Source organism: Manis javanica, chromosome 9 (genome assembly GCF_040802235.1).
Source record: "Manis javanica isolate MJ-LG chromosome 9, MJ_LKY, whole genome shotgun sequence".
Lineage (NCBI taxonomy): Eukaryota > Metazoa > Chordata > Mammalia > Pholidota > Manidae > Manis > Manis javanica.
In genome coordinates, this window is record NC_133164.1 from 34,850,478 (window position 1) to 35,138,835 (window position 288,358).

Sequence of the window (288,358 nt, forward strand, 5' to 3'; positions counted from 1 at the left end):
GGATACCTATCAGGACTCGGACCCTGGCAGGTTGTGTGCAGACGCTCCATGGAGTCCCCTGGAGAAAGCTGGTGGGTTTTGTGAAGATGCTTTTCATGATAAGGACAGAATGGAATTCATGGTGCACTGAGGCTCAGGGCAGAAGCTGTTCTGCCCACCAAGAAGTACCTGGAAACCGTGGTAACACTGTGGAATAAATGACTCAAACGGATGACACCGGCAAGCCACCTGCAGGGGAAGCCAGTCCTCCCAGCCTACAAAGCCTGAGATTGGCAGCGGTGGCCACACACCTGATGCTATCCCCTCAGATCACTCTGGGCCTTCTTGAAAAGGGATTGGGGGGGGCCATCCTCCTACACTTCCCAAGGCCGCTGATGAGAAACCTACCCACAGGGCATCACAGAAGGATGGAGAACAACCTGGGAAGAAAATGATGGATGACGGGAAAGGAAACACTGCTTTTCCAGGCGGAGCAGAAGTCCTTGCCCAGGACACGGCAAGATGCAGGCAGAAGCTGAGGGAAAAGGAGGAGGGGAAGGAAGGACTGTTGAGGTTGAACACACATGTGGAGCAGGCCCTGAAAGAGGGAGTCAGCCGACTACTGTCAGTCACTGAGACCCTGCTCCAGGCCGTCTGTGCACTTGCGTCCCTGAGACATCGCCTGAATGGCGTGAGCCTGAAAGTCAAGCAGAAGCGGGAAGCAGGAAACTGCCAACACCCTGTCCCCGGGTCAGAAGTGGCACCGAAGGCTGACATGCACGATGCTGACTCCCCTGTGTCCCCTCAAAGTCCTGAGAGAGCCAGATCATTGAGGGAACAAAAGCAAGTGAATGAAGAGCTGAGAAAACAAACAGCCGCCCTCCAGGCAGAGGAATTATCTCTGAGGTATGGAATCCTACATCTGGAAAGTCAACTACTTCAGCTGAAGCTCCGGAATCTGCTTGAACTACATCAAGAATGTACCATGCAACTTGAGAGCCAAATCGCTCAGGAGGAAAAGAGGTGTGCAGAAATTGAGAAGAAACTGATTAAGTGAAGAAACCCCTGAATCCTCAGCTCCCCCCCAGGAAGGAAGAAGGTGTCACCGTGTGGGCCCAGGGGGCAGCAGGGGTGACCTGCAGGTGTGACTCAGCTCACGGCAGCCGGGTCCTGACCACCCACAGCCATGGCACAGCTCTGCAGGTGTTTCTGTCTTTAAGCTAATTTTGATTTCTCTCTTTTAGGTTTAGCTACTGTTATTTAACTGATAAGACACCGAGTGTCTTTATCCAAGTAAGCATAGCATTATAATCTTAAGAGTATTTTTCAAATGAAGTTTCATTTAATCAAAAAAAAATCCTTCTGATTAATGTGATCTAACCTTAAACAGGAACAGCACAGGAGATTTAAATAAGAATAAAGAAAGGAAAAATCTGAATCAGAACAGTTATCACTATGGAGAATATTAAGAATGAAGTAATGTAGTTAAGATTGAAGTAATGTAACCTCAAAATTATTTTACAATTAAGAAAATGGTCAAAGATGGAAAAATACGCAAAGTAAAAAAAAAACTAGGAAACAAAAAAAGACCTAGAAGTAAAATAAATACAAAGCAGAAAAGTAATCAGCAAGTAAATGCACATAAAAAGCTAAACAAAGAAATTCACTGTCGTCAGTCACACCACAGTAGCTGAAGTTACTGGTAATACAGATCACTTTAAAAACTGTTTATAAAGAAAAAAAGTTGCTTAAGACCATTTCAGTTTAACTTTTATTTTTCTTGTTGCCTGTCCTTCTGCTGACTCTGATGTCCTTGGGTCTCAGTCTCCCACTGAAGTGGTTCATCAATGGCGTGAAATTTTTCCTGACAGCTCATTCCTGAGAGGAATTCTGGCACCAGCTGTTGCAACAATACTTTTTCACTTTGCTAAAATTGCACTTGGCAAGTTTATAGACTATATAACAGATTACATTAGAGACTCAATTCTCGAAATGTCTACTCACTTCAGGACACAAGTATTTTAAAGTCACTGTCTTACCCATGTATATAAGAAATGTGTAAACTGTTTGATTCATAGTAATGCAGATTTGTTCCCAGAGTATTTTACAGTTTATCTACTCTTTTTAGCCTCCTCCAGTCTCAGCTTGTTTTCTGAGTACCCTTCCCTGGTTTATCAGCATCATTCATTACTGCTTTTAGCCTCTTTCCTTCTTTGAAAAGAAATCCAAATCTGGCTGCAAAAAATCTAGGTTGAAATCCCATTCCGCCACTTGTGCAATCTTGGGAAATAACTTAAACTGTCTAAGGTCCTGTCACCTGGTTTGTAATATGGCAACATCTCTCTCTCACCTGCCTACTTACAGACTTGTAGTAAGGATCACACAAGTATGTGAGAAATGTCAAAGTTTATTTTAAGTGTAAAGCCTGAATCAAGTGTGAATATATAGTATTGTTTCATTGCTATAATAACATCTCATTTGGTTAACATAATTAAACTGTTCCTTAACAGAATAAACTTGCATTAACATACACATTTGAAAAATGTTTGGAGGTAAAACTGTGTTTTTATTTGGTCATCAGAATTTTGGGCAAGTGTATCAATTAGCTGTTGCTACTTTTAATTTATTCTAATTTTTGGCAGGTATAGCAATTAGCTGTTGCTATATAACCCCCTAACCATCCCCCGCCCCCCCCACACACAAATTCCCAATGACATACTGAGACAGGGACCATGGGTGTAGTCAGAGTAGGGTGAGGGCCTCTGGAAAAGACCTCTACCAAAACTCCATATTAAACAATTAAACAAAGACAGAGTCACATTAATTCCCTAAAGTAAAATATCAAACTAGGAATATAAGCATTCTTCAGTGAAGATTAATTAAAACTAAAAAGTCAGGAATAACCTGGCCTGGAATGTTTGAACATCCCCCAGATAAAAAAATACCTCAGCACAACCCATGTCTTGTTTGTGTCAATTAAATGAGACCATTGTAAAATTTACTTTAGCCCGCTAAAAAGCCCAGTTGATCTTTAACTTTACCCAGATGCTGTTTTTCCTCCTCCAGCCCTAATCAAGTCAATAACTTGATGGCTCACCTTGAAAGCAAAAACAAGCAGCCTTAACTGATATACTCCCAAACCAAGGAACTACTACTCTGAGAAAGGATCAAAGCCGTAAATTCCTTATGTTAACTCTGCAAAATAGTCTGGAACACTGAGAAACTTAGTGTCTCTTCAAAGATAAACATTTAGAGACCATCTGGTGGATCTGCATCCCTAGCTCTTTGTCTCTCAACCGCCTATAAAACCCCTAGACACTGCACCACCACAGGCTCTCTTGTCCCCTCCTGGCTCACACCAGGAGCTCTGTCTGTCCTCTCAGTGTATCTCTCAATAAAATCTCCCTGGCTCTCCTACCTTGACGGTTTGCTAAATTCATTCTTCGACTCTGCCAACAAGAACCCTGGCATCAATACTACAGGCAAACATTTATTTAGCTTACATGTCTGAGGGGTTAACGGTGGCTTGGCCGTTCTTGGCTGGGCTCAGCTGAGATCTTTGTCTGCTGTGCTCCGTGCTCTGTATGCCTCTTCCTCTGTTCCTGAGACCAGCATGCTAGTCCAAGCACATACTTTTCAAGGTAATGACAGAGGCACTAGAGACGAAGCAGAAACACAGACTCATGAAGGCCCAGACTTGGATCTGCCACACTATTATTCCTGTCCTTTTTTATCAACCAAAACAAGTTACATCGCTGAACTCAGTGTCAAGGAGTGGGGAAATATACAGTTCATCCTCATCATTTATGGTAGTTATGGTTTGTAACACTGCCATGAACACTGAGTTAATAAATACTGAACCACTGCTCCCAGGGGACATACAGGTTAAGTTCTTGCAAGTTTCTGGTCACGTTTTTACCGACAGATCAATACATAACCTTGTTGTATGTGTGTTTCTGTTTGAAAACACCTCACTTAATATACATTGTTGGTTCATTAACATTGAATTCACTGCCAACAATACGATAATCTGCACCTGAAGGAACCTATCTAAGATGTATTTTCTCTGTAACACACATCACAGCTTTTTGGTCTTGAGAACTGCTGGTCAGCACATCAGCACTGTGCTTCGGGCCATAGATACAATGAAAGCACCAATAAAAATGCAAAAACTGTGGCACTAAACAAACTACAGAAAGGAAACTTGTGTCCAGCATGAAACCCGAAACACAGAAGAAGAGTATTTATTGCCTGTTTTGTCTCATCTTGGAACTGTTTTTTGCCACTCCATGCATGTCTGCAAATGACTGTAACAGGAATATGAATATTGATTTGGGGGTTTCAAATAAATGTTAGCAAGTAGGTAAATCTAAAACACAGAATCCATGAATAATGAGGATCGACACTCCTTTGCCTCTGAGTGGAAAGAACTGCAATGTTAAATGGCGAAGGATATGGATAAAGCAAGAGTTAAAATATTGGGGCCAATAATACAGAATCTTAGGCCCCATCTCAGACCTATTAAACTGAAATCTGCATTTAAGAGTCCCCAGGTATTTGTATGCACATTCCAGTTTGATAAGTTCTGCCCTTGATAACATAGTAGGTACATCCATGTCACAGGGTAAAAGTTAAACCCTACAAACATTAGAGACCTACTACATTAATAAAGCTTTTATGGACCCAAAGATCTGATTGTACTGGGACACTTTGTTGAGGTGAAGGTTAAGTTACCTTGCGATTCCTGTTCACAGGGAAGAGGCAGGGCACTTGGAGGGCCCCGTTAGCTTTTGTAGGCAACATATGCCACATTTGGGAGTAAGGTTACAACACATGTACTGGGTGACATGGATGGCTGACAGTTTGAGTGGGTCGCCGAGCAAGAGAGCACTCTACAGTAAGTCCATGCTGGCATTCGAGCTGCCGTGCCGTTTGGTCCTGTGTCTTGGCAGACCCAAGTAAGGCAGGGTGGACAAGGATGATGTGTGGATGAAGCCCAGATATCTTGACCAGCTTGTCCCTGCTTCTCTCTAGCATCGCCTCTAACCACTGCCTTTCAATCTTGCAGTCTCTGCAGCCACACTGCACAATTTCCCTTCTTCAGAGCACCCTCTCTGCCTGGCTGACGTCTACCATCTTCTCAGGGTTCACTCCAGCTGTCCACCTTCTCCAGGAAGCCTTCTGCACACTCCCTTCCCCCTTTGGCTGCACTTCTCTGTAGTTCCACCACACCTCATGCTACCATCGTCACATACCTTATCTCACTTAATTGTGATTCTTCCTTCTTTTGTCCGCTGCTTCTACTGTATAACGAGCTCGCTTTGTGTATACAACACTTAGTGCAGTATCTGATTCGTAATAGGTACTTGACATGCTTTGCCAAATGGAACTAAGATACATAGATACGCTCTTCCACTCCCACCCCACACGCTGTGCAATAGCAGACAAGGCCGACATACCACTTCTGTGCCTTACAGGGAAGTTCCTGGGGCACCACTCACAGGCGTCCTCCAGCCAGTCCGCTGCTGAATGAGGGCAGCGACCCGACCTCCCTCTCAGCATAGGAGTCAGCGGCGCGCCCCCTAGCGCCTCCGGCGGACGCTGCAGGCACTGCAGGGCGCCGGCGAGCGTGCAGTCCCAGACCCGCGCGTGGCGCAGGCGTGACACAAGCGCTCGGCTCGGGGAGGAAGAGCCCAAGCGTGAGGGGCGCGGGCTGTGGATTCAGATTCTTTGTCCTTTGGGAGTTTCCCTATTCCTTTCCTTAACGACTGTATCTTACATGAAGACCTGACGTGCTGCTCTGCAGGGAGCGAGAAGGGGGCTGGAGCGCCGTCAGGCTCCTCCTCGTCCCTCAGCTCCCCCCCCCGGCAGCCGGCGGGTTAGACGGTCCCGGGTCGGGCCCGCTGGAGCGGCGGCGGCGGCGGCGGTCAGAGCCGGAGCGGGGCCGGAGCCGCGGCCATGGAGGGCCCGCGCTGGCTGCCGCTGGAGGCCAACCCCGAGGTGAGCGCGCCGCGGACCTCGGCCTGGGGCCGCGCGGGGCGGAGGGAAGCGGGCCGGCCCGGGGCGGTCTGTCTCTAAACCGTGTTCTGTGTTCGCTTGCAGGTCACCAACCAGGTGAGTGTGGTGTCGGCCGCTCGGGACCCCGGACCCCCGCCCGCCTCCGTCTGTGCGCTCCCCGGGGGTCGGGGGTTCGTTCCCTGAGGGCCCCCCTTGCTGTGTTTCTGGGGGCGGGCCGCTCTGGCGTCCGCGTCCCTCCTACCTGGCTCCTGCCCCCGGCTGCCTCGGCCCCTCCTCGGGTCCCAGTCCCCCGTGATGACGTTTCCGGAGGGTTTCGGGGTCCGAGATTTGAGGGACGTTTGCCCTGTGCTCCTATTCCTCTTCCCTCTAAATGCTGGTAGTGCGGATTCCACGGCTTCCCCACCCCGTACCTCCTGGGTGACTAATTTGCCTCCATCACCTGCCTCCCAGCCTTGTGAACTCGCCCACCCAGTCCCTGTAATTTTATCCACCGCCTGCGCTGTGAAATCACCTTCCAATCATCCTCTCTTGCCCCATGAAGGCACCTCTCTTCCCCGCCACGCCCCTTTCTCTTCTAGTCTCTTAAAACTGGAATTTAGTTGGTTTTATGCCCCAGAAAACTCAGTATAATCGTTCCCACGCCATTCTTTGCCACCTACAACCATTAACGTCCGTCTGGGTATCGGAGTCGAAAGTTTGGGGAACATGTCCCAGCCACTCTGATTAAAAGAACAAGTGCTGCCAGGTACAAACATTTGATTTGCTCAGGTGTGTTTTTCTTGTCCTGTTTTCATTCTAAACAGCTTGTTTACTTTTTACTCCCTTTTTTGTTCATCATATGACATACTATCCCCCAACACTCAAATAATCTTTTTTCCTGTCATCAAGGAATAACAATTCGTCAGTTATTTAACTCCGTTTTCTGTTTTCAAAGCCTGTAAAAAATTCCTCATATATAGAAGTAGATAGAAATATTTTAATGTTGGCAGCAAATCCTTCATCTTCTTATTCAGTTTATTATATGCTTTTAAAATGACTATTATTCTCCCAGCTCTTGTCTGTTTAGTAATCTGGAAATATACAAAGTTCAAAATCTAGCATATATCTTAATGTTATTCTTCACGTGGTGCTTCTAATCTATATTGATTTCCTTTTGTTTTCCCGCCTTTCAAATTTGCTGTTCATTTTTTCCCTAAAACATTTGACCCCTATGCAAAAGACAGAAAAATCTTCAGTTTGAAGAAGTCAGTATTTGCAACTTCTGGTTTAGTGTCATAGGAAAGACATATTTCTCTCACACTTAATGTGAAACTATTTTTACACCTTTTGAAAAATCAGTTTACCATAATCTGAGCTCAGTTCTTGTCCATTGATCTGTGTGTTTGTTATTTTACCCTACTGTTTTGATTACTGTAGTTTTTTTTTTTTGGTATCATTAATCTACAATCACATGAGGAACATTATGTTTACTAGGCTCTTCCCTTCACCAAGTCCCCCCACAAACCCCATTACAGTCACTGTCCATCAGTGTAGTAAGATACTGTAGAATCACTACTTGTATTCTCTGTGTTGCAGAGCCCTCCCTGTGCCTCCCCGCCGTATTAGTAACGTCCCCTTTCTTTTTCTCCCCACTTATCCCTCCCATCCCGCCCATCCTCCCCTTTGGTAGCTGTTAGTCCATTCTTGGGTTCTATGATTCTGCTGCTGTTTTGTTCCTTCAGTTTTTTATTTGTTCTTATACTCCACATATGAGTGAAATCATTTGATACTTGTCTTTCTCTGCCTGGCTTATTTCACTGAGCATAATACCCTCTAGCTCCATCCTTGTTGTTGCAAATGATAGGATTTCTTTTCTTCTTATCACTGAATAATATTCCATTGTGTATATGTACCACATCTTCTTTATCCATACATCTACTGATAGACACTTAGGTTGCTTCCATTTCTTGGCTATTGTAAATAGTGCAGCGATAAACATAGGGGTGCATCTGTCTTTCTCAAACTGGGCTGCTGTATTCTTAGGGTAAATTCCTAGAAGTGGAATTCCTGCATAAAATGGTATTTCTATTTTGAGCTTTTTGATGAACCTCCATATTGCTTTCCACAATGGTTGAACTAATTTACTTTCCTACCAGCAGTGTAGTATGGTTCCCCTTTCTCCACAACCTCGCCAACATTTGTTGTTGTTTGTTTTTTGGATTGTGGTGATCCTCACTGGTGTGAGGTGGTATCTCATTGTGGTTCTAATTTGCATTTATCTGATGACTAGCGATGTGGAGCATCTTTTCATGTGTCCAAACAGTTCTTTGGAGACCTGTTCAACTCCTCTGTCCATTTTTTAATTGGATTATTTGCTTTTTGTTTGTTGAGGTGTGTGAGTTCTTTATATATTTTGGATGTCAACCCTTTATTGGATCTGTCATTTATGAATATATTCTCCCATACTGTAGTATGCCTTTTTGTTCTATTGATGGTGTCCTTTGCTGTACAGAAACTTTTCAGCTTGATATAGTCCCACTTGTTCATTTTTGCTTTTGTTTCCCTTGCCCAGGGAGATGTGTTCATTGAGAAATCACTCACGTTTATGTCCAAGAGATTTTTGCATATGTTTTTTTCTAAGAATTTTATGGTTTCATGACTTATATTCAGGTCTTTGATCCATTTTGAATTTACTTTTGTGTATGGGGTTAGACACTGATTCAGGTTCATTCTCTTACATGTATCTGTCCAGTTTTGCTAACACCAACTGTTGAAGAGGCTGTCACTTCCCCATTGTATGTCCATGGCTCCTTTATCGAATATTAATTGACCATATATGTTTGGGTTAATGTCTGGAGAATCTATTCTGTTCCACTGGTCTGTGGCTCTGTTCTTGTGCCAGTACCAAATTGTCTTGATTATTGTGACTTTGTAGTAGAACTTGAAGTTGGGGAGCAAGATCCCCCCCACTTTATTCTTCCTTCTCATATTTGCTTTGGCTGTTCAGCATCTTAGGTGGTTCCATATGAATTTTTGAATTACGTGTTCCAGTTCGTTGAAGAATGCTTTTGGTAATTTGATAAGGATTGCATTGAATCTGTAGATTGCTTTGTGCAGGATGGCCATTTTGACATTAATTCTTCCTAGCCAAGAGCATGGGATGAGTTTTCATTTGTTAGTGTCCTCTTTAATTTCTCTTAAGAGTATCTTGTAGTTTTCAGGGTATGGGTCTTTCACTTCCTTAGTTAGGTTTATTCCTAGGTATTTTATTCTTTTTGATGCAATTGTGAATAGAATTGTTTTCCTGGTTTCTCTTTCTATTAGTTCATTGTTAGTGTATAGCAAAGCCACACATTTCTGTGTATCAATTTTGTATTCTGCAACTTTGCTGAATTCCAATAACAGTTCTAGTAGTTTTGGAGAGGGGAAGGGTCTTTAGGGTTGTTTTATGTACAATATCATGTCATCTGTAAACAGGGACAGTTTGACTTCTTCTTTAACAATCTGGATTTCTTGTGTTTCTTTGTTTTGTCTGATTGCCATAGCTAGGACCTCCAGTACTATGTTGAATAAAAGTGGGGAGAGTGGGCATCCCCGTTTTGTTCCCCATCTTAGAGGAAATGCTTTCAGCTTCTCACTGTTCAGTATGATGTTGGCTGTGGGTTTATCATATATGGCCTTTATTATGTTGAGGTACTTGCCCTCTATGCCCATTTTGTTGAGAGCTTTTATCATAAATGGATGTTGAATTTTGTCGAACGCTTTTTCCTCATCTATGGAGATGATCATGTGGTTTTTGTCCTTTGTGTTGATGTGGTGGTTGATGTTGATGAATTTTCAAATGTTGTACCATCCTTGCATCCCTGGGATGAATCCCACTCGGTCATGGTGTATGATCCTCTTGATGTATTTTTGAATTTGGTTTGCTAATATTTTGTTGAGTATTTTTGAATCTATGTTCATCAGGGATATTGGTCTGTAATTTTCTTTTTTGGTGGGGTCTTTGCCTGGTTTTGGTATTAGAGTGATGCCGGCTTCATAGAATGAGATTGGAAGTATCCCTCCTCTTCTTTTTTTGGAAAACTTTAAGGAGAATCGTTATTATGTCTTCTCTGTATATCTGGTAAAATTCAATGGTGAATCCATCTGGCCGAGGGGTTTTTTTCTTGGGTGGTTTTTTTGATTACTGATTCAATTTCTTTGTTGGTAATTGGTCTGTTTAGATTTTCTGTTTCTTCCTTGGTCAGTCTTAGAAGGTTCTATTTTTCTAGGAAGTTGTCCATTTCTTCTAGGTTTTCCAGTTTGTTAGCATATATATTTTCATAGTATTCTCTAATAATTTTTTGTATTTCTTTGGGGTCCATAGTGATTTTTCCTTTCTCATTTCTGATTCTGTTGATGTGTGTAGATACTCTTTTTCTCTTAATAAGTCTGGCTAGTGGCTTATCTATTTTGCTTATTTTCTCAAAGAACCAGCTCTTGGTTTCATTGATTTTTTTCTATTGTTTTATTCTCCTCAATTTTATTTATTTCTTCTCTGATCTTTGTTATGTCCCTCCTTCTGCTGACTTTGGGCCTCATTTGTTCTTCTTTATCCATTCTTGATAATTGTGACTTTGGACTATTCATTTGGGATTGTTCTTACTTCTTTAAATAGGCCTGAATTGCTGTATGCTTTCCTCTTAGAACTGCGTTTGCTGTGTCCCACAGAAGTTGGGGTTTTGTACTGTTGTTGTCATTTGTCTCCATATATTGCTTGATCTCTATTTTAATTTGGTATTGATTCTTTGATTATTTAGGAGCATGTTGTTAAGCCTACATGTGTTTGTGAGCCTTTTTGTTTTCTTTGTATAACTTATTTCTAGTTTTATGCCTTTGTGTTCTGAGAAGTTGGTTGGCAGGATTTAAATCTTTTTGAATTTACTGAGGCTCTTTTTGTGGCCTAGTGTGTGGTCTATTCTGGAAAATGTTCCATATGCACTTGAGAAGAATGTGTATCCTGTTGCTTTTGGGTGTAGAGTTCTGTAGATGTCTGTTAGGTCCATCTGTTCTAGTGTTTTGTTCAGTGCCTCTGTGTCCTTACTTATTTTCTGTCTGGTGGATCTGTCCTTTGGAGTGAGTGGTGTGTTGAATTCTCCTACAACAAATGCATTGCATTCTATTTCTTCCTTTAATTCTGTTAGTATTTGTTTCACATATGTTGGTGCTCCTGTATTGAGTGCATATATATATATTTATAATAGTTATATCCTCTTGTTGGACAGACCCCTTATCATTGTGTGATGTCCTTCTTTATCTTTTGTTACTTTCTTTATTTTGAAGTCTATTTTGTCTGATACAAGTACTGCAACACCTGCTTTTTTCTCCGTATTGTTTGCATGAAATATCTTTTTCTGTCTCTTGACTTTTAATCTGTGTATGTCTTTGGTTTTGAGGTGAGTCTCTTGTAAGCAGCATATAGACGGGTCTTGCTTTTTATCCATTCTGTTACTCTGTGTCTTTTGATTGGTGTGTTCAGTCCATTTAAATTTAGGGTGATAATTGAAAGATATGTACTTACTGACATTGCAGGCTTTAGATTTGTGGTTCCCAAAGGTTCAAGGGCAGCTTCTTTACTATCTAACTTTCTATCTTAACTGGCTTATTAAGCTGTAATAAACACAGTCTGATGATACTTTATTTCTCTCTCTTCTTATTCCTCCCCCTCAGTTCTTTATATGTTAGGTGTTTTATTCTGTACTCTTTTGCATTTCCTTTGCTTTTGTAGGTAGTTGATTTTGTTTTTTGAGTTTAGTTAGTATTTAGTTGGTCTGATTTCTTTGCTGTGATTTTATTTTCTTTATTGACATCTATTTAGCCTTAGGAGTACTTCCATCTAGAGCAGACCCTTTAAAATATCCTACAGAGGTGGTTTATGGGAGGCAAATTCCCTCAACTTTTGCTTGTCTGGGAATTGTATAATCCCTCATTCATATTTAAATGATAATTGTGCTGGATACAGTATTCTTGGTTCAAGACTTTTGTTTCATTGCATTAAATATATCATGCCATTCTCTTCTGGCCTGTACAGTTTCTGTTGAGAAGTCTGATGATAGCCTGATGGGTTTTCCTTTGTAGGTGACATTTTTTCTCTCTCTGGCTGCTTTTAATACTCTGTCTTTGACCTTCATCTTTGCCTTTTTAATTATTATATGTCTTGGTGTTGTCTTCCTTGTGTTCCTTGTGTTGGGCGTTCTGTGGGCTTCTGTGGTCTGAGAGACTATTTCCTTCCCCAGTTTGGGGGAAGTTTTTCAGCAATTATTTTTCAAAAACACTTTCTATCCCTTTTTCTCCCTCTTCTTCTTCTTCTGGTACCCCTATAATGAGAATATTCTTCTGTTTTGATTTGTCACACACTTCTCTTAATATTCTTTCATTCCTGGAGATTCTTTTATCTCTCTCTGCCTTAGCTTCTTTGTGTTCCTGTTCTCTGATTTCTATTCCATTAACAACCTCTTGCACCTCATCCAGTCAGCTCTTAAGTCCTTCCAGAGATTGTTTTATTTCTGTATTCTCCCTCACAACTTTATCCTTTAGCTCTTGCATATTTCTCTTCAGGTCCATCAGCATGGTTATGACCTTTATTTTAAATTCTTTTTCAAGAAGATTGGTTAAATATATCTCCCCAGGCCCTCTCTCTGGGGTTGTCTGGGTAATTCTGAATTGGACCAAATTCTTCTGCCTTTTCATGGCAATAGAGGTAGTTGTAGGCAGGTAGCGCATATGTCAGCTGAAAGAGCAATGTCCTTTCCTGCTTTCTGGTCGCCTTGCCCTTCTCCGCTGCCTGTGTCGGTTACCCGCACCCCTGGTGCTGCCTCCGGATTAATCCCCTAAGCTGCCGGGTGTGGGGTTACCATCAGGGTAGCCCAGAACTCTCCGGGGAGTGGCAGGCATGCTGGGTGTGCTCTCCTACAAGAACGGCGCCCTTTCATGCCCCACCTGGCATCCTCTACCTGCGCCAAACAACTGCACGTCAGCGGCCCTTTCCAGGTGCTCCGCCACTGCACATGCATGCACGACTACTCTCCAGGTGCTGCGCCACTTCGGGCATGTGCGCGACTGCTCCCAGGCTGCTCGGCTGCTGTGGCAGGACCACACCATTGGGGGAATGACTGGCAGCCTGTTTATTTCTGTGAGGGGCTTCAGGGCTATGTAGCCTCCCAGGGGGCTGGGATGCCTGATGTTCCCCTTGATTCCCAGCAGCTGGGCTGGGTTTGCTGGGATGCTTCCGTCCAGCTGTGAAGCCCCTGTCCCTTTAAGATTTTCAAAAAGCACTTGCTTTTCTTTTGTCTCAGGGGAGCGGCTGGGGGACCCACTCGCAGATTTTACTTTTCCATTTCTCTAATATCCAGCACACCATGCAATGCGTATCTGCACTCCCAGTGCAGATTACTACAGCTGGGTACTTAGCAGTCCTGCACTTGCACTCCCTCCCCTTTCTGACTCCTTTCTTCCCTCTGAGCAGTTGGGGTCGGGGGAGCACTCGGGTCCCACTAGCCTGCAGCTTGTATCTTACCTCTTCATGAGATGCTGAGTTCTCACAGATGTAGATGTAGCCTGGCTGTTGTACTGTATCCTCTGTTCTCTCTTTTAGGAATAGTTGTATTTGTTGCATTTTCAAAAGTATATATTATATGGTTTTGGGAGGAGATTTCTGCTCTCCTACTCATGCCGCCATCTTGGATCCTCCCCACCAAGGCACTTTTTTATTTTTAAATTTCAGATATTGTTAGACCAGTATATACTGTAATGTGTTCTTGATGTAAGGTGTAGTGATGCATTTTTTAGAATGTTTTTTTTGTTTGTTTCCTCTGCTCCTTTTTTTCTTTCATCTAAAACTTATTTTGTGATGGTGTACTTTTTAAAATCTCAACACATTTATTAAAAATTTATTGTGAAATTGACATCATTCTCATTTTTTAATTTTTCTCTCAGCAGTAGATGAGAGTCTTACATTTTATTTTTCTATGAAATCTTAAAGAGTTTAAAACACCAATTTTTTGTTATGGTTGTTTTTCCAGATATGAGAGTCAGTGAAATCGATTAGGTTTTGTTGTGTAGTAGAGGTCAGGAAACCAGCAGTTTACTTCTTATATCAAGCATTTTCTGGTGTTCCCCCAAGTCGCTTGGACTTTTTTGCCTTTGTATACTCTTTACTCATTGATATAATTAGTGATATCTAACTATCTGTCTGTCTGTCTGTCTATCTATCTATCTATCTATCTATCTATCTTTATGTAAGTAAGTGTGCTTGAAATGAATTTTACATGTCAACCAACCCAACCATATGTGTTTGGTGAAGTCCTGGCTTATTATCTTCAATCCCAAATTAATGAATTTTGATAAAAGGAGTTTTGCTTAATATATATTGCATTTTAAACGTCTGTAAATTGATATAAATAAATTATCTCATCCCACCCTATTTGTGGAAAACCTGCTTTTCTTCATTCTTATAGAATATCAATATTTGTACCTTTCATTCCCTTTTATGTATCAGATACACAGTACATACATTTTGATTATTTCCCTGTTAAAAGTATACTGTTTTGTTTTTCCCACCTTTTCCCAGTTTCTCAAACAATTAGGTTTACATCCTAACTGGCATTTTGTTGATGTATATGGAATGGATCCTGAATTGGCTTGGTACCAAGACCTATGTGTGCAGTATTACTTCTCTTCCCTATAACAGAAAAGGTTTTATAGGGAAGAGAATAATACATTGATTATCTTTAAGAAGACATAAAGTTTCTTCTGGTAAATGCCAAGTTCTCTTTTGATGTTGAATTAAAAATATGCTCTTCTTTAAGAACAAATGACTCCCTTTTTGCATAAAATGAGGAAATCTAGGCAGTGGACACATCTTTAAAATCTAGTTTTATTAAAGAGGTGATACTTAGATTTTGCTTTATAGATTATCAATAAAGCCCTGAGTTAGTCTTTTAAACTTGGGTAGTTTTCTTCTTTTATAAGACACGTTTAGTTTGCCTTAACTGTGTGTCAGTGTAACATTTAATCATGTTTTGATGCATATATGTTAGAGATGTTAAATACTACAATAATAATAAATCTTAGAAATGTATGAATAGACAATATCTGTTCAAATTTCAATATATAAAATATGTAATTTTTTTAATATATATGTAAAAAGAAATAATTGCCTGTTTTAAGGAGGTAGGTATAATTAATGCCATAGTTTACATTATTTTCAGAGTAAACGATTTGGGTGGGAATCACTAAGCTTAACTATAGTTTAATTGGCAGATTTAAGATGTGTTGGAGATTATAGTTGTTCTTAGTTCTCTGTATTTAAATTCAAATCTCTGTATAATAGGCCTTTCTTCTAGAATGATGTCATATAGATATATGTATTATGGAGCCAAAACTTTTAAATTCATTTTAAAACAGCTTTTGAGTCTATATCCTGATTTTTATTTTTAAACTTAGAAAAGCAGGATGAGATCAGTAGTTATAAAAAATGAAGTCAATGGGAAGATGTGAGAGAAACGAGGTGTTGCTGAGTTGGCATTTACATGCTCAGGCCATCTTATCTTTCAGGACTAACTGGAGTCAGGTCTCATAGAGATTAAGAATTAAACTTTGCTCACTCTGGAAATTCCTGGATAATTTTCTTAATGCCATAACTAACCTCAGATTGAGAGAGTATAAAAAATATTGAAATATCTCTTTTTTCTACTTAAGTATTCTACAGAACAAATAATGTAATATAGAAGTTTATAGAGTTATAAATGTTTTAGTGATTGTCCAGTGTTAGACTAAATTATCTCCTTCATTTAGTTATTAAAACAAGGCAATAGATATCTATCCCTGGACTCCAATTATAAGAAGTAGTAAAAAATAAATGTTTTTAAATCAGCTCCTTAAAGGTCAGGCTTTCTTAGTTGCTTTAGTACAAATGTGAGTTTATAGTCCAAATTGGAAATTTCCTAAAACATTGATTTTTATGACCTATTTTTTTTTTTTTGTAAGAGTAAGTTGGATTTTATCTCCTTCATTTAGTGGGTCATCAGTATTAAACAAAAATAAAGCATGTTATCCTTATCAATAGGGTTTATTCATTTAGTGGATCATAAGTACTGGAAAGCTTATTGCGCCTATTGCTAGAAAGCACACAAGTCAGTATTTATATAAGTAAGTATTTATACTTACATACAGAGAGAATATAGTGGCATCTGCCATTTTTTGATGTCCCAATTTTAGGCCATAAATGACATTGAAGTCCCTCAAAAGATATCTAGGATGTTTTCAGATATACAAAGTGTTTCAGTCTTGTAAATTCTAATTTAGAAACTGATCATGTAGTTTCCGAGGGACTTAAGCATACTAAAGCAAAAGAATTCTCATAGATACTTCATTACCCTTTACATAAAGTCAGGTATGGTGTTCTAAAGGTGTCCTTTATAGTAGCACTTGCCAGCTAATGAATCATAGGTGAAGCCACTGTAAATATACTTCTCTCTGGTATTTTTGTTGCCTCTAGAACCTGTGTTTTCACTTTGGGGTGCTATAATTACTTTCCCATTTTTCCTATACTTAGTGTGCATCATTTTAGGATTTTTTTCTAAACATTGAATCTTGAGAAGTTACCAAATCTCACTGCTTTGTCAGCAAGGAACACTCATACTAAACAACAACAAGCTTAAGTGTAGGACTGCATGAACATTTCAGCATGAGATGTTACTATACTGAACCTCTCACAGTTCTTACCAGTTGAACTTAAATGAACGAATTAATGGTTCAGAATCTATTCTGAAAATGTTACTTCAAAATTTTATTTAGAAGCACATTCATAAAATTATTTTTTGAGTCACAGATGCATTTGTTGCTTGAAGCAATTTTTTAATTATGGGTTTACTGCAGACATCATTTGTTTCTTTACTTTCAGGGGTTAGCAAACTTTTTTCTGTAGAGGGCTAGATAGCAAATATTTTCAACTTTGTAGGGCTAAATGTTACCACTGTTCAATTTGCCCTCTAGTGTGAAAACAGCCATAGACGATACAAAAATTAAACTTTACTTACAAAAGCAGGCAGTAGACTGGACTTGGCCTGCAGACTGTAGGTTGCTAATTCCCTACTCAACTGGAATCTGAAAAGAAAACCTTTCTATTCTCCCCTTCCTTCTTCTTCTCATTCATTTTTTAAGCCTCTTTTTAAAAACTAGTTAAGTGAGGCACAGAGATGTTAAGTAGCTTGCCAAAGTTACACAGCTAATAAGGTGGAGCCAGGATGTGGGCTCAGGCAGGTGAACGTAGAGCCCATGCTTTTGACATTCATCATACTGCTTTTAGGACCAGTTGTTACAGATATTGGTAAATGTTTGTTAGGAATATTATATGCTTATGAACACAATGTGAATTTTGTTAATATAGTGGGATTTATCAATATAGAAATGTAAAAGGTAGAAAGTAAAAATCCTCCAGTAATCTCTTGTCCCAGAGATAACTTCTGTTAAGTTTTTGAATGATATACAAAAGGCCTTTGGTACTTCAGACTTCTCATTGCATATATAAAGTAAATATTTTTAAAAAATAAGTGAGAATCATATTCATATATACTGACCTATAACTACTCTATAATCATGGATACATTTCTAAGTCAGAATATGTTCTTTCTAAAATGCTGTATAGTATTCCATTAATATATGTCATAACATGTTAATCAACCAAATCCTCATTGATGAGTTTTAGAAATTTTCCAGTTTTATGTTTCAGTCCTTTTTAAGGTATTATTTTCATATGTAGGCTGTTCACTTTTTTTTTTAATAGTATGAAGTATTCGGTACAGAAGAGGAGGAAAAAATAAAATCTAAGGGACAAGATGTTACATCATCAGTATATTTCATGAAGTAAAATAAACAGTCAGCGATGCCTGTGGAACAATTGGGCTGATCCATGCTATTGCCAACAATAAAGACAAGATGCACTTTGGTAAGTCAGTTTTCATTCCTGCTATTCTCCGTTCCCCCCTTAAGTTATAAGTTAACTTACTGAGCAGTAGGTGGTGCTCTAGTTCTTTCTTTCAAAGTGTTAAAGAAAGCATTTTCCTTCTTTCTTTTATAATGGGAATGTGTGTAGTGTTAGAAAAAATAATAACCCTTCTTATTCTTTTATATTGTTGATAAACAGAGGTTTAACAAACAAGGAAATAACTTAAGTCCTGTCATTTATCCCAATATTTTCAAATTTCTAACTTACCAATGAAAGGGTTTTACCTGAAAAATAGTTAGCATACTTTTAATGTTTCGTAGATATCAAGCCTTTGCAATTTTATTTTCTTCAATATTCTTAGAATCTGGATCAACGTTGAAAAAATTCCTGGAGGAGTCTGTATCAATGAGCCCTGAAGAACGAGCCAGATATCTGGAAAATTATGACGTCGGTACCTTCTTTCTGTTTTGATCTCGTGTGGGCAAAGTTTTGTGGGATTGTAGATTCTGTTTGGAGGTCTGTCTTGAAACTGTAGTTCTGAGCAATTATGGATTTTTTTTGTATCCATTAAAAAAGGTCCTTGGTACCTCTCAGGTACTTTTTATCTGAAATATCCATAAATGTTGATAAATTGCTATTTCCTTTTTACATCCAGAGCTGAATTAGGGGAAAAAAAGCAGTTTGATTTACAAATTTATAAAATATCTTATGATTGACTATTCCTTACCATTCCCTCCTTATAATAAATATATACCTGGCAATACTCTGTGTGTCTTTCACTGGGAATTTGGAACAAGACTGAAGACCAATGCAAATGACAAAGGTTCAAAGGTAGATTTTAGACCATACTCTAGCTATTTTACCAATGTAATAATATTTTGCATGTGAAGACACAGTCCACATAATCTAGTTTTAAATTATTATACCATTTCATAGAATTGTTTTAGAGTGCTTTCTAAACTTTATTATTTTTGAAATCTATTTTCCTTTTAAAGACTTTTTACCTTTTAATAACATTTTAAGTAGATTATAAATTCTTTGAAATTAGAAGCAGTATAGTGTACATATTATTTTGTTAGAACAATGCTTTATGCAGAGTTCATGCCCAATAAATTCATTAATTTGATTATATTGCTTTAGCATTCTAACATACATTGATTATCTTATATTGTTTTTTCTTTAAAAAACCTATAGATCTAATTAAACATCTTTGTTTTATATAAAAATAAAATAAAAAGCATAAAGTCACCACCAGTAATCCCACCAATGATAGCCACCATTAATATTTTTTATAGGGAATATATGTACATAATTTTTTAAAACAAAAATTTGATCATACTGTAATACTGTTTTATAACTTGCTTTTTTCACTTACCACAAATGTATTACATACCCAGTAAATATATATTTGACATCATCATTTAATGGTTGCATAGCTTTCCATTGTATGGTATTTTATTTAACTAATAAATTGTCAGAAATTTAATGTTTTCCTCTTTTTAGCTATTTCAAAAAATTCTATAAGTTGTACCACTGTAGCTAAATCTTTGCAAATATCCTTAGTTATCTATAATTATGTACAGTTCTGTGTAATATATAAACTCCTGGAAGTGTTTGCATGTTTTTAAGGCTTTTTATTTGTTGCCAAATTTCCATTCATAAATGTTGTACCTGTAATTTACTACTTTGCCCATTTTCTTCATCTTTGCTAGTAGAGTATTATAAGAGCATTTTTTTTTTAAGTTCAGGAAACTAAAAAATCTAGCTTGTGATAAATCATGCTTTTTGCTCTACATTTCTAAACTGCTGACTGAAGCTGCATGATTAAGCATAAATACAACCAGAGCGGCAGAGGAGCATGTAACCTAGAGAAACAGATGACAAATTTCTTCAGTCTCAATCTGTGAGATGCTTACTTTATTCTGGTCTCAGTTAAATAAAGTGTTAAATGTTCATCGTAATAATTAAATAAGCTAAATGACACCCACTTACACCTGGAGATTACAAAAAAATCACATATTCAGTTTTCTATCATCAGAGATTTGTGGTTCAGAAAGTGCATCAATTCACTTGGTTACTCAAATTATTCTTAAATATTTAGAATTAAAGTGTTCCTAAACTTCCTCCAATTTGTTGTTTCTTAACAAAGCTTTAGATGTTAAATTTAGCATTATTATTTTCAGTTAAAAACTTGGATATAGTCAGTTTTTTTCTATTAACACCTTGTATTCTTGTTACAGGCTATTCGAGTTACTCATGAGACCATTGTCCATGAAGGTCAGACTGAGAGGTATTTCACATTTTTTAAAACTATTCTTGCCATGTTTAAATTTAACCCCAGTGTTATTGTATGATATGCAGTTTTAGAAAATTACTTGGATTTTTTTTTTCCATTGAAGGGATATGCTTATGTAAAAGTAGTCATACTTCAGCAGAAGAACATGTTTTGACAAACTGTTAACATGCACTTTGATATTGGCCAGCTCAGTTTGTCAGATTGCTTACAGGCTGTGTGCTGTTTGCTCTGGCTAACGGGCGATCTGTGTTTTCCCTGTTAGAATCCTTTGACTTGTAAGTATTTTGAGAAAAAATCGATAGCCATTAGGATTTTCAAGAGTCTTTATCATCCCCAACTTCTAACAAGAAGCTATATCATTCCCTTTGCTCAATAAATTCTGCTCTGGGGCCATGTGTTGATCATCACCCTCTTGACTTGGTTAGCTAGTTCTTCAGCAAGGTCACCTCTCCTCTCACTTCTTTTTTCATTCACTTGGTTTCCCTCATTCCCTTCTTGCATTTCTTCTTTGCCTTCCCACCAAACCTTACTCTTCTACTCTTGAGGGAAGTTTGTCAGAAAGTGTTTCAGGCAAATGAATAATCAAAGTTATTTGGTGTGTTTATAGCATATTTAAGTGTTAACATCAGAGTTCTACAGATTTTCTTCTTTCTTATCCCATGTGTGACTTGAAACCATTCATTGTCATATATGAAGGTGATATTGCCCTTTATGCTTTAATACTTAGAAAAAACCTGACTTAGAAATATTGATCTTAAGTGTTCCCACTATCTTCAAAAATTTTTTAAAGAAATAAAAATTTAATTATATGACACAACCGCAATTTTTCATAAATTGAACTGGAAAACTGAATGTATCTAATAAACCATGTAGGAATTTAAACATTAATTCTCCCTATATACACCTTCTTGATTGCTCTCAGGTTCTGTCAGAGGTGTAGACTTGCTTTTTTTTTTTACTAAGTTTATACACACAAGTGACATATCTACATGAGTTTAGCATCAGATTGGAAATTAATGAAATGCTCTGTTTTTTATATTATTTTATGTGATCCCAAACATGTACTTAATCTTCACTATGCTTTGTTTGATAATTGTAAATTATAGAGTATTAAAAGTAGCAATGATGGTGATCAGTAAGATTATTGTAAAATATGAAAACAATTATTTGAAATAAATCAACTAAATAATATATGTTTACTTAAAAAATTCTTTTGCATAACATCTCTTGCCTCCTTTTCTTAATTATTATGGCTTTAATACCTATTTTTAGATGATGTTTACATCTTTTTTTCCAGACCTGAACTCCATTTTTTTCCCATCTTAGATGCCTGTTAGACATCACCTAAATGTCCATCATAGTTTAGAATGCAGTTGTCCTTGTTTGAGCTTATTATCTTGTAACTTAATCTTTTTTTCCCTTTATTTTTTCTGTCTCTATAATAGTTATACCATACATTTTCCCCACTAATCTAAATTTGTTTTACTTCTTCCTAGAAGAACAGCTTCTTATGTAGATTCTCAGTCTTTAATATTGATCCTAATACTCATTCATTTGTACACAGTGCTGCTGGATTAGCTTTCCTCAAATGTAACCTGAATCAATTGGGTGCTCAAATTTCTCTGGGGTTACTTTGTGTTACTTGGTGATTCTCAAGGTGAGGTGGAGGAGGAATTCAGGATTTTCTGGATGGCTTTTCCAAATAACACCCCCACAGAATTAATCACTTTTGCTCTCTTACAGTTGAGAATCACTGTTAGAGTGAACCATATATTTTATGTGTCTTATAGCCCTGAAGTATACTGGGGTAAGGAAAAAAAAATATTTGAGAGCCACTTCCCAAGCATATGCAGTGACGTTCAGCCCCTTTAGCCTAGCTGTCTTCTAGGTTTTCCTAACCCTTGTCTCTCTAACTTTTCAACAGTGTTTTCTCTTTAAACATTTCTCCCTAGCCATCCCTCACTTTATTGTTGCTGTGCTTTAACTCTTGCAGTTCCCCCTTTCTAAATATATTCCTTTTTTAAATCTCTGCTTTTCTGATTTCTCCTGTCCTTCAAGATTTGGCTTAAATGCCACTTTCTGCTTGAAGCAGTCCATCCCTGCTATGGATTCTTTTATGTGATTCCTACTATTTGCATTTAGGCTATTTATTTCATTTATTTAAGATATATATGTATTTTCACATTTAACACCTCTGAAATTAATATGAATTTTCAGTTGATGTCATAATCTGCTTGGTGGATTCCCTTCTTAGTGGTACATAAAATGATACATCTTATAACCAGTGGTACCTCAGATTTGATGACATGTGGTGTCATATCTCCCTTATTGTGGCTCTTAAACCTAGGATGGCATCTGATTCATTTGGGCATGCTCAAAAATATCCAACACCACTCCTTGTACATAGGCAAAACGTGTATTTATTAATTCACTGGAATCAGTTCAGAACTATTCTTAGTAGTATAAGAACTACTAAAAAAAAAAAATGCAGTCTTGGTTTTCTCTAGTGCCCTGAGCAAACAGAACATGCCTATTAGCCATTGTTTCTCAATAGGGAATCTTAACATTTTAACAAGGGCATTTAACATACTAATATTTTGGAAAAAGTTCAGTTCTTTCTTGTGTGGGGCTGGTTTGTGCAGTCCAGGGTGGAATATAGTTTTATTATATTCTAGTCAGTATTTTAGTGACTCGCAGTAACTGAGAGAACAAACCACCCTGCCATACAGTTCCAAATGCAGTATCAACCAGTTTAATACTGGTTCACCAAGGGGCTGTTTTTGTGATCATCTCATTTCAGGTTCATCTACCATCTATGAGCTTACGAGTCTTTGACATATTATTATCTCCATTGTTCTTTGTGTTCTAGTACACTGGTTATCGTCAGCTCCTGCAAAACACTTAGGTCTTTCCAATTTGTGTGTTTGATTGGGCTGCTATGGCTCCAGGCGGTAAGTATTTTCCTGGCCCAGGGTGAATAAACTGGTGTGACTGAAATCAGTCAAGGGAAAAGCTAGATTGGGAGAAACTCTTTTATTGCTTACAAGAGGCCTGGCTCCACTCACCCCCTTTAGCTCCACCCTCACTCCCCTGTCTCTCCCCTGTCCTGTTGTGCACTTGTCTCTCTACCTGCCCCTTCTGGGAGAAACTCCACAGGCTCCCTGGAGACTGACAGGCGCCAGACCAATTACAGTACAGAGAGGAGGAGAGAACAGCCTCTCTCCGCCCCTTGTTTCAGAGGCTGTGGGAAGAAACACCTATTGATATGTAAATGGACTAAGGCCAGGTGAGACCTTATGGAAATACTGCAGTTTTACCCCACAGCTGCCATAGCAAAATACCAGAGACTGGGTGACTTAAACAACCAAAATTTGTTTTCTCACGGTTCTGGGGGCTCGAAGTCAGTATCATGGTGCCAACAGGTTGGTTTTGGTGAGCAGTCTCTTTCTGGCTTGTAGACAGGTGCCTTCTCATTGTGTTCTCACGTGGCTTTTCCTCTTTGTGCATGTGGAGAGCTAGATGGCTGGTGTTTCTTCCTCTTCTAATAAAGATACCAGTCCTATCTGATTAGGGTCCTACATTTGTGACCTTGTTTAACCTCAGTTACTTCCATAAATGTCCTGTCTCCAACTATAGTCACATTGAGGGTTAGGGCTTCAACATAAGAATTTAGGGGGATGGGAGATGCAGTTCAGTCCCTGATACCATCTTTGTGCTTTCTAGATATACCTCTTCTCTTTGTATAGTTGACACCTTCTCATCCTTTAGTTTTCATCTTAAAAGTCATTTTTTAGAGAGGCTTTCTTTGATCACTGTTAAGTATCACCACCTGTATAAATTATCTGTCACAAAAACTTGTTTATTTTCTTCCTGGCACTTTTTAATCTATAGTAAGTTGGGTATTTTTTTTTTTTTTTGGTTTGTATATTCCACTGATTGGACTGTAAATCCCATGAGTCCATGAGTGCATGGGCCTTTTTGTCATATTCACATTGAATCCCTGGGACAGTGCTTGGCATCTGTCTTACGGGGTTGCTGTGAACATTAATGAGCTAATCATGTAAAATGCTTAGAATAGTACCTGGTGTGCAATGGACCTTAAATATGGTAATTTCATTTTAGTAGTCATTCAGAAAATGAATATGAATGGCAGAGGATGAGGCTGAAGTGATAGGGTGAAGCTATATCAAGGAGAGGGCTTGGATTTTGTAGGCAATGGGGAACCACCAAAGGTGGTATGTTTAGTTTTAAGCATATTGAGCTTAAGGTGAGTTTATGGATCATCTGTAGAAGCTGGGTATGGAGTCTATAAAGTTTCAGGGAGATATCTGGAGTCTTTTGTATTTGGGTAGTAACCTTGAGAATTTTACAGAATAAGAATAGTGGTGGACCACTATATATATATCTGGAAAGCACAAAGATGGTACCAGGGACTGAACTGGGACATGTAAGTGTAAAAGGTAAAGTAAGTGAAGTCAGTAGTAACAGTGTATTAGCAATGGCAGTCATTACTGACATTGGTTCTCTCTGTTAGAACACGGTCATTTGAATAGGACTAGCAGAAGCTTCAGTAGATGCAGAAATTTGTAGACTAAATGAGAAACCAATAAGTTGAGCCACCAACACAGAGTAGTCTTTTCAGAAGACTGGCCATTGTATGCTACTATAGAGCAAGTCTCTTTACTTGTATGTTTTTCCCCATCCCACCACGATTGTTAAGTAGACTTTGGCTAATACGGAAATATGAACACTAGCCCTACCTTACTTATGTTTCATTAACCTGCACTGAAAGTTACTGCTTTCATTTTTCACTTGAGATTAGGAAAAAAAAAAGAGCAATTACATGTTTTTAAAATGATGAACAAGTATCAGTGATACAATAATGGAAGCAATCTTCAAGTCAAATTTGAAAGGAGGGGAAAAAATGTCCAAAAGGGTATTTTATTTGCCTTCAGACTCTACACTTATTTTATTGATGCTTATCTAAAAACCACTTTTTAAAGTTTATAATTTGTCTATTATTAATCTAGGAGCTAGACCAGATATGAGTAGAGTTCTCCTAATTAATTTTGTTTACTTAACTTTGTACAAAAGGGATTAATTTATTATAGTGTTCAGAATTCTCCATGTAAATTTATAGTATTATTGAAGAATAACTGAAACTGGTACTATTCTATTTATATTTTTAAGTAAACATGCCAGTATGTAAAATGTAACAAAAAAACACTTTTAAATTTTCATATATTTACTTAGAGTATATTTTTAGTTCACATTTTAAACAGTTGTAATCAAATACTGTTGTGGGTTTCTTCTCTTAATATTTTATCATGAGCATTTTCTTGTTTCATCAAAATCTCTTCATAAATAATTCTTCATGGCTATATGCTATTAGATGAATGAACCATAATCTACTTTCCAGTTTCCTTAACCTTTAATGTTTAGATTGTTTTCAGTTTTTCAAGTTAAAACTAACTTCATTGAATATTTTTTTTTATCCAAGTATTCATGCTCTGTTCATTCTTTAAAAAGTTTCTCATAGTAGAATTGCTGAGTCAAAGGGATGAACATTTTTAAGTTTCTTGTTATATAACAAAATTGTCTTTCATTTGATCAAGTAACCTGTTTGAGCACTACGGTACCAAACACTATGCTAGGTGCTGCATATACTAAATGAGTATAGACACAGTTTGTCTCTTCAAGGATCTCTTACTTCAGTGGAGATAGCCTCAGAAATAGCCCTTGCCAGTATTGAATTCTGTTTTTAAATTTTGGTGTTTGATAGAGGGAAATATGTTTGATCACTAATGACCAATCAAAGATCTTTAGTAAAAGTTTACTACATGAATTTAAATCGTGAAATTAAATTGTAATTAATTTACAATGAAATATGTAATCTATTTTGATTAGTCTTGTCCTATAGGAGAAGAATTATTTGAATATTAGGGAGCAATGGGTACATTTTGATTTCAAATGTATACTCATATATATGTATGCATGATGGAAGGTAAATTGGTTATGTGTATATCTAGTTGGCTTTTTTTGCCCAACTAATGCAGACTGTCCTTGGGGAAAAATAGTGTCATGTTTCATTTTCATTAGCCATATAAATATAGTTTGCATGGCTTCATTTTACTCTGGACTATAGTTTTTAGTTATTTTGATTATGTTGGAATTATGAGTTAAGATCACATATTTCCTTTTTAGGGATTTATTTTCTTATTTCCTTGACTTTGAAAGAGACTGAACCTATTAGGAAGAAACTTAGGTCTTATAGAATGTACAACTTAAATTCCTAACCTGGAAGAATCGGCCACAGTAAAAGGAACTCTGGTGCAAAGTATTATACATTTTAAGCTGCATAGTCCAGTTTTGTCAAGAATTCTGAAATTGTAACTTCCTTCTGATCTTTTTATTTTCATTTATTTTCTGTATCTCATCTTTATTCTATTACAAAAAGACTTGTGGTAGATCTTTATTGGGCAACTTCAGTTTTTTTCATTCTTAAAATTGAAAAATGTTCTGTAACTTCTTTCCTAGCTCCTTATACTTTGCCTGTCTCTCTTCTTTTTTTATTGTCGTCATTCCTTCTCCAAATAGAGGCATGTTTAAAAAGCATGTGTTGAATGGGAGAACTAAGTTTGAAGGAGTATTAATTAGTATTTGTCAGAGTGGAAAAATATTATTGAAATCATTCTTATGTCCCTTAGTTTTTAAGCACTGCACTGACACCATGCCACCAAGCATGTAATCTGTTCTTCTTTATCTAATATCACTAAAAAATAAATCTAGTACAAATAGATTAAATTTGTTATTTGCATTTTCCCCCCTTGCTTAGGTTAACAAGTGTTTTATCCTAAAGTGGATCAAAATATGCTTATTTTTCTTTTCTTTATCATCTTTCTTCTTCTTTTTTATTTTTATTTTTATTTTTTGGTCAATCTATGTTTTTGGACATGGAGATATTAAACTATTACTTATTTTAGAGGAAAGTTCTTAGACTAAATTTACCAGTTTAATCCTCCAGATCTGACTAGATGCAACTCTTCTATCTAAAAATGTCTGCGATAAAAATAGAGTTGAGGTTGTGTTTGGGGATGGTGAGGTCTTTCTTTATTTTGTTTTAAACCACAACTTTCCAAAACAGAGGATAATGCTAGGATTTAAGATTTTTTCATGTGTCATAAATGAGAATAAATATAACATGTGGAGATACATGTCATGATATTAACAGAAATGTCTGACATGGAGAATTGTAAATTGAAGTGAGAAACACAATTGTTAAATCAGTAGGGTGAAAAAAACTCAGGAATATCTTGAAATCTATGGACATCTTGATTTATTAGGTGAGCAAAATGAAGAAATCTGCCATTATCCAGATTTTCCATGAAATATATAGTAGTATTTTGTGTGTGTTGATATCTAGCCCATGTTTCACTTTGGCTTCTTTGCCAGCTGAACATGGATATTCTGTAGGAAACTTTGCATCTTTTGCAAGAGTATAATTTTACTTTCCTTTTTTAAATTTGGACCTTTAATTTAGTGCAATTGAATGTATTGGACTTAAATTTATTTGAAAATCTACAGAAATACTTTTAAAATTAACTTACTGATTTTGATTTTAAGCTTTAAAAATTTTAAATATGTGTACATTCTCATGCATGTGCTCACACATGTTCTCATGCACGTGAGCACACACATATATAATTTTACTTTTCATGGTATTTGGCAGCCCTAGAGAAGTTCCTAATTCTTTTCCTTTCAATGCACCACTTTTTAGAGTCAGTGACATTTCTTAAGTCTGAAAGGACATACGCATTCAGGAACTGTTAAATTATAATCTTCATGAACAAGTGCATATTTTATCAGCCTGATTTGGCTTACGTCAGTAAGAGGAATCATGATTTCTAATGATCTGCTAATGAGGAGGTAGAATTCTTTTAAAAGGTTGAATTTCGTTCTTTTCAATATTTTATTCTCATTTCTACCATGAAGGGAAGAAGTTATTGTGAAGAAAGTACACGTTATTCTCTAGTAAATATTGTAGGCATTCAAGCCAAAAGATCCTCACCATGAAATGACTGGAGTTTCTGGACACTGGGCATCATTTTTGGGTGCTACAGTGCCAATCAAGGAAATCTTGGCTACTATTAAGTGTCATTTATGTCGTGTCAGTTACATCACCTGTTTTTGATGTGGAAAAATATCAGGTATTTAAAAAACATCTCTGGTTTTATATGAGAACTAGGAACATTTTTTAAAGAAGTTACATACCATAATTTTACCATATTTACTTAGCCATTTTGTAATGTCAAATTTTTAAATAAAAATTCACATTTACATTTCTGTGGTCTCTGATTTTCTGCAATTCTGATTCTTTTTAAGACTAGAAAACAATTGGCAGCACTTTATGTCACCTACAGTGATGTCATATAGTGCTGACACTAATAATAAAATGAATGCTGTATACAGTTTTAGTATGTATTTAAGAAAAAACATGTAATTTAAAGAGTAAGGTTATATTGATACTCTTCTATTTTTAAATGAATATGTATTTAGTCCTTGCTTCCATCTAAATTACTAAAATTAATAGCAAACACTGATTTTTGTTATAAACAAAATAATCTGGATGATGTTTTTCCTAGGAATTGATAAATACTAGTAGATACTATACAGTCAAACGTAAAATATCTTAAATGGTTTTAAGATCACTGCTGAATAATCACATTAGGTCAATTTGCTATGCCAAGGAATTAGCATTTGCAAAATTTTAATTCCTGTAATCCAATCCAAGATAAAAATGTTATGTTATTCAGCATATGTCCACTGCTAGGATATTAAAAAAGAAAGTATTTTTATAAATTTTTTAAATGCAAACTTTGGTCACATATTTAAATACTCATATATCCCATATTTTAGCTATTTATGTTTATAAATGTATAGTTTAAGGTATAACCTTGAAAATTGAATATAGAATAACATGATAAGCCAAAACCACTCCTGAATAAGATTTGTGGATTTCTCATACCAGATTTCTTAGCAGGTGTCTTCATTATTTCTGTTTAAAAAGGTTAAAAACATTATTTTTCTCAAACATTTATAACTCTCTCTTTTACTTAAAAATAGTAAAATTATAATAGCATGGAATGAGAATTAATATAAAATTAAGATCCAAGTGAAAATTTTCAACTTCTTTTTAACTTGATAAGAGTGACATATCTATTCAGCCATCTTCCTCTCTAATTGAGTTAAGAAAGTATTTTATATGTCTATGCACCAGCTTCTTTATTTCTTTATGCTAATAATTTTTCCTTCTTTTTTGCTGCTGCTATCATGGTAGCTAAAGATTCAGAAGAGTTCCAAAAGACAAATAACTCTGGGCATTCTGTATTGGAATGTTGTAATTCTTGAGGGTTAAGGGCAAACTAGGAAGGAATGAAATCTCTGTTGTCCTGATATATTGAATAAATTAAATTGATCGTTTAATCCTTTCCTTCAAAATAACTACAGGTACAGTTGGCTTCATGAGTGAATTTTTCCAAATATTTAAGAAATACTATTAATATTTCCATGAATTATTTCAGACAGAAGAAAAGAAATTGAACAATTTGTTGTTTGAGATCACATTATTTTGCTTAAAAGCTTCACAAGGGCATTACTACAAGAAAGGAAAACTATAGCCAAAAGTATCTCATAAACACAGATGCAAAAATCCTAAACAAAAACCAGCACACTAAGTCTAGAGATACATAAAGTCTATATCATCACCAACCTATGATTAATTCATGAATGTAAGACTGAGCTAACACTGGGAAATCAATTATTGTAAATTCATTACATTAACAGAACAAAGGAGAAAACTTTCATCTCATGCCAAGATGAGAAAAGTAATTTCAATAGATTCAGAAAAAGCATTTGATAAAACAAAAGTCAACACATTTTCATGTTTAAAAATCAAAGCCAAACCAATAATACCACCACCACAAATATCCTCTTAGCTCATTAGGAGGAGAAAAGAATGCCTTTAAATCAATTATGAGTTTTAAAAACAAAACAAAACAAAACCTTAGAAGCATACCACGTGATAAAACACTAATGGATTACAAGTATATAAGGATGCCCTTTGTCATCACTTTCATTCTTCATTGTCCTGGAGTTCCTTGATGTTGTTAGATAAGAAATAGAGTATGTAAGATAGGAAAAAAAATAAGGCTCTCAGTATTTGCAAATTATATTGCAAACATTTATAATAAAATGTTTAACTCTTAAAATAGTTAAAATATTTAAATGTGATTCATCAAGTTTATTGGATGTAAGGTCAATCTGAAAATCAGCTTTATTTGCACATATCTAATAATTAACAATTGAAAAATTAGTTTTATAATTATATATATATATATATACATTAGCAGGAAAAACAGAAATAAATTTATGCAAGATCTCTATATATAAAAATATAAAACTTATTGAGATAAATTATAGATATATACATAACAGGAAAAGTATTCCATTTTTAGATTCAATACTTGAAAGATGTTAAATTGCCTGCAATTGCTTTATATGTTTAATGGATTTTTTGGAAAAATAATCCTAGCAGTTTGTGTAGGTGTGTGTGTGAGAAGTAGACTCTAGTATTTCTACTGAAATGCAAAGAGCCAGGAAATGCCATGACAATCTTGAAAATATGATCAGCTTTTAAACAGCTACAGTACATCAAACTGTACAGTGTTAATTCAAGAATAGATAAGTAAACCCGTGGATCAGGGTAGGAAGCTTAGAAACAGACCCACATATTCACGGATACTTGCTCCATTGAACAAAGCTGATTAATCTCACAAACAGTAATGTCAAGCGAAATAAACAATACATATCATATGATTCCAATTAAACAAAGTTCCAAATCATGTAATAATATATGGTATTACAAGTCTCTAAGTACAGTTTGCTTCTGGGATGTAGGGGTACGCTGATAATGGGATGCTGGTAGTGTTTGATTTTTAGCTCTAATTGGAGATACCATGAGTTTGTTCATTTTTTGATAATTCATAGAGCAGCCCACATGATTTGTACACTTTTCTACAGAGTATGACTTAGTAAAATAAAAATATTAATGGAAAATGGCAACAGGAGAAAGTGTTCATGTGTAAATTGATATTCCTTTGTGTTTATCTTTATTGAAGTTTATAACTTAATACCAGTGTTATCTTGGGCAAGTTACTAACTTTTTCTCTTTGTATTTCATCAACCATATAATGAGAAATATCTGATCATTTTCTTAGATAAAATGAATTAAAATACATTTGTAAAGACTTAGAAGTTTTCCTGGCCCGTAATAAGTGTTAGTCACCACCATTATCATTATCATCATCATTTTTTAGTTTTTTTTTTAAGAATTTGCTTATAGTGAAAATAATTATCTAGGGTATCATTACACCTGTGTCAAATGTCACTGGCATTGTTGCTCCAGTACTATACTTCACAAAATTTTCTGTATTTCAAAATTTCATAAATTCCCAGTCAAATTAATGTTTCCATTCTTGGCAAATACATTATTTCAGATTTCTTCAGATAAAACAAAAGTTTCAAGGAGATCTTGCATTGGTATGATTTAAGCAAATTGAAGAAAGAGAGGCAAAGAAAGTGGCTCCTTGGCTGTTTATTAGTTAGTAATATTAGAAGATGCGAATTAAATTGAAGGACAACATGTCATGTTTAATAGCAACATCAGTTTAGAAAGTTACCAAATTTTCTAAACTTTTTCTAAATATTTATCAATTAAAGGTGAATTATTAGTTTTGTTAGGCAGAAAGACAGATAGCAGGATGAAAAGACGGTTGGACCCACCAAAAACTCAGGGAGTTAATCATATAAAGTCAGAGAGCCACTGATAACTTAGAAGACTCATTAAATAAAGCCACAGGGACCAAGAGTGACCTGAAGGGCACAGACACTCCCCAGATAAGAAACTGCACTCCCCAGATGACAAAAATTCCCCAGATAAAAATGTCAGAATACGGGCCCATGTCTTCAGTCCTCCAATCAGATCAAGCTCCCAAAGCCAAAGAATGTCAATCAAGGACTTCTCTGCCCTGCCGAAAACCCCATAAAAGAAGCCTCACGGTAAGCAGCCTGCCTTTGTCTACCTTGACTCTGGCCAGCGATTCCTTTGGAATGTAATCATGTGTAACTCAGGGGGGAAAATGTGTTCCCAGCTCGGGGCACATAAGCCATAAACCACTGAAATATAAATCAGTCAAGGGAAAACTAGATGGGGAGAAGGACTTTCATTGCTTCCAAGAATCCTGGCTCTGTCTACTCCCGCTTGCCTGTTTCTCCAGTTGCTACTCTCATTTCCCCCATTTCTCTTCTGTGTTTGTCTGGGAGACCAAAACCTCTCCCATCATGGCTCGTGCTTGCCTCCCTCCCCACCCCTTGTAAGCACCTATTGATATGGAGATGGTTAAGGCCAGCAGGAGATTCTGGAAATACTGCCATTTTACCCATACAAGGAAACCTGCCTCTGTCTCCCTTGACTCTGTCCTGCTTCTCCCTTGGAGTGTATTCAAATAAAATGTTCATTCTGCTTTGCCACTATGTCTCTGTCTCTCAATTCTTTGTTGCAGTGGAGATGAGAACTGAGAATGAACTCAGCCCATAACAGTTTCAGACTTACAATTTATTTTAACTTGTTGATTAGTACCATGTTCTAAATAGTAGGGTAAGCATGTTCATATAATTACAGATTGTCAGGTAGAGCACAACGCAGTAGAAATTTGAAATGGTATCCTTAGGAAGCTTCCCATTGCTGTTCAGGAATCATCCAGCATCATTTTATACAGATTTATTTTCTGAGCTTTTTCACTTGAAGTGTTAGCACATAGTGATTGCATAAAATTATTTTATGAATGTATAAAAAATGTGCTGTTTATAAAATTAGAATTCTAGAATTAAAATGCCTTAACATTCAAACTAGTGCACTTTGGACCTGACTCTGTCACTTTCCAGTTTTATGACCTTAAAAAATCCTCTCAGTGAGTTTTCTCTGCTCTGAAAGTCAGCCTAAATGACTCTTAGCTAAGTAAACTCAGGCCATATGAAGATGAACAGCCTCAGGAATGTTTAGGACCACAAGTCTAGAGACACTTAGACAGGGAAGAGTGCAGTCTTAAAATCTTAAGTTGTTCTTAAATCTTAAATGTTATCTAATACAAGTTATTTGAGCTCCCAAGATAGGGAAACTGCACAAGGAAAACAAAGGAAAAGCAATAATCAAGCATGATAAACCTGGTATTACTGACATTTTGAGGAATCATTCCCAGTTAGCATTTTTTAAATTCTTTTTTTCTTATTTTATTTTTTATTCTGGTATCATTAATATACAATCACATGAGCAACATTGTGGTTACTAGATTCCCCCCATTGCCAAGTCCCCACCACATACCCTATTACAGTCACTGTCCATAAGCATAGTAACATACTATAGAGACACTATTTGTCTTCTCTGTGCTATACTGTCTTCCCCGTGCCCCTCCTAAACTATGTGTGCTAATCATAATGCCCCTTATTCCCCTTCTTCCTCCCTTCCGAACCACCCTTCCCAGTCCCTTTCCCTTTGGCAACTGTTAGTCCATTCTTGGGTTCTGTGAGTCTGCTGCTGTTTTGTTCCTTCAGTTTTTGCTTTGTTCTTATGCTCCACATATGAGTGAAATCATTTGGTACTTGTCTTTCTCTGCCTGGCTTATTTCACTGAGCATAATACCCTCCAGCTCTATCCATATTGTTGCAAATGGTAGGATTTGTTTTCTTCTTATAGCTGAATAATATTCCATTGTGTATATGAACCACATCTTCTTTATCTGTTCATCTACTGATGGACACTTAGGTTGCCTCCATATCTTGGCTATTGTAAATACTGCTGCAATAAACATAGGGGTGCATATGTCTTTTTGAAACTGGGCTCCTCCATTCTTAGGGTAAATTCCTAGAAGTGGAATGCCTGGGTCAAATGGTATTTCTATTTTTAGTTTTTTGAGGAACCTCCATACTGCTTTCCACAATGGTTGAACTATTTTACATTCCCACAAACAATACAGGAAGGTTCCTCTTTCTCCACATCCTTGCCAGCGTTTGTTGTTCCTAGTCTTTTCTATGTTGGCCATCCTAACTGGTGTGAGGTGATATCTCATTGTGGTTTTAATTTGCATTTCCCTTACAATTAGCAACATGGAGCATCTTTTCAATTGCCTGTTGGCCATCTGAATTTCTTCTTCGGAGAAGTATCTGTTCAGATACTCCACCCATTTTTTAATGGGGTTATTTGCTTTTTGGGTGTTGAGGCTTGTGAGTTCTGTATATTTTGGATGTTAACCCCTTGTGGGATATGTCATTCACAAATATATTCTCCCATACTGTAGGATGCCTTTTCTGCTGATGGTGTCTTTTGCTGTACAGAAGCTTTTAAGCATGATGTAGTCCTATTTGTTCATTTTTTATTTTGTTTCCCTTGCCTGAGGAGATGTGTTCAGGAAAAAGTTGCTCATGTTTATGTTTAAAAGATTTTTGCCTATGTTGTCTTCTACGAGTTTTATGCTTTCATGACTTACATTCAGGTCTTTGAACCATTTTGAGTTTACTTTTGTGTATGGGGTTAGACAATAATCTAGTTTCATTCTCTTGCATGTACCTATCCACTTTGCCAGCACCAGTTGATTGAGAGGCTGTCATTTCCTCATTGTATGTCCATAGCTCCTTTATCATATATTAATTGACCATATATGCTTGCTTTTATATCTGGGCTCTCTAGTCTGTTCCATTGGTCTATGGGTATGTAAATCTTCCAGTACCAAATTGTCTTGATCACTGTGGCTTTGTAGTAGAGCTTGAAGTCAGGGAGCGTAATACCCCCTGCTTTATTCTTCCTTCTCAGGATTGCTTTGGCTATTAGGAGTCTTTTATGGTTCCATATGAATTTTAGAACTATTTGCTCTAGTTCACTGAAGAATGCTGTTGGTATTTTGATAAGGATTGCATTGAATCTGTAGATTGCTTTGGGCAGGATGGCCATTTTGACAGTATTAATTCTTCCTATCCATGAGCATGAGATATTTTTCATTTATTGGTACTGTCTTTAATTTCTCTCATAGGCTCTTATAGTTTTCAGAGTGTAGGTTTTTCATTGCCTTGATTAGGTTTATTCCTAGATTTTATTCTTTTTGATGCAGTTGTGAATGGGATTGTTTTCCTCATTTTTCTTTCGATTAGTTCATCATTAATATACAAGAATGTAACAGATTTCTGTGCATTAATTTTGTATCCTGCAACTTTGCTGAATTCAGATACTAGATCTGGTAGTCTTGGAGTGGATTCTGTAGAGTTTGTTATATACAATATCATGTCATTTGCAAACAGGGAGAGTTTAACTTCTTCCTTGCTAATCTGTATGCTTTTTATTTCATTGTGTTGTCTAATTGACGTGGCTAGGACTTCCAGAAATATGTTGAATAACAGTGGAAAGAGTGGACATCCCTGTCTTGTTCCCAATCTTAAAGGAAAGGCTTTCAGCTTCTCTCTGTTAAGTATAATGTTGGCTGTGGGTTTGTCATATATGGCCTTTATTATGTTGAGGTACTTGCCCTCTCTACCCGTTTTGTTGAGAGTTTTTATCGTGAATGGATGTTGAATTTTGTCTAATGCTTTTTCAGCATCCATGGAGGATGATCATGTGGTTTTTGTACTTCTTTTTGTTGATGTGGTGGATGATATTGTTGGATTTTCAAATGTTATACCATCCTTGCAACCCTGAAATAAATCCTACTTGATAATGATGGATGATCTTTTTGATGTATTTTTGAATTTGGTTTGCTAATATTTTGTTGAATATTTTTGCATCTATGTTCATCAGGGATATTGGTCTGTAATTTTCTTTTTAGGTGAGGTCTTTGCCTGGTTTTGGTATTAGAGCGACGCTGGACATGTAGAATGAGTTTGGGAGTTTTCCCTTCTCTTTTACTTTTTGGAAACCTTAAGTAGCATGGGTATTAGTTCTTCACTAAATGTTTGACAAAGTTCAGCAGTGATACCATCTGGTCCAGTGGTTTGGTTCTTAGGTAGTTTTTTGCTTACCAATTCAACATCCTTGCTGATAATTGGTCTATTTAGATTTTCTGTTTCTTCCTGGATCAGCCTTGGAAGGTTGTATTTTTCTAGAAAGTTGTCCATTTCTTCTAGGTTATCCAGTTTATTAACATATAATTTTTCATAGTATTCTCTCATAATTCTTTGTATTTCTGTAGTGATTTTTCCTTTCTCAATTCTAATTCTATTTATTTGTGTAGACTGTCTTTTTTTCTTGGTAAGTCTGGCTATGGGTTTATCTATTTTGTTTATTTTCTCGAAGAACCAGCTGCTCCTTTCATTGATTCTTTCTATTGTTTTATTCTTCTCGATTTTATTTATTTATGCTCTAATCTTTATTATGTCCCTCCTTCTACTGATTTTGGGCCTCATTTGTTCCTCCTTTTCTAGTTTCGTTAATTGTGAGTTTACACTGTTCATTTGGGATTGTTCTTTCCTGATGTATTGCAATATATTTCCCTCTTAGCATGGCCTTTGCTGTGTCCCACAGATTTTTTGGTGTTGAATCATTGTTGTCATTTGTCTCCATATATTGCTTGATCTCTGTTTTTATTTGGTCATTGACCCATTGATTATTTAGAACCATGTTATTAAGCCTCCATCTGTTTGTGGGCTTATTTGTTTTTTTTTGTATAATTTATTTCTAGTTTCATACCTTTGTAATCTGAGAAGCTGGGTTGGTACAATTTCTGATTTTTTTCAATTTACTGAGGCTCCTTTTGTGGCCGAGTATATGATCTGTTCTTGAAAATGTTACATGTGCACTTGAGAAGAATGTGTATCCTGTTGCTTCTGGATGAAGTGTTCTGTAGATGTCCATTGGGTCTGCCATACATTGTTTATGCCTCTGTCTCTTTACTGATTTTCTGTTTGGTTGATCTGTCCTTTCAAGTGAGTGGTGTGTTGAAGTCTCCTAAAATGAATGCATTGCATTCTGTTTCCACCTTAATTCTGTTATTATTTGTATCACATGTGTAGGTGATCCTGTTTTGGGTGCATACATATTTATAACAGTTATATCCTCTTGTTGGACTGACCTCTTTATCTTCATGTCTCTTGTTACTTTCTTTGCTTTGAAGTCTATTTTGTCTGTTACAGGTACTGCAATTCCTGCTTTTTTCTCCCTATTAGTTGCATGAAATATCTTTTTCATCCCTTTGCTATCAGTCTGTGTATGTCTTTGGGTTTGAAGTGAGTCTTTTGTAGGCAGCATATAGATGGGGCTTGTTTTTTTACCCATTCAGTGACTATGTCTTTTGATTGGTGCATTCAAACCATTTACATTTAGGGTGAATATTGATAAGTATGTACTTATTGCTATTATAGGCTTTAGATTCATGGTTACCAAAGGTTCAAGGAAAATTCCCTTACTATCTAATAGTCCAATTTAACTCACTTATTATGTTATTACAAGCACAATCTAAAGATTCTTTTTTTCCCCTTTTTTCTTCCACCTCCATTCTTTATGAATTAGGTATCATATTCTGTACTCTTTGTCAATCCCTTGATTGACTTTGGGGGTAGTTGTTTGATTTTGCATATGCTTAGTAATTAATTGTTCTACTTTGCTGTGGTTATATTTCCCCTAGTGACATCTGTTTAGTCTTAGGAATACGTGCATCTACAGCAGGCCCTCCAGAATGCACTATAGAGGTGTTTTGTGGGTGGTAAATTTCTTAGCTTTTGCATATCTGAAAATTGTTTAATCCCTCTTTCATATTTAAATCATAACATTGCCAAGTAGAGTATTCTTGGTTCAAGGCCCTTTTGTTTATTGTATTAAATATATCATGCCACTCCCTTATTTTGAAAAGTCTGATGATAACCTGATGGGTTATCCTTTGTATGCAATCTTTTTTCTCTCTCTAGCTGCTTTTAAAAATCTGTCCTTATCCTTGATCTTTGCCATTTTAATTATTATATGTCTTGGTGTTATCTTCCTTTGGTCCCTTTTGTTAGGAAATCTATGGGGAAGTTTTCAGCAATTACATCCTCAATGACACTTTCTATCCCTTTTTGTCTCTCTTCTTCTTATGATACCCCTATAATGCAAATTTTGTTCCATTTGGATTGGTCACACAGTTCTCTTGATATTCTTTCATTCTTAGAGATCTTTTTTCTCTCTGTGCCTCAGCTTCTTTGTATTCCCCTTCTCTAATTTCTATTCCATTTACCATCTCTTCTACTGCATCTAATCTGCTTTTAAATTCCCCCATTGTCTGTTTAATTACAGATATGTGATTTTTTAATGATTGAATCTCTGTCCTCAATTCATCCCAGAGTTCTTGAATATTTTTCTGTACCTTCATGAGCATGTTTATGATTTTTATTTTGAAGTCTCTTTCAGGAAGATTGCTGAGTTCAGTTTCTTTTGGCCCTTTTTCTAAGGTTTGTGAGATTTTGGTCTGAACCAGGTTCCTATGACATTTCATATTTCTATGTGGCACCCTCTAGTGCCCAGAAGCTCTCATCTCTCAAGCTGCTCAGCCCCTGGAGTGATGTGAGGCTTTGCAGGGAAGTGACACAGGTGCCTGTGGAGAGGAAAGAGCTGTTTCCTGCTTCCTGGCTGCTGTGCCTGTCTCCACTCTCAGAACCAGTGGGCCGAGTACACAGGTGTAAGCCTCTGTTCTTTGTATCTGTAACTGCCATAGTCGGGGCCTCTCTCTGGCTGGCCTGACACCAGGACAGGGACTGCCAGTTTGTGAGGTTGTGCCAATAGGCCAGGAGGAAGGTGCAGCAGACCTCATTTCACTTTGGGGGGCCTCAGAGCTGAGTAGCCCGCCATGGGTATGGAGCGTCTGAAGCTCCTCAAAGTTCCCAACCTGCTGGGCATAGCATACCCAGACAACCTTGTCCACCTATCACTTCTCTCAAGCAACAAGCTCCATGCAAACCCTGCCCCTCCAGCAGCCCTCTCGCTGCTAGGAAGCCTCTCAGGCCACCCACCTTTACTTTGTCCCAGAGTGGCCAGATGTGGATCCCTGTCCTCCACAAATGTCTGTAATCTCAGTTTCTCCAAGTATTACTCCTGTCTTATCTTTCCAACCCCACTAATCTCCAGAGCACCATGCATGTAGGTTCGTGCGCCCATAGCATATCTCCAGGGCTGGTGTTCAGCAGTCCCAGGCTTCCAACCTCTCCCTGCTCTGCTTCTCCTCCTCCATTTGGTGAGCTGGGGTTGGGGAAGGGCTTGCATCCCACTGGATCAAGGCTTTGATATGTTACCCTGTTTCATGGTCTGCTCTATTCTCCAGGTTTATGCAGTCTGGTGCAGTGTTCTTTCCTATTGCTCTTTTAGGATTAGTTGTATTAACTATATTTTCTTAATATATGTGGTTTTGGGAGGAGTTCTCTGTCTCACCTCTCATGCCACCATCTTGAAACTCCCAGTTGGTATTTTAATCATCTGAATTGTGTCCCCTCCAGATTCTTATGCTGAAGTCCTACTTCCAGTACTTCAGAATGTGAATATATTTGGAGATAAGGTCTCCAAAGTGATAATTAAGTTAAAATTTGGTCATTGGGTGGGTCCTAATCCAATGTGATTTTTGTCCTTATTAGAAAAGGAAATTTTGATACAGACAGGCACCGATGGAAGACCATGTGAAGACAAATGCCAAAAACCACCATCTCCAAGCCTCAGAAGAAACGAACCCTGCTAACACCGTAATCTCAAATTTCTAGCCTCCAGAACTGTGAGAAAATGTATTTCTATTGTTTATGCTCATCAGCCAGTGATACTTTGTTATGACAGCTCTATCAAACTAATGAAAGCATCATTCTTCTCTGCTTAAATTCTGAAAAACTTGACCTGTGATTTTTAGATCCACAGTCAGAAATCAACCATTGACAGCCACCTTCTATTTTTGACTTACCCTTTGAGTCTCTGGCTTCTGATATCCAGTTCTGTATTATTCTGTTTGGACCCTAGATAGGGATTCCAGGGTTTACACTGCCTTGTGAATGGGTATTTTTCAATAATGCATCACATGGCTGTTTCTTCTGTTACTATTATGGACCCATTGATGCATAAGAAATCTGCCTCCTAGAGACGTTTTTTTTCTTATATGAAGTTAACCAATTCAGAATCAACTTTAGTTCCTGTGGTTCTTTAACTAGTAGACTCATGGTATACCCTATTTGTGGTTCCTTCTTGACTGAGAATATAAAAAAAAATTGGGGGCTGCTAATCTAACTACTCATACAGGCTTGACATTAATAATTTAAAGCTAGAACCTCCTTTGTGCTGTGAAGTACACGCAAAATTCAGCTGCCATATGATAGGAACAAATATACTGTAAATCAGTTTCTAAAAGAACTTTAAAGATATAAGGTGCTCTCGTACCATGGGTACATGTTGAAACCACAATGCTGTTCATATTAAACCTTAATAAGATTGTATGTCAATAATACTCTAATGAAAAAAGATATAAAGTGCTCTTTTGCCTAAAACTGAATGTACTTCATGTATGCCTGCCTAGGAAACACAGAACTTGTGAACTAAGCAGTGAAAATATGCATGCTGAAGCCACCTGTTCCAACTAAAGGTACAGTTGTTACCTTGCCTCAAGATCCCAAGTAAACTAGCCTTTGCAGAAGATAGCCATGAGGTCTCCATGTCATACGTGCTAAATCCCCAGCAGCAAGCCTTTACTTTCGAGACCTCAGTCATGGGGTTTGGCTGGTGCTTAAGCCGCATGAGGGAGTCTGTTCTGAATAGTACTTCTGTACCCCAAGTGGTTTCTTGTGAGCTTTGTTTGAGGTCCAAGCGACTTTTCCAAGCCTACAGATGTCCAGCACTTACTCTATAGCCTAGGCATCTTTCCTTAAGGTGATACCTTTTTTCAAGTTACTGCAGTCAGCACAGAACTGGTTTGAGCATCTTGCACAGGACTCAGAAATAAGAAGTCAAATGCTCAATTGTAAAAATATCACCTGGATAAACACAACCATCTTCCAGGTTTAAAATACTTTGCCCACACACTAAAATACAATGTCCACTGCCATACCTTCTGTTTCCACAGGGAGCCTTAATTGCATCCTTAGTTTTTTGTTTGTTTTACGTTTTAGAATATCCAAAGAGTGTATCAATGTTTAAGGTCTCGAAAATTTACTGCACAAAACTGCAAATATCCCAGGGAGGGACAAGACCTTGTAAAACATACATTTTTCAGGAAATCAATTAATAATAGGTACTTTCTGTGGGTAAGAAGAGTGGGGATTATCTTTTTAAATTTGAGTTAATCAATTTACCTATCCAAAGCAGAATGAATAAAGAGGTGTGGAGAGGTCAGAAAATACACTGATTGAAAACATTGTAATGGGTTTGGCAAAGAAATGCCTAGCTCCGCCTCCCAAGAAGTAACAAGTGAATAGAGACCTATCACTGAGGAGAACTATTGATGGAAGGACATGCAGAAACAGATATGTCAGTCTCCAGTTCTGCAAAAGTAGGGGATTAAGAATAAGTAATGCAACCCAGAGAAGCTTAAGGCAATAGCCAGAGAATCAAGAAACTTGGAAATAAGATTTAGAGTTGCCAGACCAGACAACAACCTTTTGTTCTATCTGTTTGAAAAGGTCAACATGGACTTTGATTGTGGAGATCAGTTAGGTTGTGTTCCAATTTAAATATCACTTTCAACCCTAAAATTCCATTATTGCCTTAAAAAAATGATATTCAAAACCAGCAACAACCAAAAACAGCTGCTTAATTTTAACTTATATTCAAAAAATATTTATTAAAGTTATGAAAACAAAATAGAATCACCACAATGGTTTGTTTAAGTGACTACCTAATTACCTTATAGAAAATTACCTTTTTTTCCTTAAAACAGCATGAGGCTGCCAAATCTACTCCTTAATCTCAAATTGTATTGAGGGGCCTCATGCTATTTGGCTTCTGGGATCCATTGCCCTTGTCTGCATCTGCTTTCATCCTCCTTAAACTCCTCTCAAAAGGAGCACGGAAAATCTACAATTCATGTCAGGGCACCCAGCCAGATTAGAAGCTGCCAAATATCAACATCAGGTTTTGTGAGAAAAATTAAGTTACTTAAGCCTTCTCTCTAGCACAGCAATGATGTTGGATGAAAGGTTATGCAGTTTGAATCTCTATTTACACCCTGCTAGGAAAAGATAATTTAGAAGGGAAAATGTGAAGTTATGATGTGATTTGGACATTTTACGGTAACCTAACCTTTTCAACTGCTATTCTTATTGTGTCTGGTTATCATGTTAGTGATTTTTTTTTTTTACTGTTTTTCTGCAGTTGTCACGCTGCAACACAGAGAGTAAAGTGTGAATAACCTCACATATTACATTTTAAAAGGGTTTTGTGGTTCTTTGCACATCTTCAATAATTCATTGTCCTGTGCAGAGAAAGTGTTGATAGGCATGTGTTTTCATTCTGTTAATTTTTTTCCTAGTAAGTGCTTTTAGATTTATTAATGAATAGTAAATTTAAAATTTGAGAATGAAAGCAGTCAGAAACCTTAAGGGATATACATTGAATGGGGCATTTGATTAATATTTTCAATATTAGTTTTGCTCATCAGTAAATGGTAATAAAGATAGTATATCCTCATAAATTTACTTTGAGATTTAAACAAATTAATATATGTAAAATTTTAAGAAGATACAGTCAGTGATAAACTAAATTAGTTACAATTATTATATTAATACATACTTAGAATTCCAAGTAAAAATTATACAATGTTAATAACAACAGAAATACTTTAAATGTTTTAGTATTCTGTGGCTTGAAAACCCATTTTCACATATATCAAATCATATGACCTTTATGGCATCTTCATAAAGATAATAAAAAAATGAAGATTCTAAATTTAAATTATGCATTCATCTATAAAATTTAAGAACAAAATATTTTTATTGCTTTCTCAAAGTCACTTGTTTATTATGAGAAGACAGAACTCCAGGATTTGGGCTACAAATTTCACTGCTCTTTGCTATGAACTCTTGCAGATCAAATGGACACCACAGTCAGAATTCTTCAGGGCACTTTTTTTTTCACACTATGCTGAGTGGAGCATGATATTTTTCTGCTTAACTAGTAGGTATAATTAGCTGATAGCTCTGTAAGTCAGGGGAAAGGAAATCTTGGGGCAAAATACCCCTAAAAACCAAAAGCAGTCAAAGGGAGAAATAAAGTTTAAAACCTGTTTATTGCTCACAAACTGCAGTCCCAGGCCCTCTTTCTTCTCTGCTCAAGCAGTAACCACAACACCAGCCCTCCCCCTCACCTCTCAGATACAGATAAGCCCTCTATTGCCCAGGTAATTACCCACTGATAGGGAGATGAACTTCTCCTCCCCTGAGGAAAGATGCAAATGCACTAAAGCCATACTTCTCTCCACCTCTCAATGCCTGTTGATATGCAGATGTACCAAAGCCAGGTGAGATTCTGGAAATGTTTCAATTTTACCCACAATCCACCCCTCCAGAAATCTCGCCTTACAATTTACTCAATCCCCCTCTTCTGACCAATTTAGTAACATGCAATAGCAACAGCAAGAAAATCTTGATAATCCTCAAGCCAGAGGATTCAGCCTATGCAGATTAAGTAAATGTACTTTAAAGCACAATCTCATACTAAGCACACAATACGTTTCCATACTTGTTTACTAATTCCTAACAATCATGCTAGACTGCACACAAAACTTTTACCAAATGTTAGTCAAAGTCAAGCCTCTCTTTAAACATTATTTTCTTGACAACAGCAACACAATCATAATTCTCAAGCCAGAGGATTCAGCTAGGTTCAAAGTCCCATGCAGATTAAGTCCAAAGCTCGTCCATTCCAGCCATCACATGGCAGCTGCAGCCAGAGGGCACATCCAGGATACAAGGACTGTAGAAGCAAATAACCATGATTGTCAGGGACCAATTTGCTGTTATTACAGGAATACACAGAAGGTCAGCTTCTAGGCCTTTACCCCAAGATGCCAGAAGAGCCAGCCATCGCCGATCCTTGTCTTGAAATGTCCAGGGCCATGTCCATTTTACTCCTAATTGCTGCACCCATCCTTGCAACACATGTCCAATAAAGTGGGTACTGAAGGGTCCCCACCAGTAAGATGGCAAACTTCCGGCTTCTCTTCGGGGTCCTCAGTTCCCGCCGGCGCCACCTGAAGCCCAATCACCTCTCACCCCCCTCCCAATCCCAGCACCTAGCCAACAGCCACCAGCCCCGTAGAAGTGACACCTCAATCAATCATGCCCCCTCCTATATAACCCAGCACCTTTCCCTAATAAAGCGGAACTCTCCGGTGAATTGCTGCTATGTGTCGCTCCTTTCCTTTCATTGGTGCCGAAACCCGGGAGACGGGACAACCCAATTGGGCCCCGTCTTCCCCCGACACCAGCAGCAGCTTGCCCTCGTCCTCTTTTTCCGGCGCTGGCTCATCACACTCACCACTCCTCTCTGGCCTTTAGGTAAGTTTTCCCCCCGGAGTGGGTCGCTCTTCCCTGAGCTATCGCAGTGCCATTGACCGTGATCGTCCAGCAAGGCCCTGACGCTCGGGGATGAGGAGGGAATTCTCCCCGCCTCAGGCTTTCACGGCTGCGGTGGACCCTCAGGGCCCTCCCCAAACAGCCATGAATCCCCGCCTCAAGCCTTTACGGGTGCGGCGGACGCTCAGGCCCCTCCTCCGACAGTCATAAATCCCCGCCTCAGGCCTTCACGGCTGCGGCCGACTCTCAGGCACCCCCCTCCAACAGCCATAAACAAGGTGACTCCTTTGTGGATGAGAACGCTCCCTTTCCCCCCCTCCTCCTCCTGCTCCGTCCGCCGAAAACGCCTAGCGCTAGGTACCTCGTGACTCCGGCACTCTGCCTTCTTAGGGAAGTCTGGGTGACGACCCACACTTCCCAAGAAATTCCGACTCGTATACGAGTTTCCGCAGACCACCAAGGATCATCGGGGATGCCCTTTGTCTCCTTGTGGTCTGCTTCCAGTCCGAGGATCTCCGTTCGTCTTCCCCTGTTTGTCTCCTTCTCTGTCCTTTAGCCATGGGAGCCTCCTCATCCCTCCCTGAAAGTTCACCTCTTGAATGCCTGCTTAAGCATCTGGCTACCCTCTCCCTGATGCCTGATATAAAACCAAAACTTCTCCGTAAATATTGCTCCCAAGATTGGCCGACATACCCCCTAGACAATAAAAACCAATGGCCTGCAGGGGGAACTCTTGATCCTAACATCACTCGCGATCTTTTTAACTACTGCCAGCGCCTGAAAAAATGGAAGGAGATTCCCTATATGGAAGCTTTCCGCCTCCTCCTCTCCCCGCCCCCTCCCAAGTTCTCCTAGCCTGCAAGCCGCCGCCCCCGCAGAAGCCTCCTGTTCACTCCCTTCCCCTTCTTCTCCTACAACAGCCCTTCTCCCTTCCTCCCCAACCATCTCCTCCCCCATCTCACCTCCTCCACCTTCATTCCCTGCACATTAAGCCTGAGCCTTTCAGCCCCCCTTTAACTAGGTCCCGGGGGCCTCCTCCGTCTTTGCCCTCATCACCTGTTTCTCCCCTGTTAGGGACTGCCTTTGTCTTCTCACATGTTTGCAGGGAGAATGGGAAAGCACCTTCCCCCATGTCTGAACACAGCATGGTAAAGCACAAGCTAGAGAACAACCGGTGCAGTCCTTAGAAGTTATCTGTCCACAAAAACATATCTTGCCAAGACTCCTCACTCTGAAAATAGGGAGACCTTGAAGATGTGTAGAAACACCGCCCCTGCTTCTAAATATGCCCTTCCCCCACTTGCAGATGTGGCAGGAATGGAGAACAAAGAACATTCTGTTTACATATTCCATAAGTAATTAACTAGAGCCCTGCTGCAGCTCAGTTAGTAGAGCATGGGACTCTTAATTCAGAGTCATGAGTTCAAGCCCAACTAGAGCGGCAGAAGTAAGCAGCTGGGCTGCTAGCTGGCGACATGTGAGTCCGATTCTATCTTTCTTTATTTTCTTTGCCCCCCTTCTGCACTTCAGGACCTGCTCGACTAGGCACGGCTAGACCGCGTCACACCCCCACAGACTGAGCCAGAACCCTTCAGTCCCCCTCAGACTCAGTCCCAAGAGCCTCCCAAAATTATCGCCCCCCTCCGGGAGGTAGCAGGATCCGAAGGCAGCGTGCGCGTTCACATCCCTTTCTCCTTAAGAGATTTAGCCCAACTAGAGAAACGCCTAAGTTCCTTTTCCACTGATCCCATGACATACATCAGGGAGTTTCAATAGACCCTCCAGTATTACAGCCTCACACATCATGACATTTTCATGCTCCTGGCCAATACTCTCCTCCCTGAAGAGCGTAGACGAGTTTAGGACTTCACCCAAATGCAGGCTACTGAAACCCACAGGACTGACCCCACTTATCCCCCTGGCCCCACTGCTGTCCCCGAACAAGACCCACACTGAAATTATAACACCGCCATGAGTCTCCGCTCTTGAGATATTTTTGCCTCCTGCTTAATAGCAGGTCTGAAAAAGGGCAGCTTGTAAAGTAGTCAATTTTCAAAAGCTCCAAGACATAATTCAAAAGAGAGATGAAATCCCCTCCGAGTTCTTAGACAGACTCACTCAAGCCCTATTACAGTATACCAGCCTGGACCCAGAAACACCTGAAGGAAGACATGTCCTTATGACATATTTCCTAGCTCAAGGCTACCCCGACATTAAAGCTAAACTCAAAAAGTTAGAACAGGGCCCCGCTACCCCACAGACTGAGATCCTAACAGTGGCCTTTAAAGTCTTCCATAAGCGGGAGGAGGAGAAAGAATGCCGTAAACAAAAGGCTGATGAGGCCAATTTCCAGATGTTGGCCCAGCTGATAAAACCACAACCTGGGCGCCCCTCTACAAACAAGCCCCCCCAAGAGCTTGTTTCAGTGCAGAAAAGAGGGACATTGGTCAAGGGCATGCCCCTCCCCCAGATCTCCTACCACCCCATGCCCAAGATGCCACAAAAAGGGCCACTGGGGGTCTGATTGCCCAACCACCCGAAGGGGAGGCTGGATGAACAACCCCCAACCTAAGCCCGCCGTAGTGGGGCTGGGAGAAGAAGATTGATGGGGCCCGGGGGCTTCTCGCCCGACCATTTCCATCACCAAACAGGAGCCCAGGGTTACTCTAACAGTAGATGGTCACCCCATCTCCTTCCTCCTAGATACAGGAGCCACCTTCTCAGTCTTGTGAGAATACCGGGGCCCTACCACGCCAGCCATTACTCCTATAGTCAGAGTAGGAGGTAAACAGATTTTCCCATTAAACCCCCCACCCACCCTTTTATGCACAATCCAAGACAATCCCATACCTTTCTCCCACTCCTTCCTGGTTATGCCCCAGTGTCCCATCCCTTTACTAGGACGAGACATCCTTTCCCTCCACGTTTCCATAACTATATCCACTCCCACAGCCCCCAGTACTCCCTTTCTGATGGCCCTCATAGCCGACGACCCCCCTCTACCCAATGAAAGCTCCAGTTCTGCCCTCATACACCCTGTAAATCCCAAAGTTTGGGACATTACAAGCCCCTCCGTGGCCCTATGTCTCCCTGCCTCTATCAAATTATGTGACCCCTCTCAGTATATCTGTCAGGCCCAATACCCCCTAACCACTTCAGCCCTCATAGGCCTCCAACCCATCATTCAAGCAGACCCACTCACTCCCCATTTAATACCCCCATATTAGCTGTTAAAAAAACCAACGGATCTTTCCGCCTTGTCCAAGACCTTCGCCTCATCAACATAGCCATTGTCCCTATCCATCCCTTAGTTCCAAATCCATACAGCCTCAGCATCCCACTTCTCAGTCCTAGATCTCAAAGACCCATTTTTCTATCCCTCTAGACCCCTGCTCCCAAGATTTTTTCATCTTCACCTGGACGGACCCATACACAAGACATTCTAAACAACTCACTTGGTCAGTTTTGCCACAAAGCTTCCGAGATAGTCCCCATGTTTTTAGACAGGTCCTAGCTCAGGACCTCAAACAGTTTCATCATGATCACTCCAAGTACACCTTATAATACATAGACAATCTTCTACTCTGCAGTCTCTCGTGGGAACAGTCTCAACTTGACACTGCCTCCCTACTTAACCTTCTAGCTTCCAGAAGTTACCGAGTATCCCCCGTCAAAGCTCAAATCTCTTCCCCTCCTATCACTTACCTCAGATTCCTTCTATCTCAACAAAGAAAGTCCATTACCTTAGACAGAAAATGGCTCCTCTCTGACCTGCCCATTCCCAAAACCAAGACAAAAATCCTTTCCTTTCTAGGCCCTTTCTAAGCCTAGCTAGATATTTTAGAACATAGATCCCTAACTTCTCCCTGCACCCTGTTGGCAAGACCCCTATACAACCTCAGCAAGAGCCCCCCTAAAAAACCATTATCCTCCTCACCCCGACACTCCTTCATTAAGCTCCGTCAAGCCCTTGTGGAAGCCCCAGCTCTCCATCTTCCTGATTTGTCAAACCCCTTCTCATTATACATTCATGAGAGGTCCAGTCAAGCTCTAAGAGTCCTAGGCCAATATTATGGCCCATCTTTTGCCCCCCAGTAGCTTATCTCTCCAAGCAATTAGACCCCACAGTTCGGGGATGAGCCCCCTGCCTACGAGCATTAGCCGCTAGACAGCTCTTGCAGGAAGAAGCTCATAAACTGACATTCAGGGCGCCCCTTACCATTCTGTCCCCACATCACCTAAAAGATCTCTTAACCTACAAAAGTTTACAGACTCTCCCTCCCTCCAGACTCCTGACCTTACTGTCCTCTTTCCTCCAAAATCCCGTTCACCCCCTTTGCCATCCATACCCGAATCATGACTTTTTCCTCCTTTACTGCGCTCTCGCCTTTTTTTCCTCATTCCTATTGTCTTCCCCACCACCCCAGCCTCCTTTGTATGGCGATTCAAAGTCAGAGAGACTTACACACAGCATCAAACAAAAGTTACTGCCCTCATTGCCACACCAGACTGCCCTCTGAAAAGCTGCTCTGAGCCTTTATACCTCCACTTTCCTCCCTCCACCGAAGTGTTCACTAGCAGCTACCCTTATTCTCCCTACCTCTGCTTCCTCTATGACCAAAAACAAGCCTATTGCAGGTGATGGCCAGATACCTACGGGAGATGTCCCTACTAGTCTTGCACCATTCACTACATAGGTAACTTCCAGTACCCACAGTATTACTCCTCCAACCGTTTCATGAAATATCCCAACAGCTCATTCTCCTTATCAATCCCAGATCCCTGGGACTCTCGATGGGCTGCCAGAGTCACAGCCTCAGTTTACTATGGGGAGTCCTCGACCCCCCACAGTACCCTTCATATCTCTCGAAAGTATGTTCCCTCTCATTCCCAGATCTCTCAAGTTGCATCAGATAGCAGACATTCCGAAAAAGTCATTATCCAAACTCTTGATAGCGCCTCTTCATCTTCTTATCCCCACCCCTCTTCCCATTTCTCCTACTCTTCATTACAGCTCATTCAGGACACCACCATCTTTCTCAACCACACCCTTAACACAGCCAATTGTTTCTTGTGCGCATCACTACAGCGCCCACTGCTGGCCGCCGTGCCCCTTAATATTTCCAACTACTCCTTCCATGCAGAAAGACAACCCCTCTGCCCCCTGGCAGACATACCCCTATGGGAACCAGAATACGCAGATAATCTCACCATCCACCACTGTGTAGGCCCAACTCCACCCCCCTCCAGTGCACTTCACTGCCTCTCTATCTACACCCCTACGTCCGGCTCTAAGACTTTTACGCAACCGGGGCACTTCTTTTAGTGTAATAGCAGTCTTTTCAACTCACTGCCTCTCAACTCCAATACACCCTGCATTCTCGTCACCCTAATCCCACAGTTAACACTTTACAGCATGGCAGAATTTCTTGAGCTCCAACCTCCCTTGCCCTCGCGCACAAAAAGAGCTGCTTTCCTTCCCATCATGGTCAGTAGCTCTTTGATCACCTCAGCCATTGGGGCAGGGTTTTCGGGAGAAGCCTTGGGTCACTCTCTATAGGCAGTTAGAGATCTCAACGCCAAACTTGAGAGAGCCCTGACATCCACTGCCGATTCTCTAGCCTCTCTCCAAAGACAGGTCACTTCGCTAGCTAAAGTCACCCTTCAAAACCGGCGGGCCCTAGATCTGCTTACAGCCGAGAAGGGCGGCACCTGCGTCTTCCTCTGGGAAGAGTGCTGCTATTACATCAACGAATCTGGCATTGTAGAAACTGACATTACCAAACTCACCGACCTTGCCTCCAGTCTCCACTCTGCTTCCAATTCCAACCCATTCTCGTCAATACAACAAACCCCCTCCTCACCTGGCTCTGGCCCATTGCAGGCCCCATAATAATCATTCTTCTCACCTGTCTCTTCTTACCCTGTATAATAAAGTTCATCAAATCCCAAGTCGGAAAAATCTCTAATCAAGCTTTCAACCAGCTTTTACTCAGAACTACCAGCTTCTGGCCACAGAAGATCCCTCACCCTCACGTGACCTCCTCACCACATGCTGAGATGGACCCCTCTCTCCACTGGAAACTGTTCCTGGAAACAATAGCCGCAGACGCCTGGCTCCTGACACCCATATCCTCTTGGCCAACCTATGGTTACAGGGAACCTTCACTGATTTCCAAACCTGAAGAAGTCCACATCTACTCGTCCTTACTGCAGGGAGTCCTATCAACCCTTTCCTCCCAATCCTCAAGCCCTCACTCCCTTCTCCGCCCCTGTTCAGCAGGAAGCAGCCAGAGAGAAAGCAACGTCCACAAACCCATAGAGGAGAAAGGGGGGAATGAAGGGTCCCCACCAGTAAGATGGCAAACTTCCGGCTTCTCTTTGGGGTCCTCAGTTCCCGCCGGCGCCACCTGAAGCCCAATCACCTCTCACCCCACTCCCAATCCCAGCACCTAGCCAACAGCCACCAGCCCCGTAGAAGTGACACCTCAATCAATCATGCCCCCTCCTATATAACCCAGCACCTTTCCCTAATAAAGCGGAACTCTCCGGTGAATTGCTGCTATGTGTCGCTCCTTTCCTTTCAGGTACCTCTATTGCTCTCAGTAACCAGCGACCAACCATAGGCTGCAGAGAGACACTCTAGGCCTCTCTTGGTGGTTTTTTGATCTGCACAATGTGCAGGGCACTCCTTCCAGGCTCTGCTGACTTCTTCAAAGGTGAAAAACAAGACGCACCGATGGGCCCACATTGTCTTTTGAGGTGTCTGTGCCATGCCACTCCATGGCCTTTGGGTCCAATCTTGCACCCACCCCGTGATGGGATAGGAGGTTATTACCTTGGTCGGAGCTGCTCCAGCAATGGGCTCTATAGCCAGCAAGGCATGGTACACAGCAGCCAGTTGCTTCAAGGTGACCTGGAGCTCTGCTCCTTTCCATGGTTGTGGCCAGGCTCTGGCCGGCAGCAAGAGCAGCAGCAGTGGCAGAAGCAATAGCCTTAGGTTCGGGCCACAGGCCAGGGTCGGCATGGCCAGCAGCAGTGGTGGCACCTCCACAACCACACGAGTGTAGACACATGTCCCTTAGTGCGAGCGCCACTTCTCCCCATCATTTCTTGGGGCGGCCCTCCCAAAGGTTGCACCCATTATGACAGGTTTTGGGTTCATTGGAACCCTGCCAACGTTCGCCAATTGTAAGTCTGGGGAAAGGAAATCCTGGGGCAAAAACCCCTAAAAACCAAAAGCAATCAAAGGGAGAAATAAAGTTTAAAACCCATATATTGCTCACAAACTGCAGTCCCAGGCCCTCTTTCTTCTCTGCTCCTGCAGCAACCACAACACCGGCCCTCCCCCTCACCTCTCAGGTACAGATAAGCCCCCTGTCACCCAGGTAATTACCCATTCATATGGAGATGAACTTCTCTCCACCCCTGAGGAAAGATGCAAATGCACTAAAGCTGTACTTCTCTCCATGTCTGAATGCCTGTTGATATGCAGATGTACCAAAGCCAGGTGAGATATTCTGGAAATGTTTCAGTTTTACCCACAGCTCCAAAAATACTTATCACTGTGTATTTGAGTATACACATGGTTTTTATAAGATATCCCAGAAAAGAGGACTGATACAAAGTTTGAGATAGAATAAAATCAGAGGATAGATAGACAGACAAGCTGTAAACCAAGTGGCTTAGTCAGTGAATAAAAGAAAGGAAGGGGATAAAAGGCTTTATTTTATCTATGAGTGGAAGCAACAGATTTTTGTCAGAGGCAATGGAACTGATTTGGTAGCTATCATTCAGGATTTCCCTTAGGTCGTTAACCCTGTGTGTATGTGAATGTGTGTGTTTTCCTTATTTCCTTATATACACTGACAAACACAGTATTCTTGCCTCATTTATTTACTTTTTAAAAACGTTTTCTGAATTTGGGGGGATACATCATTATGGAAAACTTTCATCATTTGTTTAACTTTCTCTAGAAATAAGTGATCTGAGATCCTAAAGTATTGCTAGCAAGTCAAATTGTCAATATTAATATGTCTCATCATTTTACAAGCCACAGCCCACGGAGTCTATGTCCCCAAAAGATTTAGAAGATCTGAGACTATAGAATGGGTCCCTTAGTGTCTCAGAAGAAAGAGACATAGAGGATTATGAGATAAAATATTGCAAACGTTTCTCTGTATGCTTTCTAAATCATTTATAAATTCAAAGATGAAAGAGGCAAAAGGACAGGTTCATTATGCTGTCTTGTTTTGATCCCATGTCTCCACTAATATTTCATAATGGGCAACTGCACCAATTGGTTCAGCATTGTGCTTTTGAAGAATCAAGTTTCTTATTTACATTTCAATGAACTGTATAAAGCAAGATGCATGAAATGATTGTTATTCTAAAGCAATTGGGTAGGGCAATTTAAATAATAAAAGAAATTAATTATGTAAATGTCCGGCTATTCTCACCATTCAGCCTCCATGAGCTTCAGCAGAGAATAGGAAAAGTTGTGCATCTTTTCCTTTTTCAATACCTATGAGAGTGGTATTCACTAGAGCTCAATGGCTCAGTGAAACATACATTGCTAAAAATAAATATGCTAGAATATATATTGTTTAGAAAAGATTACATGAATCTAACATTTATAAAAACAGCATAGATGTTAAGGGTTGAGCAATGGAGGTATAATTTTAACAATAAAAGAACAGTTTATAAAGGTAATAAGAAGGTACCTTTTTATAGCATCTACCATAGCTGAAAAGGAATTTAGGGATAATTGAATCCAACATCTTCACCTCAGACAGAGATGCTGCTGTGGAGAAGAGGCTAAGCTTCATGCCTAATGCCGTATAACTGGTTAGATGCAGCTCTTTTCCAGATCCAAGGCATTCGTCATGGAGACCAGGTCACTTTACTGTATGTCACGGTGAGACAGGGACCATGAGTGTAGTCAGAGTAGGGGGAGGGCCTCCGGAAAAAGCAAGGCATGATAATTACAGTCAGAGCAGTGTAACAACATGCAAGGAAACTGTTAGGCTGGAGAAAGGAAAAACAAGGACATGCAAACAGAACAGAGAGATGCCATAGGGGGAGAACAGACCAGACCCCAAAGTCTGTGCCATATATGGAAAGGGGTAACAGCTCTCCCTGAATTAGATCCTGATGTGCCAACTAAGACCCAGATGTCAGCCTCCTCCCTCTTGGAAGGAAAAAAGTTTCTAGTTGACTATTATGTCACCTTTAGCCAATCATACCTCTCAACACCCCTTAGGATAGCTTGCCCACTCCTCCCCCTCCTAATCCCTTATAAGCGCCCACCTCCCTAACCAGGTGTGACTTCTCCAGCTTGTAGTACCCAGGCCCCAAGAACATCACCCAGGGGTATTTAAATAAATTACCTGGCCCTTTGTTGCCTCTCTTTGCCTGCTTATTCTGGCTAGAATTTACCTTACAGAAACCCCCTACAAGAACTCCATGTTAAACATTAAGCTCTAGAGTCATTCTTCAGTGAGATCAGTTGATATTCCCCAAATAAAGGAAAATATCTCAGCATAGCCCTTGTTTTTATTAGGCTAATCATTTATAATCACATGTAAGATTCACTTTAGCATGCTAAAAGGGACTTAATGTCTCATCAAGGACAAACATTCTAAGACTACTTTCAACAAGTCCACACCGCTAAGCCCTGTATCACATTCTCCAAAATCCTCAACTGCCTATAAATTCCCTAGACAATGTACTGCCCTGAGCTCTCTTGTCCCCTCCTGGCATGAGCTAGGAGCTCTGCCTTCTCACTTTATCTTTAAATAAAAGCCTCTCTCTGGCTCTCCTACCTTGATTGTTTGCTAAGTTCATTTTTGACTCCACAAATAAGAAACCTGGCATCAATAGCTGAACTTATTTGAATGATAAAATTGTTTTATTTATTTTTAAATAGTGAAAATTCTGCTAATAGTTTTTATTTTGTGATTTAGAGAGACATTTTTCTGATTCCTAGTTTTTACATGCACCTGAAAAAAAAAATCCTTCTGTGATTTGCTTAGGCAGTCCATGAATCCATTGGTTTATGTGTTTCACAGGCCCCTGGGTCACAAAATACTTGCCTGTGTTTGTAAGATGCCTGTAAAAATCCTTAGAAATGGCTTACACATTCTTGTATTTCTGAGGAAAGTAGAGAGGAACCAGAGGTAGTAATTTTGAACAACGTGTACTTGAGAATGACAGCTACAGGAGCACAGGAAAAAGGGGAATGGAGGCAGTTTTTTTTTCTTCTATGACATGAGAAAACCTATTTTTTCAGGAAATCAAATTCACTTAAATATATACTGAACTTATAAAAAATGCTAGGATATTAAGTGAGTCAGATGTGGTCTCTGCTTTTAAGTTACAAACAATTAATTGAAGGTTTCAGGAAAAACATGAAGCATAATGTTAACAATGAGCACTCTGAGAAAGCACTTAGAAAGTACATGGCACATAATTAGTGCTAAGCAGATTTTCTCAGACACTAAATTGGAATGAGACAAACTATTAATGCATGTAGAGTAACACAATGAAAGGGGCATTTATAGTAGGACTTTAATAAATAGGTAGGATTTTAACTAATATAACTTGATAGAATGAACAAATGAAGGAAGCAGTGTGTGGAAAATTAAGAAGGCAGAAAAAATAGGCACTCTGGTAAGCAAGATTAAATATAATTTTGAAAAGAACTGTTCATTTACATTGATCATATACAGTCATGTAAAGAATGTAGGTATGTCATCTCTTACCTGAAGTGAATAATAAATTGACCCATATTCTTAGTCTGTTTTTATTTACTCTGTAAAATTGCTTTCAATTTCACAATTGTGCTTTTTTTGGTAATGTAGACCTAAGTACATAATGATAGTCTTTTATACATAGTAGTTTTTGCTCTCCTTTCTCATATTTCTTGTTTTTATCATTAGTATGTTAACAGCATTTGCACTGTTTATATCTTTAGAGACTAAGCATGACCTGTAAATTTCCACACTTGCCTTGTAACAGCCTACCGAATGGTAGTAGACTTTTATACTCAAAAAAAAAAAGGAATCAACTTTTTCTTACTGAAGGACAGATCACCTTAAGTGGAACAATAGTTATGAAAAATTGAAAAAAGCAAAAGTAAAAGCCCCAACCTAACAGCACATGTTGCTGTTTCTGAAAAATACTGCTGTGTATGTTATGTATATACATACATATATATATATATATGTGTGTGTGTGTGTGTGTGTGTGTACATATAAAATACAGCCCATTTATGAATAAGTGTGTATATTAATCAACAACATATAATTTTATTTACAAAATTGTCAATAATCCCTCTTGGTGCAATTTAAATTGTGGGCAACTGTATAATTATTACTGTTGTTTAAACAATGTCTTGAATTCAAAAGTTATCTTCTCATTTGTACATGAAATCATTCAGAGACTTTTTATTCTTTAATTAAATTGATTGTAATATTTTATAGTGAATATATTGTTTTCTTGAGTAGACTCAAGAGACTTCTTGACATTGAAATGTCTCTTTAATGAAAAAATTTCCACAGACCCTACTTGATAAGGGCATAGGTATAGAAATGGATTGATATCAATTGATATATATATATATACAATATGTAATGGCATTCATATTATAAGAAGCCCCAAAAGGGAGCCTATATATATATATATATATATATATATATATATATATATATATATATATATGTGGGGGGTGGGGGGTAAATTTGCAATATTTCCAGAATCTCTCGCCTGGCCTCAGTACATATCCGTATCAGTAGGTGTTTCAAGAGGTGGAGAGAAGTAGTCTATGTCCATGTGAATAGGTGATTACAAGAGAGGGTGGGGAGCGAGTGTGCACCTGGACCAGAGAGGTTTGGTGGGGTCTTTTTGCAGTCAGGTAGTGAGAGACACGTGCAAGGAGGAGTCAACAACTCTTGTAGGCAATAAATGGGTTTCTCCCACTTTATTTATCCCTTTTACTGATTTTCAATTTCAAAGGTTTCTTTGTACCAGGTTGGGAACATATTTCCACCCCACCTCCCCAGGAGTTACATTTGCCGATAGTTGGGAGGACATCTGAACCCTAAATCTGTCTTAATGGGCACTATGCTTGGGTGGGGTGCCCCTAGAGATGGTGGGGAGATACCCAAAATCCCCCTATGGATGGTGACAAGGCCTCAGTGGTTGCTGCGGTGGGAGGTGAAAACTCACACTTCCTTCTGGCAACAGTGGGTGGTGCAGCTTCACCTGGGAATCCCCTATCAGTGGGACTTCCACTGGGGAGCCCCTAGTGGGGAATTGGTCTAGGGTAAAGCACCTTCTAGAGGGGTGGGCCATTCTCCAGAACAAAGGAAGGGTGGAGACACCAGAGGCTGTGGAATTAGCCCTTCATGAGATAGAAGACTGCTTAGAAGCCCTGAGTGGCCATGTGGTGACCAGGATTGTGAGATGTTTGTTTTTCAAGGTATTGGAAAGAATCATTAAGGAGAGAAACACACTTTCACATAGCTTGGAGGACATGGGCAATGACATATGGAATTCCCTTAAGAGAGACAGTTATTGAGAAATCAGGTCGCACTCCTGAAAGATATGCTAGCAACGAAGGGGCAAGAGTTGTGGCAAGACCTATGGGCCTCTGGTCCAACTAAGACAGTTACCGTATATCATGTGACTAGCCATTTGCATTTTGAATTCCCAGGGAATGATGAAGCAGATACATTGGCCCAAGTGCGTTGTCTAGAAGGAAAGCCTGCCTCTGGTGTAGCCCAATGGTTGCATGTAGGACAAAAGACAATGTGAACTGTAGCCCATCAATGGGGCTTGCCATTGATCTTGGAAGAAGTCAGCAGAGCCCAGAGGGAGTGCCTTGTGTGCTCTAAGAGGGACTTACACCTAGTCCTGCAATAACATGAGACAATAGTAAAGGGGCCGATACCCCTTGTCAGGTGGCAGATAAGACTGCCTTGGGCCTCTGCCCTTATCAAAAGGACAATGGTATGCCATGACTTGTGTGGACATGGCTACTGGACTATTGGTTGCTTTTCCTGCACATCATGCAGATCAGAAAATGACCAAAAGTGTCCTAGAGTTCCTCTTTGCAACCTGTGGCTGGCCACAGGTGATTGAGACCAATAAATGCACCCACTTTACTGGACATGCATTACCAGAATGGGTGCAGCAATTAGGAATAAAGTGGAAGTTTCATGTACTCTAAAACCCTACCAGGGCAGGCATGACAGAGATGTACAGTGGTTTGTTGAAATCTGGCCTGAAGTTGGACACCAATAGTCTATGGGGCTGGTCAGTTCACTTGTGGACATTGTTATGGCATTTGTCTTATAATTAGCCCCAAAAGGGAGCCTTGAGCCCTGTGGACATGCTAACTCACATTGCTTCCTCTCCTATACAACTGTATGTACAAGCCAAAGAGGAGTTATTGAAGGTAGGATATGGCCAGCAGAGCAACATCGTGCTGCCAGTCCCAGCTGCATTAAATCCTGGAGACCCTGTTGAGTGGGCATATCCCTGGACATCTCAACATATGGACCAGTGATGGCTGTCTTTTCTGGCACCTTGGGGAAAAGGCCTGGAAGCTGGCCTTCTGTGTGTTCTGGAGTAGGATTCACTCCAGTAGGATTTATATGGGATTCACATATAAATCAAGTATAAAGTCAAATGAATAATCATATCTGACTTGATTGTTTATAGTTCATGATGCGTGATCAAAACCCGAACAGTTTCTGTGATATGACTGCCCTTGCATTGTTCACCATGTAAGAACTTGTTCACCATGTAAGAACTTGTTCATTATGCTTCAGAAGATTGGAGACTGTTGAGAGTTAGTCTTGGGGTTGATTAATGATTGTGTATTGAGTCTCCTATACAGAATTTTATTGTTGTTAACCACCATTTGATCAATAAATATGAGAGGTGCCCTCTCAGCACCAGTCTTGTGCTGTTAAGCCTTGAGTCCCCTGGCTGGTCCTTTCAGATCTTCGATATCTCATCATGTCTCTTCCCTTATCTACAGGTCAGAGGCAAGGAAAGACTGACACTGAAGTAACAGCTGAGTGGCCCCCAAAGATCATAGTAGTGTACCCAAAATGTCTGGGAGATAAGAGACATACTAAGAAGTTTTGTTTTATCTTTATGGCCAATGCATGTACCTCCCATAGCCCTATATATTGACCCATCTGTAACTTCCACAGGGAGACAGGTAAAGGTCTGGTATACTAGACCAGGATGAGATCCCATTCCTGCCACTATCCTTTCACAGGATTACTCTCCTGTATGCATCCTACCTGATGGATGTGACTTGCCTATGCTGGTATCATTGAAACATGCATCTTATTGCCCTTAAGCTTATTTTCTTGTATAGTCCCTGTGGTCTGGACCCATCCCCTGGCTGCAGCTACTGCATGATGAGTGCACTAAGCTCCCTACTAGTTCAACTACCTGGCCTCTTGTCGAATGGGCAAGAGGACTTAATCTTAATCTTAATCTATGGACTTAATCTGCATAGGACTTTGAACCTAGCTGGATCCTCCAGTTTAAGGATTATTATGATTTTATTGCTGCTGTTGTATATTATTAGTCTGGTTACACATCTCCAGTTTTCTCACACAGGAGACATTGAGGAAGATAGGGAGTAAGTAGATTGTGAGGCAAGATTTCTGGAAGGGTGGGCCATGGATAAAATTGCATTATTTCCAGAATCTCTTGCCTCATCTTAAGTGCAACTCCATATCAATAGGTGTTTCCAAGGGATTGAGAGAAGTAGTCCATCCTCAAGTCCCTAGGTGATAATTAGGGAGGGTGGGGAGTGAGCACTCACCTGGACAGGAGAGGTTTTGTGGGGTCTTTTTGTAGCCAGGTTATGAGTGACACAGGTGAGCATGAGTACGCAACTGTTTGTAAGCAATAAATGGGTTTCTCCCACTTTATTTCTCCCTTTTACTGATTTCATCTTCAAAGGTTTATTTGCCATGGGCTGGGAACATATTTCTCCCCCTGTAGTTACAATATATAAAGTTCATATATATATAAAAATGTACCATATATAGGCTTACCTGTATGTATAATATATATTGAAGAAGGTCCATGTTGTGATGTATAAGGTGTCTAAAGGACAGTGGGATCATTAGGGTGGGAGTCAGGAGCTCTGCTTGGGCATGGGTCAGTTAAGCCTTATGGAAAAGGTGATGTTTTAAGTGAGTATGGAAAAATAATGGAACTAGATACTAAGAAGGTTAGCAGAGTTATAAGTATGTTCTTGTTGACAGCATGAGTGAATTTTCATATATTTAAAGAATCTCCATGCATGGCTCTTGTATCAAGAACATGTGTGAAATAAGGGGAAAGTAAAGTCTTAAAGGGAAAAGCAATCAAATCATGTGTAATTGAAATATTCAGAGATTTTTTTAATGGCAAATCATAAATGTTTCAACTTAGACAAATGCCAGCTTTTTAATTTAGGTAGCATTGCAGTAGCCAATGTTTTTGAAGACCTACTATACTGCAGTATTTGGAGATAAATCTAAAAGAGCCTTTGCACTTATGGAATTTAAAGCCTAATGGAAAATACATATATTAAATGAGCAATTAAAATAAATTTTGATCAGAGAAATTATTGGAAAATTACAAATTTTGATGAAAAATCAAAGCCATGAATTTTCTAAATGTTGTGTTTGAGGAGTTTATGGACCATTTAGAAGCAAATGTTTTTAGTCTTTTTGCTCTACTGAGCTAACTTTGAATTAAAAAGTGGGCTCTAGAGATAAAGGTATGTCTAAATTAGTATACGGATGAACTGGAATGAATAAGATAGTCCAGGGAAAGTTCAGACCATCGTGTAAGAAAAATCTGTTGCAAAATAACATATCAAGGGCAAATGCAGAAAGGTCATTCTCTTAAGAGGGACTGAAAAGCAAGGCCAGAGAAACAGGAGGAAAACTACAGAAGAAAGCAGAGAGGTTTAAGAAAAAGTTACAGTCATGTTAAGTGAGAAACTGATTTTTTTTTGGTGCTTTTGTTTGTATAATTTTAATGGAATGGGATTGAAAATAATTATATTTGTTGTAAAGTAAATGATAGTTAAAAAATTGAAGCAAGAATTGTGTACAATTATTTTGGAAAGCTTAGCATTGGAGGGAGAAAGTAACTGGAGTGTGATATTGAATGAAGGAATTTTTTTTCTAAGTTACAAATGCTTAAGAATGTTAATGGAATAATCCAGTTGGGAGAAGGGAGAACCTCTAATTTGTGTGTTCATGTGTGCAATTATATACAAATATGTAGAAAAATTGCAAGTGACTAGTTTCATTATTTAAATATCTGTCTTGAGCAACTATGAGATGTCTATTTTCTGGAACCTGATTTTCCTAAGTGCCTTTAGTCCTGCTAGTTGGATGTTTAAATATAGTTGTGACTTCTGTCAGTTTTCTTCATCCTTGAATTTGGCCATTGCAAGGATGAGCAAGGCAACCTGCAACCTCAGTGAGGTAAAAGTGGGTAAAATAAGTGCCCTCTCTCTTAACCAAAGGAATCAAATTATCTGTGTTTTCTCTCATGTGAACACAAAACAAAGTACAAGGAATTATATAGGAAGGTAGAACAATATGTCTTATCTCTCAGTGAATCTCCAGGGATCTTTGAGCATGGCATGCATTTCTTGGGACACAGAGCAACCAACAGAAGGCTTAGCACAAACCAGGACCCCCAAAAGCCTTTCATTACTCTTTGAAATTTATTCAGCAAATAAGAATAGCTTTGGACTTTGCTTTCACCAAGAACATCTGAGAGCTACAAGAAACAGCTTTTGTGAGCTGAGTACCAGGAGGTGCTACCCCGAGGGGAATCCAAGATTAGTAATTCTGGGTGCAGCCACCATCAGAGTCGTGAATAAGAACCATAGCGGGGGAAAGAACTGCCCATGACTGGCTCTCCCTAGGATCCTAAACTTCATCACTTGAATAAGGAGATGTTATTGTTGAAAAATCTGTCAATAAGGAAGGTATTCTCCTGAAAGAGAGACCCACATTGTTTTATTTTAATTCCTATGGGACTCAAGTTCTTTCTTAGTCTTTTTATCATTACTATTATTATCTTGCTTTATTCCACTCATAGGTAATAAAAAACTATTCAGAGAAAAATGAACAACTCTTTTCCTTAAGAAACTTGATGTTTTCGAGTTTTAAATACTCTGTTAAAACAAGTGAGACTTTGAGGATTCGTTCTTGATGAACTGTATTGTCCCAGAAAACAAGGTTTTATTAACTGAGATACATTGAGAGATAGGAACAATTTCATGTTTTCATGCTTGATCTGTGGTCAATTTACAAATATCAGATTATTTTGGTTCAGATATATTTTAAAATTTACATTGAAAATAAGTCATTTTTAAGCATTAAAATCTTTTCTAGGGGAGACTTCTACTTTGGTTATAAAGGAATAACTTGTACCTGACTAATCTTCCCATTAAGAACAACTGTAGACAGAGAATATATTCATAAATGACATATCCAATAAGGGGTTAATATCCAAAATATATAAGGAACTCACACACCTGAACACCCAAAAAGCAAATAACCCAATTAAAAAATGGGCTGAGGATCTGAACACTTCTCCAAAGAAGAAATTCAGATGGCCAACAGGCACATGAAAAGATGCTCCATATCACTAATCATCAGGGAAATGCAAATTAAAACCACAATGAGATATCACCTCACACCAGTTAGGAAGGCCAACATAGAAAAGACTAAAACAAAAATGCTCGTGAGAATGCGGAGAAAGGGGAAGCCTCGTACACTGTTGGTAGGAATGTAAACTAATTCAACCATTGTGGAAAACAATTGGAGGTTCCTCAAAAACTAAAAATAGAAATACCATTTGACCCAGGAATTCCACTCCTAGGAATTTACCCAAAGAAAACAAGATCCCTAATTCAAAAAAAATATATGCACCCCTATGTTTATCTCAACACTATTTACAATAGCCAAGAAATGGAGGCAACTAAGTATCCATTAGTAGATGAATGAATAAAGAAAATGTGGTACATATACACAATGGAATATTATTCAGCCATAAGAAGAAAACAAATCCTACCATTTGCAACAACATGGATGGAGCTAGAGGGTATTATGCTCAGTGAAATAAGCCAGGCAGAGAAAGACAAATACCAAATGATTTCACTCATTTGTGAAGTATAACAACAAAGCAAAACTGAAGAAACAAAACAACAGCAGACTCAACAGACTCCAGGAAGGGACTAGAGGTTACCAAAGGGAAGGGGGTGGGGAGGGTGGGTGGGGAGGTAGGGAGAAGGGTATTAACGGGCATTGATTAGCACATATAATGTAGGGGGGGGTCATGGGGAAGGCAGTATAGCACAGAGAAGAAAAGTAGTGACTCTATAGCATTTTACTATGCTGATAGACAGTGACTACAATGGGGTGTAGCAGGGGTGGACTTGATAATATGGGTGAATTTAAAAACCACAGTATTGCTCATGTGAAACTTTTGCAAGATTGTATATCAATAGTACCTTAATTTTAAAAAATAAAAACAATTGTAGAAATTATATAAAATTAATTTTTTAAAAAAGTTGTCTGAAAAACATCGTAGAACAAGCAAAATAGCTGTGATTAAACAAACCTGTAGTTGTATTTCCCCATTTTGAGAATGGGAATAATAGTTTAATGATGGTGATGATCACTGGCTTCTGTATAACGCTTACTGTGTGTCAGGTGTTGGAAGAAGTGCACTGCTTACTTTTGTTCACTGTTCACTGTTTGTTCACTGTTAATATCATCTCTATCTCACAAATGGGAAAACACCTAGTAGGTGCCAGAATCTGGATTTGAATATAATTTTCTCCAGTATTTAGTGTTTAAGCAGTTTACCATGTAGTGTATCTGCAAATCTAGAAATACAGTAGGTCAGCTAGATATCTAGTGAAGTGTCTGGGTTACAGAAGATGCTCCATATCCACAAAAAGCCTGTTCCATGTTATGTAACCAGCTCCTGCTCTTCCCTCTGCTCAGCCCTTGGCTAGTAATGCTCTTTACCCATTGGTTTTTAAGATTTGTTTTCTCATTTCATGTAAGTTTCTATGTAAATACCACCTCCTCAAAGAGCTCTTTCAAAATTTCAGGAACTAAATAACATTGTTATTATTTCCACCTCCTTACCTTGTTTTCTTTGCCTAAGTGACATCATCCATTACTTAATTTTATTATTATATGAAACTATACAAATAAACATCAAGTGTATGATGTGTCTCTCTCAAACCTGTAAGCTTTATGGAGTAGAACTGTTTTTTTCAATGATATATGCCCAGAACTCAGCATTTCTTGATTTATAGAGCATATTCAAAATATTTGTTCATTTTTAAAAATATACTGCCTACTATCAAAGATCCAAAAATAGCAATATTAAAACCACCAGATCAATAAAATAGCTCAGTAAGAGTTTATTATGTATATAAGAACAGTTTACAAAGTGGGAGCTTTCAAATTTAAAACTGGTCTGAAACTCAGGGGCATTACATTACAGGATGGCTTGTAAAGCTAAAATGAGGACATTGTTTAACCTTTACAGTGACTGGTTATTACAGTGGGGGTTTCCAAATGGCAGGACTGGTTACAAGTGATTATTTTATACCATTTGTAGGAAGATGACTGAAGTTTATTTTATGATTATCAGAGGTATTTCGAGAAATAAGCCAAGTTAAATTTCACTTATGTTCATGAAATAAATTGGATTTATTGTTACTTCTGTGGCTTAAATGGTTTTGTCTGCTCAGAGAATTTTCAAGTCCAGTCTCCAATTTGTGTTTAACACTATTTTTATTACTTAAGTTATTGTAAGTTGAATTAACAACTGGTATAAAGCATAGAATAAAGTAATGGAAATGATGTACATTTAATGAGTTTGTTAGTCAAGGTTCTCCAGAGGACAGGACCAAAACTACGTATGTACATCCACATATATGCATATATATGTATATGTATGTGTGTGTGTGTGTATGTATATATATGTTATATAATAGGAGTTTGCGTGTGTAACTATGGAGGCGAAGAGGTCCTACCATCTTCTTTCTGTAAGCTGGAGAACCAGGAAAGCTGGTGTGTAATTCAGTCTGAATTCAAACACCCAAGAACCAGAGAGAAGATGTTTGCAAGCAGGAGAATATGCACATCCCAGATCAGAGAGAGCAAATCCTCCCTTCCTGTGCCTTTTTGTTCTATGCAGGTTCTCCGTGAATGGATAGCCCACTCGTTCAGGTGGGTGATGCCCACCAGTATTAGTGAGAGTGATCTTCTTTACTCAGTGTACTGATTCAAATGCTAATCTCTTCTGATTCCACCCTCACAGACACACTCAGAAGTAATGCTTTACCAGATCTGGGCATCCAGTAATGCAGTCAGGTTGACTCATGAAATTAGCCATCAGAAATGATAATACCATAAAGTATAAAAATATCATAATTTCCAAAAATGAGTAGAGAAACAAATAGGTTTCTAAATTGTTAAAATGATGTCAATCCTTTAGAGTTATGTGTTATTTTATTGTTTATTTGTTGTAATAGAATAATTTGAATAGAATTATGTAATAATAGAACATTTGGGAATAGAATAATTAAATGATTATCACTTTGTTTGTCATCATATCATTTGACTATTGAAAATACTCCTAATTTATAAATGAGGAAACTAGTGTTTTAAGTAACTAAATTATTATGCATGCTTTAAAGGATTTAAACAAAATTAAATCTTTACCCATGTTATAAGCCTGAAAATTTATTTTATTTTGAAAAGTACTATTGAAAATAGTACCATCATTTAAAAAAATAACACATCTAAATACTTTATGACTGAAGTACACATTAATCCTATTTATATATTTGTTTTAGTTTTCTGCCTATTGTGTATTATTCTATTAGATACTCAAGACATACTGTATCAATATAACATTTTCTCTCTCCTATGATTACAAAATATACTTTGTTTGTAAAGGGAACAGAAAACTGGGATCAAATCACAAAGGCATTTTACCTGTCACAGACTAGGAGCATACCACCGAGAGCAAAACTGATGGTTCTGTGCATCTGTGCATTGAACATTTCATGGCTCAAAGCCACTAGACTCTTTTCTGCATGACCAACTGACTAATTGCTGTACTTGGCCTTTTCTATTCTCTTCAATTAATGCAATGCACAATTGCACATAGCAACAGAGTCACCCATACAGAACAAAATCTGGGCCAGAATTAGTCTCTAAATCCCAGAAGCACCTGTTACAAATATAAAGTGTCCAGATGGTCCAGTCTTTGTGGGGAAGTGTCAAGCATTGACTTATCTGTCTTTCTTACTTTTGGTTTAAGGTCAAAAACATGATCTGTTGGAAGCAGGGAGCCAAATAAAAATGAGAAAAAATACCTAGCATTGGTGTAGAAACTTCTCAATTTGTTTATCTAAATCTTTATTGCCCAATGGAGCTCATTGTTATCATTTTCTAAGCATGCAAATGGGATTAGTCCATGATTACATGGCAGACTTCAGTATAATTAGATAGATTTATTTAAACACAGCTGTAAATCCTAAAAAAAAAGAAATATTTGATGATTGTGAATTCAGCAGTTTGTATATTCAAACTTGAGTCTTTAATCAACTTCATTGTTCTGATTTTGTTTGGGATCCCAGAAAAATGCAAAATATTACCTTAGCTTAGTTCAGCTTTTTGTTGCTTTCATTTATTTCAAACATACGGGAGAAAAAAAAGACGTTACATATGACATGCTTGAAGAGAACATAGTATTTGTGTTCTTCCTTCCTTCCTTTTCTCTCTCATTGACATAAAATATTTAAATTGTGCTTTTGTCACATGCATATTCCTTAGCAATAACTATTAAAACTTTAGTGAACTGTCTAGCTAGTTTGTATTACAAAAGAAGTCAATGGGATATATAAAAACTTTGTTCCTTCCCATTCTCAAATTCTACATGGTTTACCACAAGCTTCTTTTGGAATTAATATTTTATGCAATTTATCTGCAAGTATGGAAAAAGCTTTTTCTGAAAATAATCACTTGTCCATTTGTTAAAAACTGAATAATTCTCAGATATTGCAACCAACAAGAAGTGATGTTTGTTTTCCTGCTCATGCCAAAGCTCTAAGGAATTTTGCTACCAAAATTATCACATTGGCTCCCTCTCATTCCAGACTTGGAATGGACATGGTGCATACAGTACATTCTACAACTTCTATTCCAGGTCACAGTTACCAACTGACATCAATTTACTTCTTTTCCCCTTTGATTTTTTTTCTTAAAAATAGATACATTTTAAAGGCAGTAAAGTCTAGATCTTTTTTTTTTACTTTCCAAGATTAAGTAATGATGTTAGTTGTCACATAATAGTCACATTTCAGACTGATGAACTTTATTACATTTGGAAATGTTACTTATTCTGCTGATGTCTCTTCTAATTTTAAACATTTGAATTAGAATATCCATGGATACTGGATTGTTTAGATTAATAGATTTTCCACCTCATAAAACCATCATGTAAGAGCACAGATGATTAAAAAATATTTTAAACATGTGAAATGTATACATATGTGTACATATCCATATATATATTTTTATAGGAAAAGAGTAATTGTTCTGAGACCTTAATATTCTTGAAGGTAAATTTATGTGACATTCCAGTTCCTACTAATATTTATTTAGCCATAATCCCTTGTACAGGAATTGATTATTGGGTAAGCAATATACTTAAATATTAATGTTTTTAAGTTACTTTCATAGTGAACCTATATCTAAATATTATTGCAAATATTTTAGAGCTTCTATATTTAAATGTCAGATTAAAATTTCTACTCAGCTAAAATCAGAAGCATATTTTTATCATATTCTGAAGGATAATTTGTTAATACTAGTTATTTAGGAGCTATGTGTACCCACTAACCTCAGTCTAAAATAGCAGAAATAGAATTATTCTTTTAGGCATAGTGCTTGGTACTTGTCGTAAATGAAAATGGAAAAATACAAATCTGGCTTCACAAACTAATTACCTCCCAAAGAGAAAGGGAAGCAGCCAACAACCACTTCCAGCAATGGCAGGCAATGTGTTTTATCTCCAAAATTCTACTGGAAATAACCATAAAAGGTATACAAAATATATTAAAGTATATTTGAAGAAATCAAGGAGGTGTAATTTGGGAAGAATTGTAGATCAAAATTTGCAAAAAGAGGAGGGCTACATAGAGTGAGACATTTAAGACATGTCTTAATGTCTATTTGTAAAAGCATGACTGAAAAGCTGATCATAACTTTAAATTCTTTTGGCTTGGTGACAAAGATGTACTGTAAACTTGAATGTACCAATCATCATAGGGACCAATGATGAATTCTGACGTATCTCAAGCCTTCAATGGATTAAAGTGATCTGGTATTGTTGAGATAAAGAAGACACAAAAGATTTAAGGATTTAATATTATTAAAATGTCCATCATACCCAAACTAACTAAAGACTCAATACAATACGTACCAAAATTCCAATGGCATTATTTGAAGAAAAAAATCCATCTTAAAATTCAGATGGAATTTCAGAGGACCTGAATAGCCAGAATGATCTTGAGAAAGAAAAACATAGTTAAGGTCTTCTGTATTTCTAAACATAATACAAAGCTACAGTAATTAAAACAATATGGTTCCTTGCATAAGGACAGACATACTGGTCAATGGAGCAGGGCAAGCAATCCAGAAATAAACTCTCATATATGGCCAAATTAGCTTCAAAAAATGTCAAAACTGTACAATGGGAAAAGTCTCTTCAACTAATAGGAGAACTGGATATTCACATGAAAAAAATTAAGTTGGATCCTTACACCATATGCAAAAATTAACCAAAAGAGAATAAAGACCTAAACATATCGCTTGAATCTATAAAACTTCTGGATGTGAACGCAGGGGGAAAGCTTCATGACATTGGATTTGGTATGCTTTCTCAGGACATCAAAAGCACAGGGAACAAAAACAGAAATAGGCAAGTGGGACCACATCAAACTCAAAAACTGCACAGCAAAGAGACAATTGATGAAATGAAGAGCCACATATGGAATAGGAGAAAATATTTGCAAACCATGTATTTGATAAGGGATTAATATCCAGAATAAATAAAGAACTTCTACAATTTAACAACAGCAACAAATCAAATTAAAAAGTGGTAGAATTTGAATAGACATTTCTCCCAAGAAGAGATCCAAATGGCCAATAAACATGTGAAAAGATGTTCAATATCATTAATCATCATGGAAATATAAGACAAAACCATGATAGGATAGCATTTCACACCTGTTAGGATGGCCTTACTGAAAAGAAAAGAAATAATAAGAAAAGAAAAAATGTTGGTGAGGATATAGAAAAATTAAAACTCTATGGACAGTTAGTAGAAATGTAAAATAGTGCATCTACTATGGAAAACAGTACGAAGGGTTCTCAAATAATTAAAGATAGTACTACTATATGATCCAGCAATCCCACTTCTGGGTATATATTCAAAAGTATTGAAAACAGGGTCTTAAAGAGTTGTTGGCACACCCACATTCATTGAACCATTATTCGCAGTAGCCAAGATGTTGAAGCAAACTAAATATTCATCAACAAATGAATAAAGAAAATGTGGTATATACATACAATGGAACATTATTAAGCCTTAAAGAAGTAGGAATCCCATCATATGCTACAACATGGATGAACCTTGAGGATACTATGCTAAGTGAAGTAAGTCTGTCATTAAATGACAAAAACTTCATTAATCCAATTATATGAAATATCTAAATCTCTTAAAAACAGAAAGTGGAATGGTAGTTGACAGGACCCAGGAGAGGGGGAAAAGGAGATTTTTGTTCAATGTATTGTTCATTTTTGTAAGACAAAAAACTTCTACTAGAGATCTGTTGCACAATAATATGAATATATTACTAGAACTGTATATTTAAAAATAGTTAATGCTATGTGTTTTTAACCATAATATGAAAGAAAATAAACAATGTTGGTGATTATTCTATGAAGGAAATTTTATACTTTCTTTACCCTCTTCACCTGACACAGTAAATTTATAGATATTCATTACCACTTATGATTATATGAGGTTGAATTATTTAAAGTCACATCAGCTTAAGATCATGAAAGTATTGCACTTGAAGGCATACTGTTAACAATGAACATACCTGGGGGATAAATTTCACTTTTGTCACTAGAACTATGGCCTTAGATGTCATTAAGCTCAATTCCTTATCTTTTTAAGCCTCAACATCCCAGAACAGTACATGGACTGAAGGACATAATATTAATACAATTTTTGGTTCCATGCCTGGTATCTAAGAAGCCTTCATAAAAGCTAGATTTCATTTTGTCTGTTGTTATTCTCCTCACTGACTAGATGACATGTAAGGAAAAAAGACTAGATTCAAATACTTTAATTGTTTTAAGTAAAATTATTCTTACACAAAATTCTGATCTAACAATGCTATATTTAATAGGGAATTTGTTCTTGATAAAAGAAAAAATATACTTTTTTGAATACATTTGATAGGGCAATGCAAAATGAAATTAAGGAAAAAATTTAGACTTTCCCTTCACAAACATCATACCATTCTTTCATAATTTAAATAAAATAAATCATGGCACTTCAGACCTCATCACAGGCATTTCCCAGAGTGTGTTACAATCCTGTAAGATATTTTAGTGAAGAAAAGTATGATGGCTAAATAAGTGGGCAATACTATATATTATATCAACACAGATTTACAGTGTATGCAAAGTGCTAAGAAGTCCTACTTTACAGAAATAGTTTGGTCACTGAAACACTCCTTTCTCAAACACACACTTTGAAATGAGTTTCTGTAAAACACATTTGGAACATGTTTCAGTAAAAAAGTAAAAAGGAAACAAAAAAGTAAAAAGTAAAAAAAAGTAAAGAAGTAAGCAGCTTAGCTAAATGTTAAAAATATTTAAATAAGTTGAATTTTAAAGAATGAAGTACAAGAAAAACAGTTAAAACAAAAAAAATGAATTGAAAAAAAATGACCCAAATGCCTAAGCTAATATGACATAAACAAATTAATTTAAAATGCTAAAAATTTTAAAAGAAACTCTTAGTGGATTATACACAATTCAAAATAGAAGTACACTAATTCAAAGTAGAAGTACATACACATTTCAAGGCTTAGATTCTTTATTGACTACAAATACTTAGTTTTTTTCTTCTTAGAAACTCTTTAAAGAAAAAAATTTTAAAAACCTGAGTAAGATGATACGGGTTTCTGAAAATCAAGAGGTTTAAAAAATGGTAGAACAATATAAAACCAAATACCCAGGTTCTAGTTGCTGCTTATTCCCTCTCTTCACCCAAAGTCATTCAGGCATTGCCTTGTGAATATATTTATTGCACATGCTTTAAGAGTGTTTACTTAATGTAAACATGAATATTCTTGATGCCTATATATTTGGAATAAAGATGGTCTTTTAGTTCTCTAAATTATGTCTGAAAATTATCAAATTCATCAATTCCTGCATGGCACGAGACCAAAGCGATGGATGATGTGTGGAGGGGTCAGTCCATCACTTGGCTATTTTTATTTGCATGAATCTGTTTGTTATTCAGGTACTCTTAGAGTTCCAAACTCGTTTGTGTGCTCTTCAATGAAAAGGACCTATCACAGGCATCTTTATTTTAGGAATTCCACAGAGTATATTATAACTAGTGCCTATTTAAATAAATATTAAATTAATAATGAATTCTGAAAAAGCCCTCTTGGCATCAATAAAATAGTCACAGCCAAAACTAAAAAGCCAGATGTCTGGGAAGAATAGTGAGAAAAAGAAAATGATTGTGAATACATCGTTTAAACTGCTATGGTGTAGAGTTAAAGAAAGGCTCATAGATAGTGTTTGGATAACTTTTTAAATGTCATGTTTCTGATACCCATTTTCCACAATACATTTACTATGCACTTTCTTAGTAGCCCCTTCCCCATAATATTAGACAAGTGCATATTAACCACCACTCTGGTTTGCCATTCTGGCTGATTGAACTTGCAGTGTAACTTTCAGATAGAGAATTTGGGGCAGAATAACATATACTCTGCTGGTATTAAAAGCACTGAAAGTTAGGAATCTCTAACAGCTTCATAAGGCATTGGCAGAAAACAAAGTCATTTTAATATTTATGTAATCTTAATGAAAATTTTGTAACGTACTAAGGAAGGAATATCTAGAATACTTAATGTCATTAAATATTATGACCATAGCTAAAACATAATAGAAAATCATTCTTTTGTTTATATGTATTAATATTACGTATTTGCTGCAGTTACCAATTTGTATTATTAGAAAAGGGTAAGGACACTTTCTACTTAACTATTCATTTCAGTAAATTCAGAAAAGATATAGTAAAACTTTTTGATAATGAATATCTGATCTACATGTATTGTGCTGAATAATAGCAGAACATATGTAATATTTTCAAGCATGATTTGCACATAAAATTGGCAACAATAACTTGATATAGTAAGAGTGCCCTTTTGTTTTTCCCAAAAATGGCACTCAATCCTAAGCCTCGCAGATGTGATTTTTTTTCTTGTTTTATTTATGCTGTTGAATTTTATGTTCTTTTCAGTATGTATAGTCAGATAATTATAATGACATATGCTATTTCAGACTAGTGTGAAACTGGTTGTGTGGCTGAATGTCAGTGCTCTTAGAACAGGTGGCTTCTTTGGCTAGGAGCAGGAATATCAATTATGATTATAGATTTTGTGCAAAGAAGATCAAGTCTCTGCAGTATATGATGGTAAATGCTAATGGCTAGTAAGTTTTATGTTTGTAAAAATGCTCAAATTGGTTTCTGTTTTATTATCGTGCATTGCAGTTAAAATCATCACATTAAAGGAAGAATTGGTTTAGTTTCAATTTTAAGGAAACTGTAAAATCATTTATACAGTGATATATATGCCCAGTCCATTCAAAGCATCTATCTGTTTTCAGCACTATACTGTTTTTCTTTTAGTACAAATGAATTTATTAATCAGGAGGCAAAATGCCCCAAAGGATCCTGAACTTACACTATTTCAGCTATACAATTCTAATATACCTATTGAAACTCCTGTGGTTAACATGTTACCAACTCAACGTATGTGAAGTATTAATTTAATAGTAATAGCTTTTATAATCACTATATATTTCAAACTATTACTAAACTGTTAGCATTGTTATCTGCCAAAATAGCACATATTCATTGTAGAAAATTTAGAATACTACAGACCAACAACAAAAAAAGGAAAATCATCCTTCCACAGAGATAATTTTTTGGGGGTACAGCATGGTTTTTAAAATAATTCACACATATAAATTATCTTACTTCATGGAACTAATACTATGTGGAGGAGATAGCTAAAAAAGAAATAAAAAATAATGACTTTTAAGGAAATAATGCACGGAAAAATAAAGTGATAAGTTAGAATGGAGAGGAACCCTGCATTTTAATTTGATGATTAAGGAAGGCTTTTCTATAAAAGTGATGTTCAAGCTTATGAATGCATGATGAAGAATGAGAGCCAAACAAATAGAAAGCAGAAAGGAAGAACATTACAGGTCGCAAGTGTCCTGCTACGTGAAAGATCCTCACATATTCGAGAAAGTGAATCTCAACGTCAGTGCTGTGGAGCATAGTTAGCACGCCAGAGGGAAGGTAGGAGAAGTCGGAGGGAGAACTGCTGCATCGCCCTGTAGGATGCGGTGAAGTTAGGATTTTGTTCTAAGCAAAACAGAACACCGGTAAAGGACTGTGAGGAGAATACTGATAGGCTCCTAAAGTCAACCTTAAGTTGGCTATGGCTGGGGCTAGAGTAGAAATGGATCTGATTCATTTATGAAGAACTGATGTGGTAATATATTGGAAGTTGCTTAATGTGAGAAGGGAGGATAATGTCTCTTCTAAACTCATTGTGTGAGCACAGGTTGGAGGTTAATCCTCTTAGAGAGATGGGAAAAACTAGAGTTTGGAAAGGGGCAGATTTTGTGGGAAACAAAGATGAAGCCTCATTTTAATTATATCAAATATTAAAAATCTGTGAGATATCCAAATGCAGGTGTTAGGTGGTGAGTTCTATATATATATGTCAGTAGGAGAGGTATGACCTGAAGATATAAATTTGCAAATCACAGCACACAGTATTCAGATAAAGTGGAACTGAGAGCTGACCCAGGAAGTGTTGAGAAGAAAAATGACTTAATATGATAACATAAGGAAATCCAATATTTAGAATGACAGTGATTTCCTAGGCAGCAGTGCTGATAATAACCAGCCTTCTGGTTACAATGTTGGGAAGAAAACTGTACAGTAAGTCAAAATTGGTTTAAAAATATTTTGTTTAATTTTTGTTTTTGAAAATATTTGAAGTAAGTCTATAGGAAGGCTGAAGCAATTCACTCATAATAATTCACATATTTAGTCTCACTTCTGTGACTGTATATCATTTACCTCAGATTTTTCTTTATCTGTATTTTAGCATATTTTTCAAGCACTTTTCAGAAATATAGGATTATTTAAAACCATTCTGATTTTGTCTGAGTCCAAGTGCATTTTCTAATAGCTCATATCTTTTAACCATTTTCCTAATGTAAACACAGCTTTCAGCCTTGGTTAGGGAATATATAAATATATTTGTATGACATTTAAACCTGGAATACTGACATCTGTATGTTCTGCCTGGTCTTCCATGTAAGAAGGGTTAAAGGTGCTAATATTTATGAGTAAGTTAACAATATATAACAGAGACTCACACTGTCTATCTCTATGGTCCACTGTACTTGTGGGTAACTCACAAGGCATATTTCTACTGGGAATGTGACTGTAACTGAGGCCTTCAGAAAGACTTTGAATGAAGCATTCAGGAGTACAATATACAGGAAAAAAACAACTATGATGATTTATTGGATCAGTTTTTCAAAGTGTCTCTTTCCATTTTGGATGCTGATTTGGAGGTGAGTGAAAGACATTTGTGTGTAGAGTAGATAAACATGAATATAGAATAAAAGCAGAAACCTTAAAAAGTAGGTAGAGAAGAGTGTTTTTAAAATTGGTTAAACTGAACATATCTCCCTGGGAAAGGGAAACAAAAGCGAAAATGAACAAGTGGGACTATATCAAGCTGAAAAGCTTCTGTACAGCAAAGAACACCATCAGTAGAACAAAAAGGCATCCTACAGTATGGGAGAATATATTCATAAATGAGAGATCCAATAAAAGGTTGACATCCAAAATATATAAAGAGCTCACACACTTCAACAAACAAAAAGCAAACAATCCAATTAAAAAATGGGCAGAGGAGCTGAAAATACAGTTTTCCAAAGAAGATACTCAGATGGCCAATAGACACATAAAAAGATGCTCCACATGGCTAGTCATCAGAGAAATGCAAATTAAAACCACAGTGAGATATCACCTCACACCAGTAAGGATCACCTCCATCCAAAAGACAAACAACAAATGTTGGCGGGGTTGTGGAGAAAGGGGAACCATCCTACACTGCTGGTGGGAATGTAAATTAGTTCAATCATTGTGGAAAGCAATATGGAGGTTCCTCAAAAAGCTCAAAATAGAAATACCATTTGACTCAGGAATTCCACCTCTAAGAATTTACCCTAAGAATGCAGCTGCCCAGTTTGAAAAAGACAGTTGCACCCCTATGTTTATCGCAGCACTATTTACAGTAGCAAAGAAATGGAAGCAACCTAAGTGTCCATCAGTAGATGAATGGATAAAGAAGAAGTGGTACATATACACAATGGAATATTATTCAGCCATAAGAAGAAAACAAATCCTACCATTTGCAGCAGCATGGATGGAGCTGGAGGGTATTATGCTCAGTGAAGTGAGTCAGGCGGAGAAAGACAAATATCAAATGATTTCACTCATCTGTGGAGTATAAGAACAAAGAAAAAAGTGAAGGAACAAAACAGCAGCAGAATCAGAACCCAAGAATGGACTAACAGTTACCAAAGGGAAAGGGACTAGGGAGGATGGGTGGGAAGGGAGGGATAAGGGGGGACAAAAAAAAGGGGGCATTACGATTAGCATGTATAATGTGGGGGGGCACAGGGAGGGATGTGCAACACAGAGAAGACAAGTAGTGACTCTGCAGCATCTTAGTATGCTGATGGACAGTGACTATAATGGGGTTTGTGGGGGGGGACTTGGTGAAGGGGGGAGTCTAGTAAACATGATGTTCCTCATGTAATTGTAGATTAATGATACCAAAAAAAATTGGTTAAACTGCTAGTAGACATCAGAATCCTATGTTAAAATGAGAGAGAAGGCTCACAGTTCCTTCCATGATAATTTAAGTGATTGTATAAAACAGGATTTTATGCAAATCTGGTTTCATAGGCAGTGTTTACTGTTTGCTATTATTAGTTTCTGTTAATCAAGTATTTTCTTATACTTTCTTGTTTAAAGTGCATGCAAATATGGAACCACAAACTGCTTAATATAATTGGGGTGACATTATAATCTGTTGTCAGAATTGGAATACTTTGGGAAACAAAATTGGTCACTGTTAATAAATATGTGAAGGCAACTGGCATAAATTGAAATCATCCTGGGTAAACAAGGACATATAATCATTTTAATTGTACAAGGATTTCCCAGGTGTTTTTAGTTGAGATAAGGCTTTTTAGATATTCCTCAGCACAATAATCTGAATCTTCCTTGAAATTCTATGTGTGTTCAAAGAGATTTTGTTTTGTGAAAATAGGAAAGATTTGGTTTGAAACCTGATCAAGAAATCTTTCTGCAAATTAAGAAATGCTAATCAATAGCTTCCTGAAATAACTGTACTATAAATTATTTGTAGTTGGGCACTTTTCTCTGAATGCATAATTATACAGTTTTGTCAACTATCAAATTGTAAACTGCCATAATGAATTTAATTCTTATAAAATAATAAATCCATATGATAACCATATATCTATTCTCTATTTTTTAATTAAACTGCTGGATTCCATATCAGAGATATTTTTAACTTAAACCAAAGCCATGTTTTTTTAACCTGAAAACAGCACAGGGAGGTTCTGGAAGTAAATTAAAAATAGAATTGGCTATTAATATCTGCACATTTTTTTTTGACCCCAGTTAGTTTGTTATCAGTCTTTGTCATGTTAAAGATCATTCTCTAAGCCATTCCAGTTTGGAGGGGATGTCAGGGCACAAGGTGATTTTAAGTCTATGTTTTTATAGCTCAGCTACAGAGCCTATTTGTTTAAATGTAGTTTTGATCCAAATCACTTGTTTGCACCATAAAGGGACAATGTGATTCCTGAGGTGTTTTAAGAACTGCCATTTTTCCTCTGACCCATGTGGCTGAGAATTCTCCCACTCTGTAGTGCTTCCTGTATTTTCATTCAAACCTTATTCCCTAAGGTCATTGATAGAGACCTCTCTATCACCAGCAATGCTGTGTGCTGGGCATTGATATTTCACCTATAAAATGGACATTTACCTCTTCATCAGCCACCACAACCATTTTCCACAAAGGGTAGTCATCTTTTTTCAACTTATTTGTCAAAGCAAAAATTGTACTGGACTATCTTAAACAAGCAAGGAAAGACTTTATTCAGTGTTATTCCAATAGAGAATCAGGACTCAATCTGAACTCAATTATGTTGAAACAAAGGGTGTGAGAATTATTAATTGCTGGACTGAGCTAATAGAAAAAACGGAGGAATGTTAGTGGGAAGGTTGTTCAGTGAGATGCGTTGAGCATATTGAGTTATCCTTGAGTTTGCAATTGTTTGCGGTGATGAAGCCATCTGTTTGCTAATTAGCGCATGTTAATGTCAGGCTCCTGGCCCCGCACAGAGGTTGGGAGATAGGAGTGCAATCCGTTTTGATTTCAAAGAAGATGAGATTTCAAAGAGTTGGTTCCCAGATCCTTGAGAATATTTCTGGATTGAAAAACTGGCAAGAGGACTTTAAAAGGATTTCAGATTATAACATTAGAGGCTTAGGATATTGAAAAACTACATGTTACTCTTAGTTCCTTCAGAAAGTATGAAATGGTCAGTAAATATGAAAGTGCTATTTTTAGCACTATAAAAGATATGTTTAAAGAACAATAGCTACAAAAGATCTTTTTCTAATTTATTATGAGGATAAGATCAAATCAGATGTATCCAATGTAACAGCCAAGGCAGAGGTCCTTCCCAACAGAGTTTGCCATATTGGAGTTACAAACAAGAAGGTAGGCAATTACAATATATTGTCCTGAACCTTACCATGTGGGAGGCAAAGTGCTATACTACCAAATATACTTATGGACAGAATTAACATAGAAATAACAGGTAAGACTAAAAGATATATAAAACTCCTAGGCATTACAGCAGAGGGAATTTCATGTGCAAAAATTATAGGACAGTGAAGAATTAGGACATTCTCAAAATTGATTTGGTACTTTATGTTGAAATACTTTAAGCAGACAAGTGACCTTACTAGGTTTGCATTAATAAAAGTTAACTTTCTTTTAGCTTGGTGGGTTCTTTGGAAATAACCAAAATAGGAGCAAAAAAATTCAGATAAGAAGCTGTGTAATTAAGGGAAGATTCAGTCAGTTGTCCATTCATTCTTTTCCAAAGTATTTTTCAAAAGTCTGCTATGTGAATTAGTCTGAACTGAAGTGGATATAAAGCGAATTAAATAATTTAATAGTAATTTCAGAATTAGGAATGATTAGATTTAGAGATTGTATTTATATCTTTTAAATTTTGTTTATGTATAAGTATGCCAATAATGTTGGAAAATCATAAAGATGGATAATGAACAACTATCTTTTTTTTTCCTTCAAAATGGCAACACTGAAGAAGTCCTCTCTTTAGGGCTACTCAGCATTGTGTGGGAAGGAGAACTCATATCTGAAATTTAAACAGTGACACCAGAAAATCACGTTTCCTAGCTCCTGTTTAATAAAGCATTGGTGATTCAGTATTAAAGCCTAATCAGTCAAAGGCCACCAACACAAACCTGTAGTCCCACAAAATTAGATTTATTGACTTGCAACAAACGAAGATAATTCAGAGGACTGAGGAATGCACTCAGAAAATGACAAGAAGGTAGCTGCTTTTACAAGGTCCAGATTCTTGAAGGATTCTGCAGAGGCCCTCAGAGAAGCAGGGATATTATATATGGAAGGATTGGGACTGACCTCAGGGTTTAGTGGTTTAGCAATTAGTTGTCCCCAGGAATGGGTGGGAATAGAAAAGTAGATATGGGCATTATTGTAAAGAAAGCAGTAATCAATCAAACAGGTATCATTATGGCAGTTTACAGCTGTTTCATGACCCTAGGAGAAAAGCAGTGCTTTCTGCTCATTTTGCAATTGTTTCGACTTGTCTACATGTCTATTGCTATCCTGCTTAATGGCAGGGATACTTGGCTTCTTTTTTTTTCTTTCTTATTTAGGAAACAGATTCATATAGAAGGAGGAGCTCTGTGGAAAATCCATCCTTGTGTAAGGCTAGAACAGCAGTGACAGCAACATATGTGTAAGAGCAGGGGGTTGGTGGGGGCATCATCTGTATAGTCCTTGCCAGCACTCCTAGGAGCAGTGCACAGAATGCCATGATTTCAGCTATGAGAGCTGCTTCAGCTTACCCCAGACTGGTCTCTGCCTGCACCTAATATGAATGTTTGTCCACAATTCTGTGAACTTCCTAGTGGCCTATGGATTTTCTGTTACTTACAATACAATGTTGTTGCTCTTGCTTTACTAGCACATTTAATGAAATTGGAATGATACAGTGCTTTCCACCAAGACAAAAACAAAAGGGCTGGAGTCCTGTTTGTTTAAGAATACAAAATTAATTAAGAATTTTAAATATTATAAAAATTTATGACAATTGGAAGGCATTTCTAGGGCCCCTTTCAGGGGCCTTAACTAGTACCCTTAGACAAGTGCAGAGGCCTAAATCTCAAGCTTTATTTACCAACTTCAAAGTAAATCCAAGCTGAGTAATTTGGAAGTCAACCTGGAGATTTAGACAATACATTTTATGCTTGCTTGTCTGTTGAATGAATTTTCAGAATTTACGTTTGCCCTGCACTCTTTCAACTTTATTAATATCTTCAATTCCTGAGATGTTCTGTGGTTAGATGTCATCTAGACCACTGCTGGGTTTCTTTGGAATAACTGTCTCATTAGGTGAGGGTAGGAATTTATTAAATACCTCCCCTTGTAAGTATTTAAAAATACATTTGTTATAAAACCAATGATAGAATAATTAAAATAAATGAGTATGAATATAGTGAAAAATAGTGAAGAAACTCTTAAAGAATAATAGAGCAACAGGATCATCTTACCAATCACAAGTCAAACTTTCTTTGTAAATATATTTGTCTTTATTTTACATAAGACATAATATCTGTTTTAATTGTACAATCTTTGACTATAATTGCTTGATAGATTGATGATAGCTTTTAAATAGTTTCAGTTACTCTATTTAATGAGAATATTATAACCAATTGGTAATAGCTATCAAAATGCAAAAAGTAATTAAAAGAAACTCATATTTACCAGATTACCTTAATTTCAGTTTCCACTAGTGAAATTAATGTTGAAGGCAGTGAACTACTTTTAATGCAACATGAAAAAATTTACAAACCTAATATATTATCAAGTGTAATAATATTAAAAATTTATTTGCCATGGTTAAAATAGTATTAATGAGGTTCCAAGGTTAAGCAAACTGTAATTTTTTTTCATACACAAATTTAAATAATGTTTAAGCCATCGGGTCGCAGGTTGGGGTTTAGTTTAATAATCATAATAAAATATTTCCACATTGCTTAAACTGAGCTACAGACTAAGCAGAGACAAGGAAATAGCACACTTTTATCATTACCTCCTGCTCTGTTATCCTTCAGTTCCCACTTCTCTCCGGTTGTCTCTGCTTTCTGCTACTGTATTCACCAAGTCTTTATCACAGGATGACTCTCCTACTTGGTTTACTATTTATATAATCATGGCTTTGAGGCATCTCATTTTAATAAGCAGAGTAATTCTAAGGTTATATCTCTTAGCTCTCCTTTTGCAATACTTGAATAACCAATTTTCTTGTGTACATTTTTGGCCCTTTGTTCTGTCCAGGGTCCACAGATGAATGCTATTGTTAATCAGTCATGTATAATGCCTATGTTTTGTTTTTTTTCCTCAGAACTAAAGGGCTTACTTACAGTTTGCTACTTACACAGACACAGAGAAATAAAATACATGAAAAGTTAATATACAAATAAATATGTAATAGAAGAGCTAGAGTGCTTGTGAATATCCAGGAGACTGAATATCCATAGTTCATGGGCAGGCATATAATTGCCAGAAAAGTTATGTGATTATTCATTTTATGTGTTTTTTTATGGAAATGAAAAATGGACAAGCAAGTAGACCTTACATTTCCACTTTCAAACATCATAATGTTAAAAAAAATTAAAAAGCAAAAGACCTAAACTTCATTTTTCTCAGCTCAGTGAAAATGCAATTTTTTCCATGTAGTTAATTAAATGTTTCAAATCATGTACAATATAGATGCTGTAAGTTAAATCAAGATACATTATTAAATCCAATATGTTAGATTCAGATGTTTTAAAAGTAAAAGAAAGATGCATTAACTACTTTTAAAAAGAATTTTTAGAAAATGTAAATATTTTACTTATAACTGTGCATCACTTTCAGCTTAACAATCCAGGTAAAGAGCAATGCATGGGGATACATTTCAGAGACTTCCATTATAAACATATTTTAATTGTATCCGATAATATTTTATCATTTTTAAATAACTAAACATGGTTTAATCTGCTTTACAAACAAATTTTCTATCTGTAATATTTATACTTTTATGAAGATACCTGTTTATAATTTTATGACTTTAAGGAACATTAAATGACTATTTGCCCAACCACTACATTGTGTTTTAATAGTAATAATTATAATAGTAATACTAATAAAAAATGACTGTGGCCCAGACTCTGCTTGCATATCTGAATTGGGACAGCCTCATTACCTGGAAGAAGAAAGTGACTCACTGGAAAGATTCCATCCATTTTTGGGGAATACAGACTGTTAGAAAACTATATTTGATATGAAGCTTTAAAAAGTTTTTTTTTCGTATGATCCATTCATTAGAGATAATTTCTGTAATCTTTTCTACTTGATGATTGATCTTGAAACATTCAAAAACATGTAAATTTTCCCTTTGTAAGATAAAGTGTCCCTTGTATCTTTAAGAATTCCTCACACCTGCCAAGTCTTTTAATACCCTCATTGTTCTTCCCTGAATAGGATTTATTCTGATTTATTCTTTTAAGATAAGTAATTAGGACTAAAAGCAATGCCATGTTATAAACAAATATCCTCTGCTTTAGTACAATGGAGAAAATGTTTGATTAAATAAAGAAAGCAAAATATTGCTTTTCTTATTATCTTGGCAATCAGGCCATGGTCAAAACAAGATGTTAATAAAAAGAAAACAATTCGGGTTGGCTAATGATTTTGATATAATTTGAAATATATACTGTTTAGTTATTAATTCAACATTTCCTCATATGAAGGCTGTTATGTTTTACATGTGAGAGGATGGAAAGACAAAGACATCTGGAGGTGCTGCTCTGCTTCTCCAAAGTTGTCACTAACAATTTATTCATTGCTGCTGGTAATGTAAAATGATACAATCAATGTCAAAGATAAAATGCGTGGAACAAGAGGAAGAAAAAAGATGGCAGCATAAGAAGTGAGGCAGAAATCTCCCCAAAACCACATTTAATACAAAAATGCAGCAAATACAACTAATCCTAAAAAAGTGACCAGAAGTAAGATTTTGCCATCCAGCATACATCTGGGAAGAGAACATCTCATGGAAAAGGGTAAAGTAACAAAACTGTGATGCAGTGGGACCCGAGCACTCCCCCCACCACAGCTCCAGGCGGGAGGAAGAGGAACAGAGTGGGGAGGGAGTAGAAGCCCAGGACTGCTAAATACACAGCCCTGAAGATCTAATCTGGGAACAAAATCCCACATTGCATGGTGCTCTGCATATTAGAGGGATTGAGAAGCAAAGTCAAGAGACCAAGATCCCAGCCTTTTGTGGAGAATAGGTCCCCGCAACCAGCTGCTCTGGGACAAAAGAAAGGACGGAACTTTGAAAGACTTCCCAGCAATGAGAGGGCTGCTAAAGGGGCAAGGATTACACAGTGTTTGCTGCTCAGAAGGAACAGGTGGACAAAATCATCCCAGTGCTTCAGCCCAGCAAGTTGGGAACTTTCAGGAGCTTCAAGTGCTCCATCCCCCTGACTGCCAATGCAGCCCCAAGGTCCTCCATCATGATAAGAAAACTGCCATTACTCCAGGCCAGCTGGAGGTCAGCCCTGCCTACAGCAACTATAGCAGCTTAACTCAGAGGCTGATCCTTGCATGCGGCAAACTAGCCCTGACAGTGGAAGCAGGCACAACAGCCGAGAAGCAGGAAAGAGGGGCCCAGTGAAACTGAAATCAGTAAACTTCCTGAAAAATAATTCAAAATAAAAGTCATAAGCATGCTACAGAGCTACAGAAAATATTCAAGATCTAAGGAACAAATTCAAGAGAGAGATAGGCACTTTAAAAAATGCAGTAGCTGAAGTGAAACATACAATGGAGTGATTAAAAAGTGGATTAGATATAGTAGAGGGGGCAGTAAATGGAATAGAAATTAGAGAATGGGAATACAAAGAAGCTGAGGCACAGAGAGAAAAAAGGATTTCTAGGAATGAAAAGATATTGAGAACTGTGTGACCAATCCAAATGGAACAATATTCACATTATAGAGGTACTAGAAGACGAAGAGAGAGAAAAAGGGATAGAAAGTGTCTTTGAAGAAATAATTGCTGAAAACATCTCTAATCTGGGGAAAGAAATAGTCTGTCAGGCAATGGAAGTGTACAGATCTCCCAACACAAGGGACCCAAAGAAGACAACATCAAGACATATTATAATTAAAATGGCAAAGATCAAGGACAAGGACAGAGTATTAAAAGCAGCCAGAGAAAGAAAGAAGATCACCTACAAAGAAAAACCTATCAGGATATCATCAGACTTCTCAGCAGAAACCTTACAGGCCAGAAAGGAGTGGCATGATATATTCAATAAAATGAAACAGAAGATCCTTGAACCAAGAATCCTCTACCCAACAAGATTATCATTTAAATTTGAAGGAAGGATTAAACAATTTCTTGATAAGTGAAAGTTGAGTGAATTTACCTCCCACAAACCATCTCTACAGTTTATTTTAATTAATTAATTAATATATTTTACAGTGTATTTTAAAGGAACTTCTCTAGATGGAAGTGCTCTTAAGCCTAAATAGTTGTCACCAGAGAAAATAAAACCACAGTGAAGGAAGTAGACCAATTAATTACTGATCAAATGCAAAATTAAGTCAGCTGCCCACAAAGTCATTCAACATATACCCAAGGTACAGAATATTATACCTAATATATAAAGAGTGGAGGAGAAATAAAAAGGGAGAAAAAAATCTTCAAATTTTGTTTATAATAGTGTAATAAACTAGTTAAGTTAGTGTGTTAGACAGTAAAGAAGCTGCCATTGAAACTTTGGGAACCACACATCCAAAGCCTGCAATAGCAGTAACTACATATATATTGATAATCACCCTAAAAGTAAATGGACTAAATGCACTACTCAAAAGACATAGAGTTACAGAATGGATAAAAAAGAAAGAGCCATCTATCTGGGGCCTCCAAGAGACTCACTTCAAAAGACATATACAGGCTAAAAGTGAAGGAATGGAGAAAGATATTTCATGCAAACAATAGGGAGAAAAAAGGAGGAGTTGCAATACTTGTATCAGATAAAAAAGACTTCAAAACAAAGAAAGTAACAAGAGACAAAGAAGGATATTATATAATTATAAAAGGGTCAGTCCAAGAAGAAGATATAACCATTATAAATATATATGCACCAACATAGGAACACCCAAATATGTGCAATAAATACTAACAGAAATAAAGAAGGAAATAGAATGCAATCCATTCATTTTAGGAGACTTCAACACACCACTCACTCCAAAGGACAGATCAATCAGACAGAAAATAAGTAAGGACACAGAGGCACTTAACAGCACATTTAGAATAGATGGACCTAACAGATAGCTACAGAACACTCCACCCAAAAGCAACAGGACCCACAGTCTTCTCAAGTGCACATGGAACATTTTCCAGAATAGATCACATGCTAGGCCACAAAAAGAGTCTCAGTAAAGTGAAAAAGGTTGAAATTGTACCAACGAGCTTCTCAGATCATGAAGGCATGAAATGAGAAATAATGGCCAAATTAAAACAGAGATCAAGCAATGCATGGAGACAAATAAAAATAATAGCTCAACACCCCAACTTCTGTGGGATGCAACAAGGGCAGTTTAAGAAGAAAGTACTATCAAATCAGGCCTGTTTAAAGAAGGAAGAACAATCCCAAATTAATAGTCTAAATTCTCAATTAATGAAACTGGAAAAAGAAAAACAGATGAGGCCCAAAGTCAGCAGGAGGAACATAATAAAAATCAGAGAATAAATAAATGAAATTGAGAATAAAACAATAGAAAGAATTAATGAAACCAAGAACTGATTTCTTTGAGAAATAAAATAAATAAATAAACCTCTAGCCAGACTTATCAAGAAAAAAGAGAGTGTACACATAAAGTGAATAAGAAATGAGATAGGAAAAATTACTAGGGACACTACAAAAATACAAAAAATTATTAGCACTATGAAAAATTATGTTAACAAACTGGATAACCTAGAAGAAATGGACAACTTTCTAGAAAATTACAACCTTTGAAGACTGGCCCAGGAAGAAACAGAAAATCTGAACAGACCAGTTACCAGCAATGAAGTTGAATTGGTCATCAAAAAACTGTGCAAGAACAAAACTCCTATACCAGACAGCTTCACTGCTGAATTTTATCAGACATTTAGAGAAGACCTAATACCCATCCTCCTTAAAGTTTTCCAAAAAGTAGAAGAGGAGGGAGTACTTCCAAACTCATTCAATGAGGCCAGCAACACTAATAAAAAGCCAGGCAAAGAAACCAAAGAAAAAAGAAAATTACAGACCAACATCCCTGATGAGCATAGATACAAAAATACTCAAAAAATATTAATAGAATTCAAAAATGCATCAAAAAGATCATATATAATGATTATGTGGAATATATTCCAGGGATGCAAGGATGGTACAATATTTGAAAATCCATCAACATCACCCACTACATCAATAAAAAGGACAAAAATCACATGATCATATCCGTAGATACTGAAAAAGCATTTGACAAAATTCAACATCCATTCATGATAAAAACTCTCAACAAAATGGGTATAGAGGGAAAGTACCCCAACATACTAAAGGCCACATATGACAAACCCACAGCCAATATCACACTTAACAGCGAAGAGCTGAAAGCTTTTCCTTTATGATCGGAAACAAGACAAGGTTGCACACTCTCCCCACTTTTATTCAACATAGTTCTGGAGGTCCTAGCCATGGCAATCAGACAACACAAAGAAATAAAAGACTTGGCAAGGAAGAAGTCAAACTGTCCCTGTTTGCAGATGATGTGATATCATACATAAAAAACCCTAAAGGATCCATTCCAGAACTACTAGATCTGATATCTGCATTCAGCAAAGTTGTGGGATACAAAATTAATAGACAGAGATCGGTTGCATTCCTATACACTAATGATAAACTAGCAGAAAGAGAAATCAGGAAAACAACTCCATTCACAATTTAATCAAAAAGAATAAAATACCTAGGAATAAATCTAACCAAGGAAGTGAAAGACCTTTCCCCTGAAAACTACAAGATGCCCTTGAGAGAAATTAAAGAAAACACTAATAAATGGAAATACATACCATGGTTTTGGGTAGGAAGACTTAATATTGTCAAAGTGGCCATCCTGCCTAAAGCAATGTATGAATTGAATGCAATCCCCATCAAAATACCAAGAGCATTCTTAAACAAACTAGAAAAAATAGTTCTAAAATTCATATCAAACCACAAAAGACCCCAAATAGCCAAAACGATCAGAAAGAAAAAATAAAGCAGGGGGGGATTACACTTCCCAACTTCAAGCCCTACTACAAAGCCACAGTAATCAAAACAATTTGGTACTGGCACAAGAACAGAGCCATAGATCAATGGAATAGAATAGATATAAACCCACATGTATATGGCCAATTAATATATGATAAAGGAGCCATGGACATACAATGGGGAAATGACAGCCTCTTTGACAACTGTTGTTAGCAAAACTGAACAGCTCCATGTAAGAGAATGAAACTGGATTACTGTCTAACTCCATGTACAAATGTAAACTCAAAATGGATCAAAGACCTGAATGTAAGTCATGAAACCATAAAAGTCTTAGAAGAAAACATAGACAGAACTCTTTTGTACATAAACATGAGCAACTTTTTCATGAATGTATCTCCTCAGGCAAGGGAAAGAAAAGCAAAAATGAACGAGTGGGACTACATCAAACTAAAAAGCATCTGTACAGCAAAGGACACTATCAGTGGAACAAGAAGGCATCCTACAGTATGGGAGAATATATTCATAAATGACATGTCCCATAAGAGGTTAACATCCAAGGTATATAAAGGAATCACATGCCTCAACACCCAGAAAGCAAATAACCTGATAAAAAATGAGCAGAGGATCTGATCAGACACCTCCAAAGAAGAAATTCAGATGGCTAACAGGCACATGAAAAGATGTTCCACATTGCTAATCATCAGAGAAATGCAAATTAAAACCACAATGAGGTATCACCTCACACCAGTTAGGATGGCCAACATCCAAACCACAAGCAACAACGAATGCTGGTGAGGATGCGGAGAAAAGGGAATTCTCCTACACTGTTGGTAGGAATGTAATTTAGCTCAACCATTGTGGAAAGCAATATAGCTGTTCCTCAAAAAACTAAAAATATAAATACCATTTGACCTGGGATTTCCACTCCTAGGAATTTATGCTAAGAAAACAGGGTCACAGATTTAAAAAGACATATGCACTCCTATGTTTATCGCAGCACTATTTACAATAGCCAAGATATGGAAGCAACCAACTTTCCATCAGTAGATGGATGTATAAATAAAATGTGGTATATATACACAATGGAATATTATTCAGCCATAAGAAGAAAATAAATCTTACCATATGCAACAACATGGATGAAGCTAGAGGGTATTATGCTCAGTGAAATAAGTCAGGTGGAGAAAGACAAGTACCAAATGATTTCACTCATCTGTGGAGCATCATAACAAAGCAAAAACTGAAGGAACAGAACAACAGCAGACTCACAGGAGTCAAAAATGGACAAACAGTTATCAAAGGTAAAGGGGTTGAGGAGGGCGGGTAGGATGGGAAGGATATGGGGATTAAGGGGTATTATGTTTTGCACACATAATATGGGGGGGCACAGGGAAGGTAGTATAGCACAGAGACAAGTAATGACTCTAACTATAAACTTTGGGTTATAATGATGTGTTAATATAAGGTCATCAATCAACAAATGTACCACTCTGGTTAGGGAATGTATATAATGGGAGGGCTGTTCATGTGAGAATATATGAGAAATTTCTGTATTTCCGCTCAGTTTTTCTGTAAACCTAAAACTGTTCTAAAAAATAAATTCTGTGTAAAAAGTTTATACTTCAATATTTGAGAAATTCTATGGAGAACATCTCAGAACATTCAGCATTGGCTTGCTTTTACTCAAGTGTTTTTTTAAAAGTATGTATTTCCCAGTGTTTCAACATGTCAACTGAAATCAACATGACTGCTATATTTAGAAAGATGGAGTTTCTTCAAAGTCTTATGGAGGACCATGGCCCAAGAGCAGCCTGTCGCTGTGCTCCGATATGTTGTTCTAAAGCCCCTTCATTTGGAGATGTCTTAAGTACTTTTTTTTACAGCAGAGGTTACATACAGGAAAAAGGGCTGCATTTTACAAATATACCAAGTGGTGTGGCAAGGATACATCTAGTTATGTCCTAGAGGATTACTGTCTACACATTTGATGCTATCTGTGTGTGAGAGGAGGCAAGTATCAGTGGTTTTAAATAGTGTGAAACATTTTCCTAAAGAATTCTCACCAGGACTTGAGAGCCATCCAGTTTATCTTTTCTGGGTATTCCAAGTCATTCCTTCTCTTCCAGTCATAGGTGGGGGCTGGTGATAGTCTTGAGAAATGGGCAAGCAATGCTACAGGGCATCTTTACAACACAATATAGATTGTCTGGGCTGACTTGAGACCCGTACAGCTGACATAGCTCTCCTTGCTTGTGGGACTACAGTGTAGAACTTCACTTTATTTCCACAGACAGAATACATATGCAAAAGAAGTTTATTCACATTAGACCCCTCAACTAGTTATTTTTATGGAGGCAAATTTATTTTTTAAAAACTTTTAATAACTTCCTAGTTATATTATCACTTGTGCTCAACAGAGGGGGAAATGGTAGTTATTCCCTTCAACCCTTTTCCTTAACAAGGAGTTATGTGGTTTACTTATCCTTCAGGATAACTGCAGGCACAGTCAGTCAGGATTTTGGTCTCTTCTTCTTCAAATCAGCTTGTTCCTAACAGCCAGTAGAATTGCTGCTTATGATTTACAAGTTGATTTAAACACCTTCTATTTGATTCTGAAGGTTTCATGTCGATGATGTGGAATGAGAATGGTTTTATTAGAACAACTTAAGAGTGAATTAAATATTACATTTGAATAGTCCAAAATGTCTGAAGAGCTATCTAATCTTCACTGTATTGAACACAATAATGATTGAATGACTTGTCAATCTATTCTACATGTTATAATGAATGGGAAAATCTTTCAATTTTATTTGCTTTATCACAGGATTCTCTTTATGTATGTTAATATTCTGATTCACATGTTAATATTTGCCTTCCTAATTGCTTCACAATAAAATATTTCCAATAAAACTGATAGAGTCATTAACACTCTACTTGTAGCAATAACTGACATGCAATAATATGATTATAAACATAAAGAAAATTTAGTAAAAATGTAATTAGCAGTTATAAGTGGATATATGTATTAGTTCAGTCATGCAAACCTATGACTTGATTATATTTGAGGGAAGTACATGGAAGAATTTAATCCCTATAAACAGTTGCCTCAAAGAGATTAACTATCTACCATTTTTGAACTGGAATAAAAAACTTGTCTGTCCTATATTGGTAGCATATCTAGGTTATGAAAAAATGAATCTGGAGAAATGTTTCTATTACCTTAACATTTTGCACTGTTTATATCTTAAATGAATTTAGCTATTGGATTTACCCTAAATGATAGTCTAGGAATTTTTAAATTAATTTTCCAATGCTTTAAGTTTCAGTTTGATATCATCAATGATAAATATTTACTGTATCAGTTCCTGAAGCTTCTATCCTGTCAAAAATAATATTGCATTATCTTCTGACTCTTGTGAGCTTGCAGTTTATAACCTGTAGTTTATCTGACCTCATATGTAGGTATGCTACCTATAGAGGAGTGAAGAATATGTACATATTTCATTGTCACATAAGGGAATCATTATCTTTCCTTCTCTAATATTCCCTAAGTATTTTATATATTTCTTTTGTCTTAATGCCTCTATAAGTTCAAAAGGTATATCTGATAATCAAACTATCTTTGTTAGAGATAGAAAAAATATAAAAGGATTGTCCTTTTATGGAAAAAAGTGCCTTCACATAAAGCACTTGAATATTACATTTAATAGGCTGGAAATGTAAAAAGTATATATATATATATATATGTTAATATTTAATATAAGGAGAATGTACATTATGAAAGAAAGAACAATAGAGCTAGATGTGCCCTCCATCAAAATCTCTGCTGTTCCACCACACATCTCTCTTAAGACTCAGTGGTCATCACTGTTGAAATTACAGTGTTTATCATGGATACTGTTATCACATTGCAGACATCTGAACTTTAGCTGTTCAAAACTTAAATTCCTTTTGATCAAGAATTAATGCCAAGTGCCATCTTTATGATATTATGTCAAGCAACCCAACTTTCTTCCATGTTCTAGACTCTGTCTGCCTCTCTGACCAAAATCTAACTGCAGGCTTTTAGTTAGTATTTCTTGATGGGTTGATTTGCTTAGCAGCTTAATAGTAAAAACAGTGTTCTTCATCATACTTTGCCATTCACTGTTTCAGGGCAAATAGTAAAATGAATACATAAACATCTCATGTGTGTGTGCACACACATATCTGTTTGCAGATAGCTATAAATCCATTTCATGTTTTACATTAAATATATGTAAGTATATTTACATAAAGATGTATGTGTGTGTTCAGAATTTTTATATATAGATGTCATCTTTTATTGTAGAAATACACAAGAAGAAAGGAAAAAATACATAGAGTTCAAAATTTATCTGTATGAGTTTGGATTATTGACAAAGGGACACTAATGTTATATTGTTTAAAAATGAGAAAAAGAGCAATGACTAAGATGTTTAGGAAAAAATGATACTCATTGAAATAATATTTTAGGGAGAAATGCCTTTGTGGTTTTATTTTTATTAAAGCCTAGAATTTTTCCCATAAATGCCATGTAGTTCTCAAAAGCTGTCTTCTCATCTTCTTAATATAAGATATAAAGGAATTATTATGATATTGCTTTTATTCAAAGAAAAAAATGCTTTTCCTCAGATTGAACAAATCTGCGCCTTCTAAATGAGTTCTAATGTAAGCATATCTTTATAAAACACATTTGAAATGGATTCAAAGGTAGAAAGTAGGGTTGCATTAAAACTTACCAGTTCCTCCTCATGCTAAGAAACAAGCAGTATTTCTTAGTCATTAAGAATTCGTGACTAGACTGCTCTGTTCAAGTAAGGATTCCACACTGAAATTCTACTTCCAGTTTGTCCAAATGTGGTTGACTTCTTTTGCTGGCCCTGTGGTGTTTTTCCAGCCCTGCCATCTGTGCTGGGATTATTTACATTAAATTAGAACACTTAGGTTTATTCCCTGCTTGTAAACTGGCTCAAACTTCATTTGGTATGTTGTCACCACCAGGAGGTTTCTACTGAGATTTGTTTCTCTAATCTCACTTGTAAAAATGTTAGCTGTGTGCTTTCCTCTATCACTGGGACTTTTTTTCCCTTTTCATGTCCCTTCAGCTGTTCTTATAATTTGAGTGTTTCATATTTGTGTTTTTTTTTTTCCCAAAATGCCCCTGTGCTGTACATATTTTCTACCAATACTAAAAACACCGTTGTGGTTACAGTTGTTTCTGTAAAACAACTTCTATCATTACATTTCTACTTACACAAGTAAAAATTACAGGCTTTTTAAAATAGGAGACTTATCCCCACACACTTTTAACTTTGAAAACAAAATTTTATAAAGCTTTTATATCTACTTAATTCACAAAAAATTAAAATACAGGAAAAGAAACAGGAATCTAGTACAATAGGAAAACTGATAGCAGCAAGAAAATAAACTTACAAATAGTGATATAAATGGGTGGTATTCTGTAGAATAGTTCCAGATCATATCAAAATGTGGTTTCTTGGTACTGGAAAAAATAGCCATGTGCTACTCAGAAGGTCCAGAGGACACCATTATATTAGTACAAAATAGTTCATGTTTTTGATAATTAAATTAAACTGTCATAATTTTTAAGGCTTTCCATTCAATCTTTGAGAATGCAGAGAAGGATAAAATATATCAGACTGAGTTAAAATTCTATTAAATATATAATATTCAGTGAGGTTTATCTTTGACTTTGAAGAAAATCACTTGATCAAAACAGACATTCTCTAAGGAATACAAGTTGTTTACTAGATATAGTTTGCACAATATTATCATTAACTTGTTTATATTCCCTATTTTTCTCCAGTCATTTCTCTAAATACTATTTTCCATTCTTCAAAACCATGGTTATATTTTATTTATCTCCACATTTTCTAAGGAGAGTTTCATGCATAAATACATTTCATATAAACAAAAAAGAGGTTGGTTTATAATTGTGACAGTAGTTGAAAAGAGAGAGAATTGTGTTGCCAGGCAGCTGTGTCTGGGGAGGTCTCTCCCTGCACACCAGGTAAAATCTCAACCCGGATGGAGGAGGGTTCTTGACTCTGAACGAGAAAGAATTCTTGAGCAGGTTGGACGAGTATAGGTAAGGAAGGAATTCTTTAGAGCAAGAATAAAAATGAATGGCACCAGCCTTGCAGGTGGCTGAGAACAAGAAAGTGCAGAGGGAAAGAAAGCAAGCTCACTAAACATTATCTTGGTATAGGGCAGATGCCCTTGCCACATCTTAAAGCCAGGGTCACTTGGAGTCCTGTGTCTGCTTGGATCTGCACTGCGTGGGGTCTAGCCCCCACCACCCTGGGATTTAGAGAGCCAGGGAGCATGCGCTGGAGTGAGATTATGTTCTGAGAACTTCCCAAGGAAAGGAGGTTTTCAGGCGGGCTCCTGCAGCTGCAGTGCCTTCTGGGTCTCCCAGGAGATGGGAACTTACAGGCCCAAATCTGAGCTCTCAGCAGCCCCTCCCTACTATTCAGGAGTAAAGCACAGACTATGTGAAGACTTAGAAATTGAGTGAAATAGCAGAGAAACAAAGACTCTCACCACTGGAAAAGCACAGAGAGACATAACTCAATTAAGTTGAGCAGTGAGAAAGCTTAATTTAAAGTTACGCACTTAAAGAGAGAACAAGTGCAAGTGTCCTCAGAGAGGAGGCACACTGAAAGGCTGAGATTTCTGTCTTTTAAGCATTTTTCAAAGGGCCAGGGGGTATAAACTGGTAAAGTCTCAAAATGCTCATCTCCATGAGAGACATTGGGTCTCTTCCATTATTAGTTCTCCAGGTAATTCTGAAAAATTGACTTAACACAAGAAATTGGTCAGTTCTTCTCCAGGATAGCAGCTTCCCTCTGGGAACATATCAATCAAGACCCCCCACCCTGCCCCCAAAGTGGGCTGAGTTACTGTCTGTTTGCTAAAGAATATGTTAGGAATCTTACTTCCTAACTTTCTGGTTTTTAAAAATGGAATCTTAGCTTTAAGATGGGATCCTTCCTCATCTTACTGTACTGTTTGTATCTCAGCATTTTTCATCATAGGCAGGAAAAGTTAACTATGATGCTTCATGTAGGTCCCTGCCTCATCTCATTTGGAAGTGGAAAAGATCATTAAAAAACTTTCTTTTTACAGTTATTATCTTGAAAGGATTCAAAACCAAGGAAATAAATGTGAAAAATAGTTTGCATAGTCATTCATTTGTGATTTAAATAGTGTAATTATGGGGTTATCTGGTTATCTTGTATTAATATTTTTGTTTGTAGTGATCCATTTTTTCTTCTCTATCCAAAAAAAGTATATGACTTATTTTAGTGAGTTTCTATGCTACATACATCACTTCATATAAAACTCAAATCAATATTTATTTATCAAGCACGTACACTACACCAGAAACTGTTAATATTGTGTATTTATATTAACACTGTGGAGAATCAGTCATTGAAAATTGAAAATACTCAGTCTTCTTTCTGATTTTAACATTCATTATATCTCCAGCATCTATTTTGTTAGAGTATATGCTTAAACTCTGCAGACCAAATGAAAAATTAGAGTAAGGAAAACATGACCAGAAAAACATAGTCTCTAGGAAATTATTTCACATAAATGATATTTACTGAAAATTTTTCCCACTTAGGAAAAAAAAGTCTCTATTTTGAAGCTTGTATTTTTAGAACATTGAGAATACAAACAATTCTTTCATAGAGCAGGATAGAGTTTATTCCAACTCACTTTGACATCTTAAAACTTTTATCTGTCTATCGATAGCTCTATTTCAATATTGATTTATTCCAGTAATATCTAACTGCTGAGAACAAAAGCACCACTTCTTGTATTGCTCATCTAGGGAAAGTTTGCCACAAATAAAAACGGACAACCAAAAGTGAGAAGGGGAATGAAAACATTTTTCTGCTGCACATTTTTGAGGAATTGCTGATTTTTATTTTATCAAATGCACATGGTACATGATAGGCTTAGTTTTTTATTTTCTATCAGAAAATAGGCAATTTGGAGGGATGGAAATTTACTTACTAATAGTATGAAACTCCTTTGTCTTCTTGGCTTCTAAATATAGGTGTACTTTTCTTTAGTCAAATATTTTGCATTGAATTCTTTCTATATGTCAGCCATTAGTTAGCCATTAGAAAACAATGGCCAACAAAAGAGATATGGTCAACAAATAGCATTTCTAATCAAGAGAATTCCCATTGAAATATTTTAATATTCATATGTGCTTTAGCTTATGTTATGAAAGTGTAGAATAGGGACTTAGTAAATGAAAATAAACTTATGAGTGTAATATTTCATTCAAGTTCATAAAACAACTAGCAGGACACTTTGTTAATACCTTGAGTTTGGATATTATTAATTAAAACAAATAATTAACTTGTTTTAGTATTCCAAATAAACTGTAAATGAATGTTAATTCCTCTTTTCTACTGCCTTTGAGATATGTACTGAAGGCCATTAGGACTGTTTATCTGCCCTTCTAAATGAATGCCCTAATGTATCAAGGCAGTAGCCAATTATGATAGTGGTTTGGTCACTGAAGTGTCTTGGAAGTAGTCTGTCAGCAACTAAGCTTTTATTTACAACAAAATCTGCCAGGAAAAATGACCTTGCTGCATATTTATAATTTTCAAAGGAAATTTCAGAGAACTACTTTCATTTTTATCCTAAGAAATCAGACTAGCCAAATAAAATGAATGAAGTCTTGACTGAATGATTTTGGCAGAGAATAAATCAAAGTGTAGAAGTTGCTGTTAAGTGATTTCTAGCTGCTAAAATACCTCTAAGGTTTTATACAAGAAGGGCAAGCTGCTATTCATTCATCCTGCAGTACAACAAGCTATTAAATGTGCACATGCCTCTAGGTTTTGGTAGAAACAAAATCAATGAAGCAGTGAAATGATTAGACTCCCCTTGTTTGCAGGGGTCTTCTGACATACTGATATGTATATAGACATATTTTGAATACAGATATGTAATACATATATATGTGTATAATTAAAAGATTTGGTAAATTTTGCACTAAATGCAACAGTAAACACAGATGGTAGTACGCCTAATTGAGTTCTGCAAAATACTTAAAACAAAATATCTTTTGATTAAAATCCTTGCTTTTCCAATTTCCTAAGATTTTGAGATAAGAGGGAAATAGAACAGCAGCAAACACCATCAAAAACTGGAAGGAGTAACTCAAAATCCTAAACATTTTCTGGGACTACATTTTTTTTCTTCTTTAAAATGAAATCGTCCAATTTTAGTATAGTCAGATTGTTCTTGAAAGGGAAGAAAGTATGCAAACTCCACAGTCCAAGCAGGTTTATTGCTAAACCTCAGAGGGACCTCTCTGTTTTGGCAAAAAGAACAAAGGACAAGGGGTCTCTAACAGGCCTAGAGGCGTTTTATGGCCAGGGTTTTTGGTGGGTTCTTTGAGGGGAAGGGGTCAGGGGAAAGGTGGGCTTGTGCCTTGCTGACGTATCCTCTGGAGAATGCTTGTAGCCTAAGTAAAATGACACCTAGGTCTCTCTGAGATGGTGGGTGGGCTTATTCAAAAGGAAGTATTCAGGTCCGGATTCTATCATTCCTGGCTCCAAAAGGGTATAGAAGATAGGTTGCTGTTCTTTTCTTGGCTACTTCCTGCTGAGAGGGGGCAATGAAGGGGATTTTCTGATATTTTGAAGTGGAAAAGTCATTTGGAGGTGTTCTTGAGTAGTTGCCTGGGAGATGGCTGTCATTCGATCCTGTAAAAATTTTTGGAATAGTTAATTAAGCGGGGGAGGAAAAGAAGGAGGAGGGTGACAAAGGCAAATGGGGCCAAGAGAGGTAGAAGGTAACCGAGGGTTATAGAAACTGAGAGTGTGTGACTTGGACTTGTGCGGAGGAGAGAAGGGTTAGAGCCCAGTGGCTGAGAAGGTCACAGAAGTTATGTGAGTTGTGTACTTAGAGGGGCTGATGGAGGGCAATGTTTGGGCTCCGGGGATAAGGAGTGCAGCTGATGCTAGGACTTGTAAGCAGAGAGGCCAGCCTTTATCACAAGGTTGAATTGTTTGGACAGATAGGCAGCAGGCTGGGGGAAGTCCCCAGCTGATTGTGCAAGAAGACCTAATGCTTGTCCCTTTTTGCTAGTTAAGAAAAGAAAGGTTTGTTAGGGTTAGGTAGAGTCAAAGCTGGTGCCTTGAGACGTGCTTGCTTAAGGGCCTACATAGGAACAGCAATTAAGTCTGGCTTGGCACCCTTTTTTGAGGATCCCCATGGGAGGCTTTGTAAAGGGGTTTTGCAATGAGTGAGAAATTTTGAATTCAGAGTCTAAAATAGCTAAGAAGGCTTAGAAAGGAAAGAAAATCTTGCTTTGTGGTGAGGAAAGGGAGATTATTAATAGCTGTTTTCAGAAGGTGGGTATGCAGTGAATGGTAGGGGTGAGGTCAAGACCAAGGTAAGCACCCTTTTGCTGTACCAGTTGAGCTTTGTGTTCTGAGACACAGTATCCCTTTTTCCCCATGAATCTAAGAAGGGAAATAGTGTGGGTTATAGAGTGATTTTTTGAGGGGCTGCAAATCAAGAGGTTGTCGATATATGGAGCAGGCAGCTAGGGGTGAGGTTGAGAGACTGGAAGTCCTTTTGTAGTGCTTGGCCCAAGAAGTGGGGGCATATCAGTTGAGATTGCCTGCCCTGCCTTAAGATGGGCTGTTGGGCTATTGTCTGACTACCGGTAAGTATGTTAGGGATCTTATTTCTCAACTCTTTGCTTTTTAAATGGAATCTAAGCCTTAAGGTGGAGTATCTCCTGTTCTTACTATACTGTTTACATATCAACATTTTTCATCATAGGCAAGAAAAGTTAATTGTGATGCTTTTCCCATGTCCCTGCCCCACCTCATTCACCCCTCAAGGAATGTGGACCCTTGAAATCTTTCAAGGAAAAGTGGGTGTCGGTCACTCTTCTGTAACTGCTTCCTGCTGAGAAGGGGCGTTGTCCCTGCCTGTGGGGCCAGCAGTTCCTTGCTGTCAGGGAGAGGAGGGGTCATGGAGCCATAGTAGCAGAGGCAGACATGGGCAAGGGCACATAAAAGGAGGATGCAGCTAAGCTGCAGGGCTGCTGACATGCATCTTCATCAGCATTAGGGTGGATTGAAATCCTCATCTAAGCAACATCTGGAGTTGTATTTTTTTGTTCTGGAGGAAACAAACTTGACAAGGAGATTAAGAATGAATGGTTGAATATGAGGACTAGAAATAGTAAAACTCTAATTGAAATGATGGGAGAAAACTGAAATATCTGGAGAGTCATAGCCAGATATTTTGAGGAAACTAGAATCCAGGATCTAATCTATTTTGCAGTGAAAAGTATTAGAATATAATAGTGATAAGGCTGCACTATTGAAACACAACTCTTCTCTCTCTAAAATTACCCTAGTTTTTATTAAAATAATTTTAGCTTTGAAACAGTTGGCCTGATTATTTACATAAGTGCAGCAAGAACAGCCACTGATTGCACAGGGTCTTTTAAATGTGCTTTGCTGAAACTTTTTATAAAGAATTTCAGATTGATCTTTATAAAGGTCAGAAAGCCAAGCTAGACTTGCCATCAGGTTTTGCCTGCAGTACTTATAGATTTGGGTAAATTCCCCTCTCTCAATGTCCCCCAAATATTTTGAGGTTCCTTCCCCTGCCAGGAAGTGACCTTTCTTACTCACCTGGTAAAGCTGCTGTGAACCCTGTACGCAAGACACCAGGCCAGTTCTTCCAAGGGGCTTTGTTGACTCCATAAAGTCAATCTTAGTTCCTTAAAGCTTTCTGTTCATATCTGAATCTATGCATGTGTCTCAAATATGGTAATACTTGACTATACCAAGTCTCAAAGACTTGGTAATATTACAAGTGTTTTTAATCGGTCCTGTCACAAGGAGATCAGATTCCCATTAGACTTATGCAAATAAAAATGTTGCCATAAAATATGAAAATAGTCACTGAGAGTTTTTTAATTCTGGAGGGATCAGGTAGAGAAAGAAAGATAAATGTTTCAATTCTGCTTTAAAGGTGTAAATTACTAAACTCTTGTAAACCAGCTCAAGAGAAAATGGTTGAAACAGACACTTTTTCTGTTTAAGAGATTAGTGACATTTGCATAAAAATTAAAATCATCTTTCTCAGTTTACTGAATTTTATGTAACTAATTTTTACTCTGCTTGAATCTAGTTCTTTACTAGTTCAGTAATAAAACTATTAATGATAAAAGACTTAGAAATGGGAATGGTTGAATATCTGATGAGAGTTTACTGTAAGAGTTGATATAAGGATGTTTGAATATTTCTGTAACATATCAAAACTGAGCTTTTCATTCTTTTGATATATAAGATCTCATTTTCTTAAGTCCTTAGACAACTCATTGAGACCTTAAGCATGATAATCATTTTGATAAAACAATTAGAAAAACCCTTCACAATTTTTCAATATTAATAGCAGACTCATAGTTCAAGAAGACTTTGTCCTTTCAACAAACAGAAAATAAAATTCTAATTTTGCTGTGTACTTCATATCAACTTACTTGCTTTAATCTCACATAGCATGGCCAAATCAAATTCTTCCACAAACTTTCTACAACTTTCTTTTTACATTCAGAGTTCTCCCTCTTTAAATAAACAGCTGTACTTTAGAACAGTTACCTTCTTTTACCCTCAATAAAATGAATTTCCATTCCTTACACTTTCTCTTACCAAAACACACATCTTTTCTATCTTGCAGAGGTACTTTCTTTATCATTTCAAGTAGTTTTAATTAGAACTTAAAACCATTAAGAACTTTAATTTTTAGTGAACACTGAGAAGTAACCTATTGTAAACTGTTACACTACCATTCTTTAATCGGCAAATTTATGAACATATTTCATAATTTCTACAAATGTGCTTTCCAGTACAATCCCTGAATAAGCACAAAATATGTTTACTAATAAACCCAAATCTGTTTTTAGCCTTTCCACAAGGAAGCCAAAACTGGATTCAGTAATTAATGTGTCATTATTTTATCTTATTTGGGAGTGACTTAATTCATTAATTTGACCTATTACTTAACTTAGCAAAACTTTAAGGTTCAGTACCATCTGGAGGTAGAAAAGTATTTTTCATTTACACATTTAGACATACAAACATATAAACTGAAACATAAAAACCAAAGTTATTCTAGGCTGTAACTCCCATGACTGCTGGCAGCAGTTTGGTGGGACTCATCTTGTAAATGGAGGTTTAACTCACATTTCTGTCTCGCTATATCTGGCCAGAGTGCACATATGGAGTGTAACCCACATTTCTTTGGTCATAGGGTCTCCAGCCTGATGGTTACTAAGGCAAATTCACAGGACACAAAACAAGCTTAGAAAAGGGTTTTTTTTTGTCCCAAACAATAGGCTCAGCCTATGATTTAATAAGCTGTACTGCCACAGAGGGCAGGGCCTCTTTAGGAGGTATGACTGGGGGAATGAGGGAGAGTTCTGAGGGAAGTGAGGGAATGTTTAAGGATGCCGCCATGTGGTAGAGACTATCCCTTCCCAGAAAAGGTGTGGGGCAGTGGGAGATTACCAGAAAGGAGTGAGGGAAAGTATTATTATCCAAGGAACAGTATAAAGGAGGGGTTTGGGCTGGTGTTTCTATTAAGCCTTTCATTCCAACAACCAAGATACAGGAAGGGAGCGAAGGTCCCGAGTATTCAATAAGCACAGCGAGGCTGGCCCCCATGTCGATAGAAAGGAAACCTGAATTCCTACCACCACCATTGTTACCCATAGATCCACTGGTGTCATTGTGGAGGGGGCCTTGGGATCTGGGCTGCATTAGTTGGTCACTGAAGGCAAGGCCATAAGGGCCTCCAGGTCTTTTCTAGATGTATCTGGTTTCCCGAAGGGGAGACAACTCAAGGGAGGCGCTGACTTCCCTAGAGGACAGCCCACTTTCCAGTGACCCCACTGTCTGCAGTTCCGACACGGCTTTGTAGGAGGTCTGGGATTAAGGCAAGCTCTTGCCCAGTGGCCCTGACTGCCACAGGGAAAACAGTTGCCCAGCGGGTGCGGGGTGGAGCCTTTTGCAGGCTTATCAGCAGGTTGAATTAGAGAGGCCAGAATCTGATACTTGGCTTTAGCCTCTTTTTCTTTCTGAGTTTTTTTGTTCCTTATCCCAGTTGTTGAAAATTTTGAAGGCAAGGTCTACAAGCTCTTCCTGGGGTGTTTGGGGTCCATTTTCTAATTTTGGAGCTTTTTACGAGTATCTGGGTAAGACTGGGAAATGAAGTGGAGAATAAGGCCCTCAGGGAGTTAGGGCTGGTGTTTGTATATTTGATCATGGCCTCTGAAAGGCAGTTCATAAAGAGGGCTGGGTTTTCATCTGCCCCCTGGGTAATTTCCGTGAGGCACTCATAGTTGAATTTATCAGGATGTTCTGAGAAGGACCCCATCTTTTGTTCAATAGGCTCCAGAACATTAATTGAAAAGGAAACGTGAACACAAACCGGCCTTTCAATGCCTGCTACCTCACGGAGGGGTAGATAGGGTGAGAAGTTGTCTGGGAAAGTATTGGGTGGGAAGTGAGAGTGCAAGACAGTGTGTTTGAGGCTGGAGTCGGGGGAGGGGGAGTTGGAGAGGGGGTTGGTTAGAAGGGCTGGCAGATACCAGAGAGGAGGAGGGGAGGGGTGTTCAGAGGAAAAGAGGCAGATGCACAGGCCGAAAGGAGGAGGGGGAAGAGTGTTCAGGGGAAGCCGACAGTGGGGAGGGATTTGGGTTTTGCTGAGGCTGTTGGGAGGAGGAGGATGATAGGTGGAGGATCATCAGCCAGGCTGAGCTCATCAACAGAGGAGGGAAGGGTGGGGTAAAGGCATGATGTTGTCAGGGTAGGGGTAGGGGATTTTTTTGTTTGGGAGGAGAACTTTAGAGGGTTTTTGTTCAGCTCTCACCTGAGCTCTTAGAATTAGCAAAAGGCATAGAGTATGCAAAAGCCATAAAGGGAGTGTTTTGGCCAGACAAGCCTCCTGGAGATCTGGGAGCCTCATCCGTTGACAATAGGAAGTTAAGGTCCCTGGGGAGACTACCAACTACTTAGGAAAGATCATCTTCAGTTGCTTGGGCTGAGGCAGGCATCTGTGAGAAAAAAAGAAAATCTGCTGTGCTTAGAAAGAGGTTTTGTCCCTAGGCTAAGTTTCTCCTGCTGGCTGCAGGCTAGGCCTGAGATGTGGGTTCTCAGCGGGAGGTCAGAGTTAAGTGGCAAACAAAGGGAGGTTGCTCAGGGAGTGTGAAGGCTTGGATTTAGGGAGTCTCTGACCATTTGCCTGTCCTCTGGAGTAAGTTCTCAGGGAATTCTCAGGGAATTTGGAGATAGAAATTGCCCTCAGCTGGCAGGTGTGACCCATTGTTGAGTTTCTATTGAGGCCACATGGAGGTAGAGTAAAAGACAAATTTCTTTTGGTTTAATGCCTCCTTTTAATCCCAATTGGGAAAGATTATGTGGGAGACAGCTGAAGGGGGGTATCTCCCAATGTCTTTGAGGGGGAATTGCCTATTGTGGGAGGGTGAGAAAGGGTGGCGGGGGTTTGGGAAGCAGGCCACTGGGACATCTCCCTGCAGTTGGATTCCCAACAGGAGTCTGTAGGCTCCCAGAGCCAGGTGAGCTTTTCCTGCACACTGAAATGAAGCGACCCCCAGTCAGTGCAGGAGGTCCCTTAATGGTGTTCTCAACTGGAGAACAGAGAAGGGAAAGGATGAAAGGAAAAGGAGACCAGACCAGCTTTCTCTTGGCACCCAGAGAAAGTCGATGAGAGGCCAAATTCTTACCGTCCTGGGAATTGCAGCCAGTGTTGGATGTATAGATTGAGGTCTGGCAAGATGGTCCCTGGACTGGAGTTCGAGGGGGTGCTGGGTGAGGGCAGGAAGGGAAATGGGGCGGGACAGAGGAGGCTCTCAGGATCTAGTGTTTAGATCTAGATGAGCTACCGCTGCTCTCTGCTTCCTAGGCTGCAAAAGAGCCCCTGCTCTCAGCTCCTGCTCCAGGGTTTAAGCACCATATGAATGGGAAGAAAGAACTCCACAGTCCAAGCAGGTTTACTGCTAAATCTGAGAGGTACCTCTCTGTTCTGGTGAGCAGAACAAAGAAAAAGAGGTCTCTAACAGGCCTAGAGGCTTTTATGGCCAGGGATTTTGGTGGGCCCTTTGAGGGGAAAGGTGGGCTTGTGGCTTGCTGACGTGTCCTCTGGACGATGCTTGTAGCCTAGGTAAGATGACACCTGGGTCTTTCTGAGATGGTGGGTGGGCTTATTCAAAAGGCGGTACTCTGGTCCGGATTCTATCAGTTTAGCCATTTAAAATGTTGAATTCTGCTTGATGAAATGCACTTAAGAACTGAAAAATGTTGCTGTTCTTCTCCACAGAGCTCTTAGATTTTCTCAGGAGACAGTAGTCCACATTCATTTGTACTTGGTACTTCTCAGTAAAGCAAACCTCTGGCTATCATTCTTTGGAATAATTAACTTTTCACTAACTTTTTAATATCTTTCTGTCTTGAATCACTCTCTAAGCTCATTATTTTTTTTCCTTTTGATGTCAGCCCTCAGTGTTTTAAAAAATAAAATAATCAACTTCTCATGAGAGGTTGCACCCTGGGAAAAGCAGTGACTTTGTTAGAACTGGATTGGAACCTATTATCTTCTCATTGTACACTATTAATTTAAGTACCTTTGTTGCCAGACAGCTGCATCTGGGAGGTCCCTCACTGTGCCTCAGGTGAAACCTCAACCTAGATGGGAGAGAGTTCTTCACTCAGAACAAGAGAGAATTCTCAAATGGGTCAGATGAGTGTAGGTATGGAAGGAATTAGTTAGAAGAAAGTAGACATGAATGGGGCTGCTGAGAACAGGAAAGTGTGGAGGGAAAGAGAAAGCTCACTGAACATTATCTTGAGATAGGGCAGATGCCCTTGCCACATCTTAAAGCCAGGGTCACTTGGAGTCCAGTGTCCGCTTGGATCTGCACTGTGTGGGGGCTAGCCCCCACCACCCTGGGACTTAGGGAGCCAAGGAGCATGCGCTGGAGTGAGATTATGTTCTGAGAACTTCCCAAGGAAAGGAGGTTTTCAGACAGGCTCCTGCAACTGCAGTGCCTTCTGGGTCTCCCAGGCGATGGGAACTTACAGGTCCAAATCTGAGCACTCAGCAGCCCCTCCCTACTATTCAGGAGTAAAGCACAGACTGTGTGAAGACTTAGAAATTGAATGAAATAGCAGAGAAACAAAGACTCTCACCACTGGAAAAGCACAGAGAGACATAACTCAATTAAGTTGAGCAGTGAGAAAGCTTAATTTAAAGTTACGCACTTAAAGAGAGAACAAGTGCGAGTGTCCTCAGAGAGGAGGCACACTGAAAGGCTGAGATTTCTGTCTTTTAAGCATTTTTCAAAGGGCCAGGGGGTATAAACTGGTAAAGTCTCAAAATGCTCATCTCCATGAGAGACATTGGGTCTCTTCTATTATTAGTCCTCCAGGTAATTCTGAAAAATTGACTTAACACAAGAAATTGGTCAGTTCCTCTCCAGGATAGCAGCTTCCCTCTGGGAACATATCAATCAAGACCCCCCACCCTGCCCCCAAAGTGGGCTGAGTTACTGTCTGTTTGCTAAAGAATATGTTAGGGTTCTTACTTCCTAACTTTCTGGTTTTTAAAAATGGAATCTTAGCTTTAAGTTGGGATCTTTTCCTGATCTTACTATACTGTTTGTATCTCAGTTTTTTGGAAAATTAATCATGATGCTTGTCTCCTTTCTCTGCCCTCCATCACCTTGTTCTTCATCAATTTAGGTGATTTATACTTGACCATCTGAAGGACACTAACAGAACTTAAAGTCTTAGGATCCATGCATTTACAATTGGTATTGGATTATTATTTGTAAATGAGAATCATACCTAACATGTTTATAATGCTAACAACCATGTTTTAACTCAGTGCTGTTGCAAGGGTTAAAGGGGCCATAACAGACAGGTGACTGTGATACATAAATTCAATCACAATTTAGCTTAGTTAATAAAGAGGTCTGCAAAGACTACTGGTTATCTTTTTCTGCTTATGGTGTGTGTCAAATATCTGATTCTAATAGGCACTATCATGATCATCCCCAACCTGGTCTAGGCATCTATATAGAGTTGTCTTTGGAGAAGTTATTAAACTCAAAATATTATGCATAAAAAATGATAAAATTCTTAAAAACACATGGATGCATAAACTACACTCTATAAGAAATTACTCATTGTACCTATATAAAATGATCAAAAATGATGCATACTAGGTTTGGAGGTAAGTCTCTACTTTTCCTGAGTAAGAAAATAGTGAGAAATCTGAACCAGTTAGACTAATGGCATATTTATCAAAAATAATTCACATTTTATGTGAGAAACAAAATAGTTTCAAGGCAAAATAAGCATGTGGCATTCTTTCTAAAACATATATTGCAAATTATAGTGCTTTCCAGAACACCCAAAAGGCAGATATGAATTATTGATCCCCAAGATGTTATGCTATGTACTATATCCCTGAGACCTGTTTACTCTTAGGGCAAAAGCATCAATCATATGCTGTGAAAGATGAAATTAAATGTAATATAATAGTACATATACATATATCTGCATATGTTTGGTAGAAAGCCAGTATCATTAGGAGGAAACTCTAGTTCTGCTTTGGTAAGAGTGTTTATTTGTTTCTTTTACTCATGAATACTGTTGAATTCTACCAGTGTGATATAATTCTATGAGTGTGATTTTTTTTTACAACAATTGGAATTATTATATTATTTTTACCCTTTATTTCTCTGAGGAACAGACTGTTAACAGAAAAATGCATCGACAAAATGCAATATCCATTCCTGGTTTCCTTTATATTTGTCTTTCTTTGGGTTTGCTGACCATCTTGAATTCTATAAGCTGATCTCCCAAAAACTAAAATGTTTGCCTTTTCTTTAAATATTTTTCTGCCCTAGTTTTCCTCTACTTTCCTTTGGACAATCCAGCTGTTATACTGTTTGATATTGTCCAACAGGTTAATTTAATTTAATTTTTTTCTTTTTTCTTTAGTGTTTTTGTTTTGAATAATTTCTATTAATGGCTTCACATCTATTAACAATTTATTCTACCATTTCCAATCTGCTCTTAAACACATTTAGGTATTTTTCATTTACATTATTGAACTGTCCAGTTAAACTTTGGCATATTTTGTTTCCATTTCTTTTCTTCTTTTTTTCTTCTCTCATTATTTTCTGCCTTAAATTAAAAAAACAAAAACAGTTTTTTCTACTTTAAACATACTTAAAATAGCTTCTTTAACATCTTTGCTAAATCCAACAAAATTTCTGACTATCACTAATATGCTTTAAGGATCGGCTGCCCATCCCCTCAATAGCCAGGTACTTTTACAAGGATAATTTTGCTTAGTCCCCAGATGCCTGACCACCCATAGAAATGGTGAAATCACTCTGTGAACTGGGCCCCTTACGGCCACCCCAGGAGAAGTCTAATAGAGCATGATCTGTTCTTGGCAGGTACTAAAGTTGCTTTTTCTGGGTTCTGCTAGACAGATTTGACCTATTTGTAACCAACAATAAATGACCAGTAGGACATTGGTGAATCCTTTTCTATTCAGACTATAATAGTCTCTATCTGGAGTTATGAAAACCTTTTTCTTTCAAGTCTCCTCTTTAGCCAGGGATCTTAATACATTTATGGGGCTTGAATGGGGCATTACAATTATGCTTATTTAGTTAAATGTTAACTGTGAATCTAAGTAGAGGACCACTTTTTTGGGAAATACGTAATGGGCTGTAAATGTCATCCTGAGAGTAGAAAATTAGTCACATACATTTTACTACCTCTTTGATCTGTGCATCAATGTTAACCTGACTACTCAGATATTTGGGAAAGTGTAAGTCCAATGTGTTAAAAATAGATTCTTCTTGAAATTACAAATGTTCTTATTTACAAAATACAATCACCAAATAATCTTAAGTAACAGCATTTATGGTCCCTGCTGCTGAAATATATTTTACTTTTAATGAGTAGGTCTACAAAATCTTTATAAGCCATTCAAAAATAATGAATGCAAGTTTGTATTGCTATTACCACACTTTCTCACAAAACTAAAGCTTAGGAAAAACAGTATTGTTTATAGTAGCCTCATGATCCTTTGTATTTCTGCATATCAGGTATAATATGTCCCCTTTCATTTCTGATTTCATTGATTTGAGTCTTCTCTTCAGTTTTCTTAGACTTTCTTAGAAACCCATAAGAAGAGTCCAGGAGAGTGATTTTTATCAGAATATGCAGTGCCAAGGTGCAGAGAGGTTAGAAATGACTTGTATGTAAGGTACAAAAAGGGCAGGTGTTTTCAAGTGAAAATGTAAGTCAACAGTGGCTGAAAACTATAAATGTACTGTACCATTATTTTTAGAACTATATATTTGGGTAAAAATAATTAGTATTTCTGGGTTACCAGATCCTATTGTTTTGGTAAATTTAAATATATTTCTGCATACTCAAAACTAAATTCTATATTTTCATAAAAATTCTATATATATCATATGTTTATAGAATCATATCTTAGTAAATGAAAGTAGCTGTTCCCCAAACTCAGTATGTCTTTGAACCTTAGAGGCTGCTTTAATCATAGAAGAGAGGAACATAATATTGTGACTCTTAGGACATCAAAATATTTTCCTCACTTTCTTTTATTATTTTTACTTTTGTAAAAAATTAAGTGTTCTGTTATCATGGAAGTATTTGTATTTTTGTTTTATATAGCATTCAGTAGTTATTTTCAAAGTAAAGTATTATGTCATGCTTTTAAGAAGCAAATTATACCAAAATATTAATCCTAAAGCAATATTATTCATCAAAATATAGGCTAACATAAGAAGATACTTCAAACTCATGTTTTGTCTACCTACTTTTCTCAACTAGCTGTATACTGAGCAAGAATTATGTAATTATATTTCCTATAAAGTTAGATATCATAGAGAACATTAGCTGTATAACATTGTATAATCTTAAAAACTAGTATACATTTCCAGAAAAAAGTTCTTTATTATTAATTAAATTAAAATGAACAACATGTGCATTTGAAAGTAGAGATGCAGCAATAGACAGAAGAGAAATTCTAGGTAATGATAAGATCAAAGATGTAGTCATGGTTGAATAACATGGGAATAAGAAAAGTCACGGCCCTGAGAAGACAGCAGGCTGACTGGTTAATTTATATGAAAGTTGCCATCTCTCAGGATTATGGCAGGCTTCCTTGGAATGAATATAATGACTTAACCTCTAGATGGTAAAATTTGAAATTTATCATGAATCGTTACTAGGATTGAAAAGGATGTATTGAAGATTAGATAGAGGGTGAGCTGTAACATTCTAATAAAAATTTTTAACTAAAACCTTTAAAACTATTAGATAAACAATGAAAACAGCTCTATCTTATCAAGTAGAATTCCCTCTGAAATTTACATTACTTGTGGGGTTAAAACAACTTTAAAAATCTTAGGTTATAAATGTAGTTTGAAAAAGTCTGATATTGGTAGTATACCAAAATCCCTCACAGAAGAATACTAGAATAACCTGGGGGAAAGCATCTTAATGTTGGACCATAAATTATTTCCACAAATAATTTCAAAGAAAAGTGATCAACTCACAGTTAAGAAAATGAAACAAAATAATCAAATACAGATGGAAAAAATATACCATGAGCAAATTGTAACAGATAAAATGGATATCAGAAACAGAGTAGCAAAGACTTCCAGGTCAGAAATATCAGAAACCTAATGTTAGACATAAAATAGATTTGCTTACTCTATCATACTTACAAAAATGACAAATTAGAAACTGAAAGAAACATAACAATATAAAATTCCAACGGGTTTAACAAATAATCAAATAAAACTTGGTGAATGTGAAATAAAATAATTGATAAAATTTAGAGGATGAATCCAAAAGTGGATTAGATAGACAAGGAGCCCAACTGTAAATTGGAACACTGGTGAAGATAATCCTTAGAAGATCTGAGGAAGAGAGGTAAAGTGTAAGGGAGGTTGTGATAAGGAAAATAAATGAGCAGACCCAATATTATACTTATCTAATCAGAATTTCAGAATGAGAAGGAACATAAAAATGGGTAAAAACTATATTTTAAGAAATACTAACTGATGACATTCTGTAATTATTTATAATCAATAATTCACATATTGAAGATGTTCAAGGAAGCTCAAGCAGGCTAAATAAGAAGGTTTTTCCAAGATGGAAATATAACAAAAATATTTTAAGACAAGCACAATAGAGTTTTCATCAGCAAATTTTCAATAAAATGAATTCTAAGGCATATCCTTCAAATAAAAGAAGAGAGTTCCGTTATACAGTCTGGGATCCAAGAAGGATTTTTGCCATAATAAAATAACATATATGAGAGGAGGGAGCAAATGAATTTCTAAATTCCAAGAATTTTCTAGAATGTGCATAAAGATATTAATTAATTTTAGATTATGATATAAAACTCATGATACACCATATATATGTATTAATCTTTTAAAGAGATTAAGAACATGTAACTTCCAATAAAAAGAAATAACTGAAATGACTTTCTAAAAATTAAAAAGGAAAATAAAAACTGAATACAGAAAAATTCATGATTTCAAAATAAAAGCAGATAAAATACACATATACATACAAATATACATATTGTATCACATAGTAAACTCATTTTACATTTATATACAAACATTACACATAAAAACACATACACACATACACATGTAAATATAATAAAGTGTCTTAGAAGAAAACTTCCAAAACTGTTTGAAGGGTCAGACTAGACATTACTAAAAACTGTGAACCTCAAAAATATAAATAAACATAAAATTCACACTTAGGCAAAACATAATATATTTTCAGGGGAAAGAAAAAAGATTAGCATTATTCAGAAAATGAAGTTTCAACAATGAGCAACAGTTAATCTGATACCTGAGTCTTCTACAGAAACAAGTGAAATTAGAAAAAAGAGTACTACCATCTTTGTGGCAAATGAAATAAGTTCCCACTGGAATTCCAAATCCATCAAAATATTCCAACAAAAACTAAAGTTAAATAATAATTTTAGTATATCAAAAATAAGAGAATTCATCAGTAGAAGGCAGACATAAGACAGAGTTTCATTTTTTTCTCAAAAATACTTTATGCTCTTTCAAATTATTATCCTCAAAAGTTTTCATTTATATAGGTTCTAATATTTGTTGTCTTATAATTAAAACTGAAAATATTAATATTTATGTGTATAAAAAAATTAATGAATCCGTTACGTTACATTACATGTTATAATGATACTATACTTTTATGAAAAATATATATGCCAAAACAAAACAATTCATTGAGAAGATTTTCATTTTATGCATTTTGGTAAATATGGCTAATTCCTAGAATATACTATCTGCTTCTCTATCCAATCTGATTCAAGTTTTAATTGAAGTAGGTGAAGAAAATTTATTCTCATATAGGTAGGTAGGAGAAAGAAAAGTATTTTAATAGTATTTTTGGATAATTGTGGATATATTTCTTTGACAAACAGCAGATGTTGACAAGTGATAGTTTCTTACTTGTGGAATCTGAGAGCATATTACTGAACTTTTCATAATCAATTTCATTAAAACTCACTGCTCTATGTTGTGCTCTGAATAGACAGTTTACCAATGTATGATGTTGTCATCTTTAAAAACTGGACTTTAGAAAATATTGGTTCATTGAATTGACCTGCCAAATGTTGACAACTTTCATTTTATAATGTAGGGATATTAGTTATATATAAACATAAAAATGTCAAATCAAAATTCTTAAAAAGACTATTTGGCTGTGAAATGTATAATGACAAAAGAAAATTATGTACTAAAAAACATAAACAGAAGATGGAAAACAATGTAACAACTTGGTAAGCAAAAAATCTTTGTATATATGATTTTTGAGTCAATAACAAGAAAAAATATGTGCAAAAAGTTTATATACACAGCCATTTGCAAAAAAAGAAATATAACCAGTCCACATGTTTATGATGCAATCTTCACTGTAATTAATAATGAAAAAAATAGAAACAAAATAAGGAAGCATTGCTTTTATCAAATATGAAGAAAATACAAAAATTACCACAAAAATTCAACACTGAATTTAACATACATATGGGATTTTTAACAAAAAGGAGGAAATATTTGATTTAAAAAAGGCAAAATTGTATGAACAGAAACTCATATTTAAAGATAAGTACAATGATAGAAAGTTGTATATGTTGGAATTTCATTTCTTGATCTGTACATTTCGTCTTACTTTCAAACCTTTTTCTAATAACAATTATTATTTTATAATAACAAAACCAAGTACAGTGACTTCCTAAAAGAGTTTAACTTCTAATAAATTGCTTTAGATGAAAATGAGTTCATTACATATTATAAGTCAAATGGTGAGGTTAAAGAGGAATTATTCTGTAATTTTTAAATTTCTAGCAGTAAAGTATACAACAAATGCTTTCTTTTTTTATTTCATATGCACTGCTGCTCTCCCCCATACCATTTTTCAGTAATATGACAGCTGTTAAAATTTGATGAATCATTGATCATGTCTCTGTAAAATATGAACAGGTGTGAACCTATGAAATGGAACTGTTAGTGAATCACTCATACTTTGTAAAAGGAGTAACATATTCAAGGAACATTCAAGGAAAATTTTGTTTGATGGCATTAAAATTTCCAAAGAAAAGTCAATGCTTACATTATTTCCCTATAATCAATGTATAAATAAAGCAAGAATGATATACTTAAAATCATGTTTTATTTATTATTAAGTTAACCTAAACTAACATATTTTTAACATACCTTTTATAATAGTATTGGACAATAAATATCTCTTAATTAAAGTTATTGAAATATTATGAAAAGCAAAAATATGTATAGAAGAAATTTGATCTTTTCATGGCAATAAAACTAGTATTCACCATTTTATTCTACCAATCATGTCATGTTTTCTCTTAAATTTTATCTCCTCTTGTCACATTCTTCTTTCACTTGTGATAGATAATTAAAAGAAATATTCATAACATACTCACTCCCTGTTCAGATGTAACATTAGTGAGCTAAGAGACTAAATAAAAATGGACAGTATATATATATGTATATATATATATATATATATACTGTATATATATATACGTATATATATATATATAAATGAAATAATTTTAAATTTATTGAATTATAGCAAATTGTGAAAAAGAAATCTCTCCATTCACAAATTATTCTGCTTTTTCACTTTCATAGTGGTTCTATGGAAAAAATAACTTCACATTTACAAGATTTCAATTGGATACTTTCAAAAGTGAGTGAGATATTTGGAGAAATTTGAAAATGGACTGCAAATTACATAGTATTAGTGTGTCAATATTGAATTTTTCAGATGTCACTGTAGTTTTGTGGTTATGCAGGAGGAAGTTCTTTGTCTTAGGAAATGTGTATTGATGTATTGAAAGATGAAGCATCCTAGTAACTTGATGCCTGAATTTTGCTTTTCTATTCAGCAAAAAATGTATGTCTGTGTATTCTTTCTCTGTGTATGAAGAGAGTATGAGAGGGGGGAGAAAAAGAGAAGGAAAGAAAAAGCAAATATTAACAATTGTGAACAAAAGTGAAATGCTAAGTGTTGGTGAATGATATAGGTGAAAAGCATTTAATGTTAATTATATTTTTTCACTTTTGTTAGAATTACAAAATTGAAAAAAAGGAAAAATATTAATGGATAAAGAGGTTTTAAACATTCAACTGTAAATGTTTTATGGAATATGTAGGCTACATTTCTTCTAAGGCGTGTCATATTCCCTAAATGATTTAGGAAAATATCAACCTCACAATCAATTTTTAACACAGGCATTTATTTAAAACTTTTATTATAATGTCATTATAGGTGGAGCCAGGACGGTGGCGTGAGTAGAGCAGTGGAAATCTCCTCCCCAAAACACATAGATCTATGAAAATATAACAAAGAAAACTCTTCCTAAAATAGAGACCAGAGGACGCAGGACACCATCCAGACCACATCCACACCTGCAAGAACCCAGCACCTTGTGAAGGGGGTAAGATACAAGCCCTGGCCCGGCAGGACCCGAGCGCCCCTCCCCCCGGCTCCCGGCAGGTGGAAAGAAACCAGAGCGGTTTTTTTTTTTTTGGTGAGTGCTTTTTGGAAGCCTTAAAGGGACAGGAACCCCAGTGCTAGGGAGGCAGGGCAGCAGGACTGGTGAGCGGGTGCCTGGGACTGGCGCCTGAGGACAAAGAATATCGCACGTTTTTCCCTTTTTTTATTTTTATTTTTTTTGGCGAGTGCTTTTTGGAAGCCTTAAAGGGACAGGGACCCAGACACCAGGGAGGCAGGGTGGTGGGACCGGTTGGTGGGTGCCTGAGACTGGCGCCTGAGGACATAGAAAATCGCACGTTTCCCCCCCCCTTTTTTTTTTTCTTTTTGGCGAGTGCTTTTTGGAAGACTTAAAGGGACAGGGACCCAAATACCAGCAAAACAGGGCAGCAAGACTGGTGAACGGGTGCCTGAGACCGGCACCAGGGGACAAAGAAAATCGCGCATTTTTCCCAATACTAGGGAGGCAGGGCGGTGGGACTGGTGGGCGGGGGCCTGGGGCCGGTGCCTGAGGACAAAGAAAATCACGCGTTTTTCCCTTCTATTTTTGGCGAGTGCTTTTTGGAAGCCTTGGAGGGACGGGGACCCCAATACCAGGGAGGCAGGGCAGCAAGACCGGTGGGTGGGTGCCTGGGACCGGTGTCTGAGGACAAAGAAAATCGCGCGTTTCTCCCTTTTTTTTCTTTTTGGTGAGTGCTTTTTGGAGGCCTAAGGGGGACAGGGACCCCAGTGCCAGGGAGGCAGGGCGGCAGGACCGGTGGGCGGGTGCCTGGGACCGGCGCCTGAGGACAAAAAATATCTCACGTTTTTCACTTTTTTTTTTTTTTTTGCTGGTGCTTTTTGGAAGCCTTGAAGGGACAGGGACCCAGGTGCTAGGGAGGCACTGCAGCAGGACCGGTGAGCAGGTGCCTGGGACTGGCGCCTGAGGACAAAGAAAATCGCGCGTTTTTTTCCTTTTCCTCTTTCGTTGTTGCTGTTGTTGTTTTGGTTTGGAGAGTGCTTTTTGGAAGTCTTAAAGGGGAAGGACAGGACACTTAGACCAGAGGCAGGAAATCTGGGGATCTCTGGGTACTCTAAGCCCCTGGACAACAGGGAGCACAGAGGCCCCTTACGGAGATAAATAGCCTCCCGGCTGCTACCCCTCCAATGGGGCTCCACCATTTTGGAGGAGCAGCCCCAGCCAGGCCACGCGCACAGCAACAGCGGAGATAAACTCCATAGCAAACAGGCAGGCAGCAGAAGCCCTGTCTGCGCACAGCTGACAAGAATAAGCCACTAGAGGTCACTATTCTCCCGGGAGAGGAAGGCCACAAACCAACAAGAAGGGAAGCTCTTCCAGCGATCACTCGTACCAGGTCTGCAAACTATCTCTATCACCATGAAAAGGCAAAACTACAGGCAGACAAAGATCACAGATTCAACACCTGAGAAGGAGACAGACCTAACCAGACCTCCTGAAAAAGAATTCAAAATAAAAATCATGAACATGCTGACAGAGATGCAGAGAAAAATGCAAGAGCAATGGGATGAGATGCAGAGAAAAATGCAAGAGCAATGGGATGAAGTCTGGAGGGAGATCACAGATGTCAGGAAGGAGATCACAGAAGTGAAACAATCCCTGGAAGGATTTATAAGCAGAATGGATAAGATGCAAGAGGCCATTGAAGGAATAGAAACCAGAGAACAGGAAAGTATAGAAGCTGACATAGAGAGAGATAAAAGGATCTCCAGGAATGAAACAATACTAAGAGAACTATGTGACCAATCCAAAAGGAACAATATCTGTGTTATAGGGGTACCAGAAGAAGAAGAGAGAGGAAAATAGATAGAAAGTGTCTTTAAAGAAATAATTGCTGAAAACTTCCCCAAACTGGGGGAGGAAATAATCGAACAGACCATGGAAATACACAGAACCCCCAACAGAAAGGATCCAAGGAGGACAACACCAAGACACATAATAATTAAAATGTCAAGGATCAAGGACAAGGAAAGAGTTTTAAAGGCAGCTAGAGAGAAAAAGGTCACCTATAAAGGAAAACCCATCAGGCTAACATCAGACTTCTCGACAGAAACCCTACAGGCCAGAAGAGAATGGCATGACATATTTAATGCAATGAAACAGAAGGGCCTTGAACCAAGGATACTGTATCCAGCACAACTATCATTTAAATATGATGGCAGGATTAAACAATTCCCAGACAAGCAAAAGCTGAGGGAATTTGCTTCCCACAAACCACCTCTACAGGGCATCCTACAGGGACTGCTCTAGATGGGAGCACCCCTAAAAAGAGCACAGAACAAAACACACAACATATGAAGAGTGGAGGAGGAGGAATAAGAAGGGAGAGAAGAAAAGAATCTCTAGACAGTGTATATAATAGCTCAATAAGCGAGCTAAGTTAGGCAGTAAGATACTAAAGAAGCTAACCTTGAACCTTTGGTAACCATGAATCTAAAGCCTGCAATGGCAATAAGTACATATCTCTCTATAGTCACCCTAAATGTAAATGGACTTAATGCACCAATCAAAAGACACAGAGTAATAGAATGGATAAAAAAGCAAGACCCATCTATATGCTGTTTACAAGAAACTCACCTTAAACCCAAAAACAAGCACAGACTAAAAGTCAAGGGATGGAAAAACATATTTCAGGCAAACAACAGTGAGAAGAAAGCAGGGGTTACAGTACTAATATCAGACAAAATAGACTTCAAAACAAAGAAAGTAACAAGAGATAAAGAAGGACACTACATAATGATAAAGGGCTCAGTCCAACAAGAGGATATAACCATTCTAAATATACATGCACCCAATACAGGAGCACCAGCATATGTGAAACAAATACTAACAGATCTAAAGAGGGAAATAGACTGCAATGCATTCATTTTAGGAGACTTCAACACACCACTCACCCCAAAGGATAGATCCACCGGGCAGAAAATAAGTAAGGACATATAATGTCATTATAATATTTTCACCACCAGTGGATTAATTCTCCTACATCAAACATTATCTAAATGTAAACCATGAACCTGCAACATCTCCTTTCCCGGGACCTTGTTAGAAACATAAATTCTTAAGAACTAACTTCAGACCTATTGAATCAGAAATTCTAGAAGTGTAGCCCAGCAATCTGTGTTTTAACAGATTTATATGATTCTGTGTATATTAAAGTGTGCATACTTCTGTCTTAAATTATTGAGTTAGTTTTAGACATTTGTGTAGTCATTCAGGCAGCCATTCATATTCATTTTCTTTTATTTAGCAAATATTGAAGAAGACTTTTCTATTTTCAAAATAAATATTGAATAAGCAGAGATGGACAAGGCAAAATCCTTTAATTTAATGATTTCTCAGAGGAGAAATCACCTAATGACTTCCAACAAATTCATGTGCTAGGTGCCCAAAAGTTATATGTGGACATGGGAGATGTGGGGTCCATTTGGGATATATTCGCAAAGCCCATGATTATTGAGTGGACTCAGGAAAAACATATGAGAGCTCTGTACTATGGATGTTTCCAGCCCTAGTTAGTGCTATTAGCAGAAGCACATATTAGGAAGAAATTTGGACTTAATAATAATAAGATTTTAGTTCAACTAGTATGACCAATCAAAACAGCAATAAAGGTTTTGAAGTAGGCATAATGACAAATTTAACTGGGCAAAGAGGAAGAAAGGAAGATGATAAGGGAGAAGGGGATGCATAGCAGGCAATATAAAATATTGGTTAATCAATTTGTTGCGGGTTCTAGAGAGTTAAATGGTTGCTGAAAGTAGAGTATCACTGGTGGTAAGCATCCAAATAGGTGATCATGGCTGAAATATCTTTAACTTAAGATGTTGGAGTTATTCCAGGTCTGAAGAATGAAATACCTAGGATACAGCCATGGAGGTGAATAGGCTAGAGATCACTATCAAGCAAGGAAAAACAGTTTAAGTAACTGAGAAACTAGGTTACTGGCTACATGGAACTTTGAGAGGAGTAAATTTGGAATAGGTACTATGAATTTGTACATGATTTTTGTATATGATCTCGATTCTGAAAATTAAAATGCTGATGAAAGAAATCAAAGAATATCTAAACAAATGGAGATACATACATATGGAGATTATACATATGTATATCCAAGCATTTATTTTTTGTTGCCATTGTAAATGATAGTCTTTCTTTCATTTTGATTTCAAATTGTTCATTGCTAGTATACAGAAAACAGTTTTTCTGCATTGACTTTGCATTCTGCAAACTTGCTGAACTGACTGATTACTTTTGTAGCTCTCCGTGGATTCTTTGAAATATTCTTTGTAATTAATGCCATATGTGAATTCAGGCAGTATCATTTCTTTAAATTCCTTGCCTTCTTTCATTTGATTGGCCCTCCAGTATGTTGTTCAATATGAGTGGTGATTGTGGATATTCATGATATTCAGTTGTTCGATGTTAAGTAAAATGTTGGTCTAGGTTTATTGTGTATCACTATTTTCAGCTTAAGGACGTTTCCTCCTGTTGTTATTTGCTAATTTTTTTTAAAATCAGAAATTGATGTTGAAGTTCAGCAAATAGTTTTTCTGCATTCTTTGAGATAATCCTATGGGTCCTCTTCTTTATCCATTCATGTGGTGATTTACACTAGATTTTCAAGTGTTGATTCAACCTTGCATTCATATGAAAGACTTCACTTTTTTATGATGTGTTTTATCATTTATAAGTATTATCAGATTCAGGTTGTTAAAATTTTATTGAAAAAAATGTACATCTATCTTTTGTGACTGATAGTGATCTGCAGTTTTTAAAAAATGTTTTTCTAGTTTTAGTATTAGAAAGCGCTGGCCTCAAAAAATGAGTCACAGAGTGTTTTGTTTATATTACTGGAAAGTTTGTATAGAAATGGTATTCATCAGATGTTTGGTGTAATTTGCCAATAAAGTCATCTGGGCCTAAAGTTTTCTTTGTTGAAGTTTTAAAACTATAAATTTATATCTTTTTTTTTGAGAGGGCATCTCTCATATTTATTGATCAAATGGTTGTTAACAACAATAAAATTCTGTATAGAGGACTCAGTGCACACTCATTAATCAACCCTAAGCCTAATTCTCAACAGTCTCCAATCTTCTGAAGCATAACGAACAAGTTCTTACATGGTGAACAATAATAGCTATAGTGTAAGTCACATTATCTGTTCTTCTTGAATAAGCTTTGCTAGGTTTATGTCTTTAAAATTAGTATCATCAATGTTGTCAAACTGACCATTAATGTCAAAGCTCTGAGGCCAAGTTAACCCTTCATTTTGTCCTTGACAATTTATTTATTCTCTTTTAATCTTAGTCAGTCTGGCTAGAATACATCAATTTTACTGATTTATCCAGTGAATCAGGTTTTGGCTGCATTGACTTTCTCTGTTGTTCCTGTTTTCAAGTTCATTGATTGCTGCTTTCAGATTTACTTTTTCCTCCCTTCTAAATATATTTTAGTATGTTGTAGGAAAAAAGGTGTAAATGCAATTTTACTTTCAATTTTTTGCCATCTATTTAAAGCTTTCTGGTAAGGGTCTATCTTTATTCCCATACAGTCTGGTAAGGCTGCCTTTTTTTGAAAATAAAAACCCTCTTCTGTAGGCCAGATGCATAAACTACTTGACAGATGTTGTATCCTTGCTTTAGCTTCCCAATCACTCTCTCAGATGGATTTACTGCTTTTTCTGTGCAAGAAGTGCTGGGTTTCAGTAAAGATGCCAATAATTTCATATGCAGTGACCTTGGCATGGAGTAACTTTTCCAAAATTGTGGAACAACAGCTGTGTGAAGCTTATTATTTATACTCTTCACACACAATATGTTTACTTTTTTGTTTTGTTTTTTTATTTTTTTTTCCTCATAAATATAATTTTAGCAATTTGGTTACCTTGAAGTTGCACATAATGGAAAATATGTAAGTGCTCATCATAATGAAGTATATTTAACTCATCAGGATTCTAACTGCAAGCATTTGCTTTGGAGAAATGTTTAAGCATTCACTGTATAATGGGTAGAATAATCATAAAAGGCCCATTATGGTGTGTTTCTTGCATCCTTTTATATTGCCTTAGGGAATAGACAGCAGGTTATTTTGAATTTTGTTTTATTTAAGGCTTGAACAACTTTTATATCAGGAAATCACAAGCACTAATGCATGCCCTTACAAAATATTCATGTGGTCATCACTGAAAAATCACCTTCCTCAGAAAAAATGTAGCTGTCATATTTTTATAAATACTCAGAAATGAAAGAATAAGAAAAAACTCTAATACTTTCTTCGAAAAATATATATTACATAAGGCTTACCATCACCAGTGAAAAATGGTGTTTCAGTCAAATATACAATAGGAGGAAATAATGCTCATCATTAAACGTGGTGCTGTGTGTAATCTAACAAATATATAATTCAAATGCAATGAGAACTTAGATTGCATTTCCAAAATGGTGATTGGTGACAGTTGGATGATCTTTATAGATTTTTTTGACTTTTTTATAGGTCTATTTGACTTTCTCAAACAATTCCATTTTGTAGTTTTCAGTGATTTTTGTGAAACAATCATATATATTGGGTCAGTAAAAATTTGAGAAAGTATTCTTTTTACAAGTTTATTGAGAATTCTAGATTAAATTGAATAAAGATAACATTCATAAAATAAATCATTTCCATTTTACAAATTTGAAAATTGCAGTAATATAGATTAATTTTTCTGTTATGCCACTGTCTACCCAATGATTTTGATTTAATAGACACTAAATAAATTCAAACATTTAATAATAGAACACAATAAATTCAGACACAAATATTTGTCCCTATGTGCCAGGTTTTGTGTCTGCCATTTTTATTTTTATTATTGATATGTTTGAACTATAATTCTTTTTTTGTTTATATGTGGCAGCATACATTCTTAATAATTATATTATTCAGATGAAAAATTCAAACAGTGGAATATTTTCTTAGGAAAAATAAAGCATAAGAATGAGAAGGACACAAAATCATTTAGAGTTAAATAAGAAAATAGACCTTAACCTACTTAGCTACACATGTAACTGGTTACTATATAGTTCTTACAGTGCAGTGTGGATGTATATTGTGCATGCTCTGGAGGCACGTAACCTAATTTTTCATTCTCCAACAAATCCATTAGTTATCCTACATCTTGATTGTCTTAGCTACAAAATGATGCTTGTAGAACTAAATGACAATGTATATTGTCTAGGACAATTGTATGTATTAAAGTATTAAAGTAAAATTTTAATTGTTTTTTAAAAATTTAAATTTAAAAGTTTAAGTATTGCATGTCAAATGCTGGCTTCAGTACACTGAAAACAGTAAGTGTAGTTCTTTTGGTCCTCAGGATATAACTCAAACAAGTGTGCACTTAGAGTTCTGTGTTCAAAAGTTCTGGAATGCATTCTCTTTTATGTGTAGTTACAATGTTATATAGTAAGGATCTATTGTTTTCATTTGTATTAAAATGTAGCCTGTATTTTTTTTTAGCTTTAAGTCCTGATTATTACAAAAGTATACACAGAGAAGTCATTTCTATCTCTATCTTTCCAAATTGTTTCCATTATCCACTATAGAAAAACATTTCATTAGTATTCAGTTTATAATTCTCACATTAAGAGAATACACATCCATATGCATACACACCCCACATATCTATACATACCCCATGCACACATATACACACATACATTTACATTTTTATATAAAATCTATAATATTATATATAATACTCTTTTGTACTTTGACTTCTTCATGCATAGTCACAGAATAAGTAATTTCATGTGTATTTTTTCATATGTGTGGAGACATATACCAGAAGAAGGGTAGCTCTGTTTAAGCACAAATATACATATAAGTTTGTGACAAATTCTCTTTCATAGATGTAACATCTGGAAGTCCCACAAGCAATGTGTGGATAGATTCATTTAAATACAGACTTGCCAACAGTCTCTGTTGTCAAGCTTTTTAATACTTGCCTGTATTAGAATTCAAGTTTGCTTTATTTTCACTCAAATCTCAGCTCAGGCAATTTCCCTTTTTTATTATTCTAACAATGGATGTGTTGTTTCTTCCATAAACTTTCACTGGGAGTTTGGCCTCAGTCTCAATATCCTGAATAAATCCAAGATTCTACTCCCCCCAATGTGGCCATTGAAACCTAAGCTTCTGGTTTATCATACAGGGCACCCACAGCTTTAGCAGTAACTTAACCACTTGTCTCTAGCTGTTGCTTATATTTTTGTTGTTCTTGTCTACTGCATATTTCCTCCACATTCCTGTGAATTTAACTATATATGTTATGTAATTTTTAAAACAAATTCTATCAATCACTTTTATGTGTGTTGAATCAGTTAGCCATATTGCAATTAGACGTTAATCAGGTTCTGAAGATTATGACAGGAGATCTTAACGTCTTTTGCTTTTTTGAAAATTTTCTGTTTACTTGTTTTAGTTTATCTGGCATTGGGTAAATGGCTATTAGAAGTGCATTCTACTATATTTACTTCCAATTCTACTCATGATTCTTTTTTTGTAATGATTTTAATGTTATTTATTGTTTTCTTAAAAAACTATTTAGCAATAATCATTGGCAATTCATTAATTATTTTATTTTATTTTATTTTTTACTAAAGGGCATGAGGATAGCTTAGGGATGGGGAGAGTGGAGAGCTGGGTCAGAGACAGAAAATCAGAGTGTCATGAAGACAACAGTGCAATAGAGTGGATGGGCTAGGGAGTTTATTTATTTATTTATTTATTTGTTTGTTTATTATTTAACACACTGTATTTTATTTTTTTATTAATGTATCATTGATATACAATTTTATGAAGGTTTCACATGAGCAACATTGTGATTACAACATTCACCCATATTATCAAGTCCCCCACCCACATACGTCACATTGCAGTCGCTGTCCATCAGCATAGTAAAATGCTATACAGTCACTAGTTGTCTTCTCTGTGCTATACTGCCTTCCCTGCATCCCCCGCTACATTATGTGTGCTAATCGTAATGCCCCTTGATCCCTTTCTCCCTCCCTCCTGACCCACACTCCCCAACCCCTTTCCTCTGGAACCACTAATCTGTTCTTGGAGTCTGTGAGTATGCTGCAATTTGTTCCTTCAGTTTTGCTTCATTGTTATACTCCATAAATGAGTGAAATCATTTGGTACTTGTCTTTCTCCACCTGGCTTATTTAACTGAGCATAATATGCTCTAGCTCCATCCATGTTGTTGCAAATAGTAGGCTTTGTTTTCTTCTTATGGCTGAATAATATTCCACTGTATATATGTACCACATCTTCTTTATCCATTCATCTACCACTATTTATTTTTTAACATTTTAATAAGATATTAACTGCTAATACAATTACTTTCTGAATTCTTGCAGGGCATTGCTAAAATCTGATTGTTTTGTGTTAATTTAATAACTATTTGTTAATAATCTAATTGTTCCAAATATCAGTGAAGAGTTCAAAAATACAAGTAATTTTTCCAAATTTCCTCTAACTTCTATAAATTATACATTTTATGAATAAAACCAGTACCTGTTTTCATGCACCAAGGGAATTTTTAGTTAGATAAGGAGTCACTCTTAGTCTAAAAAAGAAAAGTTTCTAGGAAGCATACAAATACAAGGCCAGATGCACTCTGCCTCATATTCTAGTGCCAATGTGGTGTAACGTAGGGTCTAGCACATAAAAAATGCCTAGCACATCAAATATTTAGTGAATGGACTATTCTACTAGCATGATTTTGTGTCTTTCTTACGTAACATTCAGTAATTCAGTGAAAGTAGTCAGTGTGATCTTTGACAGTTGAAGACTGACAATACAATAATAATGTAACAAGGAAATCAGGTAAGTTTTATATTGTATTGAAATGGCTGAAAACACTTTTTAGGATAATACATTCTGAACTAACAAATGGAAAATGACAACAATATTAGCAAAAGAATAGACAATATATAATGACAAATATATTTATAAAGAATATTTAATAAAGAGAAAAATAACAATTGCTTCATGGGATCTATCTTTTTTTCTTATATGACACCCATTTTATTTGTAGGTAAAGATGTCAAATGTTTCCTCAGTCCTTACCCATGTAGTAAGTCCACTGCATATTATCATATTTAAAATCTTAGAAAAAGTAGGTCCAATTTTCAATATTTCCTCTTGAAATAGTCCTCCACAGGATTGTGGAATATCAAATTCTTTTATTTTCTTCTCCTTCTTCATCTTCTTTTGGTATCCTTTAAGAACTTACTTTCCTTTTCCATACTGTTACATGTTTTTACTACCAGCTCTTGCCTTTTTCTTAGTCATTTGCCTCTCCCAAAGGGACTTCATCCACACTTCATTTTCGATTACCATTTAGAAATACAGTTCAGAACTCTGATTGAAGGACCAAGTCCATTTTTCCCATAGGACGTCTCATAGACAATCAATGTGTCAGAGACTGAATTCATCTTCAGGGCTCTTCTTGTTTCCTATCCCAACACTCTTAGCACTAAAAATGCACCCATCCCCAGTATTCTTGGTGAGTAGAACCACCCTCTTCCAGTTGCACAAGCCAGAATCGTAGCATCTTCCCTGACTCAACCATTTCTCTTGTTCCCATATTCCTGTCAAATCCTGACATTCAACATGCAAATACAAATCAAATTAATCCACTTGATGTCATCAATTACTAATTTCTGACAAGTACAAAAAGTCTTCTTATATATTGACTAATTTTTTATAAGTCATTTTTCAAATTGGGGCACTTTTGAACATGAAAAGGCTGATATGAGTAGTTACACAAAGATAACTGGCATAAATTAGTACTTTACTCTTCCTGATAAGCCTGCAATTACTGTCCACTTAAAGGTCTTAACTTCCCAACACTTGCTTTACCCCCAACCATTCTCCTCACTGCAGAAAGAGTTAACTTTTAAAATGCAAACTCTTCAATATCCTCTTTACATCACTCTTAGGATTAGTATTAGAATTGTTCACGTGGTCTGTAAGGCCTTTCATAATCTGACTCCTGCCTACGTCTTCAAATGCATCCCATGCTTCTCTCTATTCTGCTCACTGCGCTCCAGCCATTGGACTTTTCTTTCATTTACTCAAATGACTGCACACCTTCGCAATTCAGGATTTTCCATGAGTGTGGCCTCTGAATGGTATAATCCTCCCTTCACACCTTGTATAAAGATAATGTCTACTCTTCATTCAAAGTTTAGCTGAAATACAACTTTCTCAGGCAAGCCTTCCACTATAACCCAACTCAGAACTCACCTCTAAGAGCTCTCACAGCAGCCTTCACTTCTTTTTAACCCTTCTGGCATATACAACCTATTTATGAAATTACTTAATCTGAGCTCCTTGCTCTAATGTCAGCCTCAGGCAAGAAGTAACACTGAATGTATCATTCATCTTTATATCTTTAGTGACTTAAAAAAGTTTGTTGCAAAAAGCAGGCTCCTAAAAGGTTGAAAGAAGCTACTGTCCTCTTACTGTTCTTTTTTCTTTAAGTTCAGTGTGATTTAGGGTAATATGTAAGGATCCATTCTCATAAGGATGGGAAAAGATAGCGGTCATTTTTGTGTTTAGATCTGCAGTTGTGTATCAAATTTCCATCAGTTGGCATTTTAACAAAATTACTGCCTCAAAACAGACTCTTAATTGGCAAACCTCATAGATTATGTTGAGCCCTATTTTCTTTGTTTCCTACAGTATTGGCAACTATTTCTTTTCTGAAGAATTTTTCCCAAATGTTGCCATCTCTTGCTCTTCTATTCCATTGACAGCTCCTTCTCTGTGGCTTTTCTTCCTCCTTCCTTCTTTCCTCTGTTTAAACATTCATGGATTTCATTCCTTGTTTGAACAATAATCATGTGCTTATTTTTGCCTACCCTTATTCAAGTTATCAATCCATTCATTCATTCAAGTAGTATTTCTTAAGTGTTTCCTAATGCAACACTTGTCTATGAACTGAATCCAACAGTGAACAAGGCAAATAAAATCTCTGCTCTTCTGACACTTATTAAAGATACAATAGTGAATAAGTCACGCAAGATTCCTGCTGTTATAAGGCTTGTATTTTAGTTAACAAGGAGGAAAGATGAGATAGGGAGAGGAGATAAATTAGTAATAAAGTAAGTAATAGTATTTTTGAAAGAAATATTAAATATTAGTAAGATAATAGTGTGTCCTGGGTGTTATTTCAAATACTGTAGTCAGGAAAAGTCTCTCTTAATAGATGTAATCTAGACTGAGACTTAATTGATGAAAATGTTGATGATGAAGTATCAGGACAAATGAACCTGTCAGGTAGATGGAAATAGCCAGTGCAGAGGCACTTAGGGAGGAATGCAGTTGGGCTTGCTCAAGTACCAAAAATATCAGTTGTGATAAAAATTAGTGAGAGAAGAAATATTAATGGGAGACTCACCATCTAACTTTGTTCCTGCTCTTTATTCCTTTACAGATTGCAGCCAGTACTTGCACTGGACAGTTAAAAGTTGCATCTCAACTCTGGGATATAATAAACAATACTTTCATATTTTTATGTTATCATATCATTCTAATACAGAGAGTAGAGTGCCTGCAAAGTCTCTTTTAATTGATGGCCCTAATGCTAGTATTTCCCCTCAGTGTATAATTCATATGATGCCTTGAGTTTCAATACTATGTAGAAATATAGGTTCATTTTCCGTTTGAACTTGTGGATTCTATTATTTAGCTCAATATTTTTTTTTCTTCCAACTATCACCATATTTTTTTCCGTGCTTTTGGCTTATGCCTATGTTGCTTAGATTTCATTTTGCTTAATTTTACTCATTTCTAAAGACACTGTTAAGACAAACATACTATTGCATTTCATTCACTTTGTATTACATAGAGATAAAATAATAAACTGTACATTTTATAAATGCTAATTTATAAACCAGCCAATTCTAAAGGTCTATACCTTCTCAGCTCTTCACAGACCTACTAACAATTTGAGTCTCTGATGGTATAACAGCAGTGCCTTCAATCCAAGTATAAGTAGAAAATGAAGGTTTGGAATTGAGGATTGGTTGGATTAGAAATATTTGAGAGTCATTTCCTTGGAGATAATAACTAACACAAAGGAAGTGGATCATATTGCTAAGGGGGAGAATGTTGGGTGTGTTCTAAGGACCAAAACCAAATTTCTTTCCCCAGCTTTAACCTTTGAAGGATTCACCCTTGATAAATCCTTGATTTCTTGTTGTCATACATGTTGTCAGTGTAAATAATGAGTTGACTTGCTCGCCCTACCTGTCATCCCAGCTTCATGGATGGGTTCTTAGACTTGGAAAATAAAACAAAGCATATTTTTAATGAGAATTGTAATGCTCATGGCAGCTTGCTACTTCAGCTGTTCTTTGTGACCCTTATCACTGTCAGAAAACATTGAGATTGCTGTAGTAAGAGTTAGAGGAATGCCTATCATACCCATTTCTCAAAGTCTTTCTTTTACACTACTTCCAACTGTATTTAACCACAACCTTAACCATTGCCTCCACAGTCTTCTACCAGAAATTATAGCTAAGTATAGTTTAAACTAAATTAAACATCTTATATTTTTATCAATACAAGTCCCTCCTGAATTTTTGATTCTGTGATTGCACTACTATTGCATTAAGCAACTATTTTAAAAAATTGATCCCTATCTCTTAGCTATCTCCTATTTTTAACCAGCTACACAGCCTTAAAATATCTAACCTGTATTGCATTTCAGATGTACCTCCCAGTCTTATGGTATCATCTTGATGTTGGACTTGCTAACTGTTCTTGCCTCTTTCCACATCTTCATCTTCATGCATCATATGGTGAGATATATTAGCTTGAAACAGTTCCAAACATGTATCTTTGATCTACAACCCATAAAATGGATCACCAACCACTAGTTATTTCAGTCAACATTTCTAACCTTAGAATAATGACTTTCTATAGTGTGAGCCCATCCTACGTTTTGCTCTCATCTTTTATTGCTTACATACACATGACACTCTAAACAATTATATTATTTATGTATCTGTTAACACTTCTTGCACTTATGCATCACATTTTGGGTTCATTTTTAAAAAGGCATTTCTTCCAAATATGTGCTTGTATAAATAATCCTCCTACTTAATGGCCTAAAGAAAACTACCACTTTCCCAAGGATCTTGTCTTACTCCTCATGAAAATGTTTTCTTTAAATTTTTACTTTCATATGTTGACAGCTGTGTTATATTTCACTTCTTTTAAATTTTCATAATCAAGACACTGGATTTTAGTATAATTTTTGCTTATCCATGGATTCGTCTTACCATTCTACTAGATATTTAAATTCTCCAATATTAAAATAGTGTTTTACTTTTTCCTTTCATCTGCAGTAGTTAGCATATTTGTATACACCATGTTTTTAGTTAATTTATGCTAATCTGAGTTAAATATATGACTCAAGGTCTTAACAGCATATGCTTTCATGAAAAATGTGGACTGTATTGCCCAATAGAAATATTTTTATTGTCATATATATTCCTTAACTAATCTTGAGCTTCAATCTGTCTTCTATAATGTTTATTTTTACAGTGCATGTGGGTAAGCAAACTCAATTCAAATATGAATACATGCCTGTAATTCAATGGTTTATGAATCCATTTCTTTGTTACATTGTATGTCTTACCTTTATTAGCTTCTTGTCATATTTATAGCCAATAAAAACTCTACAGTCCCTGTGAAATGAGATGTATGCCTTCATCAATGATTTGGAAGTATTTCTAGTTTCCAAAGTACATTTTTCAGAATGTTTTACAAGTACAGTTTAACATCTGAATGTTTTCAGCACTTCAGGTAATTTCTCAATGTTTTTATTTTTCTAATGACTAAGAAAGGAAAAAATGATTCTTTAAACAACAAATTCATGACAGATTGAATTTTTATTTGGTAACTTATTATGTACTTAATCTAAAATTGTATGTAATTTAGACTATGATAATGATTTAACAATTTCTCATTACACAACTTCTTGTTATCATCACTGTTTAAACTATTTGACCTGTTTATTAGGCCACTGAAAATAAGTGATTTACAAAAAACTTAACTGCTTCAGAGTTGAAGGAGTAATAACTTAATTATTAAAAGGTACAGTTTTATATCAATAAATGGGATATTTCTGTATAGCCTAACCATCTGCAGAGATTTTTAAATAATTGAGTTATAAAGGATTTTATACAGTATAATTGACTTATACTTTTAAAAAAGCAGTTACGATCTATAAAATCCTAAGGAGGGAGTTGGGGGAAGATTTCATTGTATAAAATCTATGACGATGATATCCTCTCTCATGAAAGTACATACTAGAGCAATTTGTGTAACTGTGAATTAACTGAAGATGTGCCTGAGTTGACAGTTGTAAATATTCTCTTGTATAGTGTAATCTATTGTCCATCAGATACTATACTCTACTTTAGAAGGAGTTTTGGGAGGAACAATTAAATTAATTATATCAGAAGACATTCTGTAGCCTGCATATTAAATGCCAGAAAGACCAAAGAGTCTTCAAAGTATTTTCAGTCTGTTATTATTTTATTAGTTCCTGAACTAGTAAAACATGTAAAATAAAATAGCCATAAAATATTGAAGCTACATTCAGCATATTTAAGACTAAAGAAAATATGGTGTTTATTTTATGTCTCTATTTCTCCCATATTTTAAATACAATGAGATTCATGACTAGTGTAATTTTAGTTTTATAATAACTTAATAGATTAGAAAACTAGAAATTTTCATATTCTATTTTTTAGAGGAAAGCTTTATTTTTCAATAGAATTGAAAATAGGCCTCAAATCTCTGTTATTCTACTCCTAGCATTTCCTTCTAGATACAGAGAAAAATGGCTCAGATATTTTGCACAGTGAAACATGTAGATATTTGACAAAATATACATCTTGATAAAATCTGAGCTCTTCCTTTGTGCCAAGCCAAAGTCTAGTGTTTCACTGTACTTAATCTTTAAAACATTCTAATCAGTTAGATTAAATTATTAGCTGCAGTTTATAGATAAAGAACAGGACTACCAAGCTAGGATTTCACAGTTACTAAATTGCAGAATTAGTATATGGGTCAGTCAGTCTGCCATCAAAGACATTTAATCATATCATCATGCTCCCTGTTATAGATGAAAGGGGACTTACTTTTTTTGGACAAACAGCAAGAGTTCTCTTCTGAGGAGGAGCCATCTATGAAATAAAAAATCTGGTACAAGATTTCTAAGCAGAGGGAATAATAATACATGCAATATCTAAGGCAAAAATGAGCCAGGTATTTTCTAGAAAAAAAAAGTTGTATCTGTGGCTGGAACACAAAACAGTGTTTTGTATTTTTTCTAATGAGAATAATTTACCCTTAAGAGGCAGGATATTAATTTCTCTTTAAAATGCTTGCTTTTTCTGTGTTTCAGTTACAAAATTTGCAACACGAGTAAAAAATGTTAATCCTTTCATAGGGTTTCTATCAAGGTCAGTTGAGTTAATACTATAACAAATGTAATATGATGCATAGTGAATACTCAGTAAATATCATTAACTATTTTTACTTTCTATTCTGCATAAGACTCTGAGTAGATGCTGTTCTGTTTTAATTAGAAAAATAGGTATTTATTTCCATAAAATTAAAAGGAAAATAAATCTCAGCAAAATAAAACAAGAAGTGTATACTCCAAACAGTAGCATATGAAAAGATTAAAAAATGCATAACTTAGCTGATTTTAAGTAATAATGGCGGAAGGTGAAATGAAAGTAAATGCTAAATTTAATTTAATAAAAAAATGTCTAAATACAACCAAAGAAAATATTAAAGGTAGAGTTAATTAAATCAAATATAAACATATAAGCAGAGATCAAACATGAACACAAAGCATATTTCAACTGATTAAGTGAAAGCATATCAAAATGCAATTTTAACTATAACTTGAAATGCAAACTTGTCAATAATATATCATTCTATTAGAAATTAATCTGTTTAAAAAATTAAGTAAGCATATACATTGAAAACAATATTAATTTATATTTTATAAATTAATACATTTTATCTTACTTAATAAAAACTTTATAAAGTTAAAAATTGCCAAAAACAAAATCAACAACCTGGACAATTAGAAAAATATTTGTAATTCAGGTCATAGACAACATTGGGACAAAAATGTTTTTCTATCAAGTATCGAGTATATAGATTGATATTTATATGCTATACATGAAATATTTTGTTCAAGTTATGTGCTTATTTCTACTTCAAGATTTTAACCTCAGTATGAAATCTTTTATGTTATTTTTCATACAAGCAAAGTTTTTCATGTACTTTATAAAATATAAAGAAGAAATCTCATTAATGAAGTTGTCTCCTATAAATTTACTCTTCCTGTTTGACTAGCTGTGTTTAAAAGAAGAAATGTATAAAATGCTGATTTGAAAGGAAATACAAAGGCAAACCTAAGTACCCTTAATGGAAATTCTCTTTTAGGTAATTTAATGAAATCCCAGTTGGGATTGTCTATTTTTTAAAATTGAACTATAGTTAATATATGCTACTATATTGGTTTCAAGTATACAACAAAGTGGTTCAACAGTTACACACATTATTAAATCTTCACTCCAGCTAGTACAGCTACTATCTGTTAACATAGAAAGATGTTACAGAACCATTGTCTATATTTTCCATGCTGTACTACCATCCCTGTGACCAACTTATATTATATTGAGATTTTTATGCCCCTTTATTCACCTCACCTTCCCCACCCATGCACCCAACCCCTCCACCATGGTAACCACCAATCACTTCTCAGTGTCTCTAAGTCTGTTATTTTCTTCATTTTGTTTTGTTTTGTTTCTAGGTTCCACAAATAAGTGAAATCATATGGTATTTGTCTTTGTCCACCTGGCTAATTTCATTTAGTATAATATCTTCTAGGTCTACCCATGTTGTTGAAATGACAGGATTATTCTCTTTTCTATCACTGAATAATATTCCATTGTGTATATGTATCACTTCTTCTTTATCCATTCATCTATTGATGGTCACTTTGGTTGCTACCATATCTTGGCTATTGCAAATAAGGCAGTAAACATAGGGGTGCATAGACATTTTTGAATCAGAGAGTTTGTTTTCTTTGGGCAAATTCCTAGAAGTGAAAGTACTAAGTTGAATGGTATTTCTATTTTTAGTTTTTTGAGGTACCTCCATACTGCTTTCCACAGTGGCTACACCAATGAACATTCCCAACAACAGTGTAGTAGGGTTCCCTTTTCTCCACATCCTTGCCAACACGTGATTTTTTGTGTTTCGGATGGTAGCCATTCTAATTGGTGTGTGGTGGTATCTCATTGTCATTTTGATTTGCTTTTCCCTGATGATGAGTGATGTGGAGCATGTTTTCATGTTCCTTTTGACAATCTGTATTTCTTCTTTGGAAAAATGTCTATTTGTCCTTTGCCCATTTTTTAATCAGGTTATTTGTTTTTTCATGTAGAGGCATATGAGTTCTTTATATATTTAGGATGTTAACCCATTATTAGATAAATCATTTATAAATATATCCTTCCATTCTCTAGGTTGTCTTTTATTTCTTGCTGTACAGAAGCTTTTTAGTTTGATATAGTTCCACTTGTTCAGTTTTGCTTTTGTTTCCCTTGCCCAGGGAGATGTATCCAGAAAAAAATTGCTCATGCTTGTGTTAAGAGATTTTTGTTAATATTTTCTTCTAAGAGTTTCATGGTTTCATGTCTTATGTTTAGGTCTTTAATGCATTTTGAGTTTACTCTTGTGTATGGTGTTAGACAGTAATACAGTTTTGTTTTCTGCATACCTGTCCAATTTTCTCAACACATTTATTGAAGAGACTGTTTATTCCCAATTGTATATTCATGGCTCCTTTATCATATATTAATTGATGTGGGTTTATTTCTGACCTCTCTATTCTGTTTCACTGATCTATGGGTCTGTTCTTATGCTAATATCATACTGTTTTTATTACTGTAGATTTGTAGTATAATTTGAAACCAAAGGACATAATACATCCAACTTTGTTCTTTTTTCTCAAGATCACTTTATCTATTTGTGGTCTTTTGTGGTTCCATATGAATTTTTGGATTTTTTTCTCTAGTTCACTGAAAAAAAAATGCCATTGGTATTTTGATAGGGATTGCACTGAATCTGTAAATTGCTTTGGGCAGGATGGCCATTTTGACAATATTAATTCTTCCTGTCCATGAGCATGAGATAGATTTCTATCTATTTGTGTCTTCTTTAATTTCTTTCATGAATGTCTTATGGTTTTCAGAGCAGAGGTCTTTCACTTCCTTGGTTAAGTGTATTCCTGAATATTTTATTCTTTTTGATGCAATTGTAAATGCAATTGTTTTCCTGATTTCTTTTTCTCCTAATTCCTTGTTAGTATATAGGAATGCTACAGATTTCTGTGTATTAATTTTGTATCCTACAACTTTGCTTAATCCAGTGTTTGGTTCTAATAGTTTTATGGTGGAGTCTTTAGAGCTTTCTATGTATAATATCATGTCATCTGCAATAGTAACAGTTTTTCTTCTTCCTTATCAGTTTGATGCTTTTTATCTATTTATCTAATCTGACTGCCGTGGGTATGACTTTCAGTACTATGTTGAAGAAAAGTATTGACAGTAGACATCCTTGTTTTGTTCCTGATCTTAGAAAAAAAAGCTTTCAGCTTTTCACTATTGAGTACTATGTTATTGTTGTATATGGGCTTTATTATGTTGAAATATGTTGCCACTACCCATTTTGTTGAGGGTTTTTATCATGAATAGATGTTGAATTTTGTCAAATGCTTTTTTAGCACCCATTGAGATGATCATGTGGCTTTTTATCCTTCCTTTTGTTAATGTGATGTATGACATTGATTGACTTATGAATATTGTAACATCATTACATCCCTGGTATTAATCCCACTTGGTCATGATAGATAATCATTTTCATGTGTTGTTTTTGAATTTGCTTTGCTAATATTTTTCTGAGGATTCTTCCATCTATGTTCATCAGGCATATTGGTCTATAGTTTTCTTTATTAATAGTGTCTTTGTATGTTTTTGGTATTAGAGTGATGCCGGCCTCATAGAATGAGTTTGGAAGTATTCCCTCTTCTACTTTTTGGAATACTTTAAAGATGGGCATTAGCTCTTCTTTAAAATATTTGGTAGTATTCAGCTGTGAAGCCATATGGTCCTGAACTGTAGTTTGTTGGGAGTTTTTTGATTACCAGTTCAATTTCATTGCTGGTAATTGGTCTGTTCAGATTTTCTGTTTTTTCCTAGGTCAATCTGGGAAGGTTGTGCTTTTCTAGGGATTTGTCTATTTCTTCTAGGTTGTCCAATTTATTGACATAGAATTTTTCATAGAATTCTCTAATAATTCTTTGTATTTCTGTGGTATCCATTGTGACTCTTCCTTTTTCATTTCTAATTTTGTTTATTTTTGTCCTCTTTTTTCTTGATTAGGTCTGGCTAAGGGTTTGTCTATTTTGTTTATCTTCTCAAAGAACTAGGTCTTGGTTTCATTGATTTTTCTTCCTACATTTTATTTTTCTCTATATTATTTATTTCTCCTCTGATCTTTATTATGACCCTCCTACTAACTTTGGGTTTTATTTATTCTTCTTTTTCTCATTTCCTTAGTTGTGAGTTTAGACTGTTTACTTGGGATTGTTCTTATTTCTTGAGGTTGGCCTGTATTGCTGTGTACTTTCCACTTAGAATTGCTTTTGTGGCATCCCACATATTTTGAACTGTTTTATTTTTGTCTTCATTTGGCTCCATGTATTGCTTAATTTCTTCTTTGATTTGTTCATTGATTCATTGATTATTTAGAAGCATGTTGTTTAACCTTCATGTGTTTGTGGAGTTTTTTTGTTTTCTTTGTGTAATTCATTTCTAGTTGTATATACCATTATGGTCTGAAAAGATGCTTTATAAAATTTCAGTCTTTTTTAATATATTGAGGCTCTTTTTGTGTCCTAATATGTGGTCTATTCTGGAGAACATCCCATGTGCACTTGATAAAAATACATATTCTGCTTTTGGGTGGAATGTTTGTATGTATCTGATCTGTCCACTGATGTAACTGGGGTGTTAAAGTTCCCTAATATGATTGTGTTGCTGTTTATTTTGCCATTTAGTTCTGTTAGTATTTGTTTTACATATTTAGTGCTTCTATGTTGAATGCATAAATATTTATAATGTTTATATCTTTTTGGACTGATCCCTTATCATTAGGTAATGTCCTTCTTTGTCTCTTCTTACTTTCTTTGTTTTGAAGTCTATTTTGTCTGATATTAGCACTGCTACTCCTGCTCTATTCTTCCTAAGATTCACATGAAATAGCTTTTTCCATCCCTTCAACTTTCAGTCTATGTATGTCTTTAGGTCTGAAATGAGTCTCTTGTAGATAGCATATAGATGGGTCCTTTTTCTTTATCCATTCGGCCACCCTATGTCTTTTAATTGCCGCATTCAGCCCATTTACATTAAAGTAGCTTTGATAGATATGTACTTATTGCCATTTTATTAACTATTTTCTGGTAGTTTTTGTACTTTCTCACTGTTCCTTTCTTCCTCTCTTATACTCTTCTCTTGTTATTTGATGTCTTTCTTTGATGTTGTGATTGGATTTATTTTTTGCTTTAATTTTTTGTGTATCTATTATAGGTTTTACTTCTTTTTTATTCTCCTTACTCCTCCACACTTTATATGTTAGATATCATAATCTACATTTTTGTGTATCCCTTCACCTATTTTGTTTACTTTTGATTTTACTATGTGTTTTTTAACTTCATACTTGCTTAGTAATTTTTACCCCTCCCCACTCCATTCCTCTCCCTCCTGCTTGTGGACTGGGATGGGGGAAGGGCTTGGGTCCTGATCAATCATGGCTCTGCCACTTTACCATTCTCTGTGTGGTCTGCTCTTCATAATGAGGTGTAGGTCTGTTCTGCAGTCTTCAGGTCATTTTCAGGGTTAGTTGTGTTTGCTATAGTTGCTTCCTTGGTATGTATGTGGGAGTACTTTCTGCCTTGCCTTCCTACTCTGCCATCTTTTCCCAAGATCAATACATGCCCCTCTAACACAACACAATTTTTCTTTTATTTAAAAATAAGTAAAAACCCTATGAAAATATCCAAGTAGAGTATACTTTCCTGTCGAGCAGATTTCTATGCCTTGAATATGTGTATTATCATTAAATTATACAAATTCTACTTATCTAAAAGTACTGGGGCTATTTTGCTTTTTTATTTATTTTTTTCAAGAAAATGGTTGCTTTCATTTCCACCTAGCAGAATACATGGTACTAAACAGGTAAACAATATAAATTTTTGGGCCAAATTTTGGGAACTTGTTTCAAAGTAAAAGGTTCTACTGAAATTACTATTTGAAGTATGTGTGTGTGTGCTTGCGTGTGTGTGTGTGAAACATAATGCCAACAGAGTTAGGGGGAGAATTAGAAGTGTGCTTCTGGAGGAACTCAAAAGATAAACATAAGAGAGGAATATAGGAAAATTTGCTATAAAGGTCAATTTGTAATCATAAGAACTACAATGACAAGATAACAACCAGGATGGTTTGATGAAAATTTGGCCAAGTAATACAGTATAAGACAAGAATAACAGCACATTATTCCTGGATGTCATCCAGCTGTTGGAACTCCATCTTTTCATACACATCAATGAATTAACTAGCATATAAAATACTTTCTCAGGATTACACTTTGTCTTTCACCTTCTGTATTGAGATTCCTGATTCTTACCTTGAAATTTCATATGATCAACTTCTTTGGATTAATAACTTGGCCTCCTTCTATGTTCTGGCTCTAAATTTTTCAATAATTTGAGCATTCCCTACAGTAACTCTATTTTGGCCTTCATATTGCAAGTTTTCAGTGACCATACTTATTCTTACATCTTTTGTAATATTAGGAGAATTTTCCTTCCCTTCCTGCCTTGCTTCCTCCCTTCATTCTTCTCTTCCTTTTATCCTTACTTCCATAAATATTATTTATTATCTGCATTTCAGAAAAAGTTTTAAAATGCAGCAATAAACACAATGGGCAAAGATAATTTATGCAAAGCACTAAATATAAGTGGAAAGTAACAGACAATACAAGTAAAAATTAATATGAGACATGTCAAGTTGTAATAACTAAAAGAAAAGTAAGTGACATAAATAGAGGTTTTTTAAAACAAAGATATTGGATCATTTGTAGTTGAACTGTGCCATCTCCAAATAGCCAAAATAAACCTCTTATAACATCTAAAAAGTTGATATAGTACTAAAAATCAAAATTCCATTTTTTAATACAAAATTATCAGTTTAGATAGAATTATATTAACCAAACATATTCCTGAAGAGTTAATTAAAGAAATGAAATTAAATTGCTTTTCATTTAGTTAAAGATATAATGCTGATTAAGATGATGGTTTTTAATCTCCAATCATATTTCTCCAACTCTCAAATCCATGGTTTTAATTCATCAGTAATACTTTTATATATTAAAGAAAGTTGTCTGTTTGTAATTTGAAGATAAATAGATTTGTGATTAGTCCAATTATAACTTGAAAGGCTTGTTTTCTACATAGTTCATACTGAGTTCAACTTTGATGGAAAATAAATTGCAATGTATAATAGTAATTTAAAAAAAATCATATGTTTAAGTCGAATTTTCCGAGTACAACACAAAAACTATATGATTTAGTAACAAATAATTTTAATTTTGAAAAATTAAAATAATTGTTTAATGTCTTTCCTTACATTATTAGAATCTTTGACGAGAGTGACAATTTATTTTCCTTTTCTCTACTCAGACTTGTCAGATAGTAGACATTTAAAAAATAGTATGTTAATAATCAAATAATTAAATAAATAAAAATAAATTGTCCTAAAATGGGAAAAGATTAGAATTGAGAAAAGGATAAGAATGAATGACGGGTGACAACAGTTAATGTGTATTTTAAAAGCTATTTAGAAATTGCAATCATAGTACAATTGCAATAATGTGTAATACATTTCAGAATACTTTGTTTTCCCCAAGAGTCAAAACATAAGTAATTAACAGTTTTCTAATCAGCATGGAAGGCAGAAAATTCCCACTTCAAGGAAAAGTATACGAGTGTTGCTCTTCAGCAACAAGAAGGTGGGGGGACAAGTAGGACCGGGCTGTTATCCCCGGGGCTGAGCGAGAGGGCAAGTGTCCCTGAGATCCGGGGAAAAACAAAACCACACCAAGCTGGGAGATGTGTCAGCCTCAAGGGTGCGGCAAAAACAGCTTTATTCCATCAGAGGCTTAATCATATAGGGGAAGATAAGGAAGTAACAGAAACCAATGGGAATTGAATATCTCATCTGTCACTAGGGTCTTTAGGCAGGTTTCGGGTTAGGTGGGGAGGCGGAGTTAGGGCCAAGAGCGCACGTGTGGGAAGCTAGTTAGGCCACAAACGTGGAAGTAACCAGGGAGGATGGAAACCTCCAGTCTGCGGCCGTCACAGGCCTAAAAGAGGCAAAAGGTCCTAACATATGAGAATTAAGTAGGCACAAATTCTAAAATACTTTCCATCTAAAATACTTTTAAATATTTACTTTGCTCTTTGATATTAGTTCACAATATTCTGGTGGTGCCGTTTGTTAGTCATTGGAAACTATTGGGGAAGATAAGGTAGAGAGTTTTTCTTATTTCTATGTGAAAAATGTATTGATTAGTGTTCAAAGCCAACAAATGAGCTGGGGGAACTAAAATAACAGAATTAATATTTAGTAAGTGTGGCTGTGTTACAGGCAGATGAAGTGTGTGTAATTGAGAACCATAGTTGCATATGTATAATTATGGCACAAGATATTTTACTCCAGCTATATTGTCTTATTTAGTTTTATTTTGTATTATTTATTGGTTTATTTTTCAAATATGTAGGTGTGTATTTCATAGTGAACATGGTTACTATCTACAAATATGTAAAATTAGGTACCAATACTTTTTGCATTGTCTTTTACTTGCAGCGTCTATATAAAATGGTTTTGTATGAACGTTTTAAAAATTGATGTGCCTGACACACCCAGGGCGAGCAGACCGAGCCCCCTGCGCTGCTCACATGGCCCTGACAAACGTCATGGGTGAGCAGCACAGCCTCCCGGTGCTGCTCTGCAACCCTTCCAGGGGCAGTGGGTATGTGCTGCCCACTCAGGGGATGCCTCTTGAGTTCTAGGCTCAGGTCTCCAGCAGGGATTGTGTTTCTGGATCCCACATGCTGAAATGATCAGAGAAGGAGCTGCTCAACAGATAATTTAAACCTAGAGTAAGCTTAAATGATATGTTCATCAACTACACAAATTCACTCCTTCAAGACAGGGAGAGACAGGTGTTTCATCAAACACAAAGAAACAAACACAGAGAGTCAAGCAAAATGAGAAAACAGGACAGATCCCAAAAGAAAGAACAAGATAAAACCCCTTAAAAACTTTAATTTAAATGCAGGTAAGTAATTTACCTGATAAAGAGTTCAAAGTAATGGTCATAAGGAAAATAAAGCTTACAAAATAAATGAGAATGTCTGCTTTCATACATAATGTAGTTGCTATTGTTCTTGCAACAAAGACGAGGATAATGAAAACATATATAAAATCATGTTTTTAAAGTCTTTGGAAAGCTGTGATGAAAAAAGGGCCATAGAAGCAAGACTCCATCTCTGATAGATGGGTGTAGCAGTGATCTCTAATTTGATCACTCTTACCTTTATTCAAGCTACCTTACTTTTAAGGAATCCCAGTAAGATAGATTCATGAGTTTTCAGCAGAAATAACAGAAGCCACAAACCAATAAAATGTCATTTAAAGTGCTTTTATTAAATAACTGCCAACTTATTCCTATATTTAGAAATTCTTTAAAACACAAGTTGAAATAAACATGTATATTTAGAAATTCTTTAAAATGTAAGTTGAAGTAAACATCTTCTCAGATGAATAGAAGATTAACTGTTACATCTGTGCTAATGCAAGTTTGAAGAAAACCCTTCAAATTCAGGTCAAATTTTTATAGAAGAAGACACAGAAATCCTAGAGGAAATGAGCCATGGCCAGGTCAAGAAGTGATGTGTATTATTTAAATGAATTTTGACTTAATGCTACCACTACATATTATTAATAATGATAATGTTCTCTGAAGTTACAATACATGACAATGTTGTTTTAAAAACTAGAGAAGAGGAAAGTGGAACTAACATATGTATATGGTGTTGCAATGTGTGGGAGCAGGAAAATAACTATATGTTAAGAAATAAGAAAGGTTGCATTTCAGTGATCTCATCATCTCAAAATCCTTGGAATGTGCTAGAAATAATGTTAAGAAGCAGATATAAAAGAAGAAGGGACATGCAATAAAGACAATTTTACAAGCCCAAGTATTGGATCTTTAAGAAAATTTTAAAGTGCTAAACATAGGAAGACTGTTCAATAAAAAGAAAGGCACATAATACTAATAACGAATATAAAAGGGATTATCACTATCGATCTTACAGATATTAAAAAGATAATAAAATTGGAAATTCAGATAAACTATATTCTTGGAAATCATGATTCATTACAAGTGACACAAAAAAAGATAGAGAATATTAGCACAGCCTGCAGTTTTTTTAATTGACTTAATTAAGAACTCTCTCACAAAGTTAACTCTAATAACATCAGATTGCTCTATTTATTAATTCTAAACATTTAAGGAAGGAATATTACCAATATTCCACTGAGAGTTCCAGAGAGATGTAAATAAAAGTCAGTCCTCAACTCAATTTATGAGCCCAGAATACTTTCAATGTCAAAATCTGTGAAGAAAATTGAGACAAAGGAAAAAAAAATAGCTGAATTAATATTTGAAAAATAATGTACTCCACATTAGCAGACAAAGGGGGAAAAACAGTAAAAATTTGTCATCACAATTTATAGGAAAAAAATAGAAAAGTTTATACCCATTGATGTTAAAAATTCTAAATAAAATGAAATACAGTTTCTTTAATCTTATAATTAGTATCTCAAAAAAATAAAAGAAAGAAAACAGCTTTTGTACAATACCATATTAATGGTAAAATATTGAATGCTTTTACTCTGAATTTGGAAACAAAAAATCAAAATACAATATTGGTGAGGAAGTGGAAAAAGGGGAACCCTCCTACCTTGCTGGGGGAAATGTAAACTAGTTCAGCCATTATGGAAAGCAGTATGGAGGTTCCTCAAAAAACTCAAAATAGAGATACCATTTGACCCAGGAATTCCACTCCTAGGAATTTACCCTAAGAATTCAGCAGCCCAGTTTGAAAAAGACATATGCACCCCTATGTTTTTAGCAGCACTATTTCCAATAGCCAAGAAATGGAAGCAACCTAAGTGTCCATCAGTAGATGAATGGATAAAGAAGAAGTGGTACATATACACAATGGAATATTATTCAGCCATAAGAAGAAAACAAATCCTACCATTTGCAGCCACATGGATGGAGCTAGAGGGTATTATACTTGGTGAAATAAGCCAGGCAGAGAAAAACAAGTGACAAATGATTTCACTCATCTGTGGAGTATAAGAACAAAACAAAAACTGAAGGAACAAAACAACAGCAGACTCACAGAACCTGAGAATGGACTAACAGTTACCAAAGGGAAAGGGACTGGGAAGGATGGGTGGGAAGGGAGGGATAAGGGGGGAAAATGGGGCATTATGATTAGCACACATAATGTAGCGGCAGGGGACACAGGAAAGGCAGTATATACAGAGAAGAAAAGTAACATCTTACTATGCTGATGGACAGTGACTGTAATGGGGTAAGTGGGGGGGACTTGATAATAGGGGTAGTCTAGTAACCATAATGTTCAAGTAATTGTACATTAATGATATCAAAATTTTAAAAAATACAAAAACAAAGTTAAATAAATTTCTATTTAACATGTACTACATATCTTTGCCAATGGAAAGATATATATTATAAGGAAGTAAATTATATAAAGATTGGAACAGGATATATTATATGTGCCAGGCACAGATAACATGACTTTGGAAGATGAAAATCCAAAAGAAATACAGAATTAGAATTAATAAGTATAACAAGATCACTGGATACAAATATATATACACATTAATTGTATTTCTACAAACCATGACCCATCAAGAATAACACTTATAATAACATTGAAAAACATCAAAATTACACCATTCTCCCTATAGGTATGAAAACCTACACTTTGAATATTCAAACTATTGCAGAGATTAATTTATCTAAACAAACAGAGAGTCTATCTTATAGAATGGAAGATGATATTGTTTAAATATCAATCTTTTCCAATGTTACGTAGAAATTCAGTGCAGTATCAGTTAAAATTCGAGGGTCACAGAAATATTCTTTCTTCCAAAAATTCCTTTTTTATTATCCTGTAAGTATGAGCTAGAAAAGAACAGCTCAGAAGAATTGTTTTTATCTGATTTTTTTTCACCAGTTTCTTGGCTGGGGATTCAAAGATATAACCCTTTCTTCTTCATCTTCCTTTTTGTCACTCACTAAAAATGCTGTATCATCATCGCTCAAATCTGACTCCAGAAGCTTCCTCCCTCCCTCCCTCTCTCTCTCTTCCTTCCTTCCTTCCTTCCTTCCTTCCTTCCTTCCTTCCTTCCTTCCTTCCCTCCTTCCTTCCTTCCTTCCTTCCTTCCTTCCTTCCTTCCTTCCTTCCTTCCTTCCTTCCTTCCTTCCTTCCTTCCTTCCTTCCCTCCCTCCCTCCCTCCCTTCTTCTTGTTGATGGTGGAGACTGATAAGCTAATTCAAAAATGTATACAAAATTGCAAAAGACACAGAAAAGCCAAGTTAATCCTGAAGAAAACAATCAAAGCTGAAAGATTTATAGTGCTAGATATCAAGCCTTACTGTGAATTCACAATAATTAAAGAAGTATGGCATTTGTGTAAGGATAGAAATGCAGGTTAATGGAAACAACAGGAAATTTAGTCACTGAAGTTACAACAAATATGATACAGCAAAATGTTAACAAAATGATGTCCTTTGAATAATTGGTGCTCCATAGATTGAAAAAAATCAACTTTTGGCCTTATCTCATAGCTCACACAAACTTTAATTTGAGAGGAATCATCAAACCAACCCAAAAAGTTGGATTTTCAATTTAGACTAATACAAATTAGGGATCTTACCAGTATGCAGATTTACTAATAATCTCAAGGAAAGAAGCAATCAGGAAGCATAGAATATATGGACAAGTCTGGATATTGAGGTTAATTCCCCAGGTCTTTCCTTCTTAGATCAGAAATATGGTCCAGAGTAAATGAGATATCAAAGTGTGGTACTTAGATTATCTCATATTGGGGAACATTTAATTTAATTTATGAAACATCTCCATTTTATACCAAGGAGTATATGACATTTTCCAAGTTCTGGCTCATAAACCTATATATTCTGTATTAATTTCCTGAGACCAATCTATAACCAGGAGCACCTAATGACATTCCAAGGAAACGGCCCCTCCTCTATCAAATAACATTATTTCATTTGTGTGAAGGATAGTATTGTAGACTGAATGTTTATGTTCCTCCAAAATTCATATGTTGAAATCTAATATCAAACTGTCATGGTATTAGTTGGTGACCTTTGGGAGGTGATGAGGTCATAAGGGTGGAGCCTCCATGAATGGGCTTAGTGTGTTCATAAAAGAGACTCCAGAGAGCTTTCTTGCCCCTTCCATCGTGGAAGCACACGAGAAGACGGTTGTGTATGAACACAGAGGCAGGCTCTTACCACGCTGCATCTGCTAGCACCTCAATCTTGGATTTGCCAGCATCCAGAACTGTGAGAACTAAATGTTTGTTTTTTAAGCCACCCTGTCTATGGTATTTTTGTTATAGCCATCCAAACAGACTAAGACAATTAGCCTGTTCAATGACAATTAGACAAATTGACCTTGTTTCTTAGATCTTTGAGAGGGATATTCCCTTGGTAAGGCTGAAAATCAATGGATCACTGTCCAACTACTTTAACTCCTTTTTCTTTCACCATAATCTCAAGGTAAAAGATAAAACATTAAAGTTTACATAGAAGTATATTTCCTTAAATTTTGCTTAAGTGAATTTCTTAAAAATGACATAAAAAATGACACTAAGGATATAAAAAAAAGTTTATTATATTAGACTTCATTAACATTAAGAACTTTGCTTCTTCAAAAGATACTTTGAAAGAGCAAATAGGCAAGATACTGTATAAAAGAAATCTTCAATACATGTATACTCCAGTTATCTATCTAAGTAGAATTTTTTTTAAATCAGTAAGAAGAAAGTTTGACAATTAAATAGTGGCTTAAAGATGTGAACAGCAACTTCCTACATCAATTATTGGGCTTAGTGGTAAAATATTGAAAATCTTCCCAAGACAGAAGACAACAACAATGCTCACTTTCTGTACAGATTGGTATCCTGTGCAAAAGGTGTGAGAAAGAAAGAAAGTGAGAAAAAGAAAGAGAGAAAGCAAGGAGGGATGGAAGAGAGGAAAGAAGGCAGGAAGGAAGGAGGAAGGAAGAAATGAAGGAAAGGAGAAAGGACGGATGAATTCAAAAGAAAGGACTGGAAAGATAAAAAGAAGGGTTGGAAACAAAGAAATCTGACTGTAATAGAGGTAATGATTATGTATTTTGGAAGTCCCAAAGAGTTGACTGAAGAAAATTTTAATTTACAAGTAAAATAGGAAGATGAGAAAATGTAGCTACTATAATAATTATATTTCTTAATGTTAGCAACAAAAAATACAAGATAAATTTGTAAACCATTATTATTTAAAATGGCACAAAAAATCACTTAAGAATAAGCCTAGAAAACAATATACACAGCTGCTAAACAGAAAACCTTAGAGATATTTAAGTCCCTACTGTTTGTGGGGGAAATACATATATTGCTCAAGAGTCTATAATATAGAACAGAATCCATTCCATTGAGTTTTAAAGCAGAAAATGCTTTATTACAATGAATTAAATAGCTAACAAGAATATTATTTGGAGAAAAGAAATTCCAGGTTATGTTTCTGAGAATTTTTGCAAAGTCATATTTTATGATCAGGACATCTATCAGGAAGACACTGGCTAAGCTGAGCTAATCAGAAAGTTGATATAAAGAGACTTGAGATCAGACATCTGTCATAATCAGAAAGCTGTCACTTCTTCTAACTTCTGAACTTCTGTATAGACACACATGCACACACACACACACACACACACACACACAATGGAATATTATTCAGCCTTAAATAAAGAAGGAAATTGCAAAATGATGTATCTGGAGGTCATTATGTTAAGTGAAATAAGCCAGACACAGATAAATACTGCATGATTTCACTACATGTAGAATTCTTTTGAAAAGTTGAACTGCTGGTAACAGAGTAGGATGGCAATTACATTAGGCTGGGGTGGGGCAGAAGGGTGGTATTGATCAAAAAGAGCAAGCTTTCAGTTATGAGATGAAGTTGTGGAGACCTAATATACAGCATGGTGAATATAATTAACAATAATGTAGTATATCCTTGAAATTTGCTAAGAGAGTACATCTCAAATGCCCTCAACACACAAAAAGGTCACAATATGAGGTGATGGATATGTTAATTACCTTGAGTATGGTAATCATTTCATAATGTACACATTATATAAAAACATCATGATGTACACCTTAAATGTATATAATTTTTGTCATACCTCAATCAATCTGAAAAAAAAACAATAATAATTTCAATTCTATATAAATCAGCAGCATTTTAGTACTTGGATATACTGCTTTAATGCTTTAAATCATTAGCTCTCAAGTCACAGCTAGGACAAGAATATATCATCATTATTACTTAACATTGTTTTAGATGTATAACAACACATTTGAAGGAAATTTGAGGTATAAAAATTACTAATGTCATTTCTGATGTTATGATCTTTTACTTAGAAACAGTAAAATAAATCACTAAGATTGCTAGATAGAAATAGAAAGATTTACATCTGAAAGGGCATAAAAAGAATTTATAATTATGTTTTCTAACCTAAATGCCCTAAGAAAAGTTCAGAAGACAGACTGCCTACAGTCAGGAATTCAAAAGCCTACAGTCAAGAGGAAGCCTGTCTAAAGCTGAGGAGGAAGTTAATGCCACCTTGGGTACTAGTTTAGGAACGAAACATTTTTTTTCAGGGTGTTCAGTGAGTGGTCTAAAGAAATGTGGAATGGTTGCATAACTGTGTGACAGTTTCAGAATCATTTTGCAATGGCCATCATCAGAAAGCCTCCATAATTGCAAAGCCCGTGCTAGCTATAAAACTATTCAGTGCCTACCGTGATCCACATGTGCAGTATGAATGCTTGCATCCAGCCTCTTGACATCCTAAAAATGTGTTTGAACACTGGGCCGAGCAGTGTCATAACGTTACTGGGGGAACAAAACCTCAATGCCAGAGAGTACAGATAGCAAAATCAACATTCATGCCACCACTGCTTCACTAAACATTCCAAATCTTAAATAAAAGTACCTGATTCTCTAACTCAAAATCAAAATATGCATATAATATAACATAGGAAATACAGAGTTTAGCTTTCCTGACTCCATAATACTCAGGCACACTAGGAATGTTGAATCTAATTTAAAAGAAAATCCAATACACTCATTTCCTGAAAGTAGTCATTCCTCAAATCTGATAGAAGGGAAGAAACATTGTTTACAGCACACTAGTTCCATACCTATTTGTAGGACAGTTGCTAACTGAGAAAGGAGTTAAAGTGGAGAACACAAGCTGTGTTATGTTCAAGGACACATTGTATTTCAGATTTGTTATATAAACATCAGAATTAGTAGGGACCATGGAAAATCAGAGACACTAAAAATCAGGTTTACTTTTAGTACAATACCTATGCAGAATATAGGTCAGGAAACATATTTGGCCTATAAAACACTGATTTGCAAACTCTTCGGAGGGCGCACAGGTACTGTCCTGAAACGTGATGCTCTTGGTCCTGGTTCTTGATCTGCCACTGTCAGGTTGTATCATTTAGCCCCGCCTCCATGGTTATTTCCTATGTAAAATTATCAGGCTTGAGCAGGAATTATCACACATTGCATGGGAGAAGGTGAGTAAAGGTGTTTTATAGCCTATATGCACCACAAAAAACAATAATGAAGAGACAGCCCTAAAAGATTTGCGTGTAATAAAAGAAAAGAATACAATGCTCGGTTATTTTTAGTCATTTTGCACTTTTTAAGACTAATTTAGTTTGGCATTGAAGTAAATTAGTGTCAAACTCTAAATCAGGCTTTAAAAGTTTAAATCCAACTTGACATCTGGACAGAATGTTAGGTTTAGCTGAAAGGTGTATTTTTTCTTATCATTTTCATTTTGAATTTTCATTTGTAATATATCATATTCAAAAGATATTTGGGGAAAAAATAGGTATTTGGTATGTTAATGTTATATAAAGCTGCCAAACTAGAGTTTTGGGAAAATTATTAACTTTTATAAATGGAAGTGCATAAATTCCCTCTATTTTTAACACATACTATTATGTTTATCCTATTGACCACAGATTGGAATATAAAATAAAGTGATTCAACTAGGCTGCCTCTTAGTTCAAATACACTATAAATTATTAAGTTGATTTGTGAATAAAGTTGTGAATTCATTAATTAAACATTTAATTCAGATTCCCAGGACTTTATGCAAGGACTTAGACTTATGTGAAATACTGTCCTCCAAAGTATTCATTTCAAATTTTTCACAAATTTGTTCCCACTGACATGGAAATTCAGTGAATTGGTTTCAAAGCAATTTACTTTGTCCCTATTATGCCACCTTGTTTTCTTCTATAAACTTAGCACCCCATAAAATGGAGACTTACTAAAAAGTGACTTAAAATCTCATTGTCAATGCCTGAAATATTTTTAGTAGGTGGGAAAGTTCATGAACTTGAAGGTCTCATTAAGTTAGTCCCAATCCTGTATTTCGTGCTTTTTCAGTGCTTACCATAAATTTAGAAAGTTATTTGTGTAATCCTGTTAAATATTATCTGTTACACTGCTAGCTCTTGGAGAATAGAGCACATATTCTCACTATATTTCACTGTATTTCACTATGTTTCACTATAGCACCTACTTATAATTGAAAGAATACTTCAGACATTGCCTTTTTTCAGTAAGTATTTGTAGAAAGAATATAAGGATGAATGAATGATCGAATGAATGAGATTCCCTTTGCCTTTGTATTTAGAACTCAGGTTGGAAGTGTTGCTCTAAGTCTGGTAGACAACTTTCCAGGCAGGCAGATTTTGATACAAGAGTGTGCAGGACTTCACTTGGGGGAATTCAGAAGTTTTGCTTTGGACTTCAAATTGTAAAAGCAACAAAGTGCATAAGGGTAAGGGTGAGCTCACTCAGTAAAGCACAGCTTGCCTGATTTATTACCTGATTTATTTAGGTCATTGGGCCCTTAATACCAGGTGCTTTAGTTGGCATTTTATTGACTCTCACAAATCTTTTCCCTTTTTATTCTGTTCAGAATAACATTCAGGGTCACAAAAGGAATCATTATGAGATGAACTTCTGTGAAATCCTGTAGCCTACTGGCAATTTCTCTCAGGCTCTCGATTTGGATTTGGTTGGTTGATTAGATAACCATTGATCATGGTTATATATTTCAGAGCTTGGTGAATATAGGTTCAAGCCCAGTGCTATAGTTGACTACATCAATGAATAAAGAGAAATGGGGTCTGTCTAGTACAAGAGTTATCTTCCTGAATTGGAAGGGAGAAAAATATAATCAATGAAAGTGTGGCAAACAGTGGCTATACAGAAAGTGTAAACAGTCTGTGACTCCAGGAATCATGTTTGCTCAGAACTAGAGGAAAATAGAAGTGAGAAGTAAAAATGCCTCACAGTCTGTTAGGTTAACAACTGAAAGAAATTGGGATTTCAAAAAGAAACACCACAAATTTGAGGAAGAATGTGGTCAACACAAAGTCTCTCTTGTCCCTTAGAAAATTCTGTTTTATGTTTTAGAGGAAGAAATGGAAGACCAGTATGTAGTGTTGGTCCTTAATATGTTCGAGAGGAAATAGATGAGTATTTTAAACATTCATGTTACACTTAAAAGATGTAAGAAGGTAAATAGGGGAAGAAAATGCAATAGAACAGAAATTCCAGTCAGGTTGTCTATTGCACAGAAACAGCGGGAAGACTTTTTACCACAATAGAAGAGGTAAAGGTTATTCACACCTTGAAAAAGTGAAGGCTCACAGCTTGAGAAAAAAAAATGTAAAAGTATAAGATCTAGAGAAATTTGAGGAAGAACAGATATTAGAGGATAAAGGCTAAAGACTCATTAAAAAATACCTCCAATTTTAATTTAACAATCTCTTTGAAGACATTTTGTAATTCCAAGAAATGGAGGAAAAGGTGAGACTTGTTCCGGGGATATGAGAAAGTAGAGGACTTTTTTTCCTAACATTGAGAGTCCTCATTCAATTCAGCATTGAAGTACCAGAAAGACAGGAGTCAAAATAAAATAAAAGGGAAAAAGTCCCAGACAAGTGTTGCAGACACCAAAGACTGAAGGGGAATCCCATCCTTCCCAGGCAATGGGAAGACAGGACCCCAATTCATCACTTGATAGAAGAATTTTGTCGACTGAAATTTTTGCTCACACATTTTAGATTCTAAATCATACAGCAAAGAAACAACTTCTTAGTGATTATGAGCCCAAGAATGCTTTTGTTATTTTTTGTCTACATTTATTTCTCTACTCTCTTCCCCCCAAAAATTAAACTTCCCTAATGGTCTGTGGCTGACAAATGTAGGCAGTCATTTCTCAGATGGAAATGCCCATCTAAGAATCAGTGCAGAGCTTTAAAAAAAATACAAATGTCAAGTGTGAGTACTGACCTCAACCAGGCATATATGTCCGAGTCTGCTCAGGCTGCTATATAATAAGATACCATTAACTAGATGGCTTATAAACAACAGAAATTTATTTCTCATAATTCTGGAGGCTGGAAGACCAGCATGGTTGCATAATTGTGAGAGCCCTCTTCCAGGTTATAGACTCCTGTCTCCTTCTCTCCTCACATGCTGGGAAGAGGGTAGCAGATTACCTACCCTAATTACCTCTCAAAGGTCCCACCTCTTTACACCATCACATAGGATATCAAGAGGCTTTCAATATATGAATTTGAGGGGGAACACAAACATTCAGCTCATAACATACCAACCTTGTGGAATAAACTATGCTGGGATAAGGTGTGTGCCTGTGTGTATTTAAATAGCTACAGAAGTGATTTCTATATGAACTTCTAACTTTATACCTTATATGTTTTGTGTATTTCAATTTTATACCTGAAATACTATTTTTTAAACAACTTGTGTCTAGATCATAAAAGGGTATAGATATTAGCATTTGTTTCTAGATAACGGACTATAGTCTTCTAAATATCCTCACAGACGTACTAGTGCTGAATGCTCTTGTGTATCTTATTGACCAGCTGGAACTTCAGAAAAGTAGGGATACATGACTCACTGGACTTAAACTAACCAACGTAGCAGATACTAAATGAAGAAATGACCTGATTACTATAGAGAATGACTCAAGTGGCTACAACTGAGTAAAATAACCTAAGCTCTCCATAGGCACATGAGTCCAGCATACGTAGGACTAAGTTAAAGAAAAAAATGATAGTGAAAAGAGTATTTTCAGAAAGATGTTTAAAGGGGAGAAGAAATTTCATTTAGGAGACTTTAATTCCTTTGTAGGAATGAGAGGTTTACTTAGAAATGGGTGTTAACATTTACTTTCTGAACATTGTTTAATTACTGACAAAGCATTATAGTAGATGCTTTCATAATGGACCCTGTTCCTGGAGAATGGTCCTTGGTCTCATTGCAAGAACGAATTCAAGAATGGACACAGAAAGCCACTGAGCACTAAGAGTTTATTTGGAGAATAAGAATTTAAATAAAGGAGAGAGAACATGCCCAAAAGTTGGCGTGCGGACAGACCCAAAGGGAATCGCACAGGGAAAATATGGAGCCTTTTTTATATGAAGAGAGATGAATATTCACCAAATGAGATTATGTTTCAAAGGGAACAGGTAGAATCTTCCTGGAGTTTCGACTTATTCCACCCTCAGATCGGACAGGGGAGTTATTTTTGTTTTTGTTTTTTTTACTATATTTAGTTCTTGTAAATGTCTTGGTATGAGGAGGCATGATTTTTACTATGTTAATGACTGTATAATTTATTCGGAGGTGCAGTTAGCATCAACTTCTCCTCCATGTTGAAACCAGCCAGTTTGGGCCAGTCTATTACCTATTCTCTCACTCTGCATCCCACAGAAAGAGCTTGTACAGAATGTATAGAATGTAAGCAAGTATCGAACTGAAGTCCATCTCCCTCTCCCTGCTTATGTCTAGCTATCAAACTACTCTAATACTTCCATGTAATAGACATGACAGATTAACCAAAGCTTTATATTCTTTTTTTTTTTTTCTGAGAGGGCATCTCTCATATTTATTGATCAAATGGTTGTTAACAACAATAAAATTCTCTATAGGGGAGTCAATACTCAATGTACAATCATTAATCCACCCCCAGCCTAATTCTCGTCAGTCTCCAATCTTCTGAAGCATAACGAACAAGTTCTTACATGGTGAACAAATTCTTACATAGTGAATAAGTTCTTACATGGTGAACAGTACAAGGGCAGTCATCACAGAAACTTTCGTGTTTGATCACTCATTATGAACTATAAACAATCAGGTCAAATATGAATATTCATTTGATTTTTATACTGGATTTATATGTGAATCCCACATTTCTCCCCTTATTATTATTATTATTATTATTTTAAATAAAATGCTGAAGTGGTAGGTAGATGCAAGATAAAGGTAGAAAACATAGTTTAGTGTTGTAAAAGAGCAAATGTAGATGATCGGGTGTGTGCCTATAGACTATGTGTTAATCCAAGCTAGACAAGGGCAATAAAACATCCACGGATGCAGAAGATTTCTCTCAAAACAGTTTGTGAGATTCTAAGCCTCACCTCTGTTGATCCCCAATTTCTCACTTGATGGCCCCCCTGCGACTGTGCCTGTCTTAGGTTGTTCCTCCCTTGAGGAATCTTACCCGTCTCTGACTAACCAGTCATCTTCCGGGGCCATACAGGGGAATGTAAAGTTGGTAAGTGAGAGAGAAGCCATATTGTTTGAAAAGGTTAGCTTTTTACTTCTTTGCAGATTTATGCCCTGTGGCTTCTATGCCCAGCATTTGTCTTGAGGTATCTTTACCACTTGGAGGAATTATGATACTCGGTGAATTTGATATGAGGCACGAATTCTATTTAAGGCTTGTAATTAGGAAGGAAGAGAAAAGCTATAGTGGTAGCAGATGGAAGAAAACATGGGAAGATTGATTATTTCTTTGACATATCTTCTTGTAGAGTAACTTAAGCATGTATAGGTTTTAAACTACTAATTAAATTGTGCACACACATTAACATAATAGGAATACAGTTACATAACCAAAGCAGATCTATAATTACCAGCCATCTCCAGTGAAACAAAGAAAACCAGTTAGGCACCCTAGGCATTTGTGAAAATTTGTCTATGATATAATGGATATTGTCCAACTGAACTTGAACAGTCTGAAAGAAATCAGACAAATTGAAACAACCCATTCCTGGGAACTGTTCACATCCCATATGTTCTTTTAACAGTAGATAGTCTGTAGTTGTAAGATTTTGGAGCACTACAACTTGCACTTTTCCTAATTCTTGGTTGAGTTCCAACACTATAGATCCAGTCAGATTTGTTGTTTTACTGTATGCACAGGCCAGCTTAGATATCTCCTTCTTCATTCCAATGGCAAGTCCAGGAACCGGTGGGATGAATGCAGCTACAACTGCAGCATCGCCTGGATCTTTGTTGAGGTTTTTTGATGATCATCTTCTGGTATGACTCTTCCAGAGAGTGCTGATGTTGGAAGTTCTTCTTCATATCGTATCTTAGTTCATTTTCGGGGTAGCCAAATTAGGCTTTGATCCTCTGTATAAACACAAACAGACCCTTTGCCCACACTTTGATATGCCCTTTATACCATTGTGTAGGACTCATTGGAGGTCACCACACAGGAACTGCTTTTTTTTTAAGAGAAAGGAATATTATGAGAAAAGTGTACCTCCATAGCCAATCATCTGACACCCTTTAAGTGATCAAAATTAAGGATATTTAAAGCATGCATTAATCATTGATTTACAGTTAGTTTCCTCCTATCAAGGAGTAATCCCCCTTCTCTTTCTTTATTTTTTTATCTTTAATCTACACTTACATGAAGAATATTATGCTTACTAGGCTCTCCACTATACCAGGTACCCCCTAAAAACCACTTTACAGTCACTATCCATCAGCATAGCAAAATGCTGTAGAATCACTACTTCTCTTCTCTGTGTTGTACAGCCCTCCCATTTGTCCCTTCCACCCTATGCATGCTAATCTTAATACCCCCTTTTTTCTCCCCCCCCTTATCCCTCCCTACCCACCCATCCTCCCCAGTCCCTTTCCCTTTGGTACCTGTTAGTTCATTTTTGGGTTCAGGAATTCTACTGCTGTTTTGTTCCTTCAGTTTTTCCTTTGTTCTTATACTCCACAGATGAGTGAAATCATTTGGTATTTCTCTTTCACCGCTTGGCTTATTTCACTGAGCATAATAACCTCCAGCTCCATCCATGTTGCTGCAAATGGTAGGATTAGCCCTCTTCTTATTGCTGAGTAGTATTCCATTGTGTATATGTACCACATCTTCTTTATCCATTCATCTACCGGTGGACATTTAGGTTGCTTCCAATTCTTGGCTATTGGAAATAGTGCTGCGATAAACATAGTGGTGCATCTGTCTTTCTCAAACTTGATTGCTGCATTCTTAGGGTAAATTCCTAGGAGTGGAATTCCTGGGTCAAATGGTAAGTCTGTTTTGAGCATTTTTATGTACCTCCATACTGCTTTCCACAATGGTTGAACTAATTTACATTCCCACCAGCAGTGTAGGAGGGTTCCCCTTTCTCCACAGCATCGCCATCATTTGTTGTTGCTTGTCTTTTGGATGGCAGCCATCCTTACTGGTGTGAGGTGATACCTCATTGTGGTTTTAATTTGCATTTCTCTGATAATTAGTGATGTGGAGCATCTTTTCATGTGTCTGTTGTCCATTTGTATTTCTTTTTTGGAGAACTGTCTGTTCAGTTCCTCTGCCCATTTTTTAATTGGATTATTTGATTTTTGTTTGTTGAGGCATGTGAGCTCTTTATATATTCTGGAGGTCAAGCCTTTATCAGATCTGTCATTTACAAATATATTCTCCCATACTGTAGGGTTCCTTTTTGTTCTATTGATGGTGTCTTTTGCTGTACAGAAGCTTTCAGCTTAATATAGTCCCACTTGTTCATTTTTGCTGTTGTTTTCCTTGCCTGGGGAGATATGTTCAAGAAGAGGTCACTCATGTTTATGTCTAAGAGGTTTTTGCCTATGTTTTTTTCCATGAGTTTAATGGTTTCATGACTTACATTCAGGTCTTTGATACATTTTGAATTTACTTTTGTATATGGGGTTAGACAATGGTCCAGTTTCATTCTCCTACATGTAGCTGTCCAGTTTTGCCAGCACCATCTGTTGAAGAGACTGTCATTTCGCCATTGTATGTCCATGGCTCCTTTATCAAATATTAATTGACCATATATGTTTAGGTTAATGTCCAGAGTCTCTAGTCTGTTCCACTGGTCTGTGGCTCTGTTCTTGTGCCAGTACCAAATTATCTTGATTACTGTGGCTTTGTAGTAGAGCTTGAAGTTTGGGAGTGAGATCCCCCCTACTTTATTCTTCTTTCTCAGGATTGCTTTGACTATTCGGGGTCTTTGGTGTTTCCATATGAATTTTTGAATTATTTGTTCCAGTTCATTGATGAATGTTGCTGGTAGCTTGATAGGGATTGCATCAAATCTGTATATTGCTTTGGGTAGGATGGCCATTTTGACGATATTGATTCTCCCTAACCAGCCACGAGCATCGGATGAGTTTCCATTTGTGAGTGTCCCCTTTAATTTCTCTTAAGAGGGACTTGTAGTTTTCAGAGTATAGGTCATTTACTTCTTTGGTTAGATTTATTCCTAGGTATTTTATTCTTTTTGATGCAATTGTGAATGGAATTGTTTTCCTGATTTCTCTTTCTATTGGTTCATTGTTAGTGAATAGGAAAGCTAAAGATTTCTGTGTGTTAATTTTGTATCCTGCAACTTTGCTGTATTCTGATATCAGTTCTAGTAGTTTTGGGGTGGAGTCTTTAGAGTTTTTTATGTACAATATCATGTCATCTGCAAATAGTGACAGTTTAACTTCTTTACCAATAGGGATTCCTTGTATTTCTTTGTTTTGTCTGATTTCCATGGCTAGGACCTCCAATTCTATGTTAAATAGCAGTGGGGAGAGTGGGTATCCCTGTCTAGTTCCCGATCTCAGAGGAAAAGCTTTCAGTATAATCTTGGCTGTGGGTTTATGATATGTGGCCTTTATTATGTTGAGGTACTTGCCCTGTGTTCCCATTTTGCTGAGAGTTTTTATCATGAATGGATGTTGAATTTTGTCAAATGCTTTTTCAGCATCTATGGAGATGATCATATGGTTTTTATCTTTCTTTTTGTTGATGTGGTGGATGATGTCGATGGATTTTTGAATGTTGTACCATCCTTGCATCCCTCGGATGAATCCCACTTGGTCATGGTGTATGATCCTTTTCATATGCTGTTGAATTCTGTTTGCTAATATTTTATTGAGTATTTTTGCATCTACATTCATCAGGGATATTGGTCTGTAATTTTCTTTTTTGGTGGGGTCTTTGCCTGGTTTTGGTATTAGGGTGATGTTGGTTTCATAGAATGAGTTTGGGAGTATTCCCTCCTCTTCTATTTTTTGGAAAACTTTAAGGAGAATGGGTATTATGTCTTCTCTGTGTGTCTGATAAAAGTCTGAGGTAAATCCGTCTGGCCAGGATACTTTGTTCTTGGGTAGTTTTTTGATTACCGTTTCAATTTCTTTGCTCGTGATTGGTTTGTTTAACTTTTGTGTTTCTTGGTCAGTCTTGGAAGGTTATATTATTCTAGCCATTTGTCCATTTCTTCCAGGTTTTCTAGCTTGTTGGTATATAGGTTTTCATAGTAGTTTTTAATATTTAATAATTCTTTGTATTTCTGTGGAGTCTGCGTGATTTTTCCGTTCTCATTTCTGATTATGTTGATTTGTATTGATTCTCTTTTTCTCTTAATAAGTTTGGCTAGAGGCTTATCTCTTTTGTTTATTTTCTCAAAGATCCAGCTCTTGGTTTCATTGATTTTTGCTATTGTTTTATTCTTCTCAATTTTGTTTATTTCTTCTCTGAACTCTATCATGTCCCTCCTTCTTCTGATTTTAGGCCTCGTTCGTTCTTCTTTTTCCAATTTTGATAATTGTGATGTTAGACTATTCATTTGGGATTTTTCTTCATTCTTGAAGTGTGCCTGGATCGCTATATACTTTCCTCTTAGGACTGTTTTCATTGAGTCCCACAGAAGTTGGGGCTTTGTGTTGTTGTTGTCATTTGTTTCTATATATTCTTTGATCTCTATTTTAATTTGTTCCTTGATCCACTGATTATTTAGGAGTATGTTGTTAAGCCTCCATGTGTTTGTGAGCCTTTTTGTTTTCTTTGTAGAATTTATTTCTACTTTTTATACCCTTGTGTTCTGAAAAATTGGTTGGTAGAATTTCAATATTTTGGATTTTGCTGAGGCTCTTTTTGTGGGCTAGTATGTGGTCTATTCTGGAGAATGTCCCATGTGCACTTGAGAATAATGTAAATCCTGTTGCTTTTGGATGTAGAGTTCTATAGATGTCTATTAGGTCCATCTGTTCTAGTGTGTTGTTCAGTGCCTGTGTGTCTTTACTTATTTTCTGCCCGGTGGATCTATCCTTTGGGGTGAGTGGTGTGTTGAAGTCTCCTACAATGAATGCATTGCAGTCTCTTTCCCCCTTTAGTTCTCTTAGTATTTGTTTCACAAATGCTGGTGCTCCTGTGTTGGGTGCATATATATTTAGAATCATTATATCCTCTTGTTGGACTGAGCCCTTTATCATTATGTAGTGTCCTTCTTTATCTCTTGTTACTTTCTTTGTTTTGAAGTCTATTTTGTCTGATATAATACTGCAACCCCTGCTTTCTTCTTGCTGTTGTTTGCCTGAAATATGTTTTTCCATCCCTTGACTTTTAGTCTGTACATGTCTTTGGGTTTGAGGTGAGTTTCTTGTAAGCAGCATATAGATGGTTCTTGCTTTTTTATCCATTCTATTACTCTGTGTCTTTTGATTGGTGCATTCAGTCAATTTACATTTAGGGTGACTATTGAAAGAAATGTACTTATTGCCATTGCAGGCTTTAAATTCGTGGTTACCAAAGGTTCAAGGTTAGCCTCTTTAGTATCTTACCGCCTAACTTAGCTCGCTTATTGAGCTGTTATATAAACTGTCTGGAGATTCTTTTCTTCTCTCCCTTCTTATTCCTCCTCCTCCATTCTTCATATTTTGGGTGTTTTGTTCTGTGCTCTTTCTAGGAGTGCTCTCATCTAGAGCAGTCCCTGTAAGATGCCCTGTAGAGGTGGTTTCTGGGAAGCAAATTCCCTCAGCTTTTGCTTGTCTGGGAATTGTTTGATCCCACCATCATATTTAAATGATAATCGTGCTGGATACAGTATCCTTGGTTCAAGGCCCTTCTGTTTCATTGCATTAAATATATCATGCCATTCTCTTCTGGCCTGTAGGGTTTCTGTCGAGAAGTCTGATGTTAGCCTGATGAGTTTTCCTTTATAGGTGACCTTTTTCTCTCTAGCTGCCTTTAAAACTCTTTCCTTATCCTTGATCTTTGCCATTTTAATTATTATGTGTCTTGGTGTTGTCCTCCTTGGATCCTTTCTGTTGGATGTTCTGTGTATTTCCGTTGTCTGTTCGGTTATTTCCTCCCCCAGTTTGGGGAAGTTTTCAGCAATTATTTCTTCCAAGATACCTTCTGTCCCTTTTCCTCTCTCTTCTTCTTCTGGTACCCCTATAATATGGATATTGTTCCTTTTTGATTGGTCACACAGTTCTCTTAATATTGTTTCATTCCTGGAGATCCTTTTATCTCTCATTATGTCAACTTCTATGCATTCCTGTTCTCTGGTTTCAATTACATCAGTGGCCTCTTGCATCTTATCTGTTCTGCTTAGAAATCCTTCCAGAGTTTGTTTCATTTCTGAAATCTCCTTTCTGGCATTTGTGATCTCCCTCCAGACTTCATCCCATTTCTCTTGTGTATTTCCCTGCATCTCTGTCAGCATGTTTATGATTTTTAGTTTGAATTCTTTGTCAGGAAGACTAGTTAGGTCTGTCTCCTTCTCTGATGTCTCTGTGATCTTGGTTTGCTTCTAATTTTGTCTTTTCATAGTAATAAGAATAGTTTTCAGAGCTGGGACTAGTGATGGCTGGAAGAAGTTCCCTTCTTTTTTTTTTTTTTTTTTTTTTTTTTTTTGAGAGGGCATCTCTCATATTTATTGATCAAATGGTTGTTAACAACAATAAAATTCAGTATAGGGGGGTCAATGCTCAATGTACAATCATTAATCCATCTCAAGCCTAATTCTCGTCAGTCTCCAATCTTCTGAAGCATAACGAACAAGTTCTTACATGGTGAACGAATTCTTACAGAGTGAATAAATTCTTACATGGTGAACAGTACAAGGGCATTCATCACAGAAACTTTCGGTTTTGATCATGCAATATGACCTATAAACCATCAGGTCAAATATGAATATTCATTTGATTTTTGTACTTGATTTATATGTTGATCCCACATTTCTCCTATTATTATTATTATTTTTATTTTTAATAAAATGCTGAAGTGGTAGGTAGATGCAAGTTCCCTTCTTTTTGATTCATGGCCTTCCTCTCCTGGGAGAATAGCGACCTCTTGTGGCTTGTGCTGGGTAACTGTGCGCAGACAGGGCTTCTGCTTCCTGCCTGGCTGCTATGAAGTTTATCTCCACTGTTGCTGTGGGTGTGACCTGGCTCAGCTGCTGCTCCAAATTGGTGGAGTTGCGTTGGAGGGGAAGCGGCCGGGAGGCTATTTATCTCCATAGGGGGCCTCCGTGCTCCCTGCAGCCCAGGGGATTAGAGTGCCCAGAGATCCCAGGATTCCCTACCTCTGGACTAAGTGTCCTGCCCTGCCCCTTTAAGACTTCCAAAAAGCACCCGCCAAAACAAAACAACTACCACACACAAAAAAATGGCCGCTTGTTTTTCTTAATTCTCCTGAGCCAGCCTCGGGCACCTGCTCACCAGTCTTGCTGTCCTGTTTCCCTAGTATTGGGGTCCCTATCCCTTTACAACTTCCAGAAAGCGCTCGCCAAAACAAAACTACAAAACAACAAGAAGAACAAAAAAAATGGCTTCTCGCTTTTCTTTTGTTCTCTGGTGCTGTCCTCCAATACCCGCTCACCGGTCTTGCTGCCCTCTTTCCCTAGTATTGGGGCCCCTGTCCCTTTAAGACTTCCAAAAAGCACTCGCCATAACAAAGCAACAACAACAACAACAACAAAGGTGGCCACTCCCGTTTCTTCTGTTCACTGTCGCCGGTCTCTGATACTCGCTCGCTGGTCTTGCTGCCTGTTTCCCTAGTATTGGGGTCCCTGTCCCTTTAAGACTTCCAAAAAGCACTTGCCACAACAAAACAACAGAAAAAAAAATATGGCCGCTCACTTTTCTTTTGTCCTCCAGCGCCAGCCTCCGGTACCCTCTCACTGTTCTTGCTGCCCTGTTTCCCTAGTATCCAGGGCCCCACGCATGCACTGTGTCTGTGCTCTGGTGCGGATGGCTGGGGCTGGGTGTTCAGCAGTCCTGTGCTCCCTCTCCCTCCCGCTCTGACTCCTCTGCTCCTGCTGGGAGCTGGGGGGAGGGGTGCTTGGGACCCGCTGGGCCAGGGTTTGTATCTTACCCCCTTTGCAAGGTGCTGGGTTCTCGCAGGTGTTGATGTGGTCTGGATGTTGTCCTGTGTCCTCTGGTCTCTATTTTAGGAAGAGTTGTCTTTGTTATATTTTCATAGATATATGTGGTTTTGGGAGGAGATTACCGCTGCTCAACTCACGTCGCCATCTGGGCTCTGCCTATTTTATATTCTTTTTAATAGTCATGGCAGTTGTCCTATTTGAGGTCATGTACACACAGACACATCAATCAATTGTGTTTTGGCTATGCTGATTTTGGCACATTAGTTTATTTTTGTGATTTAATTAAGTAATATGCAAAATGATGCATGAGTGCAGGAAAGTAGATTTAGTCTATATGCACTAATTTGAATACTTTAGAGAAACTCCTTAAAGGCAAATTATTAAAAAGAAATTTTCAAATTGGTTTTGACAGGAGGAGTGAACTATATAGAAAGAAGTATTTTTGTATTCAGACTGATATTTTTGTTATTTGACATAATATTAAAATAGTTTCAGGTGTACAACATACTGATTATTTATACACATTACAAAATGCTCACCATGATTAAGTGTGGTTATCATCTGTCACCATACTAGGTTATTACAGTATTATTGGCTATATTCCCCATTCTGTACCTTTCATCCCCATGACTTAAAAGATTTTCAATTAGACACATTATTATTGATTAATTAATTTTCTTTTGTCTGAATTAAAATATTTAAACTGCATGTTTACCATCTAAATTTCTCTCTGGATCAACATTTAATATCTTCCCTAATATCTTTATTTAATTTTTTAAATTTCATAATATCAGTATTTAAAAATATAAAATTTCACATAGATGCCTCCAAATCCTCTCCAGAGTGCCTTCCTCTTCCATACACATTATCATTTTTGATGCATATTCATGCCATTAAAATAATTGGGAGCCCTGGTTTATGGAGAACCATTGATCCCCATAGTTCCTCATCCTGAGAAGTTCTAATGTCAAATAAGAACCCATAAAGATACCAGACTGGAGGGTTGGAACTTCCGTTTGCAGTAGTAGAAGCTATTCATTCCCTCTGATCATTCTGTATTCTTGTCTTCTGGCTTTTCATTCACTTTCTCCCTTTGTTGTTTGATAGGGGCATACAACCCTCTCTCAACTGGGAAATACCAAATATAGTTGCAAGGCCAAATGAGAACCAGAAAATGTTAAACATACATTTACCCTTCAGACCAACTTTTGTTTTCTTCATTTGAACAAAGCAATAGTTCTGTTACTGCATTTATAGTGTTACAGATATAAACCATTAAAAGATGCACAAAAAGAATTCACTCATCTTGTTTCTCATATCTAGTCAAGACATTAAAAATCCACACTCAATTTTAGTTTACCCCATTTATACATGGTGAAAGAATGTAGAGATTTTTGAGGAAAATCCCTACTTTTGATTTTTTTTTTTAATTTTAGGCCTAGAACACTCCCAAGGTATCTAATCAAAGAATCAAATGGCGAGTGCACAGTCATTGAGTTGCCTGAGAATTTGGAGTCACAGCTCCTACCTCACTTCCTTAGGAGAGCCGGTATGAGTTTATGAAAACCCATGGCTTCAATTGTGTTTGTAGCTCTGACTTCAGTCCTTTTGGGGATGATTTTCTTCTTTCCTCTGGTGATAATAAGCACAGCATGAAAAGAGCTTTAATTATTGCTCTTACCCTACTAAGTTAAAAAATTGAATTATGATTTGATTACTTTTAAAGAATAACTTACCCTTTACAAATAACCCCATAGTTTTATTTTTCTTGATGTGTTTCAAAGTCATTCATGATTCACAGTAAAGAAATTGAAATCATATTTCTTTGGTTTAGCACCACCCACAGCGTTTTGGACACTGCAGTCAGTTTAAATTCCCCAAGGGTTCACTCACACGTGCTGATGAGTCACGTGGACTATATGTCCACATCTGTCATTCCCTCCTCTTCTACTTCCAGCAGGCATTTTTTTATGGAGCTGTTGCGTCTTGGTGGCTATGGAGATATCCTCCACCATTCCAAAGGCAAATAGGGTGCCATGTATTTCAGCTGATAAAGAGTCACCACATTTAACTGAAACAAATATGTTTCTTCCAAAATTGTGAGCAAATTTACTAAGCTGCTTAGTCTTGGGCTGTCAGTTGTTTATAGAGACTTTAATAATGGTTTTCTTTTATTTGCCTTGCTATGCTTCTAGGATAGCACCATGCTCTTGAAATCCTGGCAGGAATCCTAAAGATTTAGTATAAGGGGGTAATGCATAACATGTGTCAGGCTTCCTCTTCCATAGGAGAATGATTCTTGCTTCAAATACATGCTCAACTTCCTCTTTCATAAGGAAGAGGTTCTTATCAAGAGATTTCTAATTCCCTAACAAACACTAGAATTAGTACATTCACTATGAGAATTCTCTAGGGAAGTCTGTATATATCTGATTACAAGATATGCAAATCTGAGTCTCTGTCCCTGGAACTCCTATTATACACTCAAATCTGTTGTGAGACTACTAATTTTGTATCCTGATTTATACTGTTTTAACTCATCGTACTCAAAATATAAAGACCTTAGTTAAGCTAATTACTTAAACAATATATTTATTTTGTAATATACAGAGTTGTAAAGGAAATTTGAGTTGAAATAAATCTTTATTGTAAACCCCAAAAAGTAATCTTGTAAGAGAGTCAAAAGAATTTGTTGTTCTTTTGATGGTATGTTTAATTGCCATTAATTTTCATGGTGGTTATGTGTACATCTAAAAAGAACTTACCTCACACATTTTATGTTACTTGTTACTAGGTGAAAGAATTTCTAAGTTCTTATAGAGAGAAAAAATAAAGTACTATTCTTTAAAAGCTGCAAATCTCTTACGTACAAATTGTACTCATTTTATATTTGGGCCAGATTCTGACGTCAGTGGGAATTGTATGACAGAAACGAGTGCAGGAGCTTCAAAACAAGTCCTTGCTGATATATTAATAGGGTGGCAAAATTGTCTTCCACAATGCTCTGATGATTTGAATTATATATAGATCTCTAGGTCATAAGCATTTAAAATCATCTTCTATTATAATAAATTGTTTCATTATTCACTTTTATTTTGTTTCAATATACTCCATAGTCCTATTAAGTTGAATATACTTAAGAAGTTATCATTTGGGGATTCAAGACTGAATGAATAATGTTTGAAGGGTAAGAAACCTGGACAAGGATATTATCCTGTTTAAAATAATGTCTTATCACAATTTTACAGATATAATGGAGAGGGATGATGATTCTTGAATTCCCAATCCTCCTCCAAAGAAGTGAGAATTATAAGTTCTTTAAGAGACCTTTAGATAATAGGCCATATAAGATAAGCATTAATATGAAGGTGACTAAGACATTACAAATATTGTCTACCACAAAAGTAGTATACCTCCTTTGACACATTTAAGATTCCTATATATACCAGAAATATTTATATGCTCGGTTAGTCTTATTCATGCTCAAAATAGAAAGCTTCAAAATAGCGTGTAAACTTTATAGGCTCCAGGAAATCTTTATGTACCCCCCATATACCCAAAACTCAGGAGAAAGAAGGATGAAAGGAAATATGGGCAAAAGGAAAAGAATTGAGGCAAACTGCCCCTAACACCTCAGACGTGTCCCCTCCCAAAGTCTTGACATTTTTTAATAGAAAAAAGTCAACAAATTTTAATGTATAACTAAAATTAATTACAATTTATCACTATTCTCAGTGAGTTAAAACACTTTTGAAAATGATTGATCAGATTTAAAATTGAGAGCAAGTTCTGATTATGGTATGTGAGGTGTTGAGTAAGGAAAAACATCATGATTCAGTTTCCCGATGACTCAGAGGAGCCTAGTACCAGAGGATAAAAGATTGATATTCAACAGCTGTAAATTCAAAACATATGTGCTCAGTTCACATAATGTTTAATAATTCCTGATAATGAAGATACAGTCCTATAATGCTAGCATGTTTAGTTTTGAGTTTTTTTGCTAATTTTACTACTTTTGATAGGGAACCTAGGTGTACCTGTATTCAGAATATCAGATCAGTGAAATCTATTAGCAAAATATGTTTTCCCATTATATTTTACAGAAGATATTGGAAATTTACATTTATTGCTGAATATCAATTACTATCATTATAAAATGAATTAATTCACTTCCTTTCAAACATATATTTTGATTCATTGTTTTCTTTTTATTTGACTGTTAATATCACTGATATACATCTGTAGTAAATTTTGAAATCTGTTACTCAGAAAATTTTTGTATACACAAATTAATTCTAGACATGTTAAAAGATTAGTAATGTTAAAACAATATTTAAATATGAAGGGTAAAATATAGGGATAACACAAGAAATATTATTAATCACAAATATTTTCTCAAAACCAAGGACATTATAAAAAATTGTCACTAAATGTACTAAATCCAGAAGGTGGCACTCTTGTACTGTACTATGCAAAGTTTTTGTTATTTTTCTTTCAGTAAACATGCACACACCTTCAACTGTATGTATTCATATTTACAATATAAACACATAGAACTGCATGCATTTATATAGTGACTGTTCACATGGCATCATTGTAACACAATTTTTATATTCATCAATTTAATATTTTGCCATATACATGAAGTTAACAATATATTTCAGTAATTAACTTGGAATATATTCTTATATATGGCAAGTGATAGTTTTGTTGCAAAGTTAGTGCATGAATGCACTTTGTGAATTATTTTGTTTCACTAGTTACATAATAAAGTATTAAATCAAAATAATTTTGTTATAAGGAATTCATATTCGAAGTTAAAAGAAAATCTCATCCATCTATACCAATTTTTATGGTTTTAATTGAATTGTTTGCAATGGAGCACAAACATTTCAGGTTACATAGATATTTAATTGCAATGATTCGATTCATTATTTAAATGTGATGTTAAATGTATAGATATATGTAAACATATAAAATTTAAGTCTAGATCAAGAATAAAAGTGATGTGAGTATGTCAACTATGTAAGACCTTAATAGCTAGATAACTGGTTCCTTGATAAGTAAACTTGCTGGAAGTAAAAAATGATACTTCCAGCAAATTTGCAATATTACATAAGAAATAGAATCTGAGGATGAAAAGCATAAAATAGCTACAGACAAACATATAGTTTGAAATATTAAGACTAAACAAAAAAAACTATTTCAGAATAAAGTGTAAAGTTTAAATGAAATATGGAAAGTCATCCTACAGATGTGAAAACATTTTATTTGTGACAGCAAAATCTCTTTTTCTAAGTTACACAGCTGAGTTCATTCATTCGTTGATTGATTTTCTATTTTCTCTCTACTTATGTGGAGACAACATGATACAGTGGACAGAGCACGGGGTTTAACATTAAACCGAACTTGATGCACACTCTCGTCTACCTTGGACTAGAGAGGTTACCTTGAACAAGTGACTTACCCTTCCTGAGAAACCTGCAGAGAATAAGGGCAGTGTTACTCAGCTTACAGAGCTGCTGTGACAGTCATACTTAAAAGTTACTTTCTTTTATATTTTCAAGTTTTGTTCTTGAGGTAGTGTTTACAATGCTAGGTAGGAAATTCAGAAACAAGTTTACATTCCTGCTTTTATATTGCTTTTTTAAGCCTGATTATAATACAGGAGTCTTTTCTAAGGGCTTCATGTTTTACTTTCCAAAGGAAACATGTAAATTTAAGTGCTTATTGTTATATTCTATTTTTTGAAACATGTGATTTTCACATAAAGTAACATTTTTCTTTCTTCCTGTGCAAAAATAACAATTAGAATTGTGCCATTTTTCTTCTTGCCAAGTCGCTAAAGAAATCTGACGTAATTTACATTTGTATTCCTATTAAAGAGTATTTCAAATTGGGTTGACAATATGTTTTATGGCCTGATTACCTTCCTAGAAGCTTTATAGTTGCATCTGTGGTTTGTTTTTTAAAATATAAATGTATGCTCAAGCTGCTATAATTGAGTATAAGTGAGACATTTCAAAACCTGAATTAGATGTAAATCCTCCCAGACTACAAAGTACTGTCATTGTTCTAGAAGTCTCCTGCATAATTCCCAATCAAAAGGAACATTAAATTGTTCAGAACAAAAACCTGAGGAAACAAAGAATGGGAATGTCGAAAAGAACTGTGAGCCATAGGGATTCACAATGGTGAGATAACCCTTAACTTCTATTTTCTGTATTTTTTCCAAGAGAAAAACTAAGTTAAATATAGTACCCTGTTCTGTTAAGGTAGCATAGGCATTTTAAATGACTTTCAAAAAATGAAGTTACGTTACATTGACGTTAAACGCCAACTCTAACTTTTAGCAGTTATTTGAAGCAGAATTGTATGAAAATTATATACATTTTATTAGGTAATTGTACATAAATATGGACACATGCATATATATATATATATATATATATATATATATATATATATATATATAAACAAATACTATTATGAAGCAGGTCAAAAATCAGGATTTTGAAAAGTATTTGACAATAATAGAAGAATACTTGTGATAATTTTCAGCCAGTATTACTCAAATATCTATTAAGCATCTTCATGGGCCGGGCCCTCTACTAAGCTGTGGGTTTGATGTCTTCCACACAGCTGACACTCGGGAGTGTGAAGGACAAAACAAAGAATCTGCCCACTAAGAAGTCCTTCCTTTCTGCATGTGGAATAAAAACTCTAATTCCATCTGCCTACTCAACCTATTGGTGGAATGATGTGGGTGGTTTCAATACTTTTATTTACAAATATTCTAATATCTGAACAACAGGCATATATTATTTGATAAATAAAAGAAAATAAACATAGGCCCATGTGCACAATACACTGTACACATATGTGCATACACACACACACACACATACATAAGACCACTACTTTTATATCTGAAGCCACAGATGTCATCAGAGTTCGGATAGCGGGGGAGGAAGGAAACAATCCTTGCATCAGCTGTAGGACAGGCTATGTCATCAGGAGCCATAAAGACATCAAAGAAGTAGATACAAACCCAACTACGAATTTGCTCTAATGTTAGTCTGAAGTCAACAAAAATCATTAAATCCAGTGACCCTGTTATTCATGCAGTCTGATTGCTGTTTATTGAATCCTCCCTCTTTATAACTTTCTCTCCTTTCTGAATAAGCACTTGATATATTCTTTAATCTACTCTCATTTCCTTCTCTATTAAAATCCCTGATACATGAGGAACTAAAAAAATGTGGATTTCCAGTTTGAATGATTGCAATTCCACATCACCTCTTTCAATATATGTTATACATGCAACATTTACTTGGCAGAGGATTTTAATAAAGAAAATGGCAACAAATGAGCAGAAAAGTGCTTATTTTATGTTAATATTTCTTAAAATTAATGTGCTAATGTCATTATATACATTTACTGTGAGTGCTGCTTGTTAGGTTTATTTTTTCTTTTATACATCTTAATCTTTGAAAATTTTTTTTCTGTTTTGAACTGTGCCTACCATATTACTTACAGATTAACACACAAGTCACTTGGAAAATTCTTCACTCGATTTCCAATGCAGTTTTCATAGTCATTTTAAAACAGCTGCTTAGCTCTGTGTGTTAAAATATTATACCCAAGCCCATCTAAATTAGAGATTAAAAATAAATTCAGAACATTACATCTGTATTTGGAAATTGCTTAGTATTTTCTTTTCTTAAGCATTTTATTGACATATGATTGACATGTAAAAGTTATGCATATTTAATGTATACAACTTGATAAGTTTGGGGTAAGTATACACCTGTGAAATCATCACCACCATCAAGGTCTTAGACATATCCGTCACCTCCCAGTTCCCTTCTGCTTCCTCTATTATTTCTGTGTGTGTGTGTTTGTGTGTGTGTGTGTGTGTGTGTGTGAGGTAAGAACATTTAAGATTTACCCTCTTAGAAAAATTTAATTATACAACACAGTGTTCTTAGCTATAGGCACTAAGGTGTAGGTCTCATATGTGAGATCAGACAGTATTTGTCTTTCTATGTTTTGCTTATTTCACTTAAAATAATGTCCTCTAGGCCCACCCATGTAGTCACAGATGGCAGGATTTCCTTGTTTTTTAAGAATGAAAAACAATTCCATTGTATGTATGTACATTTTATCTGCTCATCCACTGATGGATATTTAGTTTTTTTTTAATATCTTGGCTTTTATGAATAGTGGTGCAAGGAAATTGCTTAGGTTTTTATTCAGACTTGATTTCTACTGCCTCTCAGATCTAGATAATGATTAATAATAGTATACTCTTGAAATACTATTCATATAATATTTTTTAAATGTCATCCTCTCACTAAAGAAATAAATGGCTCATAAGTTCTCAGTCAGATGTTGCTACCAATTGTACTGTACAATAAATGCTACTTTCCATTACTATGATCTATTATTATTATTGTTATTGTTATTCATATATTGAGCAGTTGCTCTGGATGAGGCTCTGCTGGTACTGGTAATGACATTCAGGATCCTAATGGAAATTACCAGCTCATATTGACTGAGCAATTTGTATATGTATAGCATTTCTTATTAATTTATCATTGTTTACAATTAATGCCAGCAGCATCTCTATGAAATAGGCGTTATTTATAAATGTCCCCATTTTAGAGAACAGAAAGTTTATAGCAATCTGTCAAAGGTAAGAGAACCTGGCTGAGCCAGTATTAAGCTAATTGATCTTTACCATAAAGCTAAATTCTTAATTATTGCATACTACAGGCAATGGGGAATGATAGGAAACTGAGTCACTGAGCTGAAAGACATTATAAATTATCTCATCCTATTTATTTTACAAATGAAGAAAATGGAGCATAATGAATTTGTGCCTTCTCTATAGTCAGAAGCTGAGAAGGCAAAATTGGAATACTCTGTATTTTATATTTAGCATGATTTTCTAATTAGCATTGTGCTAATTTGGAGGCAGGATCTATCCCTTTCCTTTCTGTCAGTACATATCCACAACTTACCTATTTAGTGTATCTTCAATGATTATTTTTGAAAAAAAGGTGATTCAGGAGATTTTCCCTAAATCCTTAAGTCTCCTATTTTTCGGACCCGAATACATTTATATCTGTGACCATGAGTTCTTCATTTGTGTAAAATAAAAAATTTGAATTGAATATGATGAGCTATATTATTTTATACCCTTAAAATCCATGGCATATACTGCTATTTTTCATTCTTCTAATTGTACCTTTGGGTATTGTTGAACCTTCAGTTACCACTGAAAATAATATTTTACATCTGTACAACTTAAAGATTCATTCAAATTAACACATTTGTTCCTTTAAGTAATTTGCTGATGTACTTATTTTTAAGTTCCCCGTATAGGGGAGAAAGCAGAGATTCAAGAGGTTACTTTCAACACTACTCATCTAGTAAATGGTAAAACAAATTCAACCACAGTTCTGATTCAATGTCCATTAAATAGTATGCTAAGTTCCGGTCTTTTGAATAAAGCAACTTTTACTACCTATGATGTGACTAAATGAGAAATCAGAGGCATGAGACATGAACAAAAATTGAAAAGAGCAGAATCTGCAATAAATATGGAAAAGAAATTTAAAGCAAAAGAACTACTAATGGAAAGACTTAAAATTGCTTGGAAAAAATGGAAGTTAGCATTTCCTAATCAACCCTGCAATAGTTGGAAATTTGCCTTAAAAGGATGAGTGACTTCAGAATTTTGAAAGTTATCAGTGAAATTTAGTCATTAGATTGTTTTAGTGTTTTTCATTCAAGGTTATTAATTCACCTTTTAACATAATTTTAATGCTTTCTCTTCATTTGTCAGTTATTAGTTTTTGCCCTAAGTTGGATTTTAATTACATTCACTTTGTCATTAGATATTATACGCTAGGTCATGCTGTCACATCAAAAATCAGTTGGTGAGACACCTGATGTACTTCATAAAATTTAGTGCTGATTTTGTGTGAAATTATCCTCACGTTGTTACTTCAGTTCAAAATATTTTATAGTTTCTTTCTTGTTATAGCTTCTACATTTAGGATATAGAAATCAATATATGTGTCTGGAAGCAAGAATGTATAGAGTATAATAATATTTTCACTGTCATAATGTCATACTGTCAAGACAGTTTATCATGGTGAAAGTATTACTGTGGAAAAAAAATTAAGTTCGTGTATTGCTATTCAGTACTGTTAGAAATCCTTTTGCTCTAAATAGATGGTGATAAGACAATTTAATCTAAAGACAATATATACTCTCAAAGTGAGTTTTTTTATGAAAGTTTAGACTATTTATCAAGTTATGAGTTGCCCTTTCATATGTATATGCATATTACATATGCACATTTATAATACATTTAGGGATTTCCTTTAGGATTCTGATGCATTTTATGGATGGATGGGTGGGTGGATGGACGTTTTCAGTAACATATGTGAAAGTGTTGTAAAATGTAGCACAATTAGCATTACAGTTGAAATGTATTCTCCTGTGTCACTAACCATATTTATGGTAGAAAACATATGGGAAAAAGAGGACAGTGATGGTGTAAGACAGTAGTGCAGGCTCTCGAACCAGAATATCTGAGTTCAATTTTAGACTTTTGGACTTGAATCAGAGTAAGTTGTTTGAATTCCTTCTCTGTGTCTTAGTTTCCTCATATGTAAAATGGAAATTACTTTGCAGATTAGGGGATATATTATGGAACTAATACAAACATGAATTTTGATCATTTGTAGATAAACTACTTATACAATAATTTCTGGCAAAAAGTGTAATCACTCCATATATGTCAGCTTTGTTGTTATTGTTATTACATAGTGATGCTTTTGTTTTTTTAATTCATTTTTCCTCACTGGAGGGCATGTGAAAACAATAAGCCAACCTTGGCTCTAATTCGTGGAGCATTTTTCCTGATTTTGTCTCTGCCTCCTACCTCTTGCCTACCTTGGGGTGCTCTTGAAATGCGTCTCTAGCAACCCCCTTAGGTAAGTGGCCCAGTTCCTGTTTCTCACAGTCTGTAAGAGATACCAAAGGGAGCAAGGGCTATTCAGATCTCACAATATGCCATTTATACATTTTAAATAAAGCCTTGAAAGGAGCATGATATGTGAACATGACAACTCAGTGTAGGCTGGTAAGTATTTACAGACACCAAAGGAGATATGAAGAAATAGTCTGTAATCTATAACCTTCATTTCCCTTTTTTTTGAAAGTTATTTTTTAGGATTAGTACGGTCTGTTCATTCTCTTGAGGGGGAGATGAACCCTCTGCAGAAGTCAGCGCTCTGTCTTGTACCTGAATATTGATACTCTAATGTCATGGATGGGCATTGTAAGAGTTGTGTTTTTTGTTTTTCGTTTTGGCTCTGGGTCAGCTCTTCAAATGACCATGAATTTATACTGAGCAGAAGTGCTGAAGAAAGCTTCGTTACTGATAGATAAAGTGCAGCACCATCATTCATTTTTTAATTTAGGTTCTGCTTAGAGTGTTGGAGGTTGTAATCAATTACATTAACACATGATGCAATTTGACTCATTTGAGCAATTTCAATCAGGATTTCATCCTTATCATCATGCTGAGACTGCTGGATTGAAAGTAAATAATGACCTTAAGATTGCAACAATGGATATGTTATGTTTCATGATTTTGTTGGACCTTTTGGCAGCATTTGATGCAGTTAATCATGACTTTTTTTTGGCTGGTTTATAGATGTGGGGAGGATTTTCTTAAATAAAAACCAGTTCAAGTGTTATGTCTTAGTGATCTACTCATACTTCTGCTCAGGAAGGTCATTTGATCTCTAAAAGACTGAGAGTGACTTTTTGTTCTGCTGTCCTCCTTTTAGTGTCTACAAATTCAATTTCTTATGAATGAGTGTTTGGTAGTTTGTGACTTTATAGAATGCCTTAGACAGTTTTTAACATCTCAGGTTGAAAAATTAGAGAAGTGTGTTTGTTCCCAAAATACCTTATGATGTTGGCCAATTGTATGCTCCATTACAAACTCTAGCTTCTAATACTGTTACCTATAAGGGGAGTAAACTTACATAGCATATACACACCCTTACAGAGATTTAAACACAAAGGTGTTTAAGCTAGGAAATATAAAACAAAGTAGCCTTCTCTAAATCAAGCCATTTTCAGAGGAGTCCAAGAATAAATGTGACCCACCTAACAGTAAGGTGGTCTTTGACCCTCAGACTTTATATATCTAAGGAGCCTAACTGTACTGATGTTAGAGTTTCAAATATGCAAAAAGCAGCTGGAAGCTACTCGATATCATTATTTAGCTAACAGGTACAGCTAAAATACTTAAACATCTTTGTATTTTGTAATTCTGACATGCTGGCAAATCATAACAAGCTGGAAATTTAAGTGAATGTTGGAAAATCACAAATTGTCAAATACAGAAATATGGTTCTGGAATAAAATGGTTAGCAGTAGGCCTACAGATGATTCTCTCATTTCACTAAACAAATGTCTGCAGGAAAGAAGCAAGGAATACAGCCTAGTCATATCTCTTACAGTCTGAAGAAAGCTTTTGCAGACACACTAAGTGTTTACTAGAGGAAGAGTCCTTATTTTTGGAATACAACTAGCAGGATGTACCTGTTTGAACTGCTTAACATAAACATACTTAGCATGTATGGATTTACAAGCATGGCTCCCTGGAAAAGTCCAGTATGCCACACAAATGTCAGTATAAAATCGAGATAGCTCATAATTAAAAGGGCTCTTTTCATTTTTCTTTCATTTTTTTTTCTTGTAGTGTATTTGATGTAACTGTAGACATTATTTAGAGACTTCATAAGCTACTGTGGACCAGAACGTGCTCTCACATAGCAAAAAAAAAGGCATAGCAGCTGCAGTGCAATCCTAGACTTCTCTCTGCTTTGCTGTTACATCATGATTATTTCTATGCTTGAATTTTTTCATAAACTTCAATCTCTGCTTGTGTGTCTGATTCAACATTGCAGCTCATTGTGTTAGTGCAGTTTCTGAGAGGATGTCTAAGAAATTATGTTTTTCCTTACTCTGTACACCTTTTTCTGGAAATTAATGGAGTGCATATTCTATGAAATTCCATTGGAAAGAACATGAAATTAGATACTGAATGTGATTCAAGGATAATTGTTTAAAATGGGTTTGGGATTTTAGGTTAATGAGGATCCTTAGGTGAGTTGGTTCTTTTAATGATAGCAACACTGGTATAAAACACTCTAGAAAATGGCATATTGTAATTTATCTTTGGTAAGTAATTCTGGATTTTTATCCAGGAATTTATAATTTTTAGATCATATATTCCTTATATTTATTCTAAATAAATCTTTCTGACAGCAATTTCTTCATATTTATCATTTACATTATCCTCTTGCCCAAACATGAACCACCTTACTCCCTAGTTTTCTGCCATTTAAATTCCCTGAACCTGAATATTGTTTAAGCCAACCTTATACCTTTTCCAATCTTACTTCTGAATGTAATTGGACAAGAAACACATGACCATGATCTCTATACTCAAAAGGAACCTCAATTTTATACAGCAATCCTTCTAGGTCCTTCAGTCATTGATAATCAAAGCCGTCACCTCACAGACCCCTTCTCACACACCAATCTTTCCTCCTAAGTTACTGACAGGTTTAATGGAGGTGCAAGCTTTATCACTATTTTACTCTTATTTCCCCAAAAATTGTCTGCATTATAATATCGCCTCCCTCTGGTCTATCCTGTATACCTAATAAAGTACTTCCTTTCTCCAAATAAGTACTAGTCCTGGTCCACAGTGTTCATTAATCTCCAGTCTCATATTTATGCTTTAGCACTTTGCCCACCATTCCACTTATATTAATCTCCTGTTAGCAAAGACATCGTAGTTTCCAGTTTCAATAGTTGATGATGTCGCTTTGTACCACCAGGTTCCTTTGGGGCATTTAGTGTTTTTGATCATTCATCTTTCATCTTGCTTCTATGATAAAACTATTGGTCTTTCTTCTAACTTCTCTATGTGCTTCTTGTCGGTTTCCTTCTTGGATCCTCATCTCAGTTTAGCTCCTTGATCATTAGTGCCTCCTGGATTCTATTATGACCTGCTGTCATTCTACTTCATTTATATTCTATGTTATTTTAAGCATACTCATGGCTTAAGGTTGGTAACCCTTAAATCCCTCTTTCCTACTATTGCGTTGCTCCTGAAATACAGACCCAAATTTCTAATTATATGCTTTGACTTCCTTATCTTGACCAAAACTTCACTCATCATGTGTTGCCCTCAAAACCTGCACTGGAAGGTACCATCCATCATTCCACTCAGTTATATAAGCAGAAGCCCAGAAATAATCTAGAGAAAAGATTCCCATTGTATTGAGCCTCAGACTGGTTCTAGATGTGCCTGGATATTGTTCATCTCTGTCCTATTGTCAGGTGATTATCTCCTGTCAAAGCTATGCTATTTCTCTCAATGTGTTATAAAACATAATTATTTTGTTTGTATTTCATGATGTATAAAGGCCTACATCTTTTTTAAACCATCATTTCTGGTATCATAAATCATTAAATTTGGTCAAATCACTATCTGAAATACATCTCAAAAATGTTTCCTATTTCCTATCACATGACCTCCCCTACAAATTCTTTTGCTAAGAACCTTTTCACGTCTACCCTGGATTACAGCCACCGCCATTTAATTAGACAAATTAAATTCAGTCTTCATAGTGCTTCCAGAGAACTCTTTAAACCTAGCATTTCATTTCCTGATTTAAAAATATTCCAAATATCGTTTTCAAAATTTTAAAGACAAAATCATTTGGCTATATATAAAAAAATCTTCAAGTTGTAAAACCTGATTGTATCTTCAGCCTGACTCAATAACCAAATGTTCTATCAATGGTTGGTTCATAACTCTTTTCTTCAAAGACGACTTCACTTATTTTCCCAAATTGGAGGGGGTATCATAGCATCATTGTATAACTGTTACAATAGTATTCACTCTGCAATGTTTCTTTATATTTGCCCATGACCTGAATACACTATAGTCCTCCCCAAAACTGTGAACCTATATAAATGAATGAGTATATAAGCATTAAAATGATCTTTTGTATATAAATTAGTAAATTATATGAATGTCTAAATATCTAGACCATTTGTTTTAGAATGTCAGTTCTTTTTTGCCATTTGGCTATGCTATTAACTGTATCAGTTTATATCTCCTACCAACCATGCCACTGCATGCTCATTTCCCCTAACATCTGTCAACATTCGTTTTCTATTTTGTTTGTTTTAGGTTTACAAACCACTATAGAAATTACCAGATTTCCAAGCAAACAGTAACATAATTTGGAAAGTAGAATTTGAGAATAAAATTTGAACTTGGAAACTAGGGTGAGTTTTTGTTAAGGAGTAAAATCATTAGAGCTCATAGTAGAGAATCCATACAGGAAGAGGGAGAACATGAGCATGGCACGGGAAAATGAATACTTTTGAAACAGAAATAAAGAAGAAAGGCATTTCAGGAGGAACAGTGTACAGAAACATACACAGAAACAAAAAAAGAGAAACTTATTAGAAAAATTTAAATTACAAGCAAGAGTACATTTTGATTGCCTTTTAAATAGAAGTAAAGAGGGGGTGGAGCCAACATGGCAGCATGAGTAGGACAGTGGGAATCTCCTCCCAAAAACATATATATTTTTGAAAATACAACAAATACAACTAATCCTAAAAGAGAGACCAGAAGACACAGGACAACAGCCAGACTACATCCACTTGTGCGAGAGCCCAGCGCTTGGTGAAAGGGGTAAGATACAAGCCCAGGCCTGGTGGGACACGAGCACACCTCCCCACAGCTCCCGGAGGGAGGGAGAGGGAGCCCAGGACTGCTAAACACCCAGCCCAGCTACCCGCACCAGAGCGCAGACACAGTGCATGTGTGGAGGGCTGGAAACTAGGGAAATAAGGCAGAAAGACCTCTGAGTGGGTTCCGAAGCTGATGCCCCTGTGACAAAGAAAAACGAGTGCTTTTTGAAAGTCTTAAAGGGACAGGGACATAAACAACTGGACGGAAACAACAAAGGTCACAGTCCAGTGGCTGGAAATTACAGGGAAAACCTGGCACACTAAGCCCCTGGGAAACAGCTCTGAGACCCCTCACAGAGGTAAACAGCCAAACCACCCCCCCGTCCATTACCCCTCTGGGTGCTGCGAAAGCAGAGAAGCAGCCTAAGGCAAGCCCGACACTCAGAAAGGGAGTTTTCTCCATATCTGCTGGGCAAGACACAAAGACCCAGTCTACACGCAATTACCCAACACAAGCCACTAGGGGTCGAAGTTGTCCCAGTAAAGAAAGGCCAGTAGCAAGTGAAAAGTTTGGCCCTCCCAGCTGACAGTCAATAGCACCTGTCAACATGAAAAGGCAAAAAAATATGATCCAGACAAGACTAACCCAGACAGCTTCGGCATCTGCTACATCTTCTCCTGAGAAGGAACCTGGGGAGATAGATCTAACCAGACTTCCTGAAAAACAATTCAAAACAAAAGTCATAATCATGCTGATGGACTTGCAGAGAAATATGCAAGAACTAAGGAAGAAGAATACAGAATAAAACAAGCTCTGGAAGGACTTCAAAACAGAATGGAAGAGATGCAAGAGACCATTAATGAACTAGAAAACAGAGAACAGGAATGCAGAGAAGCTGATGCAGAGAGAGATAAAAGGATCTCCAGGAATGAAATAATTCTAAGAGAGCTGAGTGACCAATTGAAAAGGAACAATATCTGCATTATAGGGGTACCAGAAGAAGAAGAGAGAGAAAAAGGGATAGAAAGTGTCTTTGAAGAAATAATTGCTGAAAACTTCCCCAAACTAGGGGGAAAAATGGCCTCACAGACCACAGAGGTACACAGAACTCCGATGACAAGGGATCCAAGGAGGGCAAAAACGAGGCACATATTAATTAAAATGGCAGAGATCAAAGACAAGGACAAAGTATTAAAGGCAGCCAGAGAGAAAAAAAAGGTTACCTACAAAGAAAAACCCATCAGGCTATCATCAGACTTCTCAACAGAAACCGTACAGGCCAGAAGAGAATGGCATGATATACTTAATGCAATGAAACAGAAGGGCCTCAAACCAAGACTACTGTATCCAGCACGAATATCATTTAAATATGAAGGAGGGATTAAACAATTCCCAGACAAGCAAAAGTTGAGGGAATTTGCCTCCCACAAACCACCTCTACAGGGCATCCTACAGGGACTGCTCTTGATGAGAGCACTCCTAAAAAGAGCACAGAACAGAACACCCAACATATGAAGAAGGGAGGAGGAGGAATAAGAAGGGAGAGAAATAAAGAACCATCAGACCGCGTTTATAATAGTTCAAAAAGCGAGTTAAGTTAGATAGTAAGACAGTAAAGAAGGTAACCCTGAACCTTTGGTAACCACAAACTTAAAGCCTGCAATGGCAATAAGTTCATACCTCTCAATAATCACCCTAAATGTAAATGGACTGAATGCACCAATCAAAAGACACAGAGTAATAGAAGGGATAAAAAAGCAAGATCCATCCACATGCTGCTTACAAGAGACTCACCTCAAACCCAAAGACATGCACAGACTTAAAGTCAAGGGATGGAAAAAGATATTTCATGCAAACAACAGAGAGAAGAAAGCAGGTGTTGCAATTCTGGTATCAGACAAAACAGACTTCAAAATAAAGAAAGTAACAAAAGACAAAGAAGGACACTACATAATGACAAAGGGCTCAATCCAACAAGAGGAGAGAATACTCCGAAACTCATTCTATGAAGCTAACATCACCCTAATACCAAAACCAGGCAAAGACCCCAACAAAAAAGAAAACTACAAACCAATATCCCTGATGAACGTAGATGCAAAAATACTCAACAAAATATTAGCAAACAGAATTCAAAAATACATCAAAAGGATCGTACACCATGACCAAGTGGGATTCATCCCAGGGATGCAAGGATGGTACAACATTCAAAAGTCCATCAACATCATCCACCACATCAACAAAAAGAAAGACAAAACCACATGACCATCTCCATAGATGCTGAAAAAGCATTTGACAAAGTTCAACATTCATTCATGATAAAAACTCTCAGCAAAATGGGAATAGAGGGCAAGTACCTCAACATAATAAAGGCCATATATGATAAACCCACAGCCAACATTATATTGAACAGCAAGAAGCTGAAAGCTTTTCCTCTGAGATTGGGAACAAGACAGGGATGCCCACTCTCCCCACTGTTATTTAACTTATTACAGGAGGTCCTAGCCATGGCAATTAGACAAAACAAAGAAATACAAGGAATCCAGATTGGTAAAGAAGAAGTTAAACTGTCACCATTTACAGATGACATGACACTATACATAAAAAAACCCTAAAGACTCCACCCCAAAACGACTAGAACTGATATCAGAACACAGCAAAGTTGCAGGATACAAAATCAACACACAGAAATCTGTGGCTTTCCTATACACTAACAATGAAGCAACAGAAAGAGAAATTAGGAAAACAACTCCATTCACAATTGCAGCAAAAAAAAAAAAAAAAAAAAAAACCTAGGAATACACCTAACCAAAGAAGTGAAAGACTTATACTCTGAAAACTACAAGTCACTCTTAAGAGAAATTAAAGGGGACACTAACAGATGGAAACTCATCCCACGCTGTGGCTAGGAAGAATTAATATCGTTGAAATGGCCTTCCTGCCCAAAGCAATATACAGATTTGATGCAATCCCTATGAAACTACCAACAACATTCTTCAATGAACTGGAAAAAATAATTCAAAAATTCATATGGAAACACCAAAGACCCCGAATAGTCAAAGCAATCCTGAGAAAGAAGAATAAAGTAGGGGGGATCTCATTCCCCAACTTCAAGCTCTACTATAAAGTCATAGTAATCAAGACAGTTTGGTACTGGCACAAGAACAGAGCTACAGACCAATGGAACAGACTCGAGAATCCGGACATTAACCCAGACATATATGGTCAATTAATATTTGATAAAGGAGCCATGGACATACAATGGCGAAATGACAGTCTCTTCCACAGATGGTGCTGGCAAAACTGGACAGCTACATATAGGAGAATGAAACTGGACCATTGCCTGACCCCATATACAAAAGTAAACTCAAAATGGATCAAAGACCTGAATGTAAGTCATGAAACCATTAAACTCTTGGAAAAAAAACATAGGCAAATACCTCTTAGACATAAACATGAGTGACCTCTTCTTGACCATATCTCCCCGGGCAAGGAAAACAACAGCAAAAATGAACAAGTGGGACTATATCAAGCTGAAAAGCAAAAGACACCATCAATAGAACAAAAAGGAACATTACAGTATGGGAGAATATATTTGTAAATGACAGATCTGATAAAGGTTTGACGTCCAAAATATATAAAGAGTACACACGCCTCAACAAACAAAAAACAAATAACCCGATTTAAAAATGGGCAGAGGAACTGAACAGACAGTTCTCCAAAAAAGAAATTCAGATGACCAACAGACACATGAAAAGATGCTCCACATTGCTAATTATCAGAGAAATGCAAATTAAAACTACAATGAGGTATCACCTCACACCAGTAAGGATGGCTGCCATCCAAAAGACAAACAACAACAAATGTTGGCGAGGCTATGGAGAAAGGGGAACCCTCCTACACTGCTGGTGGGAATGTAAATTAGTTCAACCATTGTGGAAAGCAGTATGGAGGTACATCAAAATGCTCAAAACAGACTTACCATTTGACCCAGGAATTCCACTCCTAGGAATTTACCCTAAGAATGCAGCAATCAAGTTTGAGAAAGACAGATGAACCCCTATGTTTATCGCAGCAGTATTTCCAATAGCCAAGAATTGGAAGCAACCTTAATGTCCATCGGTAGATGAATGGATAAAGAAGATGTGGTACATATACACAATGGAATACTACTCAGCAATAAGAAAAGGGCAAATCCTACCATTTGCAGCAACATGGATGGAGCTGGAGGGTATTATGCTCAGCGAAATAAGCCAAGTGGAGAAAGAGAAATACCAAATGATTTCACTCATCTGTGGAGTATAAGAACAAAGGAAAAACTGAAGGAACAAAACAGCAGCAGAATCACAGAACTCAAGAATGGACTCACAGGTACCAAAGGGAAAGGGACTGGGGAGGATGGGTGGGTAGGGAGGGATAAAAGGGGGGTAGAAGAAGAGGGGTATTAAGATTAGCATGCATGTGGGGGTGGGAGAAAGGGGAGGGCTGTACAACACAGAGAAGACAAGTAGTGATTCTGCAACACTTTGGTATGCTGATGGACAGTGACTGTAATGGGGTGTATAGGGCGGATCTGGTATAGGGGAGAGCCTAGTAAACATAATATTCATCATGTAAGTGTAGATTAATGATAACAACAACAACAAAAAAAGCAATTCCTGTGTGTTGACCTGCAAGGAGTTCCACACAATGTTATAAAGGGCATATTAAAGTGTAGGCAAAGGGTTTATTTGTGTTTATACAGAGGATCAAAGCCTAATTTGGCTACCCCGAAAATGAACTAAGATACAATATGAAAAAGAACTCCCAACATCAACACTCTCTGGAAGACTCATACCAGAAGATGATTATCAAAAAACCCCAACAAAGATCCACACGCTGCTACAGGTGTAGATGCACTCATCCCACCGGTTCCTGGATTTGCATTGGGAATGAAGGAGGTATCTAAGCTGGCCTGTGCATACAGTAAAACAACAAATTTAACTGGATCTATACTGTTGGAACTCAACCAAGAATTAGGAGAAGTGCAAATTGTAGCACTCCAAAATCTTACAACTACAGACTATCTACTGTTAAAAGAAATTATGGGATGTGAACATTCCCCAGGAATGGGTTGTTTTAATTTGTCTGATTTCTCTCAGACTGTTCAAGTTCAGTTAGGCAATATCCACCATATCATAGATAAGTTTTCACAAATGCCTAAGGTGCCTAAATGGTTTTCTTGGTTTCACTGGAGATGTCTGGTAATTATAGGTCTGCTTTGGTTATGTAAGTGTACTCCTATTATGTTATTGTGTGTGCGCAATTTAATTAGTAGTTTAAAACCTATACATGCTGAAGTTACTCTACAAGAAGATATGTCAAAGAAATAATCAATCTTCCCATGTTTTCTTCTGCCTGCTACTTCTATAGCTTTTCTTCTTCCTTCCTAATTACAACCCTTAAATAGAATTCGTGCCTCATATAGAATTTACCGTGTATCACAATTCTTCCAAGTGGTAAAGATACCTCAAGACAAATGCTGGGCATAGAAGCCACAGGGCATAAATCTGCAAAGAAGTAAAAAGCTAACCTTTTCAAACAATAAGGTTTCTCTCTCACTTACCAACTTTACATTTCCCTGTATAGCCCCGGAAGATGGCTGGTTAGCCAGAGACAGGTAAGATTCCTCAAGGGAGGAACAATCTAAGACAGGCACAGTCGCAGGGGGTCCATCAGGTGAGAAATTGGGGATCAACAGAGGTGAGGCTTAGAACCTCTCCCCCCCCGTTCTGAGAGAAATCTGATGCATCTGTGGATGTTTTATTGCCCTTGTCTAGCTTGGATAAACACATAGTCTACAGGCACACACCTGATCATCTACATTTGCTCTTTTACAACACTAAACTATGTTTTCTACCTTTATCTTGCATCTACCTACCACTTCAGCATTTTATTAAAAATAAGACTAATAAAGAGAGAAATGTGGTATCCACATATGAATCAAGTATAAAAATCAAATGAATATTCATATTTGACCTGATTGTTTATAGTTCATAATGCGTGATCAAAACCGAAAGTTTCTGTGATGACTGCCCTTCTACTGTTTACCATGTAACTTATTCACTATGTAAGAATTTGTTCTCCATGTAAATAACTTGTTCGTTATGCTTCAGAAGATTGGAGACTGACGAGAATTAGGCTTGGGGTGGATTAATGATTATACAGTGAGCATTGAGTCCCCTATACAGAATTTTATTGTTGTTAACAACCATTTGATCAATAAATAGGAGAGATGCCCTCAAAAAAAAAAAAGTACAGACTTCCAATTGTAAAATAAATAAGTAACCGGGATGTAATGTATAGCATAAGGAATATAGTCAAAATATTATAACAACTTGATATGGTGATAGCTGGTACCTAGAATTATCATGTATATAAATGTTCAATCACTGTGTTGTACACCTGAAACTAATGTAATACTGTGTGTCAACTACCCTTCAATAAAAAATAAGTATCTAAAAAAAAAATAAATAAATAAATATAAAATTCATTTTTATGTATTAACTTCTGTCACAAAGGGTCCAGTTTTGTTTTCTTAATATGCATAATTTGTACACTATTCCTACACCAATGCATTAAAATCCTTCATCTTCCAATTCCAATCCACCTTATATTTAAAACCTTCCTCTTACTTATTTTTAGTTCCTTAAAAGAGAATTATTTGTTTTCATATGATAAGGAACTTAAATACTTAAGGTTTAGCTTATTTTTTCTTGTCATTAAAAACAGCAAATGTTAATTATAGAAAATTAGGGAATCATAAACAATAAAAAAGAAAGACATCGCATATAATTTCTTCACCCTAAAGTATTCACTGCTTGCCATTAATGTATTTCTTTTCAGTCTTCCTAAATATTTTTTTTAATCAATAGACTAAATGTTTTAGAGTACATTTGAGCTTCTACTGAGTTTTTTGTTTAATATTATAAGGAGCAAACCTTAGGTATAAATATATGGTAGACAAAGGAAATAATTCTATTGACATTTGTGTCATAAATAAGAAGTGATGGTCGCTCAGGGAGGAAGAAGGTTAGTAAATTCCTTATGAATCCAATGAGACTCGAGGAAGACAAGGGAAAGCGTAGGTCGGGGATTAAAGATTTATTTTTCGTGACTCAGTCTCTCTTCCTGCCGCCAGCACTCTGCTCCAAACCCGGGCTGCTGGACTCTCTCCCCACCAGCGTTCCCCGCCCCCTCTTGCTCCCTCTCTCTGGCCACAGTGCGCGCTGCTTCCCCCTACCCTTTCCAGGAGGAATTCCGTGGATGGGTCCCTGGTGACTTGAAGACCCCTGACCAACTACATATCAGGAAAGGCAGGGAGGCAAGAACAGCCGCTGTTGTCCACCCCTTACCCAAGACCTGCAATCCCATGAGTGACCCGCAGCTCTGCTGTGGTAAACATCACAGTGATGTGCAAACAGGCCCTTATATGCATATCACTAACAAGGCCAGGCAGGAAATCTGGTTGAACACTTCCATTGACCCTCACAGTGATGAAAGTCACCTTCTCTTGAAAATTGTGAATAAGGTAAAGCTGAAATAACTTTTTCAACCCCATAAAAGATTTGCCCTTGTAAAGTTCTTAGTAATTAAAATTATCCTTATAAAACTATTAATATTTTCATATGTTCTAGCTATATTCTAAAACCGTGAAAGAATTAGACCATATGAAATGCTAATAACTTTAAATAGTTTGAACTAGCACTTATTTAATGTCACTTCATTTTACTTTGAAATAAGAGTAGTAAGTCTAAGGGAATTCCTAAATTTATATCTCTGAGATTTTCATATTCAAGTGTTGATTACATTAGCCTTGTCAAGAAAACAGTTTGGTTTAAGATAAGAACTTATCACTAGCCTTTTGTCATTTTAACAAGTTAATTCTCTAAACACTTAAAGCATTTTGTTTAATCACACTTGTTTATAGATAGCAAGTACAGCTTGTATTTTTGTCAAAAAAAGGTTGCAGATGCTTTTAATTTATAATTAAATAAAAAGGAAAGGGTACACTAATGTATGGAAAATGTCTAGTTAATAGTTAATGCCAATTTTATGATCCAGATAAAATTTATCTTCTAATGATGCAATTATTTCTCATTTGTAGAAATGAAGAAAATAGAATAAAATTATTTCACTGAGGATTTAGCTACATACAATATTTGTAGTTAACATGATTATGATTTACTATGTTGGTTTTATAATGACCGAAGTTATTCAAGTATCCAATCATGTTTATAAAATTATTCTGGAAGCAAGTTCCAATTTAACTTCAAACAAGTGGCTGACACCTAGAATGAAACATCCTCTAATTAACACCTAGGGCAGGTGAAATAATGCTAGTGAATATGACCAATAAGTTATCACATAACCTCCTATTGGCAGAAGTATTGAAAAAACAAGTAATTCACACTTCGACTATGAGAAGTATAATATAGTGCACTTTAAAAGATACATTTTTGTCACAAAAAGTACCTATGTTTTCCTGAGAATATGATGTGTTTCTTTGTGACTGTATATCATAACATCATAAATTTAATGATAGATTAAGAGTGTTTAAGTAAAGATATAAGTAGGGCATATAATCATCTATATTTAGTTTCCCAAAAACCTTTACACAGTAATATATTACTTCTGTTTAAAATTAAGCAGAGGTAATTTGTTCTTTATTTCAACATGCTCAATACACTGAAAGAAATTTCAAAAAGCACTTTACAGAAATACATGTGATTCTTTCAAAAAGATATTGTCTTAAGTACTTTGATTTAAAAAAGCTTAATTAGGTAGAACATGTTCATAGTAAGGCCAAGATTAAAGTTTTTATTTAAATATGCTCAATTAAAAGTTTAACAATATTTTATAAATCACAAAATACATCTTTGTGTGCTTTGTTTCACAGGGAGATAACATGTATCTGCTAATACATAGTCAAACCATAACACCAAATGCTTTAGCTGGTCTACAAATTCTGTCTTCCATATATAGTTCTTAAACGTATAGTGACAGGAAAATGTCCTTAGTGAACTACATTCTACAGAAAATTTGTCCATTTTAATTGTGTTTCATGCATGACAAATCCAAAAGTACTAAAGAAATCCACTTTAATACATATATATTTTTTCAAAATGAAAACAGTATACACGCATAGTAGAACTGAAATTATTTGGAAGTTTTAATATTAGGGCTAACTCATGAAATAGGAATTTCTATTTTCTTTTGAAAAATTAAAATTATAGGGTATTAAATTACAATTTTCCCACAAACATTGTTTCTTACTCAACCACATAGGTCAATAAAGTTCATGTTAATCTTATCTAAGGAAAATTATATATGATTTATACTTAAGAAATATGTTAAATAATATATCTGAGTCAGCTGATAGTATATGTATTAAGAAATAAGCACACACATCATCTTTATTATTCACATCTATGGGGCTTTCTGCCATCACAAAATTCCCCAGAAGATGTCAATGCAAGGCTGTAAGAAATTACATTCCAAATGGAAAACTAAACTAAATTAATGAAAGTCTGTGGGAACATCAAGGATACAGTAATATCAATACCAAATGACATGATCCCAGTGATGCCTGCAAGGAAACTTTGTTAGGTCAAAAACTTTTTAAAGTTCGTTTATATATTAAAAGATATATTGGCAAAAATTTTAAATCACCTTATAACTGAAAAACACACTGTACACAAAGGTCTGTCAAAACAAATCCGTAAATAATTTTCCTTCTAGATATATCAATGATATTAAAATTGTCAAAATAAGAGAATCACTGGGGAAGTTATTTGAAAAGCAGATGATTGAATATAATTTCTATTTCTGAAAATAAATATTTTGACAATTTAAATTTTCTTTTGAGTGTGGATACACACATACATAGGCATTTTTAAAATAAATTGAGGCTTCATTTTACAGCAAGGACATGCCACAATCTGGCAATTGATGCAACCATGTAGTGACCTCATAGGACCATTTTTAGAGGTCCTGGTCCATGGGAGAGCTTTATATCTGTTCAGTATTTGTTCTCCCCGGCTCTTTAAAAATCTTTTCTAGATCATATGAACCTATTTACCAATCATAAAGTAATTATGGCAGAAAGAATGGAAATCCAGAATATTTTTTGCTTATAAAGACAGCCATGCTGTATATTTACTAGTCCATGACAAGGTTAGAGCTGGAGGATAGCCCAAAATGTAAGCAAGAGAAAAAAAAAATACTAGGAAGATATATACTTCTCTTAGCACTTTAACAAGAAAAACCTCCAAACATGCTTATAACTCTCCGAATAAAACCAAGAATAGCTATATGGAAAGCAGCTAGTTGTAATAAAATTTCTCAACCAGAACTCCAGTGTATGTTACATTTGAGAAATGGGGACATACAAAGAGTTGCGTGCAGCCCTCTGTAAATGGTTTAGTTTGCATGTTATGTTTGTATAACAAAAAATAATTTTTTCAGTAAAAGAGAAAATTGTTACTTAATAATTCATATCTCAGCTTTCTGTTTAAGTGTGAGACTGAGTTTACATTTCTGAGTTAGAGATATCATATAACTGCCAAAATGTGTTCACATAGTGTAAAACATGTGATGAACATTTAAACATCCTTCTAGTAGCAGTTTATAGTAAATGCGATTAAGTATTGCTGAAATAAAATTCATCAACAGAGGAGGACATTTGGTCAGTGCGGAAAGGGTAAATATTTTGATCGCTGATTAATACTGTTAGCAACATTATATAATCACAAAGTATGAAGAATCTTACTAGGAAAAATAGTTGAGTTTACACTTGTGAAATTTCTTCTGAAAATACACATTTTCCTATCTCCCATTTATTTCATGTCTAATCAGGATCTTGGTTAATGGTTTAATTCTGTAGGTCTAGTCTGTTTGCTCTTCCATCAGAACTTCCAATATCTGGCACATTCTGAACAAGGTCAGTATTTACTGAATGTATTATCAAATAGTCGTCCTCCTCAATTGTTAGAAACATTTAAAGACTACACTTTTAGATATTTCTTACCTATACTCTGATATAACATTGATTTTGATCATTATCACAGTATATATTTTATTCACTCACTATGAACTTTTTTACACTTTAAACTTGAGAACAGTTGCTTTATTTGATAGAAAACTGGTGTTTCCTACAACACGTACTGATTTGAGGTAAGGATGAACATTTAGGGGCTGGATTTTAGAGGCTAGTATCTCCTCATCTTATGTTCATCTCCTAAATTCCAAGATGATCTGATTTTCTACTCTTTCATTCAAACACCTTTTCAGTTACATAAAAATAAACAGAATTGAAGTTTTTGAACATGTAAGGCCAGATAAATTATGATCAACAGACACCTCCCCAAAATTTTTGTTTAATTGAACATCGTTCTGAGTGAACAACAAAATAACTATATATTCTCAAAGCAGTTTACAGTACTTATTTAACTGATTCATTCATTTCATTTGTATTTATTTCAAACATATTACAATTTGTTACCACCATATCCTTGTCTATAGGAATTCACCTAAATAAATATTAAAACAAAATTAAAATTGGTAGTATCAAATTAATGAAAAAACAAAATTAATTAAATAGTAATACCCTAATAGTAGTTTATGGGGGAGTATCTTTGTCATGATGGCAAATTTCCACCGTACCCTTTTCCTTTTTCTTGTTCTTGAATAGATTTTGGTATCAAATATACATTTATTAATTTGTTAATATATCTGCTCTCAAAATCATCTCAGACAATTATATTAAAATGATATAACACAACCAAAGATACTAAAAAGAACATAGTTAGTGTTTGCTGGGGTTATTTTTTTCCATCAGGCCATGTATACATATTATTTTATTTAATTAACAGAAAATAAAATAATGATGTACATATTCTTTATTTTTACAGATAAGGAAAGGCATCATCCTTGTTTAAAAAACTTGCTCAAAGTTTCAAAGGCCATTCATATTAAAATACATAGTTCTATAATGTGAAGCTCTATTACTTAATCATATCCCATCCAAAAGAATAAAGATAAAAATCAAGTAATAAAGAGGTAGGGAGAGGAAGAAATCCTGCTGAGGAACCCATTAATTATAAAATGCAAAATTTAGGTCTCAGCATCTAAAAATCTAAAACTATTATCTACCAGAACTAGGTAGATAGCTATCACTTTATTTATTCTCCATGTTTAGTTAATAAACATTTTCCTTGTGAACATTCCTTTTCTTAACTAAACGTTTGATAGGAGCATCTTATGAATATCAGTTCCAGGTAATTTTTAATTACATAAAAATATCACTGTAATGAAGACATGTAAGACATAAAACTTTATAGCTATATAGTATTTCATAGTTTGCAAACAAAATTAAGTTGAAATCTGGGGAAAAAAATGTACAGAAGACACATTTTGTTGATATTGGCTTAAAACGATTTATGTCTTCTTAATAATAAGTATATAGACGATGTAAGCAATGTTTTATTGAAAAGGTGAGTGTATTTGAGCTATATTCTGGTCTTAAAGGATAGTGCTAGAGATCCATATGCTTGCATGTAAGCAACGTGAATTTGACCTTTTCTTTTTAAGCAGTGGCTAAATAAGCTTTAGCATCCAAATAAGTGATAGGTTAACATACTATGAGAGGAAGCCTTATCCTGAAATCCCCTAAGGGTGGTACTGTATTGATGCTTCAGTGTTTTTCCTTCTCTATTTGATATTCAAGGGATCAAAAATAGAGTTTCAAAGAGCAACATTAAAGTGATACAAGATGTTCAACCCAAAGGTTATGAAGAATGATTTCATGAAGAAAATCAAAGGTGCTTTATTTGCAATTGAGACTATTTCAGCGCTATGAAAGGATTTCTTTAGACTGAGAAGATGAAATATGTATATACAAAATGAATATCAGTTCCAGGTAATTTTTAATTACATAAAAATATCACTGTAATGAAGACATGTAAGACATAAAACTTTATAGCTATATAGTATTTCATAGTTTGCAAATAAAACTTTCTATACAACAGACAATTCAGAATAAAGATGACTTGTAAGTACTTTAAAAAAAATAAAATTTGTTGAGGATGGGAAAAAATTCCAACCAACTTTTAGGTTAGTTTCCATTTATGTTTTTAGTATCTATGTGCAGATACTATATTTGAGATTCATAAAGTATGACTTGCCTAAATCATAAGATATAAGTTGTCATTCACTGAATTCTGAGTCTCTAGTTCAACTTCTCTAAAATTTACTGTTGGTAGTAAAAAGAACTAATGTTTAAAATGCTGGGTTTTTTAAAAATAATCTAGTCACTAATTATGTTCATTATAGACTTTTGAGGCAGATATTATTAGCTTATTAATTTATGGGTAAGGGAACTGAAGTTCACAGAAGTTGAATACTCTTTTCAATATTATTTAATAGAATCATCTTTGAAATCCAGATTTTTAACTTGAGCTCACATATTCTTCCTACTCAATAGCCAAATCACTGGGTTAATTCTGTCACAGTGAAACTAGATTGTTGATTCCTAGTAAGTTCTTGGTTCCTTAAAGTTCCTTGTATTAAATTTGACAGGAATGGCACCATGGGGAATTAAGAATTTTAAAATTACACAAAACTCTTTATGTAACCAAATGTATTTTTTGAATGATAAAAGAAAGACAACTTTCTCATGCTTTCACAAACAAAAATGCTCAGCCCTTAATCTTCCTTCATTGCCTTTACTTGCACACATTCCACCCCCCAGAGTGGTCTGCTTCTCTCCCTCCAAATCCATTAAAAGTGTTCTCTTTCAGGTCACTGACAACCTCTCAATTGCCAAATACAATAACTCTACTTTCATTTTTTATCTACTTGGCTTCTCTAGAGCATTTTCAGTGCTGTTCACAACCTACTTTTTTGCCTTGACTCAGCCTTTCATTTTTTCAGTTTTAGGACTGAACCTTTTCAAACTCATTATATGGTTCCTCTTACTCCATACCCTTGATCTGCCAAGTCAAACCTTCATCAGCTCAGTGGATGTTTCTGCTGGATTTTCTTCAAGAAACTCAAATATGTACAAAATCTAATTGTAGAATAAGGATCTACTTCTGCTTCACAACTCTGTAAAGACAACACTGACCTTACAGAAACATCTTTTATACATCTCTGTTCTCTGCCGCCATTTGTCACTACTCTCCTGCCCATTCATTCTGCACTGTCCTTTCCCATTGCCTGGAATGTTCTTCCCCAGCATCTGCGTGGCTCCTTCCCTTAAATCCTGGTCTCACTAAGGCTTTCCATTTAAAAGTCCTACTACTCTTTTGCCCCATCTTCTCTCCTGCCTAATTTCCTTCACAGTCTGTTGTCATTTTTGATATTATCTTTATTTTGCATATTTGCTTAATGCTTGCATCCCCTGCTAGAAATTAAGCACCATACTATCAAAGATTTTTGTTAGTTTTGTCTGTTGCTCTAGCCATAGTATATTATACAACATTTTGCTTAGTACATGAAAGTCACTGTTGAATAAATTGCTGGAAGAAAAATGACCCCTTTCTTTCACATCCTTCCCACAAAAAGACCTAAATGTTATTTTCATTATATTATTCTAATGTGACCTGATTCAGGCCTATGGCAATCATAGTTTGTTCTTTGGTAGGGTCCTTGTCTAAGTGCCATCATTGACTCTTTGCTCTTTTTTCCTCAGACCCAGCATCAGAGTAACACCAGTGTTATCTTTCTAAAACACATATCTGATCCTTTTATTCTCACAAAATAAAAGCATTTGCCAGAGGATAAAGGTCAAATCTGTTAACATTTTACACCAAGTTCTTCACAGTCTTCATCCAATATGCAGTTCCATCTCACCCTCTCCTGAATTATTTCTGCAGTGTAACCATACTAAAATAATTAGTTACCTAATCACACTCTTCTTTCTTGTGTGTCTCTGTCATTGCTGAGACTTTTTCGTTACAACAGGTTAACTGCTATTCTTTTACCCAACAAGCAAATTTCCTTTCTGGGCCTCAAAAGATCTTCTCTTTTCTGAAATCCCTGACCCCAGCAGGCATAATTATCATGCATTCTTCTTTGTTAAAACTGCACTTTATATTGTCAGTATTAGCATCATCATAGTGTGCTTATGTAATTTCCTGGCCAAGCTGTAATAGTAAGAGTAGGAAAGTTGAAAGGTGGGAAGAACTGAAATTGCATATGTTATTGAGGTAGGAGACCCCAGGAAAAACAAACCATGTAAAGTATGGCAAATAACTGTGTAACAGGCTGGTATGTTGTCTAAATGTTGTAACTCTGCAACTGAGGTCCAAACAGCACAGGCAATAAAAGGGCAGACAAAACTTAAGTGACACAATTTCCAAATAGGTTCAGGAAATATACTGAAAAGCAGAACTTACAAAGCTTAGTGATTAATGTGTTAATTCAACAATTTAAGAACTATTGAGCATTTACTTTCTGCTAGGACCAATGCTAAATTCTAGGGCTGCAAAGAACAGGAAGAAGCACAGACTGTCTTCAGTGACTAGAACTGGACTGTGAGGTTCTGTTCTGAGCAGCAGCAGGAATGGTATCAAACAACACCAGAATATGGACCTTCACAAGTTAAGTATCTTCTAATTCACCTCTGGATTACTTCTAAGAACTGACACACTACAGGCAGTTATTAAGGACTCCCATAATGCAGCAAAGGATGAATGAAGATGTCAGGAAGAAGTACAAGCCTATTTCATTTCTCTCTGGTCCGTGACTTCCTCTGTGTTCAAAACAATGTCATATTTATCTTTATATTCTCAAGATTTAGAAGAACTGATGCTACTTATTAAGTGCACAATAAATACTTACCAGGTGAAATTATTAAACAAACGGAAACCCTCAATTACTATCTTCTGCTGAATTTTACCAGAGAGGCACAGTAACAGGCTATCAATCATTGCAACCAATGACGCAAACACAGAGTATCCCAAAGTAAAAATGGAAAAGACAGAAAATAAGATACCTAAACCACATAATCACTTCTTTGGTCTTTTGTGATATATCCTAAGACTTAATTTCGTTATTGTATAATTTCAATATGAAAAAGCTTCTAAGCTGCTGAAAAAACTAGGGTGTGCAAACATAAATCAAAATGATCTATGCAAAGAAATTAATAAATTGTACTTTAATCACAAGAGTAATTTTGAAATGTTTGTTTTGAATATAAGAAAGGAAAAAGGTGATAGCATTTATGCAATTAAAAATGGTATACACTTAGTGATAGGACAGTCAGTGTATTTTAGTGGACTATAATTATGATGACTTGAATGTTCACACATGAGGAATGGGTAGTCTCAGGATATCATCCTCTATATCTGATATTGATTTTTTTCTGTGATCAGGACTTAGAACTTTCTGATGTTCTATTTGGTCCATCAGAAGCAAACCTATGACTTTTTATTCATTATCCTTGAGAGTCTAACAACATTTGCCTTATTTTCTTGTAAATCCCACTCCAAAAAGTAGGGGAAATATTTATATGTGTGCTGCATCCCACTTCAGGAGAAAATGTTTAGTAATGCTCCAGGTTAAAAAAATATATAAATTCTACACATAAAATTTAGGGCCAAGTTATTCTGACCAATAAAATTATTTTGACTCCATTTTATATTGTACATTAACTATCTAAACTTAAATATATTCACCCTAAATTTAACTTCTTTCAGTACATAGTAAATAATGACTAAATAGTCTTTGTAGGAAAGTCATTTGCAGACTAAAAACTGTTATTTCCCCCTCTCTCCAGTTAGGTAATAATTACCAGGCCTTTAACAGAAAATGCAAATTGTTCTAAAATAATTTTTTTATCAGTAAGTCAAGTATTTTGGAGATGAGTTCAGTTAATAATAACACCCCAAAAGAATAATCCTAAACTGGAATATTATGAGAAAAAAATTACTACTCAATTACTTGTCAAGTATCCTTTACATACTAAAATATGTTAATTGAATAAACCAAATGTATGTATGTGCCCAGACTCTAGCTAAAAGTGAATTTAGGATTTTTATGAATTTATAAAAGAAAATTAGTGTTTTTTGGGGGGGCTGGATTTTTCACAAATTTGTTCTCATTCTTTCTCTTAGCATTTCTGGATGTTTCTTTAAAAAAGAAAGAATGGTTTTCAGAATGTGATGGTCATTTTCTATTGCATCACTTGTCAGAGAACAGAATAAAATCACTTCAAACTATTCATTTCCATCAGAGAAAATGAAATGCCTCCAATGAATAGTATCTTCAGAATGTTGACAGTCAGGTTTGAGAGCAAACAATAGGCAAAGTGAAATAAAAAAGCAGTGTAGAGTGAACACAGTAATTTATTCTGGTAATTAGAAAGAAAATTGCGTTCAACTGAGTACCATAATTGTTTTGAGGTCAGTAACTAAAATTTGTAATTAAATACACTTTATTTGGTACATGAATAATCATGCCTTCACTCTTCTCTGTTGGGCATCAGATTAACGTTGAATAAATTGAAGTTAAAGCAAATTATCAATTTTATTTTTTAAGTTTGAAATTTTAACTTAAAATTTCTTACAATTAGTGAAAGTTAGTAATTCAGATTTTAGACTTAACATTATGTGTTCACCAAGTACATTGCATTGACATATTTAATCTATTCGCTGAGGTACAAATGGCAATTGATTTTAGGCACACTTATTCTTTTCACCAGTTTGGTATCTCTCTTATGACTTTCTTTTTCTTATGCCATTCCTATAATAAAATGGTATAAATCCAGGCTTTGCCTCTACTTAGTCTGAAATCTATGGAATTCTAAAAACCTGAAAAATCTGGGAAATAGAGTTAGCAAGATTATATTGCACTCACTATATTTAAAATGTGCAACACTATCCTGTTGTTGTTATGGAAGACTACCTTATAAATATAAGCCAGTTACTATAGATGATTCATTATAGAATTCCAAAAAGCTTGTACCCTAATGTTTTGCAAACTTTATGTCTCAGATAAATATAAAGCTCTTTTTGTGCTCTGGATTAAAATGATATCAGTAATAGAAGATCAAATAGAATTGAGGCTACTTCCCATGTATGGATACAACATATATGTTGTATTCTGATATGTGACTACTTCTGATATGTGGATACAACACTCCTTTAGATATCAGAAAAATTCTAAAATTCTATAATTCTAAGATTAATGACAATTCTCTCCTCCTATAATAAGAGGAAAATATGAGTCTGCAACCCAAAATTGGGATACATAAAAAGCTACACTATACCAGATGGATGTACAATTCCCAAATTTATCTCAACTTATTTATTCTTTCAGTAGAGACCTATTAGTGGCAATAGGCATAGCACTGGTAAGTCTTGTCCTGTTTTCAAAGAGTATAAAGTTTCATGCAGAAGATTGATAAGAAAACTAGCAGTGAGTCTGAATTCATCGCTGTGGGATCCCAGCTCCTGGAGAGGCTTGGTACTATATAAGCATTCAAAACATTTAAATTAATTCAATATGTATTATTTTGCTTGCTCATCTATTATATGATCTTTCTCTTAGGTCATGAAGTTGATTCAAATATCAATAATATGCAATCTCTCTTTTCAAGGCATTTACAGCCCATCAATATCCAGAAATTTGTAATAAAATTTAGTAAATGTTATTGTCTACTATTGACAAAAATGCTATGGAAGAGAAACTAACATAGCTTGAGGTGCCGGGGAGATCAAGGTACTTTTCAGGAGAAAGCAATTCTTGCCTTGAGGCACTGACAGACAATGGGAATGTAGACACAGGGAACAGGAAACAAATTGAGAAACTCAGGAGAAAGCATGCATGAAATCCAGAGCCCGAATCATCAATAAAAGGAGTTGCCAAGTGTAGGCCTTGCAAAAGAAAATAATAAGAAACAGAGAAGCCAAAATCCCTTCCATGACACTCTTAGGGCCTAATGAATTTGTACTTGTTATCAAATGCTTTCTATAGCCGGGGAAGAAAGTTAATTATGGTAGTAATCAGTTATATTTATGTTTCACAAATTCATTTAGGCTTCAAAAGTGAAAAAAAAATGTATTAAGGAAAGACAACTTGAATGCAGAGAAATCTAACAGGCCAGAGTAATCCATATGACAAAGTAAGCTACCCGTCATGGTGAAGAAAAGAAATATATGGCTCTACTAATATTCAGAGTATAGAATACACAAGATTCAGTCATCAATTGTGCATGATATAAGTCATGGAGCAGTCAGTGAAATTCCTGCTATCACAGCTTAGAGAATGATGGTGCTTTTCATTTAGATATGATGTACACCAGGATAGGAGGACCTACAGAGACTTAGTAACACGTTTCACTTTTATCATATTGTATCGAGCAATGTATCTGTGACATGTGGGTGGTTTACCTGCTGAAGACAATTTAATACATGCATTTGAAGCTCACCAGCCAGAGATACAGCTTTAGGTATCTCTTTAATAGAATAATTGAAGTCACAAGATGAGATGAGATTGCTTTGAAGAGCTTTCAGAGTGGGAAATACAGCATAGGCAGAATACAGAGGAAATCATAAGAAAGATCTACAAACACAGGAGTCCCAGAAGAGTGTTTAATTTGAGGTCATAGAAGAAATTAACAAAAAAGAGACTGAGCCACAGTAGTCCTCCATTAACATCCTCATGAAAGTACTTACTGAAATATACAATTACCTGGTTTTAAGATATATCATGTCGGGTGGCACAGATAGAGAAGGGGGAGAAAAAACTGCAATATATTTACAAATATGTTCATATCAAAAAAAGGAATAAATTACTTATGACCGTCAGAGCCCTTGATTCTGGAGCTAGGGTGGTAGTTTTTTTTGTAGGTAATGTTTTTGTTTTGTATCTTCTCTCTTCTGGTAGTCACTAAGATTTTCTCTTTATCCTTGATGTTTCATAGTGATAATATGTTTGGCATAAATATATTTTTTAATTTATTTTTCTTGGTATATGGCCTGTGTTTTATTGGCCTGAGGAATCCTGGGAAATCTAAGGAATGACTTCTTCAACTCCACCATTGTTTTTTATAGTTTCCTTCAAAATTATTAGTGTATGTTGGGATCTCTCGATCTAATTTAACTGTGGACAGAAAGGTGTTGTTGTTGTTGTTGTTTCATTCTCTTTTGTCCCTGGGACAAGTCTGTTGGGGAGGAATATTTTTAGTGCCCTTTAACTTATAAGAACCAAACCCCAACCATCATCACCAGCCTCCAAACCAAAGCGCAGGTCTGGTGGCCTTGCTCTAAGTGTTCTTTCAAGTCTCTTTTCAGTTTTCTGATCAAAGGAAATAATGACCTTGTTTTTCAGATAATCCATGACTTATTGTTTCTCCTGTTATATTTTCTTTATATTTGTTATATGTTGGGAACAGAAAGAATGCATCAGCGAGTGATCTTACCCCACCACATGAGCCAGAATTCCATTAAATCATCTTCTGTCCTGCATTTATTAGTTTCTTCCCCTTAAAATACATGCTTCTCATTTTTTAAGTTTTTCTCATTTTTTCTCTTCCTTTTAACTCCTTCCTTCGAAAGTATTTCATTAAAGTATAAACCTTCAATGGCACGTTTTAAACTTGCCTTTATATGCATAGATTCCCATTCTGATGCATTTCTTACATAGTCATGAAATCTATCTCTATATATGTAATTGTTGGGATTAATATATATTAGGTTTGATGACAATTGCATAGTTACATTTGCTTAGAGAGAAAATGAGAGTAAAGAGTGGGAAAAAATTCACAAGTTTTAAATGTTTAGAGCAATAAACATACTGTACGAAATAGAGCAGAAAGAATAGTGTAAATTATAAATATTAAAAAGAGCACAGCAGCCTGTGGTCAAATCCTAACCATACTCCCTCTGAGGAGTCAAACCCACGGTAAAAAATACAAAACATCAAATAAAATACTGTTTTGAACAATGTACATGCTAATGACAGAATTATATAAACATACATTTTAAAAGAATCAAAAATAGAGTAAAGAAGTGGGGCAAACAGAAAAACCTGTGAAAAATTAATTCCCAGGACAAGAATGTTCAAACATGGTAATAATATCACGCAGGCGAAGAGAAATGTGTGTCATCCTGGACAAGAAAAGAAATATGCAAATATATTCTTCACTCCAGAGTCTGCATGTTAACAAGCACAGCCTAGCAACTAATCAGTCCCCAATATCCCAATGCCTTGTCTCCTACTGTAGTAGAAATGACCTTCATCTCCATGTTTTACTGAGATATAAATATCTAAATAGAAAAATTTCAGGCAGTTGTTTTAGGTCACTGGACTTTTTAAAAGGTATAAATAGACTAAATAATGGCTAAGAAGGGGCCTGGGTTCTAATCTTTTTGTTTGTCCTTAAGAAATTATCATCCCCCCTCTTTAAACTGCATTTCTTTCCCCCACATAAACAATAGAAAAAATAGACCTGTTAGTCTTTTCTAGAAATTCATCTCTTTGTAGGGAGGAGTAAAAGCAAACAAACAAGAATATGTTTAGCCACAGATATGACAGACAACCCCGATGGAAGGTAAAAACTACTGATTTTTTTTCATATAAATTAACAAAAATGTATTCTAAGGTTCTTTGAAAATGAAATAAATGAAGTGAGAACTAAATTTTCTAAGTTGAAGAATATATATATTGAGTACCTACTATGTGCCAGATATTTGGGGTAATTGGGCAGGCAAAACAAATTTAGATGACTCTTTCCAAGGAGCTTACACTTTGGTAGAAGACAACAATTTAACAAGGTGACTATATGTTAAGTTCATAGTATGCAGGAGGTATTAATGACAATAAAAAATGTTTATGCTAGGCCAGGTTAGGCAGACTGGCAATGTTTTACCGAGAAGATGGCATTTGACCAAGTATTTTAAAATGATGGAGTTGAGGACATGGATGTCTGAGTGATAAGGGTTCCAGGCAGAGACAAAAGTGGTCTGAAGCCCTAATTTCAACCTTAAATATTCTTACCACACACATACACACACACACACACACACACACACACACACACACACACACACACACACACAAGAAATGGTAATTATGTTGTTAATACTCTGATCGTGATCGTTTTGCGATCTACAAATATATCAAATCGTCATGTTGTATACCTTAAACTTACACAATGTTGTATGTCACATATCTTAATAAAGTTGGAAAAATATAAAGTTTATAATAAGATGGAAAAAAAAATATTCCTGGTGTTGCTTGAGGAAGAGAAGCGGCCAGAATGACTGAATGGAGTGAGGGAGCAATGCGGCTGGAGGGTGGAATTCGTGGGAAATGAAATCGGAAACAAAATGAGGTAGATACAGTTGGAGAGGGTTTCTCCACCTTCCATCCTGTTGGACTGGATAGCTTTGTTGTGGGAAGGCTGTCCTGTACGCTGAAAGATACTCAGCACTTTCCTGGACTCCACCCACCAGGAGTCAGAAAATCTGCCTACCAATGGAGTGATAATCACTTTTGTATCCAGACCTTGCCAAATGTCCCCTGGAGGGCACTGTGGCCCTCGGGGACCCTTTTAAAAGATTCGCCCTGGCTTCTCTCTTGCAGACACATTACAGAGATGCAAGGTAAGTAGGAGGATACCAAATGGAAGGCTAGTGCAGTGGTCCAGGCGAGGGATGCTGGGCGAGCCTATCAAGTTCTAAGCAGTGCAGGGGTGAGGATGGGTGCAGCTAAGGTGCTTTCCTAATAGTTTGGATGTGGGATGTGGGATGTGGGAGAAGTTGGGAAGTCAAGGCTGATGTCAATGTGTTTGACCTGAACAATTGGAAGGGCAGAAATGCCATCAAATTCATTAGCATATAAAAATATATATATAATATTAGGGCATTTTAATATTTTAGCTATTTTTCTTCAATAAACTTGAGTCAGCACTACGTAAGTCCTAGGCTAGCATCTGACAAATATATATGTCAAATATATATGTCATTTGGATCCACAATACATATCATTCTTGGTTACTCTTTTGTTCACTTGAAAAGTACGTCTCCATTATTCTGCATAATGAGAATAATAAATGCCAATGTCCTGAAAAGAATGACAGTCATCTCCCTTCACATAATTTTTTCATATTAATTTCTGTATTTCAAGTCTTCATATTAAATAAATTGCATTAAGAAAAGTAGTATTTCTTTTAAACGTAAAAGTAAACATTGAGCAAAATGTACGTATGTATATGTAGAAAAGTAGTCAAGCACACTATTCAGTGAAGCCTGAAAATTCTCTATAAATACCATTTAAGCAAACTTCCATTTACTAGGTTTGGAGAAAAATACTCCTTATGAAGCCCACATTACCTCTTATCCATTCTTGACTGCGTTTCACTTACACACATGATAGAAAGGGCATTATGCTTAGAATCTTATTCTTTCCCACTTTTTATTTACTAATCTAGCAGCTCATGAAATATTAATAGGCTTTAGGTAGGAGAGAGAAGGAGCCTGTTACATTAATTTTAAGGCATTATACTTGAAGACAAATTGCATATGGTTTCCCTACCTCAGAGTTTCTCAAAGCCATGTACGTGCTGAAGTATATTAGGAAACACCATGTAAGGTATATAGATTTCAGCTTCTCTCAAACCAATTTGAATAGGGATATAGTTCTTCTTTTTAACATATGTGTATCATCTTATGGGCCTAACATTCTAAGAAATGCACTTTGAGAAAGACTACTTTAATGCCCCTAACAAATATTGTGTAACTTCTAACTTAGGAAATTCAAACTCCTCATGTCTTAACACTACAAAACAATTGTTCTGTTTAACACCCTCATCTTTTATTTCTGAGTACTAGTGTTCTTCTCATTTAATCGTGTTTTGTAAATCAGTCTCTGCTACCTGATCCTAAAGTATAGGAGTTTTGTAAAATTCTATTTCTAGCACCTTTAAAAATTCTCTACATGATATATTTTTTTATCTTTACCACCACAATTATCTTCTCTACATGCATGCTTTCTAAGTCTATAGTTTTATTTTGACTTTCTGATCTTTTGACTTTAATTAATTCTGGCATGTTTGTGTATAAGCAAATGCAGTATCTCAAATTGTATTTTTTCTTCTCTTCCAAATCTTTCATTCTGCTGTCTCTATTAGCATCAATATAATTTCAGTCTAACATACTAAAAATAGCAGAACTAGTTTTGTTTTCCTTTTTCATATTAAATCAGTTGGACTCCAAATTTTTCTGGGCTTAATTTTAGTGTCCCTTCCGATTTTATTTTTGTCCAGTCTCATTGCTGTCCTAGTTCCCTTAATCATCCATCACATGAACTAACAGGCTTTTAGCTGGAGTTTCTATTTCAGGCTTTCTCTGAGTAAATCCCTGTAGTGATGTCATGTTGTATGCCACAGTTATGGGCTGACTTGTGCACATGGTTTTCTCTAAATCTTGGCTTATTGAAAGTGACCTAATAATTTCATAAGTACCATTTCCTATCACAAATTCTTTCTACCTTTCCATTCAAAATAGATCACTCTCTTCTTTAGCCATACAGAATACTTTTTATTTCTACTGAGGTGTTTCTCATTCTACTCATTGTAGGAATATTAGTTGCTCATATTTCTGCCTACTTTTTCAGACTGTAAGCAATATGGTGCTATGGGAATACTTGGATTTGGGGATAACACACACTCTGTGATGTTGTGAATATAACTTTAAGCCTTTCTTTTTTCATTTTTAAAGTGTTAAAAAATTTTCCCTTAATTTAAATAACATAACATACATGAGAATTAATAACAGAGTGCTTGTAAAGTCCACTCTATGTAAACTCCAGGAACATCTCCAGTCTGCTTTATATACACTCCTTAAAATCTTTACAAATACCAGCCACATGCCAGGTACTGAATGAGTATTGTACAGAAGAGTGTAACTACATTTCCTTTCCATTCTGTTTCCATGAGAATGAAGACCAGTATTGTCTGGTGTTGTTCTTTATAGCACAATATTCAGTGAAGAACAGACACGAATTGTCTGTTGGATCTTAAAGTTTTCACAACAAAAGAAAAAAAATTCAGTTGACTTCTCCAATTATTTATTCCAAAATGACTTTCCTTTTTTTAAAAAAATCATTTTTTAAGAATTCTTTTCATAGCTCTGAGGCCAGATAACAATCATTAGCATTTATTGACCTTTTGCAGCAGTAATTTAATCTTTTGGGGAACAGTTGATTAATCACAGCTTGACATATTGAAATTTGGCATAATTCTCTCCCCAAAGTGCTTCTAGGGCATCAAGTTCTCGGGCTTTCAGTGTAATAGGTAAGGTACATATTACAAGTAAAAAATGTACTCAGAAAAGTCTTCCAGAAATTTCAGGTCATCAGTTTTGGTAAAGTCTTTCAATCTGAGAATGGTCTTACAGTAAATTGAGCACCTTGTTTAATCTCACCTATATCAAGAAAATCCAGGAAAATTGTGGTTAATGATTTGAAAGAAAAGGGGTAAATCTATAATACTACTAAGAATTCAAAAGATCCAATGAATAGGTGAGATTTTTCAAATACGGCTGATTTTAGGATTATCTCATTTAACAACCTTTGATTCATCTCCTAACATAAGAGGCTAGCATGCTAAAACTGTATTTTTCACATCCTATTGGAGAATTTTATAAGATTTCATTTATATGGTATACTCATAGTAAACTTACATTTGGAACTGAGACGAATGGGGGGAAAGAAACAATACTGGACATTACAGATTGTGCAAGAGGTGGTAAGTTTCTTGCAGCTTTCCAAATCAGCAGAAGTTCTGATTTTAACAGAAGGCCATAAATCTGGGCCTGTCTTTGTTGCAGAAATCTCCTAATTTAGTAGGCTGATTCTTAATTCTATAGTACCTGAATGTGATAGGGAATAGCTTCTAAGGAAGCCCATTTAATATTGTCACTTTAGGATCAGAAGTTCAGTCTAGAGTAAGTTTCTTCAAACACTCGAATAATTCAGTAAACTGTTTAACCTGATGATATCAACTCCCCATCCTTAGGCTAGCTGAAGTGGATTTTGTTCTCACCTATTGATATTTCTATTGGTATTCAGACCAATAGAAAATTGTGTCAGGAATTTCTTTAACTAACAACACTTAACGATATGTAAATCTGGGTTTCATAATCTAGATAGATAGGTTGGAAGAGATTCAAGTATGTGTTAGCTTTGTTTTTTAGAATACTGACTATTCATGTTATGTAGTGGCAAAACTATCAAGTCATTACCTTTAGCAGTGAAAATGAAATTCCTATTGAAGAACAGGCTTTGACAGATATGAACAGAGCTCTGATAAAAGCTTGTGGTGAAAATGAAACTTTTCCTTCAGGTTGTTAAATTATTTTCAGTGCCCAGTTTCACCTGGTCTTTCATGTGAAAGTTGGGAAAGACTTGGACCCTGTGATGTGCAACAAGGACATTTGGAGAGAATTAAATAATACTGAAGATCACAATCCTTCCAAAACCTCTGGGCCTGCCTTGTCAATATGAGATGTCTCACTGCCTTTGTTTTTGAAGGCTGCCTCTGCTTATCTTGTAATGTCCACACTTAAGGTCAAGTCTCCCCCAGACACTCCAACAGATACTAGTTCTTATCTCCCAATTCTGTCATTTCTTATTGCCTCCCAATTTCAAACTGCCACTCAGTGGGCAAGAAAACATCTGATCAGAAAAAAAAAAAAAGCTTACAAAGTAAATAATACAGGATTTTGTTTATCTTCAGAAGCATGAAAAAATGCATTTCAATGAATATGAAACTAATTGAAAAGCACACTATTAGGTACAGATGCATTGAAAACTGGTAGTTTGAAAGAAATTAGCAGAAATTATGAATTATATATCTTAGTTTCTGCATCTGAGAATGGCTCCATCTCTTTACTTACTTAGTAGATTGAACCAAGAATCAAACTTAGTCTATGATTACTGAGATTGTGGTGCTTGCAATTCTTTGTTATGATAAAATGAAAAGAACTCTAAGACTTAAGGAGATAGAAATATTAGAAAGAATTCGTTGTATGTAACTTATTTTACTGGCCCATAATTACGTGTCTGCTGTGTTTAAATCTCAATGGCATTGAGTAATATATCAAGTTAGTATCATTGAAAACACTGCTTGAAATTAGTTAGTAGATTTTTATGGAGATGATGGAATCCTAGCATGTCAGAGGTAAAGAAACATAGCCTGACAACTATAGGAAAGGTGGATACACTTCCCATAATAGTCAACAAGATTATAATCAGAGTAATTGGCACACTTGAGTATTGGTGGTGACTGATTGCTGTTATTAGGACAGAAAGAGATGACCAGCCACCTAAGACCATACTTTTTGCATAATCGAAATGTGAATCTAAGTTTAATTAAAAGTAGAACAGATATGAAGCATCACAATGAAAACTCATGAAATATTTTTCAATTCCCAGACCTGGTTAAGTTCAGAAATGTACTGTCACTCACTTGAAGGAAGGAAGAGAAGGCAGAGGTTAAAGAATTAAGGAAAGATTCTGCACTTCTGTGCTGTAAACCTTTCTCTCAGCCTTCCATCCAAAAATATAAAGGAGACTTGGCCATTTACCAATGTAAATTTTCATTCAGGGAATAAACATGTCCAGTTACTTGATTGATTTACTGAGCTGTTAGTAATCCCTTGTGATCCAGAAGTGGTCTAGAGTGGACTACTTGTCAAAGTGGATTTTGAAACTGACTCCATCTCACCATGACTTTTCTCTATACATCAGCCCAAACAATGAGTATTTTCCCAGTAAAGTACTATACTAAGTAGGTATACTCAGCAGTTAAAAGAAATACCACCTTGGTTCTCTGAACTTAAAAGTAAAAGTAATTATTGTAGATGTGAGAAGTGTAACCTCAGAACCAAACATCCTTAGCAAAATAGCAGAGCAACAGCAATGCTATGTTACTGAAAAATTGCATTAAGTGCAACTGTTAAACACTTGAAATGTGTAGACAGCATATCTACACTAAACTCATTTGACTGTTCTGTATAGGAGACAGATGTGTCTTTTAAAATGATCCTAGAGAAAATTAATGCATCCCTTGGTATGAAACTATCCATCTGCTAAAGACTTTTTCTCCATTCTCTTAAGAAAACACCAGATGCAATCTGGTTCAATCTATTGGGAAACAGCAGTGTACCCTCATTTCCCTACCTCTGCATTATGCTACATCAGCTCTCCTGTTAAAGATTCTAATTAATCCACAGGGACCTTGATGATTTCACTACCCTGTGACATAGCATATTGGTCTGACTTTTATTGCCAGGACGTGGTGGGAAGGAAGAAGCAGGTATCCTGAATGAGTTGATAAGATACATGCATTCTGGAGGCTGAGAGATAAGTCTCCTAAAATTCAGGAGTCTGCGTCCTGAGTGAAGTTTTCAGGACTCATTGCATGTGTGAGAGAGTTATCAGGATATTCCTTCCAAATTGAAATTCAGATTGTAGCTCCATTCACCTGCTACCATTAAAAGAGAAGCACAATATCATTTGGATTTTTCTGATGTTGGAAACAAAGTCTACCATACATAAGTGTACCTCTCTGACCCATTTTACTGAATAAGTTGAAGGAATACCAGCTTTTATAATAACCCAAAGAAAAAAGATGCTCTCCACTTTTTCCAGAGTTCACTTCAATGAGCAAAGTTAGAAGAAAAGCAGTAAACATCGTGTGACCACAATAAATCACCACAAGTATTGGTCAGACAGCAAGGCAAACACACAAAAGGCTAATTCAAAATACAGCTTATATACTCTGTTTTGGAAACTAAGTTGAAAATGTATTGTTGCAATATAAAAAAATGTATATATAAAGAAAATCAAATGAAGAAGTGATACCTAATGTGTATCAGTGCAAACTTCATAGATTTAAAATCAACAAATCAATACATATTGGCTTTATAAAACTAAAATTATTACCTACAATAATTAAAATTAAATAATTAAAATAAATATTAATAACTATTAGGACATAAAAATCATTTAAGGGATAAATACAGTAGATCAAAAATACCATTAGCCCAGCATGGTGGCGTGAGTAGGGCAGTGGGAATCTCCTCCCAAAAGCATATATTTTTGAAAATACAACAAATACAACTAATCCTAAAAGAGAGACCAGAAGACACAGGACAACAGCCAGACTACATCCACATGTGCAAGAGCCAAGCGCCTGGTGAAAGGGGTAAGATACAAGCCCCGGACCGGCGGGACCCGAGCACACCTTCCTCCAGCTCCCAGAGGGAGGAGAGGAGTTGGAGCAGTGAGGGAGAGGGAGTAAAGGACTGCTGAACACCCAGCCCCAGCCATCCGCAACAGAGTGCAGACACAGTGCATGCGTGGGGTCCTGGATACTAGGGAAACAGGGCAGCAGGACCAGTGAGTGGGTCCCGAAGCTGATGCCCCTGTGACAAAGAAAAGTGAGTGCTTTTTGAAAGTCTTAAAGGGACAGGGACATAACAGCTGGATGGATACAACACAGGTCACAGTCCAGTACCTGGAAATTACAGGGAAAACCGGGCACACTAACCCCCTGGGCAACAGCTCTGAGACCCCTCATGGAGGTAAACAGCCAAACAGTCCCCCATCCATTACCCCACCGGGGTGCGGTGAAAGCAGAGCAGCAGGCTAAGGATGACAATGCCCTCAGCAAGGGAGCTTCCTCCATACTGGCCGGGCAAGACACAAAGACCCAGTCTACACGCAATTACCTAACAAAAGCCACTAGAGGTCACAGTTGTCCCAGTAAAGAAAGGCCAGAAGCAAGTGAAAAGTTTGGCCCCCCCAGCGAATAGCACCTATCAACATTAAAAGGCAAAAAAATATGATCCAAACAAGACTAACCCAGACAGCTTCAGGATCTGCTGCATCTTCCCCTGAGAAGGAACCTGGGGACATAGATTTAACCAGTCTTCCTGAAAAAGAATTCAAAAGACATAACCATGCTGATGGACTTGCAGAGAAATATGCAAGAACTAAGGAAGGAGAATACAGAAATAAAACAAGCTCTGGAAGGACTTCAAAACAGAATGGACGAGATGCAAGAGACCATTAATGGACTAGAAAACAGAGAACAGGAATGCAGAGAAGCTGATGCAGAGAGAGATAAAAGGATCTCCAGGAATGAAAGAATTCTAAGAGAGCTGAGTGAACAATCGAAATGAAACAATATCCACATTATAGGGGTACCAGAAGAAGAAAAGAGAGAAAAAGGCATAGAAAGTGTCGTTGAAGAAATAATTGCTGAAAACTTCCCCAAACTAGGGGAGGAAATGGCCTCTCAGACCACAGAGGTACACAGAACTCCCATGACAAGGGATCTAAGGAGGGCAACACCAAGACACATAATAATTAAAATGGTAAAGATCAAAGACAAGGACAAAGTATTAAAGGCAGCCAGAGAGAAAAAAAAGGATACCTACAAAGGAAAATCCATCAGGCTATCATCAGACTTCTCAACAGAAACCCTACAGGCCAGAAGAGAATGGCATGATATACTTAATGCAATGAAACAGAAGGGCCTCGAACCAAGACTACTGTATCCAGCACGATTGTCATTTAAATATGAAGCAGGGATTAAACAATCCCCAGACAAGCAAAAATGGAGGGAATTTGCCTCCCACAAACCACCTCTACAGGGCATCTTACAGGGACTACTCTAGATGGGAGCACTACTAAAAAGAGCACAGAACAAAACACCCAACATATGAAGAAGGGAGGAGGAGGAATAAGAAGGGAGAGAAATAAAGAATCATCAGACCATGTTTATAATAGCTCAACAAGCAAGTTAAGTTAGACAGTAAGATAGTAAAGAAGCTAACCCTGAACCTTTGGTAACCACAAACTTAAAACCTGCAATGGCAATAAGTAAATACCTTTCAATAATCACTCTAAATGTAAATGGACTGAATGCAACAATCAAAAGACACAGAGTAATAGAATGGATAAAAAAGCAAGATCCATCCATATGCTGCTTACAAGAGACTCACCTTAAACCCAAAGACATGCAAAGACTTAAAGTCAAGGGAAGGAAAAGATATTTCATGCAAACAACAGAGAGAAAAAAGCAGGTGTTGCAATTCTAGTATCAGACAAAACAGACTTCAAAATAAAGAAAGTAACAAAAGATAAAGAAGGACACTACATAATGATAAAGAGCTCAATCCAACAAGAGGATATAACCATTATAAATATATATGCACCCAATACAGGAGCACCAACATATCTGAAACAAATACTAACAGAACTAAAGGAGGAAATAGAATGCAATGCATTCATTCTGGGTGACTTCAACACACTCCAAAGGACAGATTCACCAGACAGAAAATAATTAAAGACACAGAGGCACTGAACAACACACTAGAACAGATGGACCTAATAGACATCTACAGAACTCTACATCCAAAAGCAACAGGATGCACATTGTTCTCAAGTGCACATGGAACATTCCCCAGAATAGACCACATACTAGGCCACAAAAACAGCCTCAGTAAATTCCAAACGATTGAAATACTACCAACCAACTTTACAGACCACAAAGGCATTAACCTAGAAATAAACTGTACAAAGAAAGCAAAAAGGCTCACAAACACATGAAGGCTTAACAACACGCTCCTAAATAATCAATGGATCAATGACCAAATCAAAATGGAGATCCAGCAATATATGGAAACAAATGACAACAACAACACAAAGCCCCAGCTTCTGTGGGACACAGCAAAAGCAGTCTTAAGAGGAAAATATATAGTAATCCAGGCATATTTAAAAAAGGAAGAACAATCCCAAATGAATGTTCTAATGTCATAATTATCGAAATTGGTAAAAGAAGAACAAATGAGGCCTAAGGTCAGCAGAAGGAGGGACATAATAAAGATCAGAGAAGAAATGAATAAAATTGAGAAGAATAAAACAATAGCAAAAATCAATGAAACCAAGAGCTGGTTCTTTGAGAAAATAAACAAAATAGATAAACCTCTAGTCAGACTTATTAAGAGGAAAAGAGAGTCAACACAAATCAACAGAATCAGAAACAAGAAAGGAAAAATCAGGACGGACCCCACAGAAATACAAAGAATTATTAGAGAGTACTATGAAAACGTATATGCTAACAAGCTGGGAAACCTAGGAGAAATGGACAACTTCCTAGAAAAATACAACCTTGCAAGACTGACCCAGAAAGAGAAAATCTAAACAGACCAATTACCAGCAACGAAATTGAAGTGGTAATCAAAAAACTACCAAAGAACAAAACCCCCGGGCCAGATGGATTCACCACGGAATTTTATCAGACATACAGGGAAGACATAACACCCATTCTCCTAAAAGTTTTCCAAAAAATAGAAGAGGAGGGAATACTCACAAACTCATTCTATGATGCCAACATCACCCTAATACCAAAACCAGGCAAAGAACCCACAAAAAAGAAAATTACAGACCAATATCCCTGATGAATGTAGATGCAAAAATAATTAATCAATTATTAGCAAACCGAATTCAAAAGTATATCAAAAGGATCATACACCATGACCAAGTGGGATTCATCCCAGGGATGCAAGGATGGTACAACATTTGAAAGTCCATCAACATCATCCACCACATCAACAAAAAGAAAGACAAAAACCACATGATCATCTCCATAGATGCTGAAAAAGCATTTGACACAATTCAACATCCATTCATGATAAAAACTCTCAGTAAAATGGGAATAGAGGTCAAGTACCTCAACATAATAAAGGCCAAATATGATAAACCCACAGCCAACATTATACTGAATGGCGAGAAGCTGAAAGCATTTCCTCTGAGATTGGAAACTAGACAGGGATGCCCACTCTCCCCACTGGTATTTAACATAGTACTGGAGGTCCTAGCCACGGCAATCAGACAAAACAATGAAATACAAGGAATCCAGATTGGTAAAGAAGAAGTTAAACTGTCACTATTTGCAGATGACATGATATTGTACATTAAAAACCCTAAAGACGCCACTCCAAAATGACTAGAACTGATATCAGAACACAGCAAAGTTGCAGGATACAAAATCAACACACAGAAATCTGTTGCTTTCCTATACACTAACAATGAACCAACAGAAAGAGAAATCAGGAAAACAACTCCATTCACAAATGCAGCAAAAAAAAAAAAAAAAAATACCTAGGAATACACCTAACCAAAGAACTGAAAGACTTATACTCTGAAAACTACAAGTCGCTCTTAAGAGAAGTTAAAGGGGACACTAACAGATGGAAACTCATCCCATGCTCATGGCTAGGAAGGATTAATATCATTAAAATGGCCATCCTGCCCAAAGCAATATACAGATTTGATGTAATCCCTATCAAGCTACCAGCAACATTCCTCAATGAACTGGAACAAATAATTCAAAAATTCATATGGAAACACCAAAGACCCCGAATAGCCAAAGCAATTATGAAAAAGAAGAATAAAGTCTGGGGGATCTCACTCCCCAACTTCAAGCTGTACTATAAAGCCATAGTAATCAAGACAATTTGGTACAGGCACAAGCACAGAGCCACAGACCAGTGGAACAGACTAGAGACTCCAGACATTAACCCAGACATATATGGTCAATTAATATTTGATAAAGGAGCCATGGACATACAATGGTGAAATGACAGTCTCTTCAACAGATGGTGCTGGCAACACTGGACTGCTACATGTAGGAGAATGAAACTGGACCATTGTCTAACCTCATATACAAAAGTAAACTCAAAATGGACCAAAGACATGAATGTAAATCATGAAACCATTAAACTCTTGGAAAAAAAGCATAGGCAAATACCTCTTATACATAAACATGAGTGACCTCTTCTTGAACATATCTCCCTGGGCAAGGAAAACAACAGCAAAAATGAACAAGTGGGACTATATCAAGCTGAAAAGCTTCTGTACAGCAAAACACACCATCAATAGACCAAAAAGGAACCCTACAGTATGGGAGAATATATTTGTAAATGACTGATCCGGTAAAGGCTTGACATCCAAAATATATAAAGAGTTCACACGCCTCAACAAACAAAAAATAAATAACCCAATTAAAAAATGGGCAGAGGTACTGAAGAGGCAGTTCTCCAAAAAAGAAATACAGATGGCCAACAGACACATTAAAAGATGCTCCACATCGCTAATTATCAGAGAAATGCAAATTAAAACTACAATGATGTATCACCTCACACTAGTAAGGATGGCTGTCATCTAGAAGACAAACAACAACAAATGTTGGCGAGGCTGTGGAGAAAGGGGAACCCTCCTACACTGCTGGTGGGAATGTAAATTAGTTCAACCATTGTGGAAAGCAGTATGGAGGTTCATCAAAATGCTCAAAACAGACTTACCATTTGACCCAGGAATTCCACTCCGAGTAATTTACCCTAAGAACACAGCAGTCAAGTTTGAGAAAGAGATGCACCCCTATGTTTATCGCAGCACTATTTCCAATAGCCAAGAATTGGAAGCAACCTAAATGTCCATCGATAGATGAGTGGATAAAGAAGATGTGGTACATATACACAATGGAATACTACTCAGCCATAAGAAGAGGGCAAATCCTACCATTTGCAGCAACATGGACGGAACTGGAGGGTATTATGCTCAGTGAAATAAGCCAAGCAGAGAAAGAGAAATACCAAATGATTTCACTCATCTGTGGAGTATAAGAACAAAGGAAAAACTGAAGGAACTAAACAGAAGCGGAATCACAGAACCCAAGAATGGACTAACAGGTACCAAAAGGAAAGGGACTGGGGAGGATGGGTGGGTAGGAATGGATAATGGCGGGGGGGGAAGAAGAGAGGTATTAAGATTAGCATGCATGGGGGGGGGTGGGAGAAAGGTGAGGGCTCTACAATACAGAAAAGACAAGTAGTGATTCTACAACATTTTGCTTTGCTGACGGTCAGTGACTGTAAATGGGTTTATAGGGGAGACCTGGCATAGGGGAGAGCCTAGTAAACATAATATTCTTCATGTAAGTGTAAATTAAGGATAACCAAAAAAAAAAGAAAGAAAGAGAAGGGGGATTACTCCCTGATAGGATAAAACTAACTGTAAATCAATGATTAATGCATGCTTTAAATATCCTTAATTTTGATCACTCAAAGGGTGTCAGATGATCGGCTATGAATGTACACTTTTCTGATAATATTCCTTTCTCTTAAAAAAAAAAAAAAGCAATTCCTGTGTGGTGACCTCCAATGAGTTCTACACAATGGTATAAAGGGCATAACAAAGTGTGGGCAAAGGGTCTGTCTGTGTTTACAGAGGGTCAAAGCCTAATTTGGCTACCCAGAAAATGAACTAAGATACGATATGAAGAAGAACTTCCAACATCAGCGCTCTCTGGAAGACTCATACCAGAAGATTATCATCAAAAGTCCTCAACAAAGATCCAGGCACTGCTACAGCTCTAGCTGCATTCATCCCACCGGTTCCTGGACTTACCATGGGAATGAAGAAGGAGACATCTAAGCTGGCCTGTGCATACAGTAAAACAACAAATTTGAGTGGATCTATACTGTTGGAACTCAACCAAGAATTAGGAGAAGTGCAAGTTGTAGCGCTCCGAAATCTTACAACTACAGACTATCTACTGTTAAAAGAACATATGGGATGTGAACAGTTCCCAGGAATGGGTGGTTTTAATTTGTCTGATTTCTCTCAGACTGTTCAAGTACAGTTGGACAATATCCATCATATCATAGATAAATTTTTACAAATGCCTAGGATGCCTAACTGGTTTTCTTGGTTTCATTGGAGATGGCTGGTAATTATAGATCTGCTTTGGTTATGTAACTGTATTCCGATTATGTTAATGTGTGTGCACAATTTAATTAGTAGCTTAAAACCTATACATGCTGAAGTTACTCTATAAGAAGATATGTCAAAGAAATAATCAATCTTCCCATGTTTTCTTCCATCTGGTACTTCTATAGCTTTTCTTCTTCCTTCCTAATTACAACTGTTAAGTAGAATTCGTGCCTCATACCGAATTTACCGAGTATCATAAGTCTTCCAAGTGGTAAAGATACCTCAAGACAAATGCTGGGCATAGAAGCCACAGGGCATAAACCTGCAAAGAAGTAAAAAGCTAACCTTTTCAAACAATATGGCTTCTCTCTCACTTACCAACTTTACATTTCCCTGTATGGCCCCAGAAGATGACTGTTTAGCCTGAGACGGGTAAGATTCCTCAAGGGAGGAACAACCTAAGACAGGCACAGTCGCAGTGGGACCATCAGGTGAGAATTTGGGGATCAACAGAGGTGAGGCTTATAACCTCACCCCCCTGTTTTGAGAGAAATCTTCTGCATCCGTGGATGTTTTATTGCCCTTATCTAGCTTGGATTAACACATAGTCTACAGGCACACACCTGATCATCTACATTTGCTCTCTTACAGCACTAAACTATGTTTTCTATCTTTATCTTGCATCTACCTACTACTTCAGCATTTTATTAAAAATAATAATAATAATAATAAAGGGAGAAATGTGGGATCCACATATAAATCAAGTAAAGAAATCAAAGGAATATTCATATTTGACCTGATTGTTTATAGTTCATAATGCGTGATCAAAACCGAAAGTTTCTGTGATGACTACCCTTGTACTGTTCACCATGTAAGAACTTATTCACTATGTAAGAATTTGTTCACCATGTGAGAACTTGTTCATTATGCTTCAGAAGATTGGAGACTGACGAAAATTAGGCTTGGGGTGGATTAATGATTGTGCATTGAGCATTGACTCCCCTATACAGAATTTTATTGTTGTTAACAACCATTTGATCAATAAATATGAGAGATGCCCTCTCAAAAAAAAAATACTCTTAGGAATTACCCACAAATTTTAAAATCCGTATTTATACATTGATATGCAATACTCGTTCCCACTTGTGGATTGACTAGGAATGCTTGTTGGTATTTGTATTTGTTAACAACTTTTCGAAGTTGTACTTGGTAGAGGACATCTCTCCTCCCCACTTTGCCTCTGTGCTTAGCTCAACTCAGCTGCAAGTGCAGAATGTTCTCATCACTGTGCTGATCAGGGAAGGGAAGGTTCTCCTTTGGTTTCTCTACTGTTCTTGAGAGATTCAGAGGTAGGTTTTCATATTATACTCAGATAGAGATGAACCATAAATTACATCTCATACTAGGAATGATCATTACTTTCCATATGAAGACAGGAAAATTTACTGATTACAACAGGCCTTGGGAAAAGTTGTTAAAAAAATTTTTTTCACAGAGGCAAATCCTAGCATTTAGCTCTGCGACCTCTGAGCCCCCGAACTGTTGTGCATGACCTTTGAGAGGGGCTTTCTCTTGGCCAGACTGCTCAACATATCTTTCCAAAAAGGTTAATTCTAGGTCATTCTCTCTTCTTTGGCTTCAATATTTCAATAAATCTCATCTTTATCCTTCCACACTAATCTTTTTTTACTTTATCCTTGACAAAAATATGTAATGGCAAGTGTAGTTCAAAAAGAGTAGATCACTCAGTTTAACTAGAAATCATATCATTAAGGAGAGACTATTTTGCCTCACCTAAAGATTGGAAATTTTCATTCTTCCCAACAAGAGTTATCCAGGCATCAATCCCTAGAGACAAAGTAAGGGAGATAACTCCTTCTATTCAAGAAATTCAGTTCTTTCTGTAAGAAACATCCAAAATAAGCCTGCTAATATATCAAAGCAAAGATAAAAATCTATTCCTTCACAAAATTTAAACATTCATTTTCTGCTACAAAGTTAGATGTTTTGGTTTTGTTTCAGCAAATCTGAATGGAATTTTCCTAAAGAAAACATTTCTTTAGGATAATAAATAAATAAATAATGAAATAATGAAATGATGAAGATTTTTCTCAAATATCTTGGAAGTAATTTGAGAACAGGTTTTCAATGATTAAAAATGACCATTTGCATAAACAATTCACTATTTGCATGAACTGGAAACTTTTTTTTGACCCAGAGTATAAATGAGTTGTAAAAATATTGCATTGGATGTTTTTTCCCTGTTATATGATAAGTGGGTAAAGGGCAGAAAGTTTCTTTAGATAGTTTTTGTTGACAGTCACTACTAAGTGGTTTTGTCAATAAGTGAAGGACAAATGATTGCGGTTATCTATGAGTGAAGTATAAAAATTTTTGAAACAACATTGGCACATAAAGTACAACACATTGTTGAAATAGACTGCTGTAGAAAAACTGATTACAAATCTCCAATAATAATTGTCAGAGCTACTCAAAATTGTGGGAAACAAAAGAGCATGTTAATGAAGTAAAACTTATTTTATATAATAGAAAAAAGTGAATTATATCTTACCAAGTGGGAGCACAACATTTGAAATATATTTTTTTTTCTGTTTTTGACATAAAACAAAACAATCTAAGCCAAAAACATAAATATGAAGGAATCATTATGCTTTAAATCAGCTACACATTCCAGGTTATCACAAATATCTATGTACACTCATATGCATATGTCTATGCCTAGATAGGTATGCACAAGTATTTATATATGTTTACACACAGACATACACATATGTATAGATATGCACACACATATGCACCTGGTTAACCATTCTATTTTAATATATTGACAGATGCCATTGCTTAGACATGAGCATTTTCCCAAATCAATTTATTATGCAGTTTCCTTGTCATGGTTTCTCAGCATTGATATTTTGAGGCATATTTTTTTCTAATCATAGAATTCATTGTATCTTGGATTAAAATTAAATAGTTAAAATTAGTTTGCAAAATTTTATTTAAGACAATGCAATATCAAATCCTTTTGGGGAAAGGTGCAACTAGTCATTAACTTTCCATGAAATGCTCATGAAGGAATGATTAACAGGTCCTTAAGACATACATATTTTGTGGTTGTAGTATGCAGAATGTTTGCTGATACATTTATTTATTTTTTGATGACTGCAATATCCCTTTACAATTATTTTGCTGCAGCCGGTTTAAAATTTGTTCCTTACATTTTCCTTAAGTGATGCCTCTTTCATGACATTTCCCTTGACTATTAATATCTCTTTTGTTATTTGTTTTTGTGTATTTAATGAAATACATATTTAATTTTTATACATTCATAATTATCAAAAATTGTTTATATTTGTAATCAATATGCCTCAATTTATTGTTAATGAGGTTGCACAAGATGCACTAAAACTGTCTGAAACATATTTTGCTTTATATATGAACATTTATGTTTACTGAAATATGGAAGTAAATATTATGTTTCCAGGGGTGCAAATGAAGGAAAAACTACCTTCCTGTTTTCTTTTCTCTCCTTCTCTGTAGATATAATGGAGGTGCCACAACAATTTCTGATCCTCCTAATATCTTAAAAACCCCAAAGAAGGTATCCACTGTGGAAGAGAACTAAAGAACCAGGTAGACAGAATAAATTTTGCAGTTGATGACAGCTGCCTTCTGTTATCGGCTCTCCTAGAGTTAGCACAGAAAGCACAAGAATGAAGCAGCTATGGGGCAGGTGTTGTGGCTTTGTGTTGCCTTACAGCATGCCTCCCACTTGCCCAGCTGGGTGATACTCAACATGTGAACAAGAACACACATTGGTCCTCCAACCCTTAAGGACAGCATCTAGAGACTTGGTGGAAAATTGACTACTTTGGACCTTTTCTACCCTAGAAGGGGCAGCAGTTCATTTTTGTGAGGAGTAGACATTCCAAAATATATGTTGCCTTCCTGCATTCAGAGCCTGAGCTAGAACCACTCTCCAAAGACTTTCAGAATGATTCACCTGCACAGGATTTCACATAACATGTCAGATCAATGAGCATACTTTACACAAAGAAGATGAAGGAATGAATCCAACGCCATGGTATCCATTGATTACATCAAAATGGCAATATTCAGAATCTAGAAGATTGATAGAGCAATGAAATAGCCAGCCAGATGCATAAAGCACCATCTCAGTGGTAATACTTGATGACAGTGAGGTGTCATTTTCCAGGATGCAACACAAGAAAGACCTTTATACAGTGATGGGTCTGTAGAAAGAATACATAGTGCAAATCCTACAGCTGGGAGCAAGCTCCCACTTATCATTACCTAGACGGTGCTCTTGACATCAGTATCAATGACAGCAATAGTAAGGAAGTCGGATTTGGAAGAAAAGATGAAGCTGTAATAAAAATTTAACAATAGCTTTGGCTGGCCCAGTGGAAAGATTCTTTCAAAGTTTCCCTATTTAGGGTGGGGAGTACTGTGGCCTGTCAAAAGAAAGGATTGATCCTGGGTGAGGCAATTTGATGACTTGTTTGGGAGATCTGTGCTTCATGACCCTGGAAACTCTTAGTTTTATAGGTCTGTAGGTTCTGTATCCCAGAGGAGAAAGAACTTCCATCATGAGACATAAAGCCAGAGTTTCACTTAATCTAAACACTGCTCTTACCTAGGTACTTCGAGGACTTTGTTTCAGTGGACCAGCAGGCATGAAGGGTACTCATCATCTTGTCCAGGAAAATTGAATCTGACTGTCAAGAGGAGGTAAGGAGGTACATAGGCATGCATTTGATATGTAGACAGGCCTTTTGGCATTTTGGTGCCTTTTGGCACTCCCTTGCTGAATTTTGATGTTTAATGGATAAACCCAGAAACCCTGAGGTAAAATCATGTGACCAGCTCAGCTCTCTAGGGAGGAGGGTCTGGTTATGCCATCAGGTGTGCCACCAAGAGCATAAGACGTTCTGGCCGACCATAAGGGAATCAAAAAGTAAATGGTAGAGGAGGGAAACTATGAATATCAGTTGTAGTCCCCAGGTCAGCTGCAATGCCAAGGTCCCTAGTTCATCATACCCTCTTCTAAGTCTCAAGAAATGGCTCATTGGAATGCTAAAGGACTGGTTCTGGGAACCTGTAAGAATAGTTCTGAGCAATGCAAGAGATGGAAAACGGAGGAAGCTGTGATGTCCTTGTTCCTCCAGCTACTGAGAATGCAACCAGAAAATTGCTCTCAGCTGCCAAGCCTCTTTCAGACTTCTTTCCGTGATGAAGCTCCATCATGCCTCTGTCCCTGGGCAGCCTGCATTCAATGACTAGTCAACACAGTGTATAAATACTTGATGCCTTTACCTAAATTGGAGCATCTCCAAAGGGAGTTTCCCACTGGGCAGCCATGTTGGTGTTGAGCATGCCTACAGCTCAGCTCAATCCTCCTATATTCTCTCTCACAGATAACATGTAATAAATCTCCAGGGTGATATATTCCATCTCATTGTCTGCTTGGGAGCAACCCAACTTAAAGCACTTATAAGAAATTCATTATGTGCCCAAACAATATTCTAGATATTTTACATATGTTAATTCATTTTATAATAGAGATATGTATATGAACACACTATTTAATAGATATCAACTAGATAAGAATACAGAAATTTATATAGCATATGACCCAATCAATAATATGGTGAAAATAATCTTGTAAACTATCAGAAAGAAAACTATCCCATGAAATATGAATATATGCAATCTGTTTCCAAAGTTACTGTGAATATTCATTATCATACACTCTTTAGACATCATCATGTGATAAAATGAAACTTTTCTTTTACTGTTTTGCTGGGATTTGAGTTTTGTGGACATCAAAAATATACACAAAATGTAAAATAATCTTATTATTTCAATACCTAAAATGTTTGTTGCATGTGTGGAGATTATTGATTGTAATATCAGCTCTGTTGTAATCATCTATGATTTGGAAAAAAATAAAGCTCAGTATAAAGTAACATATTCTAAAGACTTGCTAGCCCTTTCCATTATTTGCTCTTAATCATAGTTCCTAATGCTTATTCTTCCATTTCCATCAAGGGAAACATTGTTTTAAATAAATGAATACTTTTTAATGAAGTGTTAATTTATAATAACATAAAAGTGAAAATAAGCAATGACAGAAACTTATTAAGGATTCTTCTAGGAGGATAAAGAAACTGTAGAAACTAAGACAGTTTCAGTCTTGAATTAAAAAGCATTCAATTTAGAGTGTAGGAAAATTACTTTGTTTCAGTAACAAGTTTCTCAGAATAAAGTGTTCCAATTTATAATTTTCTTTTGTTATGACAGCAAGTAGAGAAAATTGCCATGGCTAATAAAATGTATGAGCCTTCGATAAAGATCACTGCCTTACTACTTAACCTTTGTTTCTCTCTCCCAGGTGACGTACACTGGTTGGTTTTACTTAGGAAACTGTAGGCAAAAATAACTTTTGCACATGGAAACTATATCTGATAACTGTGATCTTTATTCCTTTGGCCTGAATAATTTAAGTTTTATCTTATATTTTCTTAATTACAAAATAAACTACTCATACTTTTTAAAATTTCTTCCAGAATAAGAAAGTAACAGTGCAGAGGTATTTAGTAGTGACTTATATGCATGACATAACTTGTTAATCAGAAAACAGCATCAGTAAGTTTTCTTGTCAGTTTGCTTGAATTTTTACAATATTTAAACTATTCTGAAAGCATCCTTCTTTATAGTATGGAGAACCAAAAAAAAAAAGTATGTGAAGTCCTCTGTTATTTACTTGAAGCACATGCAATTATATGTAATCATGTATGAAAACTTCCTACAAATAAATAGAAATGTACATGAATTCATGTAAATGTAACTCCCAGGAAGTAAATTTCTTTGGATATGTGACAGTAATAATCTTGTCATTCAACAATGAATTTGAAAGTGGAAATCTTGGAGAAGCTACCTGGAATAGTAGGAAATATCAGACCAACATCTATTCAACAAACTCTTAGCCCACTGTCTTACACAGTAGGCAATTCAAAAGAGGCACAATCTTTCAAAATGATTCCTTTTCTACACTGTATTATTTATTCCTTTCTTATTTACTACTTGTTGAATGGAATGAAAAGAATAATATACTCACTTTTAGTCTATTAAAAGTGATATCTAATAAAGGAAGCTCTTGACTTGAAAAAGCTATTATCACATGCTAATATAACAATAAGTGTATTTAAATACAATTACATTTGTAAAACATTATCTTATGACAAACATATAGGACATCTAAATTATACAAGCATATGCAAATAACAAGTGTATAGTATTTATAAGCAAAAATCATCTCAGCTAATAGTTTCATAAAAATGATAATTATTCAGGGATTGAAGTCACTGCTTGTATTAAACAAAGATGATGTTTGTATAGAATTATGATCAGAGAACAATTAATTTGTTATTAGATATTATTTAACCCAACTATATATACATGGCATACTTAGGAGATCTGAGAATTTGAATGGGATATAATTATAAGTGAAATGAATATTTGATCAGTTCTTAAAGTACTTCACCATATTTCTGTGCCCAAAGATTACATATACTCAGCACTTTCTAAAATGTATGCTTAGTCATAAGAGATATTAGCTCAGAGACTGTGAAAGAATCTAGTAATTCTTTATACTAAAAAACAAAACATTAAACAACAACAAACTTTTAGTATTGCCCCTTAAGTGAGGATATGATTACTTATGGAAATGTTGAATATATATAAAAGTGATCAAAACAAAAAATTATAGGAGACAGATTATGTAAAAAATTATTTCACACATATTTGTTTCATCATATGGTATAAAAAGCACTATACCACTACTCTAAAAGCAAAAAATAATGATATATGATTTTTGGTTTTAGCAAGCATACATGAAAATGTAAATCATGTAGTACTGAAATAATAGAAATTAAAATGTGAGATCTTACAAATGCATCTAACAGTAAACAAAAGTACATATTTGATTGAATGGAACAACCCAGAAATGAGGAGTCTAGTTGGAAGGGTTTGCAAGGGCCAATTATGGAGAGCTCTGGATATTAGGAGACATACATCTGCAGATGACATGATTTTGTACATAAAAAACCCTAAAGAATCCACCCCAAAACTCCTTGAACTAATAACTGAACTCAGCAAAGTTGCAGGATACAAAATTAATACACAGAAATCTGTTGCATTCCTACATACTAATGAAGAACTAGCAGAAAGAAAGATCAGGAAAACAACTTCATTTATAATTACATCAAAAAGGATTAAATACCTAGAAATAAACCTAACCAAAGAGGAGAAAGACCTATATTCTGAAAACTATAAGACAGTCATGATATAAATTAAAGAAGACACTAATAAATGGAAATTCATCCCATGCTCATGGATTGGAAGAATTAATATTGTCAAAATGGCCCTCCTGCCTAAAGTAGTCTACAGATTCAACATAAACCCTAACAAAATACTGATAGCATTCTTCAAAGAACTGAAACAAATAGTTCTAAAATTCATATGGAACCACAAATACCCCAAATAGCCAAAGTAATCCTGAGAAGGAAGAACAAAGCTGGGGGGATTACACTCCCCAACTTCAAGCTCTACTTCAAAGCCACAGTATTCAAAACAATTTGGTACTGACACAAGAAAAAAACCCATAGATCAATAGAACAGAATAGAGAACCCTGATGTAAACCCACGCATATATGGTCAATTAATATACAATAAAGGAACCATGGATATACAATGGGGAAATGACAGCCTCTTCAACAACTGGTGGTGGCAAAAATGGACAGCTACATGTAAGAGAATGAAAACTGAACTACTGTCTCACTCCATACACAAAAGTAAACTCGAAATGGATCAAAGATCTGAATGAAAACATAAAACCTCAAAGAAGAAAACACAGGCAAAATTCTCTTGAATATAAACATGAGCAACTTTTTCCTGAATGCATCGCCTCAGGCAAGGGAATCATAAGCAAAAATGAATAAATGGTACTACATCAAACTAAAAAACTCTGTACAGCATAGGACACAATCAGCAGAACAAAAAGGCATCCTACTGTATGAGAGAATATATTCATAAATGACTTATCTGATAAGGGGTTAACATCCAAAATACATAAAGAGCTCACATGCCTCAACATCCAAGAAACAAATAATCCGATTGAAAATGGATGGAAGATCTGAACAGATAATTTTCCAAAAAAGAAATTCAGATGGCCAACAGGCACATGAAAAGATGCTGCACATTGCTAATTATCAGGGAAATTCAAGTTAAAACCACAGTGAATTATCACCTCACACCAGTTAGGATGGGCAACATCCAAAAGACAAGAAACAACAAATGCTGGTGAGGATGTGGAGATAGAAGAACCCTCCTACACTGTAGGTGGGAATGTAAATTAGTTCAGCTGTTATGAAAAGCAGTATGGAGTTTCTTCAAAAAACTAAAAATAAAAAAACCATTTGACCCAGGAATTCCACTCCTAGGAATTTACCCAAAGAGAACAAGATCCCTGATTCAAAAAGACATACACACCCCTATGTTTATCACAGCACTATTTACAATAGCCAAGACATGGAAGCAACCTAAGTGTCCATCAGTAGATGAATGGATAAAGAAGTGGTACATATGCACGATAGAATATTATTCAGTCATAAAAAGAAAACAAATCCTACCATTTGCAACAACATGGATGGAGCTAGAGGGTATTATGCTCAGTGAAATAAGTCAGGCAGAGAAAGACAAATACCAAATGATTTAACTCATTTGCGGAGTATAACAACAAAGCAAAAACTGAGGGAACAAAACAACAGCAGACTCACAGACTCCACGAAGGGACTAGTGGTTAACAAAGGCAAGGGGTCAGGAGGGTGGGTGAGGAGGGAGGAAAGGAGAAGGGGATTAAAGGGCATTATGATTAGCACACATAATGTCGGGGAAGGCAGTATAGCACAGAAAAGGCAAGTAGTGACTCTATAGCATGTTACTATACTGATGGACAGTCACCACAATGGGGTGTGAGAGAGACTTGATAATATGGTTAATGTTGTAATCACAATGTTGCTCATGTGAAACCCTCACAAAATTGTATATCAGTGATACCTCAATTAAAAAAAAAAGAATAAAGGATCCAAGTTATTTTAAAAAACATATAATAGCTGTTTTATTAAGTACTTACTATGTATTTTAACAATTATTTCTACAAAAATTGTATAGAGTAAGCACCATTTTCACTGTTAGAAATGATAAAATTAAGACTAAATTAAATAAATTAACTTTCTCCAGATCATATAGCTACCAAGTGCTATAAATAAAATGTATGCCTAAGAAGTCTAAAGACAGAACTTCTTAATCATATATGGTCTTTATAATGAACTAACTTATCTTGACTCTTATTTTGTTATTAATTTTAGAAAGAATGCTTCTAGCTATTCTTGGATATTGATTTTAAATATGTTTTATCCACAATTTATAAAATCTCTTAGTACATGTATAGTTCAAAATTTTTAATTTAAAAAATACTTAGAATTTATTCATATAATATTTGAATTTTTCTGTTAGTGATTAGTAGTATTTTTCCCTATTAGATAAATTGCAATAATTTATTTCATTTAAGTAATATTTATTATGTTCAGGATGTTCATTTAAGTACTCAAATAATTCACCAGTTGTATTTTACATATTCAATTTTCTATATAGAAGTTACTGAAATTAAGCCAATTAAATCAAATTAAGTATTTCACTCACTTGTATCCTTATTTTTCACTCATTTATGGATTACAGATGTATTCTATTTGTAAAGATGCCATTTATGATAGAAAACTATGGTGAAGGCAAAAAGTTAACTTTCAGCAAAACCTAGCCACTAAAGTCAAGAGCCAGTTCTCTTTCTCAAACATAACCCTGTCACCAATTCAGTATGTGTTATTATAGAAAGGGTTGTGTGCATCTATATGTATTCATGCCTGCATTTATATACATATGAGGAAGTGTCTTTTTTATGTGCTTGGAAGCATACTGTGTGTACTATTTTCAATTTCTCAACTTAATTTTATTATAATTTGATTGATGTCAATATGTATAGTTACACAGAAGTTTTATAAAGAATATATTATATTCTTTATAAATTAAAATTAAAATTTTATTCAACAATTTATTGATGGTCATTTAGATTGCAACTGTATTCAAAATATATTTGCATATGTAACATTGAAAAATACTAAAAATTTTTGCAAATATGTATACAGTTTACTTCTAATAGCTACTGTAATTAAAATTTCCCTCAAGGGGAATTACACTCCAATCAATCACCCTGACACATATAGGTGTCCGCAAACTTTAAAATTGTACCAATATTATGTCTCATATTTAAAAAAAAACAAGTAAACAAATAAGAAAGGCAAGTAATGGTTACAGGAAATATTACAATACATGTAACTGACTAGATGATACATCAAAAATATATAAGGATCTCCTTGAATCAACTAAAAACACTCAAATAACCCTGTTGAAAAAGAGGCAAATTATATGAAATGCAGTACAAAAAAGTATAAATATAAATATTAGCAAATACATGAAAAGGAACTCATATTGAAAAAAAATGGAGGATTGCAGATCTTTGTATTTGTGTGAATGTGTGTGGACATGTGTGTCCTAACTTGCTTACTATGCTCTTCCCATTTACCAAACAAAGGGTGTGTTGTCTCCACTATGGCATCTTCTCCAATTGCTCATTGACTTGTTAATCAGTTTTAACAGAACAACCAAAAACACTGATAAAAACATACAAGAAGTAGTCTAAAAATTCTTCAAAAATTCTGGGAAGGACATGCAATGGGTATTACAGACAAGTTTTAGGGTATGTTGAGTATCCTTCCAATAAATAAGAAGATGGGAAATTGGCATGCATACATGTATCTTTAGAAATTTGCCCATTGTAAATAATACAACAATAAACATAAAGATACATATATCTTTTTGAATCAGAGAATTTTTTCTTTGGGTAAATCCTAAAAGTGAAATTACTGGGTCATATGGTATTTCTATTTTGAGTTTTGTGAATAACCACCATACTGCTTTTCATAGTGGCTGCACCAATTTACATTTCCACCAGCCTTATAAGAGGATCCCCTTTCTTCCTCAGCCTTGGCAACACGTCTTATTTTTTGTCTTTTGGATAGTGGCCAATAGTCAAGATATGAAAGCAACCAAACTGTCCATTAATAGATGAATGGCTAAAGAAGCTGTACATATACACAGTGGAATATTATTTAGCCATAAAAAAGAAAAAATCCTGACACTTGTGACAACATAGATGGACCTAAAGGTGAAGTGAAATAAGCTAGGCAGAGAAAGACAAATACTATATGATTTCACTTATATCTGGAATCTAAAAACAAAACAAAACAAAATAAACAAAACAGCAGTAGAGTCCTGGACACTGAGAAGTGACTGGTGGTTACCACAGAGGAGGAGTGGGGTGGGTAGGTGAAATAGATAAAGGGGATAAAGAGACACAAAATCTCAATCATAATATAAATTAGACATGGGAATGGAAGCAAAGCATAGAGAATATAGTCAGTAGTTCTATAACATCTTTCAATGTTGACAGTAAGTGTACTATGGGGTGAGGATTTCATTATGTGTGTTACTGCTGCTGAACCACTTGAAAAGGTGTTGCTACTTGAAACCAATATAATATTGTATATCAACTATACTTCAATTAAAGATAAAATGTAATTGAAAAAAGGAATAAATTTGCTCAGCAAATGCATAAATAAAATCAAAGATAAAGTTTGACTAAAATCTTACAATCAGAAGACAGTTTCAAAAAGTGACATGAATTAAAATATGCTGTCAGAAAAATTATGAACATTTCTTTTTGATTCGTCTTATGGTGTTTTCATAGTTATGTTTTTATTGTAAATAAAAGTGTTTCATTGCATGATCTTAGTAAGTGGAGTATATAGAAAATAAACTCATTTTTTATATTAATGATATAAATTCAAATAAGGTATCTAATTGCTTTTCAGCTGATTTTCTTGAAATATCCAAGTACATAATACCAGTTAATGATTTTGAATCTTCTTTGCCAATTTTAGTCTCTTTATCTCTCTTTTCACATTAGTTTCTAATATCATTGTTGAGTCACTAAAACATAGGTCTAGAGTGGTTATAGTCATCCAGTGTTGTAGTTTTAAGCTTGTTTCTGATTTTAATTTGACATATATTAATATATCTATAATTTAATTATTTATCCTCCCACTTTTCAAGTGTCATTCTGCCATATGAAGATTGTATGATTCAATTGACATTAATATTTTGAAATACAGAAGTAGATTTCCTGTGATTGAAACATGAAATAAAGCCCTATTTGCTATGCTGCATACTCCTTTGAAAATTCTTCTGTCTTCTAGTTTATAATATTTTATTTAAGATATTTGCTTCAGTATTCACAAGTAAGATTGCTCTGTACTTTTAGGTCTTGGCATCGATATCATCATGATTCTGTTAAAAGAATTTCAAAGCTCCTCTCTTCTTGCTGGGCTCTGAAACAGTTTAAATAACATTTGGCATTATCTATTCCTTGAAGTTTTCAAAGAATTGGCTTTGGAGCCTGAAAATTTTGGGGAAAAGTTGTTCTTTGACAACATTCTCAGTTGCCTTCAGAGAAATTGGTCTGTCTGTATTTTCTATCTCTTTTACTGCTTAACAGCTTATCAGTACTAGTTTTAGAATAAATAAAATAACTCAGTAAATTAGGCTTAGTCTCTAATAACCCTAGTAATCTAAAAATCTTTTCTGAGAACAAGCATTAACTATTTAGAAAAGATTAATAAACAATCTCCCTCACAAACATAAAATAGATAACATCTAAGAATAAACTTAAGGACTATGTAGTACCTATATAAAAAATCTTACAAAATTATGTTAACATATAAAGAAATATGTACATAAATGGAAAGACATACTGTTGTGTTTTTTTTCTGGATGGAAATATTCAAAGATTTTAATTATCCCAGAAATAATCTAATGTCCAATTCAAGTTGAAAGGAATTTGGAGTTGATGAGATTAAAGTATGTGAGGAAGAGATGATGTATAAGGGTACAGAGGGTAAAAATAGCAATAAGGAAGAACTTGTCCTATACAATATCAAAACATATTCTATGGCAGTATCACTTAAAACAATTTTAGATAAAAGTAGAAACCATATTTTATGGCAACAACACAATGTTATTTAAAAACAGCAGAGTTTATGATTAAGATAATATTTTAACCAGTGGATATTGGATATTCTACCCAGTAAAGAACATCTATTTAAAATGAGTATGTTAGAAAAATAGAGTTAGATGTATAAGTCATCATTCAGAAATGAATAACAATAATGTAAAAGAAAGGGTGGAAAAACCACAGAAATATAACATTTAGTTTTATAAATTAATTAATATCCACTCTGCATTAGGCACCAGTCAACAGAGATGTGGCACTTGCCAGTCAAACAGAGGAAACAGAAAACTGTGGACATCACAGCCATAACTGCAGAAGACATACAGCCAGGTTGTACCTACTCTGGTTCCTGTGTTGATCGCTGGCTAACTTCTAGCCCTGACTTGAATCACACATAAGCTTGTGTTGTGGTTTACATTTTATGGATTTTTTTCAATTTTGTATCAGATTTATTCCAGTATAATAATGGAGTGAGTTTTTTATTTATATTCTGGATTCTGGAAAGTTTTAAAGGACAAAAACTTTCTATTCCATGGTTTACTAAAACTCACCTGAACACTCTCTACAATTTGTTTTGTAATTTACTTAGTATTTCTTAAGTCTTTGTGGGTGAATTTTTTATCTCATTTCCTAATAAATATCTATTTTATTTAGTTTTTCAATAAATAGTTATGAAATTCTTCAGGCTAGGATGTTTAAATATGCAGGAGATTTTCATTTCCATCCTAACATTGTGAAAATATTAGCTAAGGTACAAAATAAAATCTTCTAAGAATTACAAATGAAGCATCATCCAGAGGAATAAACCGTCTGTAGGAGAAAATAAGTCCAGTAATGTTTATATTGCCCACTCACCATGGGAAGAAGCACAAACCCAACAGTGACAGAAGACGTTTGCTGGAGCAAGGGCAAAATTTCCCAACTTTTAGTAACAAGCATTGGCTAGTGTGACACTAGAATCCCAAAATTTCTCAGACCTAGAGGGAACCGACAATTCTTTGCCATTTCTTTTCCATGGGACCTTCACCAAGTACACAGAGCTAAAGGCTGGGAAAGTGTAGGAATGTGAATTGGACAGTTACAGTTATTTAAATAATGGAAAAGTGTTAATGAAGGATATTTTATGCATCATCAAAAAAGTGAGCAGGATGAACTTCAACATTTTCTTCTAAATTCCTAACATTAGCAGTTATAATATTTTCATGTTGTGGTTATATTTCAATTAATTTTAATGTTACCTAAATCTACATTCTAATATTATCATAACTAGCTATCAGCATTTTAAGTAAGAAAAGTAGCATCTTTATATATAATGGTTGAAAAAAGCTAAATATAAATTATCATTAGCATAAAGTACAAATTACTATATAACATTAAGTTGCAAATTTTTAAAATAAAATCTGTAAAAATATATGATCTGGAATATATGCTAATGAAAGCTATAAATATACAGTATAGAGAATAAGTATATTAATATTTCATGCATCAAAAGTTATTAAAGTTTAAAGAAAATAATTGCAAAAACCTTAATATATTAACCATATTAACTTTATCATTTTCTATGTACTCACTCTATAGTAAGAGATTATTATATTTTTCTATTTTAACATTTTCTGTACAACAAAAATATTTGTGTCATGGAAGATAACTGTTTTATGGACTGAATTAAATAGTTAAGATTGGTTATACTTGGATTATCAATGTAGAAAAATATGCATTTCTGTTTCAGTGACTGAAATTTTCTAGACTGTATATACATCTACACATTATATCATATTCATACATCTGTATGTTTTTCAGTGATTTTCACTGAGACAGGTTTTTCATGTTACCCAACGGATTTTGTGCGTTATCTTCAGGTGGCACTGGGATGCTGGTGAAAATAAGGGAAAAGAACTCCCGATTTCTTTCCCATCAATTTTTCTAAATTTTACTATTTATCTCATTTGTATTTTTTACATATTTGCATAAGATTATTTATGATTCAAATTTTTATGGTTAAAACTATTAGAATCCCACTCTTGCACTCAGTAAATATTTGTCAAAAATATATAAGTTTTAACACAAATTTTAAGACAAGTTTATAATGACAATATACAGATATCATGAACTATTTACACAGGGGCACATTTTTTAAATCACAAATTTATTTACATAACAATATATTATTTACTTTGAAATCACTACTTTATTCTTCATCTCTGTTTTTTTTCAAATTGTGATATAAATGGAGTCATGAAATATATAATCTACTGAGACTTTTTATTCACTCAGCATAATTTACTTGATAGCCATCTAAGATATTGCGTAAAATACTGTAATTTATAAGTGTGGTATCATCATAAGGGTAGACAAATAGATCAAAGGAATAGAAATATACCATTTCAAATATTTCTTGCATCAAATTTATGGTCCCTTGATATTTGACAATGAAACAAATAAAATTCAATAAGAAAGGAAAATAGCCATAATAATCTTGGTGGGGCACCTGACTAACCATGTGGCAAAGAGTTAACCTTACCTCCTACCTCACACCATACATGAAATTTAATTTGGAGTGGGTCATCAATCAAAATATAAAGCTTACACTATAAATCTTCTAGAGTAAATAAAAAAAAAGTGGTTTGTAACCCAGGCTTAAGTGGAGGTTCCTTGGTAGGTTTCAAAACTGACATAAAAGAAATGTCAGACATGATAAAACTGAAAAAGTATTATTTATGACACATACTAGGAAAACTAAAAGGCAAGTCAAATATAGGAAGAAAATAAATGCAATGTATTTATCTGCAAAGAGCCTCATATTTAGTACATTTAAGGAGTTCTTAAAAAAATTGATAAGAAAAGTTCAGGTAATCCAGTTTTTTAAATGTTGAAAGCCTCAGTATGCATTTCCCTAAAGTAGCTTATCATCATTAATAGTATTACTAAAATATAAATTTAAGCCACATTGCATTACTGCTATACCCCAGCAGTATAACTAGAATTCAGAAGACTGATAAAACCAACCGAATGAATGAATATGGAGTAGCTGAATTGCTCATATGTGTTTGGTGGGAGTGTTAAGTACAAAGGAGACAATGAAAAAATTCTGTCAGTTTCCAATAAACTTGAACATGTGCCTAATCTGATCCAGCAGTTGCACTCCTAAAATATGAATACAACAAATGAGAGCATATGTTCACAAACACATACAAAACCTTCAGTATCATTCATAGCAGTTTTATTTATAACCCCAAACTGTAAACAGCCCAAATGTCTATCATCAAGAGAACGAATTGTAAATTAATTCTATTGAATGCTGCACAGAAATTAAAGCTATGCGTGCAAATACATGGATTTAAAAGAATGGCGATAAGTAGAACTGAAGAAGCCACACAGAAGGAGGTAAATGTTTATTTTATATGCTTACATTTATGAAGTTCTAGAATAAGTAAAACGAATTTAATAGAATTCAAAGGAGTTGTTATGAAGGCAGGTGGGAGAAGTGAATAATCAGGAAACAGGAGGGAACTGCCTGGGTAGATGGAAACATTCTGTTTCAATCTGGGTGGTGGTTACCCCAGAGCAGACATAGGTTCATATTCACTAAACTGCACACTTAAGAATTATGCATTTTACTTTGTGTAAATTGCACTTAATATACAGGAAAAAGAAAGGAAAAAAAGCAGCCTCCATTCCGACAAGTCTTGCAGAGATGAAAGGTTGAGAAGAAAGCAAACAATAATAATAAGATCACACTTCAAAAGCCTTGGATTCATGGGATTTAATATTAGCTACAAAACAAAAGAGCATATGCTTCTAGAAAAGAGAACATAACTGATTTTATAAAAGAATTTAAGTCTGGGTAAGCTCACTATATCACCTCAATTTTTTCCTACTGTGCCTCTGCAAATAGCTATCTGCTCCCAAAGGAGAATGATAACTAAAGAAGTCAAAGTAAGTTTCATGGTGCTGTGCCGTGCCATGCTATATACATATGCTATGCTATGCTATGCTTTGCAAAGGTGGCATAAATGAGGAAAGTAGCAGGAGAAAAAGCTATTTAAGAATTTTGGAAAAACACCTCCTGAAAACTGAAAAATTGCCAAGAAACAATACTATGGAATCATACAGAAACTAATGGCATGAAGATTTCCTTAAATTTTTTTCATAAAAACAGACATGAAAATAGAAGCCTGATAAGAAATACATAAATGCAGTTTAATAGAGTTTGAGCCATTTTGAAGCCTCCATATGAAATAAAACTACAACTGAAAGCCTTGCTTAGGGAAATTGCAGTCAAGCTTGAGGAAATAAAAAAGTAAATGAAAATAAAATTAAACTATTTAAATAATATAAATATGAACGAAATGTAAAGGAGGTTCACCACATGCATAACATGTTCATCCTTCCACTCAGCACGTTCTGCATGCCTCCACAACTTGCCTTCCGCATGTGTCATCCAGGCCTCTGCAAAGCAACAAGGCAAGGACCGCGTGCAGGGATTTCATTAGAGGGCATGCCCACCTGAGGGAAACACGAAGGAGTCCGGAGGGATGGAATGGAAGAGCAGTCAGCCTGCAATGCAAGTCTGGTCCCACATGAGAGGAAGAAGGACAGAGGTTTGGAAGAACACAACTCAACTGCCATGCAGTCTGAGAAAGGTTTGGCAAGGAAGTCAAGAGTCCTGGGGTCAAAGTCAGCAGAGGAATTGTGTGTCTCCTGGAAGCAGACCTACCTTAATCAAACCTCGACTCTAATTAGCTGGAAACAGCCTGTGGGAAGCATGGTGTTTACTCCAAAAATGGAAGGACTGTGGAGATCTGCTGCTGGAGATTTTGGTCATTGGTACTTCCTGCAGTTGGAAGGAAGACTGTAGGTACATTCTTCCAGCTGTATTACTAAAATACAATTTTAAGCCACAATGCATTACTGCTACACCCCAGCAGTATAACTAGAATTCAGAAGACTGATAAACTATGTGTGGTGTATGCAGGATGCAAGTTGGTTATTGAGCACACTACTGCACCCTTCTTTTCTTTGGAGAATTTGACCACTAATAACACCATGTCTGTCCTGCCAGTGTTTCAACCATTCCTGTGGAAGCTGAATCATCACCAAATGTGACTAGTCCAAAAGAGCACATAATGCAAGTCAATTAACATGCTCTTTATATTTAATGATACATCTTAAACTATTTTTATGTCAATGCTTATGTAGCTACCTCACCATTTTTTATGTAGTATTCTATTGGATAAATTTCTAAAATATATTTACTCCTGAATTAATAGACATGAAGTTTGCTTCTAGTTTTTTGCTGTTAACACACACAATTGACCACACACACACACACATGCACACACACTACTGTGCATCTCTCTAAAGGTAAAATCTAAGAATCTCTGAATATAAGTTGATATGCAGTGTCATTTTTAATATCTCCAAATTTAAAACAAAGGCAGTGAAGAGATATTTTCTTGTGTATAACAAATCCAATTTATTTAATGTGACTAATTCTTTTGATTACCTTTGATATTTGGCTAATAATTTAAAAAAGAATAATCTTTTTATATTTTCATATCTTAAAGGAATTTATTGCCAGTAATATATATAGATACATATATATATACACAGCCTTTTTTCTTATAAAGTTGACATGTAAATGACACATACGCATTAAAAACACTTTTTAAAATGATCATGCTTAATGTATCTATGTAGTATCTGTCACAGAAAAGTTACACAAAATCAATTAAACCATTATAATTTTTGTTAAAGTGCATAAATGTAAGTTATTATATTTAAGTAGTAGATTAACTTGGCAACATATGTAAATAAGAGGTATAAACACCTCAACTTACCATGTGAATGGAAACAAATTTATATATTTGCACTTTCAAGTTTGATGTGATGAGATAAAGTTGGATACATTTTCCACTGGGTGTGAAGCACTATTTAGCATCAGTCTTCATAAAACTTTAAAAAATTATTTGGTAAGTTATTTAAGAAGACTCACAAATTTTCTCCAATTCTAAGTTACAGTAAGCTCAGGTATAAATTTTTCATTTAGACTATAAGTTGTAAACTGGTTTCTCTATATCTACTTAAAGAGGAATTTTCAATGTCTTGAACAAAACATGGATAAAAATACTTTAATCTACATTTCATATATTTTTCAAATTTTCAAAAAATGTCAAAATAAGCCTTAGGGCTAATCAAAAAGGATAAGTCATATCAAAGTGTTATTTAAATGTTGCCATATATTGAGATTATATTTCAAAACCTTCATGTCTGCTTAGTATATGAATTATGTAAAATCAGAATCTATAATCACAAAGGTATACACTTTTTTATTATTATTTTCAAGATGAGTATAAAATTTATAGTCACAAAAAGGCAGTATAAAATGTTACATGGGGCTATTTATTTGCTGAAATTCTTTGGGAATCTTAAACTGGAAGATAACGTTTTAGAATTTAAATTTAAATATTCTGCATGATGTATTGAATACTATTCTTTCTTTTGATAAAGATACCAATTAAATTTAAGAGAAAATTTTTCTGATGGGGAAGGAGGTTTCTTTAAATGCTAGGAAATCCATGACAGACTACTCAAGACTACTTGAAATCCACTTTGAGTTGGTTGATTATTGCAATTTTTAGTGGTTTTACTTCACAGTACTCAAGATCTGGTAACGTTCTGTGAAGGCAGAAGCAGAGCTGAGAAATATTTTATCCTATTACTAAAGGAAGGGGGGAAAGGTTAAAAGTGAAATCATTTTATTTTGAAAATAAATCTTTCATTGTTCGGCTATGTATTTATTTTTTTAACATATATTTATTTTTTAGTTATTCAGAATCTGAAAATTCTTCTAATCAGAGACCCCCATGTCATTGAGGATTTTTTTCCACTGTCCTCTCTGCAGTTTATTTCTGTGTCTATTCATTTAAAATTCAATTTTACACTTTCATTGATTTTCCTTACATGGATAATATGCATTCATGTAGACACTTTCGTTAAAATGTGTTCTAAAATAATTTTTTATGTATGTATAAATGTGCTTATGTTTCTGTCTTGTCCATGGCTTCTAACCAATGCACACAGTACTACAATGTATAAAGCTATACATGTACCACCACTGACGGTGGTCCAGTTTTGCTGGCATCATATGTTGGGTTTAATGGATACATTTGTACGGATTATGGTTATTTCTGACACCAGACAACATGAGTCGTTACAAGAGGAGATCCTAGTTATTTCTAAGTGTCATTCAGTTATTGCCAGTCATCTTCCTGTAGGATCTCTTCTGTGCAGTTTCATCTGGCTTGTGACATGAATGAGTGGAAGTACTGACATGACTGTGACCTATGTCATCCAGCCCTGAATGATCTAAAAGGTCCTGAGCCAGAAAAGCATGGATTTTTTTTCCTCCAGTCATTAGATGTATAAAATCCTGGGAGGATTATATGGTTTTCTTTGATGCCTATTCAAAATGGAAGTTCTCTTTTGTCAGTAATATTTAGTAATGTGGTGCATACAATATAAATACATCAGCTTTTCTTTTATAATAGGATTTCTGAGAAGTAGACTGCATCTTTATTTGGAGAGGGCAGGGAATATAAACAAACACCATGTCTGTATGTGCATCTCAGTGTATCAGATAAAACAGCATAGCTGACACAACTTGTTCTGACAGTCATCAGCTCCAAATTAAGTGCCATGTAAGATAAAAGTGCTTATCTGTCTGAAGATAAAAGATAAAATACCTACACATACTCATTAATAAGTAAATGCATGTTATGAAAGAATAATTCATTTGATTACAAAAATATGTAGAAATATATAGGCAAATGCAATGTAGGGAAATTATAAACATATATTTTAGAATATTTGTGAAATGCTTTATGAATTTTGTTCATGCAAAATTACAAACATAATGGTAAATATCTTAATGGAAGTTAAGAAGGTAACTGGAAAGCATGGTATTTTTTAGCTTTTTTACATTTATAAGTATTTTGATTTCTGTTCTCATTTAAAATAACTTATTGTCTCATATACACTTTTTTCTTAAAAAAGAGACCTAAAAGCTGCATCTGCTTCAAGCCTCATGAAATCTGAATCTCCACCTGAAAACATATTACTTCAAAAATTGCACTGTTGAAACACTTAAGTGTATAATTAAGAAATTGGTTGTCTAACTAATAAGTTAGTCTTCCATTTGTGATAATCATTTCTGGTTGAGTAAACCAAGATTAATCTAGCCTCTAAAATACAAAAGGGCCACTTGTGTTTTGTTGTAAATATTCAGGAACAACATATATAAGATAGAAATAATATATTGTTCAGAAGTTTGACACTATATCCTGCTTAAGCCATCTGAGTTGTGAACTTAAATAAAGAAGTGAACTGAGGCAAGTTCAAAATACCAGAAATTGAATTTATTTGGAAATTGTAGAGGAATGGAAATTCAGGAAACACATTGTGTAGCAAGATACAGCTGTCTGTTGAGGTTTTGAGGTGGATTGTATTTATGGGAAGGAGTGCAAAGAGGAGTCCACACAGAGTCCAGGCAGTAAGTTCATTGGTTTGAGGATGATGGAGAGATTCTTAGCTAATATTCACTGGTCAAGACGTAAGTCTCAGTCTCATGTAAATCAGACATTTAGTGGAAATCAGTCTTTCTGTTTAAGTTCTGCTCTTCTGAGGGTGCATGGGTGAGATTTTCCCATTTCACATCCTCCACTTTCATTTTAGATTGAAATTCTTTCACAGAGTTTATTATTACTAAGAGGCTATTTACTACCAATTTATTATTAATAGTTGTTTTCAATTTCTCTATATCTTCTTATACTGATTTTGCCATTTTCCATCTTTCTAGGATCTTAGCCATTGGTTCTAGATTTTCAAAAATATTAGTCAAAGTGAATCAAACATTCTAACTTACATAATTAAACATTTTATCACATATATAATCATATCTGTTATTTCTGTGCTTTTGCATAATTTCTATATAAATATATAAAAACACTGTGAAAATATAGCATTGTTAGAATTCTATTTTGTTTTATTTTCAAATAACTCACCTTTTTATTTTTTATTTTGTTTTATTAATCATTCTAATTTATTGATTTGTCCTTTATATTTAATGTTGATTTTCTCCAGTGTATTACTCTATTGCTTTATTCCAGTTTTTTAGTAAAATTCTGAATATTTCTGTTTTCTAACTTTTTTTCTTAAAAATAATCCAAAGTTAATCCATGTTTTGGTCACACAAATTTTGGTATATAGGCTATTATTAATCAATTCTAACCTTATCTTAATTCAGTTAACTGCACTATGTTCTCTTTAGCCCAAATATTACCTGATACTGTATAATTTATTTTCACAAAGATTGATACTTTCAGGCATCCTATTGTTATTAATCTATCATAATTCATTATTCTGAGATAACATAGTCTAGAAAATAGTGATTATTTGAAATTTTTGAGGCTACCTTTATAGCTTAATATACATGTACTCTCTATGTTCTATTTGTATAAAAATCATCTATATGCTATAAAGACAAATGAAAGTTAAAAATAGAAGCTTAATCTACTTGTGGAAAATAAGAGAAGAAATCTCCCTTCCCTCCTTTTTCTTAGAGCATTTATTTAGAAAATGTGTAATTCTAACTACTTTCTTTTTTCTTTGAAATGTATATACATTTTCTGAAAATGAGACAGGCCTTTTGTCAGCTATAAGACTAAGAAATACTTTTCTCAAGGACTTAGGAAGCATGTCACTGAAACGTAAACATGAGGGAAGACAGCACCCACATACCCAAGTGCCTGTGGAGGGGTGAGAGCTGTTGCTGAACATCTGACTCCAAGCCACAAAATTATTTCCTATTACCAATAAATGAGATGCTATATATTTAGTTAGCCACATATACTTGATGATTAGATGTTCTTTCTCTTTGTTTTATCAGTGTATGACTATCTTCTCTGTCTCTATTTATGCCTTAAATTATATGTTTTATATCTTTTTATATGTCAGATGTTAATATTTATTTCCAAGACCAATTTTCTTAGTTCACAAATTTTATGTGTTTCTTTTTAATAGAGTTATTTTGAATATTAAGATTTATTTTTGGTCAGTTTATTAGTTTAAACTTATTTATAAAGAACATATTTTGCATGCTATATAATGCCATTTGTGATTAGGGCTTCTTAGTTCAACCCATATATATTAATGTATCACCTATTAGGAGCTATACTTTCCATTTTATTATTTTTTATTTTAAATCTTTCACATTACATCATCTTGTCTCTGATATTTCTATTTTTATCTTGCTTTCTCCTGTATTATTTTCTTTAGGTTTAAAAGATCCATAATGTATATTGAATATAACCCTTAAAATAAGACCAATGTCATATTTTTAACTGATCTTCAACTCCTATTCATAATCATATATATCTTTTCCAGACCAAACAGTATTTTAGCAAACTACTATCTCTTTTGCCTTTTATTCACATTCCTGCCACCTTAGGTTAATATAGATTATATTTTATGTTCCTTTTTCAGAGGTACATGTTCTCCTTTTTTGTTTCAATGTAGAAGTTAGTTTAGCACAGAAGTATTCACATATCTCTGAAAACATTTATATTAGTTAAAATATGGCAAGAGATAGAATTCTAACTATTTTCCCTTAAGACTGAAATTATTACACCTTTTTTTCTATACCTTTCTCATTTCAATTAAAAAAATCTGCATCTAATCAGAACTTTCCTTTTTTTTGCATAACTGTTACTTTTTCTCTGGAAGCATTAAAAGTTTTTATTATCCATGTTTTGAAATTTTATTTTATCATGTCTAGAGAAAGTTTCTACTTATCATTCATGTGAAAATTCATTTATAAATAAAAATACCCCTCTTTTTTTATCTTAATTTCATTTCAAATTTCATGTTCCTCTGTGTCTTGCCAATGAGTTCCAGGCCCAGGCAAGTTCACTGTGGATTCAGTGAAACTGAGGAATGACAATGGAAAGTTCTTGGGGTAAAAGGGTTTATTATCTAGCTCGTTGTCCTGGTGATAGGATGAGCACTAGAATTATGTCTGTAACCAACAGTCTGCAGGTCTGTAATCCACATTCTTCTCTGCCTCCACCCAGAGCACTGGCAAACCTCTTTAAATAGTACTCAGTCAATAATAGCTAATTGCCTACAGGTATGGAAGCAGTGGCCTAGTAGCAGTCCAGTTACATCATCAAATAGTTTAGGCTCAGGTGAGGATCCTGGCCATAGGAACCTTCACTTTATGCACACTCCATTTTTTTTTAAGTTGGGACTTTAAGTATTCTGATATTGGAATCTTTCCTTTTATCCTGCTCTTTAACCTTACAAAATATAATCCTTATCAATTTATTTTTTATTCTGCCTAATGTAACTAGATCTCCCATCTCAGTAATTCATTCTTCATCTGTAGTCCATGGTGTTACTTATCACATCTGCACCTTTCCTCTATTTATATATTATTTTTTCACAAGCTGTACATACTATATTCCTTTTTATCATTTCTTATTGTTGTATCACCTTGCTCTTAATTAGTCTAATTTCTTAAATATATTTAACACCTTAATTTTTAGTCTGTCTGCTCCAATATCTCACTTCAGATAGCATATACTGTCAACTGTTTTTATTTGACGGCATTTTATTATTTTGGTTTTGGAGTGTGTGTTCTAGTGGAGGCATTAGGTATTCTTTTGGTGAAGGATATTTGGAGAAGGGCAGAAAGACGGCAGTCTGATTCACTTCAGGTGATTTCCAGGAGAGTGAAGAGATGAGCCCTTCAGCAGAGAGCCCCGGCACCATGAATCTTGTTACTGCTTCATTAAACTAATAGTTTACCTCACAGTTTAACTTTCATTTCTTCAGGAGAAGCTGTTCTTGGCAATCATCTCTCTGCCTGGGATGTTTTGAAAACTAAATATCAAAGGAATGAAATCTAAAGATAAACTCATTGAGTGACACATACTTTCATTGCCCCCCAATGAAATGTCTGTGACCCTTATGTCACCTGTGAGGTCTGGCTTGTTGTATGCCAACATGTGAGTGAGAAGCAAGAAAAGAGATGAAAGATTTTCCACAAAATTCCTTTCCTTGCCCTTTCTGGAAGCTGTCTGCTTGAAAGGCTGAAACCTACTCACCAACCCTCTGGTTATTTACATGACAGTGGTCAAAACAGGATTCGAATTCCCCATGCAGTTTCTCATATATGTTGTGTTCATTGTTTCGCATTACACGAAGTCAAACTCTCCTCTTTTCTTTCACTCAGAGCCTATACTAGTTTATTTTCTCCACATTTTTTTAAAGACATATTTATATTCACGTTGTAAACTGCTCCAGAACTTGACTGTGTAACTTTTTTTTTTCTATTTTAACATGCAGTCCTGGAAATGAAAGACAGATGGAAATGACCCAATATTGGAAATAGTAAGTCAAATAACAATAGAACAACCTAATTTTCAGCTTTAGATTTACACCATCATCTGACAATTCTTTAAAAGTTTATCTCTTCATTTGCAGTTGGACTCATGTGTTGTATTTTAGGTAATTAAGCCTCAGTGTTACATAATTTATGACTCATAGAATTTATGCCCATAAATTAAATGGAAAATGAATTAACCTCAACCTGAATTTCATTGTGTATTTTTGTAGTTCCTAGTATAAAAAACAATAGCTGTCAAAATTATGAAATCATCCATTAAATCACATCTAAATTATTTATGCTGATAAGAAAATACCATAACACTGAAACAATTAAACTCACAATGTACATGAAAAATGATGAATATGCATATGTAACATAAATAAATATATAAAACTTAAATACTTAAAATTTTAATAAAAGTCACAATGATGAGATAAATTTACTCCTAAATGGGTATCTGGTAGGAAAAGGAATATTATATGTTAGAGTATGTGTTGGTAATTTAGTGAATATTGACTTATTTAGGTTTAGAATCCACCCTTCTATTCCAAAGGAAGATTATTTAAGATGTATGTAACTCAATAAATAAATAAATAAATAAATAAATAAATAAATAAATAAATAAATAAATAAATAAATAAATAAATAAATAAAATGCATTAAATATGATGATCAAACAATTTTGGCTTGTTAGGATAGCTGAAATATAAATACATACAATTAGATGTTATGGTATGTAGAATAATACTACCTCATCCTGACCCCCAGTGGGGAAATATAATGTCTATGCACTCATTCCTGGAATCTTCAAATGTGTAACCTCACATGGCAAGTAGGATGTTAAAGATGAGATGATCCTGGATTTTGTATGTAAGCCAAACTAATCACATAAGTCCTTATTAGACGAGAACTATTCCTAACTGTTGTCAGAGAGTTGTCATGGAGGAATGGTCAGAGATCCAATATTGCTTCTTTTGAAGATTGAGGAAGGGGCAACAAGTCCAGGGATTTGGGAAACTTCTAGAAGTTGGAAAGGAGGAGGACATGGATTTTCCCTAAGCCTCCAGACAGGAATTGTTGTGCCTAAACTTTGACTTTAGCCTAAGAGATCTGTGCTGTCCTTCTGTCCTACAGAACTGCAAGGTAATTGGTTTTGATTTAAACTACTATGTTTGTGGTATTTGTTAAAGCAAAAATAGAAAACTAATACAAGTCATGCCATTTCTCATTTTCTGATTATTAAGAAGACACAATATAAAAGACAAAAAAGGAAGAAACCAGTTAGTCCATAATCACTAAAAAGTTGATTTCACATAAAACTAGTGTTCTTAAGATTTATATTAAAATGTATCCATATTAAATAAGTTTGCTAAATTAATTATACAGTTTCCACTGTTTTGGAAATTCAAAACATGTTACCATTATAAAGCAAGACATTGCCTGTTATATGTTTTATTACAATAAAAATATCTGGTGTTGCTGCATTAAACATACTGGTTTGAACATTAGAAAACTCAAAAGACAAAATGCAAACTAAAAAACATTACCAAACACACACACAAAACTCACCAATTTTACTGTTTGCAGAACGCTAATTTCTGAACTACTAAATTCAAGAGAAAGGCCTAAATAATTGGAAAATCTTTGAAATTTATAAGTGATGACTTCAGGTGCATCAATGCAAATGACTATGGCTTTGGGAAAAAATGGACAGTACTACTCATGATAATAAAGGCATATTCACAGTTCACTAAGATACAACTTCCTATCAAAAATCCAAAAGTTTGTCAACATACCCTCTGGATATGGTAGTAAGGAAACAAACACTCTTCTATCTTGCCTGTACATAAAACAAAGCAAGATTTTAATTGGGAGTACTTCATAGTCTCTAGTGAAAGTATGTATCTATTTTGCTTTGATTATGAATATTAGTCCTGGAGTTACTATTAAAGTAACCCCGAATATATTGAATAACATATACATAAAGTCATTCAGGGTACCACTACTGAAATAAACCTATACTACGAATTTCACAAGATTTCATTTTTATATGGTGCTCCTATTTTCCTTCAATTTTAATATAGTGTATATATTTTTACATATTATTTAATTTATATTACTTTTGAATATCAATGTATTCAATGTCCAAATGTATTAGTGTTTTTTGTACATTGGTTTGTTTTTTTTTGTTTGTTTCTTTTGTTTCTTTTGCTTTTGATTTTTATAAAACTTTTCAAGTGTTACTTCATTTTCATCAGAGAAGGTTTTTTTCCCCCTTGTTGTTCATTCAAGTTTTTCTTAACAGATTTGATATGATCATTCTTTAAGCATGTAGTATTTATTTAGAATAACATATAGTAGAGTTCTGAATGTGTTTTCATAATCCTTCCTTGGGTTGTTCAAAAGAGGCAATTTTATTTAGTGAGTAAAAGCAGTGGCTTAAGAATTCAACTATTCCAGATAATATATTTACTAGCTCTTTTATTTTAGACAAATTACTAAATATGTTCAAGAGTTTATATCTGTTTATATCATCTTTAAAATGAGAATAAAAATATTTCCTTATCCAAAGAATTCCAAATTGATCAGATGATTCCATTAAATAAAGAATGTAAAGTTATATTGTAATCATATAGTAAAAACTCAAAATGTTATTTTTATCATTACTAATTCTTAATCAGTTTTTAAATAAAAGTTTTGATAAATATTTCCAAAGATGATTGTGAAATTCATAATCTAGTTCAAAGTAATTTTTCAAGTGTGTAATATTCTATAGTTTGTACCTATTTGTTAGAATACTCCATAAACTTTATATTGACCAATATGATTGGTATACCACTTTGATTTTTGTCATTTTCTTTTCCATTTAAGTCTTTTTTCTTTTTGATTTTCAAACTATTATCACCAGTCCTCCAGGAACTCAGCATATTAATTCCAAACTCAGTTTAGTGCTCAGTCTGCACTGCGCTGCACAGCCCAGAGCTCATGGGCTCAAGCGATCCTCCTGCCTCAGCATCCTGACTTCTTGGGACTCCAGGGATGGGCCACTGCTCCTGTTTTTGAAAGTGCAAAAAGTCACATTTTTTTCTACCCGTTTTTGTGAGATTTAATCCACTTTTGTTTTAGATTGTATTTGCTGAATCTTTACATTTATTGTTCCTATGTCATTTAATTTTTTTTATTTTGAGATTACATTCCAAATATTCCAATATATTTCTCCTTTTCTGCATGTGTCTTTTCATTGCTCTGCTAACTTTTAGAATTAATGATAATGCCCTAATATTCCTGGACTGCATTATACTTTTGCAATATATATTTCACATAATATTTTCTTATCAAATTCTAAAAGTATTTGTTACCTTCTGAATTTAATTAGAAATTTAGAATATTTTAATTTCTCTTTGGACTTTCCTCTCTTCTTGTTCACTGAGATCTAGACTTTTAGTAAAATCTTATTTTCCACCCATCTATTTTTATTAAAAACAATTTTATTTATCTATGTAAATTTAACAATTACTATGGTTATCCTTGCATCTTGTATACTATTTCTTCTTTCTGCATTTAATTTTCTCCTTCCTGGATTATTATAGTAGTTCTTTCAAAACATCTTCAATAAGGTCTGCTTGTTAAAATATTCTACTTTGACAAGTGCTTCTTCTTATGCTTTAACACTGTCATCTATTGTTACTGACTGGAAATTTCTCGTCAGCCTATTTCCTGTCATTCCATGGAAAAATTTGCTTTGTCAATTTTTCCTGATGGATAGATATGGTTTTATTTTTCCTTCTTAATATTCAGCATTTTAACTACCCGTTTTTGATGTTATTTTTCAGTTTGAATGTCTCTTTAATTCTAGAATATTCTCTACCATTATCTTTTAAAATATTAAATCTCTCATATTTCTAATTTCTTTCACAGGGCCTCTAGGTGCCTTAACTTATATTTTTATCTCCTATTTCTATATCTAATTGACAGTGTGTTCTTCCAAAAGTATTCCCTTTGATTACTGTTTTATGGCTCTTTCCCTAAGAGCATATTGCTTCTGCCATTGTTAATTTCTGGTAGTTTATAGGTCTTGGAGCAGCTGCCTCTGCTATCTAATAAGTGTAATTTTTGCCTTTTCCTTATTGATGAAAAAGCATTAATGAGGCTGTAGGGACCAGCTAAGATAATGGCTGCTCTTGTTCACTGTTGATGGCTTTAAATTTCTTCTGCAATTCAGTTCCTAGAGGATTGACTTTTCTTTCTTTTGATCTTGGCTATGGATATGTGTATGTATGGATATGTATATATATATATATGGGGTGGGGAGAGAGAAAAGGGGGAGAGAGCGAGCAATGAATATCAGTAAATTTTGCCTTGTTCATTACTGAAGTTATAGAGTAGTGCCCAGTTTATACATTATACGTTTGTACAGTAAAAAGACCATTTTAAGGGAGATACATATGTCCATCTAAGTTATAATAAATATTCAAATTTCTATATTCTTTTGTAAACTAAGTCTTAGTATTTCATGTTAAAAAGAGTATTCTATTAATTGTTCTAATATGATTCTTGAGGCAAATTTTAGAGAATAAAATTAAGATATCTACATAACCTACAAGGAAATTTCCTAATTGTAAGAACAGGTTACTGGTCCATGGAGAAAAAAAATACTAGAAAGTCAAATATATATGTGTTTTATATTAAATCTAAATTGGGATACTATAGAAAGTTGTAACAATATTTTAGATTTAAATATTTTTAAATGACATGAGAACAGAAATTTCCAATGTCTTGCTCTTCTAATCAACAAGTACATTATTTATTTAATAATATGCAAAACAAAAATCTAATGAAGTGATTAAGTGTAGCTGGAATGGATCATTATGAATCATTTTATGAATGTATTATGAAAATAAATATTTACAGGACCATTATTCCCAGCTACACATGATCTTCCTTATTCTATTGTATTATTAGTGAATTAAGTCCCCAGTTTTCCACTGAAAAGAGATCAATAAAGAAAACAATAACACAGAGTTCTACCTGTTGGAGGGACATTCAGAAAGCAGAAGAGATGTGAGAGGAATGAGGTGAAAGAAAGAGTGAATAAATTCTCTGATTTATTGTCCATATTTTTTAATTGTCTGTGGAAATTTTGGATATTTTATGGATGTGCTTACCGTTCAAATTATTTCTATTTCTCACTTCATTTTAGAGAATCCAAAGAGTAACTTTTTAAATGTCTGAATGCAGTTATGGACACATCATGTGGCAATAAAGGAAATTTTTTTCTAGTAGTCACAGCTGCTAGAGGGAAAGGTGGCAGGCAGAAGCAGCAGGACAGACAGCAGGAAAGCCATCTGCTTCACAGACAGCAGCATGTAATTCTTTTGAATTGTTGATTAAACAAGTCGATTTAACTTTTTTGAGAAGGATCTTCTGAGATCATAAATTCAGTTAATAGGTCATTCATTATCAAGAAAAGGATGCCTTCATTTCAATTTCACATTGCCACCTATGTAAAATTGCTGTCTATGGTACCCTCCAACGTTATTTGATTTACAAACTGCGCTTATTTTGATATGAACTATGTAATCAATTATGAACAATCCATGTCATGGTTTCCCTTACATCACCTAGAAAATTATGAGTCAGATGTTACTTGTTAGATGCTACTAAAACATATAATTATATAAACACTTGAAGTTATCAATAATTTACATTACTTACACCAACACTTCAAGAAGAAAAGTGGAAAAATAGTTAAATTCACACTAGTTAAGTTGGATGGAAAAATAGATGAAAGCCCTAACTAAAATATTTGTGAAGGATTTCCTGAAAGTCCCTTCCTCATAACCAATAAAAATGACAGAATTTGGCCCCTTACCATCCACCTTTTAAAATGATTTAAATCTGATCACTAATATAGTAAAGAATGGCAAGAGTAATTGAAACATAATTTTAAAACGGAGGCTAGCCGAAGGACTCATTTTCCTCTCCCAAATATATTTCACAAGAGTAACAAGCAAGTAACTTGACTGAATTGGATTAATTCTTCTTCCACTCATTTCAGTTCTCTTTATTTTGCCGAAAGCAGAGGTAATTAATTAAGATAAAATGAGATCAGAAGCAATTAAATTGGTATAAATTTTCCTTAATTCTCTCAACTTGGCAGTTTATCATTTTGGCTTTTATTTTTTCAGATATAGCTGAACAAATTGTCAAGATATCTTAGGGAGAGTGGTATGTCTAGTATATTTGTATATATACTGTAACAACACACCTTTGTTGGTACAGAATAACTTCATTTCTTTTAAAAAGTGTTACTAGGTTAACTAATTATAAAAGAATACAAGCAAAAGAAGAAATTGTTATTTTTCAAAAAGAAAACAAATGTGAATTCAGTTTTGCCTGGAGTGTTGAAGCCCCCAATGTTTGTGACTATTTGCAGCCTCATCCAAACAGATGGCATGCTTCAATTCTCCAAGCACTATCACCTCTTTGCCTTTCCCAGTTCTCTGTCAAAGCAAACAGTAACTCTTGATAGGAAAAAGAAGCATAATAAGTACTACAAAGTAAATGGTAAACTTTCAGGTTTGTATCAAAAACATTCATTAGCAAATTAAACTATTACAGGATTAAGTATATTATTTTACTATATTAACAAATTTAACAAATTAAGCTATTAAATTATGTAATCTAATAACATAAAAATAATAGGATAATTGAACTTGATCTGAATATTTGATCATTATTTTTGTCTCCTATCTTATTTTGGAAAATATTGGAAATATTTTATTATTACAGCAGTTCTTAAAATGAGTTGGGTTTTGGATCCTCTTGAGAATTAGAAGAAAGCTGATAGAGGAGCACTGCAATGTCAATTTATACACACGAGTCCCTCCTGTGCCCCTTTTTCTGCTTCCTCCCTCCCATCAATTCCAACATCTCTGTGTCTCCTTGTCCCTTTTTCACTGTCTCTTTCACAAATATACACACGTGTGCCGGTGTATGCGTGTGTGTGTGCGCGCGCGCGCGCGCACACACACACACACACACACACACACACACAAACAACTGCTTACAATATAGATTTTATGCTTAAACACTGATTTTGGAATTAAGATGTAGATTAAACTTTATTGTTTCAAACAGTTCTCTTCAGCCACCCTTCCCATGTCACAACAGATCCTATTTCTGGGTTTGTGTCATCACATGGTTTTGTCCTTTTCATCATTCTAGCGGCAAATGAAATACCATCTTCACAGGATCCATTTATCTAGTTACCAAAGTGTAGAAGCATAGTTCTGTTACCCCACGCTCTACCCCATTATCCTTTTATTTGGTTCATAATATTTATTGTCATTTTAGATTGTCTTTCTCACTTATTGCATTACTTATGTGTTTTCTGTCTACCCTTGCCAGATTATAAATTACATGAGGGAATAAATGGTGATTTGCTAACTGCTACATCAGTAGCACTTCCAACAGTGCCAAACCTAAGGGACTGTTCAGTAATCACGGCGGGGAAAAAATGAAAAAGTAAATGAATACTATTTCTCTAAATACATAGATGAAATTTACTAGTCATGTAGATTAAATAATTTCTGTCATGAATAAACCTTTTCTTTAAAAAAGGCTTCCTTAGTAAGTATACCTGCCCTCTCTGTCTTATTCATGTGTATATGCAAGCATAGTCTTCTCTTAACTAAGAGTCAGATGAAATTAACAAATAACAACCAGTTCACTAACATCTATTTTCATAAATGCTGACTGTTTTTGCTTATTTAAATATTTTAAATGAAATATTTTTTAAAATATTTAATTGGTGTAGACATCTAATTCTAAATGAGATGAGAATTTTGCAATTTATCCAAGAAGCATATTTGCAATTTATCATATGACCAAACATTGAAAAAGAACCAAAACAATTACCATTCCTACTCTACCACGACCATAGCACTACTGTTATTAATAATCACAATATCAATAACAAATCACACCTATTGAACAGTGTCTACGTGCCAGGAATTTTTCTGCCATATTCAACCTTCCCTATAAACCTATAAGCTAACATTGATTCCTCCCTTTTATCATGAGGAGACCTACTTCAGAGAAATGAAATACTAAGTCATAGTCCTTAATTAGGGAGCTAGAAATCCAACTCAAAATATTGGCATAGCAAGCTTGTATCTCCAAAAATAAACATTTTTTATTAACATGAGTATACTAATATACTTCTCAGAATATATTTTATTACATTTTGCTCTTCTCTACATATTTTTGTTTGAAAATTTTAGAAATTTAGAGGCTCCAAGTGAGGATAGCAGCCTTCCAGGACCCTTCACACCTAAGCATCAGGAGTTTGCAGACGCAGCTGCTCTGGGATTAAGCAAATGTTTGTACAGATTGCACAATCAATTCAAAGAAACTACACTGCAGTAAACCACTTCCTTGATTTTTTAGAATACGTTTGTATCCTTTATATTTAAGAACTTTTGGTATTTCAATAAGAGGAAGGGATCTAAGCTTAAATGGTAGCCAAGTACACCTTTCTGGTTTTACGGGTTATATGGTGAAAAGTCACCAAAGGAAGGCATAGAATGTCTGTTAGAAATTGGCTGCAAATTTGTACTGACAAGCTTATTTATTCTGCTACTCTTCATTATGTTTCTTTTGCTCTTCCCCTCTTCCCCATATGTATTGTAGGTGATTGCATTATGCTGAAAGGGAAAACGGGAAAAATGCAAAAAATTGTTTTAGAGGAAGGGACTTTTTATTATGTCATAACAATGGAGAAACAAAACAGACTTTAGCTTTGCCAGTATTCTCTAAAGCTTATTTATTGTATGACAACAAAATCTCAGATCGATGTTCTTTTTAAGTCACCATGTATCACCAAGTTGAAACAAGGTAAAATATTGTCAAATTTTGTAGTAGTTTAATTGATTGTGTTAAGTCATAAGTTTTATCTGAGTGAATCCATATGAAAGGGAAACAATGAAATTCCATTTTTGAGTTCACTGTTATCTAACACTATACTGATACAATGCATTATGATTGTAGTATCAGCTATAATAAATTAGTACCTGCATTTCTGTGGTTTTAATACAAATAGAAATTTATTTCTAAAGTGAGTAATAGTCCCATGTTGGGACTCAGGGCTCAGGGAGTTTGGTCTGGGAAGTTGCCCTGAGAAGAGGTATGTAAGCATCAGAAGGTGAAAGAGCATAGAAGACAGTGCATGGTGTTCAGGAGACAAGCCAGAAGTGACACGCTGTGTCTTTGCCTTGGGCTGGGATGCAGGATAGACAGAAGACTAAATGCAAGCTTGGAGGAAAGACAAGTTGTGAGTCTAGGAAGAAGAAAACCACACATTTGTTAAGAATTGAGCATTCTCTCCCCAAATCTCCAATTACAGATATTTTATTTGTTTTCATTTGTATATAGTAAATTGGAAAGATTATATGACTCAAACTTTTTTCTGTAAAAAAGAATCAATATAATTTATAGGGTTTAGTAATATTAGGTAAATATGCTATAATGCCAATGTATCAGCATAATCACGATGTTATTCCTGAAATCAGTTATATTCCTCAAAGATTATTAGATTTACTTATGTTATTTTATTTTGTTTTAGTTTATTTCATGAAATGTGATTTGAGAAGATGCTTCTGAGTCAATAAGGATTTTAATTATATAAGTTTAACTAAATTTGGGTATTATTTTGAAGTATTATTCCTAAGAGCCTACTTACAATGTTTAAGCAATAAAGAGAAAAATAAACCAAAAACATTTTGAATTGAAAGAGGTGACAAAATCTAAAATGAATTAAAGATAAAGGGAGTTTTGATATTTAAAGATTCCAGATAAGAATTTGGTTAACTGGTTGGTAAGTAATGAAGCTTCCCATCACTCCACTAAACAGGTGAACTCTTTAAGCTGTAGCAGAAATAGGAGTTTCACTAATCCTTATGCATGAGTCAGAGCAGTAAATAAAGAATCAAAGAGAAGAAATACTTTGTCTGACCTCCTACGTGAATTTCCTAGAGCTTTCAACTTTTCTTAGGAGCATAATTAGAACAGAAAATAAAACATTTTGCAGATTGTTGTCTAGAAAGTGTTCCAAGTTAAAATAGGTCCAGAAATTTTGGTAATACAAAGCTGTGTGGAGTTAAGGGAACTTAAACAATAGTCACTGCCTAATAAGGGCATATATGAAATCATTGTAAGATCAAGAAAAGTTCTTCTCCAAGGGAGATATAAATGAGCTGCTTGTCAGAAAAATGCCTACCTATTTGTAATAAAAGTATCATTAGTTATGTCAAGCTGCTAGATATCTAATTTTACTCTTGGGAAGTATTCATTTCTTAAGCTGTTTGCATCAATGTACTACTTAATTGGCTTTAGCTTATAGGTGGACCATCAATTTTAAATAAAACAAAAGGTGAATACTCATATTTAATAATAAAATATAAATAATAATTTAAAATAAGTAAGAATAGTAAAACATTGAGCATGTGACACCCATTACCACCTCCAAGAGAGGAGTTCCATTGCCTGGAGGGCAACAAAGAGCCAACAGTGGGTGCCTGGAGTGGCAGAGCTCCCAGTATGTCATTGCAGGTATTGGAGTGACCAAGAAAGACACAACTTACACAGGCACTGGGGGAAACAAGGCTTTACTCACAGAGAAAAGAAACAGATTAAGTACAGCTTCAATTATGAGCAAGGGTCCCCTGAGCCAGAGGGTCTGCCCAAAATAGCTATTGCAGGGAGAGATGGTCCAATACACCATATCCTTCCCACTGGGAAGCGATACAGCAGTGGGGTTGGCCCAGTGTTATATGATGCATATGCTTATGAAGAACAAAGAAGTACACATCAAATACACAACAGGGGAAGATATTACCAAATAAGGCAATATGTCCAACATAGGCTCTGAGGGCTGCTTCTCTCCATGTAAGAAAATACTCTAGGCCCAAGACATCCCCTTTTGCAATGATCAGTGTGCTTCATATAACTGCCTTTCCTAACAATCCACTCTCTGGCCCTTGCTCTGCCACTGAAAATGGCTGATAAAACACCCCATAACTGGCAATGGTATTTATTCTGCTTGCAATAATATGGATCCATATGATAGATAGCTTGAGTTGTATACCTTATTTTATATTCAGCCAGAAGATTTATTTTCTTGCTGTGGAGAAAATAGAACTTTCTGACGATTTCCACCTGGCCTTAATAATTCCCACTGTGTATGTATAAGAGCCTGCTTTCATGCTTATTAGAGTGGCAGAATGTTTACCAGCAACAGAACCACTGGTCAGTCATGGGAGTACAGGCCCAGGGCAGGCGTGGAGAGGAAACACCCATTCTCTCCTCTCCCTGTGTTCCTGGTACATAATTGGTCAGGTGTCTGCCAGTCACAAGAGATCCTCCCACAGAATTCCTCGCTGTGCTAGGGGTGGGGAAGAGGGAGCAACAGTGGGAGCAGGGAGCTTGGACAGTGGAGAAGCGAATCCTGGAGGGAAAACTAAGAGAGCCTGGGGGGGAGATGTGGGAGTGGAAGAGAGACTGAGACCTCCTGCTGTGAGATTAAAGCCCCCTTTAATGCCTCCAACCTCTTGTTCTAGCCTTTATTCGGTCTCATTGACCGAATTCATAGAGAACTTGCCCCGGGTGGGGAACTGCCTCCTCCTGGAGCAACACTTGCACTTTATTTCTATTAAATTAGAAAATACTAAATTTGATCTTTAAGTCTGTCAATACATATTTGGCATCTTGCTCAAATAATGCTTCATAATTTTAACAAAATATGAAGTGATTTCTCTTTGAATACCACTTTTATCTCTGTCAGTCAATATACATAATGCATAAAAGCTGTAATACTGACAGAAGAAAATGGATTCAAAATCTATACTTTGACAATGTTTAGTGTGCTCAACTATATCTTAAAGTTCTATGGACTACTTGTGTATGATTTTGTAATATTATGATTTATAATAAGAAATATATATTTAGTTTCTGTCTCCCTTTCTGGCACAGAGCTCCTAGAACACTTGGAAATTCCTAAATGACTGAGTGATAAATGTGTCTTTTGTTATGTTAACAAGGTGATTTTTTTGGACCACACCCAAGGAATGGGGGCTGGTTTCCAGCAGAACCAGTCATGTGATTAAGGAGTTGGAAATTCCAGTCCCATACCCCCCACCTCTATGGAAGGGAGAGGCGCTGGAGGAATCAGTTGCCAGTGGCCAATGATGTAATCAGTTGTGCCTATGTAATGAAATTTCCATGAAACCCTGAAAGGATTGGTTCAGAGAACTTCTGAGTTAGTGAACACATGAAGGTTTGGGAAGAGTGGTGCACTCAGAGCATGTAAGCTCCACACCCATTCCCCATACCTCACCCTACCCATCTCTTAAATCTGGCTGTTCCTGAGTTATGTCCTTTTATAATAAACCAGTAATTTAGTAATGAGTTTTGTGAGCCACTCTAGCAAATTAACCAAAACAAGGAGAAAATTATTGGAACTTCCAGTCTAAGCCTTTGATCAGAAGTGCAGGTAACAAACTGGACTTGGAACTGGTTGGGTGAAGTTGTGTGGGGGGCAGTCTAGTAGGACTGAGCCTCTAACCTATGAGAACTGATGCTATTTCCAAGTAGATGGTGTGTCAGAATTGAGTTAAATTGTAGGACATCCAGTTGGCATTGAAGGACTGCTTGTTGTTTTGGAGAAAGACCTCTATACATTGGAACTGGTGAGCAGAATTGTAGCTGGTGATCAGAATTGGATTGGTACCAGATTAGATTTTAAGATATGAGTATTAACAAAAGAATGCTCCTATATTCAAAGTAAAGTAAAACATGACAATAGGCTGAACTTTTGTGTCCTCTAAAAATTCGTACTTTGAAAACTTAATGCCCAAGCTGATGACATTAGGAAGTGGGACTTTAGGGAGAGATTAATGTCCTTATAAAATGCTTTAGAAAGACCCCTTGCCCCTTCCACCAGGTGAGAATACAGTAAGAAGTTGACTGTCTGAATTCTGGAGGAGAGATCTCACCCCATTCTGGTACCCTAATCTCAGATTTCCAGCCTCTAGAACTACAAGAAATATGTTACTTTTGTTTATAAGGCATGAACACAGTCTGTGATATTTTCTTATAGCTGCCATGAAAGGACTAAGACAAACACTAACTGTTGGGAATCTCAGTGATTAAGTAAGTTTCTCCAGAATTACTTCAATATTCTTAGAGCAATCTTACTGATAATACACTCACTATAAACAGAAAAGTATTATTAAGGAGTCTGCCCACCTCAGATCTAAAACGAATGAATAGAATAGAAAAAAACATCTGAAGCATATAATGTCCTTTTCTTTTAAAGTTTTGATATCTCTGTACACATCAGTCTAGGGTCACACAAATTTAGGAATGCCACTTTTCCTGGTGACTGCAGGCAAACCTCAGAATTTTTCCACAGTTTACAACCAAAAGTATTTAGAAACCAATTAATCCTCCTTATGGCACAGGGAGGAATTATTTTTTTATCTATTTTATTACTTTCTCCAAGGCCGAATGTGTAGATCTTCGTTAAAACACAATTCCAACTTTTTCTTGCCTTATTAGAGACTTAATGTGACAAAGTTTCTCTCTAAACTATGAAATTGATGCATAGGTATCAAAACTAGCAGGCAAAAATGATTTGTAAACCATGGATTTAAGCAAAGGAATTACAAATGATACATAGCTGCTCTAAATACTTCTCATTCAGGCATGTATGCAATGAACTGACAATGATTACTGTTCATAGAAAAAGCATGAATATAATATGAACTCCATTTTAAATACAGCCGTATGGAAGGCAAGCCCTGGAATTGTAGCAGGTATGCCTCAAATGAGAGGTGGACAATCTCAGGTCCCAACATAGGCAATTCTTATTGTTGTTTCATTTATTTAGATATGTTGCTTGAATAAACTAAATTATACAGATAGTCTCTACTGACTTTAACTGACTTGAATATTTTTTAAATTTCACCACACATTTAATAAACCACGTGCTCAAGTAATCTCATCCAATGAACTAATGAGTCTGGGAGAAGCCAGGAATCTGAATACCAGTAGCCATCAAGTCCCTAAGATACAAAGAAGATAATACTCTCACAAGAAAGAACAGTGGTGTGATGGTTCAGACCTTCTTCTGCTAAATAGCATGACTCAAATATGACTATTTTCCTGTTAAAAACCTTTCAGGACTAACTACAATTAGTTCAGTCACCTCTCTACCAATCACCCACAGAAACACAAGAACCCATTTGATTCGCTTTCTCACATTGCTTTCTATATCTCCACATGTCCTGAAACACCATTCCTTTCTGCCCTCATATGTTCTTTCCCATAGCCCTCTAACATTGCACTTCACTCTCTTACACTTATTAAATTCTGGCTTTCCTCAGAGATTACCCCCTCTCATGCACCCTTCTCAAGGGAAGCCTAGTTTTTCTCATATCACAAGATTATACTTCCAGCTGAGTTCAAGGCAGGGATGGTGATTAGTGGAATTGATGCACCAGGCAAACTGACTTTCAGTTCACCATCATAATCAACACTCAGAAACAGAGGGGTTTTTTTTTTCTGGTTACTTTCTACATGGTAGACAAGCAGACATGTATGCAAACTTCACCCAAAGACAGAAAGTTCCCGGAAGGTATAGTGAAATGCTGTGAAAATGCAAACCAAAGGTCGGTCTTTAAAGGACCTGACAGGTTCCTCACTCCTGTGAGGTGCTGACAATCATTAGATCCCTGTTTGGGGTGGGGTGGGGCTTGAGGGCCAAGGAAACTTGCTACTGACACCAGAAGATTATATCTTATGACTTGAACAGACTTCTTCACAGTTAATTTCTTACATCATTTACCTAAAGAAGTATGTCACTTTTACATGTACAAATCTTAGTGTCTGAAAGCAGAGTCTATGGAAAGAAATGGGGCAGAGCTAGAGTATCTGGAGATGATCTGAGGAAGCAGAAGGAGTGGGAACAAGAAGGATGAGACAGTGAATGTGGAATAGCCACAGAAAAATGATTTGCTTGTGAAGTTCTGCTGTAGGCTACTGAGACTCAACTCACCCAGAGCCCGGCGCCAGCTGTCTGGAGGACAAGAGCCTCTGTCGGTCTTTCCCCAGCCCTTCACACCACTTTTCATCCACTATTGGTTTAAGGCTGTTGCTGGAAGTATTAATGGCCCATCAGAGAAAGCTGTAAGGAAGAAAAGCAGAAAGATGAGAGTCATGAAGATAGGAGGTAAGACTCTGTTTCCTACTCAAAACAGTTCATCATAGTTATTGTTGATGTCAGGGGTGAGCTGGGGGAAGATGGCATAAAGAACAATGACTGCTCCACTCAGTGGCTTTCCATTAATTTATGTCAGCCTTTTGCAACTATGCACCTACTATGTATACTCAAAAGTAGGGAGGTGTATGTTTTTAGTCATTTATGCTGTTTTTATTTTTAACATCAGTTCTGTTTTTTCTCTTGCTAACTTACACCACAGATTCTCCCCCTTCATATCTAATGCTTACCCAAGGACTGAATTCTATTTCCAATTCACTGAAGAATCTAGAATCTAACTCACATCCTCTTCTTTTTCAAATATCCATTTCCATGGTATATGCTTTGCTCTTCATAAAACCTGTACCAGTTTTCATACATCACTTTCAGAAATCCATCACTCTGGTGACATCGCTTGTATCAACAGTAATTCTTTCAGATACTGATTGATCCAGTCCATTAATTCCACCATTATCTTTTGGACCATCACCCCCTTTATGTACTCAACTAAAGAATGTTTTGTTTTGTTTTTCACCTTTTGACCCCCTTCCTTCTCAAATTATTTTATGATCTAATAATTGCTCACTTGGTCTTCTCACTTTTAAATACATATTTCTGTATAATATGCTGTGTTCACTTCTTTCCTTATTATACTCACCTAATGATAGCAAATCCAGGCTAAGCCCCAAACAGCTACACCTTGTCTGCATGAACTTAAATAATTAAATGTTGAAGTCAGGGATAGTTCAATAGTCCTGATATTTTCTTATTTTAGAACCAGGTTGCTGAATCTTAACATGTATTTTTCATTTTAACTTAGCTTTCCCGCTTACCTGGTTGACTATTTTATCTTTTTCTTTTTTCTGAAAACCTCCAAAAGTCTTCCTTTCTGCCTGAAATCTCAGCTGTCTTTACTTTTTAGAGAAAACAGAATAAATTAAATGAATACTCAGCTTCTGAAAACCTATGTATAAAGCACCCTATTTCTGTACTCCTATCTTTTAGTTTCCTTCATATGAATGGGTGATATATCCCTGCCCCTTTCAAACGAAATCGATTGATTAGTGTCTAGATTCCCAACTGTTCTGTATTTTTGTTGCATTATCAGTTTATCTTCCCCACATGAATCATTTTCAGCAGCATTCAACATTCAGCATGTCCCACCTTAAAGGCAAGAAAAATTAAATCCAGTAGTTATTCCTGACATTACACCCACTTCTAGCTACTCCTTTTCACTGCTGTCATTGACAGAAATATCAAGTGGAAAATATTTCTTTAATCATTGACTTTTTAAATTTTAAAACTTTCAACATTTAACTATAAACTAATTTTAACATTCAACAGGTAGGCTTTACTCCTCCAATGAAACATTTTCTCTCAAGAACAAGAACTAGAGTATTGTAGGTCCATTGGCTGGAAGATTTACTATTATGGTCAAATAACTATGAAATTGGATTTTTTTTTAATTTGCATTTTTAATACTGTGTCTTAATAGCAACACTGCTAGAAGAAATGGCTATTTTGAGAAACAAAAATCATATAAAGATTAAAATTCAAAATGCATATGAATGTTTAAAATCATATAAAGATTAAAATTCAAAATGCATATGAATGTTTACTTAGAAAATATTAGATCAAAATACATTTTGATATAAAACTATATTACATTACTCAAATGACTCATCATGTAGTCACAGGAAATTCATATTATAACAAATTCTGAGATGCTTATTTATAGAACATTAGAATGTAATGTATCAGAAGTGTAATTTTAGCTCATCTTAAAATTAAAATTAGTCATTTTCTTCTTTGTTATTTTATTTATTTATTTATTTATTTATTTATTTATTTATTTATTTATTTATTTATTTATTTTTATCAGCCATGTATCCCCCCAATATTAAAGACATTCCCCAGTTATTTTGGAAATCTATCTTAAATTTATCAAAAAAAAAGTATTTTCCTCGCTTCTTAATTGAGAGACTATGTATTTGCATTAGCACCTAAGTTTTTGAGATCTTCAATAACTAGAAGAGCATTCAAGTTTTCCTTGTCCAGATAAATTGATGTGAGGCTAAATATTACAAAGTTATTCTTGCAGAATTGGTTGTACCATATACACAGAGTGAAATTTCTAAAAATGAGATACAGTATACTTTTCAAAAGTATCATATAAGAAACTTAGAAACACATGACATTAACACTGTAATGCGTTGTATAACATATTTTCTTTAATAAGAGATTTCAGAGTTAACCTTTTAAAAAGATATATGATAAAAGATTTCACAGAAATAAAATATTACTACATGGATTTTCTTCATGTCCTTAAAAATTATTGGACAGGCACAATATACTGAGTTGACTAATGTGGTGCCTGTCTTTGGAGCATCAAATATAAATTTACTTGATTGCTTGATATATACATCATTACCAAATGGAATAGAAATCATAAAGACATAAAAAAAATGTAACCCACCTTTACAACCTGAACAAAAACTGTTTAATGGTGCATTTTTGGAAAACTGAGTGTGGGATGGTGAAGGAACTTGCTTTGGAGCAGTTTATAAAATCCCGTATTTTAAAGCTATTTTCACAGAATGAACTCAGGTATTTTGAATTTCATGTATTGATAATACTAGCATATACAACATTTTTATCCCTTTGGGTTTAGAGTGTTAGAATAACATACATTTCAAATAATCTTTGACATAAAGATACGATGTTAAATCATCTAGCTGCCATCAACGTGAGAAAAGGAGCAAACATGTGAACACGCTGATAGTGACTTTTCAGCGTCTGAGCCTTTACGGATGAGCCAGTTCTTTTTCAGACTTATTACTCTGTCATTCACTGGAGCTTATCTTGTCTGAGGCTGTCATGCTTGGTCTTTGACATTAACAATAAGATTAGGGAGGGCCAGCACTGACTGTCACAACAGCAGCTGGAGCCTGGAAAGATAGTAGGAAGCTCGCTCTGATATAATTACATTTAAAGGGAGACCAGTAAATCCGTACTTTCAATCATTCTCCAGCTACACCCAGAGCAAAAAGATTGCTGAATTTTTACCCACCTTAAGTTCTCAGGGTAAAGACATAATGTAGGATGATAATTATTAGATTATTTCTTGATAATGTAAGTACATGTTTTGTTCTGGTGATGAAATCTCTGTAGAAAAATGTATATTGTCTATAATAAGTAAAGAATAACATGAATAACCATAAATCCTTCCTTTGTGCTTGGCAGCACATAATTTCTGAGCATGAAGGTGTGTTTTTACTACTCTTCCCATTCTCTCATCCATTTGACTGGTGTCTGTATCAGAGAAAGAATCATTTTCAGAAAGCCAACAATACAAAAGCCCTACTTTTTAGCAAATTCATTTTTTTATATTTTATTTCAAAATTTCTATAAAATATAGGGCGATTTTCATGCTTTATATCCAAATGTGTCCTATAACAAAAGAAACGTTCTAATGCATATGTTAACTTAAAAGAATGGAATTGTTTATAGTGTTGAGGTTTCCTGATGAAAAATAATGAAGTATAGGAGACATGGTATGAAGGTAATGACAGATTAGTGACCATGTAAGAAAAGCTGAAAGCTTTGAAAAATAGTATCACAGAAAATAATATTAGCTTTCTATTCTCTATAACAAATTACCACATACTTACAGGCTTAAACCAGCATGTATTTATTCAGGAGTCCAGGCATAGCTTAACTGGGTCCTCTGTTCAGGGGCTCACAAGGCTTCCATCAAGATATTGGCTGGGCTGTGCTCTTACCTGGAGGTTCGACTGGTGAGAATCTACTTTGAATATCATTTAGATAGTTGGAAGATTTTGTCCCCTTGCAGCCTCAGAGGAATTTTCTTGCTGGTTGTAGGCCTGGAGTCACCTCCCAGAGGCCACTCCTGGTTCGTTGTCATAAGGTCCTCTCACAGGCCCTTTCACAGCATGACAGCATACTACCTCAAGGCCAGCAAGAGTCCCTCTCCAGTGCTAATACTGGGTCTTATATAATATACTCTGATCAAGGAAGTAACATCTATATTTTATTCATTAGAGGCAATTCATAGGTTCCACCCTAAATCAAGGGTGTGAACTATTGAGAATCACCCCAGGTTGTTTACTGCAAAATAATTATGAAGAAGTTTTGTTTTGTTGAAATTGATTATGATTTTAAAATAATAAGAGAGACAAACTAACAGATGGATATGACAATTCAGTTGTACTCAGGATATTAGTGAGTTTTTAGAACAGAAGAATGTCTAGTTCAGAGATTTTCAGAGAGGGAAATTCACCACACTTTACAGTTGGAAGTTTGTGTCTACAAGAAAAGAGTATTTTAAACATAAAAATGAAACTTTAAGCACCAAAACTCTGCTTTATTGCATTTGCTCCTTCAGGTCCACTCTCAACCCTTCCTTACCATGTTCTCTGCCTCGGGAAGCTATATTTGATGAACTGCGTCAATGGACTCATTTGCTGTCTGGCTTCCGCTTGGATTTGGCCAAAGGGAAGCACATGAAAGATCAGAGTGAAGGGAGTGAAATAGACATAATAATTTACTCTTTTAAATACCCAAACCCCCAATGGTCAATCACTACTCTTCCTGTTTTGCAGTGACCACTCCCTCTTTCTGCCTCTACAGGCCAAGGTTAGTTTCCTGTGGTTGTTAACCATGCGCTTAGCCCTTATTAATTCCCCACCTATTAACAAATAGTCCTGATAGGAAATATGAGATCTCTATATCAGACTGGTCAGTACTCCCAGAGCACTTGGAGTCAGGTCCTCATTACCCAGTTTCCCATGGTGACATGTAAGAGTCAAGTGCTCACCAGTTCATGGAGTGGGATTGCACCACAGAGACAAACCCTGAAATTGTGAGACTCAGTTTATATATGGTAATTGGCACATCAGGGGAGAGACCTTCACTCTGGAATAAAAACAAATAATCTTGGAGGAGAGGTGGGAGAAGCCCTACAATGTAGCAAATGGTTCTGAATGAGGTAAGTATATACACATATCTATAGAACAATACGTAATATCTGATTTCCAAGGCACGTTTGCTTTTTTGGTCATCCTTTAACAATGTTTTTAGTGCTCTTATAAAAGAGTACTCATGGATATTAAAACCATAATGTTGTTCATGTGAAACCTTCATAAGACTGTATGTCAATGATACTTTAATAAATAAAAAAATTATTCATGGATATTTGTCTCCTAACCCCTTTTTTCAATTTTTAGCATTTACCCCATTTCTATTTCCTTCTGAAACCTTGTTTGATACAGCTAATAAGTAATGGAACTGAGACTTTAACTCATATAACTTGTCTCCAAAGATTGAATTATTAATCAGTATGGTATATATCCTAAATCCATGAGCATTATTCTATCACTTACAGCAGAGGAACTATTCACTTAAAAATTTTCTATCTGATACACTAGCAGGATTTGTAAATGAATTAATATTTTCAACATTTTTCCAGCAAAATAGTCTGGGGAATAACAGCATAAAAGAGATACAGATAAATTAGAACAATAGTATAGTTACTCACCTAAAAGTGATACTTGGTGAGTTCAGCATTCCTTTATGATTTCAAAAAATTACATGTGAACTAGGTACAAAGACATCTTGTTATTCTCTGATCTCCTACTGTGTTTGTTCCCGGTGATTTCTTCAAGTCACTATCCTATGCCTTTTCCTAGAATATAATAGGAACACAGAAGTTTTCTTTTCCAAATAAAAATACCATGAAATGTATCTGTTTACAAGTATTAGATAAAAGTATAATTGAATGGTAATAAAAATTGTGTTACTGATGTCTGTCCTTTGTAAAATCCTGAGTGGATTATTTATCCCATATTCTCTTTTCAAGCACATGGAATGAATACTTTTCACAGCCTCATTGGTATTTACACAGGGGCCTTATAATTAGGTTCAGTCTAATGTAATGTGGTTGTAATTGATGTATGCCACCTCTAGACTTGGTCCATAAAAACACATTGTTCTATCCTCAAGTGTTTCTTTAGTCAGCTCTTTCCTAGGGCAGTAGGGTGGAGAATGAATCCTGAGGTCAACGCTAGGACAATATCTGCCGAACTGAGTTTCTCAATAGCTTCAATTAGGATGCAAGTGAGGAAAAAAAAAACATTATTAAGATACTGAGATTTGGGAGTTGCTTTTTATAGCAACAAATAAAATAATTTAACTAAACACCTAACTTCCTTCTACTACTCTGCATTTAGTTAAACAACAATGTACTGGTAACAACTGTAGATTAACTGTAGATACTGATTAATTAAATCAGACATTCTTTCAGTTTCAAAGGACCTTTGAAACTAAATCATCATCATCATCATTTTCATCAACATAATTGGCCACCTAAATAGGTGGAATACTCTACCTAATGATATCATATGTCTATTGAATCAACTGAAATGACTGGAAAATCCAGAGGTATCTCTTATATCATAATAGACAAGTTTTTTGAGATCTTTTGAGATAAATAGTCCAAACTGCATTTAATGATTCCATATGAGCCACAGAATTAAATACCTATTTTTAAATAGTCTACTTTAACTCTTCCTCATTGATTGATTTCTTTCTCTTGATATTCCTTCACACATGCTTTCATTTGCTGCTTCTCTTATTTCATAAAGTTAATACTGAATCATCAGAACGATAATAATACATGCAAGTTCCTTCTTTCTTTCTTAAAAAATATAATTTCCAATTCCATAAGAACCATTAAACTAAGCACTCTAAAAGTTTCTTAACAAATAAAATAATTACATGTTTTTCTGAGATAGTTAAATACCTGCCAATCCTCAAATACATTAAATAATTTCAAATCAGTAGCTGCTCTCCATGAACAAAGGTATTATACGTATTAAGGAATCTATGGTGGTTTTTGGCTTGTGTGTTTCTGTATTTGTTTTTGTTTTTTATAAAAAAGAGAATGACCTCTGGAAAAAGTAAAGTCCTAAATATGAATAGGCAATTACAGCAATTCAGTGAACTATATATTCCGATTATAGGAAAAATAAATTGATGTGGAAATTTTAGCAGATATGCAAAACATCACCAGAATTGAAATATTGAATGTTTATTGATGGAGATAAAAATGTCGACTGGATTAATGAGCAGGAAATATACATAAACTACTGAAAACAGAGTCAAAGAAAATTTAAGAGGTTTTATAGGAATACTATTCTATGCCAAGATATTTTATTAGACTATGAAGGGGTTTTCTAGAAAACATGCAGCATCATTATATAAATCTTTTGAGGACAGACAAGAAATACCCTTCCAAATAACTTTCTAAATACAGCCCTACCCAATGCTATTGACAGCAGTATTATTCGGAGTAATGCTCTGACAGAGGCTCTGAATATGCTTTTCCTTTTCTTTAGAGATATCATTGGTATTTTATCCACTTTGTAGACATAATTAATTATCCCTCCAAAATAATGTTATGTGTGTTTTTCTCTTAATGATTACTTTAACTGTCTTTCTCAACGACTGTAAGAAGTTTGGGGAAAAGTTCTTAGAAAAATAAAATATCAGCCATGGAATTAACTGATATGCTTAATAAGAAGCTCTCTTATATTTATACACAATTTTAAACAATGTATCTTTTTTTGTCTAGCGATTGAAGCTCAGTCTGTCACTCTACATTTGAAATGTTTTTAGATATCTTCTGTTATTTAAGCTGAGGTTAAGTATCTCTGAAGAGATAACTAAATGACAGTATGCGCCATTAAGTTATGTGGGATAAGAGCATTCCACAAATACTAACAGAGGTTTGGGGTTTCAAAATAATATTTGAAGTAGGTGCCTGCATGATCTTTCCCAGGAACTGGGGAGAAAAAAAAGCTGCCTTTAGTTAGATAAGAGGGAGTGAGTGGATGGGTCAGAAGATATAAATAGGGCCAACTCAGGTATCAATGTCTGAATCATAAAAAGGATATTGATTTTGGAAATATTTAAGCAGAGATGCATTTAAAAGGTGACTCTGGTTTCTGTGTGAAAAAGAGAGACCGCAAAAAGGCAAGAATGGATGCTAAGAGGGCAGAAAAAATGGCATCTTCCAGAGGAGAGATGATGGTTCTCACAATTAAGTTGATTGTGGCGAAAGTCAGGTGAGAGACATGGGCAGACTCTTGATATTTGTATCAAAAGAATAGGCAATAAAATTCCTAATGGACTACACATGGATGTGAGAGAAAGAAAGAAATGAACAATTCTGTGATTTGGGGCCAAAACCTGGATGAATGGTATTGAAAACAAGATGGAGAAAATGGAGTAACAGCAGGTGGGGCAAAGCAGATATGGAAGGAAATAAAAGGCTGTCTTTGGACATGTAAATTTTATCAGACAAACAGATAGAAATGTTTAGTAGGCAGTTGGATCTTTAGGAAAATGATCAAAGCTAGAGATACAAATTTTCTAGTGTCACCATATAGATACTATTTAAAAATTTCAACATAATTGTAGATGATACCAACTGGGAAGTAAGTATAGAGCAGAAAAGAAGTGTGAGCACTAACCCCTCATTCTGAGATGGAAAAATGAGGAGGAATATCCAGTAGTTTAAGAGGAACTGTGAAAGAAGGCATTCTCTTCTGATTGCTTCTATTTCCTTGGCAAATTGAGAAACAAGCAAGTAGCTGCAAGTGTGTATCAGGGAAGGGTTCTAAAGATTTAGTGAAATGTAAAGTGCATGACATACTGGACTGCACATGGGTTTAATGACTAAGCAAATGTAAAACGACTGGCGATCAGCATCGAGATCCCATGTGAGGTTTGTGAAATGAATATAAAGTCAGTATACGGTTGTGTATTTTCCAACACCCTTGTCCAATAGATAAACCTTGGCAATAGATAAAGGAAAGTGGGAATATGAATTTTAATAATTTTTGGTGTTTTGTCCAAATTCTTTGACAGAGAGCAAGGGAATCTTATGTATTTAAATATGTAATTAGAATAGTGGTTACTGAGAGAAGAAAGTGAGAGGGGTTGAAGGTGTGGAGGGTGGAGGGTCAGTGGGGAGGCAAAGATGGTAATGACAGTGGATTTTAAGTCCTGGTAGCATTCAAAATTGTTAAATTGGGATTGCATAGTGAGTGGGTGGGAAGTCTAATGGTATTCTGAACATCAGATACTTGAAACTGAAGTTTTGAAAGAATTACAGACATCAAATTCTTCTGGTGTTGACGATGGGGGTAGATAACTTAATGCACTGAAAGATAAGACATTTGAGGTACAGGACATCTCAGACATGAAAAATTAAGATACGAATGAAAACATCTATAGAAAGTGGATATTTCAATATTAATGGCAGGATAAATTGTTGGAAAAGAAATGTATCCAGGTCTTAAAATTTCCAATAAAAGCAGTGATAGATGGTTGAAACAGTGGGGGCTAGTGTGTAGAATAGTTCCATGTGTTTCAAAGTGAGTAGATGAGAAAGTTAGAAATTGGGAGAAACAAACACTGAAATGTCAACAAGGAATAAAGAGGATTCTTATTCCATCTACAGACTGTATCATATGTGGAATTTGGGAAAAAAGGAAAACAACGACAACAGAGACACTTATGGAGGTTGCACAGGAAACCCTAATGTTAAATGACAACCAGATTTTCAGTAGCAAAATAAAGTGACAGGAGCATAAGAAAACACACAAAGGATATATGAAATTTTGCTGCTGAAAAAAGTCACAGGGATAATGGGAAGTTTGGTATTAACTTTGTAGAGTGTAACGTTGGGCCACATTCAGAGGAATACAAACTACACAGAGGAGAGTGGTTCAGTTCTTGCGTTTCTTATAGGACCTGAGATAAACAGAGATATGAGGTGGGGTTAATCTTGATGGTCTCTAGGAGGGACATGAATAATCAGTTATGATTAAATCTTCTTTCTTGAAACTAATATCTTAGGCTGTGTTATTATAGGCAGATAATTATGGGGAAAGGGAAAGGGTATTGCTAGTGGAATGTTGAGCCCATTCTTCAATCCTGAGGGACATGATAGTAAGGTTGAGGTTTCTATTCAAAATCAAAAAGGAAAAACTAAATGATATTAGATTTTGAACGATATGAAAATAATCCTAGATAACTGGTGAGGTGATTAGGAAATGAGTAGCTTATGTCCAAATCTAATGTAAAATTGATTTCTCTCAGTTTGCTTTATTATGTTTATCTTTTAATATTCCTCTAAAGTAGAGGCCTGCCTATTTCTCTTTATCTCCCTCTTTACCCTTTTTCTTTTCTCTCTTACTTCCTTTCATTAGCTTTTGAGCTCCTATTTTGTGCCAGGTCCATTACAAAACCAATGAGTGGTATAAGATAGAGTAAGTTTTCACATTTTTTGGAGATATCATTCTTGTAGACAGAAGATAGCTAAGTGTAGCTAAAATGTAGTTCTAGAGAGTTTATAAGACATGGTTAAATTCAAGTGCTGCGCAACTTCTGTTTTAATTTGGCCTGAGGGAACCAAGTAAAATTTCATCTTGCTGTACAGTGGAAGATAGGTTGTATCTAAATAGGTTTATATGGGGTATTTGGGAATGGTGAACATAAGTTGAAGCAAATGGGGAGGAGAAAGGTAATTTGTTCAAATTTGCTACAGGCAAACAGTTTTCCTTTGTAAAGGAAATTGTTGTAGTGCCTTTTTCTTTTTTTTTTGTAATTCTGCAATTTTAGCACAACTTTAATGGAGACTTGGACCGGGGCATATAATAGTAGTCCTGTCGCAGACCTCACAGTCAGAGCAATGTGTTGCTGCGTTATCAAGCACAAAGCAAAACACGGTACAGTTCAATAATTTACAACCTAAAGTTCCTCAAGGATCATTATATCAGTCTATTTTTTTCCAAAGCAAAACATGGTACACTTCAATAATTTACAACCTAAAGTTCATCAAGGATCGTTAAATCTGATATATAATGATGAATAAAATATATTTTCTATTTTATTGATGGAGAAATTGAGTCTCAACAACATTAATTTATCTATGTAGGCACCATTTTTCAGGACAAAATTAGTATGAAATTTATAAAAGCTAACATTTATTGGGAGGTTACTAAATGCCAGTCTCAAGTTTCAATAAAATAGTTACCATTTACATGATCAATGTGTCTACCATTATACTACATTAACAAAATATATTCATATATGTAGCTTTTGATGCAATAGAAATTTATTAAATATCATGCACTTAGAAGGAATTTTAAAATATCAGAATATTAAGAAGGAACAAGTCAAGAATATCTCTTTCAAGTTAGTGTAATAATCTATAGGAACAATTCATTTTACAAGTTTCATACAGAATTCTTTGGAAGATTTTGAAAAATCAACATAAAATCATCAAAATTATATCTTAAGTATACTTTATAATTCTGTTGATCATTTTAGCTACTATCAGGGTAAGGGATACTATACTGTATAATTCCTGTAAAATTCCATTTTTCACAATTCCAAATTACTTTGGAGAAGAAAAGAAGAAAATCTAAACCAAGTCTTCAATGTTAGAATACCTCTTGAAAAAATGATTTTACCTTCCAAACACTAAAACCAAACTGAATTATTTAACCTATTTTTGTTAAATACCTTTAATTCCAATTATATCTAATATGCATATATTGTGTTACCTTTTCTAAATAGTAGCCAAGTAACACAGCTTAAGTCAATACAAGTGCCCTTTATTATATTAGTTTAGTTTCTAATTTACTTTCTTTGCTATATCATATTTCTGCACATAATATTAACTCTTACCTATTTTTCCAACTGAAAGTTCTAAGGTCCATTAATCTGAGACAAGGAGAGATGTAAGTCACTGCCTTTAGCAGAGTTAAAGTATTTTCTGTATAAAGAGCTAAAAAACATTAAAAGTCAAGTCAAAGGTAATTGGTAGAATATGGGGACAAATCAAGTGTTGCTGAAGACTTCATACTGATAGCATGAATTTTAAAAAGCTACAATCATAGAGATGAAAAATCATTCAATATTGCATAGTGATGCAAGAATTAACCAGTTAATATGAAATTTGTAAATAAATCAGAAAGTAGCACAGGACAAAGGTAACCAAGGTGTAGATATTAAGGGATAAAAAAACTCAAGAAATTTTTGCTTTTGGTGGAAGATTTTGGATCTCATTTTAATTTAAAGTATTTCATTGCTTTTGGATATTTACAGTTCTCATTCCTTTTGCTCAATTTTGCCACTTTGAAGTTTTTCCAGAATTATACCATTTCATATTGTTTTCCAAAGTTTTTTTGGCATATGACTATTGAATATTTTATTTAAAAAATATCTAGTGCATCTTTAGTTGTTTTTCCCCCATCTTTATATTTTTTTAATTCTAAATATTTTCTTGTTTCATGTATCAGAAGGTCTTTATTTAGTAAGCATTTCCCAAGAATCGTATAATTTATCAAACTATTCCATATTTTCCTGTTCTCTTCTTCAAAGGTTTTTGTTCTTATTTTTATCATTTCCTTTCATCTTATTTGACTTTATTCTATTGCTCAATCTTCTTCAGTTGAATACTTAACACAGTTTTTAAAATTATCCTTTTAATTTTTTATAAGCATAACCAAACTTTCAAATGAAAAACACTGTGACACACAGGATGTTCTAGTAGTGTTTTAATTGACATTACATTTAATTATTTTGTAATTTCCTTATATTTTTTTACTTAGCAGAAAGGATTTTCATGTTATACTTTTAGTTTTAAGATACATGCTTTTTAATAATTACTGATTTCTAATTTAATTGGATTTATTTTCAGAGACTATAAACTACGGATTTTTTGAGGTTTCTCTCAAAATCTATTACATGTTGACTTTTTTTTTAACTTGATCATAGTCAATTTATTTCTCAATAAAACCAAAACACAGGTCTGTTGACTTTCAAGGCACTCTTCTATATAAAAGTTGCTTTGAAAAACAGACTGAAGAAAAATTTATAAAATTAATTTGTTTAATTTGAGAGTTTTATGTATTTTTTTTTGAGAGGGCATCTCTCATATTTACTAATCAAATGGTTGTTAACTACAATAAAATTCTGCATAGGGGACTCAATGCACAATCATTAATCAACCCCAAGCCTAGTTCTCAACAGTCTTCAATCTTCTGAAACATAACGAACAAGTTCTTACATGGTGAACAAATTCTTACATAGTGAATAAGTTCTTACATGGTGAACAGTGCAAGGGCAGTCATCACAGAAACTTTCAGTTTTGATCACACATTATGAAATATAAACAATCAGATCAAATATGAATATTTGATTTTTATACTTGATTTATATGTGAATACCAAATTTCTCCCTTATTATTATTGTTATTATTATTATTATTTTTTAATAAAATGCTGAAGTGGTAGGTAGATGCAAGATAAAGGTAGGAAACATAGTTTAGTGCTGTAAGAGGGCAAATGTAGATGATCAAGTGTGTGCCTATAGACTAAGTATTAATCCAAGCTAGACAAGGGCAACAAAACATCCACGGATGCAGAAGATTTCTCTCAAAACAGGGGGGTGGGGTTCTAAGCCTCACCTCTGTTGATCCCAAATTTCTCACCTGATGGCCCCCCTGCGACTATGCCTGTCTTAGGTTGTTCCTCCCTTGAGGAATCTTACCTGTCTCTGGCTAACCAGTTATTTTCCGGGGCCATACAGAGAAATGTAAAGTTGGTAAGTGAGAGAGAAGCAATATTGTTTGAAAAGGTTGGCTTTTTACTTCTTTGCAGATTGATGCCCTGTGGCTTCTATGCACAGCATTTTTCTTGAGGTATCTTTACCACTTGGAAGAATTATGATACTCAGTAATTTCGTTATGAGGCACGAATTCTACTTAAGGGTTGTAATTAGGAAGGAAGAAGAAAAGCTATAGAAGTAGCAGACGGAAGAAAACATGGGAAGATTGATTATTTCTTTGACATATCTTCTTGTAGAGTAACTTAAGCATGTATAGGTTTTAAACTACTAATTAAATTGCGCACACACATTAACATAATAGGAATACAGCTACATAACCAAAGCAGACCTACAATTACCAACCATCTCCAGTGAAACCAAGAAAACCAGTTAGGCACCCAAGACATTTGTGAAAACATTTCAATGATATGATGGATATTGTCTAACTGAATTTGAATAGTCTGAGAAAAATCAGACAAATAAAAACAACACATTCCTGGGAACTATTCACATCCCATATGTTCTTTTAACAGTAGATAGTCTATAGTTGTAATATTTTGGAGCACTGCAACTTGCACTTCTCCTAATTCTTCGTTGAGTTCCGACAGTATAGATCAAATCAAATTTGTTGTTTTAGTGTATGCACAGGACAGCTTAGATATCTACTTTTTCATTCCAATTGCAAGTCCAGGAACCGGTGGGATGAATGCAGCTACAACTGCAACAGCACCAGGATCTTTGTTGAAGTTTTTTGATATTCATCTTCTGGAATTACTCTCAGTTCTAGTAGTTTTGGGGTGGAGTCTTTAGGGTTTTTTATGTACAATATCATGTCATCTGCAAATAGTGACAGTTTAACTTCTTTACCAATTGGGATTCCTTGTATTTCTTTGTTTTGTCTGATTGCTGTGCCTATGACCTCCAGTTCTATGTTAAATAGCAGTGGGGAGAGTGGGCATCCCTGTCTAGTTTCCAATCTCAGAGGAAATGCTTTCAGCTTCTCGCTGTTCAGTATAATGTTGGCTGTGGGTTTATCATATATGGCCTTTATTATGTTGAGGTACTTGCCCTCTATTCCCATTTTGCTGAGAGTTTTTATCATGAATGGATGTTGAATTTTGTCAAATGCTTTTTCAGCATCTATGGAGATGATCATGTGGTTTTTGTCTTTCTTTTTGTTGATGTGGTGGATGATGTCGATGTATTTTTGAATGTTGTACCATCCTTGCATCCCTGGGATGAATCGCACTTGGTCATGGTGTATGATCCTTTTCTATGCTGTTGAATTCTGTTTGCTAATATTTTATTGAGTATTTTTGCATCTACATTCATCAGGGATATTGGTCTGTAATTTTCTTTTTTGGTGGGGTCTTTGCCTGGTTTTGGTATTAGGGTGATGTTGGCTTCACAGAATGAGTTTGGGAGTATTCCCTCCTCTTCTATTTTTTTGAAAAACTTTATGGAGAATGGGTATTATGTCTTCTCTGTGTGTCTGATAAAATTCCGAGGTAAATCTGTCCGGTCTTGGGGTTTTGTTCTTGGGTAGTTTCTTGATTACCGTTTCAATTTCTTTGCTCGTAATTGGTTTGTTTAACTTTTGTGTTTCTTCCTTGGTCAGTCTTGGAAGGTTGTATTTTTCTAGGAAGTTGTCCATTTTTTCTAGGTTTTCCAGTTTGTTGGCATATAGGTTTTCATAGCAGTCTTTAGTAATTCTTTGTATTTCTGTGGAGTCTGTCGTGATTTTTCCGTTGTCATTTCTGATTCTGTTGATTTGTGTTGATTCTCTTTTTCTCTTAATAAGTTTGGCTAGTGGCTTATCTATTTTGTTTATTTTCTCAAAGAACCAGCTCTTGGTTTCATTGATTTTTGCAATTGCTTTATTCTTCTCATTTTTTGTGTATTTCTTCTCTGATCTTTATTATGTCCCTCCGTCTGCTGACTTTAGGCCTCATTTGTTCTTCTTTTTCCAGTTTCTATAATTGTGATGTTAGACTATTCATTTGAGATTGTTATTCCTTCTTCAAGTGTGACTGGATCGCTATATACTTTCCTCTTAAGACTGCTTTCGCTGCGTCCTGCAGAAGTTGGGGCTTTGTGTTGTTGTTGTCATTTGTTTCTATATATTCCTTGATCTCTATTTTGATTTGTTCGTTGATCCATTGATTATTTAGAAGCATGTTGTTAAGCCTCCATGTGTTTGTGAGCCTTTTTGTTTTCTTTGTAGAATTTATTTCTAGTTTTATACCTTTGTGGTCTGAAAAATTGGTTGGTATAATTTCAATATTTTGGAATTTACTGAGGCTCTTTTTGTGGGCTAGTATGTGGTCTATTCTGGAGAATGTTCCATGTGCACTTGAGAAGAATGTTTATCCTGTTGCTTTTAGATGTAGAGTTCTATAGATTTCTATGAGGTCCATCTGTTCTAGTGTGTTGTTCAGTGCCTGTGTGTCCTTACTTATTTTCTGCCCGGTGGATCTATCCTTCTATCCTTTGGATTGAGTGGTGTGTTAAAGTCTCCCATAATGAATGCATTGCAGTCTATTTCCCCCTTTAGTTCTGTTAGTATTTGTTTCACATATGCTGGTGCTCCTGTGTTGGGTGCATATATATTTAGAATGGTTATATCCTCTTGTTGGACTGAGCCCTTTATCATTATGTAGTGTCCTTCTTTATCTCTTGTTACTTTCTTTGTTTTGAAGTCTATCTTGTCAGATATTAGTACTGCAACCCCTGCTTTCTTCTCACTGTTGTTTGCCTGAAATATGTTTTTCCATCCCTTGACTTTTAGTCTGTGCATGTCTTTGGGTTTGTGGTGAGTTTCTTGTAAGCAGTATATAGATGGGTCTTGCTTTTTTATCCATTCTATGACTCTGTGTCTTTTGATTGGTGCATTCATTTAGGGTGATTATTGAAAGGTATGTACTTATTGCCATTGCAGGCTTTAAGTTTGTGGTTACCAAAGGTTCAGGGTTATCTTCTTTACTATCTTACTGTCTAACTTAACTCGCTTGTTGAGCTATTATAAACACGGTCTGATGATTCTTTATTTCTCTCCCTTCTTATTCCTCCTCCTCCCTTCTTCATATGTTGGGTGTTTTGTTCTGTGTTCTTTTTAGGAGTGCTCCCATCTAGAGCAGACCCTGTAAGATGCCTGTAGAGGTGGTTTGTGGGAGGCAGATTCCCTCAACTTTTGCTTGTCTGGTAATTGTTTAATCCCTCCTTCATATTTAAATGATAATCGTGCTGGATACAGTATCCTTGGTTCAAGGCCCTTCTGTTTCATTGCATTAAATATATCATGCCATTCTCTTCTGGCCTGAAAGGTTTTTGTCGAGAAGTCTAATGATAACCTGATGGGTTTTCCTTTATAGGTGACCTTTTTCTCTCTAGCTGCCTTTAAAACTCTTTCCTTGTTCTTGATCTTTGCCATTTTAATTATTATGTGTCCTGGTGTTGTCCTCCTTGGGTCCATTCTGTTGGGAGTTCTGTGTATTTCCATGGTCTGTTTGATTATTTCCTCCCCCAGTTTTGGGAAGTTTTCAGCAATTATTTCTTCAAAGACCCTTTCTATCCCTTTTTCTCTCTCTTCTTCTGGTACCCCTATAATATGGATATTGTTCCTTTTGGATTGGTCACACAATTCTGTTAATATTGTTTCATTCCTGGAGATCCTTTTGTCTCTCTCTCTATGTCAGCTTCTATGTGTTCCTGTTCTCTGGTTTCTATTCCATCAATGGCCTCTTGCATCTTATCCATTCTGCTTATAAATACTTCCAGAGTTTGTTTCACTTCTGTTATCTCCTTCCGGACATCTGTAATCTCCTTCCTGGCATCTGTGATCTCCTTCTGGACTTCATCCCATTGCTCTTGCATTTTTCTCTGCATCTCCTTCAGCATGTTTATGATTTTTATTTTTAATTCTTTTTCAGGAAGACTGGTTAGGTCTGTCTCCTTCTCTGGTGTTGTCTCTGTGATCTTGGTTTGTCTGTAATTTTGCCTTTTCATGGTGATTAAAATAGTTTGCAGGGCTGGGACGAGTGACGGCTGGAAGAACTTCCCTTCTTGTTGGTTTGTGGCCTTCCTCTCCTGGGAGAACAGCGACCTCTAGTGGCTTGTGCTGGGTGTGCTGGGTAGCAGCATGCAGACAGGGCTTCTGATTCCTGCCTGGCTGGTATGGAATTTATCTCCACTGTTGTTGTGATGTGGCCTGGCTCAGGCTGCTGCTCCAAAATGGTGGAGCCGCGTTGGAGGGGAGGTGGTCTGGAGGCTATTTATCTCTGTGAGGGGCCTCCATTCTCCCTGCTGCCCAGTGGGTTAGAGTGCCCAGAGATCCCCAGATTCCCTGCCTCTGAACTAAGTGTCCCACCCTGTCCCTTTAAGAGTTCCAAAAAAGCACTCACCAAAACAGAACAACAACAACAAAAAATTATATAAATAATTTAAAAAAAAAAAGCCACTCGCTTTTCTTTGTCCTGATGCGCCGGCCTCAGAGACCCGCTCACCGGTCTTGCTGCCCTGTTTCCCTAGTATCCAGGACTCCACACATGCACTGTGTCTGCACTCTGGTCCATATGGCTGGCGCTGGGTGTTCAGCAGTCCTGGGCTCCCTCTCCTTCCCCGCTCCAACTCCTCTCCTCCTGCCAGGAGCTGGGAGGAGGGGCGCTCGGGTCCGCCAGGCCGGGGCTTTTGTCTTACCCCCTTCATGAGGTGCTGGGTTCTAGCAGGTATGGATGTGGTCTGGATGTTGTCCTGTGTCCTCTGGTCTCTATTCTAGGAAGAGTTGTCTTTGTTATATTTTCATAAATATATGTGGTTTTGGGAGGAGATTTCTGCTGCTCTACTCATGCCGCTCTCTTGGCTCCGACATATTGACCTTTAGAAATATTCCATTTGTGAGCCAAATCTTGTATGTATGTGTGTATGATATATATATAATCAGGCATACAATATAATAGTTTAGAAAAATGATTTGTAAATATGACACATTCACAAAACTCTATAATTACTATTGTGTGTGTGTGTGTGTGTGTATTTATAGCACAGATGAGTCCATAGTAGGACACTCACTTTTCTGACAATTTATTTTAGCATTATACACTCCTGAGTGAAAGAACTCTTTAGATATTGTGAGTCTAGGCCACAAGGACCAAATCAACAATTGTACTCAAGATTTAATTCATCAACATATATGTTAACCTAGGCTCTAAGCTCCTGAGAGTATTGCCAAGACAAAATAATGTCAAAATCCGCATCTTGGAAAACTGAAACTTGGTAACACTTTAGATCTTTATTAGTTTTAATTTCTCTTGAAAATAATGGAACTAGTTATTGCTCACATAAATTGATTGAAACTAGAATTTAAGAAGTGGGCTGTACTTCATAGCATGTCCAGCATGCTCCACATTATCTAGAAGAAGACTGCATAATTTGAGGATTAGTAAGGCTAACTGAATTCCCCAAAATCTCAAAACTTTTTGTTGGCAGAGGAATTTGAAAAAAAAAGATATTTTCACAGCACACAGGCCAGTGTCCAGAACCTACGTATGGTAATATTAAGGCACACAAATAATAATTTCCTTTGCAAATGACAGTAGTCCTCTTTCTAACACAGAGCTTAGCTATTGATTCTTAATACATACTGTCCAATTGCCATGTCAATTTATGCCCAAAGTTTCCAGTATGCACGGGACCATCCATATATGTATTCAGTCACAAAAATATCCCAATAAAGTATGTAATTCTATTTATTCTTCCAACTATGATTTTTGTAAAGTGAAATTTAAAAGGAAATAAATTTAAATGCAATAGTGGTCTCTGCAGAAATTCCAGACTCTAAAAACTCTTGAAAAAAATTCCATGGAATTTAACCATTTCATTCATTATAGCTTTTTAAAGAAAAGTTCACCACTGATGTTATTACATCTTACTTAATATTAGATCTTAATGCTACAGTCTACTTCAGTAACTTAAAAATACTTAATTTTAATCAGAACGATTTTGTGTGTAAAAATCTGTACCACATTAGTGTAACAAAGAAGTACTAACTGAAAAATAATTATTGAAAAGTTTGGTAACACAATTACTCCAAAATATATTTGCTAATAAATAAGATTACATATATTCCTATTGGTAGTCAGTATTGGGATTTCTCCTTTAAAGGATAAATATTTTCTAGTACTAAATTACTAAATATTTGAAAAAATGGACCAAAAGTTTCTGTGATGACTGCCCTTGTACTGTTCACCATGTAAGAGCTTATGCACTATGTAAGAATTTGTTCACCATGTAAGAACTTGTTTGTTATGCTTCAGAAGACTGGAGACTGTTGAGAATTAGGTTTGGGGTGGATTAATGATTGTGCATTGAGTCCCCTATACAGAATTTTATTGTTGTTACAACCATTTGATCAATAAATATGAGAGATGCCCTCTCAAAAAAAAAAAAACAGACTCCAAGACTCACAGACTCCAAGAAGGGACTAGCAGTTGCCAAAAGACAGGCATGAAGTAGGGTGGGTGGGGATGGAGGGAGAAGGGGATTGAGAGGTAGTATGATTAGTACACATGGTGTGGGGTTGTCACAGGGAAGACAGTGTAGCACAGAGAAGACAAGTAGTGACTCTATAGCATCTTACTATGCTGATGGACAGTGACTTCAATGGTACATGGGGGGGGGACTTGATAATATGGGTGAATGTAGTAATCACAATGTTTTTCATGTGAAACCTTTGTAAGTGTGACTATCAGTGATACCTTAATTTAAAAAAATGGGCAGAGTACCTGAATAGATATTTTTCGAAAAAAGACGTAGAAAAGGCCAACAAATACATGAAAAGACATTCAACATCACTAATCATCAGGGAAATGCGTATCAAAACCACAGTGAGGTATCACCTCACACCTGTTAGAATGCCTATCAAAAAGACAATAAATAATAAGTGTTGGCAAGCATATGGAGAAAAAGGAGCCATAGTGCACTGTTGGTGGAACTATAAACTGGTACAACCACTGTGGAAAACAGTATGGAGGTTCCTCAAAAAATAAAAATAGAATTACCATATGATTCAGCAATTCCACTTCTGGGCATATATACAAAAGAAATGAAATCACTAGCTTGTACAGCTGTCTGCACCCCCATGTTCATGGCAGCATTATTCTCAAAAGTTAAGACTAACTGTCCGTCAATGGAGGAAGCAATACAGAATGTTTGGAGTACACATATAACAAAATATTATTCTGTCATAAGCAAGAAGAAAATCTTGCCATTTGTAACAGCATGGATGGATCTGAGGGCATTAGGCTAAGTAAAATCAGTCAGACAGGGAAAAGAAAAATACTGTATTATCTCAGTTATATTTGCAATCTAAAAAAAAGCAAAAACCACAGAAACAGAGCAAGAATGGTTATTGCCATGGGTTGGGCAATGGGGGACATGAAGAGATAGTCAAAATGTACAAAGTTCAGTTATAAGATGAATAGGTCCTAGAGATCAAATATACAGCATGGTGAATATGATTAACAACACTGTATTATATACTTAAATATTGCTAAGGGAGTAGGTCTGAAATATTCTCAGCACAATAAAAAGGTAATTATGCACAGTGAAAAAAAAATGGAAACACCTAGATTTTATTTAAGTACTTAGGTCACCTAATTTTTAGACTCATCAATTATGAAGCATGTTTATATTCCAATATTGCTTATAGTAGATAATACTTAAACCTTCTTAAAATATGCCTTTGACCATTGTAAATTTCAATTTTCAATGTATGACACCAAAAAGGATTATTCAGAAAAATCATAATTATCTTTTTGAATTTAGTATTTGTAGATTATGTAAATTTATTCCAATGAATTTTAAATGCGCTGATGCTGGAAATTGAAGTGAAAAGATAAAGATTTCACAAACCTCATATGGAATTCCTTTCAATGTTTAAGCTACCATTTCAGTAGCTATTTACAACTCAAACTCTTTAATTTATAGTTTTATGTTTCTAAATGGTGAAGAATTAATTTATGCTGATTTTGATAGTTTATGCAGAAAGTTGCTCTTTGTATCTTTGGATTTACCCACATTATGTGCGAACACTCTGGCTATGTGTTCTTTTAAAGAGCATAGAAAATTTTCTGCCTAGAGATATATCACTATCCACATATGATGAATAAGATATCACTCATTTGATAGCAAGTGTCACAAAGTGCCATTTCCAGGTCAGTAATGGATAAACATACATGGTAACAGGTTTTATTTGCATGTATATATGGCAAAAAAATCAGTGAATAACCCATACTTCTTTCTCTCCACACCTATGCTGAGCTGAATATGATGAGATGCATATACGTATGCTCTGACTAACAGGTCAAGTCAGTCTTCCCATGGTACCTTCCATGTGTCTGCCTTAATCGTTCTGGGCAGGGGACCTCTCCTTTTCTTTATTTCTGCTGGGTTCTCTGTTGCCATCAGAGCTGACAAATATTTCTCTTGCTCATTTTCAAAGAGCCAGATAATTTGTTAAAATTATCAACCTGTCATGAGTCCTATTTTAAAAGGATTATTTAGGAGAGGAGTCTGTTTTTTCTTTTGTATTGTTTTGTCTTCCTAAGTAGCTACAAGCTTTGAAACTCTGGAAGAGAAAGGCTGGAACGTGGATGAAGGGCACACTGATTTGCAGGGCCAGAGATTTGGGAAGGGGTCATGACCATAAATGGTCTGGAGACCTCAGGGAAGAAAGAAATAAAATTTACTCTCTCCTTTCTTCCACATCAGTAATATTCAAAGAGTTTATTTTTTTAGTTTTGCAGGGACAGGTTATAGTACAGGGCCTTCATACTATCTCTGTCATTAGTCTCTCATTCTCTGATATGAACAATTGAATTTTTCATATATTAAATAAAATTTAATGTAAAATCAGCTTCTAGACAGTTCCTTTCACCATATCCCATCCCAGTCACACTTTCAAAATACTTGCTAATTTGAAACTTCTTTTTTGTGGAAATCTGTTTCCAAAAGGCCGGCGTTAGGTTCCAGGTGGTCAGTTTGAAGACATGCAATCTGCTACCTGACCTTTCAGTCCAACACATCAATGTTCATATATTCTAATTAAGTGAATTTTATTATTACCATGTTACAGCATGCCTTCTGCTCAAATACTTTCACTAAGCTGCCTTCCATGCTGCTGAACTAATCTGCTATTTCCTAGGAGAGCTTGTACATGTACAGACAAGTGGAGAGTTGTGCAAACTAACAAACCTATCAGTGAAGTATTGAGGCCACATACAATTCAATGGTTCTAAGCATGAAAGAGGATGTTCTTGCGCACACCTAGTTTCGTGGCATGCGAACAAGCCTGCCCACTTATAACCTTTTTTCCCAGAATAACCATGTGTCCACATGGCTCCCTCCTTTGGGTGGTGTGCTAGGTGTGTGGTATGTTGATGTCCTGGGGCTTGCCCAGTCCAGGCCCACCTTCTAGGTGGAAACATCTTATTGGGAAGCAGACCCCTCTGACTAAGGTCTTGTTCCTTAGGCACCGGTGGCATGAGCATGATCCCTCCTAACATAGCACATAGTCTCTGTCCCCTCACGCTTGGCACACACATAGTCTTTGTCCCCTCCCACCACATAAGCAGTTCCCTCCCTCTGCATGATAGCAATGTGCAACCTCATGTGATGGGCCACTTCTGGACTCCCTGGATGTAAGTCCCAATAAACCCTCATGTTTCATATGGTGCCTCTGGGTCTTTCCTTCAGTCTCTCCAGCACTTTCCCATTGCAACTTGCCGTCTGAGGGGGTGCTGTTAGATTTGTGATCACACAAATGGCTAGATAGATTAAAATGATTGTGGTGTATTATATGTATGCGTATGGGGAGAGAGAGAGAGAGAAAAAGGAAGTTGAAACTGGATTTTTTCTGCTTCATATTTAAGATGGTAAACTGCCTGTACCATCAAAATGTACTGTTTTATCAGCAAGAGGAATCTGCACCAGGAGAGAGAAGGCTACCTCTGTGTGGTACTAGGCCTTTTCTAACACACACAGACAGTTGTTTCAGTTATCTATTGTTGGTACACCTCATCCCAAAACTTAAACAACAGTCATTTGATGAGACTCATGATCTGTGGACCAGGGGATCAGCAGAGTTCAGGGAGGCCATTTTTCTGCTTCATGTGCTCCAGGTCCTGTAATAAGGTGACTTAATGGTATTCTGCTGCCAGCTGGGTTGGACTGGAGGTTCCCAAAAGGCTTTGCTGGCACATATCTCCGTTATTCTCAGATCCTCACCATGTGGTCTCACTGGCAGCATAGCTCAACTTCCCACATAGCATGATGGGGAAGTGGTCTAGGAGAGAGGAAGTTGGAGATGCCTCAGTTTCCTGAAGTCCAGGCTGGAAACTGCAAAGGCAATACTTGGGCCGCAGGGTGTGGTGAAAGCAGGCCCTGTCTCTCCAGATCAGGGGGAGGGGAAAGAGCCACCTTGGCATGCATTACCTAAAAGAATACATAGCCATCTTTAAGCCACCAAAATAAACAACAGGCTGCATAACATATTTGAATTAATATATTGTTTTTATTCTGTATTTTGATTTTGATTGAATATAATTCTGTCTTATTTTTCATCAAAAGGATCTGAGCATATGAAGGTGTCCATAATTACGTATCGAAGCATACACTCTTCTTAGTTATACAAAAAAATCTCATTACATAGAAGAGAGACAGATTTTCTTTGTCATTGTAGGTTAGAGTAATTTCACTGTTATATCATTTTAGAAAATCATAGATTTTATTTAAAATCATTAATCTTTTACATTACTTCAAGAAAAAGTATATTTATCCAGCCATCAAATTATCCATTTTTTTGAAATGTCTTCTTATTTAAAATAAGTTCCTGCACATATATAGATAATAATTTAATTTTTTCTCCAACAACGTTTACTCTCGCATTATTTTGAAAATCTTCTTAAGATTTTTAGTGAAATTATTGTAATAGCTTCAAAAATACAGCTCTATCCTTCTTCCTCTAATTTTGTAAAGGAAGGAAATTATTTGGTTATCAACCAAAAGCAATGAAGGCGTCTGTAAATCACTTCAATTTATAGCATCTTTTGACATTATAAAGCAAGAATATCTGCTGACAGCAGACTAGAAGTACTTTATTATGAGTGGTAAAATTAACATGCAGACCAGTAAATGGAATTTTTAGTCACAATTCATTAATAAATTCTTAAGCTTTCTCTTTTCTTTTTGAGAACTATCCATGTACTAGAGAGTCAGCATCAGCTGCTGACAGCTGTCCCCTATATGCTTTCTACAAACAGAAAATGAAGCAACATCCCAGTCATTCTGTCTGGAAAGACAGCTTTCAAAGGTTTATGCAAATAACATGACCCTCTAGCTGTGGCACATTCTTCAAAAAGACACCTACCTTCAAAAGTGACAGCAAGTAATAAAGTGACAAACGAGCATGCAGCCTGCACATGTGCCACATATTTCACCTAGAATCCTTGGATGTGATAAAATTAACGTGACCTCTATTGCCAAGGACATTATAATCAATGGAACAGAGCCATAGGAGAAGCAGTAATGGTGGGGGCTGTCTCCTCATTTACTAGACTTTCAGTTAAAGGGTTTTTTAAAATAATTTTCCCTTTTATTTTATTTTTTGGCCTGAGATATACGTACTTATGGAATTTCTATTGTCTTCATTATGAGAAGAAAGAACTGTGTTCACTTATCATTCAGGAAGAAAAAAAAGTTCACATATATTAGAGCTGAGTAATCAGACTGTAGGTAGACAATATAAGACTTTAATGAATATTGATATTGGGATTAAAGATCTTGGCTTATTTGTTAGGATAGTCTGCTATACATTTTGTTTTGTTTCACGATTGATTTTTTTCCCTTTTAAAGAGAGAAGACAAAAAAATGATGCCTCTTTCCTTTTTTACATATCGAAGCATACACTCTTCTTAGTTATACAAGACAGAATTATGCAAAGAAGTATAAAATATTTCCAACTGACAGCAAAATAGTTAATGTACAAATGAACTGTTTTCAGTGAAACCTCACACATGATTGCAGTCAGCACACCAGGAAAGCTTTTTTGTATCTTAATTGTAGCAATCAAATTTAAGAAAAAACAATAGGACACTTTTTCAATCCTCCCGACAGACTTTTGGCAAAAATTAAAAAGTCCTAAAAAAATAATCTTAGTGGCATCAAACTGAGATCCAGGCCACCAACTGGTATGGACATCAAAATGCAGCAAAAGTAGATTTAGATAGTTGCTTATGATTATTTTGAAGCTATTGAACAGAATCATATCTTTACATAATTTATATTCAGAATTAATCATTATTGAAGAAATGTGGAAAATGAATAAGAGCTATCATTATAATTACCACTGATGGAGGTTCTGAAAGAAATTACATTGATTTCATCATAAAATAAAAATGCATGCAAAAGTATTATTTGATCCCATAATAGCACTGGCCACTAATTTCTTCTTGAATATACCTGTAATAATTAACAGAAAAATACATGGTTTTTAACTATTATTCACACATGACAATGCATGTTAGAAAAGATTATACATTCCAAGGCAACAAAAACCAGTTAGTAGATTAGGAATGAATTTTTAATGTTATGTCTAAAGCCTGAATGGCCTTTGAAATTACAAATTTGGAAAAAGGAAAGCTAATGCTTTCCTCAATTTTATGAGGAAGCCCATCTGTTCATGTATTTCTAATTACACATATAAAAAAATAGTGGACATAGTAAGGAGATTCGTTCACTTTATGAAGGTATTGTTAAAGTATGAGCTATTTCAAGTATTCAGTGTAATACAAAATTATGGTCGTTTTCTCACTATTAAATATAAAAATCTGATTTTTACTTACTATGATTGATTTCTATCAAAATTATGCATGTGAAATTATTAAAGACAAATGCTTCCATTCAGCTATGTTTTCTGCAGCCCAGAGCAAGCACTCTGATTATTTTAGCTATATGATTTAGTTTCACCTCCATGTCTCTAAGTAATATGTTTCTATTTTTCTTTAGCTTTCAGTTTGAGACAATATCCAATCACTTGCAGTTGGGGTATAAGGTTTTAGATTTCCTTCACACACCACCCCTGAAACATATGCATGCAGGTCTGCCCTGTTTTCCCAATAAAATTGTGGTATAAATTGTGTGTTATCAATATTTAAATTTTATGTTATAATAGCTTATTGACACTATTCACAAGTGATTCGCTATGTATGGTTCACTATGATTCATTATATAAACACTCTTCTCCAGCTTATTTTCATCCAACATATATTTTTATGTTCATTTAATTTTTATTTTAATGATTTTTTAGCCTTCTGTATACTAATTGTCAGTATTGTAGCCATTTACAATCACAGTGTTTCTTCTTGTCACAAATGCTCACTTACTTTATTCTTTTTGGACTCCCTTATTATGTATTTTCTCTGCCAAATATCAGTTTTTCAGAGAGAAAAGAGATAATTTTATGACTTCTGAATTAGTTTTATTTTTGTTTATGTCTTTACTTTCTTTATTCCATAAACAATATTCTGCTTTTAGGTTTACATTTACAGATTGTGAGTATTCATGGAATTAGCTTTTAAAAAATAAATTCATATAATACTCTATTTTTTTGTGTCTGTATACATTAAGGAGAAATATATCAATATCCATTCTTTTATATTGCTAGTTAATATTCTATTTAATATACATACTATATTTTACTTATTTGTCCATCAGTTCATGGACATTTAAGTTGTTTCTAATTTACAGCTATTATAGATAATACTGCCACAGACATTTCTGTGCAAGTGTTTGTATAGATATAAGCTTACAGTTCTCTTGGGTATATAGTTAGTAATGTAATTGCTGAGTCATACAGTAATTATGCTTAATATTTCAAGGAACTGCCAAATTGTTTTTGAAAGTGGCCGCACCATTTTACATTCCTATTTACAGGACATGAGGATTTCAATTTCTTTCTATCCTCACCAACCCTTATTACTGTCCGTTGTTTTTTTAAGTTTATCCATTTTAATGTGTGTAAAGTGATATCTCACTGTAGTTTCATAGATTTTCATTTATCTGATGATTAATGAATATGAGCATATTTTCTTGGGCTTATTATCCATTTGTATTTCTTCTTTGGAGAAATACGTCTTTAAATATTTTTCTCATTGTAAAATTTGATTATTTATCTTTTTCTTATTTTATAAGTTGCTGGATTTATTTTGCTAGTGATTTTTTTTAGGGCTTTTCATTTTTATTTAGTAATACCTATGTCTAATTTTAGTATCAGACTCATACTGGCCTCAGAATCATTTGGGAAATGTTTCTTTCCTATTTTTCTTTTTTTTTTTTGGAAGAATTTGTGAAGGATTGGTGTTAACTTTTACCTAAATTTTTGGTAGAATTTGCCAGTGAAGACATTTGAGTCTAGGTTTTATTTATTATTTTTCAATTTGGGGCAAAGTTTTAAAATTACTAACTCAATGATTTCAGTTGTTAAAAGCCTATTCAGATTTTCTATTTCTTTTTGAGTGAGTTCTGGTAGAATGTGTCTTTCTAGGAGTTTATCCACTTCATCTTAGTATCTTGGTTATCTAATTTGTTGGTATACAGTTGTTTATAGAATTCCCTTATATTCCTTTTATTTCTTTATGGTAGGTTTTGATGTCTACTCTTTCATTTTGATATTTCTAATTTTGTTCTGGTTTATTTGTTTGTTTTGACTTTGATTTTTTTTTTCTTCAGTAGGGCTAGCTAAAGATTAATCATTGCATTGTTCTTTGCAAAGAACCAAAGTTTAGTTTGGTTGATTTTCTCTATTGTTTTTCTGTTTTCTATTTCATTAATTCTTGCTCTAATATTTGTCTTCTTTCTCCATAGTTCTGCCTGATTTGGTTTAGTTTGTTCTTTCTAGTTTTTTAGGAAACAATGGGTTAGAAATGGCATAAAACTAAATGTGATTTATTCCCAGAGGAATTAACATTTAAACAAAAGGGTATTAACAAGAAGCCTCTATATATCAGAACATGTGCCAGAGAGTCACTCTGGCTGGGAGGGGAAAGGAGATTAAGCTAGAGAGGGCTTGCTCACTTTCAAAAAAATATGGAGAAAAGTTTTTAAAAAGCCAATAAAATTAAGCCAATGTAAAAAAAAAGCCTAATATAGATATAATTTGCTTAGGCAAAGAATATAACCCTGAAGTACCCAGCCAATGTGGAACCAGGGGAGGGACTCAAATGCCAAGGAATAAACTGCTTGTAACCGTCCTGCGTGCGCCTGCTCACCGGACACCTGCTTTGCAAGACCGCCGTTAAAGCCTCGTTTCGCTGCTCTCTTTGTCTAAGTTTGGACGAGTGTGTGTGTTTCCCACACAAGGTTAATTTATTTGAGATCTTTCTTCTTTTTTGCTATAGGCATTTGCATCTATAAATTTCCCTCCAATCAAAGCTTTATCTACTTCTCTTAAGTTTCAGTATATTGTGCTTTTTTAAAATTTATCTCAAAGTATTTTACAGTTCTTCATATGATAGCCCCTTGACCCAGTGGTTATATAGATATATATTGTTTAATATTTATTTCTTTGTAAATTTCCCATATTTCATTTGGTTATTGATTTCTAACCTACTTCTACTTTTGTCTGAGAATGTAATTTATGTGATGTTAAACCTTTGAAATTTTTCCTGGCTTCCATATCTTGCATATGGTTTCCTGGGTTATGTTCCATGTGTGCTTGAGAAGAATGTATATTTTGCTATTGTTGAGTCTAGGATTCTATAGATGCCTACTATGTCTAGTTGTTTGATCATGTTATTCAAAGATTATATTTCCTTGGTGATCTCCTGCTATCCAGGAGTTTTGAAAGTAGGATATAAAGTCCTCAACTATTATTGCCTATTTCTTTCTTAAATTTTAAAGTTTTTTTTTTCATGTAATTGGGGGTGATATTTTAATGAGCATATGTGGTTATTGTTACATCTTCAGAATGAATTTACTGTTTTTATCATTATAAAATACCCCTCTTTGTCTTTAATAAATTTTTTTTCTTTCTTTCTTTCTTTTTTGCCTGAAAGTCTGTTTTGGCTGGTATTGATGTAGTTCCTTCACCAAGTGACTCTACGTGTGAGTTGGGGCATACTTTCAATTTGTAGGCAGTTTACAATTCTGCTAGCTTTCATTTCTTGCTTGTAAAGAGCCCTAATATTAGCCAACAAGAGAGACTGGGGTCCATTCAGGTCTTTCCTGGATATGTGCAGGATACAGCATTGAACATGAGTATGATTTTCTAGGATCTCCATGAAAATATTAGAGCTTTTCAAAACTTCCTCTGTGAGCATCTCATTTTCCAGGTGTTCCTTTTAAGTTTTGTCCATGCTCTTGTTTGTACCACCAGCCTTCACAGCCTCATAAGGTATTTCCTGAAGCAGAGCTTGAGTCCAGGCAGACAACAGTAATGCTCTGGAAACTGGGTCTTTCTCATAGAATTGCAAGTCAGGTCAAGAAATAGCAATGCTCTGAAAACAGAACTTCCATAACTCCATACATCGTATGTTCCCTTTGGTAGTTTCAAGGCTGTTCATTTCACATGTAAAAGTGATGGGTGGGTACTGAGAGGAAACTGAATTACAACACTACAAATCTGTTGTTCTTACTGATATTTAGCAGTTGTTATAGAATAAACAGTACTTAGATTTTTTAAAAGCCTAACTTTCTTTTTCAGAATTCTGAAAATGTGGACTTTGACCATTTTTGCCAGAGTTTCCTTGCATTCATGGATAGATTATGGCAATCTTAATGCCACCATTTAGCAATCCCATCAATTCTATTTTAAATCATGAATTTTCTTCTATTAACTATCTCTTTCCCAACCTTTAACCCATGAAATAAAAAGGCACATTTTATTCTTTGCTGTCTTTGTGACTATGCAGATGTCTTTCAAGTCTGCTTTTCCATACATCATACTGGTGCCAGGCAGCTGCATCTGGGGGGGGTCTCTCCCTGCACACCAGATGAAACTTCATCATGGACCCGGGGGTTGGTTCTTGACTCTGAATGAGAAAGAATTCTTGAGGAGGTTCAAAGAGTATAGGTAAAGAAGGAATGAATGGCAGCAGGCTTGCAGACAGCCAAAAGCAGGAAAATGCAAAGGTAAATGGAGAGAGTTCACTGAACATTTTCTTGGTATAGGGCAGATTCCTTTGCCATCTCTTAAAGCCAGGGTCGCTTGGCACCTCGTGCCCACTTGGATACGCACTGCATGGGGTCTAGCCCCTACCACCATGCGATCTGGGGAGCTGGGGAGCATGGGATGGAGTGAGATTATGTTCTGAGAACTTCCCAAAGACATGATATTCTCAGGCGGGCTCCTGCAGCTACAGTCCTGTCCAGGCCACCCAGGCGACAGGAACTTGCAGGCCCAAATCTGAGCTTTCAGCAGCCCCTCCCTACTATTCAGGAGTAAAACAGAGACTAAGTGAAGACTTAGAAATTGAATGACATAGCAAAGAAACAAAGACTCTTACCACTGAAAAAGCACAGAGAGACAAAACGCAGTAAGTTGAGCAGTGAGAAAGCTTTAAAGTTCCGCACTCAAAAATAGAGAAAGTGTGGGCGTCCTCAGATGGGAGGCTTACTGAAGGCTGGAGATTCTGTCTTTTTAAGGCTTTTAAGAAGGGGCAAAGGGCGGAGCAGGGTGGGGTGTGTAGGCTTGACTTGTGGCCTCATGATATCTTTCTAGTGAAGGACACAATCTCCTCATCCGCAGTTGGTCCTCTAGATATTCTGTCAGATAAACTTAACACGAGGGGTTTATTGATCCTGTTCTTCTCCAATATAGTGGCGACCCTCAAGCTGTGGGGGACATATCACTTAAGACTGCTCACCCTGCCTTAAGACTGGGTGGGTTACTGTCTGAATAACAGAGAATACGTTAGAAATCTTACTTCTCAACTCTCTCTTTTTAAAATGGAGTCTTAGCCTTAAAATGAGGTCCCTCCTGTTCTTACTGTCCTGTTTATATCCCAGCTTTTTTCATCATAGGCAGGAAAAGTTAATCATAATTCATGTCCCATGTCCCTGCCCTACCTCAGTGTCCTCTTCAAACTTGGTTTTGTGAAGGGGATTTTGGGTTTGATGATAACCATAACAAGGGAATGGTTTGATTTGGATTCAGTATACAAATTTGCAGGTTTGTGTGTTGTTTTTAACTAAATTGGGGTGAAAGATAAAGCTCAACCCTGCACTTAGGGGTGGTGTTGATTTTGATTTTCTTTTGCACAGGGGCTCATCTTTAGGTAGGAATCTCAAATAAAACCTCTCACTATATGGGGTCAAATGCCATTACTGCCTGTATCTCCAGGGGAAAATCCCAGGGCAAAATACCTGTGAAACCAAAATCAGCCAAAGGGAGAAATAAAGTTATAAAACCTGTTTATTTCTTACATGCATTCATCCCATCTCTCTCTCATGACCAGGCTGCAGCAGAAGAGAGCTCCACCCAACTTCTCCTGTCCAGATAAACCCTCACACCACTTGAATTACCTATTGATATGTAGATGACCACTTCTCTCCACCCTTTGAAACACCTATTCATATGCAGATGCACTAAGGTCAGGCGTGAGATTCTGGAAATATTACAATTTTATGCATAGCCCACCCCTCTTGAAATCTCACCTCACAATCTGCACATTCCCCATCTTCTGCAGTAGCCTCTGTGCGAAAAACTGGAACATTGTAACCAGGTTAATAACATAAAATAGCAACAGTAATAAAATCATTATAATCCTCAAGCCAGAGGATTCAGCTAGGTTCAAAATCCTAGGCAAATTGATTTCATAGCTTGCCCATTTCATAGGAAGTCAATAGCTGAACAAGCTGCAGCCAGGGGGCACATCCAGGCCACAAGAACTGTAGGAGAAAATAACCTTAAGGGCAATAAGATATATGTTTAATGACACCAGCATAGGCAAATCTGTCCATCAGGTAGGATACATGCAAGAGAGAGGTCCTGTGATAGGACAGTGGCAGGAATGGGTTCTCATGCTGCTCTAGTATACCAGACTTTCACCCCTCTCTCTGTGGGGGCTACTGATCAGTCTATATGTAGGGCTATGGGAGGTACATGCACTGGCCATAAAGATAAAACAAAACTTCCCCGTAAGATGATCTTACCTCCCAGACGTTTTGGGCACACTACTGTCATCTTTGGGGACTGCTCTGCTGTTACTCTAGGAACACACAGCAGGCCAGCATCCAGGTCTTGTCCTCAAGGTACCAGAAATGCCAGCTATCATTGGTCTGTGTGTCAAAATGTCCAAGGCCACATAGTCTCCAGGTTGCTGTGGGACTCCATCACACAGTACACTTCTGATGGGGCTCTGCTGACCTCTCCAAAGGTCAAAGGCATGTCCCACTGATAGGCTACAGCCTTCATTGTCTTCTGCACAAGGCAGGCTGTGTTGCTAGTGAGTGCACCTGGGCCAGTGTGAAAGATAAACAGTCTACAAGGTGCTGCTGAGGCCCCAGCCACAGCTGTCTTCAGTCACATGGACATCCAGCTCACAGGACCCTGTTGGGTTTGTCTCACTCAAGACCTTCACAGCCTTGACTGTCCATTTTGCAACAGTGGAGGTAAATGCACGTTTAATGCCAGCCCCACCTGATTCCCTTTTGTACCAAATGGCATAAGGGCTTCAGAATTTGTGCCAAGTGCAGAATAAACACTCTCCAGTAGCTTACAAGACCCAAAACCTCTTGCAAAAATGCCACATTTATCTATAAGGTAATCAGACATGAGTGTAACATCACACACAGTATTAGATGTCCTATTCCCAATGGGATTCAGGCTTGTTCCATTCAGCCTTACCCTGCAAACAGTTAGGGAGAGGGGCATCTCTGGAAAATCCTCTGGGTTGCAATAAGTCATGGAGCATTCAGCTCCTGTGTTCAGCAGGGCCAGGACACACTGCACATTAACGGGGGACTAATAAATATCATTCTATATGTGACCTCTGTACCCCACCATATCCCCTAAGGTGGGGGCCTTGACCCTCCCCTCAGTTGAGGGGACTGCAATGCCCAATTATTGTCTGGTGGGGGTGAGGGCCCAGGTGGAGCATGAGTATTTTCCCCAGGAAGTCTTGCAGCGATGCAGGCTGGACATGGGCCTTTGCTTCAGGCTTCTGTGTCCTGGACCTGCTGGTCCTCAGGAGCTGGAACTGCTGCTCTGGCTTTAATTGGTGCCACAGTTCTAATAAGATCCTGTTGGGCTGCCCATCAAGTTTTTCTTTCACTACCCTAGCTTTTATCAAATCAACCCACATCTGGGTCCTCAAGACCTTCACGGGGCCTTTTGCACCTCTCCTTTCAGTTGTTGCCCATACTTCCTTCCCGGCTCTTAATTGTTTCAACCTCCACCAGATTTGCTAAAGTATGAGTAGCCTCACTTATAGGATGCCCTGTATGGGTGGCAGGAATAGTCTCTAGGAACCCAAAGAGAGATGGGGGAGCTGGATGGAGCACCAGATTTCTCATTCTTGTGGTGAACAACTCCTCATCAGGGCTCTGGGGGTCCATATTATAGATTATATTTTTCATGCCCAATTCATGTAACACCTGTTGGAGCTCTACATATATTTTCCAGCTAGTGGGTAAGTATGGTAAGTCACCCTGATTAAGCCAAACTGCCCTGATGGCTGCTGTCAGCCAATCTAGAAGCACCCGATCCCCTGAGGTGATGGGCGCTTTGCATCTGATACCAGAGGGAAGGATGAGTCACCAGGGAAGCCAGTCTACTCATTTCAGAACCTGCCATAGCAATTTTTTCCACCCCCATATCCCAGAGACTTAAAAGCCATGTAGGCAGAGGTTCTGATAGCTTCTGTTGATACTGGACACTCATGTTCACGAGCTCATCCTGGGTATAGGGGTGGAGCACAGAGTGCTCCACAACCTGGGGAGGGGGCGGCCCCTCCCCCTCAGACACAGCTCCTCCCCCTCAGGAGCCTGCAGTTGTTGTGTTTTTACTTTCTGAATTACAACCAATAGACCTTTAATATGGGTAAGACTGGTGCCTCAGGTGGTGCCCTAGCAACAGATTGGCCCTCGGCCCCAGTTCCTCATCCTCTCCCGACACCTCCTCCACCATCCCCAGAGCTGAAGGCACTGCCCTTTCCTCCCTCTTCCCCATGACATTCTGCAAAGGGGACTCTCCTGCTGCCTCCCCTGTTGCTGCTAATAAGGAATTTTCCAGGAGTGTGACCCATCCTCTCAATAACTGTCTGTATTCCTTAGGGGCATCCCATAGGTCATCACCCAGCTTCTCCAAGTGATGCCGAAGTCTATCTCTTCCCTCAATAACACTTTCCACTATCTGGATGAAAAGAGATCTTACAATACCAGGTACTACACAGTCACT

General features: G+C 35.7%; 1 protein-coding gene across 6 annotated transcripts; it reads left to right on the plus strand.

Moving 5' to 3' along the window:
- The first annotated feature begins 5,471 nt into the window (after positions 1-5,471).
- LOC108397109 (ubiquitin carboxyl-terminal hydrolase isozyme L3-like) lies at positions 5,472-217,143 on the plus strand. Of its 6 annotated transcripts, none has more exons than XM_073212533.1 (6): positions 5,482-5,979; positions 17,801-17,962; positions 18,324-18,409; positions 20,203-20,252; positions 23,128-23,209; positions 58,301-58,913. In XM_073212533.1, the coding sequence occupies exons 2-6, from the start codon at positions 17,953-17,955 to the stop codon at positions 58,316-58,318; spliced, it is 246 nt and encodes an 81-aa protein (XP_073068634.1). In that variant the 5' UTR covers positions 5,482-5,979; positions 17,801-17,952; the 3' UTR covers positions 58,319-58,913. The 6 variants fall into 6 exon arrangements, 4 of the variants coding, with proteins under 4 accessions (XP_073068636.1, XP_073068634.1, XP_073068633.1 ...); XM_073212532.1 differs by lacking the exon at positions 58,301-58,913 and adding an exon at positions 40,871-42,155 and having other exon boundaries at positions 5,483-5,979; XM_073212534.1 differs by lacking the exon at positions 58,301-58,913 and adding an exon at positions 39,951-40,841 and having other exon boundaries at positions 5,495-5,979.
- Positions 217,144-288,358: the final 71,215 nt, after the last annotated feature.

Coding starts and splice junctions, on each gene's coding strand:
- LOC108397109 (XM_073212533.1), top strand. Junction 18,410..20,202: donor GATATCTGGAAAATTATGAC/GTCGGTACCTTC, acceptor TTCTTGTTACAG/GCTATTCGAGTTACTCATGA. Junction 20,253..23,127: donor CATGAAGGTCAGACTGAGAG/GTATTTCACATT, acceptor TTTGTGTTCTAG/TACACTGGTTATCGTCAGCT.